At 36.9% G+C, this 261,007-nt stretch overlaps 40 protein-coding genes, 1 long non-coding RNA gene and 4 pseudogenes across 79 annotated transcripts; 21 read left to right on the top strand and 24 right to left on the bottom strand.

The window, feature by feature from the left end:
- Positions 1-2,078: 2,078 nt before the first annotated feature.
- LOC111811241 (uncharacterized) lies at positions 2,079-3,345 on the top strand. Its single transcript, XM_023698004.2, has 2 exons — positions 2,079-2,389; positions 2,682-3,345. The coding sequence occupies exons 1-2, from the start codon at positions 2,168-2,170 to the stop codon at positions 3,222-3,224; spliced, it is 765 nt and encodes a 254-aa protein (XP_023553772.2). The 5' UTR covers positions 2,079-2,167; the 3' UTR covers positions 3,225-3,345.
- Positions 3,346-5,241: 1,896 nt separating this feature from the next.
- LOC111811148 (binding protein) lies at positions 5,242-10,288 on the top strand. 5 transcript variants are annotated; one of them, XM_087117898.1, is made up of 9 exons: positions 5,242-5,412; positions 5,671-5,933; positions 6,016-6,185; positions 6,712-6,850; positions 7,399-7,566; positions 7,664-7,800; positions 8,298-8,621; positions 9,123-9,428; positions 9,729-10,288. In XM_087117898.1, the coding sequence occupies exons 4-8, from the start codon at positions 6,779-6,781 to the stop codon at positions 9,250-9,252; spliced, it is 831 nt and encodes a 276-aa protein (XP_086974024.1). In that variant the 5' UTR covers positions 5,242-5,412; positions 5,671-5,933; positions 6,016-6,185; positions 6,712-6,778; the 3' UTR covers positions 9,253-9,428; positions 9,729-10,288. The 5 variants fall into 5 exon arrangements, with proteins under 5 accessions (XP_086974024.1, XP_086974025.1, XP_023553662.2 ...); XM_023697894.2 differs by lacking the exons at positions 5,671-5,933; positions 6,016-6,185 and having other exon boundaries at positions 5,243-5,412; positions 9,123-9,262; positions 9,359-9,427; XM_023697892.2 differs by lacking the exons at positions 5,671-5,933; positions 6,016-6,185 and having other exon boundaries at positions 5,243-5,412; positions 9,123-9,262; positions 9,347-9,427.
- A 2,721-nt stretch (positions 10,289-13,009) lies between these two features.
- LOC111811150 (SAUR-like auxin-responsive protein family) lies at positions 13,010-13,802 on the bottom strand. Its single transcript, XM_023697896.2, has one exon. The coding sequence runs from the start codon at positions 13,668-13,670 to the stop codon at positions 13,275-13,277; it is 396 nt and encodes a 131-aa protein (XP_023553664.2). The 5' UTR covers positions 13,671-13,802; the 3' UTR covers positions 13,010-13,274.
- Positions 13,803-15,336: 1,534 nt separating this feature from the next.
- LOC111811393 (putative LRR receptor-like serine/threonine-protein kinase At1g56130) lies at positions 15,337-26,925 on the top strand. The gene is made up of 24 exons (XM_087117895.1): positions 15,337-16,503; positions 16,744-16,936; positions 19,712-19,783; positions 19,891-19,962; positions 20,073-20,144; positions 20,436-20,507; positions 20,950-21,021; positions 21,105-21,176; positions 21,954-22,025; positions 22,109-22,180; positions 22,284-22,355; positions 22,758-22,829; positions 22,915-22,980; positions 23,366-23,431; positions 23,568-23,612; positions 23,705-23,769; positions 23,943-24,319; positions 24,681-24,876; positions 24,958-25,155; positions 25,349-25,467; positions 25,602-25,812; positions 25,889-26,120; positions 26,199-26,349; positions 26,430-26,925. The coding sequence occupies exons 1-24, from the start codon at positions 16,377-16,379 to the stop codon at positions 26,793-26,795; spliced, it is 3,132 nt and encodes a 1,043-aa protein (XP_086974021.1). The 5' UTR covers positions 15,337-16,376; the 3' UTR covers positions 26,796-26,925.
- An 847-nt stretch (positions 26,926-27,772) lies between these two features.
- LOC147789360 (Leucine-rich repeat transmembrane protein kinase) lies at positions 27,773-38,630 on the top strand. Of its 2 annotated transcripts, XM_087117894.1 has the most exons (25): positions 27,773-27,903; positions 28,140-28,241; positions 28,612-28,804; positions 29,833-29,904; positions 30,106-30,177; positions 30,288-30,359; positions 30,658-30,729; positions 31,627-31,698; positions 31,782-31,853; positions 32,026-32,097; positions 32,181-32,252; positions 32,351-32,422; positions 32,827-32,898; positions 32,984-33,049; positions 33,651-33,716; positions 33,850-33,894; positions 33,980-34,044; positions 34,221-34,597; positions 35,488-35,683; positions 35,760-35,927; positions 36,114-36,232; positions 36,609-36,819; positions 36,896-37,127; positions 37,208-37,358; positions 38,032-38,630. In XM_087117894.1, the coding sequence occupies exons 1-25, from the start codon at positions 27,867-27,869 to the stop codon at positions 38,407-38,409; spliced, it is 3,126 nt and encodes a 1,041-aa protein (XP_086974020.1). In that variant the 5' UTR covers positions 27,773-27,866; the 3' UTR covers positions 38,410-38,630. The 2 variants fall into 2 exon arrangements, with proteins under 2 accessions (XP_086974020.1, XP_086974019.1); XM_087117893.1 differs by lacking the exons at positions 27,773-27,903; positions 28,140-28,241 and adding an exon at positions 28,296-28,314.
- Positions 38,631-38,689: 59 nt separating this feature from the next.
- LOC111811128 (uncharacterized) lies at positions 38,690-39,604 on the bottom strand. Its single transcript, XM_023697869.2, has one exon. It carries the CDS (start codon positions 39,451-39,453, stop codon positions 38,845-38,847), a length of 609 nt encoding a protein of 202 aa, XP_023553637.2. The 5' UTR covers positions 39,454-39,604; the 3' UTR covers positions 38,690-38,844.
- Positions 39,566-41,961, bottom strand: LOC111811127 (GDSL esterase/lipase At5g03980-like). Its single transcript, XM_023697868.2, has 5 exons — positions 41,604-41,961; positions 41,321-41,536; positions 41,093-41,241; positions 40,180-40,453; positions 39,566-40,097 (listed from the first exon to the last, which is right to left on the bottom strand). The coding sequence occupies exons 1-5, from the start codon at positions 41,869-41,871 to the stop codon at positions 39,805-39,807; spliced, it is 1,200 nt and encodes a 399-aa protein (XP_023553636.2). The 5' UTR covers positions 41,872-41,961; the 3' UTR covers positions 39,566-39,804.
- Positions 41,962-42,734: 773 nt separating this feature from the next.
- LOC111811347 (uncharacterized) lies at positions 42,735-51,142 on the bottom strand. 3 transcript variants are annotated; one of them, XR_015411893.1, is made up of 4 exons: positions 50,750-51,142; positions 50,395-50,486; positions 46,998-50,179; positions 42,735-43,442 (listed from the first exon to the last, which is right to left on the bottom strand). It is a non-coding gene; the product is annotated as an uncharacterized LOC111811347 (long non-coding RNA). The 3 variants fall into 3 exon arrangements; XR_002817529.2 differs by having other exon boundaries at positions 42,735-43,509; positions 46,998-50,486; XR_002817528.2 differs by having other exon boundaries at positions 46,998-50,486.
- On the top strand, positions 49,368-49,438 carry LOC147789359 (U6 spliceosomal RNA; annotated as a pseudogene).
- A 2,504-nt stretch (positions 51,143-53,646) lies between the features above and the next one.
- Positions 53,647-55,187, top strand: LOC111776500 (uncharacterized). Its single transcript, XM_023655961.2, has 4 exons — positions 53,647-54,102; positions 54,221-54,358; positions 54,508-54,669; positions 54,849-55,187. The coding sequence occupies exons 1-4, from the start codon at positions 53,698-53,700 to the stop codon at positions 54,918-54,920; spliced, it is 777 nt and encodes a 258-aa protein (XP_023511729.2). The 5' UTR covers positions 53,647-53,697; the 3' UTR covers positions 54,921-55,187.
- Positions 55,188-60,161: 4,974 nt separating this feature from the next.
- LOC111811370 (transcription factor JUNGBRUNNEN 1-like) lies at positions 60,162-61,867 on the top strand. The gene is made up of 3 exons (XM_023698179.2): positions 60,162-60,454; positions 60,538-60,851; positions 61,165-61,867. Exons 1-3 carry the CDS (start codon positions 60,259-60,261, stop codon positions 61,528-61,530), a joined length of 876 nt encoding a protein of 291 aa, XP_023553947.1. The 5' UTR covers positions 60,162-60,258; the 3' UTR covers positions 61,531-61,867.
- Positions 61,868-63,105: 1,238 nt separating this feature from the next.
- LOC111776501 (RNA-binding KH domain-containing protein) lies at positions 63,106-67,660 on the bottom strand. 2 transcript variants are annotated; one of them, XM_087117803.1, is made up of 13 exons: positions 67,373-67,660; positions 66,694-66,891; positions 65,890-65,966; positions 65,638-65,748; positions 65,444-65,512; positions 64,912-64,968; positions 64,738-64,776; positions 64,543-64,647; positions 64,382-64,464; positions 64,213-64,294; positions 63,717-63,860; positions 63,520-63,591; positions 63,106-63,356 (listed from the first exon to the last, which is right to left on the bottom strand). In XM_087117803.1, exons 2-13 carry the CDS (start codon positions 66,878-66,880, stop codon positions 63,240-63,242), a joined length of 1,143 nt encoding a protein of 380 aa, XP_086973929.1. In that variant the 5' UTR covers positions 66,881-66,891; positions 67,373-67,660; the 3' UTR covers positions 63,106-63,239. The 2 variants fall into 2 exon arrangements, with proteins under 2 accessions (XP_086973929.1, XP_023511730.1); XM_023655962.2 differs by having other exon boundaries at positions 67,378-67,659.
- Positions 67,661-71,321: 3,661 nt separating this feature from the next.
- LOC111776507 (putative BOI-related E3 ubiquitin-protein ligase 3) lies at positions 71,322-72,996 on the bottom strand. The gene is made up of 3 exons (XM_023655968.2): positions 72,756-72,996; positions 72,279-72,663; positions 71,322-72,187 (listed from the first exon to the last, which is right to left on the bottom strand). Exons 1-3 carry the CDS (start codon positions 72,812-72,814, stop codon positions 71,522-71,524), a joined length of 1,110 nt encoding a protein of 369 aa, XP_023511736.2. The 5' UTR covers positions 72,815-72,996; the 3' UTR covers positions 71,322-71,521.
- A 4,006-nt stretch (positions 72,997-77,002) lies between these two features.
- LOC111776456 (protein CYSTEINE-RICH TRANSMEMBRANE MODULE 9) lies at positions 77,003-77,498 on the top strand. The gene is made up of 2 exons (XM_023655892.2): positions 77,003-77,228; positions 77,323-77,498. The coding sequence occupies exons 1-2, from the start codon at positions 77,077-77,079 to the stop codon at positions 77,366-77,368; spliced, it is 198 nt and encodes a 65-aa protein (XP_023511660.1). The 5' UTR covers positions 77,003-77,076; the 3' UTR covers positions 77,369-77,498.
- A 1,203-nt stretch (positions 77,499-78,701) lies between these two features.
- On the top strand, positions 78,702-102,399 carry LOC111811491 (callose synthase 7). 3 transcript variants are annotated; one of them, XM_087117767.1, is made up of 42 exons: positions 78,702-79,473; positions 81,711-81,811; positions 83,690-83,802; positions 83,887-83,974; positions 84,055-84,165; positions 84,257-84,415; positions 84,938-85,027; positions 85,141-85,232; positions 85,561-85,684; positions 86,525-86,662; positions 86,747-86,823; positions 86,959-87,046; positions 87,228-87,350; positions 87,441-87,558; positions 87,726-88,057; positions 88,889-88,941; positions 89,188-89,248; positions 90,356-90,437; positions 90,523-90,572; positions 90,689-90,775; positions 90,986-91,090; positions 91,422-91,510; positions 91,589-91,670; positions 91,788-91,951; positions 92,093-92,219; positions 92,335-92,438; positions 92,537-92,645; positions 92,741-92,892; positions 93,489-93,598; positions 93,675-93,794; positions 93,896-93,964; positions 94,083-94,266; positions 94,375-94,486; positions 94,913-95,035; positions 95,182-95,300; positions 95,431-95,514; positions 99,414-99,526; positions 99,600-99,829; positions 100,481-101,278; positions 101,391-101,441; positions 101,573-101,758; positions 101,870-102,399. In XM_087117767.1, the coding sequence occupies exons 1-42, from the start codon at positions 79,263-79,265 to the stop codon at positions 102,188-102,190; spliced, it is 5,850 nt and encodes a 1,949-aa protein (XP_086973893.1). In that variant the 5' UTR covers positions 78,702-79,262; the 3' UTR covers positions 102,191-102,399. The 3 variants fall into 3 exon arrangements, with proteins under 3 accessions (XP_086973893.1, XP_086973892.1, XP_086973891.1); XM_087117766.1 differs by having other exon boundaries at positions 78,703-79,473; positions 86,959-87,043; positions 91,416-91,510; XM_087117765.1 differs by having other exon boundaries at positions 78,703-79,473; positions 91,416-91,510.
- Positions 102,400-103,871: 1,472 nt separating this feature from the next.
- LOC111811553 (putative receptor-like protein kinase At2g42960) lies at positions 103,872-108,261 on the top strand. 4 transcript variants are annotated; one of them, XM_087117770.1, is made up of 8 exons: positions 103,872-104,013; positions 105,107-105,870; positions 105,955-106,059; positions 106,147-106,269; positions 106,476-106,646; positions 106,735-106,864; positions 107,168-107,377; positions 107,708-108,261. In XM_087117770.1, exons 2-8 carry the CDS (start codon positions 105,194-105,196, stop codon positions 107,828-107,830), a joined length of 1,539 nt encoding a protein of 512 aa, XP_086973896.1. In that variant the 5' UTR covers positions 103,872-104,013; positions 105,107-105,193; the 3' UTR covers positions 107,831-108,261. The 4 variants fall into 4 exon arrangements, with proteins under 4 accessions (XP_086973896.1, XP_086973895.1, XP_086973894.1 ...); XM_087117769.1 differs by having other exon boundaries at positions 103,875-104,565; positions 105,144-105,870; XM_087117768.1 differs by having other exon boundaries at positions 103,875-104,565.
- A 2,505-nt stretch (positions 108,262-110,766) lies between these two features.
- LOC111811959 (uncharacterized) lies at positions 110,767-112,203 on the bottom strand. Of its 2 annotated transcripts, XM_023699039.2 has the most exons (3): positions 111,705-112,203; positions 111,438-111,581; positions 110,767-111,337 (listed from the first exon to the last, which is right to left on the bottom strand). In XM_023699039.2, exons 1-3 carry the CDS (start codon positions 112,085-112,087, stop codon positions 110,989-110,991), a joined length of 876 nt encoding a protein of 291 aa, XP_023554807.1. In that variant the 5' UTR covers positions 112,088-112,203; the 3' UTR covers positions 110,767-110,988. The 2 variants fall into 2 exon arrangements, with proteins under 2 accessions (XP_023554807.1, XP_023554809.1); XM_023699041.2 differs by lacking the exon at positions 111,438-111,581.
- Positions 112,204-114,518: 2,315 nt separating this feature from the next.
- On the top strand, positions 114,519-116,772 carry LOC147789358 (forkhead-associated domain protein). Its single transcript, XM_087117773.1, has 4 exons — positions 114,519-114,718; positions 115,003-115,202; positions 115,984-116,447; positions 116,596-116,772. Exons 1-4 carry the CDS (start codon positions 114,568-114,570, stop codon positions 116,633-116,635), a joined length of 855 nt encoding a protein of 284 aa, XP_086973899.1. The 5' UTR covers positions 114,519-114,567; the 3' UTR covers positions 116,636-116,772.
- Positions 116,773-116,855: 83 nt separating this feature from the next.
- Positions 116,856-119,359, bottom strand: LOC111811476 (Ubiquitin carboxyl-terminal hydrolase family protein). Of its 3 annotated transcripts, none has more exons than XM_087117772.1 (2): positions 118,930-119,359; positions 116,856-118,824 (listed from the first exon to the last, which is right to left on the bottom strand). In XM_087117772.1, exon 2 carries the CDS (start codon positions 118,655-118,657, stop codon positions 117,137-117,139), a length of 1,521 nt encoding a protein of 506 aa, XP_086973898.1. In that variant the 5' UTR covers positions 118,658-118,824; positions 118,930-119,359; the 3' UTR covers positions 116,856-117,136. The 3 variants fall into 3 exon arrangements, with proteins under 3 accessions (XP_086973898.1, XP_023554109.2, XP_023554110.2); XM_023698341.2 differs by having other exon boundaries at positions 116,856-118,732; XM_023698342.2 differs by having other exon boundaries at positions 116,856-118,705.
- A 197-nt stretch (positions 119,360-119,556) lies between these two features.
- LOC147789357 (pentatricopeptide repeat-containing protein At2g42920, chloroplastic pseudogene) lies at positions 119,557-120,825 on the bottom strand (annotated as a pseudogene).
- LOC111811477 (glucan endo-1,3-beta-glucosidase 3) lies at positions 120,413-124,520 on the top strand. The gene is made up of 5 exons (XM_087117774.1): positions 120,413-120,549; positions 120,754-121,964; positions 122,609-123,058; positions 123,778-123,808; positions 123,920-124,520. Exons 2-5 carry the CDS (start codon positions 121,862-121,864, stop codon positions 124,098-124,100), a joined length of 765 nt encoding a protein of 254 aa, XP_086973900.1. The 5' UTR covers positions 120,413-120,549; positions 120,754-121,861; the 3' UTR covers positions 124,101-124,520.
- Positions 124,521-125,489: 969 nt separating this feature from the next.
- LOC111811392 (uncharacterized) lies at positions 125,490-126,749 on the top strand. Its single transcript, XM_023698208.2, has one exon. The coding sequence runs from the start codon at positions 125,650-125,652 to the stop codon at positions 126,484-126,486; it is 837 nt and encodes a 278-aa protein (XP_023553976.2). The 5' UTR covers positions 125,490-125,649; the 3' UTR covers positions 126,487-126,749.
- Positions 126,750-128,732: 1,983 nt separating this feature from the next.
- LOC111811373 (glycerol-3-phosphate acyltransferase 1-like) lies at positions 128,733-130,580 on the bottom strand. The gene is made up of 2 exons (XM_023698184.2): positions 129,849-130,580; positions 128,733-129,763 (listed from the first exon to the last, which is right to left on the bottom strand). Exons 1-2 carry the CDS (start codon positions 130,578-130,580, stop codon positions 128,861-128,863), a joined length of 1,635 nt encoding a protein of 544 aa, XP_023553952.2. The 3' UTR covers positions 128,733-128,860.
- Positions 130,581-131,907: 1,327 nt separating this feature from the next.
- On the top strand, positions 131,908-140,158 carry LOC111776512 (ribose-phosphate pyrophosphokinase 4). Its single transcript, XM_023655978.2, has 7 exons — positions 131,908-132,113; positions 137,301-137,616; positions 138,485-138,580; positions 138,678-138,746; positions 138,836-138,964; positions 139,546-139,642; positions 139,905-140,158. Exons 1-7 carry the CDS (start codon positions 131,998-132,000, stop codon positions 140,033-140,035), a joined length of 954 nt encoding a protein of 317 aa, XP_023511746.1. The 5' UTR covers positions 131,908-131,997; the 3' UTR covers positions 140,036-140,158.
- Positions 140,159-140,362: 204 nt separating this feature from the next.
- LOC111776511 (protein MEI2-like 2) lies at positions 140,363-146,970 on the bottom strand. Of its 4 annotated transcripts, none has more exons than XR_002812257.2 (14): positions 146,626-146,970; positions 145,533-145,573; positions 145,242-145,385; positions 144,697-145,151; positions 143,925-144,083; positions 143,689-143,805; positions 143,353-143,504; positions 143,026-143,117; positions 141,953-142,886; positions 141,765-141,849; positions 141,612-141,680; positions 141,244-141,423; positions 140,923-141,100; positions 140,363-140,838 (listed from the first exon to the last, which is right to left on the bottom strand). XR_002812257.2 is itself a non-coding variant. In XM_023655977.2 (14 exons), exons 3-14 carry the CDS (start codon positions 145,561-145,563, stop codon positions 140,987-140,989), a joined length of 2,532 nt encoding a protein of 843 aa, XP_023511745.1. In that variant the 5' UTR covers positions 145,564-145,573; positions 146,000-146,083; positions 146,626-146,970; the 3' UTR covers positions 140,363-140,986. The 4 variants fall into 4 exon arrangements, 2 of the variants coding, with proteins under 2 accessions (XP_023511745.1, XP_023511744.1); XR_002812258.2 differs by having other exon boundaries at positions 140,363-140,828; XM_023655977.2 differs by adding an exon at positions 146,000-146,083 and having other exon boundaries at positions 140,363-141,100.
- Positions 146,971-149,596: 2,626 nt separating this feature from the next.
- LOC111811549 (mitogen-activated protein kinase 20) lies at positions 149,597-153,884 on the top strand. Its single transcript, XM_023698451.2, has 10 exons — positions 149,597-150,367; positions 150,822-151,230; positions 151,426-151,553; positions 151,629-151,688; positions 152,071-152,220; positions 152,314-152,469; positions 152,576-152,787; positions 152,879-152,980; positions 153,058-153,173; positions 153,256-153,884. Exons 1-10 carry the CDS (start codon positions 150,344-150,346, stop codon positions 153,687-153,689), a joined length of 1,791 nt encoding a protein of 596 aa, XP_023554219.2. The 5' UTR covers positions 149,597-150,343; the 3' UTR covers positions 153,690-153,884.
- A 751-nt stretch (positions 153,885-154,635) lies between these two features.
- LOC111811896 (transcription factor PAR2) lies at positions 154,636-155,438 on the bottom strand. The gene has a single exon (XM_023698948.2). It carries the CDS (start codon positions 155,249-155,251, stop codon positions 154,910-154,912), a length of 342 nt encoding a protein of 113 aa, XP_023554716.1. The 5' UTR covers positions 155,252-155,438; the 3' UTR covers positions 154,636-154,909.
- Positions 155,439-159,794: 4,356 nt separating this feature from the next.
- LOC111811334 (xyloglucan endotransglucosylase protein 1) lies at positions 159,795-161,002 on the bottom strand. The gene is made up of 3 exons (XM_023698122.2): positions 160,727-161,002; positions 160,456-160,649; positions 159,795-160,372 (listed from the first exon to the last, which is right to left on the bottom strand). Exons 1-3 carry the CDS (start codon positions 161,000-161,002, stop codon positions 159,967-159,969), a joined length of 876 nt encoding a protein of 291 aa, XP_023553890.2. The 3' UTR covers positions 159,795-159,966.
- A 1,847-nt stretch (positions 161,003-162,849) lies between these two features.
- Positions 162,850-164,200, bottom strand: LOC111811368 (xyloglucan endotransglucosylase/hydrolase 2-like). Its single transcript, XM_087117908.1, has 3 exons — positions 163,799-164,200; positions 163,516-163,709; positions 162,850-163,433 (listed from the first exon to the last, which is right to left on the bottom strand). Exons 1-3 carry the CDS (start codon positions 164,075-164,077, stop codon positions 163,022-163,024), a joined length of 885 nt encoding a protein of 294 aa, XP_086974034.1. The 5' UTR covers positions 164,078-164,200; the 3' UTR covers positions 162,850-163,021.
- Positions 164,201-165,124: 924 nt separating this feature from the next.
- Positions 165,125-166,440, bottom strand: LOC111811920 (xyloglucan endotransglucosylase protein 1). Its single transcript, XM_023698982.2, has 3 exons — positions 166,006-166,440; positions 165,727-165,920; positions 165,125-165,648 (listed from the first exon to the last, which is right to left on the bottom strand). Exons 1-3 carry the CDS (start codon positions 166,258-166,260, stop codon positions 165,240-165,242), a joined length of 858 nt encoding a protein of 285 aa, XP_023554750.2. The 5' UTR covers positions 166,261-166,440; the 3' UTR covers positions 165,125-165,239.
- Positions 166,441-166,550: 110 nt separating this feature from the next.
- On the top strand, positions 166,551-169,289 carry LOC111811921 (phosphatidylglycerophosphate phosphatase 1, chloroplastic/mitochondrial). Of its 2 annotated transcripts, XM_023698983.2 has the most exons (5): positions 166,551-167,569; positions 167,655-167,732; positions 168,088-168,161; positions 168,243-168,350; positions 169,001-169,289. In XM_023698983.2, the coding sequence occupies exons 1-5, from the start codon at positions 166,891-166,893 to the stop codon at positions 169,106-169,108; spliced, it is 1,047 nt and encodes a 348-aa protein (XP_023554751.1). In that variant the 5' UTR covers positions 166,551-166,890; the 3' UTR covers positions 169,109-169,289. The 2 variants fall into 2 exon arrangements, with proteins under 2 accessions (XP_023554751.1, XP_086973955.1); XM_087117829.1 differs by lacking the exon at positions 167,655-167,732.
- A 92-nt stretch (positions 169,290-169,381) lies between these two features.
- CYP718 (cytochrome P450, family 718) lies at positions 169,382-172,635 on the bottom strand. Of its 4 annotated transcripts, none has more exons than XM_023698977.2 (5): positions 171,991-172,635; positions 170,768-171,331; positions 170,184-170,482; positions 169,829-170,016; positions 169,382-169,715 (listed from the first exon to the last, which is right to left on the bottom strand). In XM_023698977.2, the coding sequence occupies exons 1-5, from the start codon at positions 172,116-172,118 to the stop codon at positions 169,395-169,397; spliced, it is 1,500 nt and encodes a 499-aa protein (XP_023554745.1). In that variant the 5' UTR covers positions 172,119-172,635; the 3' UTR covers positions 169,382-169,394. The 4 variants fall into 4 exon arrangements, with proteins under 4 accessions (XP_023554745.1, XP_023554747.1, XP_023554748.1 ...); XM_023698979.2 differs by having other exon boundaries at positions 172,322-172,635; XM_023698980.2 differs by having other exon boundaries at positions 172,266-172,633.
- A 207-nt stretch (positions 172,636-172,842) lies between these two features.
- On the bottom strand, positions 172,843-175,874 carry LOC111811112 (zinc finger BED domain-containing protein RICESLEEPER 2). Of its 2 annotated transcripts, XM_087117828.1 has the most exons (3): positions 175,714-175,864; positions 175,349-175,593; positions 172,843-174,995 (listed from the first exon to the last, which is right to left on the bottom strand). In XM_087117828.1, the coding sequence occupies exons 2-3, from the start codon at positions 175,361-175,363 to the stop codon at positions 172,992-172,994; spliced, it is 2,019 nt and encodes a 672-aa protein (XP_086973954.1). In that variant the 5' UTR covers positions 175,364-175,593; positions 175,714-175,864; the 3' UTR covers positions 172,843-172,991. The 2 variants fall into 2 exon arrangements, with proteins under 2 accessions (XP_086973954.1, XP_023553608.1); XM_023697840.2 differs by lacking the exon at positions 175,349-175,593 and having other exon boundaries at positions 175,714-175,874.
- A 1,415-nt stretch (positions 175,875-177,289) lies between these two features.
- LOC111776324 (uncharacterized) lies at positions 177,290-182,524 on the bottom strand. 3 transcript variants are annotated; one of them, XM_023655751.2, is made up of 4 exons: positions 182,224-182,523; positions 181,553-182,141; positions 177,895-180,316; positions 177,290-177,691 (listed from the first exon to the last, which is right to left on the bottom strand). In XM_023655751.2, exons 1-4 carry the CDS (start codon positions 182,238-182,240, stop codon positions 177,660-177,662), a joined length of 3,060 nt encoding a protein of 1,019 aa, XP_023511519.2. In that variant the 5' UTR covers positions 182,241-182,523; the 3' UTR covers positions 177,290-177,659. The 3 variants fall into 3 exon arrangements, with proteins under 3 accessions (XP_023511519.2, XP_023511518.2, XP_023511520.2); XM_023655750.2 differs by having other exon boundaries at positions 177,777-180,316; positions 182,224-182,522; XM_023655752.2 differs by lacking the exon at positions 177,290-177,691 and having other exon boundaries at positions 178,050-178,477; positions 178,614-180,316; positions 182,224-182,524.
- Positions 182,525-188,342: 5,818 nt separating this feature from the next.
- LOC111811222 (serine/threonine-protein phosphatase 5) lies at positions 188,343-194,280 on the top strand. The gene is made up of 13 exons (XM_023697979.2): positions 188,343-188,549; positions 189,344-189,515; positions 189,807-189,976; positions 190,066-190,137; positions 190,693-190,843; positions 191,380-191,488; positions 191,574-191,691; positions 192,032-192,179; positions 192,682-192,930; positions 193,190-193,315; positions 193,397-193,497; positions 193,714-193,788; positions 193,889-194,280. The coding sequence occupies exons 2-13, from the start codon at positions 189,437-189,439 to the stop codon at positions 193,946-193,948; spliced, it is 1,458 nt and encodes a 485-aa protein (XP_023553747.2). The 5' UTR covers positions 188,343-188,549; positions 189,344-189,436; the 3' UTR covers positions 193,949-194,280.
- Positions 194,281-194,626: 346 nt separating this feature from the next.
- On the bottom strand, positions 194,627-199,087 carry LOC111811221 (glutamyl-tRNA(Gln) amidotransferase subunit A, chloroplastic/mitochondrial). Its single transcript, XM_023697978.2, has 10 exons — positions 198,461-199,087; positions 197,893-198,204; positions 196,999-197,178; positions 196,803-196,897; positions 195,919-195,994; positions 195,680-195,757; positions 195,447-195,540; positions 195,329-195,378; positions 195,010-195,123; positions 194,627-194,888 (listed from the first exon to the last, which is right to left on the bottom strand). Exons 1-10 carry the CDS (start codon positions 199,019-199,021, stop codon positions 194,796-194,798), a joined length of 1,653 nt encoding a protein of 550 aa, XP_023553746.2. The 5' UTR covers positions 199,022-199,087; the 3' UTR covers positions 194,627-194,795.
- A 686-nt stretch (positions 199,088-199,773) lies between these two features.
- Positions 199,774-205,529, bottom strand: LOC111811220 (actin-related protein 2/3 complex subunit 1B). Of its 2 annotated transcripts, XM_023697976.2 has the most exons (15): positions 205,212-205,526; positions 204,441-204,526; positions 204,165-204,241; positions 203,984-204,078; positions 203,317-203,386; positions 202,347-202,416; positions 202,114-202,187; positions 201,982-202,024; positions 201,588-201,669; positions 201,160-201,248; positions 200,957-201,042; positions 200,793-200,853; positions 200,412-200,518; positions 200,123-200,181; positions 199,774-199,999 (listed from the first exon to the last, which is right to left on the bottom strand). In XM_023697976.2, the coding sequence occupies exons 1-15, from the start codon at positions 205,279-205,281 to the stop codon at positions 199,935-199,937; spliced, it is 1,134 nt and encodes a 377-aa protein (XP_023553744.2). In that variant the 5' UTR covers positions 205,282-205,526; the 3' UTR covers positions 199,774-199,934. The 2 variants fall into 2 exon arrangements, with proteins under 2 accessions (XP_023553744.2, XP_023553745.2); XM_023697977.2 differs by lacking the exons at positions 199,774-199,999; positions 200,123-200,181 and adding an exon at positions 200,189-200,340 and having other exon boundaries at positions 205,212-205,529.
- A 755-nt stretch (positions 205,530-206,284) lies between these two features.
- On the bottom strand, positions 206,285-216,366 carry LOC111811908 (Leucine-rich repeat transmembrane protein kinase). 2 transcript variants are annotated; one of them, XM_023698963.2, is made up of 24 exons: positions 216,152-216,366; positions 215,832-216,006; positions 214,030-214,101; positions 213,855-213,923; positions 213,688-213,759; positions 213,502-213,573; positions 213,341-213,412; positions 212,925-212,996; positions 212,765-212,836; positions 212,610-212,681; positions 212,456-212,527; positions 212,041-212,112; positions 211,541-211,606; positions 211,354-211,419; positions 211,227-211,265; positions 211,048-211,106; positions 210,459-210,835; positions 210,173-210,368; positions 209,279-209,422; positions 208,473-208,591; positions 207,904-208,114; positions 207,563-207,803; positions 207,161-207,311; positions 206,285-206,943 (listed from the first exon to the last, which is right to left on the bottom strand). In XM_023698963.2, the coding sequence occupies exons 1-24, from the start codon at positions 216,273-216,275 to the stop codon at positions 206,569-206,571; spliced, it is 3,060 nt and encodes a 1,019-aa protein (XP_023554731.2). In that variant the 5' UTR covers positions 216,276-216,366; the 3' UTR covers positions 206,285-206,568. The 2 variants fall into 2 exon arrangements, with proteins under 2 accessions (XP_023554731.2, XP_023554732.2); XM_023698964.2 differs by lacking the exons at positions 215,832-216,006; positions 216,152-216,366 and adding an exon at positions 214,590-215,444.
- A 2,059-nt stretch (positions 216,367-218,425) lies between these two features.
- On the bottom strand, positions 218,426-220,624 carry LOC111811878 (protein trichome birefringence-like 43). Its single transcript, XM_023698918.2, has 5 exons — positions 220,345-220,624; positions 219,868-220,039; positions 219,589-219,764; positions 218,937-219,095; positions 218,426-218,751 (listed from the first exon to the last, which is right to left on the bottom strand). The coding sequence occupies exons 1-5, from the start codon at positions 220,599-220,601 to the stop codon at positions 218,439-218,441; spliced, it is 1,077 nt and encodes a 358-aa protein (XP_023554686.2). The 5' UTR covers positions 220,602-220,624; the 3' UTR covers positions 218,426-218,438.
- A 1,477-nt stretch (positions 220,625-222,101) lies between these two features.
- On the bottom strand, positions 222,102-225,143 carry ACD32.1 (alpha-crystallin domain 32.1). 2 transcript variants are annotated; one of them, XM_023697859.2, is made up of 6 exons: positions 224,926-225,143; positions 224,635-224,748; positions 224,262-224,511; positions 224,025-224,142; positions 222,674-222,838; positions 222,102-222,445 (listed from the first exon to the last, which is right to left on the bottom strand). In XM_023697859.2, exons 1-6 carry the CDS (start codon positions 225,022-225,024, stop codon positions 222,409-222,411), a joined length of 783 nt encoding a protein of 260 aa, XP_023553627.1. In that variant the 5' UTR covers positions 225,025-225,143; the 3' UTR covers positions 222,102-222,408. The 2 variants fall into 2 exon arrangements, with proteins under 2 accessions (XP_023553627.1, XP_023553628.1); XM_023697860.2 differs by having other exon boundaries at positions 224,262-224,499; positions 224,926-225,141.
- Positions 225,144-227,492: 2,349 nt separating this feature from the next.
- Positions 227,493-235,778, top strand: LOC111811911 (putative sugar phosphate/phosphate translocator At1g06470). Of its 6 annotated transcripts, none has more exons than XM_087117988.1 (13): positions 227,493-227,889; positions 228,967-229,465; positions 229,554-229,723; positions 230,553-230,638; positions 230,751-230,800; positions 231,393-231,460; positions 232,158-232,258; positions 232,427-232,439; positions 232,789-232,973; positions 233,114-233,200; positions 233,822-233,916; positions 234,312-234,466; positions 235,536-235,778. In XM_087117988.1, the coding sequence occupies exons 2-12, from the start codon at positions 229,212-229,214 to the stop codon at positions 234,427-234,429; spliced, it is 1,227 nt and encodes a 408-aa protein (XP_086974114.1). In that variant the 5' UTR covers positions 227,493-227,889; positions 228,967-229,211; the 3' UTR covers positions 234,430-234,466; positions 235,536-235,778. The 6 variants fall into 6 exon arrangements, with proteins under 6 accessions (XP_086974114.1, XP_086974113.1, XP_086974112.1 ...); XM_087117987.1 differs by having other exon boundaries at positions 235,401-235,778; XM_087117986.1 differs by having other exon boundaries at positions 235,378-235,778.
- Positions 235,779-236,681: 903 nt separating this feature from the next.
- Positions 236,682-240,319, top strand: LOC111776292 (protein-tyrosine-phosphatase IBR5-like; annotated as a pseudogene). The gene is made up of 6 exons (XR_015411918.1): positions 236,682-236,932; positions 237,129-237,409; positions 237,748-237,847; positions 238,611-238,668; positions 238,784-238,890; positions 239,762-240,319. The product of XR_015411918.1 is annotated as a protein-tyrosine-phosphatase IBR5-like (transcript).
- Positions 240,320-243,872: 3,553 nt separating this feature from the next.
- On the top strand, positions 243,873-246,553 carry LOC111811145 (GDSL esterase/lipase At2g04570). The gene is made up of 3 exons (XM_023697886.2): positions 243,873-244,992; positions 245,366-245,855; positions 245,932-246,553. Exons 1-3 carry the CDS (start codon positions 244,618-244,620, stop codon positions 246,123-246,125), a joined length of 1,059 nt encoding a protein of 352 aa, XP_023553654.2. The 5' UTR covers positions 243,873-244,617; the 3' UTR covers positions 246,126-246,553.
- A 547-nt stretch (positions 246,554-247,100) lies between these two features.
- Positions 247,101-249,101, bottom strand: LOC111776494 (ethylene-responsive transcription factor 3). Of its 3 annotated transcripts, none has more exons than XM_087117795.1 (2): positions 248,189-249,101; positions 247,101-247,498 (listed from the first exon to the last, which is right to left on the bottom strand). In XM_087117795.1, exons 1-2 carry the CDS (start codon positions 248,793-248,795, stop codon positions 247,395-247,397), a joined length of 711 nt encoding a protein of 236 aa, XP_086973921.1. In that variant the 5' UTR covers positions 248,796-249,101; the 3' UTR covers positions 247,101-247,394. The 3 variants fall into 3 exon arrangements, with proteins under 3 accessions (XP_086973921.1, XP_086973922.1, XP_023511720.1); XM_087117796.1 differs by having other exon boundaries at positions 247,101-247,450; XM_023655952.2 differs by lacking the exon at positions 247,101-247,498 and having other exon boundaries at positions 247,874-249,100.
- A 2,209-nt stretch (positions 249,102-251,310) lies between these two features.
- LOC111811207 (protein argonaute 16-like) lies at positions 251,311-258,788 on the top strand (annotated as a pseudogene). The gene is made up of 23 exons (XR_015411983.1): positions 251,311-251,467; positions 252,168-252,410; positions 252,513-252,718; positions 252,798-253,019; positions 253,134-253,270; positions 253,365-253,462; positions 253,560-253,657; positions 253,752-253,917; positions 254,015-254,131; positions 254,210-254,317; positions 254,415-254,477; positions 254,567-254,680; positions 254,823-254,988; positions 255,210-255,322; positions 255,417-255,554; positions 255,639-255,769; positions 256,036-256,101; positions 256,198-256,261; positions 256,611-256,722; positions 256,799-256,872; positions 257,021-257,115; positions 257,213-257,244; positions 257,350-258,788. The product of XR_015411983.1 is annotated as a protein argonaute 16-like (transcript).
- The last annotated feature ends 2,219 nt before the right edge of the window (positions 258,789-261,007 follow it).

The raw sequence follows: 261,007 nt of genomic DNA, 5'->3' as shown, positions 1-261,007 counted from the left end.
CTAAATATAGGCAAAAATTTTAAAATAATGATTTTATTCGGGTAACAAACTTCCCCAAAGCAAACAAATGGGAGGAAGAGGTGGGCGAGTTGACATAATTTTTAAGGAGATTGTTACTCTCGTACAAGTTAGAGGTGAGACAATTAATTAATATCGTCCAATTTTAATAGATTCTTAAGAATAGTCAATAAAAAAAATTATTTAGTATTAAGTGGTTGACTTAATCTTAGTATTAATTAAAATTAATTAACTAGTTAGTCCTACTCATGTGAATCATGCATTTATGATTAATAGTCAAATTTACCAATTATATATATATATAAACAACATTAATATTGGGCTTTTTTTTTTTTACAATTTATTTGCACTGAAATATTTATATAAAATACTAACCAAGCAATAATTAAATTTGATAGTGATTTAGCAGTAATTAATTGCCGAATTAATTGGGTTTTTTTCAAAGAAAACGTGTTAATGAGATTTATTCAAAGATAAATATATATTTTTCTACCTAGGCAGAAACATATATATATATATATATATATATATATATATATATATATATATATATATTCTTAATTATTATTATTATTATAGATAATTAGTTAAATAATATTTTTTTATAAAAAAAATCGGGTTTTGATTGTGGTGGGCGCTGCTGATGATGAGCGCATCCATAGCAATGTAGCAAATTTGGGTTGATTTGATTTGGTCACAATAATTGAGTTTAATTACTCTATTTGATTTGAGAAATAATTAAATAATTTGAAAATATAAAGAGTGTTTAATATTATTTAAATTAAAAAAAAAAAAAAAAAAAAAAAAGTTGATTTGCATTTAAAACGTAGGAGAAAAAGGAAATTGTGAATTAGGCAATGAATGAAAGGGAAGAGGTTACGTCATCTAAAATTGTTTGGTTTTGGGTATTAAATGTTGCATTCAGAACGTTTTTATGGGTGGCCATTAAATGCCATCAACTCTGTATGGTCCGCTCCCCTCTATTAAATCCAAATTATTATTTACAAAAATAAACATAATAATAAAACAAACGAATTTATTATTAAAAAACAAAAGCGTTTTAGATTATTTGAAAAAAAAAATGGAATTTTAAAAAGAAAAAAAAAATAAAAGAGCATTAATTAAGGAGTTTTGAATGCTTGGTTTGGCAGGTACTCGTGTGTCCATTTCAATATTTGTCAATGTTTGACTAACCAACAACAACATTAAATGTATTGATTTATTTATCATTTATTTTTCTGATAGACACTCCCCTTCTCACATCCCCCAGATTGCCCCTCACAATTTTACATTCATTTACTTTTTTTCTTTTTTATTTTTTTTTAATTTGTTTTGGGCTTCTCCAAAAGACCGACTTTCCTCCAACAACTCTAACTTGTAAATATGAGTATAGGTGGGGTGGCTAAGTACATCGAGGACGATTTGTTGAGGGTTTGGCACCATTCGTGGTTGGACCAACAATTGTGATAAGGGATTCGGGTTAGCACCATTTGGTTGGTGTCTAACAAACATTGGCTATCCAAATCCAAAGTCATTCTTAAACCACACGGTCCTCTCAAACCACTTCATTTAATACATTCAATTCAGCTTTATATCTCAACCAATATTCAAATTTGTAATTAAAATTAAAAAAACATACGGAAATTAAATTAAAATTAAAAAAAGAATATACGTGGCATGGAAATAAATAAGAAAAGGAAGGAAAAAAAAGGGAAATTTGGGAATTAAATTCACGGTGATAAAATAAGAAAGAGGGGAAAATGGCATTAAATGATGGAAAGAAGAGTAGTAGTAATTGTAAATTGGCATTTAATGGCACCAATTAATTGTCTTCCACTTTCCCATCATGAATCAAATTAGAATAATTAATTATAATTTTCACTCCCACCATTAATATTGTGAAAATTAATTAAATTACTTCATAACGTCGCTGCAATATTCACTGCATAACTATCCTCTTATATATTTTTTTTTTTTTTGCTTATACCGGTCTCCGCACAAATTACAACCCCCCAAACCACTCACCCACTCACCCACCCACCCACCCACCCACCCACCCACCTCTCTGCTTCTTCTCGTTTTTATCAGAACAAAAAACAAAACCCCTTCACAAGCCCTTCCGTTTCGTTTCCCTATAAAGCTCCAGAAAATGGCTGCCCAAGTCAGCACTCTGATTCGGGTACTCGCCGGCGGAGGCGGAGGTGGAGGCTACAACGACGAAGATAACCGGACGCCCCTCGGTAATGGCCAGGAACCAGCGCCTCTCGTTACTCGCGATTTGCTCGGCCAATCTTCCAACCTCGCCGCCTCTCAGGAATTGGACCTCGATTTGCAGGTTCCCTCCGGCTGGGAAAAAAGACTCGATTTGAAGGTTCCTTCTTTTAAAATCTTATTTTCTTTTGTTTTATAATTTCAATTGCTTTCTGGAATTCAAGAACTCTTATGATTCTCTCCACAAAAAAATTGTATTGTACTATGGGTTTTGTTTATGAAGTTCTGGAATTTTTTTTTTTCCTTTCCTTTTAACGACATTAATTGCTGCTTGGTACTCCTGAGTAATTACCCCCATCGTAGCCCTATTCAATTACCCCTCTCCTCTGAATTCATTAAATTTCGTTCCTATTTTTTTATTTTTTTAATAAAAATTTCATTTGTGTTTGCAGTCGGGGAAAGTTTACATACAGAGAAGTCAAACACCGGATTCTCCTCTGAATTCAGATTCAAAACACCACCAAATGACAAACCAAACAGAGTCCAAATTCCAGGATTTGAATTTCCCCCCATCTCCTTCAAAACGAACATTAAATCTCTTCAATGAAACCAGCTTGGATTTGAAACTGACGTCGTCGCCGTCTCCGTCGCCGTCTCCGTCGACCAATTACGCCAGTGTTTGCACTCTGGATAAGGTGAAATCCGCTCTGGAAAGAGCCGACAAGGAGCTCGTTAAAAAAAGGTCTTCGCTATGGAAATCGACGTCGTCGCCGTCGTACTCGTCATCGTCGTCTGCGGCGGCGAAGGAAATTCAAGAAGAAGAAGAAGCGGTGGAAAATAGAAACGAGGCGGCGGCGCCGATGGCGGTGGGTTGCCGTGGATGTTTATCTTATGTATTGGTAACGAAAAACAACCCGAGATGTCCTCGTTGCAATTCTGTTGTTCCGTTGGCGAGCATGAAGAAACCTCGGATTGATCTAAACATGTCTATATAAAATATCCAAAGGGAAAATTAAGAAATTTCCCCCATCGCCCTCTCCCTGGATCTTGTGTTTTCGGTATATGTGAAATGGATATATTCACACAAAATTATGGTTTCCATTATTCCATTTTCAATTCCTCCTCTGATGTCAAATTATTCAAACCCTATGGTTTCATTCATAACATACTATATATTATTAACATTCAAATCTATTAAATACATAAATGAATAAAATATAATTTCATAAATTAAAAAAAAAAAAAAAAAGAGATATTTTTGCATTTATAGATGGCGAGAAGGTGGGTTTAATCTTTAATGCTTGCTTGCGGCATTGCATGAGGCTAATTAATATATTTAATGGCACTTTAATTTTGTCATAGTTTGCCACCTACGTTTTTGTGTCCATATTTATTGCTATCTCCCTTTTTTTATATATAAATAAATTCGTATTATTGTTAGATTAGTAATGGAATTAATTTATAATATAACATCTCCGGGGCTTTCTTGCACTAATTTCATTCTTAAACTTTGTTATTAATTAATGTAATTATGTGCGACTTTATGAACCTCACCTCGCATTTATTGGCATTAAATTCTAAACTTATTTGGCTAAGAAATCAACGTCAACACCCCCATTAATGGCCATGAGTTAATGAATTGATTTATGGTTGATTGTTTCAATTATTAATGATAATACATTAATTTCCTGTTATTATGGTGCAATAATATCATCTGCGATATTTTCAAATTTCACTTAATTACCATAATCAAAATTAAGTCATATCATAATCAAATATATATATATATATATATTTTTTTTATTTTATTTCCAGACTTTGGTTTATAGAAGGAAATATGAAAATCTTAAAACATGTGGGGTTTAAATTTAATGTTGAAATAAATGTTGAAAAAATTAGGTAAGTAGTAAGTAAGAGTAGATAATTTATTCGCTTAGGCCACCGCATCATCGCCTACTTTTTTTATCTATTTACAGCTTCATATTTCAACCACAATAATAATAGGTAAATAAACAAAAATTACAGTACTATTATTATTAGTATTATTTCTTTATTTTTGTTACATAGCTACTTGGTTTATTATTTTATTTAACTCCACATATGTTGTATCAATTTTAATAATAATTTTTAATTTTATTAAATTACCCACCTAGTTAGATAAGTGATTCATGTCAAATTTAACGGACATTTCCTTTCCACTATTTTTTACATTTTTTGTTTGAGGTGTTTGCGGGGTAAACGAGCGTCTTAACCCGTTTCAATGGCTCACAAGTGTAATGGACCTCCCTAGCACGACAGGTTTTCCACATACGAAACGTTGTTAACTCGGGTATTGAAGCTGCCACAGTCCCGGATAGTCGAGGATGCACTTGCAAGATTGAAACCGAGTGTAATGCCCCTTCAATATAAGAGAGTCGTCCACAATTGTTTGACCAGAATTGGGGCACGGTGTTGGGTGCTGGGTTCAGAGAATTGAGTAGGAATTTCATGAGAATGTACGAAAAGGGTGGGGTACCAAGATTGAGGTTGCGTGTGGGATCCCTTATAGTTTTGAGGGTGTGGTTGTGGTGGTGTTGCAATGGTAGTTGAAGGAAATAAAGTGGGAGCATTCAATGTTATTTATGAACAACACCAGAATTTAATGTTGGGAATTGACAATTACGATTACGAGAATGCCTTTCACGTCAATTCCCAACATTAATTCACCATTCCATCATATTCATAACCTCCAATTATTTTATTATTTTACAATTTCCGATTCCATCTTATATTATATTATTATATAAATATTAACCTAAACTTTTTAAATTATAACCTCAATCAACTATATAATTATGATTATGATTTTACCATTAATTTTGATACCACAAAATTAATTAAATTATAATTATTTTGAATAGGTTAATACAATATTAATAAATAAAAATTAAACTAAAAAAGGAAGTATAATATTTTAAAATTTAGATATTAATTTTTATCGTTATTATTCTTTCGAAACCCCATTTCACGTTCAGGCATCCCTCTTACGCACTACCAGCCACCACAGTTCGACCCGCGCCACCCCGCACACTGCAGGTCCTTCCTTCCCGAAGCTGTCTCAGTCGCCGCCGCAGACTGCACTCTCAGCCTTCCGATGAAGTCGCCGCTGCCTCCTTCCTCTCCCTCTATTTCAGAAACACAGTGGTGCAGCCCCTTACCCGCGTCGGGTTTTACTTGTTGTTTTTGTTTTGTTCGGTTGGCTTATGTTGGTTTATTCGCTCTTCACCCGCGGAGAAGAAAATAAATATAATTTTTTTTCTTCCACCAATGTTCAATGAGTGTAAATGAAAAACATAAACAATAAGAGTGTGTTCCTCATAAATTACAAAAAAATGATTCAATCAATCAATAAAATGCAAACTACGACTGATTTCAAATTTTTTGCGCCTTTTTTTGATCCAGACACTTGAACAGATTTGAACTCCTTACAAATTCTGGAATTCCGTCAGGGTTAATCTCTCACTACTCCAAGGAGGCTTTCATTCCGCCTTAGCAATGGGGAAGAAACGTAATAACGAGAAACAGAAGGTCATTCTACCGCCGGAGCTTCCACCAGAGGTTACCGAGGAAGAGATTGAGGTCTCCGATGAGGATTTGCAGTTTGTCAAGGAGAACCAAGACTATGCCGTCTCTGTTATTCGTCTATACACTAAATCCATTGCCAAGTTTGTATTCAATTTTGATTAGCTACTCTTCGAATTGTGTTTTTTATTTGCACCTGATGATAAGCAAAAACATCCGATGCAGTATGCACCTGAAGATGGTGGGAACGAAGAGGCAATGGAAGAGGGCGGCGTAGATAATGGTATAGTGAAGTAAACTAAACCAGAAAGGAGGGTAAAGCTGAAGAAAACTAAAAACAAGAGGATGTAACCAAAGCTGAAGAAGTTGAACCAACCCCACAAACAGCTGTTTTGGTATTCTTCTGCGATTTCACTCTCCTTCTCCTTTATAGCACTGTTGCATGAAATAATGTCAGTAGTTTTTTCATGAAAAAGATATGGAAATTAACTCAACTCGTGGGCTTGTTAAGCTGGTAGACAAGAAAACTCTTTGGCTTCGGCCTGCTTGTCTGACTAGCTCTTAATACAGTAGGAAAATGTTCGTATAATATCCTATTCCTGGGGTTGTTTCAAGTTGAAAACCATCTTCCACAAAAAGCCACGGCCACACTCACGTGGCTACTGAAAAAACCAAATACGCGGAGCCACAATTGGTAGTAATAAAAACAAAGGGAAGTTCCTGAAAGAATCATAACAAGTAACATTGGACTGTTCATGGGGATATCCTTAACATAATTGTGCATTTCTTAGTTTCTACATCTGTTCTGTTCCTGGTTTTGAAAATGTGCACGTGTTTTCTGGAAGTCCTGGGTTTTTTTTTTTCTTTCTGCCTAGAATATGGTCCAACATTTATTCTCAAATGATATATTTGGATTGGCAGAAAACTCTGTAGTGGTGCTATCAAGTCTTTATTTATAAATGAGGGAAAGCATGGTGATGAAGCGACTATGGAGGCTGTCCGGTTGATTGCTGATCAAGTGAAATTTCATGACTGCCAATTGCCTCCTGATTCCATCCAGGTTTGAATTCTCATTCTTACACCTTTTTTTTAAGCATATGAGGCTCATGCTTTCTTATAGAAGTTTATGCCTTGACGCGAACATATTGAAGCTAAGTTTTTACTGCTCTTGTAGTTGTTAGAGAAGTAATACAGTCTATTTTCAAAATGTTAGACATCCACTTCTTTGATTCCCCTTTTTCTTGGGCTGTTTTTTTTTTTTTTGTTTGTTTTGTGACTCATGGTTTTTTTTCTTGGGCTGTTTTTACTGCTCATGTTTTTTTTTTTTTTTTTTTTTTTTTTTTTTTTTTTTTTTTTTGTTTTCTTGGGCTGGTTTGATGACACAAGGATCAAATGTGCTTGAAGCCTAGTTATAGAAAAATGTGCTTGAAACCTATATCACGAGTGGTTTCCAGATATTAAATTATTTTTAATTTTCAATTGTTCATCCTAAGCCATGCGAATGGACTCATTTGTTGTTGAAATGGAACTTTGAAGTGCAGTCTATTTCTTTGGGTTTAGTTTTTTTTTTTTTTTCTCACAAAGTTTCCTGTTCGCAACTTTTACCAGCCTTTCGTGCATCTAACATTTGACGAGGATCTGAGAAAAGAAGAAAATCAAGATGAGCATAATGAAGTAAAGAACAAAAAACACAGGAAAACAAAAAATCATGAGGAATCAAGTCATTTGCAATGGAATGATGGAAGACAAAGTACGAGGACAAAGTTTACTGAAGAGGTGTTACTTTTGCCTATTATTTTCTTTTTTCCGTTTCTCAATTGATTTAGCATCTTTTTAGTTGGTAATGGATGAATGTTTGTGATGTTTCTCATAGGTTGCTTCGGATTACAGGGCTGCTTCTCTTGCTCCAGATGTGATGAAGCAAAGAGAGATGCAGTCGGATACACTTTCTGCTGTATTTGAAACTTATTTCCGAATCTTAAGGTATACAATGCAGTTACTAAATGCTAGGTAAGTTATTATATTTAGAGCTTGCGTGTTGTTTGTATTGCGTTTATTTGTGTTTTCTTAAAAAAAATCGGTCTTACCATGAAGAAAATATGAAGAAAGATTGGTGTTTTACTTTTTCTGAAAAAGGGTACATAACTAAACAAGAGCATACCATACCATTTGTTTGTTTCAGTTCAGTTCCTTTTTTATAAGCTTGATGCTAGTGGGAAACTACTCTTAAAAGTTAAATCAATTTATCCTTGTATATACCCCAGATAGGGAGGATCCCTCTTTTGGCTCGAGTCTTTGACTGGATGTTGGTGTAGGGATACTGGTCTGCTTGAACTGTCCTTAAGCTTGAAAATTTAAATTTAAATTTGATTACAGACATGTTGATTAATGAAAGCTTTGGTATCTTTGTATTATTTGTCTTCATGGATTTTCAATTGTTTTTCAATGTATTTTTCTTCTGACGCAACTCAGACTGCTGAACCAAGTATCTTTCATCTATTATGAAGGCCTGAAGCAAATATTACTGCACCTACTACTAGCCCATCTGGATCCCATCCTCTGCTTTCTCCATGTTTGAATGGGTTGGGGAAATTCTCCCATCTCATTGATTTAGATTTCATGGGAGATCTTATGAATTATCTAAAAAGGCTTGCTTCGGGTGGTGATAATTCTTCTGAGAAACAGTCACAACGTTTGACCGTTTCTGAGCGTCTTCAGTGTTGCTTTGTCGCATTTAAAGTAACAAGGAAAAACCTTGATGCTGTGAATGTTGATCTTCAGGACTTTTCTGTCCAGCTGTACAATATTGTACTCGAGTACAGGCCTGTAAGGTTAGTGCTGAACTCTAAGCTAGAATGTTAAAATTGTTGCTGGTTCCTTTAAAAGCAAGCCTGGTTAATGTTTGTTCCAAGGATTGTTTTAATATTTATGCTCTTCACTACAACAAGTTCTCTGATAACCTAATCTTGGGAAAAATTTCTGATGTTACACTGGGATTCATCACCAAGCATCCAGTCGTTATGTGAACCTCAGATTAAAGCTTTCAAGTTTATAAGAATTCTTGGACATTCCTTGCTTATCCCCATGTAAACCAAACAATTTTGATTTTAATTTTTAGGGTAAGTTCATTTGTGGCCAGTCTGGTGCACATGCCTTGGGGTCCTTGTTATGATGTAATTTTAATACCTTGTTCCCTGGATATTATGATTGTTTATCACTAAGGGTGAGACTACATTAATATTTATAGTTTCTACTACTCATCTGCCATCTGCTATCATTTATGTTTTATTATTATTATTTTTGAATGGGTAACATTCAAGTTTCACTCACAGAGACCATGGTGGATTGTTAGCTGAAGCTTTGAAGATAATGTTGTGCGATAATAGACAGCATGCCATGCAGAAGGCAGCTGCATTTATTAAGCGTTTGGCTACTTTCTCATTATGCTTTGAATCTGCATAGTCGTTGGCAGGTATATTAAAATTCCTTTTAGTTTTGATGGCTTTTATTTAACCGTGAATGTGTGTGGCTATTTACTGCCTTGGTCACCGTAAAGCATCTTCTTCAGAAAAATGTCAAGTGCCGCAACCTTTTGGAAAACGATTCTTGGGGAGGTTCAGTGTCTGGCTCAATTGCGGGTAAGGTTTCATTATAACTAGTTGAGATATATGACAGATTTGCATGATGTTTATCTCTCCCGTATTTCACGAACACGAGAAAACAAAAAATCACCTAGCTTTTCTACTATGACTTGTTTAGAACGACTTTTCAAGTGAAAAAAAAGTATTATAAGCACTTAGAAAGTCAATGAAATTAAGCGATTTGGTAACGGCCTGTGAAATTGAGCTTATTGATTCAATATCAGACATCCTTCTTCCCACCTCAACCTACTCATAGGAGGAAAGAAATAAACTAATTTTTGCTGATTTGATATGCAGAAATACTAGCCATATGCTTCTGATCTAACTTTGAGCGGTGCTCTTGCTTCTGTCCTTTGGGAACTTAATCTTCTGTGGAAGCATTATCATCCAGCTGTCTCAACGATGTCAACGAGCATATCAAGCATGAACAGTGCTCAAAACCAAGTGTACATCTCCACGGTTTCTCCCCAACAGGCATTCAAAGACTTGTCGCTGGAATAGGAGTCTTTCAACCCACAATTTAATGTCCGAAAAGTTAAAAAGAAAAAAAGAGCTAGCGAAGTGAAGGAGAAACTTTCAACAAGATTCTTTCTTCTCCAGGACATCAAGGACAATGAAAGGCTGAGAGGTGAATTGGACCGTACCACTTTGTCTTTGCAGCTATACGAAGAACACAAAAAGGCAAAAGAGAAAAACTAAAAGATCAAGGTATGTTTAACTTTGTTGTTTGTGATTTCTTGGTGTTAAAATCTTCATGGTTGCAAGAAATGTAGATTAATTAAGCTGAGAGGAAATGTATAGTTCATACTATTGAAATAGAATAGAATTGATATATATATATATATAATTTTATTGAATCCGTCAAAGTTTGATCGCATTAAGTCTTCACCAAATGATTGTCTCGGATCATACGCACAACTCATTAAATAGATCGTCCAACCTACAGCAGCATCAGCAGCATGTCAATCAATGCCCAACTTTAATTTCTTGGTATAGTACTGATAGCCCTTTTCTTCCCTTTGGAATAAACAATATATTTACAAATAAATGTAAGGCATGTGAGTGTCTTCAGAACCCACATGGGGCTTCTCTGTATTATCTGCCTCTTCTCTCGGATCTTGGAAGATCATTTCGCTGTTAAAGTATTAAGATTTTCCTCAGCATAAATACCTTGGGCTCCTCGAAATAGATGACCACAAGCCATATTCATCACAATAAACTAGAAACCAAAGAAAACCATATGATATCATGTCGACCACTAGAGATATATGGCTCCTTGAGCTTAAAAGGAAACCACGAAGGAGTCCTTTTTATAGGCATGTTTGGTTGTCGTGAACAGAGATTTGAATTTCGTCTAAACTCTCCAAGTTTCTAAAGAATCAATGACAGGGTCATTTTGTTTTGGAGCGAAAATGATAGCAATGATGAGCAAAAACGAAACCATAGTACACCCACCATGTGAAATACCAGCGCAAATCAAGGGATTCATTGTCAAACTATAATAAATAAGTATCCGTCCTGTTGTTGGCAGTTTTTTTTCTTTTGGGCTCATTATATTTTCAACATATAATATTTGGGAATCAAATTTATAATCACTTTGGTGGCTTCCAATCATTTCTCTCTATTCCCTTTTGCTTGTAACGTGACTTGTTTGGAACCTTAGCACGCTTACATTATTTATGCCCTTAATAATGTCCTCTCTACATTATTATTATTTTGCTACAATCGATGTGACTTCTCATCCAATCATTCATTTTCTCTAAGCTTTTCATGAGTGTGTGAATGCAGAGAATATGGGCTTTTTTTTCTTAGTCATATTATAAGCTATATTGTTGACAAATGTATGTATGAGGGGTTAACATATAATATAATATAGTTTTAATCATATTATAAACACTTCACAAGGTTTTGACCCATCAAAGCTTATACTAAATGAAATGTGGCTGATAAAGAATTAGTAACATGATTAAGGCATATGGCATTCATAATGTAAGCTCTTTGTCCTTTCTAACTGAAATTTAAAACTACATTGCCAATCCATCCTCCCACTAACTAACATATGATAAAAATAATAATAATAATGGAAAGCTTAGGTTGATTAAAGAAATCCAGAGTGTGAATGATTGTTGGGTAATTGGGTCAAATCAAGGATTAATTTGAAAGTGCATGTGAGGAGCTGGAATTGGACACTGTATTTGGGTTTGGGATCAGATTTGTGGATGAAGAATTGAATTATTAATTATGGGTAAGAGTGGGGTATGAGTTCCATTAATGATTAAGTTAAGCACACCACAATAATTATAATTACAACAAGATTCATAATTGTTTTGTTTTGTTTTGTTTTGCAAATTTTAATGAAAAATGGTGAAAAGTGGAGATTCTTATGTCTCCCAGATTTACCTCTCTTCATTATTCTTTCAACTCATTAAAGTTGCATCTACTTCACACCCACAAACCACATTTTTCAACTAACACTAACAATAATGGTGACTACCAATCTTCTCACTTGGAAGATCTATTTATATCTTTATTAAGATGTCATAGGAATTGATCTATTATATGAAACATCTACGTCACCTCTAAATTCATTGTTCAATGGAAGGCTCTCAAAGGAGTCGTTCTCTATTCCTCCTCTAATCGCACACGCAACATCCTGTTCTTGCTGTAATACGTAACCCATCAGTCATTATTCTTAATTCATCCACGTGTAATGCACAACGATATGCTATTGTCGCAGGTGTTACTCTTAAACCATCGACTACTTTTAACCCCTTCAATAGTAGAAGTAGTAGGTGAAATGTGATGATCTGGCATTATTAAGTGAATTTTGCCTCTACAGCTAGTGAATACCAAATTCTTATAGAATGATGATCCCAAGATGCGATTGCAAAATCAAATTATGTTTTAATTAATAAGGCAATATTATCATTAATTACCTTTTATCTTCGTATCTTAACGAAATGATCATTTACTGAATCGAAATTGATTAAAATGAAAAATTTACAAGGATAATATTCTTCTACATTCGGATGACATGATTCATAAAATGACGTAATTTAAGTTGGGCAGAATTTGAAATTCCATTTCTGAAGGATACCGCCCGTCGATATCTCCGATCTTCGTTCTTGTCGGATCTCTACAGACACCGCCGGCTAAATAATCAGGTAGCTTCTCACTTCTATTTCCAATGATAGTGCCATTGATTCATCTAGAAGAATCCCCCATTCTCCGGCGGATTTCCGGAGACTGGATTCCTTCCTCTCGTAATTTTAGCGAATATTACTTTGTCGCTACTTTCTTTCCCTTGGTTTGATTGTTTTTGCCATAGACTGGAATAAGATCCTTCAATGTTCTTGATTTTGGCGAATCGAAAACTTTTAGGATTCAAGAAGGCAATGAAAACAGAAAATCTAGGAGAATTACAATTTACGCTTCCTCTTCGCTGAGTTCTGAATTGATTACCACCAAAACAGATCACCCACCCGAAATCTTGGAGTTTGGGCTTAAAATTTAAACTTCAAGATCTCTCATCCAAGATCCTTCATCCAGCTCATCATCGTTACGATTCGGAACGGGAATGTAAGAAATAGAACAAGAAGAATTCAGTGATTGATCATCGAATTTCACGAAGAAGAAGCCGTGCTCCGAAACAGAGAAAAATGTAGTAATATCCTTGTCGATTTACATCGGAAGGAGAAAAAAGAAGCTAAAAGAGTATTGTCCAGGATCACTCTCCTTGACATACTAATCATCTATGAGAAACCAAAATCAGAAAACCTATATACAGAAAAATAAAAAACAATCTCTCTACAAAAATACAAGAGAGGAAAAAGAAAAGTATGTTTATGACTCGAGAGAGAGATTGGAAAGAAGATCTTGAAGATGGCGAGAATCGTAACCACCAAGTCTGAGAGCCTCAAGAACACGCTCAAAGAGAAGAACATGGCAAGGAATATGTAGAACGCCTTTCTGTTCGTAGCCGTACTCTTGGGCGGATTTATCAAGGAGCTCGATGAAAACAGGGTGATTTAGGAGTTGAGCGCTGACGACGAACCGTTCCATCTCTTCGCCGACGTAAACAGGGACGTGGCCTTGCGGCACAGTGCCGGAACGGAGGATTCGAGAACGACGAAGTTTGGTGGTGGTGGCGGCGGCGGCGGCGGCGTGAGAGTCGGAGCGGAGAAGACAGTACTGCGATGAATCGGCCACACGGGAAAGACGGCGAATCAATTGCTTCATGATGATTGGTAAAAGAAATGGAGAGTGAGAAAGGATTTGAGATTTGATTTAGAAGGAATCTGATGGAATTGGTAGGTTTAGTTCGGAGACGATGAAAGAGAGCATGAAGATTGGTAGAAGAATGGGAAGAATATATATAGAAAGTGAAGGGGGAGATGTGAATTTGGAGATTAAAAAAATATATAAAAAAGAAATTAAATACAAAAAGAAAAAGAGGGTGGGGAGGTACAGGTAAGAGTACTTGCCTGGTACACATCACTCACAACACCTTCCCCTTCCCTCTCTCATTATTAATTATTATTATTATTTTTTTCAATTATTTTTTATTATAAATTTTATCATAATAAACATTTAAAATTAAAAAAGAAAACAGCATAATTAGTAATTTGAATTAAATATTTGCAGTCCTAATCTTTACCAACTGGCCTTTGTGTTATGGTGAATACTAATGTGTAGGATGATGATGTGGGTGTGCGTAGGACGCTTTTAAAAAGAAAGGTACTTTTTTGGAGTTATTTATTTTAAGCATATTCATAGTTTGGGGAAGAAAATTAGTTATATTGTTGATTTAAAAGGATTTTAAATTAGTAATTATGGAAAAAAATAGATGAGATAATATTAAAATATATTGGGTATGAAGAAGGGATGGGGTGGGGCCGTGGGGGGCGTGTTGTCCAACTGGGTGAGCGGCGCGGGGTTGGGTTTAGGATTAAATTAAATATTCCTATTCCCTACACATTCAGTTCACAAGACGTAGCGTGTGGTGAGTGGCGGTGCCCTTTCCTTGCCTTGCCTTGCATTGCATTGCCTTGCATATCAATTCCATTCCATGGGGGGAACAAGGGGGGAAGGGGGAGGACTGTCCCAACCCCATTCTTGTCTATCTAGCTTTACGCGTCTTCCCCTTTCCTTACTCTTTTCATCTACGCGTCTCTTCTTCATCTTCTTCATCTGTGTGTGTGTGTGTGTGTTGGCAATTGAATATTCCCTAAGCCCCAACAAAAAAAAAGAATGGTTCTTTCTTGGAATGCAATGGACCGTATCATTACTTCCTTCTTTAACAAGATTAGTTCCATTTAGATATGAGTTGCAATTCCAATGCCACTTGGGGGGGCGTCAGTCAATGAGATAGACGACGATATGAATGTACGGAAGGTTATACCAAGTTGGTGCAAGTGTAACCCCACCACACTGGCCCCGTTTGCTATTTTCTTGCCTCCTTTACTTCTTCAGTCTATCCACAGGATATTAACATTAATTAGGCTTCAACTCACAACTTTTTAATGAGAGTGGGGAACAAATAATATTATCTAAAACTAAAAGGGGCAGAAGGGAAAGGGAAGTTGTCTGGAAACCATAATTAGAGGGGGAGGAAGAAATGGAAAGCTGAGGAAAAGTTGGGTTTTTTTTCTCACTTTTACTAAAGGAAAAGAAAGAAATCAAAATGGCCATTCAATTATCCCAAAAGCTCTCCCAGAAAGTAAAAAAAAAAAAAAAAAAGTTTGGGTTTGGTACGGAGATGACCTCAGCTCAGCTGCGATTGATTTTCATCTTTGAGGGCTAAGAAAGAGAAAAAGGGTTCAAAAATGGATATCCAAAAAAGAAAAGCAAAGAAAAGCAAAGAAAAGCAAGAATATATAGAGATATGGAGCTTTATGGTAGTGGCATTACAGGGCAGAATGAGCAGAGAATGACCAGGAAATCCACATTGCCAGAGCGGCCTAGCCTAAGAGAAACCAAAGCCTCTTCAGTTGCCCTTCTTCTTCTTCTTCTTCCCCTTTCTTTCATGGTCCTTCCTGAAAGTGGCCATTTATATATATACCATTCCAAAAACTTGTCCACTTGACCTAACAAAAGCGACTGGATTTGAAAACTCAGAACCCCAAAAACAGCAACTTGTTGGGAAGGAGAAGGAGACTCCAAAATGGATAAGGTCATCACATTACACGCAAGTGGCCGTGGAAAGGGAGCAGATGCTGAATGGTTGGGGGGGAAATGCAAATTTTCATCCTGTTTGGGCCCAACCCAGAAGACTACTCAATATCTGAAAAGGGCGGACCCCAGCTTGCTTGCTTGCTGTGTATTGGGACCCCTCAAATTTAAGGCTGAATCCGAATTCTTCTCGCCCAATTTTCCCTGAAATTCAACATATCAGAAAACCCCTCCAGATTTTTTGTTCTAATAAAACAATGACCTCATCAATCTATTTGACGATGGTAACAGCAACCCAATTTCCCAAAATTCTTCAATGTTTTAGGAAGTAGCTTATTAGTCTAAACCAGATATGGATAGGCATATTAGACAACAGGATATAGCCCACTTCTAACTGAGTTTAATGCTCCACTATAATCTGGTTTGTATTTTCCCTGGAGCACTTCAGCTGCTTGTCTTTTTCGAAACAGTTTTGAATTACTTCCAAAACATGACTAAATTGAGGATGAGTAGAATTGGTGAGATATGAACTACTGTGAACTACAAGGAAAAATATTTGAGAAGATATACGCGTCCGACATGTTTTAAGTCATGGTCGTGGATGGTCAAGAAGATGGAGCCCCTTGTTTATTTATTTATTTACGGAAGGGATAGCAGAAGTTTCCAAGTCACCCCAAATTTCTACAGACTGGGATAGCCATGAATCAAATATGACTATTACATACTAATCCTCCCTTCTTAATCCTGTCTGTGATTGATAAAGCTTGAAATTCCATGTCCATGGCGTCTTCATCTTTAGGTTTGATCTTTGCTTTTTCTGCTATTGCTTCCATCATCACCCACCTGGTTGTTTTGTCTGAAGCTCAAAATCCAACTCAACCCACCACCGATCCTGATCAAGGTTCTCTCTCTCCCTCCTTTTCCTCTCCCACCTTTAGTGTGTTTGGAGGAAAGAGCTATATGATGCAAGCTACACTTTACTTTCATTCAATTCAACTGAACTCTTTTGTTTGTTCGTAAATTAAGCTTATTTATATTCGTTTTTTGTGAGGATCACCAACGAGTCAAGTCTGAAAAACTTTACTCAAACAACTACATTGGAATGGCTTGATTGACTTGTGAGTAATATTTTTGTGTGCAGCAAGGGCTTTGAATTCCATATTTAGTCAATGGAAGATATCGGCGCCAACAGGGGTGTGGAATCTAAGCGGGAATCTGTGCAGTGGGAGGGCAGTCAACACTACCACGGCCATTGACAGTTATGGAAACCCCATTCCTCTTATAAAATGCGATTGCTCAGCCAACAATGGTGCAACTTGCCTCATTACTCAACTGTAAATCTCTCTCTCTCTCTCTCTATATGTGTGTGTCTATCACATTGCATTTGAAGTGCTGGAGCAATTAGAATTTGTAACACGTGTAATTTTAAGAAAATAAATAAAAGATATTTGAAAAAATGAAAAAAAGAAGGAAGGTAAGCAGAATGGCACGCACGCACGCAAGTTGGAGAAGATGACCGTACAGTCAACGGTTAGCTTCTCAACCTTCTCTTTAACGAATTTGAAACTAGCAATTTTCATTAGTTTTATTGTTTTGACTTAATTTAGGGCATATTGAGGAATTTCGAAGAAATTTAGAATATCTTCAAAGACTCAAAACAAGCTCGGAAAGTCTACAATCAAGTAAGTAACCATATAGAGCAAGTTTCTAAGAAATACTTGTAGGAGTCGATTAGGATTGAAGACAATAATTGAGTATTATGTTTAGGAACCTAGTTTGACCTAGTCTCACGAGAATTGTGCTCAGATGATGTGAATGTTGGAAATAAACTTCAATGAGAGAGAAAAAAAAGGAAAGAAAGATATTATTAATTTTGGTTTTTAAATTCAGTCAAAACCATATGTATTTTAGGAAAGGAGTAGTTTATGGGTGAGAAAACGTGTAAACAAAAGGTGGGATAGTTATGACCATTTTTAGTCTTAGGAAAACTTGTAAATAGGCTTTACTTCTCATTGTAATATCAGAGCAAGTAGTGCAAGAGTCATCAGAGCAAGTAAAGGAAAAAGAGAAAAAGGAGAAAGAGTTAAAGCTTCTGTGAAATAGAGAAAGGCTTTTGAGAATTCTTTGTCTCCTTGTCTCTCCCCTCTCGACACCCCCTTCAAAGTTTCGTGAGAGTTGTCTAAACGAGTTAGTTTTAGAGCGAGCGTCCATTTTTCTACAAATTAGTATCAGAGCGGTTTTTAATTTCAACAAATTGGTATCAGAGCAAATTTATTTTCTACAGTGAATAGTTTACCACTTAATTATATTTACCGTCATACTGCTTCCGCATGCATGCCATAGAGTGCTAATTATGGTTTCCATAGACTATGAGTTACTTTTCACGTACTTTGGTCCTACCACCTAGTCATGAGTTCCATAGCCTCCTTAGGTTGACCAGGTACCTTGTAGGGACAAATGGGGTGCAACCCCTATTCGTGAACTAACCAACAGAGGTTAGGGTCTACTTGTTACACATGACTTAGTTGTCACCCATAAAGGATATTAGTAGTCATAAAGAGTATACTACTGCAGTTCATATCAGTGGTGCCTAGTGGGAGTGCCATGACCTTTTTACTAATCCAGCTCGTGTGGCGTATTGACAGGTAATTTTAGTGTTCTAACCTGGAAGGGTGTAGTGACAAGTAGTTTAATGTTCTAGCCTGAAAGAGGCAAAGTAACATGTAGTCACTGTTTCTAAGAACAGGTAGTTTACTGTCACAGCTTGGAAAGGGTATTGTGACAGGTAGTTTTATTGTTCTAACCGGATGCGGGTACATGGGCAGGTAGTTACTGTTCTAGTATGGAATGGGCGTAGTGACAGGTAGTTTACTGTTCTTAGGAACAGGTAGATGTTGCCCGACACTATTAGGGAGAATCCACTGATTGGAGCTCAGTAGGTAGATAGGTATGAAGTACAGTCACCGTTTAGAGCAGAAAGGGCTCCTCCATATCGACGGATATTACCTTAGGGCCTTTTCATGGGCCATAGTGACTCGAAGCACTCCTCGCACAAGACTGATGAAGTACCTAGACATACGTGACACCTAGAGCCAAGAAAACAGAAAACCCTAGGTTGTGAACATGAGAGGGATTGAGTACTCCCTAAAGGAGGTACGCTGAGGGTAGTTGTACAGTGTCCTACCAAGTTTGGTATAGTCGTTTAGCCACAGTTTGGGCGATCATTAAAACAGTTATGAGCACATAGCCAAAGTTTATATGTATAGGATTAAGTTCGATAAGAGCCTACAAGTAGGTTGCTTACTGAGTATTTTTATACTTATTCCATGTTATTCTATTTTTTTCAGATGAAGTGTAGACCACTGTTGATGGCGGGAGCGTGTGGAGCCGTGCAGCTGCAAGGGGTGCCTTTTAGATCGAGTCTTCTTCCTTTTTGTCATTTTCCTATTATTTTAAAGCTACTCCTCGAAACTTGTGTATTTTTGTAAACCATTTTGATTTGACTCTGTGGATATTACTTTTAAACTACTTTTATGTCGGTTTTGAATGCATATTTAAATTTTAAATTCCTTTGAGTCTCCCGTTTTACAAAAGAAAATTTTACCTTCCTTTTTACCCTTGAGTATACATGGCAACCTGTGATTCGAGGTATCGAAAATCAAGTTGTTACATAATTAGTTTTCCTAACCATTGCCTCAAGCATTCCTATTCTGCATATGCGATTGTTGGGACTTGAGTTTTGTTGTAGAAATCCAGAATCAAATTGATGAATAAAACTAATGTATAGTTTGGACGTTCGTTTCTAACCACTTCTCAGTGATATACATGGACTGTAATAAAATAGGGTCAGACTTGCAGGAGTTTATATATGTATATCAATAAGTTTGCAATGTCCGCAGATAGAAAAAAAAAACAGTTTTACCAGAGGACTAATGCCGCCATATTGCTTGTATGTTTTGCATTCAGACAAATATGATCGATCATAAGAGGATATAATCTATTTGAAAGAAAAGATCAGAGAACAGCATATTTGTTTCTCATAACAAACTAATGTTCTTTGTTTTCTTTCTTGTTCTGTTTGAATTCATTTTATTTATATGATTTTGCAGGAACGTTTATGCAATAAATGTTGTTGGTATACTCCCCCCAGAGCTATGGACATTAACGTCCCTCACCTATCTGTATGCCTTAACTACTAATCTATGTTCATATTGACGCATATATTAAGTGTAATATGGAAAGTTTTACTGGTAGTTCATGCAAATAAATTGAACTGAATTTCTTTCAGGAAGTTGGATCAAAATTTCTTGACAGGAACACTATCTGCATCTGTTGGTAATCTCAGAGAATTGCGGAGCTTGTAAGACAATCAGTAGCTTTTCCTAGAGACCTCAAAAGACATAATATTATATCGAACATCAACGTTAAGAAGTTTCATCCATTTTCTAATTTTAATCAAATTATGATTAGGAGCCTGGGCACTAATGCATTATCAGGGAAACTTCCGAAGGAACTTGGATCTCTTTCTAAACTGGAAATGTTGTAAGTTATCTGTTTCTACTCAACTCTGGAAGACATTCGAATGGCTCGCGGATCCTATTGCTTTTTATTAAATCTATGGAGCTATCCTTTTCAATTAATTTGTTAACTACATGTAATAATTTTTTATGCACTAGAAAATTCTAAGTTTACTCAGATGCTTCTGTCTTTTCCTTATGGGAATAATGAAACTTTTCACGAGTACAAATGCATATCCTGAGCATTATATGTCATGTGGCTGTATCTATCTCATAATGACCATATTTAACTGTTGCGTTTTGACTGATATCGTAGGGCTTTCGGGTCCAACAATTTCTCTGGTTCCTTACCACCAGAGCTTGGAAATCTTTCTATGTTGAAGAAACTGTAAGCTTTTCTTCCTCTCTCTCTTTCTTCCTTTTTTCTTTGGCTTTTTGTTTATCAAAATTCTTGAACCTTTTTTATTATCTATATGTGTAACTTATGCAGAGTATAACGTTGGAGACATAAAAGAAAGAAAAGACTGAAAGCTAAACCAATTTTTGTGAAAGAAAAAACTCACTAATCTTAACGGTTCCCTATTCTGGGGTTAACTCATAGTACTTACATCTTCATGATCATGATCATGATCATTTTATTTAATTGGGAGTTTGTTGATGCAAGGATCTAAAATACTTATTTGACTTAGGGTCCCTTCATCTTGTGATTTGTGCCGAGTTTCAATCTTTGACTCGGCTTTTGTTATACTTAGTTGTGGTGATCCTACTTTGACTTTGCGTTGCACTGTTTCATTGTACTGATAATTTGTTAATCATGTTTGTGTTGATAGATACATTGATAGCTCTGGAGTTACTGGTGGTATTCCTCAATCATTTTCACGCCTAAGAAACTTGAATACAGTGTAATCCATTTTTTGGATTTAATTTTTCCTAACTTTATCAGCCAAGATTGCATCATTTTTATATAAAGCTCTTTTTTGAACAGATGGGCATCAGACAATGACCTCAGTGGCAGAATACCTGATTTCATCGGGAGTTGGACAGGGCTCACAACTTTGTAAGACAATTTTGTTAGCATGTCTCTTCTTTTCTCCAACGCCCCCTCCCCCTCATTTGTTGAGAATTGTTGGAGTCCCACGTTAGCTAATTAAGGGGGAGATCATGGGTATTTAAGTGAGGGACACTATTTTCATTGGTACGAGGTTTTTTGCGTTGACTAAAAGTAAAGTCATGAGAGCTTGATTCGTTGTTCCTAACATGGTATCAAAGTCATTCCCTTATCTTAACTTAGCCAGGTCAATAGCATCCTTAAGTGTCGAACAAAGAAGTTGTGAGCCTCGAAGCGTAGTCATAGTGACTCAGGTTTTGACAATGAGTGTACTTTGTTTGAGGACTCTAGAGAGAAGTCGAGCCTCGATTGAGGGAAGGCTGTTCAAGGGCTCCAGAGAAGGAAGCTTCGGGGAGACTCTATAGTGTATTTTGTTCGAAAGGAGGATTGTTGGAGTCCTAAATCGACTAATTAAGGGGAAGATTATGGGTATATAAGAGAGGGACACTATCTCCATTGGTATTAGGCCTTTTGGGGAAACTGAAAGCAAAGTCATGAGAGCTTAAGCTCAAAGTGTACGATATCTTACCAATGTGGATGTCCGTTGTTCCTAACATCTCTCTCCAAAATGGGGCCTGATGACCTAAGCAACGGTTGAAGGTTTACTTATGCTGTAGATTTTCATTCAAATCCATTTTATTTACTATGCTATGCAGAAGTTTTTGTTTACTTGCAATTCCAGTAAAGTTGAAGATCTGTCCCTTTATTATCTACTCACTTTTGTAGGAGGTTTCAAGGAAACTCTTTTACAGGTCCCATACCGTCGACATTTTCAAACTTGACATCTTTGACCGAGTTGTGAGTAACTTTAACCATTTCAGGGGTATTTGGTCTATGCACTGCTTGACTCATTGCTAATAAACTATATATAATTAATATAGGAGAATAGGTGAATTATCCAATGGGAGCTCTTCTCTAGCATTCATCAGTAATATGATATCTCTAGCTATCCTGTGAGTTGGCTCCATCTTTTGTTTCATCGCTGTTATTTATTTATTTATTTTTATTTTCAATCTCCCAAACGTTTTTATGATCATAATGTTCCTTTTCTTGCAGGGTGCTGAGAAATAATAATATGACAGGTTCAATTCCATCCAACATTGGAGAATTTCGTAATCTTACCCTGCTGTAAGAATTCCTCATCGATGGATAACCGTTTAAATTAATATGTTGCTGGTAATGAGCTAAGTTGGATTTGTTTGTTTTGCAAACAAATGTGATTCATACACCTGTTCGTCGTTTTTGTGCATGATATCCTTGCCTCACCAAATCACCTAGAAACAACAATGTTCATGTGTTCTTTTAAGAAATTGTGTTGGTGTCATCTCATCTCCAAACTGATATATAAATTAAGATGGTATCCATTTGGATGATAAATCTAGTAACATGTTTTCCTTGTTTTTTTTTCTTACTATTATGAAGCTTAGTTCTCTTGGGGGGGAGTTGAATCCTATTTGAAGATCGCATTTTATTCTTAAAAGTTCTTGTAGTTCTGGTAATGAAGTGACTCCATTCTCCTTTCTATTGTAGGGACTTGAGCTTCAACAACTTGACAGGAGAGATTCCAAGCTCGCTTTTCAATTTGAGTTCACTGTCACACTTGTAACATCCAACCTTTCCTACACTAACTATCCAAGTCCCACCATCTTTTCGTCGAATTGAAGTGTAGATTCTGTCTTTTGCTCAGGTTTCTTGGAAATAATAAGTTAACTGGGACCCTACCTACACAGAAGAGTGCATCACTTCTTAATATGTGAGTTTGTCTTGCGAATGTTGATTTCAGTTAACGATGCCCCTTACAAGTAGATCGGATTTAGCAATATTTAATTCGGTCAATTAGATGGAAAATATGTTGTATTCCTGGAAAATGAAAAATTTCCCATCTCAAAGATATATGAAAGATTCGACCGTTTTTTCACTATGCTCCAATGGAATGCATCTTTTATCAAACATCTCGATTACTGAGTTTAAATATTCATAGTACGGAGTTGCATAGGATGTGCTTTCTGAGATTGAGGTTTTGAGAAGGCATGGTATTCATTCAGGCATACACACATATGCTTGTTTTTGGCATGCTTAGATTTATTGGCTGTTAACTTCTGTACTGAGTGCTAATGCCTTGCCACTTGATCTCGTAGAGACTTGTCATATAATGATTTATCAGGGAGCTTTCCTTCTTGGATCAACCAGCAAAACTTACAGCTGTAAGTAATGTGCCACTGATTTTCTGTTCTCTATCTTTTTCTCTACAATCATGCAAGTTACAGTAATACACTGCCTACATACTCATGTAACATTAAGATGAAGATTATGTTGCAATCTTTTGGATTTGATATGCAGAAATTTAGTCGCCAACAATTTCATCATTGAAGGTTCAAGTATCAGGTGTTTCCATGAGTTGATTTAATATCCTTGCGTATACATATACTTCGTTGTCTTAAAGTGGTGTGTTTAACACATATCTCTTTTCCTTTCAGTGGGCTGCCTTCTGGATTGCAGTGTCTTCAACGAAACTTTCCTTGTAATCGAGACCGTCCAATATGTGAGTAGAAATTACAAAATAAATTCTTCCTATTTGTTGTATGTTTCTCTGAGGAGGAAGAACTACCTCAGGCTTCTTACTTTTGACATAAGGCAGTTGTTAAATAAGAAGATGCACCGTCCTACGTGTGGATATCTTTTATTCATAACTCCTGTCTTGTATATTGATGCTAGATTCTGATTTTGGGATCAAATGTGGAGGTCCTCAGTTCAGAAGTTCATCAGGGGTTTTGTTTGAAGCGGAAAAGGAGACTCTCGGTCCTGCTACGTACTTTGTTACCGAGTCAAATAGGTGGGCGGTTAGTAATACTGGATACTTCACTGGGTCCAACAATTCTGAATACATAGCCAATACATTGTCTCAATTCCCAAACACCCTTGTGGGAGAACTTTATCAGACACAGCGACTATCTGCTTCGTCATTGAGATACTACGGACTCGGACTTCAGAATGGCAACTACACCGTGAACCTTTATTTTGCAGAAATAGTTCTCTCAGATTCGAATACATGGCAAAGCCGTGAGAGGCGTCTCTTTGATATATATATACAGGTTTCTTTTTAATTCTTCTTCATTTATATAATCTTGTAATGAGTCCTTCTCTACCATAGTTCCAGGCCAAGGCAAACAATATTGTCCTAAAGAAAGGTTTACATCAAAGCTCTGCCTATATATAACTGTCACCATGTTTGGTCAATCCCGTGTCTGTGTCTGTGCTTCTTAGTTGATAGATGATTGTTAGCAACACTTGTATAGTATTGTTTATCCGGTAAGAACAAGTGTCATCCGCCCTATATCCAGTCTGTCCTGTGTTATTCCCTTACGAACTGATGTTCGTTTTCTGCTGTGTCTTCATTTTTGCGATTGTCTGTTGCTCTGTTCCTTTGTCTGAGTTCATCATCATTGGTTTCAGGGAAATCGTGTCGTACAGAATTTTAATATTAGAAAGGAGGCAGGTGGGTCTTTCCTTGCTGTCCCAAAGAACTTCACGGCGGAAGTTACAGAAAATTTCCTGGAAATTCATCTCTTTTGGGCGGGGAAAGGTACATGCTGCATACCTAATCAGGGTGCTTTTGGACCTTCCGTTTCAGCCATCAGTGCTACCCCAGGTAATTGGTAATGACAAGTTTTGTTCTTTATTATGTCCTTGTTTTCAAGTTTTTTCAGTTAAGTAGTGAGCTTTTCTGCAGATTTTAAACCAAATGTCAGTAACGTACCACCAAGTAGTAAGGAGATTAGTAGAACGGGCCTAATTGCAAGGGAGGATAATAGAAAGGGCCTAATTGTAGGTCTCTTTGTTGGGTTAGGATCTGTTTTCTTTCTGATTATTGGCGCAGTTTTCCTTATCGTCCAGAGAAGGAATAGACGTCGTGCCAATGAAGATGAAGGTAACTACAAGGAATCTGCTTCCAAGTTGTTATTTGCGTCTTGATTCCGTTCCATTCGACCTTAAGTTCTTGCATAAATGGGTCTCTTATTGCTGCCTTTTCTTCCATTTGGGGTCTACATTGGAGGAGGCATATTGAAACTTCTATCCACACCTATACCAATTATTTATTTATTATTATTATTTTTTGTCAGAGCTCCTTGGGATAGATGCTAGACCGTACACTTTTAGTTTTTCTGAACTAAGGGGTGCTACAAGCGACTTTAATCCATCCAACAAGCTTGGCGAGGGAGGATTTGGACCTGTTTACAAGGTATGGTCTCTCTTTAAAATGGCGAAGAAGTGGATAGGGCTAGGAAAATGTCATTATCATGGTCGTCTCCTGTTGTATTATTCAAGTCTGAAGTATTGGTATTACTTACTATCTGATTTATTTTACCCTTGCAGGGAACACTAAGTGATGGAAGAATGGTTGCTGTGAAGCAACTTTCAGTGGCATCCCACCAAGGAAAGAGCCAGTTTGTTGCTGAGATTGCTACAGTATCTGCAGTGCAGCATCGCAATCTTGTGAAATTATATGGATGTTGCATCGAGGCCGATAAACGTCTCCTTGTTTATGAATTTCTAGAAAACAAGAGTCTTGACCAAGCATTATTTGGTAAGGAATTTATATCCAATTTTCCGGCTGTTGAAAGCAAAGATGGTTGTATTTAATCATGGGTTTTGTGTGGCAGGGAAAAAACATTTGATTATTGATTGGACAAAACGTTTTGAGATATGCGTGGGTGTAGCAAGGGGCCTCACTTACCTTCATGAGGAATCAAGACTTCGCATAGTGCACAGAGACGTTAAGGCCAGTAACATCCTGCTTGATGGTAATCTGATTCCCAAAATTTCAGATTTTGGCTTAGCCAAACTTTATGATGACAAAAAGACTCATATAAGCACCCGTGTTGCTGGGACAATGTAAGATTAATTCAGTGTGTGTTTGCGCTTCCTTTTTCTTGGTAATGAGTACCAATGTTGGCCAGCTGACTGTTGCAGTGGTTATCTTGCACCTGAGTATGCCATGCGTGGCCACCTTACGGAGAAGGCTGATGTGTTTGGATTTGGCGTTGTGGCTCTTGAAATTGTGAGCGGAAGGCCGAATTCATACCCAAGCTTAGAGCAACACAAAATATATCTTCTTGATTGGGTAAGAATGAATCGTTTTTCCTGTTTTGTTCATAAGAATGAATCGCTTCCATTGTGATAAATTCCTGTTTTGGCTTGTAGACATGGTACCTCCACGAAAACAACCGTGAACTGGAGATGGTGGATCCTGAATTATCAGAGTTCAGCAAGGAGGAAGTAAAGAGGGTGATTGGTGTAGCTCTTCTGTGCACTCAAACATCCCCAGCTCTTCGGCCATCGATGTCCCGCGTGGTAGCAATGCTGACTGGAGACGTTGAAGTGGGCGCTGTAACTTCCAAACCAGGATACCTGATAGACTGGAAATTTGATGACATTACAAGCTTTATTGATACTCCATCAACTGAAGAACCTGATACTAGCCTTTATGCATCAACAAGTTCGAATGTTGTTGATATAAAGCAATTGCCAGACAAACCACTGCTCCATGAATCATTTGGGGCCGGGTAGATGAACAAGCTTGGTATTGACATTTTTCATTTTCTTGTTTCACATTTACTCAACATTCCCCCCCCCCACCTCAGACTTTGTACATTACAATACAACATTCCTGAATTATATATATGATTTCAGTTATTTATGTTCTTGAGTTTGCTACTTAAATTGTTTGAATGTTACAGCCTCCAGTTCTTGCCATATCATACGTACCTTTTATTTCTTTTGTTCAGCTTGTTCTAAAGCTACACCCACCCCCAAAGACAACAGTTTTTGTATCTTTCCCTCGAGCCACTTCAACTTAAGGTGTTCTCGAGTGTAAATACACGGTTAAAGACTATAACTTAAATAATAAACTTAAGCATAAATTAATTAAGGAAGACATGATATATTCGGTTAAAATGTTAAATATTCAATAACTTATTACTAATATTTAAAACATGAACCACAATAACGAAAAGTATGTACATAGAAAATTAGAACTTATTTTTGCAAGTAATTTGAATGACCTTTTTATATATATATATCTATAAAATAATAAGTTACAAACGTTTCATGGTAGTGTAGAAGAGGGAGAAGCGGTCCAAATGGGGCCAATACAAACGTTTAACACGATTTGGGCCATCTCAGTGTACGGAAAAGGCGCGCACGCCGTTGTTCTGGTTACAATCCCTATGAATTCTGATATTGACAGCCGTCGGCATAGAGCGCAAGTGAATAAATGCAGGGCCACCGCCGTCAGCCACCAGCCTTGAATTGTCAACCCAACCCACATCAGGTAAAACTACCACTTAATTCTCTATTCACACCTTGCCCTTGACCCTCAGATTTGCGGTCCCGCCACCTCAAATACTCACCTAATCTCTACAATTTGAATTTTATGCTGTGATTTTCAACCCAGCCCCCGCCGGTGGCTTACCGGACTTCCATGCGACCCAAGAATACTTGTCTACCACTGTACGCTTAATTGTTTGAGTTCAAGCACATGGGCTGCAATTTTTATATGCTTAGTTGCTTCGCCACTTGCCTTTCCCATGCTCATTTTATTATTATTTATATTGGTAAAGCAAGACAATCAATTCATTAATGGAGAACTTGAATAAGTCTCAATCGTCACCTCCTGGTCAGAATTTTCAACTCTGTTATATTTTTTGTCGTCACGGTTTTGGTCAGAATATCCCATTAATTCGATGGCTGTCCCAATCTCTTGAATTTTAGGATTGTTATAAACAAAATATCATTTTCTCTATCCAAGGATACGCTGTGGCTAAATTTATATCAATCCTCCCTCCATAATTCTGTCTGTAACTGATCAAGCTTCCAATTTCATGTCCATGTTTATGGCGTCTTCATCTTCAGGTTTCATCTTTGCTCTTTGTGCTATTGCTTCCATCGTCTGCCACCTGGCTGTTTTGTCTGAAGCTCAAAATTCAACTCAGCCCACCACCGATCCTGATCAAGGTTCTCTCTCTCTCTCTCTCTCTCTCTCTCCCACCTTTAGTGTGTTCTCAGAGGAAAAAGCTAGCGATTCGAGGTATGCCCATGTATATATGTAGGGAATACACCGGTAATTTTGACATGAAAAAAAAGCTGCTCACTTTTGTTTCACGCAACCAAAAGACCCACTTAGAAGCTCTGAATTCCCACACCAGAATTAAGAAACAGTATTCAATTCAATTGAATTCTTTTGTTTTGTTCATGAATTGATTATTCATCTTTGTGAGGATCACCAACAAGTAGACATAAATCTGAAGACTTTACTCAAAAAACTACATTGGAATAAATTGATACCGACTTTTGAGTGATTTTTTTTTTTTTGGTGTGTGTGCAGCAAGAGCTCTGAATTCCATATTTAGACAATGGCGTATATCGGCGCCATCAGGGGCGTGGAATATAAGCGGGAATTTGTGCAGTGGGAGGGCAGTCGACACTACCACCCCCGTTGACATTAATGGAAACCTCAATCCTCTTATAAAATGCGATTGCTCAGCCAACAACGGTGCAACTTGCCTCATTACTCAACTGTATCTCTCTCTCTCGCTCTTTCTCTCTCTGCATCTATCGCATTACATTTGAAGAGCTGGAGCAATTCGGATTAGTTTTATTTACGATTGCCTTGAGCATTCCTATTCTGCATGTGCGATTGTTGGGACTTGAGTTTAGTTATGGAAATCCAGAATCAAGTTGATGAATAAAACTAATTTATAGTTGTGACAATGTGATGTCCCACATTGGATGGGAGGAGAACAAACCAAGGGGTGTGGAAACCTCCTTCTAGGAGACGTGTTTTAAAGTCTGGAGGGGAAGCCCGAAAGGAAAAGTCCAAAGAGGACAATATCTGCTAGCGGTGGACCTGGACCGTTACAAATAGTATCAGAGCCAGACATCGGAAGATGTGCCAGCCTTCTCGCTGTTCCCCGAAGGGGTAGACACGAGGCGGTGTGCCAGTAAGGGTGCTGGCCCCAAAGGGGGTGGATTTGGTGGGGGTCCCACATCGATTGGAGAAAGGAACGAGTGCCAGCGAGGACGCTGCTCGCTGAGCCCCGAAGAGGGGTGGATTGTGATGTCCTACATTGGTTGGGGAGGAGAACAAACCACCCTTTATAAGGGTGTGGAAACCTTCTTCTAGCAAACGCGTTTTAAAGCCTTGAGGGGAAGCCCGAAAGGGAAAGCCCAAAGAGGACAATATCTGCTAGCGGTGGATCGGGCCATTACAGATATTCGATTCTAACTACTTTCATTCGTTTAAGCATTGATATACATGGACCGTAAAAAAAAGGATCTGAGTTGCAGGAATTTATACATGTATATCCATAAGCTTGCAATGTTCGCTGATTAAAAAAAAAAAAAAAACAATCAGTTTTTCCATAAGACCAATGCCGCCATATTGCTTGTATGTTTTGCATCCTGACAAATCTGGTCGATCATAAGAGGATATAATCTACTTGAAAGAAAAGATCAGAGAAGATCATATTTATTTCTCATAACAAACTAAGTTCTTTGTTTTCTTTCTTGTTCAGTTTGAATTCATCTTATTTATATGGTTTTGCAGGCACGTTTATGCAATAAACGTTGTTGGTGTACTTCCACCAGAGCTATGGACATTAACTTCCCTCACCTATCTGTATGTTTTCTTCCTTATATACACACACAGACTTTTTAGAATATTACATCATTTGTTGAGTGGAGAATTTGAATCGTGAGCTCTTAGAACAATCTGCGTTCATGTTGGCGCATATATATATGTATTTGATATTATATTAAGTGTAATGTGGAAAGTTTTATTGGTATCTTGTGCAATTAAATTGAACTGAATTTCTTTCAGGAAGTTGGATCAAAATTTCTTGACTGGAACGCTATCTCCATCTGTTGGTAATCTCACAGAATTGCGGAAATTGTAAGACAATCCATAGCTTTTTCTAGAGACCTCAAAAGACATAATATCATATTGAACATCAACGTTAAGGAATTTCATTCATTTTCTAACTTTAAACAAATTATGATTAGGAGCCTGGGCATTAATGCATTATCAGGGGAACTTCCGAAGGAACTTGGATCTCTCTCTAAACTGGAACTGTTGTAAGTTATCTGTTTCTACTAAACTCTGGAGGACATCCGAATAGCTAGCTGATCCCGTTGCTTTTTATTAAATCTATGGAGCTAACTTTTTCAATTGATTTGTTAGTTACATGAAATAATTTTTTGTGCACTCAAAAATTCTAAATTTTACTCGCATGCTTCTGTCTTTTCCTTCTTATGAATGGGACCAATGAAACTTTTCATGAGTACAAATGCAGATCATTAGTATTATATGTCATGCGGCTGTATATATTTCATATGACCATATTTAACTGTTGCGTTTTGACTGATATTGTAGGGCTTTCGGATCCAACAATTTCTCTGGTCCCTTACCGCCAGAGCTTGGAAATCTTTCTATGTTGAAGGAACTGTAAGCTTTTCTTTCTTTCTCTTTGTTTTTTAGTTTTTGTTTATAAAATATTTTGAACCTTTTTTTATATCTACATGTGTAAATTATGCTTATGGGGTTGCCTTTCCTAGTTTGCAACAACTAGATCTGAATTTTTTGGTATCAAACTTTTGACCAGTGGGATAAAAACCTAAAATGTTGTAGTCATGTGGTTGCCCTCAGTTTATTTATTTATTTATTTTTTATATTCAGGATATTGTTGGATGTGCCATTGCCGTATCTCATGATTTTTGTAATTTCCAGAAATACCACAGTCTGTTTATGTTTATCGGGCATGAAAAAGATGACTTGCTATTATTGATAGAAAACTCACATTAAAACTCACTCTTGTATGCATGATAGGAATTATATCCTATTTGACATTCATCAATATAACTCTAACAAGTTATAAATAGAACTTAAAAATGTTACAAAACGAACCTCATATGTTGAATATTTGCATACCCAAGTAAATGTTTGAGAGCCAAACTTCAGTTGATGAAGAGTATAACGTTGGTGACATAAAAGAAAGAAAAGACTGAAAGCTAAACCAACTTTTGTGAAAGAAAAAACTCATTGATCTTAACGGTTCCCTATCCTGGGGTTAACTCATAGTACTTACCTATTCATGGTCATGATCATTTTATTTTAACTGGGAGTTTGTTGATGCAAGAATCTAAAATACGAATTTGACTTTGGGTCCCTTCATCTGTGATATGCATTTCTGAGCATGCTGAATGGTCTGAATGAATAGATTTGTCTCGAGTTTCAATCTTTGACTTGGGTTTTGTTCCACTTAGTTGTGGTGATCCTACCTTTACTCTGTGTTTGCACTGTTTCATTATACTGATAATTTGTTGATCATGTTTGTCTTGATAGATACATTGATAGCTCTGGAGTTTCTGGTGGTATTCCTCAATCATTTTCACGCCTAAGAAACTTGCATACAGTGTAATCCATTTTCTGGCTTTAATTTTTCCTAACATTATCAGCCAAGGATGCATCATTCATATGTAAATCTCTCTTCTGAACAGGTGGGCATCAGACAATGAATTCAGTGGCAGAATACCTGATTTCATCGGGAGTTGGACAGGGCTAACGTCTTTGTAAGAAAATTATGTTATCATGTCTCTTCTTAGCTCCAAACCCCCCCTCTCCCTCTCCAAAATTGAGTAGAAATTGCAAGTAACACAAACTATGCTATGCAGAAGTTTGTGTTACTTGCAATTTCTAGTTAAGTTGAAGGTCTGTCCGTTTATTATCTACTCACTTTTGTAGGAGGTTTCAAGGAAACTCTTTTACAGGTCCCATACCATCGACATTTTCAAACCTGACATCTTTGACGGAGTTGTGAGTAACTCTTAACCATTTCAGTGTAATTGGTCTATGTACTTCTTGACTCATTGCTAATGTTCCATATATAATTAATATAGGAGAATAGGTGATTTATCCAATGGGAGCTCTTCTCTAGCATTCATCAGGAATATGGCATCTCTAACTATCCTGTGAGTTGGCTCCATTTTTTGTTCCGTTGCTGTTATTATCTTTTTATATTTTCAATCAACCAAACGTTTTTATGATTATAATGTTCCTTTTCTTGCAGGGTGTTGAGAAATAATAATATGACAGGTTCAATTCCATCCAACATTGGAGAATTTCGTAGACTTACCCAGCTGTAAGAATTCCTCATCAACGGATAACCGTTTAAATTAATTTGTTGCTTGTAATGAGCTAAGTTAGATTTATTTGCGTTGCAAACAAATTTGACTCGTACACCTGTACGTCAGTTTTTGTGTATGATATCCTTGCCTCACCAAATCACCCTAGAAACAACAGTGTTCATGTGCTCTTTTAAGAAATTGTGTTGGTGTCATCTCATCTCCAAACTGATTTATAAGTTAAGATGGAATCCATTTGGATGATAAATCTAGTAACATGTTCTTTTTTTTTTTTTTTTCTTACCATTATGAAACTTAGTGCTCTTGGGGAGAATTGAATCCTATTTGATGATCGCATTTTATTCTTAAAAGTTCTTGTAGTTCTGATTATGGAGTGACTCCATTCTCCTTTCTATTGTAGGGACTTGAGCTTCAACAACTTGACAGGAGAGATTCCAAGCTCGCTTTTCAATTTGAGTTCACTGTCACACTTGTAACATCCAACCCTTCCTACACTAACTATCTGACTCCCACCATCTTTTTGTCGAATTGAAGTGTATATTCTGTCTTTTGCTCAGGTTTCTTGGAAATAATAAGTTAAATGGGACCCTACCTACACAGAAGAGTGCATCACTTCTTAATATGTGAGTTCGTCTTGTAAATTTTGATTTCAGTTAACGATGCCCCTTACAAGTAGATCTGATTTAGCAATATTTCTTTTGGTCAATTAGATGGAAGATATGTTGTATTCCTGGGAAATGAAAATTTTTCCATCTCAAAGATATATGAAAGATTCTACTGTATATTTCACTATGCTCCAACGGAATGCATCTTTTATCAAACTTCTCGATTACCAAGTTTAAATATTCATAGTAAGAAGTTGCATAGGATGCATGTCTTGGGTTATTTTTAAATACGTGCTTTTTGAGATTGAGGTTTTGAGAAGGCATGGTATTCATTCAGGCAAACAATCATATGCTTGTTCAATTTGAAAACAGTGGCAACACGTTCTTTTGGCATGCTTAGATTTATTGGCTAAGACACTAAAGAATCTGTCTACCTTTTCAAAATAAGTTTAAAATTCCAAAACCCTACATGCATTGTCGTGGAATGCTTAGCTGAAATCTTTAGCTTGACTCGATAAGTACACATCTTAATAGTCATTTTTCACATTTTCCTTTTACACCTTTCTTTGGTTGTTAACTTCTGTACTGAGTGCTAATGCCTTGCCACTTGATCTTGTAGAGACTTGTCATATAATGATTTATCAGGGAGCTTTCCTCCTTGGATCAACCAGCAAAATTTACAGATGTAAGTAATGTGCCACTGATTTTCTGTTCTTTTTCTCTACAATCATGCAAATGACAATAATACACTGCCTACCTACTCAATGTAAATATTAAGATGAAGGTTATGTTATAATCTTATTGGCTTTGATATGCAGAAATTTAGTAGTCAACAATTTCACAATTGAAGGTTCAAGTAGCAGGTATTTCCATGAGTTCATTTAATATCCTTGCGTTCACAAATTCTTCGTTGGTGGTCTGTTTAACACATCTCTCTTTTGCTTTCAGTGGTTTGCCTTCTGGATTGAATTGTCTTCAACGCAACTTTCCTTGTAATCGAGACCGTCCAAGATGTGAGTAGAAATTACAAAATAAATTCTTCCTATTTGTTGTTTGTTTCTCTGAGGAAGAGGAAAAACTACCTCTGGCTTCTAACTTTTGACATAAGGCAATTGTTAAATCAGAAGATGCACCGTCCTACGTGTGGATATCTTTTATTCATAACTCCTGTCTTGTATGTTGATGCCAGATTCTGATTTTGGGATCAAGTGTGGAGGTCCACAGATCACAAGTTCATCAGGGATTTTGTTTGAAAGGGAAAATGAGACTCTCGGTCCTGCTACATACTTTGTTACCGAGTCAAATAGATGGGCCGTTAGTAATACTGGATACTTCACTGGGACCAACAATCCTGAATACATAGGCAAGACATTGTCTCAATTCCCAAACTCCCTTGACACAGAACTTTTTCAGACACAGCGTCTATCTGCTTCATCATTGAGATACTATGGACTGGGACTTGAGAATGGAAACTACACAGTGAACCTTCATTTTGCAGAAATAGCTTTCCCAGATTCAAATACATGGCAAAGCCGTGGGAGGCGTCTCTTTGATATATATATCCAGGTTTCTTTTTAATTCTTCATTTATATAATCTTGTTATGAGTCTTCCTCTACCATAGTTCCAGGCGAAGGAAAAAAATATTTTTCTAGAAGCTTTGCCTGACACTGTTATGACAAGGGCTTTTAAGTTGGTTGGCCCTGGAAATTTGATACAATATTTTAAGTTTCTGTCTAATTTTAAAAAAATGTACAATATTTTAACTTTCACCATGTTATTGTCCTACACAAAATTCACTTTTATGTGAAATAGATTCATTGATTTAAAAAATGTTAAATATGTGAAGAATCTATTAAACACAAAATTGAAAGTTTAGAGATATTAGATATTTGTAAACTTTAGTGAACTATTAGACAAAAGGTTAAAATTTTAGGAATCTAGTACATAGCATTTTGAAGCTCAGACCTATTAATCACAAATTTGAAAATTCAATTACTAAAATTGTAATTAGAGAAATCACTTGTTGCATGTTGGTCTTTGTCTTTATTGGGTTTAAGTAGGTTCAATGACTTACTGGATTTTATCTACATTTAAATTTTCATTCACGTTTTGTTTTTTTAATTAATTTTATGTACATTTTGGGTTGTTGTTTTTGTATCTTCTAAAAGTAAAAATAATAAAAAATATGATCCTACATTTTCAGAAATTGGCATGTCGCCGTTTCCGTGTCTATGCTTCTTAGTTGATGGGTGTTAGCAACACTTATAGTTTTGTTTATGCAGTAAGAACAAGTGTCATCCGCCTTATATTTTAAATTTCATTTTTCTAATATTATATTTCCATTTGGTCCTGTGTTATTCCTTCACCAACTGATTTTCATTTTTCGACGTGCCTTCATTTTTGCGATAATCTGTTGCTCTCTTCCTTTGTCTGAGTTCATCATCATTGGTTCCAGGGAAATCGTGTCTTACAGAATTTTGATATCAGAAAGGAGGCAGGTGGGTCTTTCCTTGCTGTCAGAAAGAATTTTACGGCTGAAGTTACAGAAAGCTTCCTGGAAATTCATCTCTTTTGGGCCGGCAAAGGTACTTGCTGCATACCTAATCAGGGTGCTTTTGGACCCTCCGTTTCAGCCATCAGTGCTACCCCAGGTAATTAGTAATGGCAAGTTTTGTTCTTTGTTGTGTCCTTGTTTTCAAGTACTGAAATTAGTGAGCTTTTCTGCAGATTTTGAACCAACTGTCAGCAACGTACCTCCAAATACTGAGGAGAATAATAGAACGGGCCTAATTGTAGGGCTCGTTGTTGGTTTAGGATCTGTTTTCTTTCTGATTATTGGTGCAGTTTTCTTTGTCATCCAGAGAAGGAAAAGGCGTCGTGCCTATGAAGATGAAGGTAACTACAAGGAATCTGCTTCGACGTAGTTATTTGCATCTTGATTCTGTTGCATTCCACATTAAATGCTTGCATAAATTGGTCCCTTATTGCTGTATTTTCTTCCATTTTGGATCTACATTGGAGGAGGCATACTGTAATTTCTATCCACATCTATACCAATTATTTATTTTTATTATTTTGCAGAGCTCCTTGGGATAGATGCTAGACCGTACACTTTTAGTTTTTCTGAACTAAGGGGTGCTACAAGCGACTTTAATCCATCCAACAAACTTGGCGAGGGAGGATTTGGACCTGTTTACAAGGTATGGTCTCTCTTTAAAATGGCGAAGAAGTGGATAGGGCTAGGAAAATGTCATTATCATGGTTGTCTCCTGTTGTATTATTCACATCTGATTCAATTATCTGAAACTACCCAATAAATTTCGGAAATTTTGTTTGTGTAAAAGAAGAAAAGATAATGTTGTAGATCTTAGTAAACTTATAACCATTGCGGGGAAAAGGATAGTTTATCTCAAACTGAGTCAATCTTATATGTGAGAATATGACGTATCATAACAGTTTTACCAATTTCAATTACTGTATTTGCTTCGAAGTTTGTACGAAGTGGGAAGATTATATCTATTTTTACGTTCTGAAGTATTGCTATTACTTACTATCTGATTTCTTTTATCCTTGCAGGGAACACTATGCGATGGAAGAGTGGTTGCTGTGAAGCAACTTTCAGTGGCATCCCACCAAGGAAAGAGCCAGTTTGTCGCTGAGATTGCTACAATATCCGCAGTGCAACATCGTAACCTTGTAAAATTATATGGATGTTGCATTGAGGCCGACAAACGTCTCCTTGTTTATGAGTTTCTAGAAAACAAGAGTCTTGACCAAGCATTATTTGGTAAGGAATTTATATCCAATTTTCCGGCTGTTGAAAGCAAAGATAGTTGTATTTAATCATGGGTTTTGTGTGGCAGGAAATAAACATTTGACTGTTGATTGGCCAACACGTTTTGACATATGCGTGGGTGTAGCAAGGGGTCTCACTTACCTTCATGAGGAATCAAGACTTCGCATAGTGCACAGAGATGTTAAGGCCAGTAACATCCTGCTTGACGGTAATCTGATTCCCAAAATTTCAGATTTTGGCTTAGCCAAACTTTACGACGACAAAAAGACTCATATAAGCACCCGTGTCGCTGGGACAATGTAAGATTAATTCAGTAATTGTGTTTTCGCTTTTTTTTCTTTGGGTACAAGTACTAATGTTGGCCAGCTTACTGTTGCAGTGGTTATCTTGCACCTGAGTACGCCATGCGTGGCCACCTTACGGAAAAGGCTGATGTGTTTGGATTTGGCGTTGTGGCTCTTGAAATTGTCAGTGGAAGGCCAAATTCAGACCCAAGCTTAGAGCAAGACAAAATTTATCTTCTCGAATGGGTAAGAATGATTCGTTTTTCCTGTTTTGTTCATTAGGATCACCCCCCTCCCCAGAGTAGAACAAATATCTTCAAACCCATTCCAGTGAAATTAAAAGAACTAACACACTCTTGAAGATTTACGGCTGAAAAAGTTTTTAATGTTTCAGATAAAATGTAAAGACGGATTAAAGAGCTTCTCTCTCACTTAGATGCCACTTATACTTCCTCTTTCTAAGCACCCTCCTTAAGCTTATTATTTGAAATCATATCCTTTTCAGATCCTTCTCTATTACCTCCATATTATTCTCATCCTTCTCTATTAACTTTACCCTTGAACTTAAATCAATAGTAATCTGAACATACAATTGCTGGAGAGTCCCGAGCAATCATTTAAATTTAGCAGTTTGGCTGAAACATGAGAGGAGCATAAGAAAACAATAAAAACTGATCAATAATATCTTTCCTTGCATTTTCTCTCATAACTCAATGACAGAGGACAGAAATATATACATTATCACTCGGACATTAATGTTAATCTGTCTATGAGGCACCAAGTGAATAGATAATATTTTTGGCCGTTTTAATTCAAGAAGGGTATACAATAGAAAATTGACATTTCAATTAGGCGGTGCTTCCTCATCGCTTCCATATCGCTTCCTTTGTCTGATAAATTCCTGTTTTGCTTGTTGTAGGCATGGTACCTCCACGAAAACAACTGTGAACTTGAGATGGTGGATCCTGAATTATCAGAGTTCAGCAAGGAGGAAGTAAAGAGGGTGATTGGTGTAGCTCTTCTGTGCACTCAAACATCCCCAGCTCTTCGGCCATCAATGTCCCGCGTAGTGGCAATGCTGACCGGAGACATCGAAGTGACTCCTGTAACTTCCAAACCAGGTTACCTTACTGATTGGAAATTTGATGACATTACAAGCTTTGTAGATAATCCATCAACTGAAGAACCTGATACTGGCCGTTATGCATCGACTAGTTCGAGTGTTGTTGGTGCAAAGCATACGCCAGCCAATGATTTTGAACCAATGCTCCATGAATTATTAGGGGAAGGTAGGTGAAGAAGCTTAGTTTCATATTTGCTCAACGTTCCCCCACCTCCGGCTTTGTACATTGTGATTTAATTTCATACAACATTTGTGTGGTTTCGAACCTCCCATTTGTGAATTATTTATGATCTCATTGATTTCTGTGTTGGAGTTTGTAAGTTAAATTGCTTATTACTCAAAAGTACCGTTCACAAAATAGATTGCCCATGGAGTTTGGATTCCATGATTGTATCTTTTGATTGTGGTTGTGGTCTATCATACATCTGTTTGAGTAATAATAACAAAAGAACCATTTTTGGGAAGAACTTTAAATTGTTATCCATATGATACCACCAAAGCAACAAGATAGTGCAGAACAGAGTGTGATCTGCAGTGAAACAAACAAGATCCACCAAGATCGAAATCCATGGCATCATCAAAATCATCAATTTTGTAGAAACCCCTCTACTAGTTACACAGAACAACCCTAATAATCCCAAGAAACATACAGGAAACAGAGAAGAAAAACAGAGTAATGAAATCCCTTGAAGACCATTTTCTGACAGCCTTAGCTTCAACCCTCAGGCTCTTCGCCCTCCTCAGCGCATCCACCTCCTTCAACAAATCAAACTCAACCCCTTTCCTCTTCAACTCATCAACACACTTCCCCAGCAAATTCCTGTCTTCTTTTTCCCTTTCCAGCAGTTTCTCCAAGTGGGCCTCAAGATCGGTCTTGTATCTCACGGCCCAAATGATACCCAGAGAGAACAACAGAGAACAAAGCGACGGAATCCAGGATCTGTTGCAGGCTACTCCATGGAAATCCTTCGTCGAGGCATTGAAGAGGAGGAGCACGGCGGTGGAGTGGAAGATGAAGAAGAAAATGTGAAGCATAGTGATTTCTTTTCTCACAGAGTCGATTTGGGTTTCTTTCAGAGAGATTCTTCCGAAGATTAGTTCCTCTTCCTTGAGCCACTGCTTGAGAAGAAGTTTGTGGGTTGGGGTTTCGGCAATTTGGTGAAGTGGGTGTGAAGGCTTCGGTTCCATGACTGATAAAGCTTTGTTATTATCATCCATGGAAATTAAAAGTCGCAAAACAGAGAGAAGTGCAAAATAGAAAGAAGAGAAGGATAGAAGAATGTAGTGAAGAGAAGATCGGAGGCTTTTCAAAGGAGGCTCTCTTCTCTGATTTCTTTTTTTTCAAATAATTGTAACGGTCGGATCTGGAAAAGCGTTGCGTTGAAGTACGGGTTTGGTTTTGGTTAGAAGCCCCCCAATCCCCATGGCCCTTTCCATTCAACAATGGGCACGTGCTCCACTACGCAGCCCTCACAACGGGTAATAGAATAAATTGAATATGGGTCCATATGGGTCCATATGGGTCCATCTCACTCTCACTAAGCAACCCTCCTACAAACTAAAAAAGAATTAAAAAGCAAAGCTAAAGTAATGAAACAAATTCAAGGTATGCAATAAAGCCGTGGAAGTATGTTGAGAATGAGCCAATATGTCATAAGTCTGTAAGCATTTTATGTTGAGAATGAGCCAATATGTCATAAGTCTGTAAGCATTTTGCGTCAAATGAAATCCATCCCAACTGATTCGCTCTCCAGGATTACCACAAACCGGCACTCCAGGAGCTCCACACATTTGCATCAGGTTGAACTCATAATCACCATCCATTCCACAACAAGGCTTATGCAGGGACGTTTCATCAAAGCCTGTTAATGTATATTCTATCAGATAAGTAAACGTTTTGAGAAGAGAACATCAGCAGCATATAGTGCAACAAAGGAGGCTTACCGAGAGAGGAAGCTTCTCGTAGAACCCACAAGAGTGCATTATAGTAATCACCATACACGATATTCACATTTGGGTTCTCTTTTCTCAAGGATTTGATAGCTTCATTCAGATGGGTGTTGTGATAGATTGCTAAGTTGTTCAAATCCTTCAAACAGTGAAGCTCATCATAAGCAGTGGCATCGTCGGTTTGAAATCCAGCGAGATAGATTGGTAGGCAGCCTATTGGAAAGTTACCCGGCACAATAACTTGAAAAGCACCGTAATTTATGACTCTCTGCAGTTACAAACGAAAAGAAAAGGAGATACTCATAGAAAGTGTTTCACGATAGTTGGGAGAGGAGTCGATCCTGAGTTTATAAGTAAGAAATATTATCGAGTCCTCTTTCAAAAACCAAAAGCAAAGTTATATTCAAGGTGGACAATATCATATAATTACGGAGATATGTGATTCCTAATATAGTATCAGAGTCATGTCTTTAACTTAATCATGTCAATAGAATCCTCAAGTGTCTAACAAAGAAGTTATGAGCCTCAAAGATGTAGTCAAAAGTGACTCAAGTGTCGAACAAAGGGTGTACTTCAAAGGTTCTAGAGGAGGAGTCGAGTCTCAATTAAGGGAGAGGTTGTTCAAGGGCTCCATAGGGCTCAAGGGAGGATCTATGGTGTACTTTGTTCGAGGGGAGATTTATTGAGGATTGTTGGGGAGAGTAGTTCCCCATTGGCTAATTGAGGGGAAAACCATGAATTTTTATAAGGAATACTATCTATTGGCACGAGGACCTATCCAGGAAACCGAAACCAAAACCAAAAACAAAGTCACTAGAGTTTATGATCTAAATAGGCAATACAATACCATTACATATATCCGTGATTCCTAATTGAAAGGTTAAAAGAAATGAATCAAACCACATACCTCGACTGCCTCCTTTATAATTTGAACAACTTCAGGAACCATATTTCTAACTTCTTCTATAGTCTTGCCTTGGAACAGCGCATAGTTGTAATCATTCCCTCCAATCTCACCAACAAAGAACAAAGCATTCTTCAATTTCTTGGTACAATCTGTAAAACAGAGATCGCAATAAGTAAAGTAATTCAGAGAGTTTGTAAGTAATGAGAAAGAGGAAGTATATATAAATACCATTCTCTTTGAAGAGACAAGTAATTTTGAAATGAGTAGACATCCAATCAAGCTGTTTAGACAAAGACGAGTTGGTGACGCGAGAAGAGATTCTCTTTTGAGCAAGAACTTCCGAAGGCAAAGCCGTAGAGCCAGCCACTGCGAAATTCACCCCGTGAGTCATTGGTGCATCCTTGTCCAAATAAGGGTTTATCAAAGGAAGTCCAGCGGCAATAGCTGTAAGTAAACGAAATTAGCTTAAAACCCCATGTAAAGCAGAGAGGAAGGGTTTAAAGTTGGGTACCAAATTGATCGATGATTAGCAAGCCATTAGAACAGCGGCCAGTGGGGTTGTTGAAGAAGGATTCCCCGTAAGGGAGACGGGAAAAAGGGGTGGCGGGATTTTCTCGGATGAGGTTTCCGGTGTCTGAAATAGAGTCGCCCAGTTGGTAGATAGCGTCGAACATGCAGGTGGCCTCCGGCGGATGATCGGCAGCATTGTAAGGTGAATGAAGAAGAAGAAGAAGAAAGAAAGAAGAAAGGAGGAGAGGCAAATTAGGGAGAAACGCCATTGTTAAGAAGTATGACAGCAGAGCAGAGAGGCGCAATGGTTTTTGTAAGACTGATCATCATCTTGTATTTGATTTGATAAAAATCTCTTTGACTTGAAGATATTAAATCAAACCCAACTATCTAAGTTGGATTTAAGAAGATTTGTTTGGTTTAAATCCCAATTAAGATAGTAACTAAATTAATAAATCCTATCCATAAATGAGTTGTGAAGATTTTTTTAGAGTAAAATTTATGAGATATTTCTACTAAATTCATGCCCATGTTGATTTATGGAATAGAAATCAAGCAATTAGAACAAGTTAGATGAGTAAAAGTACTCGAGGGATAGCATTGCACCATAGTTGCTAAACTAAAAAATAATAGTAATAGGCATTAGGATCGCACAACTCAAACACACCCGAAGAACAAGAGAAATAGAACACAAAGAGAAATGTATGTGGTAACACCGAGATCGTAAACTCTATATATTGATGACTTTTGGTACGTATGATTGTGCAAAATACAACTATTATCATTCACCTTAGGTAACCATGTGTATGAAACTTGCATGTTTCTTTAGTTAGAAGCTATATTCTTTCCATTCATTTTGATCTCGTAACTATCTAATGTAGAGAGATCTCACGATGGGTCATACTCAAGAAGTATCATCTACTCATCTATAACAGTTTAAGTCTACCGCTAGTAGATATTGTCTACTTTGACCTGTTACATAATAGATTCAACCTCACAGTTTTAAATTCAACCTCACAGTTTTAAAACGCCTCTACTAGAAAAAGGTTTCCACACCCTTATAAGAAATGTTTCGTTTATCTTTCTAACCGATGTGAGATTTCACAATCCAATAATCAAGAACCATAAAAGATAAAAGAAACCTTGCTGTACTCATATTCATCTTATGTAAACAGTAATATACACAATCCAATCATGACACTCAAAAGGAGAAAATTCCAGGAAAAAAAAAAAGAAAAAAGGAAACTAAAAGAAGTTTGGCCGACTTTATATGTATTTGCAAGAGAAGCTAACAAACAGAAGCATTGTAGTTGAGGCTGTAGTAGTGAAGGGATTGATCGTGAGAGGCTTCAAACTGGAAAAACACACAATTTTGAACCTCATCCTTGCAAATCAGAGCTCCAAGCGTCTCCAAATGTCGCATATTATCCGCGAGTATGATGAGATTAAAAGCTACAAGGAGCACCAAGAATACAAAATAAGCAACCTTCGAAGCATTGAAAAATATGTAATATGCAACCAATGACAACAACTGCATGGCCCTTAGCTGCCTTTTTCTTCTCTTCGATCCTTCTGTTTCAAACTTTGTTAAATATGGAAAGCTTTAAAACTGCCACACAAACAATGTTCAACATATATATGCCAAAGCCAAAGCCAAGAGGGTTGATGCAATTATTGGTGGAGTTATTTCTGTTCACAACTCAATATAGGCAGCAGGTAGCAGTTGGTGAAATTGGTCTTAAATGAGAAGTCGACTAGTACGCACACGTTTCTCATATTACATGTTCTTCGTGTATCATCTAACTGTTAGGAGAGCTGTCTGTGTATATACTTCGGCCACCTGTCAAAACATCATTTTTCTTACAAATATTTATGAGTTCAGCCCTGATTCAATGATAATTAAGTACCTGAGGAAATAATCTTTGGGTTAATCATAAATTTTATTATGTGAATGCAGGCTTAATGATAATCAACCCAACTTACGAGACTTTTAGGTTCAAGTAATAAACTATATGACATAACAGGCATGCTTTTTTTCAAATGCAGGGAGGGGGAAAGCATTTGCTAAAGATCACGTATTTGTTTAGAATGCTGTCAGTTAGTATCTAATTAAATCTCCGTTAGGAGTTAGATCTAGTTTTTTTATTTGATTTAGTTTTGATTTTATTAGATTTTATTTTGATTTGTTTACTCGTTTGTTACCAGATTTTCTGCAGATTTTTAGGTAGATTTTCTGAATATCTTTTGTTATATCTGTATAAATATGGAGCATTCTTGCTCTTCATAATTCAATCTTCTCATCAATTATTCAATAAATCCCTCTTTCACTAACAATTGGTATCAGAGCTATCTTCTTAAGGGATCTGTGAGATCAAAATGGGAGGAGAATCCAGTTTTTCCGCTGTTGCACCACCGGTTTTCGATGGAGACAATTATCAAATGTGGGCAGTTCGTATGGAGACTTATTTGGAGGCCTTGGATCTTTGGGAAGCAATAGAAGAGGATTACGAGGTCCCTCCGCTTCCAGCAAATCCTACTGTAGCACAAATCAAATTACAGAAGGAAAAGAAGACAAGGAAATCAAAGGCAAAAGCTTGCCTATTTGCCGCTGTATCACAAATGATGTTCATGCGAATAATGTCCCTAAAAACAGCAAAGGAAATCTGGGATTATCTCAAGGCCGAATATGAAGGAGATGAGAGGATTCGTGGAATGAAAGCCCTAAATTTGATTAGGGATTTCGAGTTGCAGAAGATGAAGGAGTCAGAGTCAGTGAAAGAGTACTCTGACAGACTTCTCAGCATTGCCAACAAGGTGAGATTGCTTGGTTCTGTTTTAAATGATTCAAGGATCGTTGAAAAGCTGCTAGTCACTGTTCCAGAGAAGTTTGAAGCCACCATTACTACTCTTGGAGAACACCAAAGACTTGTCAAAGATTTCTCTTACAGAGCTCTTGAATGCTTTACAAGCACAAGAGCAAAGGAGGTCTATGAGGCAAGAAGGGGTGATTGAAGGTGTCTTACGTGTTAAGCATCAAGACAGCAGCAGGTATAAAAACAATAAAAATTTCAAAAATCAATTGACGTATGGAGATTCATCTGCCAATTATCAGAAGACAAAAGGAGGAGGTTTCAAAAAATTCTATCCACCTTGCTGCCATTGTGAGAAGAAAGGTCATCCACCATACAAGTGTTGGAGAAGACCTGACGCCTTCTGCTCCAAATGCAATCAACTTGGACATGAAGCTGTGAGGATCAAATGTGTATGGTCACTTCTTCCTCAAGCAAAGAATCAAGCGAGAGCTGGTTGATTGAAAGTGGGTGCACAAATCACATGACATATGACAAGGAGTCTTTTGAGAAATTAATAGACACCGAAGAAGATAAGAGAGTGAGGATTGGCAATGGTGAACACTTGGAAGTCAAGGGTAAAGGCACAGTAGCTATAACAAGCTATGAAGGTACAAAATTTATTCCAGATGTTTTATTTGTGCCTAAAATTGATCAAAATATCTTAAGTGTTGGTCAGTTACTTGATAAAGGCTATAAAGTGTTGTTTGAGAATAAGCAGTGCTTGATCAAAGATGCTAGTGGCAAAGACTTGTTCCATGTCAAAATGGAAGGAAAAAGCTTTGCTCTAAATCCGACGGCCTTTATATCCAGAGTTAGTGCCACTGAGATTTGGCACAAAAGACTTAGACACTTTCATCATCGAGGTTTGCTTCAGATCCAATCAAAGAAGCTGGTAGAAGAACTCACTGACATTGATGAGGACATGCCTCCTTGCCGTACTTGTAATTTTGGGAAGCAACATAGGCAACCCTTTCCTAAACAGGCATGGAGAGGCTCGAAAAAGCTGCAACTGGTTCATACTGATTTTTGTGGTCCTCAGCGAACACCATCATTAAATGGTAATCTTTATTACATTGCTTTTATTAATGAACTAACAAGAATGTGTTGGATATTCTTGCTAAAGCAAAAGTCAGAAGTTGCGGGTGTATTTTGGACATTCAAAGCCAAAGTTGAGAATGAAGGTGCATGCTTGATTCAGACTATAAGATCAGATAATAGCAAGGAGTACACTTCAGAAACTTTTAACAGGTTTTATGAAGAGGCTGGAATTGAACATCAATTGACAACACCATACACTCCTCAACAGAATGGCGTCAGTGAAAGGAGGAATAGATTCATAATGGAGATGACGAGATGCATGCTTCATGAGAAGGATCTTCCAAAACGTTTTTGGGGAAAAGCAGCAAACACTATTACGTGCTTGCAAAATCGAATTTCAACAAAAGCTGTGAAGGACCTGACACTATTTGAAGTTTGGTATGGTTACAAACCTTCTTTAAAGTTCCTTAGAGTATTGGGGTGTCTTTGCTTCACTTACATTCCACAGGTCAAGTTTGATAAGCTTGACAAAAAGGCAGAAGCTGGCATTTTTGTTGGGTATAGCATTATATCAAAAGCTTACAGAGTTTTTCAACCACACATTAGTTGTGTTATTGTGAGCCGAGATGTTCATTTTACTGGAAATGAGCAATGGAATTGGGAAGAACTGATGAAGGTGAATCAGATTTCTAATGCACCAAACAATTTAATCTTTGGTAGCATGTTAGAAGAGTCTAAAGATGAACGACAAGATGCTTTGGTTGATGATGCACCTGTCCAAGGAGGAGCTTTCAGTGATCGAGAAAAACAAAATCTGAGAGTTGGTTGATCGACCTCTAAACAGAAAAATAATTGAAGCAAGATGGGTGTTCAGAAAAAAGCTTGGAGTTCACAGCATCTAAACAAGGAGGAGTGCTAAAGATCACGTATTTGTTTAGAATGCTGTCAGTTAGTATCTAATTAAATCTCCGTTAGGAGTTAGATCTAGTTTTTTTATTTGATTTAGTTTTGATTTTATTAGATTTTATTTTGATTTGTTTACTCGTTTGTTACCAGATTTTCTGCAGATTTTTAGGTAGATTTTCTGAATATCTTTTGTTATATCTGTATAAATATGGAGCATAATCCCTCTTTCACTAACAGCATTAATAAATACTAATCAATCAAAGAGTTGGCAGGAGAAAGCTCAATTCACCAACTTTGATGTGACAATTCAACCATTTAAAATGGTAGCAAGTTGGGTGAAATTAAAATATTTGAAAAGGTAGAATCTAGATTAGACAAGGACATGAACTTATATACTGGATGTCTTCATCTCATTTATATGTAATTTCAGAAGTATTTTCAAATTTCTGGTATTTGGGTGTGGTAAATACTAGAAAAATAAACCATGGATAGAAATTACACATTTCATTTATGTATGGCAATGCTTCATGTTCTAGCAGACTCGACATATTTTACTTGACGGATGGTAAAGTAAGAAGAATACAGAGGCGCGTACGTACCAAGGACAAGTCTTGCACTGCCTGCATTGTTTCCTCTCTAACATTGAGGCAAGTGTGCCAGCTTTAAGGTCGAAAAAGCACATTCTGAAAACACCGATAAGGTCGGGTTCGCCACGACCTTTGTCGGGTGCTAGAGCAAGCATGCCAGTCTCTTGCAAGCAAACATGACAAACTTTGGCTTCTTCTGCCAAAGATAATCAATTTAAGATGATGTTGAAGAAGTGTAAAGAAACACTTCCATTTACGGTGGCCTACTGATTCGAACAATAATGCTTCAATTGATGAACGGTAAGTAGTGATGAAGCTGAACATTCGACAAGTGAGTGGTGGAAACAAAACGAAATAAGAGCGGTCTTATTTAATTACATGTTCTTCTTCATCTATCAAACGGGTGTCAAAGGTCTATGTAACAACTCAAGCCCACCGCTAGCCGATATTGTCTTCTATGGGCTTTCCCTTCTGGACTTCCTCTCAAAGTTTTTAAAACGCATCTGTTAGGGAGAGGTTTCCACACCCTTATAAAGAATGCTTCGTTCTCCTATCTAATCGATGTTAGATCACACAATCCACTCCCCTTCGGGACCTCCTCGCTAGCACTCATTCCTCTCTCCAATCTATGTGGAATAAGAAAAATATAATATAAAGACACTAAAGCCATGACGGCACAATTGGAAACGGAATAACAAAGCAACAAACACTCATTAGTTTTAAGCCTGGCTTTCGCCCATAAAAACAACACCATCTTTTTCCTACGACTTTAATTGGAAATCCAATATGATTCTCTCTATAGACCTGTAAGAGAAAAGTTTCTTCTTCATTTATCATTTATATGAATCGGAACGCTGAACAACCTTTTTCAGATATTTAACAACTGTTTGAAAAGGACCAATTGTGGATTCTAGCTCTAGCCTAAATGGCTGTATTTTTCTGATGACCCCTACAGTGGTGATGTTCGTAATTTTTGACTTTATGATTTGGAACTTCTAAAATTGATTACCTATTTATTTAGAGTGCTTTGTAGCTTCTCCCTCTACCACCACCAATGAAGGCAGCATTCCTATATGTAGCTTTGCCTACTTTGATTCCTTGCTCACTATTACCAATTAATGACATCAATCTCACACTAAAGATTTCGGATCAAATTCCTCTTTGATCACAGCATTGTTAGGTTCCAACTTCCAATGAATCTACAAGATCAAGTGGCATTGTACCGTAGAAGGCCACCATGAAGTGACTTCAGCCATTTTGACATTCCATCTACTGGAGTTAGTTTAACAGTCATCTACAACTCTTTCAATCTAAATAGCTCATCCCCTATCTTTCATCTCTGCTTTTTACCGTCCAAATTTCTTTGTCCATATCATCTGTACTTCTCCTTCTACCATTTTCCTACCTTTTCGCTTCATGCCTACTATCATCAATCAGAGCATTGTCCATCTTCCATAAATAAAAAAAGATCATAAGACATGTCTTTTTAACAATGGCAGTGTTAAAAAACAATGAACACTTCATTTTTTTAACAATTCCCCCAAAGTTTCACAGATTTAAACTTCTCCCAATAAGAACAACTCCCAAAACAATTGCATCTTCAGGACCCCATACTTCTGAATAAACTTCTATTAATGAGTTAGATACCATCCTTTCCTTTAAAACATTAAAAGAGCAATGGTGAAATCTCAGATTAGTTGGAGAGGGAAACGAAGCATTCCTTATAAGAGTGTGGAAACCTCTCCCTAGCAGACGCGTTTAAAAACTGTGAGACTGACGGAGATACGTAATGGGCCAAAGCGGACAATATCTGCTAGCAGTGAGATTGAATTGTTACAAATGGTATCAGAGCCAGACACCGGACGGTGTGCCAGTGAGAACGCTAGGCTCCCAAGAGGGTGGATTGTGAGATCCCACATTGGTTGGAGAGTTGAACGAAGCATTTGTTATAAAGGTGTGGAAACCTCTCACTGGTAGACCAAAAAAGACAATATCTGTTGGCGGTGGCCTCAGGCTGTTATTGTCCACAATGATATGATATTGTCCACTTTGAACATAAGTTCTCGTGGTTTTACTTTTTGTTCCCCAAAAGGCCTCATGCCAATAGAGATGTACTCCTTACTTCTAAACCCATGATCATCCTCTTAATTAGCCAATGTGGGACTCCCTCCCAACAATCCTCCTCTCGAACAAAGTACACCATATACCCTCCCTTGAGGCCTATGGAGCCCTTGAATAGCCTCCCTTTAATCGAGGCTCGACTCCTTCTCTAGAGCCCTTGAACAAAGTACACCCTTTATTAGACACTTGAGTTCGAGGCTCACAACTTCTTTGTTCGACACTTGAGATTCAATTGACATGGCTAAGTTAAGGGTATGGCTCTGATACAGAGAAGATTAGCATGGCCCCTACACAAGGATGACACACACAAATCAAGGACGCTGAGCCCCCAAGGGGAGTGGATTGTGAGATCCCACGTCGGATTGGAGAGGGGAATGAAACATTTCTTATAAGAGTGTGAAAACCTCAAAACATTTCTTATAAGGGTGTGGAAACCTCTCCTTAACATACGCGTTTTAAAACCTTGAGGGGAAACCCAAGAGATAAAGCCCGAAGAGGACAATATCTGTTAGTGGTGGGATTGGATTGTTACAAATGGTATCTGAGCCAGACACCAGACACCAGACGCCAGGTGATGTGCCAGCGAGGATGCTAGGCTCCCAAGGGGGTGGATTGTGAGATCCCAAATCAGTTGGAGAGAGAAACAAAGCATTCCTTATAAGGGTGTGGAAGTCTCTCCCTAGCATACGCATTTTAACACTGGAAAGCTGGCGGCGATACGCAAAGAGCCAAAGCGGACAATATCTGCTAGCGTTGGACTTTAGCTGCTATTAAAACGCGTATGCTAGGGATTTGAAGCCTGCTTAGGAGTCCATAGGTATTTGAACCAGAGTATCCTGCTCATAGGTATTTGAACCAGAGTATCCGCTAAAAAAGCAGAATATTTTGTGGAAGAAGGGAAAATCCGATGAATTACTTTCTCAGTGTCTTTATACCTTCTGAAATATATAGATTACCACAAATAATACCTACCTCATCTTTTGGTTTTCCTTCGGGGGGAAGAACCTGGAATTAGCTCAGCTAACTGGGGCGGATCATCAAATGGATCATCCAGTATAACACTACACTTGATTCTGTTCAAATTGAGACAATTTTAACAAGAAACAAAACTTACATTTTACAAAAATAAGCTATCATCCATCGAATCCAAACAGTGTAATACCAGTTTCAACCAGTCTCTAACATCAGAATGATAGCATGACATGCCGTCAAGTTCAAAATTGATTATTCCGAGCCAGAACATTAATTGAGCGTGTAAGATCAGAATCTCGTGAAAGAAAGCACTCACTTATAGATTGAGTCGCCACCAGTCCCAGTGTCAGCGGGGTCACCAGTCTGAGAAGTAAAGTCCTTCTGTATAATGTGTTGTAGAATTTAACTCTGCATCAGCCAGGTGAAAAATGACATGGAATTAAAACTAGGACATGGAAACCATCAAGCTGAATTCTTCACATCAAGTAAACAAATTAGCCGCGAAAATGAACATTTCCGCATGGTACATAGAAATTACGAAAACTATTGCTGCTCGTTGATGAAAGCGGATTAAGGAAAGAGTTGGAAAAACAGACGGTACGCGTACTCTGAACCAAATTCAGGCAGCAAAACTAATAGTTAGAACAGAGAAAATGAAAGAACTGACTCACTACAGATCTTCAAGAAATTCTTGGAGGTCAAGGGGCACATGTCGGTGTGTAGGTCGATCACAATGTCCCCCGGACTTGTTACAATAAGTACGGACATTGCTTCCGCTCTCTGTCTTCTTTCTCCGCAAATTGGGGTGTGCTTTGTGGCAATTACATGCGCCTGTTCGTTGAGCTACTTGTTTGATGCTTTGAGTTCAAAGCTCAAACTCGAAGCCAACTGAACTCCCTTGAAGTTGGAGCTGTCGGAAAAAGAAGAGATACCAAAGAGAGAAACGGTGAGAAAAGGCGGCAGTCTCGGGTGGCCGGCACGAGCAACTGAGATCGAAGTGTATCATCGCCATGGCCGTATTCTCAAGTATATTCTAAGGGGGCAGATGTATCATAAGGATCATATCAATAATCTCAAGCCACGTGTTTTGGCAGTTCATTGTGGGGCTTGGCCCGTTTCTATGTCATGGGCCTAAGATTTTGGAGTATTGGGCCGCTCAAATACTCCAGTCTCTAGGCCCTTCGTCTAGTTATGATCCGGGCCGGCCCTTGAATTTTAGTTTCTATGATTATTCCATTTTTAAAATATATATATTATATATATTTCACCCATATTTGTTGGAAGCCTAACCTTTATGAGTTAAATTGGACTTACTAAATACATTGAAGTCTAAAGAGCAACGGCTGGTATTCGTTGGTATTCGTTCCTCCCTTCGAGGCCCAACAACATCGCTGACACTCGTTTCTCTCTCTCATTGATGTGGGAACTCACAATTCACCCCAGTTCAAGACCCAACGTCTTCACTGGCACTTGTTCTTCTCTTCAACTGATGTGGGGTCTCACGATAACATAAACAACATTGAATTCTATATGACTAACACCACATCAGTGCGTAGGTTTTAGTATTTTGCTACTCACCTCGTCTTGTCTAAATGAATTATTAAAAACTTTAATAAAATTATAGATATATTTGGGGAAAAAATGTCACAATTGTGAAAAGTAGATTGAAAGGGAGACATATATAGCAACATTATTGTCACATATGACCCACCAAATGTATGATTTCCATTATTTTGTAAAAATTGGAAAGAAGGTTGAAAATGAAAGGAAAAAGTGGAAAGAAGCATGTTTAGAGTATGAACTAGAGAGAGTAAAGTACCATTTGAACCGAACTTAAAATGTCCTTCAAAAAAACAAGGAATTTCCAAAGGACCAAACCCCGTCCCTACACATCCACACAAACCCAAGAGCATATTTGCATGCTCAAACTAGTGGCCAACAACAACAAAAATGCTATCTTTTCATCTTATGCCCTAAAATATATGTATATTACATTCATTCCCACCCAATATCCACCGTTAATTACTCCTCCATCTCACCCACATTCTGCCCTTGTCCCTGGTTTTTTGGGTACAAAGCTTCCATTTTTCTCACTTGCATTATATTTATGTTGGTAACCAAGGCATTAATTGATGATCATTTTGGTCATTGAGTCTTGGATTCGTACCTATCCAAGTGGGGAGCGTAGTAAGGCCCACATGCAGAGAGTTCTTAGGGTATTATTAAATCGATGATGGGTACCTGATGCCAACTTCAGCCCTACAAAATCTTCTGCTCACTCTCGTTTTTTTTTTTTTTTTTTTTTTTTTTTTTTTTTTTTTTTTTTTTTTTGTCACAAAAGGCATCCCTCAAACTATACTTTATAGACAGCCGACAGGAAAAGAATTCAAAGCATGGGAATCACTTTATTATAAGATAACAAAACAGTTGCCCAAAAATCTCCCACATTTCTGAATAGTAATTTTAAAAAACTTGTTCTTGTTCTTGAAATTTGGCTAATGATTCAAACGTTTCGTTAAAAAAATATATGAAAATCATCCTCACGCAATTTAAGAGGTCACAAGCATAGATTTCAAAAATTAAAAAATGAAATCGTTATCAAACAATACCTTAATTTATGTATAGAACCCTAATTAGGAGTTTGAGAGGATATATGTTGTACTTCACATGTTGATGCCAAATCTTTGAGGCCCATGTGAGCATAGATTCCTCTTTTCTTTCTCTCTCTCTCTCACACAAGCTTCCATTTTTCAACCTTTCTCACCCTTGTTATTTTAAAAATAATCAACTTCAAAATGGGTTGAAAGTACAAATATATATATATATATATATATATATATTTCTAACTTCCCGTGTAATAATAATGTTATGTCCCACATTGGTTGGGAGGAGAACAAACCACTATTTATAAGAGTGTGGAAACCTTCTTCTAGCAGACACGTTTTAAAACTTTAAGGGGAAGTCCGAAAGGAAAAGTCTAAAGAGGACAATATCTGCTAGCGGTGGATCTAGGGCGTGAGAAGAACTGAGTGTCAACGAGGACGTTGGGTCCTAAAAGGGAGTGGATTGTAAGACCCCACATCAATTGAAGAGGGGAACTATACCCTTTTATAAGGGTGTGTGTGAAAACCTCTCCCTAACCTATGCATTTTAAAACTTCTATGAAGACAACATCGACTAGTAGTGAATTTGGATTGTGTACTTCAGTTCATCTTCTCACCCGTGCAGGAGATGGGTAGGAGAGTAATGTGAGTGGGCATAATCACCAAACCACACATGCTTAAGCGTTTACAGCTTAAGAAAGAAGACAAAAAAAAAAAAACAGAAAGTAAAAGAAAAAAACAGAGTGACAGTTTAGTTAGTTTTTTTAGTGAGGTTTTGGAGGGTGTCCGGAAGCTAATTATGTCGGTATTGACCAACAAGCCAGTAGTAGACCTCCGGCTAGCTGCCCTGGGCGCCCCACCCATGAACAACTTGCTTAAACCCGATTCCACTGCCCCACACACATATAATATATAATATATATACATATATCCACATATCCATATGTAAAAGCAAAAATCCAAGCCACAAAGCCCCACTTTTCTTCCCCATTTTTTTCAACCAAATCAAAACCCATATGGCTTCCATTCCTCAATTCTACTCTGACTATACACCAACGGGCGCAGCAATGTTTCCTAATGATCTCTATGATCTGCCTCCTCCTACAACGCCGTCGACTGCGGGCACTCCTGGCGGCCCATTCTGGGGCGAAGAAACCTTAGTTCCTTTGTTCCACGAGTTTGGCCTTCTTCACCCTCCTTCTCTTTCCCCATCATCCCAATATTGTTGTGATGATAAACCACCGCCACCCCTGTCCTCCGCCATTGATCCCACCTCCTTTCCTCAACTTAATATCCCCTCCATTAATGGAGGACGTCAAAACTCTTGCCTTGATCATCATTTCCATGAATTTCAGGACGATTGCTTTGGATTGGTGCCTGAGATGAAGCCACTTCACAAACCACTCCCTCCCCATAATTGGGTATGTCCACCCATCTCTTTCTTTTGAAGGATACAGATTGAAGAGAAAATTTTAAATTTTGATTTTATAATGTGATATTTATTTACATCCTTGGATATGGGTGAACTTAATGATATAGGAAATCCAAAGCAATGAAGTTCCTGTGGCTGAGGACTCAAACATGAAGGTTGGCCGCTACTCTGAAGAAGTAAGAAAACAAAGGATTCTGCGCTACTTGAAGAAAAGAAACCAAAGAAATTTCACCAAAACCATAAAGGTATCCATGTTAAAATCAGCTTATGTGTACCAATGGAGATCTATTTTTTACTTATAAACCCAGGATCAACCCCCTTGAATAGTCGATGTGGGACTTCTCTCCTAATAATTCTAAACAATATTGATATATCATTCGTTCATGTAAAACAGTATGCATGTCGGAAAACGTTAGCCGACAGAAGGATTCGAGTCCGAGGGAGATTTGCAAGGAACAACGAAGCATGTGATCAAGAACCTAATCCAGCAAAGAATGATACTTGTATTCTTCACATGGACAATGAATTAGTATACAACCATGAGTTGGGTGTCCAGGTATAAAAGAAAGATTCGAAATGCTTCTTTGTTCCAAAAGCTTTCTCTCCCAAGTTTTTCTCTTGCTTCGACATATTTTGATTTTGATTGTGGGTCAAATCCAATACGAAAACCCCTTCAACCCACATCCCATTATGCTTCTAATTCAATTATGATAAAATATTCTATCATTTTTGCAGATGAAAAAGGATGAGGAGGAATGGGAACAAGAAATGAGGAGCCTGATGTATTTACCATATATCAATAGTTGAAGAGATGGAATTGATGAGAAGATCAAAAGGGTCGGCAAAACCAGGAAATTAGATTAATTAATTGAAGTATATCGTCCTAGGATTTTGAAGCATAGGAGACCAACAGAAGGAATCTGATTCCTTTTGGTTGAGCATTTTGTGGTGTACTTTGATCCAATGATTCAATCAAACAGTGAGCGATTGGGAATATATGGTTTAAAAAGGTGGCTGTCGTTTGTAGTTGATGGGATCGGATGCTATTGGTTTCTTCATGATCATCGCTAAATTATTATTCTCATTTTGTACTCCTCCTCTTCAAACAATTCGAACATAGCTTAGCTAAAGACAAGTGTTTAGGTACAAATGGGTGTTCTTTTAGTCGTAAAAAAGCACTGAGAGACTAGAAAGTGAACTCAATCGAAAGGGGGTGATGGGTTATAAGGGTTGGTGGTGTGTGTGTGGGGGAATAATGGGGTTTATGTTTGATACCCTACCTATCATCTCTGACCTAAAACAAAATCTGAAAGCAAATAGTGTTGAAAGGTCAGTCCCCTCTCCCCTCCAGTGCTGGTTAGGCCCATACATATACATTCTAAACAAGTTGACACTCTCACCACCCACATACACTCACTGCAGCAATCTCATTATTACTACTGAATTGTATTTATATTCAGCACCAACATCAATACACTGTTGCATATGAGGTTGGGCCCCAAATGGTTTTGTGTTTGATTGGTTTTATGAAAATAAACTTAGTGCCTGATGCTGCTGCTGATACATGATCTTTCTCAATGAGATTCCACATCGATTAGAGAGGTGAACAAAACATTCCTTATAAACGTGTGGAAACTTCTCCTCAATAGATACGTTTTAAAACTGTGAGGCTGATGACGATACGTAATGGGCCAAAACAGACAATATCTACTAACAGTGAACTTAGACTGTTACAAATGGTATCAGAGTCAGACACCGAGTGGTGTGCCAACGAGGACTCTAAGCCCTCAAGGAGGGTGGATTGTGAGATCCCATATCGATTGAAGAAAGGAACAAAGCATGACGGCGATACGTAACTGACTAAAGATAACAATATCTACTAGCGCTGGGATTAGGCTGTTACACATACTATTACCCCTAGGCTTAGTACTTAGATCAAGATGTGAAATTTGGATTCAAAATGGCACGTAAACATTCTTTAATATACAACACGTGATAACATGCTTTTGTCCATATTTGTTGTATACTTTTCTTTACAAAAGTTCTTCAAAAGTTACCTCACATAGACTTTCTTCAAGTCAAATATGTTTAACTTGACTATCCATTTTTTTCAAGCTTCACATGAACCCATCCAATTTACCTCACTCGACTTTTTCTTTTAGGTTTCCACTCAAAACTTTTTAAAACGCGTCCGGATAGGGAGAGGTTTCCACACCTTTATACAGAATGCTTCATTCTCCTCCCAAATTAGATGAATTTAGACGTAGAGTTTTCATAATCTAAAAACTACAACAAAAAGTAAGAGGCATAATGAAAAATGGGCCAAAACAAAGCAAAGCTAGCAAGACCCTAAGGATGGGGATGCGCCCACATTGATATTGATATTGGGTAAAGGAGGAAGAAGAATGATTTTGCTGAAGAAAATTGGGCCATTTTCACAGAAGCTTGCACGCAGCGCCCCAATATCACTACTTTTGAGTAAACTAAATAGAGTAGAAGTGATACCAAAATCTTTGTAGAGGGCCCACCATGGAAGCAATTAATTATTTGAGGATGAGTTGGATCCCTTGAAACTCAAAAAATAAATAAGTATGATCAACAATAATAAAAGGATAAATGGAGAAAACACGTAGTGATTCATAAAAAAAAATGCGGGTTTTTGAGAGATCCCACGTCCATTAGAGAGAGAATTGACATGTTCCCCAAACAAGGATTCTCCAACCCTTGACATGTTCTTGTGGCTTGGCTTCTTTGACTTTTTATAATAATACCTTACATCATGAATCTAATAGCTTTTATAGGTATAATAACCCTACTATTTGGAGCTACTTTAGCTCTTGCTCAAAAAGATATTAAGAGAAGTTTAGCCTATTCTACAATGTCTCAATTGGGTTATATGATGTTAGTTTTCGGTATAGGGTCTTATCGAGCTGCTTTATGTCATTTGATTACTCGAGGACAATGATCCTCAAAGGGGGTGCACACGGGACGATGTGCCAGCGAGGACACTAGACCTCGAAGGGGCAGATTGTGAAATCCTTTGTCGATTGGAAAGAGGAACGAGTGTCAGTTAAGGACAATGTGCTCTAAAGGGGGTAGATTGTAAGATCCCACATCGATGATTGAAGAGGTGAATGAAACATTCTTGTAAATCTTTTCCTAGTCGACACATTTCAAAATCTTCAAAAACTCACGTCGGGTATTATTAAATCGAAACCAGATGGGTGGCCCGTTATCTTGCGCATCAACACGAAGTCCAATGCAAAAGCCCAATAACGAAGATGGGCCTTCACAAGCCCAATATTCAATATCTAATTAACTAAACAAGTAAAAAAACATTAATCTTTTTTACATTTTTTTTTTATAATAATAATAATAATTCATTATATTTAGAGTTGAATGAAATTTTAAAATACAGTAAATGAGTGAATACCCTACAATTTATATTATTCTTTTGGTTGGAGAGTGAGACAGGCGTTTGAAATTATTTAAATTTGCAGTTACGATTATGATGAGATAAGAACGGTGTGTTTTTGGCGGACTTTTCTGGAAATTGAAACGTCTAGAAATGAAATATATTAATATTATCTACTTTTCCATGATAAGGATGAAATTAAAAATACTTTATTTCAGTACAAAATTAACTCCCCAACATTTTAAATATGACCGCAAATATAAATATAAAAATACCAGACTCCATATTTTAATAAACTTAATTCAATTTCATGCGCTCAGTTTGTCCTCTCCTTTTTTTTTTCAAAATAAATAATAATAAGCAAAATAAACGGAATAAAATATTTGTCAGTGTGTTCATATTCTCATAATTTAAAAAGATTATTTATTTATCAACTTTTTACTGCAAAAATAAATAAATAAATATAAATATATGGTTCTTAATTTTTCTCCTCCCAATTAATGGGAGTAGGTTTTTGTCATGTCTCAATGTCTCAATGTCCCAATGTCCCAAGTCTACACTTTTCTCTCTTCTTTTAGGCGTAGGACATCTGGCCCACCCTATGTATTTCATTAAAATCAAACTCCATTTTTAATATATAGCTTAAATATTATTATTATTATTTATTATCCTTGACCACATACTTTTAAAATGATTTTATTTTATTTTATTTTTATTTTATTTGATTGGAGACCTAAAGACTTTCAAAATATTTATTTTTAAATATAAAAGCTCGTGATACTTCAATTATTATAAATCGATAGCTATACTTTTTGGGTTAGACGTGAATTTTCTTTTTGTTTTTATATAGTTTTTTATCGTGAATACCAATATTTAAATATTGATAATAACATGCTAGTTAGACCAAGGTGCGATGACGACTTGACATGTAGCATACATAACAACATGGCATAACCATAGTATATAGAGAAAGAAAAGTATAAGCAATAGATTAAGAGAGAGATTTGTTAATATGAACGCTAGGGTTAAAGTATCCCGACCTCCTCCTCCAAAGTTGAAAGCTCGGTGTTTCGGGTTTCTTGGAAGCGCCTTCCACGAAATTACGCGAATAAAGTGACATGTCAATAATTTTGTCTACAATAATGTCTTGATTTGGAAAAGAAAGAAAGAAATATTAGATTTGTACGGTTGTGTGGCTTTCGGTCCTTTTTATGTTTTCAATATTGAGAACGACCCTTTTTTATTGCATTAATTAAGACGCTTCATTTTTCTTCCTTTCCCTTTTATTTCTTCATATCCTCTCCGCTCTGTTTTGTCTTTAAAATATATCATATCATATCATTTGGGTGTAAATATAATTTTTGTAATTATGAGGACATTTAGTAAAGTTCAAGTGTACCGAGACGTGACGAAGAAGCTACCTAGCATAGATGAACCTACATGAGTTTTGTAATAAGATTCATTATATTTTTCTACTCTAACCACTTAGAAATAGGCTCGATCAACAATGTTACGTTTAAACCCTAATGAGCACATCATGTTCTGATCTAAGTTGACTAGCGTCGTTACTACAAGCATTTTAAAGGTGTAGTCACGAGAATACCTACAAAGAGAAAGCATATGCATGTATTTGAAAAATATTAAAAATACCTCGTGAGTGACTCCCCCATGGAGTCAAATATGCAAAACATGCAACCTGACTCATGGTCCAGTTCTTTTCTTTCTATTAAATTGTGCATCACTTTCATACGCATCGAGTTGTGGATCATGATAGTTGGGTGGAGCATCGGTGGCATCTTGACAGTTGCGGTGGCAAGAGATAGTGGCGTACACGTGAGCTAAACTTTAGAAAGATTTAAAGAAAAATGTGGGGTATTAGGATGATGATCTAAAAGAGGTACACAATGGCAAATGATTAATTAAATATAGCTTTTTGCCATAAAAAAAAACTCATAATAATTAAGATTACAAAATATTGAATAATGAGAGTAGTTTTGCGTAGGTAACTTCAAAAAAGTGCAAATTTCTGGTACGGTCAAGAAAGTCTCATTAATAATGTTAATAAAACTTTTTTTTTGACGATGTGATTCAAAGTTTTAAAAGTATTAACCGCATTCAACGTTTAAAAAAGATTAAAAATTTTGAAGATGAACTATGATGTGTAGATAAATGATTTCGGTCCATATATTGACGACAAGTACTCTACGGATGCTAAAGTATTGGTTTTACAACCATATGTAAGACAAAAGGGACAGAAGCTTCAAATTTTGTGGACCATAAATATATTTTCCACCATTTAGAAAAATACGTAATAAATTGCTCATAAATGTAGATAATGAAATCTTCAACATGAAGATTCTTGTTGAACTAATTTGAAAAAATTGTGAGCTAAAATGTCAATTTTAGAAACTTGGCAAAACACCCATTTAATATTTGGTTGAATATTCGATAAATAAAAATCGAATATATTTAAACATTGTTGGATGAATAAGATATCAATTATTGCAGTAAAATAAAAAAGGAACATGTGTAGGAGCAAAACGGTCGAGTCATCACGGAGATACAGAGTCAAAGGGTGTGACTTTGACCTAATAAAAATCCATTTTGTCCTTGTTCCTTACAATTATTATTATAAGAACATGGGAAGAATTTGGGTTCTCTCTGCCAAACTTTTTCAAACTTCATGTCTTGAAAACTTTTGATCTCTCTCCATAGAGAGACCCAACAGCCATGGATGAAACTCCAGAAGTTGGCAATGGAGACGGAGACGGCGACGATCAAATCCCGCTCCCCGGGTTCCGATTTCATCCCACGGACGAAGAACTCGTGAGCTTTTATCTTCGTCGGAAAGTCGAGAAGAGACCCATCAGCCTAGAACTCATCAAACAGATTGATATCTACAAACACAACCCATGGGACCTTCCATGTAAGATCAAGCATCATTCCATGCAACAAAGTCGTTCAAAATTTGATATTTTTAAACAAAAAAGTTGTGGTGTTTTCATGCAGATGCAAGCAGCAACGTGGGAGATAAAGAATGGTACTTTTATTGCAAGAGAGGGAGGAAGTACAAGAATAGTATAAGGCCAAATAGGGTAACTGGGTCAGGGTTTTGGAAGGCCACGGGCATAGACAAGCCAGTGTATTCCAACGGAGGGGAAGGAAATGAATGCATTGGCCTCAAGAAGACACTCGTTTACTATCGTGGAAGTGCTGGAAAAGGCACCAAAACTGATTGGATGATGCATGAGTTCCGCCTCCCTCCGCCCACTCCCACTGCCCACAAACCCCATCCAACCTCCAAGAACTTTGCTGAAGAAGCGGTAACAACACAAACCCTTTCTAATGCTTTTTAACTCTTCCAATTTTTTTTTTTTTTTGGCCTCAAATATATTATTGGAGTTTCCCAAAAGAAAAGAACTCATACAAGTCCAGATGTATTCCTGTCCACTTTAAACATAAGCTCTTGTGGCTTTGCTCTAGGATTTTCCAAAAGATTTTGTACCAATTGAGATGTATTCCTTGCAATATTATGACACTGTCCGTTTTGAACATAAGCTCTCGTAGCTATGCTTTGAAATTTTCGAAAATGCCTCATAGAGATGTATTTCTTATTTATAAATCTATAATTGTTAGGAAATTTGGACATTGTGTCGGATTTTCAAGAGGAATGTGAGCTGTAGAAGATATGGAACAACAAAGAACAGCATGAGTGAAAAGAACACATTGAAGATGAGCAATAATGATCCAATGATAGTGAATTTCAGCTGTGAATCAATGATAATCCAAACGGAGAAGAAGCCATTTCTTCCAAATTACCCGAACCATCAAGAATGGAACAATTATGATCAATACAGCAGCACTTCCATGGACCCATCTCCAGTGTCCAGTGGCATCATCTCACCACCAATTGGGTACCCCACAAATCAGCAGCTAGATGTGAATGATTTCTTCACCAACAGCAATTGGGATGAGCTGAGATCAGTGGTGGACATGTTGTAGATCCCCCAAATCTGATGTAAATATATATATATAACCCCACGCACTCTGATGATCTGGAGGCTCTGCAGGTACACTTTTCATTTTACATATATGAATCCAAATAAAGGGGAACTGCGAAGAAGGATTGTTGGATTTCAGGGTTTTGAACAGTAAATAATTAGATTATAATATGATCAAACCATTTATGTGTTACATGGGTTTTTCATTTCTTGTAACAATTTATAGTGTTTAGATATTAATCTCTCTGATTCTATATGCATACATACAACCTTCATTTTTCTTCACCCTTTGTACTATTCAGCATTTTTCTTCAATAAATTTTTTTATTTTTCATAAATTGTTGACTTTGTCATTGGGAGATATATATATATATATATATATAAGTCAATTTAATCAGTTTGACTTTAAGGAGCCTACGTTTGTCAGACCATGTGATGTTTACTGTTTCTCGCAGCTTGCGTACATGTCTCATCCACACAATTTCTTTTTTCTTTTTTTCTTTAATTTTGTCGGTTACTGTTTTCAATTCGTTTTCAATCCATTTCTAGAATTGTTCACATTATTATTCCAACCCCTCCAATAAGTTTTTTTTTTTTTTTTTTTTTTTTGTAGGAAAATACTTAAAAAAATAAAAATTATAATGAAATCTAGAGGGATGTAAATCAAGTTTAATATTTAAAGATTGATAGAAAATTAGATTTAATTGTGATGATTGTAACAATACAGGTAAGTGATTATTTATGTATTTTTGAAGTATTATTAAATTATTTATATTGAAACTATGTAGCCCTTCATTAATTTATAAAATAATTGATCAAATTGAATGGTGAAGACTCTATTGACAACTACACTTATTGTTGAAAAATGATATTTCCCAAACTTTCTAACTTACATCCAATACATCTCTTATAAAGTTTTTAATAATATAACTTGTAGAATATTAAATCTCTAAAATCCACAATTGTTTAATGTTTGTTAAATAAATATGAGAAAAAATAAATGTGGCAATAATTTAAAATTATTTTATTTTTTGAAAATGATTAGGTTGAAACATAAGCATTCATATTTGAAATTCGAGGCCTCGGGGGTTGCATCACCCATCAGAATTATTGAATTAAAAATTCTTACATTCTTTAACATAATTCGAGGCCTCGGGGGTTGCATCACCCATCAGAATTATTGAATTAAAAATTCTTACATTCTTTAACATAATCACTGCACGCAACTACGAACATCGGTCACCATTAAGCTTATTTCAATTTTAATGACTTACTTTCAACCTCCAATCAAACTTTTACATATTTCTTTCCTTTGAATCGTCTTGTCATTCTAAGTCACTGTCATAACATTTCAAGTCTCCATATATGTCCGAGATTTTAAAAAAATTATCCTCCAATGGTGGTTTTAGAACATTTACAGGAGGTGAAGAAGAAAATAACGACTTTGAAAGAATATGATTACTATTACAATGGGCATAAAGAATAATGGATCGAGCTCATCGTTGTAAGGGAGCAACCAACTCAAAAATGTAGAAAGGATAAGTGAAGTGCATAACAACGAAAACCACAGCCAGTGTGAATAATAATAATGACTCGTGCTTTTCTCATTAAACCAACACATAACTAATCTGATCCGCGAGATGTAACCAAAATTTTAGTCATACAAAAAACTAGAAGCTTTGATAATTTCATGCACGAGGTCATACAGTTCTACGATGATGCCTTGGATCTCTTCTTGAAATGCTTCTGATCGCTAGATGAAGCAATATAAGCTTCCGGATTGATACTTTCTGCGGCTTTTCGTTTCCCTAATGCCTTGGCCTTTTCCTGCAGAGAAACAAAACAAGTTCACCAGTTGCAACAATTTCCAGTTTAAAAATATTCTTGGGAGTATCCATGGCCTATGTGTTTATATGTATATACGTATGTGCATGTATATGTATACATGTATCCACGGCTAATGTGTATATATACGCACACCCCTCCATACCTTCAGGGCCTTTGCCATCGTGGCTATATCATTGTTATCTCCATCAATTGTCGTATCCTGCTTTGGGGGCTCCTGAATAGAGGTAAGGTAAAACCAATATCAATAAAAGCATTCCAGCACGTGTAGTAGTAGAAAGAATGAAAAAAACTATTCAAATGATTGGATAAGCTGAATCAAGGAGCTGCAATGTATTTTACCTTAGGAGGAACAAAGGCAGCTTCTCTTTTTCTCTTGTTTTCAGCAGTTTTTTCTGCCTGCTTCTCCTGCTTCTCCTGCCATTTCTTTGCTGACTTCTTTTTGTCACTTAAAAAGTATTCTCCAGTTTCCAATTGTATATCAATCTGCAAATGCATCGTAACAAAAAATTTTATTGAAATGAATGCACTGAGAAAAAAGAATGCAAAACATGCATACGTTTAATCCCCATAAAAGTTCCATTATGACAATAAAATAATATATTTTAAGACATTTCAGCACTTACTGAATATGACATAGTTTTTTTTTTCTCTCTCTAATATAGCATATAATATGCTGTGGACTGTTTCTTTATCTACAATTTTTATTTTTGTGATTGAGAATAGACTACCATGACTATTATGTACTACTATTTTATCATGCTATCGTTATAATTCTTTTTTGAAATATAGTTATAGACGAATTGCACCCCCAGGAAATAAAAGGCAGCTACTGAACCTGGCTAGGTGGCTGAGGAGGAGGGAAAGGTGTATACGGCTTCTTCTGCTTACTCTTGACCTTCTTTTGTTTAACAGTTTTCCTGAGAAAAAGGATGGTTATGTAAAACATAAATTCATGATTCTAACAAGAGAAAGTCAGCAAACAAGTACACGCCAAACTAGCATACTTTTTGAACTTGGGAAGAAATCTATCCCAATTTTCATTTGCAAGTGCTGGATCATTAGCAAGCTCTTTCTTCATCATGAGAATCTGCAGAGATAGCAGAGGTTATGCAGAGAGCTATCGAGGAGTAACATAAAATGATAAACTGAAAGAAAACCCAGAAACCTTAATATTATATACAGGATGCATCTTATTCATCATGCACTCTTCCACGATCCTCCTAACTTGCTTTAAACCTTTGAATGAACCCATTGCAGCAACTGTATTGCCCTGTCAGTAACAAATTTGGCGCTACAGAATATGAAAAGCTGAAGAGATGAAAAAATAAAAATAAAAAGCAGCAAAAGAAAATATACGTACTTGAACAAGAATATAGCATCCTGTCAATATTTCAAGCGCCTGTGCTAGAATAACCGTTAAAAAAACAAGAGAGAATGAATAGAGCGTAGACTTAGATTGCTCCTCTCTAAGAATTATGAATCAAGATGAAGAAACTTAGTAAGCTTGGAAATCATTTAACTAAGCTATACGAACCTTTAAAGTTGATGAATTTGGGCCCACAAGAAATCGTCTTCGTTTAACAAATCGTTCCTGCAATATAATAAAGGTCAGGCCAAAGTCAAATTTTAAGGTAGAGGTAGAGCAGGTAATCGTAAAGGGAAGGATGACAAAAGATGCTAATTGACATGGAAAATGGTTGTCCTTCATTTAAGAGACTGTTGTATACCATAATGCTCTATTACCAACATTATGGATACATGCACAAAAACCCTGAAACTTATTCTCTAACATAAGAGGCTAGTTCCAACTTCAAGTTGTATGTTCGGGCACAAAAGAACAGAAACTACATTTCAATCTATATCCGATGATTTTCAATTTCCAGCAATTTGTATACTATGTAGACTCTTTGTTGTAGGTTGCCATATATATAAACTGCTTGAACTTAGGATGTGAACCTCAGACCTTAAAGCCATGTGCAATGAGATTAAAGCTTGACAGCTACACAAATTTCTTCGCCAAATGCAACAACAGAATAAGAACATCAAATAAAGTAAATGACACTTACCTTCTTGCGTACCAAGTTCCCAATCTTAATAATATCACATTGCATTTCATCGTCCAGTATTTTTATTGCCTGACACACAACCCATGATCAAAAAATTCAATACAAGATACCAATTAATGAGATCAGTGAAAGAAAGGCTCAAACTGCCACCTCAAAAGAGAAATAAAATATAATAAATCAAATGATTGTTTTACCTGAGGAGCAGGAACACTTCTAGACAAAAGCTTGATAAGATCCCTAGCCTTGACAATAATGTACGGATCCTTGGTCTTTCTAGTTGTTGAAACTGTCATTGATCCTTCAACCTGACCAAACGTAGTAGATTAGAACGCATGCAGTGAGAATAACAACTGGTCTCAAAACATCTCAAACAACAGAATCAAAACCATCCTTCATTAGGGTTATAAACTCTTTCATTTCTCTATTAGGAGTTTATGGACTCTTACCAGATTCAGTTCACAAGCAATGCCAAACTCTTTCAATGCAGACTTCACAACTGGCCATGCATCTTGCAAATACTTTTCTGCAACATGGAAAAATCGGAATCAGACTTTTGTGCACAGTCAATCCAATTGTACAGCAGAAATATCTTTAAGTGAAAGAGAAAACAAGCATATTGAAAAAGGAAAATGAACTGGATATTCTCCACGGACAAAGCTTACCAAAATCATAAAGAGTTAGAAAACAGAACCTCGTTATTCTGTTGCCACCTAACTATTTTTAAGGAAAAGCATAGAAAAAATAGGTTGTGGCACTAGATAGGAAAGTGTTCTTGCCTTCCTCAAAACCGGATCATCCGGCCACAATGTTACCCTCCGGGTAGAAAAAGAACTAATAGACAAAACGCTAAGTAAAGAATATAGGCCTATGAGCAATTAACATAAAATAATAATTCTTTCGTAGCCAAACTACTTGGCGAACAGAGCGATTGAAGAATATAGGCCTATGAGCAATTAACATAAAATAATAATTCTTTTGTAGCCAAACTACTCGGCAAACAGAGCAATTGAAACAAATCAATGTTCACGGTAACTCCAAATAATTTCAGTAGGACTACAACGAACTGTTTCATAATGTTGTACGCAACCTAGACTTATATTAAATAAGGTGCAACTTTAACAATATAAGACAATCAGGATCTCGAAATTCGAGGTAAACAAACCACACTCTAATTCATTCATTCATCCAAACTAATCCTCCAGAAAAACCAAGAGAGTACAATTGAAAAGAAAAAACATAAAACTCCTTACCTCTGTACACGGGAAACAGAGTAGAGAAAGAGCTGACTTCAAGCATGCCGCCTTCATTCCAAGAGGGATCAAACTTCTCAACTGTCCATCGATCAATGTTAGGATCTTCGTCCCATGGCTTCGGTTTGTCGTGCTTCCCCTTATGTTTGGTCTTATTTTGCTGTTGCTCTAACTCCTCCGTCGCCATGTTGGATTATCCTGGAAAACCAACGATGGCAGACAGAAAATTAATTTTTAGTAAGTAGAGAAAACTATAGAAAGACAAGCCTGATGAAAAATTGCTCAAAATTAATGAAAACCTTCCACTATCTATTTGATGCTCGTTTTTTTTTTTTTTTTTTTCTATAACTTAGATTAAACTCTGCATTTAGAGAAGTTTGTACCATGACCGCTTTGAAAAAGACTAACCTAAGGGTCTAAATTGATTCTACAGTTACGGATTTACATTGATAGGACAACCATTGGTATAAATTCATATTTGCCCCCGTATGCATCATAGTTTCTTCCACATTTAAAAAAAAAACCAACACCTTCAAACTAACTCCGATGCATATTTAGCTTTATGTTCTAATTTAGACTGATTAAACGTTGCTGGAGAAAGAAATCGACAACAAAGCTGCTACTTTTGATTTTCCTCTACGAGGTAAACAAATTTAAAAATAAAACAACAAAAGAAAACCTTACGCTGAATCAGAGCGGCGGCTCGATATCACAAACGGCAAACAGAGATAAGTCACTCTAATTGCTTCAAGAGACCAGAGAGCGTTAGAGGAAGGGAGCGGCGACGAGTTCGTCTGGAGGGTGGACTGCAGCAGTTGAGAGTGCAGGAGGCGCGGAAGCCGCTGAGACTACGTCGGGCAGGAGGCGCGGGCGGCGGAGGGGTATTTTGGTGGTAATATAGGGTTTAGAAAAATAGAAAAGGTAGCGGGAAAAAAAAAATTACTTGCGGACGGAGAAGGGGAGGAGGAAAACATAAAATATTTTCTACCTAATTGATAAATATTATTATTAATATAATTTGGTGAAGAGTAAAATAATTTATGGGCCGTATAGAAGCCATACTGGGCTATTTATTGGGCTTAATGGTCCTGGGCCCTAATATGCATTATGGGCCGTATAAAAAGCCCATATTCAGAAATCAGAATCCATGGGAAGAACATTAATTGAAGGAGGAATCTTTGAATGTGTTTAGGGTTATTAATGTTAAAAACATCGTTGTTGTTGGATGATGGAAGTCCCACATCGACTAATTTAGGGAATGATCATGGGTTTATAAGTGAGGAATACTAACTCCATTGGCATGAGGCCTTTTGGGGAAACCCAAAGCAAAGCCATGAGAGCTTATGCTCAAAGTGGACAATATCATACCATTGTGGAGAGTCGTGTTCGTCTAACAGTTGTTAGTGCACCTCAACTCCAATCAATCAAATCAAATGAGATGAATCTGTGAGGCCCATTTTGTTGTCGTGCCACAAAAAGAAGGTACCATCATTAATAACTTCGACCCCAAACTAGACTCTTCTTCTTCTTCTTCTTCTTCTTCTTTAAATTTAAAACAAATATATATTCTGTGGTCTACACATTATGAACAGCATCGCCCATTTGGGCACATGGAGAGTTAATGATTATAATTCAAATTTAGTATTATATATTATATTAATGCAGAGGTGGGGGGGGGAAGAATGGGAAGGTGGGTTCAATTATGGGTTTTGGATTCATAGGACAGAGTTTGAATGAAATGGTCCAAACCCACCATGTTTGTACCATATAAAGATAAGATAAGATTTTGACATTTTATGATATTGTATTGGATATATAGTTTAGTAGGGGGTTAGTTAAAGTAAGAAAGAAACATGCAATAAGGGAACACAAACATGGTTTTAATTTACATATTAATACACTTAAGTATTTTTATTTTTGTAGGGGAAAGGGGAAAATGCCAAAATGGGTCCATCCAAACACAGATACAGATCTCATTAGTTAGGTGATTTCAAATCAAAATTCTCCAAAGTGACATATGATACAGAAATACACATAAATTTGGGAAGTGGGGGTGGGTAGGCCCCATGGTGTGGACATACAAAAATGCAAGATGATGATGATGATTATCAGAGGCATTTACTTTCAGAATATGTATATATATATATTATGAGTGTGGGATCTTTTTGTTTTGGAACTCTAATCTAAAGGGATTTCAAAAGTGGGGTATTTTTTGAAAAAGGGAAAGACAAATTGTGGGGTTTTTCTGTTTCTAGTTTCTTATGGGTATTATTATTATCATTATCATTATTATTCTATCACTGTTATCATACTCATTACCAACAACATTGATGGAAAAGGAATACCACCAACCTTTATTCAAATTATTTTTATCAATCTCTCCCACCTCCAATCCACTGACACTCACCTCCAATCCACTGACACTGTCAAATTATTTAGAAGGAAAGGTAGAAACTTCTCTTTAACATATTCGTGTTACCTAACGAGTTAAAAATATGATTATTTTAAAATATATAAAAATAAATCACGGGATAAATTTTAGAAAGAAAAAAAAATACAATATTTACAATAATTGAAGTTATAAAAATAAAAATAAAAAGTGGGAGGCTTTTGGTTGAAAAAGAAAAGGAAAGGAAAAGAGGGGATTCCAATGCCAAATGCATGGGGCTGCCATTGAACAAAACACGGAATAAATAAATAAATAAATAAATAAATAAATAAATAAATAAATAAATAAAATAAAATAAAATAAAATAAAATAAGATGCTTTCCTTATTAAGAATCAAATCATGTTGATTTTATTAGAGGGGGAAAAAAAAAATCCAAACAATGTTAGATAGGCTGAATCGCATAAGTTTGATTTACAGGGTCAGATTTGAGGGCACCATTAATGATGCTCCATTACCATTAATTTAATTACTCCATAATCCCCCAACTTTCTGTTTTTTATTTAATTCATTTAATTACTCCATCGTGTTAGGTTGTGCTTGTGACACATTCATCATTATTCTTCTCCTTTTATTGTTCTTATTATTATTTAAATTCAATTAACCAAAGATTTGGAGCATCATCCTGGTTTAATAATATTATTTTAAAACAAACCCATGCTTACCCCAGCTGAAATTTCAATTCCACTAATTAATTATTAAGCATTGCTTGTGCAGCCATGTACACGAAACTTGATACCAACCTCCACTCTATAAACTATTTCCCACTTTTTTTTTTTTTTTTTCTTAATTTTATAAATGGTCAAAACAGAAAATGAATTAAGAGAATAGTGTTTGATTAATAGTAGGATTGAAAAGGAAGGGAGTTTGACAAGGCAGTTTATTCAAATGATATAAATTAAAGATTTTGAGTAAAGTGTTGGGTTAGTTTAGGGTTATTAGATTCCTAGGCATTCAACAATACAATACAATACAATACAATAGAATACCCTTTTAGTTTTGTTTATTATTGTTGTTTTAATAAGAAAAATGTAATAGGGAAGGGGAAAAGGCATATAGCTTAGTTATTAGAATAAAGAGAAAAAAGGAAAAAGAAATGTATGGGTGATTTGGTTGAAGGAATAAATAATAAGATTGAAAGTGTAAAGAAAAGAGTGGAGGAATGAGATTCACGGGCAATGGAGGGGCATGCCGGTCATAAAGGGACACATGGTGGGGGCCTACACTACACTCTAATAATATATATATTTCTTTTTTTAAGATGAACAAAAATGTGATGTAGATTCGTGTGTTGGGCTGGATTGGGATGCCTTTTGGGTTTGGCTCCTCCTTCAATTTTCAATATTCAATGCTTGGCTTGTCCCCACCCCACGGTGTCGTTTTTGGAATATAATGCTTCATTTTGAACCTCCGGATGGATGGATGGATGGATGGATGGATGGATGGATGGATTGGTTTGGTTGAATCCAAAGAGGGTTGAGAGAGTTTCGTGAGTGGAAGGAATCACGTGAGTTTCACGTGGGGGTGTGTTATATAAGTAACCACCTCCTACTCACATCCTATAATTTAATTCCATAAAACAAAAAGATGAATAATTGTGAAAAACTGGTAAAAAGAAATTTAAAAAAGGAAAATGACACGTCGTATGGATTACGCAACAGTTCACATCATAAGGAAAGATTTCAAAGAAATATTATAAAAGTAAATGGGCGGGAGCATCGAAAAAGAAAGACCACGAATTGGCGTGTCTGTATCCCATCTATTTATTTGTCTTTTTGTACCAACATTAATAAATATTTTTTTAAAAAATTAATAATTTTGGAACGAAAAAAGTGGTGGGAGGGTGGACACAGTGCAATCAGAAAGCGAAGGGCCTCTCCTCTCCTCTCCTCTCTCTCTCATTACACTTGTCCCCTAATACCCTCATTTACCACACACTTTCACGTGTCACCTTTCCCCTCCCTCTCTCACACCTCTCCCTTTCTTCTTTCTTTCTTTCTTTCTTTCTTTCTTTCTTTCTAATCCAATCCTCCTATCCTATAATAATAAATAATAATATATGCTCATTGGACCCCACGTAATCCACCTGGGACGTCCCTCACAAATTAACCAAATCAAACCAAACCAAACCAAACCAAACCAAACCAAACCAAACCAAACCAAACCAAACCAAACCAAATATGCTCTAATTTTCACCAAAATAATGTATTTCCTGTGGAACAAACAAAGCCTCTGAACAAAATCTGTATTTTTTTTTTTTTTTTTGTTCTTTTCATGAAAAGAGTCTAGTTAGTAGAGGCCGTTTAGGTGGGGGAGAGGATGTGTGTGGGGGGGTTCGGTTCGGTTCGGTTCGGTTTGGTTCTAGACCGACCCCCTTTGATCTAGCACATGTTTACATGTACACTACCATTTTTTGAGGATTTACAGATGGGGCATGTGTGGACTGATGACCCACAAACAGTACACAGGCACAGATGCCTGCACGGCAATAGCAGCACACTCGATTCCTCTTTCCCGCAGTTTCTGCACATCCTGTTGCTGCCCTTGCTGCTGCTGCTGCTGCTGCTGCTGCCGCCCTCCCTTTCTTCACCGCCATTTTTCCTATTGCTCCCCTTATTATTCCTTTTCACTGTCTTGGATTTCACCACGCGCCACCTTCCTTCTACTTCCTCTTCCTCTTCCTCTTTCTCTTCCTTCTCTTCCTCCTCGTTGCTCCCGCAGCTTGACTGCGCGTCCTCCACCAATGCCTCTCGCTTCCCGACTCCGCCGTTCTTTCGATCTTCCTTCGCTTGGCGTAGGACTTGTTCCAGGTTGGTTCTCAGAGTATTCACAGCAGCTTCGTTCGTTTGCGCCATATCGCGCCACACCTCATTCTCTATATTCAAAGTCTTCACTCTTTCCTCTAATGCCAAATTCAATTTACTCATCTTCTCCATCTCTTCCTCTTTCGCTTTTAGCTTCTTCATCACACTCACTTCAATCGCTTCGATGATCCTCCTCGCCTGCCTCTTCCGCCTATCCTCCACTTCTGATCTCACCTTCTCCAACTGCAAAAACAAAATCAGTTATCAGTTCCAAATCCAAAACGAATTCATTCATTCAAAAACACAAATGGAATCGCAACAATTGTACGCTTACGTGTTGAGAAATTAAACGGTCGATATCGAGTTGTTGTTGATAGATCTGGAGCGAGAGGTCTTCTCCAAGAAAGGAGAAAGATCCGCAAGACTTGGAAGTCGGTGGAGAGGGATAGGAGGAAGCGAACGGGTTGATATTCATACATTCTCTAGAGCGCTTTCTTGGGAGAGAGAGGTTGCTGTTGTAGTTAAAGGTAAGGCCGCTATCGGATTTGATAGCCGCAGACGGTGCAACAGTTTTGGGGGAAACAGAGGAATCAACGATCACAGAATTGTAAGCCGGAAGAAGAGTCTCTGTAGTTGTTGTTCCTGATACTAATGGAACTCCATATCCCATCTGACTGTTATACAAATTAGCATCTCCTTCAATAGGATTCATCAATTCTCTGTAAATCCACAATCTCCATCATTAGAATCACAAACAATAGCAACAATGACAAGAAGTTGAACATAGATATCGGTTCATAGTCATACATACCTGTTTCCTCCTATTAGTTGAGGATGGAAGAGATTCAGATGGCGAGCTTCAACAGCCATGAGATTGAGAGAGAGAGAGAGAGAGAGAGAGTAGAATTTCAGAAGACGTCTGAGATTGTGTTGAGAAAATTGTTGCAAAACAGAAGCGCAATCCTGGATTCTTATCCTAAGGGAGAGAGAGAGAGAGGAATGGGGAAAATTGGAGGAGAGAGAGAGGACATGCAAACGCAATCAAGGAAGCAAGGCGTATGGTGGGGTTTATTTAGGGGTTGCCTTGTTTACAAAAAGGTGATTGAAAACGAATAAATTAATTTTATTTTTTTATTTTTTATTTTATTTTGGTTCGGAGTTGTCTATTTCTGGATTCAGTTAGGAGAACGTGAACGAGGTTGGGTTGCGTTTTGACTCTTCTACCTGCTTGATAATAATAATAAAAAATGGTGAAGGGCGTAAATTGGTGGGATCATGAGGGGCATTTCCGGGATTAATGCATTGGGGTTATCTTAATCCTGGTTCTTAAAGTAACTTAAATAACTGACAAGGTAGGAATATGGCACGTAGCGAATGGACACTAGGGCCTCAGTCTAAGCCGCCACGTGGGAAGTGCCAATGGTGGGTCCCACTGATGGAGGGCTCAGTGGCCGTTGGGAGGAGAGTACGGTGTACCCGGGTGGTGTGCTTGGCTGCTTCTTCCAAGTTTGGTTTCGCGGACAGTGCGATTCATGAATCACGCTTCTCCCATGGGAAACCCCCACACCCCATGTAACTTTTCCACCCGCCACGTCACCCTCACCCTCACCCTCACCCGGATTAAACTCCATGCCTGCCACCTCACACTCTCTCCCCTGCACCTCCCTTGTAATACTAGCCCATTGGAAATTTTACTTCCTTAATCTCTTTATATTATCCTTAATATTTTTCTTAATTTTCTCCCTCATTATGGAAAAAGAAACAAATGTTTGAATATAATTTTTCTCGGAGCAATTTCGGGTTTGTTTGCTAATATTTTCAAATGTCTAATTTGACTCTCGAACTTCAATAAAGTTGGTTTATTTTGTTTCATATCATTAAAAGACTAACTAATCGACGACATTACTTTTCGTGCTTTTTTGCTCAACACAAGTAAGCGACAACCGGACGGTTTTGCCTACCAAATAAGCAAGAAAAAACTTAAATATAAAGTAAGGTTCGTTTTAGTTACCAAATATGTTAGAGAGACGTATTGTATATTTAATATAATCTTGAAAATTATGAATTCAATATTTTAACTAAATTATCGATGTCAAATATAACATAATAAACTAAGTAACCAATAGGAGTATAAAGCTGAAGTAACAAATCTCAACATTGAAAACTTACAAAACGATTGTACGACACTCGCTACAACTCTCGAGTAAGTTAGTCAACTTAATTTCTAGACATCGATGGCATAATTGGAAGGAGTGACAGGTAGACCTACCCTTTACGCTAAGTTTGATGACGTAGTCACTGTGTGTCACCCTTACGTATGAAAAGTGTAGAGGAAGTAACGTTACTGATATAAAGCCAATAAATTAAAAGAGTAAAGCAAAAATGCAAAAAAATGATGTATAATGTTTATGAAATAAAAATGAATGGTTAAAGGTATGTCTACAGGGAATTAAATTAATAATTAATTTGTAGCTATCTATTTAATTAAATTCAATAGATAGAGGGAGAGGAAGAGGGTGGCATGAAGCTAATTTCATTAATTATTATTATTATTATTGAAATCTCGCAATTAAATAAACAATAAATTAAAAAAAAAATGTGGAAAATATAGGACAACTCAACTAACTAATATAATTTCTCCCCGCAGACTATATATTATAATTAATATATATGTTTGGAATTGACATACGGCAACTAAAATAATTTGTCCTAAAAAAAGAAAACGAAAAAAAAAGTCTAATCTGATAATGATAAATTAAATTAAAATCCCACAGAACCAGCATCTTGCTTTCTCAATTACACACACAGCTAATCCTGCGCTCAACGGTTCGAATCCTGTCCCCATTTCTGTTTCTCTAATCATTAATTTATTTTCTCTCTCTTATCCTCGTTGGGATATAAAATCGTAATTATTACATTATTCAGATTTTGAATCAATTAAAATTTAAACACTTTATATAAGGTGGGAAGTGAATAGTGAGAGGGGTATGAATTTTTATATGTTTCTTTACACTTTAATTATGAATACAAAAGGGATGGGGTCTGATGTTTTATTCTGTCCACAATGGGTACATCATTTAAAAAATAAAAAAGAAAGGGAGAAGATGAATGGAAGGAAATTATAAAGTTATTAATTAAGTAAATATAAAGTGGGGAAAGTACATAATTTGATAACACTGACTCAACTTTATTGTAAAACTTGAATAAAGGTATGGAAAAAGTAGGGGGTGGACCGAATAATGAACCGTTTTTTTTTTTTTTTTTTTTTTTTTTTTTTTTCTTTTGGTGTTTGTTGGGTGTTGCTGTAGCTCCATTATTACCCCATCTCACACTTTAGTTTGTCAGGACATGAAGGGAAATTTCGTGATGTTGGGATTATTTCATGTGGGGGTTGAGTCACTCGCAACCCAATATTATGACCAGATTTCTTTTTATTTATTTATTTATTTATTAATAAAATAAAGAAATAAAGAAGGAAATTGAAAATGGGAATCTCGTTCATCCACTCCACAAACATATAAAAACAACCTTTGAATATGTCCGACTTCAGTCGTCTCTGTCAAATGTCATTATTTAGATTTCCAACTTCACAGAGACACGGAGAGAGAAAATTAATAAAATAAAATAAAATAAAATAAAAAGAAAAAAAAGGAAGGGTGTGTATGTCTTTTTCCTGCTTGTGTTTTCTCTCTCATGTTTTGGATTTTGGGCAGACGATGTAGTCGTCGTGATGTCTGCTTCTGTTCTGTGGAGCCTCTATTTTTTATTATTTTTTTTTTTTAAATTTTAAATATTATTATTGAATTAAAATTTAGATTTGAAATGGACAATTTCTGAAGGAATATGAATATATTAAAATTTACTTATTTTATTTTATTTTGATTTGTTTGTTGGTTTAATTAATAAAACATTTTTGTGTCAGGTAAGGACAATAAAAATTCCCTGTTTCTATCCTCTTCAATTATGGCGGTTTTTCTCTTTTTTGGTATTAACCCCACCACCCATTTCCCCTATTTTTTTACTGCTTCCACCGACTTGGATTTTGGGCATTTTGTGTTAAAAGTGGGGCCTTTACTCTGCTACGTCGTACCCTCTCCTCTGTTTTCTTTTTTTACTGTATCTTTCCTTTCTTTACACCCACTGACAGCCGATTGTTTATAAGAGGCAGTGAAGTGAATTCCAAAATTAAAAATAAAAATAAAATAATAATTATACATTTTCCAATGCAATAATGTGGCAGTGTGTCAAAATGAAGGCGCATATATGGCAATCTTTTTGGCACCTCTCATTTTCTGTACTCGCTTTTAATTAATGCCCCCCTATAACCCTATTTTTAATTGTCCCCACCCCCATACCAAATCTTTTTTTTTTTTTTTTTTTTTTTTTTTTTTTTTTTTTAATTTCATCCATTTATTAATAATAATGGATAATTCAGGTACTGGGATTTTTGTGTCCCTTTTTACATATTTCAAAGTTGGGCGGCTACCCACGAGTTGTAGCATTTTTACGACTTTATTGATACCCCAAGAGCTTGCTTCCCACCTTCTTTCTCTTGCCCTTTTGACTAAAACTAAGCCGGCTTTTTTTCTCTCTCTTTTTTTTTTTTTAATTATTATTATTTTATCTGCTTTGAAATTGATGCCCATGTCCATCATATATTTCTCACCTTTTTTTTAATTGAAGAAAAACCCAAAAAAAAACATCAGTTTCATACCTGTCGCCACTCGCAACAATGATGAAAAAGTAACGACTTGGGCATATTTGCCGAAATTGTATATATATGGTCTTGGGCCGAACTAGTGTGAAGGCCCAATTAACCTCTCCAACCCAAGCCCATCTGGCCCATGTATGAATAATAGTCAAACCGGCCTGACCAATACCAGACGTCCACGTCATTGGCGGGAAAAAGTTTGAAGAAAAAGGGAGAGAAACGCGTTTCATGAAATTTGTTCAGCTCTGTATGAATGACTCCACCGCCCTTTGGCGTTGCTTCCATTTCCATGAATCTTCTGTTTTCACACACAATTTATTCATATATATATATATATGTGTGTACAAACGCCATGGCTTCTCCTAACTTGCATTCGTAAACTCCATCGTTTCTCTGCAATTCTCAGCTTGGTTACCGGGTGATGAGTCAAGAAATGGGCAGTAAGTTAGAGGCGGGGCCTTATGTTGCAGCTCCACCCCCGGTTGGGTATCCGGTGAGAGACGGCCCAGAGGACCCTCACCAAACTTCTACGCCACAAACGCAGTCTAGGGGAGATGGGTTCTGGAAAGGATGGTCAGTCTCTAAGCTTTATTAGTTCATGAAATTTTGGTTAAATTAGATGATTGATTCACTAAACTTGTGGTTGTGTTTGATGTGTGTTTTGTAGCTGTGCTGCGTTGTGTTGCTGCTGGGTGTTGGACTGTGTGTTCTAAGAGTGATGGGGTTGGCTATTGGATGAGACCCATTTATTTATTTTTTTGTTATTCTTTTATTACACACGCCTTCTTATTATTCTGTATTATTCTATTTTCTTTGTATTAATAAATAAATTTTGTTATCTAATCCTATGCTTCCATTCAATTCCTCACATTTTTATATATTTGTAAGTCCTGAGTTCAAATTGTCTATTATATCGTAAAAAAATTGTAAGTTATATTAAAAATATATCTAATGTGACAAAAGAATCTAATTTTTATTTTATGTTTATGGTCAGAATGAGAAATGTGCACAAATGGCTATCGTAGGTCCAATATGAACAACAGATTTGAAGAGGATAATGAAACATTTATGATGTTGAATCCTTTTTTTTGGTAAATGTATTTAAAATCGTTAGGCTGACGACAATGCGTAACGAGCTAAAAAAGACTTATCTGCTAGCAGTAGATTTGGACTGTTACAAGAGCCAACATATACGCTAGATTTCACAATCGTGATTTTTAGGTAGCGGAATTGGCGATTGTGTGACAGTCACTCTCAACATTGCGTGAGTCAAGCCTACTTCAAGTCACGTTGTCTATGATCGAAGAACGTGAATATAAACCTCGAGTCTCGATTTCAAGAGAAGAATTTAGAAAGCGAGGGGAGAGAGGTTTGGAAAAAGAGTTTTGAAAGCGAGAGAGAGAGTGTGTGTGTTATATAGCATACAATAAAAAAAAAAAAAAAACAACAACGACTTAAACAGTAGGGAGAATTTGACAACTAATCCCATCTCCTTACCGTACATTTTGAGGCATTTCATATCTACCAAGCGTAACCATGACTTTGCCAAAACGTCATACTCTTAAAGAAAACAAAAAGAAATAATACAACATGAAAGCGGTAAAAGAAAGCAATAAAGTAGTACAAGGCAGCGTTTTGACGTGTCACGGGCATGCGCCCATGGGCGACATGCCTTGGACAAGTATGACTCTGACACTGGGCCTCCAAGGGGGGTGGATTGTGAGATCTCACATTAGTTGGAGAGAATAACGAAATATTCCTCATAAAAATATAAGAGTGTGGAAACCTAGTAGATGCGTTTTGGTGAGGCTGATCAATATGTAACTGACCAAAGTAAACAATATGTACGACCAGTAGATGGAAGTTGCAACTGAAACTAAAACTAAATAATACCCATGTATTATTGGCTAAAAAGATCCAATTTCGAAATTTCCAACTAAAATTAAATAAATAGATAGAGAATAAAAAAAAAAAAAAAAATGAATCTTATAATTTCCCTTTAAATTAAGTGGGTAATTATGTAAGTTGAGAAAGTTCATATTCCTTGGACTAAAAAAAAAAAAAAAAGAAAAAAAAGGTTCACCTTGTTGGCTGTTGGCGCCAGAAAAAAGGAGCGAGAGCAAAATAAAAGCAAGTCTGAAACATCGCTGTTGTTCTTCTAAGCTTCTTCTCTGATCCATTCTGTCTCCAACCCGAGAAAAGCGAGGTACACAAATTACTGAAAGGGCTGTGTCTTCTTCCCCAAAAGCATCAGCTAAAGCTAAAGCGGCCATTTGACACCCATACTGCCCGCTCTTTGCATTGCACCCTTTTCGCCCTCAATTCCTTCTCCAACTCCAAAGCATTTCAATCATCCAACGTACAGTTCCAATTCTTTTCTTAGTCTCGGAGCAATCCAAAAGTTCCCCCCCTTCCGATTGCCCCACCTCACACTCAAAGCATCTCTCCGCTTCCTTCTTCTATACTGCATAAACATGCTCCTCCCCGCTTTCTTCCGCATTCCCACAACCTTACACTCAACCACACTTACTGAAAATTCGACTGCTTTACCAAATCCATCAGCTGGAAGAATTACCAGATTGCTGAGTTGGTTTGCGAAGCCAAGTTATGGCGAGTTCCAGTGGGAGCAAGAACGAGGTGGGCCCGCCTCGTTCCTTGTCTCGGCGGGTGACGCGAACGCCCACTCGGTTGGTTGAGTTGCCCGAGGACAATCCCGGTATTGACAGTGAGCTAGTGCCATCGTCGCTCGCCTCCATTGCCCCCATTCTCCGTGTGGCCAACGAGATTGAGACTAAAAATGCCAGAGTCGCCTATCTCTGTAATCACTCTAACCAAAATCATTGCATGAATGCCACTCTTCTTAGAGACCGATTGATTTTAGTATATGACATTTTCTCATGCTCTTGTTACATTGTAGCAAATGGTTGAAGTCGTGACATAGCTTACTCTTTTGCTTCAATTTTCTTGATCATTCGATGTTTTTTTTTTTTTTTTTTTTTTTTTTTTTTTTTTTTTAATGATTTGTTTCTTTGTTTTCCCCCTAACTTATTATGGTGGTGGGAGTGGAGGGAAGTTGATCTGAACTTTCGATACTGCTACTAATGCCTGCAAGAACAAACCATTCCTCTCAATAAGAAATGCGAAAGTAGGAATAAAGAGAAGTAAGACGATGTTAGTGCTTTGGTTTAGGAAGTCTCCGTGTCATCACCAGAGAGTACGGTTGTGAAGAAGCCATATCAAACTATACACAACAAGAAAGTACTGAATAAAACAATCTAGCCTCTACATTGTAATCTAGCCTCTACATTGTAAACCATAACCAATATGTTGATTAGCTAAAATTATGAAGAAAATGAATATAGAAGCACAAATCTTGTGTAGATGTAAGATGTAACTGGATGGGTTGTTTTTTAGCTCTTGTCCACCTCAATAATCTGCTAGGATCATTAGCTTTGGAAGTGGAGCAGTTTTTCAATGGAATCATTTTGTACCTTGAAAAAGAAACTCTGGATATGACAATTTGACACAGGTATTGTTAGATGATACAAGAATATACAGAAAGAGGTTAGTTGGCTTTTTAGATGCTCATCTCTTCATCATCCCTCCAAATGGAACCAAACTTTTAATTTTGTACTCCGTCAATGCCATCTGTCATTCCCAAGGAATTTAACGTTATTTTTTTTGCCCGTCTAAATGAAGGTGCTGAAGAAAGTGAAAGTGTGCATCCAAGTTAAACAAATAGTATAACCGTCTTGAGAGCCATATTAATATGACGAATAAAGAATCATTGCCAAAAACTTGAGCTCAAGGTGTTGGACTTCAGAAGACCTCAAAAATGGCACGGAGGATTTATCACCTGTTTTTGAACCACTTACTGGTCACCCACTGTCTATTTATGTTGTGCCTGATCATTAGAATACAAAATTTGACTCTCTTGAACTTCATTATTTTCCATGAGCAGGTTATTCGTGCTTGTTTTTGTCCAACTGATACTCGAGACACTCAGCTGTTAACTTCCATGAAGTTGTCTTTTAAGGATCACATTTGGTACTTACTTTGCATTCTAGCATCCAACTTCACAACTCACACGCTTGGGAGATCAATTGGAGCTCCATTTAAGTTGTATCAATGACAATATAAAATATAACCAATATAGGGAGCAACGTGATACTGGTCTGGTGATTGATTTTGTGCCTACAATCACATCCAAATAACATCAACCTACAAAATAGTGATTTTGTGCTGATGAGGTTGACTAGACCATACATTCAATTTTTCTTACAGTGGCTCATCCGTGATTTTTGAGACAATGCCTATAACCCAGAATAGAATGGGGTTTTAACTACAAAAATTTTCATGTCTTCAGTGATGGTTAATTGAAGAGGCAGGGATGGTTTGTCTTTGCCACCACCATTCCTCTCTCTCTCTCTCTCTCTGATTTAGTTATCATGGCAAGGCAAGATTGTAACAGTGCCATCACTTGAACTGTAGGACTTCAATGATTCTTTTTCCGCCTATTATGACATTTCTAATCGTTAGAATACAATAATATGGCTTCATTGAATCATATTGGCATACATAAGACAGGTTCTTCCTTCATGCCAAGCATCCAAACCGTGGAGTTTGCAAGCGATTGTGTCAAGTGAATATTGACTTTGTAAACTTTTAATGTGCCTCTTTGTCCGTTTAGCCCCCCTTTTCATAATACAGGAGTTATATCTACCTAGTAGTCTACTGTGATATGAGTGGAAGAGCCCGCTTCTCATGAGTTGGAGAGCATGCTGAATGGATATTGAAAACTTTCATCTATTAACTTCCTCCTGCTGTTCAATTTTTTACCTTTATCTTTGATCAGTGACATACTTGCAAAAAGTTTCCTTTGCGTAACTTCTTGTTCTGCAGATTTAGTACAAGAAAATTACATCTGGATCTTATTATAACTGTGCCCATGTTATTAAATGGATGGTGCAGATGATTTTGCTTTGATTCCTTCTTCAGTGATATTTAGCTAAAACCACGATTGAAAATTGTATTCTTTGTTACTTTTATTTGTAGGCCGCTTCCATGCATTTGAGAAGGCTCATAAAATGGATCCAACATCAAGTGGACGGGGTGTTCGACAATTCAAGACTTATCTGTTACACAGACTTGAAAAGGTATACCTTTTAATATCAAGCGTTTCTAGACATGGTCATTAAGTTAACTTTAATCCGCTCAAGTTTAGTACTTTCTAGATTTGGTAAAATAAGCAAACTTTTAATCAGTTGAAATTAATTACTTAAGCCAGTTAGTGGTTTACATTAATTTTTTTTTTTTTTCCAATTTAAAGAATATGAGGCATAGACATTTGAGTGTCGGCAACATGTTTGTTAGAGACTCCAACACTTATTGACACAATAAACATGCTAGACATTAGTTGAGCAAATTCAGCCCCCAGAGGGAAGGGCTTGTTTGGTAGGGCTTGGGGGTCTCTCAGTCATACCAGCTTAGAGGTCCTAAGTTTGACACTTCGGGTAAGCTTAATACCAAAAACCCTTGATGTCTCCCAAGTCGGGGCTTTGGGGCAGGTGGAGTTGCCATGGGTATAGGGAAGCAAAGCTCCAACTCTCAGTTAAAAAAAAAAGGCACAAGTTGAGCAAATTGAATACAACTGCAACCCTTTTTAGATACATGTTAACGTTGTTGTCTAAGTACAATAGACAGGTGTTTTTGAGACTCATGACAAACCATCATTAGATATATGAACTAGATTATTCCAACTTTTATTTAAACAAAAATAGTGATATAGAACAAAATAATAAAATTTGAGAGTAAAATATATCAACTTCATGTTGCTAAGGACATAAATACATACACTTATTGACTTTGAGTTTTCTTCTGGTACAAAAATAATATGAAATTTAAAGTGTTATATTCTAATAAACATGTCCTTTTCATCTCTATGCCTTAGATTTTAAGAAAATAATGTGTCATCGTGCTACGTCCATATCCATATTTCACTCAAGTTAATAACTTAAACCATTAATTTGTACAGTTTGAATCCCTTTTCTTTTTTTCATTCTTTGTTTTTTTTCTTTTCTTTCTTGATGATCACTACGAACTATCATGCCTCACACTCTTAAAAATTCAATGCAAAACATCACACCATATGTGGTCAAAAGTTTCCTGCATAATTTTTCCTCCTCTTCCCTGCTATTTATCATCTTTCGGAACCACAATGTTTCATCACTAAGCATCCATATGAATTATGCCTAATTTTTAAAGAAGCTTTTGGACACATATATGATATGTTTTCTCCTCAGGTGAAATGTGCAATAAGTTTCTCAAGTTTCTAGTTTTTGTACGATAAAAGACTTTTTCAACATTTAAAGATAATGCTTTACGCAGTGTAACGACCCAGGCCCACCGCTAGCAGATATTGTCCTCTTTGGGCTTTCCCTTTCGGGCTTCCCCTCAAGGCTTTAAAACGCGTCTGCTAGGGGAAGGTTTTCACACCCTTATAAATGATGATTTGTTCTCCTCCCCAACCAATGTGGGACATCACAATCCACCCCCTTTCGGGGCCAGCGTCCTCGCTGGTACTCTTTCCTTCCTCCAATCGATGTGGGACCACCCCCAAATCCACCCCCTTTCGGGGCCAGCGTCCTCGCTGGTACTCTTTCCTTCCTTCAATCGATGTGGGACCACCCCCAAATCCACCCCCCTTTGGGGCTCAACGTCCTTATTGGCACACCGCCTCGTGTCTACCCCCCTTCGGGGAACAGCGAGAAGGCTGACACATTATCCGGTGTCTGGCTCTGATACCATTTGTAACGACCTAGGCCCACCGCTAGCAGATATTGTCCTCTTTGGGCTTTCCCTTTCGGGCTTCCCCTTTAGGCTTTAAAACGTGTCTGCTAGGGGAAGGTTTTCACACCTTTATAAATAGTGATTTGTTCTCCTCCCCAACCAATGTGGGACATCACACGCAGATAACATCTGATTGATTGAAGACATGAATCAAAGTGATCATTGCAAAATTGTATTTGTTACAGGAAGAAATTGAAACACAACCAAAACTTGAAAGACATGATATTCAAGAAATTCAGGCTTTTTATCAGAAATTCTATAAGCACAATATTGAAGAAGGAGAATATACCAAGCGACCGTGAGTTTCTTTTTCCTTCTTTCACTTGTCATACTTTTGGTTTGCACACTGTTTACACTCTTTGATTTCCTTTGAGTCTTGAAGGGAAGAGATGGCTAAGATTTATCAGATAGCGACCGTATTATATGAAGTACTAAAGACAATGGTACCTGCATCAAAAGTTGATGAAAAGGCATGAGTCTTCAAACTTTCCATTCAATAAATAATTCACCCTAAAAATCATGAAATAATTTGTTTGATTTGTCGTCACAGACAGAGCAATATGCCAAGGAGGTCCAAAGGAAAAAAGATCAGCATAAACATTATAACATTCTCCCCTTGTTTGCTTTGGCGGTTAAACCAGCTATCATGGAACTTCCCGAGGTTAATATCAGAAGTCTATATGATATTGTGTTTGCTTTAGTTCACTACTTAATTTTTATGCCCTATACTTGCTTTCATCATTATTGTGTAGATTGAAGCAGCAATTGAAGCATTAAAGAAGGTGAACGATCTTCCAATGCCCCAAATTCATTCAACCAGCAATCCTGATGAAAATCCGTCCGTGCTAACAGAGAGGGTGAAACCTGTAAATGATATACTTGATTGGCTGTCCTCTATTTTTGGGTTTCAGGTAACTTTTATTTTGGAGGCTTTAGTTACAATGGAATTTCTTTTAGTGCTACTGATTGTTGCTTCTGGAGGTAATCTGGCTCTAATCTCAATATCATTGGAGGGCGTTTAGGGTTTATTTGATATTTGATACAATATCAAGTCTTAGTTTCTTATAGATAGTGGAATTGTGAATTTGTGATCCAATTTCCAAGCTCTATACCATGCATCCAATCATCTGCAAATTTGACTCAGGACTGTTTACTGCGTTTTCATTTGTCCTGTTATTCGTGCCAAATAAGGTTTTGAAAGTTCACATTGGGGGTTTTCCATGATAATTGAGATTGATTTTTCTTCTCTTTAAATAGAAAATCGATGTCTTATTATTATTATTATTATTTTATTGGATTCACTTTCTCCGGGTTAAAGTTCTTTTAGATTTGTTACGCCCAACTTTAGTGAGTCTAGTTGTGTTACTATTTGGATATAGTAAAAGGGAAGATAAGATCTGCTAACTTCTATTATGTCTTCTTTGGATGTGAAGAAAGGAAATGTAGCAAACCAGAGGGAACACTTAATTCTGCTTCTTGCAAATATTGATATAAGAAATAAGAATCCGCAAGTTCCTCATCAGGTAAATCATTTTGCAGATTTGCAATATTATGTACTGTTGGGTCTATGATGTGATCTCAATTTGCTATGAATATCATATCTGCATCTCATTTTAATATTACTTGCTTGATGCAGCTAAAAAATGGAACAGTACAACAACTGAGCGAAAAAATCTTTAAGAACTATATTTCCTGGTGTAACTATCTTCGATGCAAGCCACACCTTGGGTACGTCTTATTACCATATATAACGTCAACATTAATTTATGTCAAATTAAATTTCATTCATTCTGTCATCTGTGTTTTATATTGTTATTATATCAACACCTACACTATTTATGAATGGCTTTATTTATTTATTTTAGAATTTTTTCGACATCATATGGATGTTTTTATTTAAGCATGTATTTTTACATTATTACATATAATTTGTGTTAAATTCATTATGCAATTTGAACATTTGAGAGCTACTACCAAGTTCATTGTTTATGTATTTGGGTTTGGTCATCATTCTTGCAGCTTATCTACTGGGTAAATTGTCTACTTTACCTTTCAGGTTTCCTCATGACTGTGACCGGCAACAGTTGCAGCTTATCTATATCGGACTTCATCTTCTTATCTGGGGTGAAGCTTCAAATATTCGCTTCATGCCTGAATGTTTATGCTACATTTTCCACAATGTATGTGTGTTTTCTTATTACGTTGTTATTCACTTATAATGTCTGATGAATTTATGTTTATTTGTTAGTTCTCAAAAGCTTGGTGCCCTTGATGTCATTAGAATATCAAATAAAATTGCTGTTTCTGTCACTACTATTTATTAGCGCCATCTTGACCTGATCATGAAAAACTTACCTGATTATGACTAGTTTAGTACTATTTCCATAATCATCATTATTCAGAAGTCTGAATAGCCTTAAAATCAATAATAGATTTTTAGGTTCAATTTTTTCTGAAGAGTTATGTTCAGCATTCATCTTTTCCTGCAAGTTAGGTCACAGTAATATGTCCACAGGGAATTACATAAATGATGAGACAAGGTAATGATGCAGGGTGAAGACTGAATTTAACTCCAATTTTATATGGTAAGCTAATTAACAATTAATTGCATTGGAGCCAACAAGTGATTGGTCCATGGGCTTTACGTAGATGCCAGCAAGTTAAGGGAGTTGGAGGTGAGGGAAAATTTCAGAAGCATGGCAAGAAACAGGAGGGGGGAAGGCCACGCGGTTGGGGGGGGGGGTGCGAGATAGATAGATAGATGACTCATTGCGTGCACTTATTCACCCCAAGAAAGGATGCTGTAAACCAAGTTAGTCCAAAGTGTAACAAATTGATAGCAAGGTTGGGTGGGTAATACAAGTCGATATCTTTGATTGACTTAAAATTATCTTTTGTGAATGGTTGGTAATCACATCTAAACAATTTCCATTTTTCAATTTATATAATCGTCTTTTAAATTCATAACAGATCATTGTTCAAGAATGCTCAATCTTATTCTTGTTTTCTCAATATGCCAGATGGCCAACGTTGTCTATGGGATTCTGTATAGCAATGTCCATCCTGTTAGTGGAGAATCGTTTCAGGAGGCAGAAGCACGTGATGAGGAATCGTTTTTGAGGGAAGTTATCACTCCAATTTACCAAGTTCTTCTGATGGTAATCACAACTTTTATTTGATCAATTTACTTGTTGCCAAGTTTGATAAGATTGCATATAAGAATTATTTACTTGGCACAAAAGGAAGCTAAGAGAAACAAAGGAGGTAAGGCTAGTCATTCTACCTGGCGGAACTATGACGATCTCAATGAGTATTTTTGGTAAGATTCACTATGAGTAAATTCACATTGAACTTTTGATAATCTTGACTTGAAAATTTATTATAAGATTCACTATAAGTAAATTCACATTGAACTTTTGATAATCTTGACTTGAAAATTTATTTATTGATCTAGGTCTGACAGATGTTTCAACCTTGGATGGCCTATGAACCCAAAATCAGATTTTTTTAGGCATTCAGATTCTATACAACCTGCAAATGTGGTCTCTCTCTCACACACGCTGTTCTTTCTTTGTGCTAGTTGATTTATACATTGTTCTCTTAGTGGCAGATTAATCCAGCTGAAAATGTCTTCATTAATTGTCTTGTCCATGCTTTTCTTATGCTTCGTTTTTGTTTAAACAATTTTAGAACATTCATGTGGAGCCTGTATTTGAATTTTAGAATCCTAACCAAGTAGCTGCTGGAAAGAGGAAGCCCAAAACAAATTTTGTTGAAGTCCGTACCTTTTTGAATCTTTATAGAAGCTTTGACAGAATGTGGATATTCTTTATATTGGCATACCAGGTTTTGTCAACCTTTTGGCTTTCATTATATTACTTTTTTCATCATATTTTTTCATGGAACTCAATATCATCTATAACTCCATAATTTCAGGCTATGGTAATAATTGCCTGGAGCCCTGGTGGATCTCTTATTGCAGTTTTTGATGCTGATGTCTTCAAAAGTGTTTTGAGCATTTTTATTACTGCTGCTATTCTTAATTTTTTGAGAGGTATGACTTCAGTCCCGATTACTTTCTGTTTTGTATAATTTTTCAGGACGTGGTACAAAAACTGCGGATTCTTGTGAAGCTTTCTTTTTATGATTGTCAAGTATTAACCTAGCTGACGATTTAAAGTTTTATGGCAATTTTCATCTTGATGTATGCTTTATCTGCAGCTACTCTGGATATAATTCTAAGTTGGATTGCATGGAGGAGCTTGAAATTTACCCAAATACTACGTTATCTTCTAAAGTTTATAGTGGCAGCAGCGTGGGTCGTGGTTCTGCCAATTGCTTATTTTAATACCGTGCAAAATCCCACTGGACTTGTGAAATTTTTCAGTAGTTGGGCTGCGGATTGGCAGAACCAGTCATTTTATAGTTATGCCGTTGCAGTATATTTGATACCAAATATATTGTCTTGCTTACTATTTTTGCTTCCACCTTTGAGAAAAAAGATGGAACGTTCAAATTGGCGAATTATCTCATTTCTAATGTGGTGGGCTCAGGTCAGTATGTTTAACATTCATTACTTCAATTTAATTCATTGTTTGCTGGTTGTTTAGCTGCTTTATATTGGCGAATTATCACATTTCTAATGTGATGGGCTCAGGTCAGTATGTTTAACATTCATTACTTCAATTGAATTCGTTGTTTGCTGGTTGTTTATGTTAGAAATAACGACTCTCCACAATGGTATGATATTGTCCACTTTGAGCATAAGCTCTCATGGCTTTGCTTTAGGCTTTCCCCAAAGGCCTCATACCAATGGAGATGTATTCCTTACTTATAAACTCAATGATCATTCCCTAAATTAGTCAATGTGGGACTCCCTCCCAACAATCCTCAACAATCCTCCCCTTGAACAAAGTAACACTACAGAGCCTCCCCCGAGGCGTATGGAGCCCTCGGGTAGCCTCCCCTTAATCGAGACTCGACTCCTTCTCTGGAGTCCTCGAACAAAGTACACCCTTTGTTCGACACTTGAGTCACTTTTGACTATATTTTTTAGGCTCACAACTTCTTTGTTCGACATTTGAGGATTTTATTGACATGGCTAAGTTAAAAACATGGCTCTGATACCATGTTAGGAATCACGACTCTCCACAATGGTATGATATTGTCCACTTTGAGCATAAGCTCTCGTGACTTTGCTTTGGGCTTCCCCAAAAGGCCTCATACCAATGGAGAATTAGCGAATGTGGGACTCACTTGCAACAATCCTCAACAATTTAGATGCTTTGTATTTTGAGCCTGGCTCTTGGTTTATTTTTCATCTCATAGTAAAGGTCTGGTTCTCTTTATTCTTATATCTGATGTTTGGTTTGGCCATACTGCAGCCTAAACTTTATGTAGGAAGAGGCATGCATGAAGACATGTTCTCATTGCTGAAGTAAGTATACCTTTAATTTATTGCTTTACATCCAATTTATCACAAGGAGTTGAGGGAAGTTCCATTCTAGTGCTGCTACATTCTAGCATTGCAACCTGTGGCTTCAATTTTAGGTTTTATTTGTAATTTCTTTGTTGTCTACATAGAATCTTATGCAACAGAGCTTTTTGGTTACCTGAGTGTTCTGCTTTGCTACCTTTTCCTTTTAAATTATTTGTTTTGTTGACAAAATTTTCTTGGGTTCAGGTATACACTGTTTTGGATTCTGCTGCTAATCAGTAAGCTAGCATTCAGTTACTATGTGGAGGTAGGTCTACTTATCAATCAATAATTTGATTGTAGTATCTTACAGAGATCATAAATGCTATTAATCTAAGTTTATAGATTATCTTTTGCTTTTGTTTTTTAAAGGGAATACTTGTAAAATACCTGTAATCTTATTCATTTTGTGATGTGATATGAAAAGGAGCGAACGTTATGGAGCTTTTTTTTTTCCCTTTTTCTTTTTTCCTTTATAGAAAAATAGAAAATGAAATTAAATGGCTAATATATGGTTACTCAACCACCAGGGTATGACCTGACTTAATGTGGCTAATATATGGTTACTCAACCACCAGGGTATGACCTGACTTAATGGTTAATGGGGTCAATGTAAATAACAAACTCCTTAGAGGGAATGACCTACAAATTAGAATTTAATATCTTAGGAGGTTCTTTTTGACAGCCAAATATAGTAGGTCAACCAGTTGTCTTGTGACATTAGTCGAGATGCGTTCAAGCTTACACACACACACACATATACATACATACACAATGCCATTAACTTGATTTCTAGCTTATGGGTTTTCTTCTCGCTCTTCCAAGTAAATTATTACTCATGATGGATAAATCGTTTTAATAAATCTGGTTCCTTGATTGGTTTAGTTATACACTGATGATTGAATTCTTTTCACATTCATCGCAAGCATTTGGGATGGGGCCAGAAAAAACGTTTTTGTTTGTCGTTCATGCGTGTATCTGAAAATAAACTACTCTTCAGCTACAATATGGTCTTTTCTATTATTAAGTTTAATTTTTATTTCATTGTCAAGGCTGAATGTGACTGGAATATATCTCTTGTAGTAGATTCGGGTGATGAGTTGTCTATCAGAAGTTATTCAAGTGGAACAACTAAGATCGATTGTAACAATATTTCTCCAAGTAATAAAGAAGGACGTGAACTACTATTAGTCCTTACCTCTCTATGATCTGTTAGACTGGATACTGAACCGCTTATTTGATACAATAAATTCAGGAACTAAGCATGGCATAACTAAATTTCCTCATTGTCTATACTGTGGAATTATTTTGACCAAGTTTAGGGGAAACATTTATATTGTTGAGAATCTTATGTTTATTATTTGCTTTCGAGTAGATATATCCACTCATTGGTCCTACAAAGTTGATTATGTCAATGCATATTGATAATTATGAATGGCACGAGTTCTTTCCACATGGTAAGGTTTTATTATTCCAAGAAATATTAAATGTCGTATTAAGATGCTGTTGCTGTTACTAATGGTTACTTTGGAATAATTGCAGTGTCAAATAATATTGGGGCTATTATTGCAATATGGGCTCCAGTTGTCCTGGTAAGTGATAACTAGAATTTCATGAATGTACGATGGACCACATTTAAGATAAGTGTTCTGCTATTGCTACACATCATATGACATGTACTAATGTTTTCTTTCTTGCTGTTACGTAGGTTTATTTTATGGATGCACAAATTTGGTATGCAATATTTTCAACAATTTTTGGGGGCATTCATGGGGCCTTCAGCCATCTGGGTGAGGTTAGTGCCAAGTATCTTTCTAACAAGTGAAATTATACTATCGCCAACAGTTTTAAGAATACATAGTAAATAAAAACAATTTTTTGTTTTTGTTTTGGGGGCAGTATTATAAAATTGAACTTCTCTTTTACAGTTACTTGACTGTTCAATTTTGAACTGGTTGAATGGAATTTTTTTATGATATTATTTTCTAACCTTCGTATTTTTTAGATAAGGACACTTGGCATGTTGCGATCCAGGTTTGAGGCCATTCCTTCAGCCTTTAGTGAACGACTGGTTCCATCATCAGAGAGGAATTCCAAAGGAGAGAACCTGGTAATGTTTGTTTCTGTCATTTATATATCCCTTCGATTATAAACTTCAGATAGTACAGCATGTTATTCTTTTTTCACTAAGTACGGAAGTACCAAATTACAAAAATGATTATATTCATTGTTTTTAACTAATGAAAATAGCATGATTTGGAAGTTGGATAAGGATCAAATAATGTGAAATTTCAAAATGTCTTATTTCAGAATAATTTCTCTTGTTTAGTGCTTTCAAATTCTATCTGGGGAGGCAATAGTTTCAACTTATAATTAACGACTTCTAGTCATTACTTTAATTATTCCTTTTGTTTTATAAAATGTATACTTTATAGTCACAGGAGGAAGTAAATAAGAATATTACCAACTTCTCTCATGTCTGGAACGAATTCATACTAACAATGCGACAAGAGGACCTGATCAGTAATAGGTAATCACCCAATCAAATTCAATTTATATAAAATTTGGAAGTTCCCATCATTTTCCCGTGACTGATACTTTCATGCAGGGATAGAGATTTACTACTTGTTCCATATTCTTCAAGTGATGTCTCCGTTGTCCAGTGGCCTCCTTTCTTGCTTGCTAGTAAGGTATAAAGGATCATTGAAGACTTTTAAGATAGCTGAAAAGCATGCTTTGTATTTTGTTGTTTTTGAATTGAAGAAAACTAGTTAGGTGACTAAGCTTTTTTTCTTCAATGATGCTAGATTCCAATAGCATTGGATATGGCAAAAGACTTTAAGGGAAAAGAGGATGCTGACTTATTCAGGAAGATCAAAAGTGATGATTATATGTATTCTGCTGTAAGAGAATGCTATGAGACACTCGCAGATATAGTAACTGAACTTTTGAAGGATGAAGAAGACAAGAGGTAGGGGGATCATAATGTTAACGTTTTATTTTTATGTAGTCATGATACAACTTTTCCTGCTAACAGCTTTTAGTAGATAAAAAACACTCCTTCCCCCCTATCCATCCTCAGGATAAATTGATATTTTCTCTTATAAAACAGGATTGTGCGGCAAATTTGCCATGAAGTAGAAAGTAGCATACGGGAGAAAAAATTCTTAAGCAATTTCAAGATGAGTGGCCTTCCTTCACTCAGTGAGAAGCTGGAAAAATTTTTAAAACTTTTAGTGGTATGTGTTTATTGTAGTGAAAACAAGAATAGCAACGATGATGGTACCTTTGATAGACCGATGAAATGGACTTGATTGTGTTTATATTTAATCATGTTTTTTTTTTTTTTGACAGCGTGATGATGAAAATGAAAATGAAGTTGGTGAGTCACAGATAATCAATGTTCTCCAGGACATCTTTGAGATTATCACGCAGGATGTCATGGTTAATGGCTCTCAGTAAGTCTTTTTGAAGTGTAGTACGTGAAAAACATTGTCTTCCGATGAAACTTGTTTGATATTCTTGTATGTATATAACCGTTTGTTTCCAATGCAAGAATTCTTGGAGCAGAGGTAGATCCTTATGATAACTCTGATGGGAAGCAGGGGCAGAGGTTTGAGAATATTAACATAGAACTTACACACACCAAATCATGGATAGAAAAGGTTCTCTTAGCTATTATCATTAAGCTTTTTAATGGTATTTTCTTTACATTATCATTTAAAAATGAGGGTTTATCCTATATTGCATTTTTTAACAGGTTGTTAGGCTTTCTTTACTTTTGACTGTCAAGGAATCTGCAATTAATGTGCCTCAAAATTTGGAAGCCCGTCGGCGTATCACATTCTTTGCGAATTCATTATTTATGACCATGCCTAAAGCTCCTAAAGTCCGTGACATGCTATCTTTTAGGTCCGTCATTTTAGATTTTCCTTTCACGCATTTCAATCTCTATTTTGATGAGTAGTTTTTTTTTTTCCTTTCTTTTTTTGTCTTGTGAAAAAAGATATTTTCTGCGATGTGCTAAAATAAATAGGTATGTTCTGTTGGCAATTGATGATGGTCATTTCATTGCAGGTTTTATTTATTTTTCTAAATCTTCTTATGGTGGTAGTTGTTTCTGTATTTATTTTTAGTTTTAAAATAAGGTCACCTACACACGCAAATAAAAAAAAAAGGGAAAAAAGAGAACTTAATAACTTTCTGACGTCATTATTTTCCTGAATGCAATTTTTCTTTGCTATTAAAGAAAGTTGCGTTGTGGCTTTAAAATTTGGAGTACCTCTTGGAGCAAAGAGGTGGTTACTGTCTCAACTACTTGATGTTTTTTTATCATAAACATTGATTTTTTTTTATTTTATTATTATTATTATTTTTTTTTTTCATTTGAGCATTTTACTTACTTTTGTCTATTGAGTTGCAGTATACATTATTGTTTTTCTATTTCACCTCCTGCTTTGGTAACTCAGTTCCTTTTTTTTTTTTTTTTTTTGCTGATTTATGATTAGTGTTTTAACTCCTTATTACAAAGAAGACGTCCTTTATTCCGATGAGGAACTTAGAAAGGAAAACGAGGATGGGATATCCATTTTGTTCTATCTCCAAAAGATATATCCTGGTGAGCTTAATCTTCCTGCCGTTTTTACATTTAATGCCATGGACAGCAACTTACACTTGCGTTGGCTGTATACTAGATGAATGGACCAACTATCAGGAGCGACTTAGAGAACCAAAACTTGGGTATACTGGAAAGGACAGCAAGGAGTTAATACGCCAATGGGTATCCTACAGAGGGCAGACATTATCAAGAACAGGTTGAAAGAAATTTCCTCTATCTCTCTCCCTCTTTTGTGTTACAATTAATGGACCCTAACCTTAATACTTGCTACATTTATAAATCTTGATGGTTTATCAGTACGAGGTATGATGTACTACCAAGATGCGCTTCGGCTTCAGTTCTTTCTGGAATTTGCTGGGGAGAATCGTATGTTTTCTAATTCTATTTTGCTATTATCATGAGATTCAGAATCTAAGCCCAATCATGTTCCCAAACTGAGTAATTGATATACTTAATATCTAGATTTTCCTTATTTTCTTGACAGCTGGTGGTTATCGAAACATGCACTTAAATGAAAAGGATCAGAAAGCATTCTTTGATCGTGCACAAGCTCTGGTTGACTTAAAATTCACCTATGTTGTCTCATGTCAAATCTATGGTGCCCAGAAGAAGTCTGATGATGCTCGTGATCGAAGTTGCTATAGCAATATTCTCAATCTGATGTTAACGTAAGTCAGCTGTTAATATGCTGTTGCTAACCTTTACAAATTTCAAAGACTACCTAAAAGTTCCCTGATTTTATTATGGATAGAAGTAAATAAATAAAAAATATGCAGGTATCCATCTCTACGTGTTGCTTACATAGATGAAAGAGAGGAGACAGTGAATGGGAAGTCCCAGAAGTTTTATTACTCAGTTCTCGTGAAAGGAGGTGATAAATTAGATGAGGTATGGGAGAATAGCTTCTGAATTTTATACTTGCCCGCTGTTATATTAGTAGTTGCAACCATTTTCTGGTTACTTCCAATTTTGCATGCGATGTGCACAATTGTTTTAAAAATTGCATTTTCTACGTAGGATTCTGATATAGTTCTTATTTTTTCTTAAAAAAATAAATAATTGGAGCTTTAGGCTTGATTTGACCACATAACTTCTTTTACCACAAAATTTGAGGTATGGTATACTTTTATTTTAATTCTTTGAACAATTCCTAATGATAATCATGGTCATCCTTCAGCCTTTATCTGTAGGCAAGTGGTGGCATAAGTGTCTTGGTTATGTTCCTCATTGAAGAGTAGCAGCTGGAGCTAGGAGTTAATTTTTTACGGGAGTTTCCCTGGATTTTGCAGTTCTAATTGCTTGCTATATATTTAGGAAATCTATCGAATCAAGCTTCCAGGTCCTCCAACAGCAATTGGTGAAGGAAAACCTGAGAATCAAAACCATGCCATTATTTTCACTCGTGGACAAGCGCTGCAGACCATAGACATGAACCAGGTGATTTACCTTTCCGTCTTCGGTTGAAGATAGTGTATCATGACACCTTTTTACTGTGTCATTGTTCAATTTGTAGGATAATTATTATTGTAGAAAGTTGATTGTTTGCAACTTTACAAATCTCAACAAGTTCATGTTTCTCACAGGACAACTATTTTGAAGAAGCTTTCAAAATGAGAAATCTTTTGGAAGAGCTCCAAAAAACCCGTCATGCAGATCGAAAACCCACAATCTTGGGTTTGAGGGAGCATATCTTTACTGGAAGGTCAGTTAAGTTGAATCTAGTAACTGCTATCTGAGAATGCAAGTAGTCAGTTTTCAATATAGACATTTTTGGTTTGACATTTAATGGTTGACGATGCTTTATACCTGTTTCCTTCCCGTATCTTCTACAGTGTTTCATCTCTTGCATGGTTCATGTCCAATCAGGAAACTAGTTTTGTAACTATTGGCCAACGAATTTTGGCAAATCCTCTAAGGTAAGTCATTGATTTATCTTTATACAATTTCAATGTATGTGCAATACTTGCAAATATATGACATTGACCTCCTGTATTTAGTTAACTTTTGGATTTAATCAGTAAGCCTATCTATTAATATTTTAACTTCTTTTTTTATGGGCATTTTGTGGGTCTATGTGTGTCTTGGTGCTTTTCCAGTTTCTGTTTTCCTTTCGACACTCTTTGTCATCTTGCAATTTTGAAAATGGCTGCAAAATGGTTTCTTTAGATGCTACTAAGAAATAGGGAAGGTGTAAGCCATTTTTGGTCTAAGAGATACCTGCATGAGAACATGAACTGGTGGCAAGAAGATTTGCAATGAAAGTAAGCTAATTGTAAGGACTATTTCCAGGGATTTAATTATGGATTGCTTTATTTCGTTCATCTACTTTTGATCTTTTCTTCAACCTTGTAGTGCGTACTCTATTGCTATCACGATCATTTTCCTTCCCCTTTGCTTAGGTTTAGTACTAGCTTGTAGAATAGTGCCTTGCACAAAATTATACCTTAGAGTTGTATGATTGACAATAAAAGTTAATCTTCTCTTTCAATATTATTATTATTATTATTATTATTATTATTATTATTATTATTTTGTAATACCAGAGTTATGCAATCATCATCAGTAATAAACTATATCATTGATATCATCTCCAACAACTAAATAAATGAAAAGAACCTAGTCAATTTTATCTGCGTTTCTATCTTGGGCAATTACTCTTAATGAATAAACTTAATTCATCATTAATTATATGGTTGCACATGGACAAATTTTGACAATGCCAAATCTAAGAAGTTCATTGGGTACATCTTGGAGTTAGATTCATTTGGTAGATATATGTATTAGATTATTCATGTATAATACATGTATTAGGTAGATTCGTGACTTAGTATTTGGTACATGTATGACCATGGAGGATTTTCCAAAAGGCCTATATAAGGACCACCTATGTAGAGATTTCAAATCAACTAAGAAGAGAATACATCTCTTCCTCTGGAAAATAAAAAGACAGATTTGAGTGTTGAGAGAATTCTGCCTCATTTTCATAAAATTTTTACATTGCTCCAACAAAGTGGTATCGGAGCCAAAAATGGTGAGTTCTGGAAAGATGTCGTTGGGTGCTGTACTACTGCCATGTCTAGTGAAGTCAAACTACAATAACTAGAGTATTGAGATGCGATCCTTGCTCGGGCGCAAGATGTATGAGATGTACTTCAAGACGATTACACCGAACTAGAGAAAATTGGAGAACATGACAATAAGTGACATCAGGACGCAGAAACAAGCACGAATGAGGGACAAAACTGTTGTGCACTTATTATTCCAAGTAGTTCATGAGTCAAATTTTGAGAAGATAGCAAACGCAACAATGGCCAAATAGGCATGAGACATGTTGGCAAAAGGTCTTCAAGGGGGCTGATCGACAAAGTGTGACTCCAAACACTTTGCAGTGAATTGGAAGTTGAAGGAGTTGGAAGGCATATCCGACTACATCACACGTATACAAACTGTGATGAAACAACTTAGAAGCAACGATGAAATTCTCAAGGAGTCGTGGGTTGGAGAGAAAATTTTGTGGTCGCTGAACGACAATTTTGAGAATGTTGTGTGCATCATCAAGGAGTTGAAGGATCTAGAAGATCTAATTGTTGATGATCTTGCAGGATTGCTAGAGGCACACAAGCTGTGCAAGAAGAACGAGTCGCAGAAGGAAGCTCTACAAGCCAAGGCGTCCATCAAGGACAAAAAGGTGCTTTACACGCAAAACTCAAGGACGACAACACAATTTGGTATCTTGTGGAAATGACGGATAGTTCATGAGCTTCCTTCTACTTCACAACACGAATTATTATTTACAAGTAGGTGGTGTGGAAGGTTCAATCAAGGATGTGTATTACGTACCTAATCTCAAGAGCAATATTTTAAGCATGGGGTAGCTTATGGAGAAGGGATTCTCAGTATCTATGAAATATCGGTTGTTGCAATTGAAAGATAGTGTAGGGCATTTGGTAGCACAAGTTGAAATGACCAAAAATCGCATGTACAAGCTAAATTTTTGCCTTAACAATGTACTGCGGCCAAAGGAAAAATCGGACTATTCTTGACATGGTCCGATCAATTATGAAGAGAAAAGGAATGTCGAAGGAGTTTTGGGTGGAAGCAATATTGTGTGCGGTTTATAGGCAGAATCGATGTCCTCATGAGAAGTTGGGAGATCAGACACCACAAGAAGTATGGAGCAGATAAAAGCTTTAAACTGTTTGATTTGATAGAGAAGGTGGTGTTGGTCAGTCGGGATGTGCAAGTGAATGAGTCTAGTTCATGGGATTAGGAAAGATCCACTAAGGTGATAGTCGAGAAAAAAGAATCATCTGCACCAACTAATACTCCACCAATTGTCAATGATGAGATGAGCCTAGACATCCAAGGATGCGCACCATGCAAGACTTGTACGACTCGACAAGTGAGGTACATTTAATTTGTCTTTCAGTGGATGCTGAATTAATCACTTCTAAAGAAGCTATACGAGATGAGAAGTGACAAACAACCGTGGATGAAGAAATAAGATCCATCAAGAGAAATTAGACGTGGGAGCTGGTCGAATTACTAAAGGGAAGTTAGCCCATGGTAGAAAAGTGGGTGTACGAGAAGAAGATGAATGCTCAAGGCAGAATAGAGCTGTACGAGGCGAGGCTCATTGTAAAGTGCTATCAACATAAGGCAGGGATAGACTATGATAAAGTGTTTGCGCCGGTTACAAGGATGGAGACAATTCGTTTCTTCATTGCTTTGGCAGCTCAATTAATTTGCAAATTTTTCAGATGGATGTAAAGTCGGCTTTTTTGGATGACTTGCTAAAATTATAGTTCTACGTAGAGCAACCACCGGGATATGAGAGAATTAGGGGAAAAGAGGAAGGTGTTGAAATTGAATAAGGCACTTTTCGGATTAAAACAAGCACCTTGAGCTTCGAATACCCGCATCCACAGTTACTTCAAGAAGAATGGGTTTACTCAATGCACAAATGAGCATGCAATCTATGTGAAAAAGAAGAGAGGTACTTTCTCTCTGTCGCTATTTATGTTGATGACTTCATTTTTATGGGGAATAATGATGAGATGATAGAGGAATTCAGAAGAGTGATGACTCGAGAGTTCAAAATGATGGATTTGGGCCTGATGAAGTACTTCCTTGATCTAGAGGTAAGACAAGAAAATGATGGAATTTACGAGTCACATTAAGCATATGCGAAGGAAATTCTGAAGAGGAATAAAATGATGGGTTGTAACTCGGTATTAACACCTATGGAACCTAGAGCGAAACTTTCTAAGTATGATGGTGGGGAACGAGTTACAATCCATAGGACCTACTTTCATGAACAGATTTTGATTTTGAAAAGGCCAAAATCTAAGAAGTTCATTAGATACATCTTCGAGTTAGATTTATTTGGTAGATACATGTATTAGATTATTCTTGTATCGCCATAATGATAGTACGTGTATTAGGTAGGTTCGTTATTTAGTATTTGGTACATGTATGGCCATGGAGTATATTTCAAAAGGCCTATATAAGAACCACCTAGGTAGAGATTTCAAATCAACTTAAGAAGAGAATACATCTCTTCCTCCAATAAAATAAAAAGACAGATTTGAATGTTGAAAGAATTCTGCCCCTTTCCATAAATATTTTACGCTGCTCCAAAAGTTACAACATTTCTCACTTATCCCGAAGTTATATGTTTTTTGTGCTACTGTTTACCATATGTATTTTGGTGGTGAAAAAACATTCTTATTTGATTTGAATTTTAAATTAGTCCAATCTGTTGAAACGTTACTATCATGGATGGGTTTCATAAGCTCACATGTCACTTTCACAGGGTACGTTTCCATTATGGTCATCCTGATGTATTTGACAGAATCTTCCACATAACTAGGGGTGGCATCAGTAAAGCTTCTAGAGTCATTAACCTAAGCGAGGATATATTTGCTGGTATTTCTTATTTCAATTGAAGATGATATTCCTAAAGATTCCACCAGTCAATTAATTGTGCTAATCTTAACAGGATATAATTCAACTCTTCGTGGGGGGTTTGTCACACACCATGAATACATCCAAGTAGGCAAGGGGCGAGATGTGGGCATGAATCAAATATCACTTTTTGAGGCAAAGGTTGCAAATGGGAATGGAGAGCAGACACTTAGTCGTGATGTTTATAGGCTTGGGCGTCGTTTTGACTTCTACCGAATGATGTCCTTCTACTTCACAACTGTTGGATTCTACTTCAGTAGTATGGTATTATTTCCATAAGCAATATCCGTTTGAGTAGTATTAACGTATAATATATATATGGCTTTGCACTATCCTTGAATAACTGCTCAAAATGTTCCCCTTAAGATCAACACGTGGGCTCCTGACTTCAAATAGGTCAAGTATTTACTCAGTACATGTTTGTGTGCTTGGATTTCTAACTAATATCTCGTCTTAAGTAATAGATAGAAAGATGTAATTGCTTCTGCTAACTGTGTTTATATGTAAATGCTAACATCAAGAGAATGTGTACGTATTAATCTTTTTCCGGCAAAGATGCAATATTTTTTTGCTCAAAAAAATTATTGATGCGCATGTTTTTTTCTATAGGCAATATTTGTTTAGTAGGCTATTGCCAACTTGACTGAACTTAAATACTTGATAGGCTATATTAAGATATCCTGATAGGCTTGAACTCTGTGGATAGTTTTGGTGAGGGGCTGAATCTTTTTCGTAGTACGAGTTCTAAGACCTATTAAGTCCTTTAGTGGGAAGAAATCTTCTTCCAAATTCGAGAAGGTTTACAGTAAATGATTATTCTTTGACTTCCGATTCACATATGGTGCTTTCTGTTGCCTGCGCATGTTCGTCATAATGCAAGGATCATTCTTAGCTTTTGAATTATACAACTCGCAGGTGACTGTGCTGACAGTATATTTATTTTTATATGGACGTTTATACATGGTTATGAGTGGTGTTGAAAGGGAGATTCTTGAAAACCCTTCCATACGTCAGACGAAGGCTCTTGAAGAGGCTTTGGCTACCCAGTCTGTATTTCAACTAGGCTTGTTGCTGGTACTACCAATGGTTATGGAAATTGGCCTTGAAAAAGGATTTCGCACTGCCCTTGGTGATTTTGTTATCATGCAGCTGCAACTAGCTTCTGTTTTTTTCACATTTCAGCTTGGAACTAAAGCCCACTTTTATGGTCGAACAATCTTGCATGGAGGTTCTAAATATCGAGCTACTGGTCGTGGGTTTGTTGTTTTTCATGCAAAATTTGCTGATAATTACAGGCAGTACTCAAGAAGTCACTTTGTCAAAGGCTTGGAACTTTTTATTCTGCTGCTTATTTATCAAATCTATGGAAATTCATATCGCAGTTCAAAACTTTATCTATTCATCACTTTCTCCATGTGGTTTCTGGTTGCCTCCTGGTTGTTTGCTCCCTTTGTGTTCAATCCATCTGGATTTGACTGGCAAAAGACGGTTGATGACTGGACAGATTGGAAAAGGTGGATGGGAAATCGTGGTGGAATAGGGATCTCCCATGACAAAAGTTGGGAATCTTGGTGGGATGGAGAACAGGAACACTTGAAAAGTACAACACTAAGGGGAAGAGTGCTAGAGATAATACTTGCTTTACGATTCCTGTTATACCAATATGGAATTGTTTACCACCTTGATATATCTCATAGCATTAAGAGCTTCTGGGTACGGATTTTTTCTATTATCACTAAGATATTTTCTCTCATTATCCAAATGATATTTCTTTGGATCTGCTGCCAATATTTCACTGTTGTTTTTCGCTTCAATGTCTATCCAGGTTTATGGACTTTCTTGGGTTGTCATGTTAATTGCTCTTGTTGTCTTAAAGGTATTCCCCTACACAAGGATCTCATATCATTTTCTTACCTCGAAGGCTGATTTGCTCTAACATGTTTACTATTTTAGGCTGGTTAATTTGCCCTCTTGTTTACTGATGTTTATGTTTCATGTGGCTACCAGTTGGTATCCATGGGCAGACGAAAATTCGGTACCGACTTCCAGCTCATGTTCAGAATACTAAAAGCTCTTCTCTTCCTCGGTTTCATGTCGGTCATGACTGTCTTGTTTGTAGTATGGGGCCTCACAGTATCAGATCTATTTGCAGCTCTCCTTGCGTTCTTGCCTACTGGATGGGCCATCCTTCTGGTAAGTTTTGCCATTATGCTCTCATATGACATTGTTTGTTTAGCACAGCTTTCTTTAAATAAATTACATGCGAAAGACCTGGTATTGATTCATCTTTATCTGTTTCCAAAGATTGGGCAGTCATGCAGACCGATGATGAAAGGCATAGGATTCTGGGAATCAATAAAAGAGCTTGCAAGAGGGTATGAATACATCATGGGTCTCGTTATTTTCATGCCCATAGCCATTTTGTCCTGGTTCCCATTTGTATCAGAGTTCCAAACACGTTTGCTGTTCAATCAAGCATTCAGTAGAGGTCTGCAGATTTCAATGATTCTTTCTGGAAGAAAAGATACGTCATTACACGAAGGTGTTGAAAACTGTCAACGACCAAAAAATGTCGAAACAAATAACTTGAAGCAGAAAAACAACGTGAAGGGAGAAATCTTTTGAATAGAGGGACCTTAAGTACTTATGCTTTATTAATTCTCTTTTTTTGTCGTGGAAATAACATACATCTTGTGAGTATTTATAGTGGAGATTGCACAACCTATCTCCTAAACTTCCTCCTCAAATTTCTAATCTCTTAGATCAGCAAGTGATGATTATTGTAAAACTTCACACGTTTACCGTAGTTTAAGATTAACAAATTTTGACATTCAGTGATGTTTTTCTCGACTCTCTTGCATATTATTTGTCTACTCTCTAATCCATAGGAACTATATAAAATATTTGATGATATGCAACCCATTGATTCTGATATAGCTGCTCTCCCCAATGGATCATACGTACATATATATCCCAAGGAGCAATAAGTCCTAAAATGACAAACTCGATTAACTGGTTTTAGAGGTGGAAAAAGGAAGAAAAAAGTAGTTGAAGGGAAACCGACAATCATTGGAACAGAGTTAGTAGGGACTCCAGTGGCCCACCTGAGGGGTCATCCTTAACCCAACACCCCATGCTTGTTGCTCACTGCACAGATCACCCGTTTCCCTCAGGTCACCGCCATTACTAATCTCATCCAAATTCTCAACTTTATAACTTACTCTCCCGATCTTAGAGGTCCACCATTTTTGTTGGCATATTATCCGGTGTCTAACTTTGATTTCATGTGTAATGCTTCAAGTCCACCACTAATAGATATTGTCCACCTTAGTCTACCATTGTCAACTTTACAATTTTAAAATGTGTTTGTTGGTGAGAGGTTTTCACACTTTTGTAATAAATGCTTTGTTCCCCTCTCGAACAATGTGGGATCTCACCATGTGTATTATCTATATTGTCAATTCGAAAATAATTTAACTATGTATAAAGATTAAACTTTGAGTCCCGATCTCCATTAAAAAAAATAAAAAAAAATAAAAAAAAAAATTATGGATATTAACTACTAACACAATGTAATGTTTTGATTAAAATATTTGACTACTTAAAAATGGTATTATCCGATAGAAGATTAGCCACTTTTATAAAAAAAAAAATCTTCTTTTTCCTCCCAGCTACTAATCTAGCTTCTTCAATTAACTTTTCTAATCTAATTTACTGAAAAAAGAAAGAAAAAAAAATTAAAAAAAATGTATTTTGATTTTAATCAGCATAATATTACAATTTCCGAATTTGGTTTCAACTGAAAACTCTTTTATTATCTTCTAAATGTTTCATTTAATTCCCATTAATTTTCCTATTATAAAAATTATAAAAGCTCGACAATATTAAAATATTTGATTGTATTCCGTCAGTGGCTAAAAATTGTAGGTATAAAATTAAGTAATTGAGCGCTCCCAGTCTTTATCATACGCATTTTCATCACTAATTTAATTCATCTCCCCAAAACACACGTGTAAAACAAAAATCTCCCCCAAATCAAATTCAATTAAATTTCTCAACATTATCTTTAATATATTTAAATCAAATTATCAATTAACTCAATTTCAAAGCCTCCTGAAATTTTTCTTATACTTTAAAAATATTAAATTAAGAATTACCAAAAGAAAAAAATATATATATTTTTATTACATTCATAGGCTCATCTCAAGATTCGGATAATTTTTTTTTTTTTTTTTTCTTACGATTCTCTTTTCATTGGTATCCGCTACGGGCAGGCAATCGGCTAATCCTAGAGCCTACCATTATTCTCCGTCGATCCTCTCTGCCAATTCGTCATTTTGTGTTGCCACGTTATATGATTCACTCCTCGCTGCCCTTCATTCCCGATTTACCGTCTTACATTTTCCCCGCCGATCTGGTTTACTGGCCGTCACATCCAGATACTTGGGGTTGACTCTCTTTCTTTCTCCATCTCTCTCTTAATTACTCAACTCTTTGCTGTTTATTCAATGCTTTTTTTTCTTACCCAGCTGTTATCTGCAGTGCCATAATCCTGTTCACTTTGTTCTTGCCGTTTTCCCCATCTCCGGCGACCTCCATTGCAACCCCAGTTTCTCTTTTAACCTTTTCCAAGCTCCTTCTCGCTTCTGCATACTCAAACCCACCATTCTCACCTACCCTTTTCCCCCCGACTTCTCATTCCCCCATTGTTGTTTGTAATTTGTAGATTCTCTTCTCTACTTCTCTCTCTCTCCCACATAAATTAGCTTTCGTTCTGCTATTTATCTTGCATTTTCCTCTACCATTCCTACAATTGTTGCTGACCCTTTGAGGCTGCTACCCCCGAGAGAATCTGGAATTGGAGGGTCTGGTTTTTTTCAGGTCGATATTGGACTATCTATGCTTATTGGGTCCCAGTTGGTTAAAATAGAAGCCCTTTCTCTGCTTCTTTGGGATCTTAAAGAGGAAGATCAAGGGGGTTAGGCTAGATCTGTTGAAAGGTGGATGAATGCTTTCTACTTTGAACCACTTTCCTTTGTTTTCTTTAATTTGTTCACATTTCTTTTTTATGTCTTTTACTTGAATCATAAGTGATGCCTTCTACAAATTCATACCTTTTGTTTGATAGATTTAGAACTTTTGATTTCGCTGTTGGTGGTTCATTACTCTGGGTTTTCTTCTACAATGGGATATTGAATTTATTTTGCTTTCTTCGTCATCATGACTTGTACATACGAGTATCAGTCGGGGTTTGTTGTGGAAAGAATAGAATCCAGTTGAATGCTCAATGCTGATGTAAAGTATCTTCCTTAACCGTATTAGTTTCCCTTTTTGTGTTCTATCTCTGGATTTATGCAATATTTTAAGAACTTGTGAAGGAGATTGCAATTTTGGAGGATATTTCTTATTATGAACTTTGTGTTTTAAATGGCTGTCTAATTGTGAAGAAACTTTAGTGACTTGTGTTATTGATACTAAGCTCTCTCAGGAATCTCTTACCTATAATTTGAGACTGCATGATGTTTTGCATCTAATTCTCAGGTCTAAATGTCTTGATTTATCTGCGGCTGGAACTTAGGGGTCCGAGCCAGTTCGAAGTTTTGGCATCTTGAGGATCAACCATCAGCTATGTCATCTGGAACTACTTTGAATACAGAATTGTCAAAGAAAACGTCCTTCCTTGGTTTGTCCCTATGGGTTTTGATCTGCTTATGTGTTGGTGCATTTATTGTTTTGATTCTTGGTATCTTATCTGTATGGGTGATGTTTCAAAGAAAAACAAGGAGATCCCCAGAAAACTTCTCTACTTCTCAAATACCAAACGTCTCGAAGGATATTAAGGTGGATAGAATCGCGACTCAATCTGCCCACGGAAATCATCTTGAGAACCTTTATCATTCTATTCATGATAAATCAAATGAGAAGAACTCAGAGAAGATGATTGGTCATTTGAGCATGAGCAAGTCGAGTGATCCTGATAACATAAGCCAATGCAGCTCCAATTACTATCATGAAAGGGTTTTTAGCTCACATTCAGGAGAAGAAGGAAGCTCTGGGACTGTTAGAAAGCAGTCTTCCATGTCGTATGGAGGATATGGAGGACTTGTGACTGCCTCTCCTCTCGTTGGCTTACCCGAAATTTCACATCTTGGTTGGGGTCATTGGTTTACCCTCAGGGACCTAGAATTTGCGACACATCGTTTCTCTCCAGACAATGTTCTTGGTGAAGGGGGTTATGGGGTTGTCTATAAAGGCAGACTGATAAATGGAACTGAGGTTGCAGTAAAGAAACTTCTCAATAATCTGTAAGGAATTTAGGAGTTTGAAACTTATATAAAACTATTAGCAATGGTCATTGTTCTCTTAAAGTTCAATTTCCTTCTTCATAGGGGACAAGCAGAGAAAGAATTTAGAGTTGAGGTGGAGGCCATTGGTCATGTAAGACACAAGAACCTCGTACGACTCCTTGGCTATTGCATTGAAGGAGTTCATAGGTACTATTTACACTGTCAGTATGTCTTTAGTTGACTATTTTGAATCGATTCTCAAAGAAAATGGCTTTTCTCTTTTTACTTGCACAGGATGCTGGTCTATGAATATGTGAACAATGGCAACTTAGAACAATGGTTACATGGCGCTATGCGGCAACATGGCACCCTTACATGGGATGCCCGGATGAAGGTGCTTCTTGGCACTGCTAAGGCGTAAGTAACATCAGTTTACACATTTTTATGAACTCGGCACTCTGATTACGTACGGTTTCTGATGACCTGACATTATTTGCTTCAGTTCTCTTTAATCTCAGTTCGTTCGTCCACTGGTTTTAATTTTTGGGTAGAACATTACTTCTAAATGACTGCAAAACTTTCAAACTTGAGAATGTTACCAAACTTCTTTTCCCTGAATACAGGCTAGCATATTTACATGAGGCAATTGAACCGAAGGTTGTCCACAGAGACATAAAATCTAGCAACATCTTAATTGATGATGAATTTAATGCAAAGGTTTCAGATTTTGGATTGGCCAAACTTTTGGATGCAGGAGAAAGTCACATCACGACTCGAGTGATGGGCACATTTGGGTATATGCTTATTTTTCATTCTATTCTATAACCTATTGCGATAAAGAATCTTCACATAGAAGCTAATCGTGTTTTTCGTTTGTCCTAGGTATGTGGCACCGGAATATGCCAACACTGGCTTGTTGAATGAGAAGAGTGACATTTATAGCTTTGGCGTTCTCCTTCTGGAAGCAATTACGGGAAGGGACCCTGTTGATTATGGCCGTCCTGCTAATGAGGTACTTCTGACTGTTAATACTATTGGTGGTTAGTTTCGTTCATGTATGTATGCTGGCACATAATGTAACGGCCCAGGCTCACCGCCAGCAGATATTGTCTTCTTTGGGCTTTCTTTTTTGGGCTTCCCCCAAGGCTTTAAAACACGTCTGCTAGGGAAAGGTTTTCACACCCTTATAAAGGGTGTTTCGTTCTCCGCCCCAACCAACGTGGGATTGTGGGATCTCACACATAATTTCCGTATCTCAATTGACATTATTAGCTTATGTACTTCCCTGCCAGTAATAGTGTACTTTATTCTTCAGGTTAACCTTGTTGAGTGGTTAAAAGTGATGGTAGGCACAAGGAGAGCTGAGGAAGTTATAGATCCAAGTCTTGAAACTAAACCTTCTACACGCGCATTGAAACGTGCCCTTCTGATTGCGCTTAGGTGTGTGGATCCTGAGGCAGATAAGAGACCAAAAATGACTCAAGTTGTTAGAATGCTTGAAGCTGATGACTACCCATCACGCGAGGTACGTGTCGATGAAATATGCGAACCAAGATAATAAATCATACTGCTGTTTCCTGCCTCCTAAACGACCTTCTCTCTTGCAATCCTACTGTTCTGTTAAAAAATTCTCTGGTCAACCAATTTCTTATTCATATTAGTTCACTCACAATTGTAGTAAAGGGCTAATGGGCATTGCTCTACAATAGCCAAGGATCTTATTTCCACCATGCAGCAGTGTTACTGTTCTGAATTTTCTTTCTCATTGAGATAGACTTTAGGCCAACATATTTCATACTGAAGCTATTAATGATGTCAATCATCAGAAATTGAGAATATGGAGATTGTTTTGTAGGATCGGAGGAGCCAAAAGAGCAGCACGGCGAACTCGGAAATAGAGTCGACGAAAGAGACCTCGAGTCCAGCTGAGGTTGGAAGTAAAGCAGTGGATTCAGAGAGCAGAGAGGGGAACGCATGAGTGGTTTGAAACTAGCTCTTCTCTTATTATCATTGCTGGTAGCATGGTTTGAAAGCAGTTGGATGGGTGATGGTCCATTTGTTTCATAGTACATATCACTACTGCACCCTTTCTAGATCACATAAAGTTATATATATAGAGAGAGAGGGAGAGAGAGAAAAATGTTTGTTGTGGCCACTTGCTCTATCATTCCCTCTTTCACATGATTGTAATTTCTGCTCCCTCCCCCTTTTTTTCTGAGAGAACAGAACTCTCTTTTTCTTTTCTTTTCTTTTCTTTTTTGGCTTTAATTGTTGGTTCACTTACCATTGTTATTATAAATTATTAATTTTTTTTGGAAGAAAAAAAAAAAAAAGAATTTATTTTGAATAACTCTCCATGTTAAATGAAGGCATCACAGCCCAACCAGAAGCTTTTTGGGTTCTTCTTTATTTAATGGGCATTGCTTTTATTTTCATCTTTTTCAAGCACACTTCTTCTTCCCCTTTCATTGGGTATCCATCCTCTGTTTTAATATCATTTCCATCTCCTTAATTTCCGTGAAATACTATGATGATGTCTTGTCCCCAAACCCCATCTTATTATTACTCTTTCATCTTTCATTATTATTGGATAATCTTCATTTTTCTCTACCCACTTTTGTTGTGTCCATGTTAGGTGTTTTTATTTTCCTTTTTAGTTCAAACTTTGAAAGGTTTTGTAAGGACACTGCTAAGTAATATATATAGTTCTCTATATTTCATTCGCATTAGGTAAACTAAGTCAAAGCGTTTTTATTCAAATTTTATATGGAACAATTCCAACTCGGTTAATGATGCCTATAGAGATGTTCACGAGGCAAGGATGACATCTCTGCCTCTGTCTTCTCCTCCATTTAAATCCATGTTTCGGTAAGATTTCCTATGGAAAATTTGGAGGATTGGGTTTTTCACAGAAAATTGTTCCCTATTATTATTTATAACAATAATCTAAAATTTCCTGACTTAGAGTGATAGGACAGTGAACAGCTTGAGATCGGTTCGGGTTTGCTCGAAAACTTAAAGCATCAAGCTCTTGTCTCACTCCCTTTCAAGATGGATCTCTGCTAGATAAATAAATATCTCTAGATATCTCTCTACCAGTCTGATATTGAGTTGAATAGTTCATATAGTTTCATGTTTCTTTCTTTTTAATTCCAAACCTAACTATTAAATTACTGATAATTTTATCACATTTAATTCAATAAATGCTTCCATAGTTTGTTAGCCTAACTTTTAATTTGACTCCTTTAAGCAAAAGGAATATGTTGATCATAATTAATATTGCAAAATGAAAAGAAAAAAAAAATGCTACCTAATAGTTGACAATTGAAAAAAAAAATGCCAAATGTGATAGCCATCGTTTATCTTCTAGAGAAGCAAGTCGAGAGCCGAGCCCATGGTAGCGCCGTCTCCAACTAACATTCTCATGCTAGTACCAATGAAAATGAATCGAGATTGAATTAATAGCCATATTCGAGGGTACGACCCATTTGAATAGGATCAATTCTATAGGTTATATAACTATATCCTTGAGTTCTTATTCAAGGGTCGCCTATTTAGCCTCGAGGACAACGAACCTCTATCGCTTATTAAGTGGTACAACTCACATTCAAATTCGACAAACTTGGAACTCCATGTCTTTGTAACGTTCCTTGGAAGACACAGCATCCAATAATTAATGTAAGGTTGACCTTGAAACTTGTCATTAAACAGGCTGCAAAAAGTCAACTCTCCATTCATTCCTCTACTGCTTGAAACCTTCCTTCTTAATTTTAGCTTGTTTTATAATGAAAATGATGGGTTTTTTTGGGATTACAAAGTTGAAAATAGGCCATAGATTTTAGAGATGTTTAAGAACATAAATGAATATTATGTATACAATATAAGATGAAACATGCATGCATATCTATACTAATGTTATCATAATTAATGTATTAATTAGTTGGAGATTATTATATGGAAGAATTTTGACATGATTTATAAAGTTAATTAAACAAATCTTTGTAATCCAAGTTGGAGATTGCGAATTTGACCAGCAACCAACCCACTTGATCTTGATGCTTCATCTGTGCGTCTATTGGAATAGAATCGTGTTTGTTCATATCTATGCTTAGATTTAATCAAAATTAACTGAAATTTTGAATGAATTCAAGAACATATTGGTTGGTAACTACTCGGGTTCGACTAAAATTTCATTTTGAACCCGTTCGACTAAAACATCAATTACTATCTTAAAACAAATAATTAAGGTAAGATTGTCCACAATAATCAAAATAACGATGCCTTCACCAAGACAACTTCGATCTGAATCATTTAAACGACATATCAGTCTCTGTCAATCAAGGCAGAGATTATTGAGAAACGAGATGTAGTCTTCATTTGAAAATCATCAAGAAGGACAAATTATCAGCCATGTTGACTGCTACCTCATTCATTAACTCCTGATATTGCAATTATTATGGTTTGTTTTGCTTTAGGTTTTTGTTCTGATCCTGCTTTGTCTTCTAAATTATTGTCTAATTCTCTCACTTCCTCCATCCTACAACATCGATCTCACATCGGTTGGAGAGGAGAACGAAACATTCTTTACAAGGGTGTAGAAACCTCTTCCTGGCGGAAGCGTCTTAAAAATCTTGAGGGTGTTGGATGAAAGTCCCAAGCTAATTTAAGGAATGATCATGAGTTTATAATCAAGAAATACTATCTCCATTGGCATGAGACCTTTTGGGGAAGCCCAAAGCAAAGTCACGAGAACTTATGCTCAAAGTGGACAATATCATACCATTGTGGAGAGTCATGTTACTCTAACATAAGGAAAGCCCGAAAGTGAAATATCAAAGAAAACAATATTTAGTAGCAGTGGGCTTGAGCTGTTACAAGTTCATCTGCATGCATGGGTGAACCTAATCACGATGATGAACCAAAATCAAATATAAATAAAAACACCCTCCAAAAATGTTGGAGAGAAAATTGGTCTTTTACATACGTAGACAATGCAAAAACATGCATGATAAACAACGTAGGACAGGTTCTGACGCCTCCATTATATGTTAGCTACATGGGTTTATCCTAATACAATAGCCAGGAAATATATATAATATATACACAATATAGATATTATTCTGATAAGGAAAGATCCTATTTTTGAGTGAACAAATCTTGCAACAAACCATAATGATCAGGCATTTGAAGGCTTAGATTCTGGTACATCCCCGATGCCGGGTCGGCTCGAGAGTTGGTCGGTAACAAATGCGAAAAGAGTTCATGAGGAAGCGTAGGACCAGAGGAGGGTGCGGTGAGCGACGTCGACGCCGCCGATGCATAAAACGGAGACGACATGATTCCAGCAGAATGGCCTCGGAGTGTAGCTGGGCAATGGTGGTTGTGTTGACCTTCATATGTAGTAATCACCACAGATGGATCTTGATATGATCTTTCCACTCGCTTCTTCACTAAACACTTTTGACTCGTGCATCTGTAGTAGCTTCTGCAGGTTTGTCACACATTTATCACATTATTACATTAAATAAATCTATAATGTAATTAACTTACAAGGTAATTAAAAGGTGAAAATAATTATGATTAACCTTGGGTAAGGACTGTTTTTTACTGCCTTTTGTCCATATTTTCTCCATCTATATCCATCTTCAAGGTGATCTATCTCACTCTTTGTCAAGAAAGCAAACCGTGGCTCCCTCTGCCTCTTCTCTTTCTTTTTTGATATGTTGTTCCTTATAAAAATAATTATATTAATTATTATTATTAATATATTTTTTTTTTTGAGTCAAATCCTCCTCCAATTAAACCATAAAAAAAATTCAAAATAAAAATTCAAAAATTAAAAATTCACATACTGTTTCTTGGACTTTTCTTCATCTTTTGGGTCCTCTTTGATGCTCTTGATTGAATCTTCTTCAACGACGGCCTCATTAGACGAAGACGACACAGAAGAATTCTGGGTGGTTGAAGATTGGTTCAAATTCTTGCCTCCACAAGAAGCCTTGTTTTTCGACACGTCGTCCACCGGAGAAATGACTTCAGATGAAGAGCACGACACGTCGAACGCTCTCGACAGGCTGTTGTAGTCCAACGAGGTGTCCAAGAAGTTAGTGAAGCTCATCAAAGCAGGATCCAACGGTGGGTGCTGCTGATGGAAGATCGAACGGTTCATATCCAGCTGGTTGTAATGGAATGGATCATACGGCTGGTATAGATTCTTCCCTTCTTCATTTGACATTTGGAAATAATATGATCAAATAAATTAGGGTTTCCCAGATCGATGAGTCTCTGAAGAAGAAGAAGAAAAAAAAAAACCCCAAGCTTTTGCCTCATAAACTCTCCACTCTCCTTTTGTTTTTTTTTTTTCTTTGTTAATTCATTGCACATGAATTGACAGGCCTTTTAAAAAATTAATGTTTAATTATTTAAATAATTAAATATTTTAGATCTAGAAAATATCGGCTCTTTTATTTTTTAACTGGGTCAATTTATCAGCAGTTAAAATACACAGCAATTCCATTAATTTAATCTCAACTATCTACAAAGTAATTGCAGTAAAAAAAAAAAAAAAAAAAAAAAAAAAACTTAATTTACGAGTCGCAGTCATTAGTAGTCAACAATTCCAGCTTATAATGTATTGATAACCCTACCCATTCCTTCTGACACGACGCCACGTGTGACAAACCGGCACCGGCGTTTGACCGTTGTTCCGGCACGTGGGAAGACGTATGTGATGGTGGTGGTGGTGATCAAACCCTGACGTCATTTCAGAAGTCATCAAAACCCTAATTCCCATTATTCTCGCCCCGTGATTTAAACCTTTTTTTTTTTTTTTTTTTTTTTTAATATATATTTATTTAGTAATATGTGTATATAAAGTTGTTATGTACATATGTGTGACAAAATAAATTATTGTTAGGGCTAAAAAAAAAATATTCGAACCCCGAGATTTACGATTTTTAATATTTTAAGTTAAACCAAACATGAAAAGAAGGAAGGAAAAAGAGAGATAAGAAAGAAGGGTTCCTAATCAAGTTGACTTTGATTAGACGTGTCTAAATAGACCTAATCAACTGTTCACAATATTATTGTTAGATTATGTTTCTTCATTTCATATTTAGCACCTTAATTCGTGTTCAACAAATCTAATGTTTAATATAAATCAATGTTTTCCAACAAAGCCCTAGCATTTTGTATTTTGCCTTTCCCCTATTCGGGCAAATCCGACATTAACCAAAGTCCCCATTAATTTTTTCATTTGGTTATTACATTCCAAAATTTTACAGTTTTACCTAAGTTACGAGTTTAATTTAATACATATATATATATATATATATATATATATATATAGCTTGATTTAGTTGACATTTTTGGTATACCCTTTCCGTAAATTTATTTGTTTTTTTTTATAAACAAAACAAAAAGACGTCAACAAAATGTGTGTAAACATGGAACATATTTAAAATTTTCAAATTACTTATATTAGTAACGACATAATCCCAGCTAATACGAAGAATCCTTAGGTGAGAGAAAATATACAGGATTTTTTATTTTATTAATTAAAATAACAAGTTTGACTCGGTCAAACTTATTGAAGTTGACACATTCCAATCTAATAATTTTATACAATTTTTCCTATATATATATATATATTTTAAATAAGTATTATTTGAATTATGAGTGTTGTAATTAAGTATGAAAGCGTTGGGAGCAATAAGGGGAAAAGAAATGAAATTATAATATATATATATAAGTACAATGTATTAAAAGCTTTAATTTCAATGAATGCATAATGATGCCTATAGAAAAAATGAAGGAAATGAGACCTATGGTTCCGCCAATCAAGAAATTTTAATAAATTACGAGAGATTAAAGAAATAGAGAGTTAGTTTTGTTGGGACGAGAATAGTCAAAAAGCTAAATTTTATTGGACATAGTTGACCCTGTGACATAGGCTGCTTTTTTAGGCCTTAATTTGTTTGCCTTATCTTTTTTATACCAAAGTTTAGTTTGGGGGAATAACAAAATGGGCTCTGATTCTGATTCTGTGGCTTAGTGTATTCCATAGCTCGATTCACCATTACATCATAACAGCGTTTTGGAGTCAATTTTGTTGGTTAGGTTGGTATGGATCACATCATGGGCCTCGCTGTGGCCCCAACTCATGATGCCCTCATTCTACCAAATCCTAAAAAGACCTTTCCTAAACAAACTTTGACACTAAAAATCGATCAAAATAACTCACGTAAATATGATATTTCTACTATTGTATCCAGATTTCCGTGAATTTGAGATCTCGATATTTTTATCGAATTTTAAACTATGGTTGGTTTGCTAAATTTTAATGGTCGTGTTTGTTAGACGAACACGACTCTCCACAATGGTATGATATTGTCCACTTTGAGCATAAGCTCTCATGACTTTACTTTGGGTTTTTCCGAAAATACCTTATACCAATGGAGTTTAGCTGGTAAAGATGAAATAATTTGGAAAGGATGGGGCATAAAATTTGATCATGGGCCGTGTAAATTCGATTGGGTCACATAATGTGGACTGTGGGCGGTCGAAGTTTGGGCCTTTTTTGATCCATGGGCTTCCATTTTGTCGGGCTTTATTTATTTTTATTTTTTAAATATTTTCTTCCAAAAATTTAATGTTATTTCGGAAAGAATTGGCCTGCAACTGCAAGCATTCAAGAGGACGGAACGAGAAACGGAGATGATATTGAACTCTGCAGCAGCCGTGGCTAAGGTTGTTCCTTTCCGGCCTCTGTTGAAGCCGATACGTGCCTCTTCCAATATCAGCACCGAACAGCTACGCGAGGAGCTCAGTCACCTTCATTCTGAAGCAGACAGCACAAGAACCAAGGGTATGTGTGCGTTCTTTTGCCTGTGCTACTACTGCAATTACTTTCTATAATCTTAGCCAAATTAGATGCTAATTCCAGCCTCATTTATTTTGATTTCCTTTTAACAAGTTTTTGATTCGCGAGGTGTGTGTTGGATTGTTGAATTGGGAAATGGCAATGGGTGTCGTGCATTGTTCTTTTCTGCCGCGAAATTTAATTTACCTGATTTCTCGCTCCAATACCCTTACAATTATTGTCATCTGTCTCAATGACCTGTTTTTGGAATGAAATTGTGGTTAATTCAGCAAACAATGCGAGAATGAGACTTTTGAGATTGTCTGAGGCTGCTGAGAAGCTACGGCGACAGGCTGCTATTAGCGTACGAACAGGGAAGGAAGATGACGCGAGAGATCTGCTTTTCCAGAAGAAGAAGGTAATGCAAGCGCTGGAGAAGTCAAAGAGTCGAATCAAGCTGTTTGATGAACTGTCAGCAAAGCTTAATGAGGTAAAATAAAGTAATAAGCAAAGCTTAATGTTTTACTCGTATTTACGCACTAATCTGGTGGAGCTTTTAGTTACTGCAATGTCCTATATGTTCAGTTACTGGACTTATATATTCCAGTTAGTCCGTTTGTGATATCATTCATGTCGTTGAAGCGTTGCAAAGGGTTGTCAAATGATAAAACAGAACTCACTAGGTACTCCACTTTGGCCAAGAGGCATGCGGCGTGGATTCCTATAGAGTCCTTGACCAAGGATAATTTCAAAAGGGGTTTATCTATCTGGGCAAAAGCTCAAAAGAAAAGTAATGCTTGTAATATTATGGTAGCATACCATGGCTGGTTTTGTTTTAATGCACGAAAAAACGACGAAAACCATCAGTTGCTTGCATTTGGAGGGGGATAATTTAATGGGGATCTTTGTGACGAGGTTCTCTTAGTGAAGATGATTGACTATACATGATAAGGACATACAGGGCAATGCTGCTAGTGATAGTCATAGTATTCAATTCATTTGGTGCATTGCTAGCGCTCTTTTTGTACAGCTTGTGAAAGAATGAGTACATTTTGGCCATGGATACAGCAGCCTGGAAATTTACCTCATAGATCTTAAAAGGGGAGGGTGTGATCGCAAGTGGAGGTTTTTTGGTAATAGCAGCCCTGGCACTTCTGTTCTCACACTCACCCTTTTGTTTCTGCTAAAATAGTTTTCTAATCTGGTTCATATTATCCAAGAATCTGTTCTTCAGTTTTAGCAATGAAATAGCAACTACTCGGTTTTCTTAGGCAATATACATAAAAGAGAGTCAGCTAATCGGGAATATTGATTCGGATCTGACAATGACCACTGAAGATGGGTCAAGCCCTGTTCGAATTGCCTCTTCAGAGCAGGAAGCTGCAGAAGATTCAGATGAAACTGATATTGGGTGTAAAGATGTAAATCTTCCAGAAGATCAAGATTTGCAGCCTAATGCAGAGGATTGTGCAATCGTCGATAATGACGGAGAGCAAGAGGCCCTTACATGCTCTGATTTAGGGAGTGAAGATGAAATGGTAAACTGTTTAAAGGGAGCATCATCTTATGAGGACTTCATGGAAAACCTGGACAAACAGCTAAACATAATTGAAGATGAACTCAACACCGTGCTGAGGGCGTCAACTGTTCTATTAGATGGTGAGGATAAACAAAGAAATTTAAGAGTGCAGCAAATAGTGGAACTTCAAGATAGCATCCGGCTTATCAGAAAGAGGTAATCTATTCTTCACAACCCCCATTAAAAAAAACACAACATTTTGATCATCATTGAACTTTCACCCTGTTTAAAGGGTGGGGATTCAGACATGAAATCTGAAATTGCTGGCAATCTAATAAGGTTATTCCACTGTTTCTGTTGACAGAATCTCAAGTTTCAAGTTGGCAAATGCGAACATCAGGTAATACTTGGCTTTGGAGCACTTGTTTCTTGTGTATTCGTAAACTTTGTTTCTAGTTTTTGGTCGCTTGATGCGAGATACCTTTCATATGGAGAACCCAATGTTTTCAAAGAGTTCAAGGTAATGCAATTTTGTTGTCCATTTTCTATGCACACTTGGGAGATATAGTTAACCAACCAAGCCTAGTTAATTGAATAGAGCTTACCAATGCAAAGGGAAGGAAATTGCCGAATCAAATCTTTCCTCGAAATACCAACCAATTGTAAATAATGAAAAGGAAATAAAAAATTTTAAGTACAACAATTTTGGGCAGTAATGCTCTATCCCGGTGGATACAACGGGCAAATAAGTAGTCATCTTGTACCACCACATCAGGAGCTTCACTTCTCTCCACTCCAATATAGATTTGGATGTTAACTTTCCCACCAAAAAGAACTTTCGAAGGCCAGTTCCAGGAGGCTTGCACTTCCAATGATATTGTGCCTATTGCTCGAGCAAAACTACGCTAAACCTTTGTCCTCACTGAATATCTCTTACTCATATTTGACCTCTCTCTTTTAGCATCCCTATCCCTAGAAGGTCTTTTAGCATCCCTATCCCTAGAAGGTCTTTTCGCACTCGAGTTCTTTCTCTTTGATGATCGCATTCTGTCTCTAACAGCATTTTCTTTGAGATCAACATATCTCTTACTAGGTCCATCCTCTTTTCGATCAGCCTGAATGTTATGATTACTACTAGCATCTTCATCTTCACCTTGGTCTTCCTCTTCGTCTTCCTCGTCATCTTCATCATCAGAGGAGTTGAATAATTCAGCTTCATTCTGTTTCCCAGATCCATCATCTGACCCTTCTTTCTGTTCTTGCTTCTGTTGGCGAGTACTCTTATGCTCGCTAGTGGTTTTACCGTCTTCCTTCACTGTGTTCATAAGGTGAAGATACTTGTTTCTAATGATCATCAAGGGGCTACTCTCAATGACCGAACCCCTCTTATACGCTTCTTTCAAGACAACTGTGTACGTTCCAGCCTTACTCGATAGATAGAATATCCCTGGATGGTGAAGCAATGCTCTCTTAAACCTTGACCGAAGGCCAAAGTACTCTCCTATGCCCAATACAGTTTCCTTCTCGGTCTTCTTCGTGACAAGCATATGAAGAAACTCGTGTAAAATCGCAACAGACCACTTATCAGATTCATCGCTATTTGGAGGGAGATGTGTTGCATTTTCGTAGGGAGAAATGTAAGGTAGCTTTTGCCACTCATCCACCCACTTCTTGAACTTCTTGTCCATCTCAAACCCGTTTGAGTATTTCATAGGAAAAGTAACATGCATTCCCTTCGATGTGCTGCCGGGTTTTCCTTTTGCGGCCATCTTCTCTAAAACTGAAGTGGCCAATTCGTTGCTCCAACATACCAATTCCAACGCTTGCATAGTGCCCCATCCAGATGCAAAATTTTGGTGTCCTACAACTTTGAAGTAATCTGGAAACTCAGGAACTATACTTTGAACATAATCTTTAGGAAGACCCAGCTCCCATTTCAATTGATCAATGATACTTAAAGGTATTTTATGGACTCTCGATAGCATCAAGAGCTTCACAAGTCGATCTGCAGCTTGTTGTCGACAAATTTCACTTTGATATGTTAACTGCTCTTCAGCATCAAGTTCAAGGACCTGAGAAGTTAGCCGGACATGAGGTTGAATGCCAATGCCTCCAGGGAGAAATTCTTCAAAAATGGTGGGATATTTTCTGATCAAATCAATGGGACGCGTCGGAATCCTTAGAACTTCCCTTTTCTGAGTTATGATGGAAACTGGAACAGACTTGGACGGCTCTGATTTTATAAAATTCTTTATATTCATCACCGGCAGAAGGTTCTTCTCTCTCTCAACAGCATGATCAAGACCACGATCTCGAACCCATTTAATTGTGCCGTCTACATATGTTCGAAGGCTTATCTGAAATACGTGGCTTTGCTGTCGGCACTTGTGGGGAGGTCCTGAGAAAAAGCGGAAGAACAGAGACATTGTAGTGCTCTACTTGGCTTCACTTTCTTTGTTGTTTCGTTGATTGAGCTTCAAAAATAATGAAAACCGAGCTATCTGAAACCATTCCCAACACAATATGCATAAACACTAACAGTGAACACAATAAATAAAAATGCTGGACAAAGTATCGACCAAACCCCAAGTATCTGTACAATACAAACCAACAAACCTTGTGACTAGTTAAATCATTGGGTACAGGAAAGATTTAAGCTAAAAGATCAAAAGGAAATTTTGAAGAGAGTAAATGTTACCGGCGCTGGCAGTGGACGGTAGCTGACGGAAGAGAAAGAAGAGTAAAAAGTTTTGAGGCGATGGCGACGGTCGGCTGAAGGTTGAAGTCTGATATGAAGAGACGAGGAACGACGGCGAGTCAAGGGGAGAACGGGAGAAGAGGAGGCGACGACGAACGAGGGCGAGTGGCACGGCGACCAGGCGGGGAGAAGAGAACGAACGAGGGAGAGCTCTGGCGCTGCGACTGATTTGGTGCGTAGTGGAATCGGAAGACGGAAGTGAAGGCCGAAGAAAATGAACGATTGAATGCACGTAAAACCCTTAAATATATATATATAACCGGTGCGGTTCGATCTGACCCGAGAATTTCCCATTGAACTGGAGAACCGACCGGTCATTCCTTCAAGAAGCCACTCAATCCAAACCGAACCCAACCTAATGCTTCTGAAACCTTACTACTTTCCCTCTACAAAGAGGAGAGGAGAGGCTGCTGCAGCTGCTATAGAATTTAGAAATTCGAATTGAAGATAGAAGGAGGTAGAACACGTGAGAAGAGCGTGCGTGTGTGGGAACTGGGCAGCCCTAGCCCAATTATTTGGGCTGAAATCTTAGGCCCAATTGTCCATACTTCCTTGACTTCCAGCCCAGGACAACATTTGGGCTGAAATTCCAGGCCCAGTTGTCTATGCTTCCTTACAGTTCGAGCCCAAGGCAACGTTTGGGCCAAAATGTCAGGCCTAATCGTACCGGTAAACTCTGCCTGCGCTTCCGTCAGGCCTTCTCATCGTCAAGCATGAACATCCTCCATAAGAACATAACCCATTCATTAACTTTTTCTGCTGCCCTCTTCACCATCTCTGTGTTCCCATATGTTCTACAAACTGTGACCCCTCGTATGATTGCATCTGCCTTAATTGGCATGGTTTTTAGGAGCTGCTCTGCTTCTTCAAGAAACCCAGCTCGGCTGAACATGTGCACCGTTAAATTGTAGTGTTTTGTTGATGCATCAATTCTGTATGTGTTTTTTGTCAGTGAGAAAAATCCGCTGCCTTCATTCTCCATAAAGCTAACAGAATCTGGTTTAAGACTACTTCCTTTTCGCAGCCATTCACTGCCAGGCCAAAGATCGTGGAGTTCCAACTAAATATCCTCTGTTGGGCATTTTCTCAAACACTTGAAGGGCCTTCCCTATGCTACAACATTTGCTGTACATGTCTATGATCGCTGTTGCTACATTGGCACTCAACTCTAAATTGTTCTTCTTTATGTACTCGTTATCCATTCTCCTTGCCGAAAGTGCTCCAATTTGAGTTGAAGCATTTAACAAGCTCACCATAGTAAACTCACTAGGCTGGATTCTCTCTTCTTGCATTTTGACAAACAGCTTGAGAGCTTCTTTGAACATCCCGTTTCTAACATACCCACCAATCATAGAATTCCAAGAGATCGGGTTTCTAACAGGCATTTTATCGAACAGCTTTCCTCGACTCGCCAATTTCCCCACATTTAGCCACACCCATAATCATGGAATTCCAGGCAACGCCATCGAATTCCATTTCTTGTTTAAGATTCGACGTGCTTTATAGAAACCCGCCATCATGGGCAAGTCGAAGTTGAGAGTAAGCTTTGAAAACTGATGGGTAAGTCAATCTTTGGGGTTCTACTTGTGAAGAAAACAACATGTCGATGAAAAGAGAGCAATTTCAGGTTTTGAGCTTTGAGAGAAGCCTCTTAGTACAGTATTCCAAGAAAAAGGATTAGAATTTCGCATTTGCCGAAAGACCAAATATGTGAAGGGAGCCCACAAAAATTTACTAACATATTTTTTCACTTTTGATTCTCAGGTTTTAGTTTTTACCTCACAGAACTCACGAAGTAGCTGAAGAAGGTGTTGAACTTTCCAGTGGTGTGGCCATGGCAGAAACTCCGTCATCCAATTCCAATCTAAGGCGGGGCCACCATCCACCCAAAAAAAGAAGTCATCATACACATGGGCCATCGGTATTGTTACTTTCTAATCCGTCTATAGTGCAAACAGCAGGCTTAGGATTCACTTTTAGACTGTCCACTTTATAATCATTTTCACATTCACCATTTTTTGTTTGGAAACTTTTGGCCTGGACTGGACCTGAATTGAGGACTTCCATTCAAAATGTGCGGTGCTTCTTCTACACGGGTTCTGTTTACAATATTCATGCTCTGGTTGGATCTTAAGATTATTCATATCCTTAAGAGCTTTCTTTAGTTAATGTTTGGGATTTGGGCTGCTTTGAGTGTATCAAAGGCAGTTTTATACATATGTATATGAACATTCTTGTCAGGATTGATGATCTTCTAACTGAATTTCCTTCAACTACCTTGGACTTGTTGTATATTTGGCAAGGGATAGTTAGTCGAAAGATTCTGTGGTGACCCACTGTCCTCCAAATTAGGATTTCCCATTAATCAACTGCGCTGTAGTTAGTCAAGATTGTGGGATCAGAAGGAAATAATTAGGCAGGAAAAAGATTATCCCATTTTTAATGGATCCATGCTGGAGTGGCCAGAAAGGAGAAGGGAAAAGAAAACATATCATTACCATCATTACAACAACAATTATCAGTAAGCAGCCCACATTAAAGAACTAAATTTCAATCATATCTTTCTTTTTGTTAACTATCCTCGGGCTTCCCCCATTTCCCTCTCTTTTCCTTCCTCTGTTTGTCATTTGCTCGCCCCCTACACCCTATGTCTACTCTCTCTCTCTCTCCACCCAAAGAAAAAGGGAGCACTTGGTACTTTCGAAATGGATATTTTACAGGACAAGGAGTGTAAAGTCTTCAACTTTCGGACAAGGTAATGATGCCACTCAACAATATCATATCATCTTTTCATGCCCAACTCTCTATATTTAAACCAGGACAAAAGTAGGAAACTCTAGTAATTAAGGAACTAACGCCTACAAGTGGGAGGATGAGGAACAGCCCGATCATTAGAGGAAGAACAGGAGGACTGACCCAGGAATGGCTCATACAAAGCCTCATATTCCTCATTCTTGCTCATTTTCTCTGTCCAGGTGACTGATTATTCATTTCTTCTCTACATTTGGAGTATATATGATGATCAAACGTCTACTTAAATATTTCTATTCTCGGCATTTACTTCATTCCAATTGAATTTTCTTTCCTTTCTACAGACGAAGCATGTGCCTGTTCTTCTATCTTAACTGTCTGCTACACAACCTTAAATGCCTATTAATTTTTTCTCTGCGTCTTATTCGAATTTGTATTTTTTTTTCCTTGTGGCCGTGTTTATCGTTTAATATTCATCTCTTACAAATATTTCTCATTTGGGTCTCCTAAGAATAACTGTTCTGAGATTTGATTGTGATTATTACTGAAATTTAAACTACTTTTTAAATTCAAGATGTAGTAAGAAACAATTTTGATCTTGTTGACTCAGAATCTTATGACAAAGATAATTTAGAGTAAACAATCAGATATTAGAAGTTTCACTCATGTTTGCTCTGGAATCTTTATATGATATGCACTTGTTATTCTAATGACGGTGAATTTCAACTGAGTTTTTTTGTGTCTTCATGAAGGTTTTATTTTGTTTTGTTCCATTTCCAAGTTCAGGAAGATGAGTTTATTATTGTTCCTTAGACAACAATGTGAGAAAAAATAGCTTGAATTTTGAGTCTGGTATCCAAAATGACAGGACACACAAGAGAGCTGAACCATGAGAATCAGAAATTCAGTTCCCCAGTTTCCACCACTCAAAGGGATATCACCACCCCTATAACAACTGTTCCCACAATAATCCTGTCCAATCCCACTGCATCAACTCCATTTCTCAATCCAACTTCAACCTCGGACACATATTCTCCGACCATGGAATCTCCCAAAAGATCATCTCCACCGTTGTCAGGGGCAAGTTGGTGCATTGCTAGTCAAAGTGCATCACAAACGGCATTGCAAGTTGCTCTAGACTACGCATGTGGCCATGGTGGTACTGATTGTTCAGCAATTCAAACTGGTCAGAGATGTTACAACCCAAACACCATTCATAATCATGCCTCCTACGCATTTAATAGCTACTATCAGAAGAATCCCGTTCCAAATAGCTGTAACTTTGGTGGGACTGCTGTCATTACTAGCACTGACCCAAGTAAGTTGCTTCCTTCACAAGTTGTTCCTTTGTTGCCTAACTGGATCATAATGTGTTCGTTTACCACTCTTTCTCCTTTTCTTTTATTTTATTTTTTCTTTTTTTTCTTTTGTGGAGAGCTTTTTCTTTTTCTTTTTCTTTTTTCTTTTGGGGAGGGGGTTAAGGGAGGGCGGAGCAAGATAAGGCAAATTTTTAACAATTTGGTCAAGATACTTCAATGTTACAAGACTGAACTGTAACAACCGAAATCCCACCGCTAGCAGATATTGTCCTCTTTGAGCTTTCCCTTTCAGGCATTGTTCTCTTTGAGCTTTTCCTTTCGGGCTTCCTCTCAAGGTTTTAAAATGTATCTGCTAGAGAGAGGTTTTCACACCCTTATAAATAATGTTTCGTTCTCCTCCCCAATTGATGTGGGATCTCACAATAAAAACTGATTCTCCAAACTAGTCCAAAGAATCGAGGAGGTCTAGCCATAGAAACAGAACCCACATTGTTGCAATGCTAACTGAGAGAGTTCCTTCTAAATAACCAGAAGATTTGGGTTGGTGAAGGAAGAAGGTTAGGTGTGTCTATAGGGACTATAAAGTGACGTGAATTATTGAAGAAGCTGTAATGGGATGTAATGGAATTCTTCTTTCTGCAACTGGTAGATATTTAGCGACATAAAACTTCATAGATTGACTCTGTCTCTATAAAGCCTGGTTTGCTATTTTTTTCAGGTACAATGGCATGTCAGTATACATCCACTAGGTAAAAGCCCCATCATCCACTGCTTCCATTTGCTTTCCTTTCCTTTCCTTTCCTTTCCTGCTACCACCATTCATATCCTAACAATCCCACTGTCTTTTTGCAACTCTCCAGCACAAGTTCATCAATTCTAAACACCACAAATTCCAAAGGATCAACAGTGTTTGGAGGTGTACCCTCAAGCCCCTCTCCTTCAGCAGCAACTTGTCAAGCAATAAATGTTGTGCAACAATTGTTGTTGGTGACCATGGTTTCTCTCAGATTACTATACAGCAACAACAATCCTCGTGACTGATTGGTAACCACAAAACTAACTTACCCAATTGAAGTTGGTTGAAAGATGAGTTGGATCAAGGAAGAACAGACATATCTGGGCCATGTGTTTTCTAGTCTATTTGCTCATAAGTTAGTAGAGAAGAATTTGAATGTTGTGTTGGATGTGTAGAGCATATGCACATGTCTGCTACTTAAAAAAGGATGAAACCCTTTTTTTGTTGATGTGAGATCTGTCTGGTTTTTTTATTGCAGAGCATCTTCTTATGACATTGTAGAAAAACAAGTAGCAGCAGCAGCCATACATCAATCCATTCTTCTTCTTGTTTCCATTCTACACTTTGTACCTTTCCTCTTGAATTCCTCTGTGTTTTTCCCTTGCTAATATACTGTTCTTTTTATATGACTCTTATAATTTAATTCATTTGAAATTATTGGTTTATCCAATTTTTATAATATTATATTGCAACAGTCGTATAAAAAGAATCTTAGATACCTTTTCCACGTCACCATTGCCTTTCTTTTTCATATTTTTTCTTTATTCACTTAATATTTAAATTATTTTTTATTATAATACCATGAACTTTGAAATTTCTATGTCCATGAATTCTCAAACATATTTGAAAGTATTTTATTGTCTACAAATGTGATCTAAATTTGTAATTTTAAACATTTTGGATCCAATCCAAGTTTTTAAACTATAATTCATTCAAAATTATATAAATGGATTGTTTGTTTATTTATTTATTTATTTATTTAAAGGAAGAAATTTTCAATCAGCATCTGATATTATAGTGAATAAGCTATTCATGTCTGCCAATAACAGTGGTTGTGAGTATTTTGTTCTTTCATTATTGATTGAAAAAGAAATGCATTTTTTCCACTCTCTCTCTCTATATATATATTATTTATTTATTTAAAAAAAAAAAAGAAAAAAAAAAACTGAGAGAGGATGATAACTTGTTCCTAATTTCATAAGCCACGTAATATCATATAAATTTGGGTCCTTCCAAGAGAAAAATCATTTAATCAAAAATGTCAATATCAATATCAATTTATTCCTTCATACATTTAATTCTTTCAAGCAAAAATGAAAATTCCACCAATAACATCCCCATCAAAATTTATGATACATCTAATTAGATATTCTATTCCTTTTGACCCACATCTCCATTATTTAATTTATACTCAATTTGTCACTCTACATAGTGTCGAGCTTATCCTAATAATTCTAATTTATCTTATTAATATACTATATTTTTCAACCGTTAATCATAGTATAACCCACTTAAAAAAAATCATAGCATTTTAGTCCATTTTTCCTCTATAATTATTTCTTTTATTTAATAAAAACCCATGAAAAGTTAAAATATATATTTAGAATTTGGTGAAGAAAAAAAAAGAGAGAGAGTGATGATAAAATGATAAATATGAATAAAACGAAAATAAAAAGGTGAAAAGAAATGGCACCAAATTATAGTTGCTTGTAATCCAGAGGCGAAGTTAAGCACAGCCAATCCCTCCATTTCTGTCAATTCTATAATTATCTCAACGTTGAATCCCCTTCCACAATGGAAGACCGCCAATCCCTCTCTCTCCCTCTCCTTCCCGGCACCAGCGCCGCCGCCACACCCACTTCTCCCAACCAATCCCCCTTCCTCTCCAACCACGCCGTCGCCGTCCGCCTCCTTCTCGTCGCCTTCATCGGGATCACTTCACTCTGGGCCAATCACGAAGCCTCAAAAGGCTTCGACATCACCATTCTCAACAACGCCAAAGGCTCCCCCGCCGGTCAACGCTTCGATCTCTTCTACGTCTCCAATGACGAAGCCACGCGCCTGATCCTCAACGCGAGTAACTTCGTCGAGAATCTGATCTACCCTTCTCAAACCTTTCCAAAGAAGGAAGTTAAGAGCGTGCATCTCACTCTCTCCCTCCGCGATCTCCCATCTAATGTCGCCGTCGAGCATCTCGACGGCGGAGTCGACTTTGTCGTTTATTTGAGCCCTTCGATTTTCAACGACAGAAACGTGAATCACGCCATGTCCGCTGCGATTCTCAGAGGGATGTCACGCGTGTGGCTGTGGAATGGAGAGGGCTACGCGCCGCCTTCGCTTCTCGCCGGAATGGTCGAGCACATAACCGCATCGGCCGGATTTGTCGAGAAGAAATATTCGGGTGGGGTCGTTACCACGTTGATGGCATGTGATCCCATGTGGTGGAAGGATAAGGACCCTACAGAGGTCGCAATTTTTCTCGAATATCAAGAGAGACAGCAGAAGGGTTTCATCCAACGGTTGAATCAAGGATTGAAGTCCAGGTGGCAGGATCGGACGGTGGAGGATGCGGTGGGTGTGCCAGGCGAGCGCCAATGTGATTCGTACAATTCTTCCGGAATAAGGGTATAGGCAAATAGGGGAATGGTCCCGTCCACATGGGTCAATCATTTGAATCCATAGCGTCCTAGAATTGCCACGTCGGATGGGTTTGTCTCGTGCTCCTTTGTTTTTTTTTCTTTTTTCTTTTTTTTAAATTTAAATTTTTTTCCGGCATTTCCTCTTACAATTTTGTCTATTTATTGTTCATAAAATATCTGGTAAGCTGTGGATTTGTACAACTCATGTTAAATACTCGTGAATGCTACACACAATTGCTGATGCTCTTTTAAATATTTCTTTCCTTAATCATATATTTTCCTAAATTATATATATATATATATATATATATATATATATATATATATGTGTGTATGTATGTTGCGTTTTGTGATCCCATTTAATTTCGGGCATCGCCCTAATAAATTTTAGGGCGAGATTTTTCACAAAAAATTTATAGAAGTAAACATTGTCGGTTTATTTATTATCTTTTAAAAATGTAATGAGATTTTAGACGGGATTACATAAAAGTGGATAATTTTTAAATTGGAGTTTTTGATGTACTTTTTATAAAAAGAGGACGAAAAAGAAAACGGTGCACATTTGGAGGGTTCGAGTTGGAAAACTTATGGACTTACAACAAAGTTGAGTGGTCTGTAGAGTCTAATACCCTATGGCGTTTAATTATTGTTGTAGACACTTTTAAGAATATCCTTAAAAAAACATGGGAAAGGATAAATGGGTGTACATTTAAATCATTTATCTTCTCGAAAGTTGTCTACTCCAATTCGGCTTTATTGTTACGATATTTTTCAGAGGGAGAGGAAAATCTTGATCCTATTCTTTTGATTTGAAAATTTGTGGGGACTATCAACAAAATCTTTTTTTTGACATGTTTGATTTTCAATTTATCCAACACAAAATTATAGAGATAGGATCCAAAAGTTCCTTCCTTTACTATTTCGAGAGAAGGGAAAGATTTCTGTGAGGTTGAGAGGAATAACACGACCTTTAGAAGATAGAGAAGGACCCTATCAATGTTTGGTCTGATGTTAGGCTCTAGGTTTCTTTTTGGTGTTCGATGACGAACACTTTTTATAATTATTTCTTAGCTCTTATTGTTCATAATCGGAGCTCCTTTCTTTAGGTGGGCTCTCTAATTTTCCTATGAGTTTGTATTCTCCTACTTGTCATATTCCTTGCCCCCACACAAAATAGACATTTTTATACTCGAGAGGAGTTTCCAAATTATATATCTCTTAATTCAATATATATCTCCATAAGTTATAATTAATTATAAATGGTATTTTGGCAGGAATTAATATTTTTTATATTGTATTTCATTTGGAATTTATATTTTTTATTATATTTTTTTGTTATCTAAGTAGCATATAAAAATTATTAATAATATAATCCCGTCTTCATCCTTTTCTTAGCTATCGGAGAGAAAATTTGTCTTACTTGCAGTCAATTCTAGTAGAGGCAAGGCCCACGCACCATAAATGGACATTCCTAATTGCTATTATCTACTCTAACGTGTCAAGTTATAATTCGTGTCGGCAACCATTTTCATTTAAAGAATAGAAAATCACTTATTATTATTATTATTATGATGATGATATATACGTCTAAGTTTGTTTTATTTGAAATATCACATCTTACTTCAAAACTTATAAATGTTATAAAATAAATTATATCTAATTAAAATCATAGGTTTTAGAGAATAAAAGATACAAAATTTAAAAAAATTGAACTAAAATATAATTTAACATTTAATAATAAATTATTTGAACAGCGAATGAGATGATAATTAGACGTTAGTGGTAAGAATCCGAAATAATTAGAGTGGTAGGTAGCAGGTTGCAAATAGAAATAAATAATGGGTCCGAATTCAGAACGACATGGACATTGGACAAGGGCTGCACTTTGTAATTAAAGAGGATTAAAAGGACCCGAAATATGTAAATACCAAATCTTTTGACACGTGTCTCACTGTTACAGTCTAATGAGATGACTCAGCATGCCACATAAAAGCTCACTGTTCCCCACAGGGGTAGTTTACCGTTGGAATTCATTAATTAACGTTCCAATCAATTAAACGACGCCCTTTATTATGCTCTATATCTCAGGGCAACATAGACAAATATCTACAAGGTTTATTTCTTGTCCATAGTTATTTTTCTTAAGAAAAACAATTGAATTTTTTTGAATGATATGCAATTTTAAATTTTATTTTGAATCTTAATTTTTTTAAATCAAACACATTAAATTTGAAAAGATAAAATTAAACAGTTAACATAACATATAAACATGAAAATGTATGTAAATTCACGAACTAAAACAACACAAAAACAACCCGACCAACATAAATTTGGAGTTGTACAAAAAACAAAAAACAAAATATATATCATTTTGTTAGAATTTTTGATGTCGGAGCAACCAATCCAGAATTCCCAGCCAACATCAAGTACTTATCCTTTCTGGTAAGCTTAGTGCATTCAAATCCCAAAACATCGCCTAATTGCCTTTGTACATAATTAGCAACTTCGTAGCTGGATTTCCCTCCGCCGCCGCATGTCATTTCCTTCGGAAGCTTAGGAAGAACAACCATGTCGTAGCTCGCCCTCGGATTCATCAAAAACATAATCGGATCCAACCATTTTAATCCACTCGCTGTCGTCCCATAAAACATACTCACCCACGTCTTAACACCAACCGGCACAATTTCATCGCTCAACTCTGCAAAAAGTGGACTGAATCTCAATAAATACGGCTCCCGACATGTCGTCCCTTCAGGACATACCACCAAGTCCCCTTCGCTTAGTAACTTCTGCATTTCAGCACCATCCTTTTCTCTGTCTCTTGTCAATCTCACCGTCTTGATTGGAGATATGATTTCTGAGAATCTGCTTACGCTGTACGTCGCTGCAACCAATGGCTTCCCTACTGATGCGCTCAACACAACAGGGTCCAGCAGTGTCCTGTGGCTGCAAACAAATAAAACCCGCTTTTGGGTTCCTTTTGTCGATGCCTCTGTGTAGCCTTTGAGGGTTATTCTTAACCCACTCCAATGGCTTAAAAAAAGCCCCATTTTGTAAGGAAGAAACGAGCCAATACAGATTCTGTAAATGGCTAACAAAACCCCAAAAGGAATCCAGAGGAATGTGCAAACACTTGCAAAAGGAGTGGGTAAAAACGCCAATCTTCCATCGTGAAAAATCAGTGGTTTTGGGTAATTTTGTCTTGAAATTACTGAACTGGTGGGCGTTGGTTGGCCTTTATTATCCTCCTTGCTTACAACATAAGCTTCCTGCAAAAACAGGACATGTTTTTAGATATAAAATTACCTGATGGGGTGTCAAAAAAAAAAAGGTTAACTTTTTTTATTATTGTACCTTGCAAAGAGAGATGAAAAGATGATCATGAAGCTTTGGAGATCCAATGCCAATATCAGGCTTTTTATCTCCAAAATACTCGATTAAAGCTTTGTGCTTTACAAGCAAGCCATTTCCAGACACCAAGCCAGTGTAGTAGCGGCCAAAAGTTTGCAATTCAGTCCCTATAACGTCATTAACATTCAAATAATTTCTCAAAAACCCCTCCACCATAACTCTAGGTACACTTGTAAAGACAATCCTAGAGCCAGTGGCTTGAAAGACCTCGAAAGCATGAAGGTTGAGATTGTCGAGAAAAAACTTAGGGAGAACGGTTGAGCTGACACTGGCCATGTTCTTAGTTGGGAGGCCACAAAAGGAAACGAAAATCATAGCTTTGAATTTGGCGTCCCAATCCAAAAGACAGAGAATTGGCCATGAAAGAAGCAGGATTATGGCTCGAAAAAGGCTGCCACCTTCGAAGGCAACAAGCATGAAGTAAGGGAAAAAAGAGTAGTTTTTGGAGGAGCTCAAAAGTGCACCGTTTAAGTCACAGACAAGAGTTTGAGATGCTCTGTTTTCGAGGCTGCATTTGGAGACGTGGGGGTACAACGAGGGCTGTTGGTTGTGCGTTTTGAGAGATGGGTTTGTAAAAAGGAACCCATATTGCCTCACTTTTTTGGCTGCTTTGTACCATGAATTGGCTAAGAGTTGGTGTATGAGCTTCAAAACAAACCTCGGAAAAACAGCCATGAAATCAATGGATTTGGGATGAAGCGTTTTGGTTTGGAGTATGGAGAAAATGAAGCGTTTTGGGAGAGAATTTATAGGAAGAAATGGAGGGTGTGTGTATTTGGTTTAGGCACACCGGTTGCATTAATTGAATGGTGATCTTATTTTTGGGTATTACAATTACTACAAGTCCGTTGGATTGTAGGTCACCCACAAGAAGGTAATATTATCACACTTCCCCAGTACAAAAATCTATCCGAACACGACAGGATTCTACTTAACTCGCTTATTTATTTATTGTAATAATAATAATAATCAATTTTGACTTTTTTTTATGGCGGCGTTCTTCTTGGGCTTCTCCAATCACAGCCAGACCATGCTTGATTTTGAATGGGTTCAAAACCCAAGAAATGGTTGGGGAGGAAAGTGGGGATTTTCCCAATGCAATTGATAGCCAAGGCTAAGTTGCATGAGTAGCCATGTAAATTTGGCACATAAGGTTTTGCTATCAAGTTTTTGTTGTGTGGTAGTTAAGTTCATGCACACATCATTTAAAGATGGGTTCATAACAAAATGGGCAACAAAAATAAAAATACAATCTTCCTTTTAAATGCCAATCATTTTGTATGAATGTTCTAAAGGCATCATCATGCAAAATTGTTTTGTTTGCATGTATATTTCATGTAATACACAAAACCCTTTCCATCCCGACCAATCATAGGTTAAACTGTTTATTTAATTTTTGAACTTTTGATGCTTTTAAAATTCACAAATCTTCCAAACAAGTTGAAAAATCTAATAGAAATATCTTACCGCTGCCAAAAGTTCAATATATATCCTTGTAAAAGTTATCAATCTCGTGTTGAGTATTGTTTGGAAAGGAGTACCATATCAAAAGGTTGATCATGAGTTTATAAGTTAGAAATGCATCTGAGTTTATAATCAAAATAGACAATATCATGACAAATAGTTCCTGTCGGATCAAATTCGGATGGAATCATGGGAGAAGTTATGTTGAGGATCATTGAGAGTGAGTTCCACGTTGGCTAATTTAGAGAATGGTCATGTGTTTATAAGCAAAGGAATACATTTCCACTAAGATGATGCCTTTTGGACAGGAAATCCAAAACAAAGTGACGAGAGCTTATGCTTTTGGGTCAACCCATGGGTGGGTTATAATGCCCAATACTTTTGGGCTCAGCAAACGGACCCAATGAGTCCCACATTTTAAATATTTTTACCGCTATAATTTCACGCCTCAATTTGTGAGATATTACTTATTATGGCATATCATCAAAAAGGAAAGAAAATCGGTAAAAAAGGAGACTTACCTATTTAATCTCCCCAAATCCATTTTCCCTACTGTTTTACTCTCTTCTCTCTGGTTCTGCTTTGAGTGAAAGCAGCTCTCTGCCGTAAAGCTCAAGTGCGGGATTCAATGGCAAAGCCGCCGAAGAAGAACGTCTTCCTCTTCTACTGTGCGGAATGCGAAGAACTTGCTCATAAAGTTGCAGCTCAATCCGATTCCATCACTCTCCAAACCATCAAATGGAGGTCTATTCCTTTTCTTTCCTCCGAAATGCAAATTTCTTTACTCTCCTCCCCTCCCCGCTGCTTGTTTCCCACTGGATCACTCTTCCTTCTAATTTATGCTTCGGTTTGTGCTTTTGAGTTATGTGGTTCTTGTGTTGTTTGGCAGTTCTTAACAATAGTTTTGTTTTTTCGAAGTAGTTTTTGATTAGCTTGTAAATGTAAAGATCATCTTATGCTTGAAATTCTGTTCATAATCTCATAATTTACTGTCATCCTTAAAAATGATTGAACTATAAGCTTTCGAGTAGATGGAGATAAAAATTTTAAGAGCTCATTTGTTCCTCACTTAGTTTTTGTTATAAGCATAGTTTCCAGAACAAATAGCCGGCGGTGATCCTTTGGTTTCGCCTTTTGTGATAAAAACTTGTATCATAAATAAACATGTAGTATGTGAAGATTGGGAACTACAACATTTCAGTTTTGTGAAAGATATCTATACAACTGAAAGTAAACTTTTTATTTTTTGTGTCACCTACTTCTGTAAGCTAATTCTTATGTTGTGGTAAAAGTTACTAGTAGCGGCATGGCATTTGCTTTGCCAGTTATATTGTATTTGTAGCAGTCTGCAATTTTTACATGTGTACTTAAGGCAGGCAAGTAAGTTATATATGGAGTTAAGACCTTTGATATAGTACCATCTGCAAAGGGAATTAATTTTTTTTATTCAGATTTGGAAATAGGGGACCAATCACTCTGAATGGTTTTAAAGGGAAGGCTTAAAATCCTAGAAAGCTTTTCTTCTGTTAGATTTGGTTGCGAATTTGTGAGACAAGTAGTAGCGTTTCTCTCGAGGTCCTCTTTCAAGCAAATCTTGGAGAAGTGTTGAACTGGGTTGTAGTTGATCATAGCTACGCATATGTTATGATTGCCTTTTGTTAGCCTGTTTTGGAATCTTCAACCCTGGAGTAAAAGTAGTTCACTAACCTTGAGCTTGTTGCCTTTTCCTTTGGAACTGCTTTGTTTCTGTTCTAGTCCTAGAAAGCACTACTATTTCCACTAGAATGTCAGTGTCTCTGGTGATTTGTATTTTACTGACATTCTTATATGGTTGTGAGAAATGAAAAAGGTATGCAGACATTTTATACGTTTCAGGTATATATGAGACTCATTTAGTAAAGAAAAAGGGAAAACAAATTGATGATGCCATGAACAACTCTAAACCCAAAATGAAACTGGACTAAAGTGAATGTAACTGCCCAAACCCACCGCCAGCAAATATTGTCTTCTTTGAGCTGTCCCTTCTGGGCTTCCCCTCAAGGTTTTAAAATGCGTCTTTTGTAACGGCCCGTGCCCACCGCTAGCAGATATCGTCCTCTTTGGGCTTTCCTTTTCGGGCTTACCCTCAAGGTTTTAAAATGCGTCTACTAAGGAGAGGTTTCCACAACCTTATAAAGAATGTTTCGTTCCCTTCTCCAACCGATGTGGGATCTCCCAATCCACCCCTCCTTCGGGGCCCAACGTCCTCGCTGGCACTCGTTCCTCTCTCCAATTGATGTGGGATCTTACAATTCATCCCCCTTCGGGGCTTAGTGTCCTCGCTGGCACACCGCTTAGTGTCCACCCCCCTTCGTGGCTCAATGTTCTCACTGGCACACCGCTTAGTGTCCACCCCCCTTCGTGGCTCAATGTTCTCACTGGCACACTGGACGGGGATCAGCGTCCTCGTTGACACAATGTTCGGTGTATGGCTCTGACACCATTTGTAACGACTCATGCCCACTGCTAGTAGATATTGTCCTCTTTGGGCTTTCTCTTTCGGGCTTCCCTTCAAGGTTTTAAAAAGCGTCTACTAGGAAGAGGTTTCCACAACCTTATAAAGAATGTTTTGTTCCCCTCTCGAACTGATGTGGGATCTCACAATACACCCCTCCCCCTCCCCTTTGGGGCTCAGCGTCCTCGCTGACATACCGTTTGATGTTTGACTCTGATTCCATTTGTAATGGCCTATGCCCACCACTAGCAGATATTGTCCTCTTTGGGCTTTTCCTTCCGGATTTCCCCTCAAGGTTTTAAAACACGTCTACTCGGGAGAAGTTTCCATAACTTTATAAAGAATGTTTCGTTCCCCCTCCAACCGATGTGAGATCTTACAATCCACCCCTTTCGAGGCCTAGCGTCCTTGCTGGCATTCGTTCCTCTCTCCAATCAATGTGGGATCTCACAATCCACCCCCCTTTGAGGTCCAGCGTCCTAGTTGGCACATCGTCCAGTGTCTGGCTCTGATACCATTTGTAACGGCCCATGGCCACCGCTAGCAGATATTGTCCTATTTGGGTTTTTTTTTTCTTCAAGTTTCCCCTCATGGTTTTGAGGCGTCCCTACTAGGGAGAGGTTTTCACAACCTTATAAAGAATGTTTCGTTTCCCTCTCCAACCGATGTGGGATCTCACGATCCATCCCCCTTCAGGGCCCAGCGTCCTCGCTGGCACACTGCCCGGTGTCCACCCCCTTTGAGGCCCAACGTCCTCGTAGGTACACCGTCCAGTGTCTGGCTCTGATACCATTTGCAAGAGCCCATGCCCACAGCTAGCAGATATTGTCCTATTTGAACTTTCCCTTCCGGGCTTCCCCTCAAGGTTTTAAAATGCATCTACGAGGGAGAGGTTTCCACAACCTTATAAAGAATGTTTTGTTCCCCTATCCAACCGATGTGGGATCTCACAATCCAGCCCCCTTCGGGGATCAGCGTCCTCGTTGGCACACTATCCATTGTCCACCCCCCTTCGGTGCCCAACGTCCTCGTTGGCGCACCGCCCAGTGTCCACCCGTTCAGCGTCCTTGTTTGTACACCTTCCAGTGTTTGTCTCTGATACCATTTGTAACCGCCCATGCCCACCGTTAACGGATATTGTCCTCTTTAGGCTTTCCCTTCGGGGTTCCCCTCAAGGTTTTCAAACATGTCTACTAGGGAGTGGTTTCCACAACCTTATAAAGAATGTTTCGTTTCTCTCTCCAACCGATGTGGGATATCACAATTCCCCCCCCCCCCCCCCCTCCTCATGGCCCAGCGTCCTCGCTAGCACTCGTTCCTCTCTCCAATCATGTGAGATCTCACAATCCACCCCCCTTTGGAGCCCAGTGTCCTCGTTGGCACACCGTCCGGTGTCTGGTTCTGATACCATTTATAACGATCCATGCTTACCGCTAGCAGATATTGTTCTCTTTGGGCTTTCCCTTCCGGGCTTCCCTTCAAGGTTTTAAAACGCGTTTACTAGAGAGATGTTTTCACATCCACCCCCCTTTGGGGCTCAACGCCCTCACTGGCACACCTTCTAATGTTTGATTCTAATTCCATTTGTAATGGCCCATGCCCACCGCTGGCAGATATTGTTCTCTTTGAGCTTTCCCTTCTGGGCTTCCCCTTAAAGTTTTAAAACATCTACTAGGGAGAGGTTTCCACATCTTTATAAGGAATGTTTCGTTCCCCTCTCCAACCGATGTGGGATCTCACAATCCACCCCCCTTCAAGGCCTAGCGTCTTCGCCGACACTCGTTCTTCTCTCTAATCAATGTGGGATCTCACAATCCACCCCCTTTGAGGCCCAACGTCTTAGTTGGCACACTGTCCGGTGTCTGGCTCTGATGCCATTTGTAATGACCCATGTCCACCGCTAGCAGGTATTGTCTTCTTTGGGCTTTTTTTTCTAGGCTTCCCCTCATGGTTTTAAAACGCATCTACTAGGGAGAGATTTTCACAACCTTATAAAGAATGTTTCGTTCCCATCTCCAACTGATGTGGGATCTCATAATCCATCCCCCTTTAGGACCCAACATCCTTGCTGGCGCACTGCCCGGTGTCCACCCCCCTTCGAGGCCCAATGTCCTTGCTGGCACACCGCCCAATGTCCATTCCCCTTCGGGGATCAACGTCCTCGTAGGCACACCATCCGGTGTCTGGCTCTGATACCATTTGTAAGAGCCCATTGCCCACAGCTAGCAGATATTGTCCTCTTTGAACTTTCCCTTATAGGCTTCCCCTCAAGGTTTTAAAATGCATTTACAAGGGAGAGGTTTCCACAACCTTATAAAGAATGTTTTGTTCCCCTATCCAACCGATGTGGGATCTCACAGTCCACCTCCCTTCGGGGCCCAACGTCCTCATTGGCACGCTGCTCGGTTTCCACCCCCTTCGGTGCCCAACGTCCACCCCCCCCCTTCATTGCAGAGAGGAACGAATGCCAACGAGGATGCTTGGCTCCAAACCGGGGTGGATTGTGAGATCTACATCCGTTGGAGAGGGGAATGAACCATTTTTTATAAGGTTGTGGAAACCTCTCCCTAGTAGACGTGTTTTAAAATCTTGAGGGGCAGCCTGAAAGGGAAAGTCCAAAGAGCACAATATCTGCTAGCAGTCAACGAGGATGCTTGACTCCAAACGGGGGTGGATTGTGAGATCTACATCCGTTGGAGAGGGGAATGAACCATTCTTTATAAGGTTGTGGAAACCTCTCCCTAGTAGACGTGTTTTAAAATCTTGAGGGGCAGCCTGAAAGGGAAAGTCCAAAGAGCACAATATCTGCTAGCAGTGGGCATGGGCCGTGAATTTTCTTTTCCTATCTACGTATCTATCTGTATCTATACCCAAGAAAAATGTGAAGGCTCTCATCATCTTTTTATCTACCTAACTACTCATCTGTCTGTTGACCTATTAACTATGCATCTCTAATCTGGAGAAGCAAATACCACTGGCAAGTGACTGTATTTTCGTCATCCATCATCTTATTACCTAGCCCCCTCACCAGGAGAAAAAAGGTAGAGAGAGAAGAAATAGGGTTTCTCATGGGTGTCAAGATGAATATTGCAACAAGAATATGTACTTGTATCCTTGTTCCTTGGGAAAATGGCATTTTTTCAATGTATACATACATCGTTTAAATCTATGTGTTGTTGCCCTAGCCAAATGGCTGTTTTAAGCCATGCCATATCTGATTCTATATTCATGGCTTATCTGTGTCCTCTAATTGTATCCTTTCTTCTTGGGTTCTCTTTGTTATGCTATGCCTTCTGGTTTTTCTAAGAATTTTTTTTGTAGTTCATTTTGTACTGGTCTTTATAAACTATTTCAACTATACTGGTACCTGCAAACTCCTAGAGCTAGTCTTTCATTTGGTAAGTGCTATAACCTGATTATTTTCATACCATATACAGGACATTTGATGATGGTTTTCCAAATATTTACATAAACAATGCCCAAGATCTACGCGGGAATCATGTAGCATTCCTTGCATCCTTCAGCCATCCAGGAGCTATCTTTGAACAGATATCGGTCATTTACAATCTCCCGAGGCTTTTTGCTGCTTCATTCACGTTGGTATTGCCCTTCTTTCCTACTGGCTCCTTTGAGCGAATGGAAGAAGAAGGGGATGTAGCTACAGCATTTACCATGGCAAGGATCCTATCAAATATTCCTATCTCGAGAGGTGGCCCAACAAGCGTAGTGATCTATGATATACATGCCTTGCAGGTTTGTTTTTATTGATTTAATTTATATTCAATTAGACCCTACATCCTTGATGATTAAGTCACCACATAGCACAGGCAGCGCTGAACAATGGTTGTGTTGGTGAAAAAATTTGTGAATTGCATTTTTATCATGTTTGTATTGTACTTTAGTTAGTGTCTTATCAGTTATTGATTTCCCCATTACCATAGCTTGCTACGCCCATTCTTATATCTTATCAACACCTTTTCATCGGCCAGCTTCGCATGAATTAACTTTTAGCAGTTGCATTGTAGCCTTTGAGAATCATCTGATGTAACAACCCAAGCTCACCGTTAGCAGATATTGTCCTCTTTGAGTTTTCCCTTTCGGACTTCCCTTCAAGGTTTTTAAAACATGTCTGTTAGGGAGAGGTTTCCACACCCTTATAAAGAATGTTTCGTTCTCTTCCCCAATTGATGTGAGATCTCACAATCCACCCGCCTTCAAGGTCCAGCGTCCTCGCTGACACTTGTTCCCTTCTCCAATCCACCCCCCTTCAGGGCTTAGTGTCCTTACTGGCACACCGCCTCGTGTCCACCCCCTTTCGGGGCTTAGCCTCCTCGCGGGTAGATCACCCCGTGTCTAGCTCTGATATCATTTGCAACAGCCCAAGCTCACCATTAGCAGATAGTATCCTCTTTGGACTTTCCCTTTTGGGCTTCCCCTCAAGGATTTTAAAATGCGTCTGCTACGTAGAGGTTTTCACACCCTTATAAAAGACTTTCGTTCTCCCCAACCGATGTGAGATCTCACCTTCGACATCTTCACTCTCTTTCTCTCTTCCTCTCATTGTCAATGTGGTATTATTTAATTAATATCATCTTTTATATCAATGTTCCTTTTATTACAGGAAAGGTTTTACTTTGGGGATAATGTTTTGCCTTTGTTTGAAACTGGAATTCCGCTCCTGAAGCAACGCCTCCAACAACTTCCTGATGCTGACGATGTGAGGAGTGTGGATTACTATGCCCAGAAAACATTCTTCCAACCCCATTGTGGTTCTTCTTTTACATTGTCCATGATTCAATCCTGCTATCTTGCAGGTAGTAATAGCATTTCCAGATGATGGAGCTTGGAAGCGATTCCACAAGCAACTTGATCGTTATCCTGTGGTTAGTTTTAGTTTATTTAAAATTTACAGTATGTTGTATTTGAGTACATTTCTCTCAACATTCTAAAATCTGATGCCAACTAATGGCAGGTTATCTGTACAAAAGTTCGTGAAGAAAACAAAAGGATAGTGCGGATCAAGGAAGGAAGTCCTGCTGGTCGTCATGTTGTTATTGTTGATGATTTGGTACAATCTGGAGGAACCTTGATTGAGTGCCAGGTATTCCTAACCCCTGGGTCCTATTCCTGCTACATACACTTGCAAACCAGTGCCTCATAATTTGGAAATTTCATTTAAGCGCAATGCTCCATCACTTGGTTTTGTATCAAAACTAGCTCCTTTCCCAAAAAAAAAAAAAAAAAAAAGAATTGCCTCATAGCATTCATTTCATACCATATGACTGCTGAGTAGACGACAGGCTTTAAATCATTGTGAATTGGCACACTGAATATGCTATCAAATGCCATCAATTTTCCTCAGCTATTGAGAACATTCTCATTATCGCTACTCCATTATTCAAAAATTAGCTCTTATTTTGAAAAAAAAAAACAATTTTTTTTTTTTTTTTTTTTTTTTTTTTTTTTTAAGGCAGTGAGCTACAAAAAGTTCCTTTTACATGAACATCATTGATGAAGGCTTTTTATGCCACAATATCATTTCTGCACACAATTCTAAGCATGCATATTTTCTAGATTGATTATTTTTTGAAATAATTGTGGTCAAGATGCAGGCTGAAAACCTCCAATCATATTCTTGAGTGTCTCCTGCATTCTAATATTTCCGCTCATTTTTTCTATCAGAAAGTTTTAGCAGCTCACGGTGCCGCCAAGGTTAGTGCATATGTTACTCATGGTGTTTTCCCAAAGCAATCATGGAAGAGGTTCCTTCATGTGAATGGTGAGCGGTTAAGTTTTCAGGATATGTTGCTTAAAATCACTTTTGTCACGTTTAAAATATTCTTTAACATGCTTTTAGTCCTTCAAAATCAATTTAATGTTTAATTTTATACTTTTAAACTTGGAGTAATTTGAATCATGACAAAAATAATTTTAACTTAAAGAGTAATGGGATTAATTTTCAGGTGTTTTTAAGTAGGGTAATCTCTACATCTCATGAATTTTCAAGTGTGGTAATCTCTATGTTGGTATTCTTTTTGAAGGAATGGAGACGTCGTTTTCCTACTTCTGGATCACAGATTCCTGCCCTCATACGGTCAAAACCATAGCAGATAAAGCTCCTTTTGAAGTTTTGAGTCTTGCTGGTTCCATCGCTGATGCCTTGGTGATTTGAATAGATGGGTTGTTACTCAATTATGCGAATATGATGCGTATCGTACTGATTCTGATGTATGAGTGAATGCTGGATGACATCCTTTTTGGTGAAATTGATGGTTTAATAGTGTGCCGTTTGTCATCTTCTGCCCTTTCAAATATTCCTGACCTATCTTTTCTCTACAAGTTGCATATTGTTTTAAAAAACAGAGGGCTAAGCATAAAATCTGCAAAAGCCGAATGAATATCTGAATAAACAATGTTTTACAATGATTCATCCATTCTGAATTGAAGCATTAAGAGACAAGTTACAATCCAGAGAGAGAGAGAGAGAGAGATTGAGGCCTCTTTTGGAATGTGCAGGTCTGAGTACAATTCTGATTATTGAAGGATCCAAAAGATAGACAAAGAGTACGAATTTACAATAATTAATTTGAGGCAACACCAATTCTGTTGACTACATGTTATCAACAACTTGACATATGGAAGGTCATCCCGGTGGCCTCCCCTCCCCATCTGTACACTTCTTGAACAGAAACTAAACCCTATAACCCACAGAATTTACCAACCAATATCAACAGGAACAACTCATATTTGCACTGGACTTGAAACCCCCTATGAACAAACACAAAATGCAGACTCCTCTAATATAGACTCCACAGAAGATCGATCACAAACAAGCTGGAAGCAACGCACGATGCTGCAGAGAGACTTATAGGCCAGTAGCCATGTGAGTGATTCTCCTTATTTACCATGGTTAAATTACAATATGTTCCCTCTACCTACAACAAAAATGCTCTCTGCCTCCTTGTCTGCAATACCCTTCATGAAAAATAATGATCAAAGTAAAATATTCATCAATCATAAATACTCCCTCAGTTTCACTTAGTTTTACCATATTAATACCTATCCAACAGTTAGTTTTCCCAGCCTTTTCAATCTTTAGGCTTGGAAAATGAACCAACATAAGTTAATTTTCTGGTTTTTCATCTGGGTGGCCCTTTGGGCTGTCCAATGAGTCCCCTAAATATGATCCATCTGGCTGACGAATGCATATGTTCAGGTTGCTTGAGAGGAGAATATCCTGGATTTGTGATAAACAAGATATTGAGTCAATCATCGGCAATAATAGTGTGCTTCTCTGACACTTTCAGCCGAGTAAAGAAAAATATAGAAGTACGGCACATGTGAACAACAATAATTAGCATGTGGTTCAAAACATATCACCTGATCACCAATCTCTTGGCCTTCAGATCGAAAGAGAATTGGCCGGCATCGCTTGTCCTCATTCATTAGGCTCGAGTTTTGGAAGTGTGTTACTAGAGCAGTCTTGCCCTGAATTCGAGCATAAGCTAGTGAAGCTACTTTTTCACTATTGAACTTTTCCCACTTCTTACCATTGAATGCCTGGTAAGAAACTCCATTATAAGCAAGAGCTCGAGAGAGAAGGATTCTTATAGTTCTTAAGATTTGAACACCAAATTTTGACATGAAGATATATATTATAGAAGTAAAGAAAAGCTAAATTCAGATGATAAGAAATGAAAACATATCAGATAAATGTGTTGCTCATTAAAACACAAACCGAGACATACCTCATAGAAAGGAATGATATGTGTGGGAGACACCATATTGATGAAAGCATAGCCGACATTACACTTATTCTGAAACAAGAAATTAAACCATGATTACAAGTCAGAGTCATAGGATCTTTGGTCATATTAATACATCTAGAAAACAAACGCTACCTTGAAGTCAATGGGCAAGTATAGGAAATCATAAGCACCGCGGTGATTTTCATCAATAGCAGCCAAAAGCATCTTTGATGTGTACCTATAGCAATAAATAAATATACGTTTATGAAAAGGACCACAGGATATAATCAATGTGAAACTTAAACTGCTAGTCTTAAATAATAAATCAAGTAGGTTCTTACTTGTTGGGGATGTTTTTTATCATTAGTGTGGTCCTAGTATCTTCCCCACTAACAATTTTCTCCAAATCAAGCTGATACTGCTTCTTGCTTTCGACTTGGTTCCCAACATTCTCCACTCGCCTACTACGACCACGTTCCAATCCATCAGTGCTCACAACACCAGACCCAGGAAAGGAGCCATTGCCATAGTAAAGAGGGCCTTGTCTGGGCAAAGACATCATTCTAAAGTTGGGAGAGCCATTTTCAACCATATTTGTTGGAAGTCCAAGACCACCAGTCATAGCCACTCGTGTACTCATGTTCATGAAATTACCATTGTGGCGACTTAAACTTGTGCTCCCTAGTGCACCTGGACTCATGAAGGATGTTTCTGGTGACTCTGGGAAATAACCAAAAGGCTTATCGAGAGGAATACCGGATGGAGCAGATCCCACGTGATGGTGATGTGAACCAAGCAAAGAACCATGGTGTCTAACATATGGAAAACCTTGTCCTTGCCCATTAGAAGTAAATGGCTGTCCCGCAGATGGTGTTGGCCAGGCTGAAGAACTGGAACGTTCAGCATAGGGAGTTGGGCTTCCCCATAGGAACTGAGGACCAGATAATGTCCCAATACTGGATGAATTGGAATTCAAGTCAGCAATAGATGATGTAGATCCAGCATTTGAGCTAAATTTGTTGTCAGGGAAGGATTGATGATGATGGTAGGCTGTTCCTTGCATCAATGTGGAATTGGTAAACACTTGGCTCACATGATTAACCCTTCCTTGGTCCTTTCCAATTGGTGCTATTCTTGGAGAGTTTGACAGATTAGGAGGAAGAATTGAAGCCAAGCCAGACAAATGACTGCTGTTTATGGGGCTCAGGCTTCCCAGACCAGGGGACTTGCTAAAAGAATTATGTTCCACAGGACTGCCAATATGTGACCAGTTACCTACCATAGAGTGTTTCCAATGTTAATGAGTACATTCAAAATCAATGATACAGAGAAGAATGTCTGTCCAATACGCTGAGATATTGTAGACAATCATAAATATACTCAGGATTCAAGAAAATTGGAACAAGATAATCACCTGGAGGTGAATTGGTCACTGGCGAACCAACCTGATGACGAAAAGTTCGAGCATCATCTTGTTCCAGCTCTTGACTTAGTTGTTGCATTAAGCTATATGAATGATAAGAAAATGTGAGTTTATAAGTAAACACAACATTTAAAGCATGCATAATACTTCCAGAACCAAACTGTAAAACAGACACAAATGCCAAAAGGTACAAAGACTAGTAAGTTAATCCATGGAAACGATGGAAACAAATCATCATATAGTTATTATATTGTGTAAGCATCTAAAAAAATTAGCTCAGATATGTGTGTACAAAAGTGATTGGCATAAGGAGCTTACTTCCTACGTGCCCCTCCAGGACGGCTTGGTTCAAGCTTTATTCGCTTCCCTGCTATATCACTCCTATTTAAGGCCCTAAGAGCAGCCTCTGCTGCTCTAACGTCATAAAATTCTATGAACTTATGATGCCGCTTGTGAGGTGTCTCTCTAATCTGCAGTTTGAGGAAGGGAAGTTATACTTTTAGAAATTTAATGGCAGATATGTCTTTTTAAGGAAACGAATCATATGTGACATGCATCCTTGCAGACATGCACAAATCAAAGAACTAATTGGGGCAGCCTTTCTGCATACACGTGCCATTTTAGGAGTGCATATAATGGAAATTTAGAAAATACCTCCTTAACTTCTCCATAAGCCCCAAATATTCGACGAAGGTCATCATTTGAAACTGAGGCGTCCAAATTGAACACAACAAGAGTTCCCTGGTTAATATCCTTTTCTGAAGGGTTATCCTGGATATGGTCAAGCACCAGGTTTAAAGAATTAATGATCTTGATACCAGTGTAATGAAAGAAGTTAGAGAACCAAGAAAGACTAACTGTATAACAAGAATGTCCATCTAAGTTCAAACCTTTGGTATTGAAAAATGAATGTCAAGTTTCCGTCGTCTCAAAGGCTTATTTTGCAATGCACGCATTGCAGTGCGAGCCGCTCGTATGTCATAATACGATATCATCACAAAACCCCTATGCTTGCATGCAGTGTATAAAGTTCTGATATCTCCATATTGCTGTAGAGATGGGGGCAGTTAATGAACCAGGATTTGAAGTGAAATAAATACAACTGAGTCAGAACCTTACAGAATAAAATAAAGCAATGCATCAAATAGAACAGAAAGTAGTCTCATCAAAATACAGATATACTGGAATGGGCTACATGGAAGCAATAACAACAATAAACTGGTTTTCCATCCGGACAGTATCAGTCTTAATGCCACTAATCTGAGTTGCCGAGGATTCAATATTTTGAACCTCAATAGTTATTGAGCAATCTAAAGAGATAAATATACTCAAAATACGGAGGCTCCAATCACTAACATGCTCATCACCAATCCCAAAGCCTGTTAAGTGCATGCTGATCTAAACACACAACATGCACCAAGTCCAGGGGCATAGACTTTAGGCAGCAAAATATCTTGGCACCCAAATAAAATTAATGGAAACTTGCACATAATTTTCCAGAATATCAAATAAAACAAACAGACAAAAGGCGAAGAGGAGCAAAAAAGGCAAATTAAAGAAAGTAAGCTAGATTAAGATGTTACCTCGCAGATATAAGGAAGTAACTGGCCAATGAAAATTTCCTTAGAAAATTTAAAGAAGCAACTCGTTAAATAATATTACCTCAAAGAGGGATCTTAACTCAGCATCCTCGACATTACTATTGATATTCCTTACAAACAATGTCCTTGATGGATGTTCCCCATATGGATGCTCGCCAGCCACCGTTCCCACACCATTTGGCAGAGCATAGTGACTAACCATGCTTGCAGCAACACCGTCAGAAAGATTCAATTTTGACATACCTATACTGAGGTTCTCTTGTGGTTCGAAATCTAATTCCATTCCCCCTCCACTGCCAAATAGGTCATACTCTTCCAAATCTTCTAATTGACTGGGCAATCCACTTAAGTCAAAATCATCCATTAAACCACTAAAAAGCTCATCATCATCAGGAAGCAGGTTGTCTATTGCCTCTATTTCTACCTCTCCAAGAGGATCCTTAACGTCAGCTTTGGGGTCAAGTTCATTGGATAAGTCAGCACCATCAGATTGACAAAGCTCAGACTCAAAATCCACTGCACATTAGCAAGGCAAGACTTATTTCCCACATAAAAACTAAACAGATTGTCAATAATCAGAATGTTACAACAAACACTTGTACGTACATTTCTCATGTGGTAGGACTGGCAACGAACTCGAAAACAAGCTAACATCAGATGAAGCCTGAAAAGCGTCAGATCCGCGAGGAATTCCCCATGCACTACTTCCCACTTTTCTGGGAACAGTAACTAATAAATTTTTAGGTGGGCCTGCAAAACAAATGTTTGTTAATTATTCGAAAGGTCTGGTGTATAACTAAACCAGCATCGTAAAGACGTTAATCCAAATAATGAAAGAAATCAGTAGGCACTTACATGCTCTTAACCAGTTAGTCTTAGATGGATGAAAGAAATTACCTGATAGAGAATCTTCAGATTGTTGCTCCATTATGCACTTTCTGCCAAACACAAAAAAAGTAAAACAGGCATAAGTTAAGTCAACAAACACTTTGAAGCCTGTAAGTGTTTGAGAGCCAAGTACACCTATAACTATATGCAAAGAGAGACATAGTATGCATATTGCAAAAAGTGTTCAAGAGCCAACAGTCAGATTTCTATTTCTCTTATGGCAGGGCACTAAGACAGAGTCCAATTTTAGAAGAGCATAATTACTATATCTGTATGGAATGTGATTAAATATTGTCAACATATTATAATTAAAAACCTAACTGAATTTTCATGGTCAACACATATGCAAACTGGTAACACAATAGACGCGCAACATCAAAGATGTTTCTCTTTTCTTTTTATGGTAACCCGTGAAACAAATCTAGACCAACCCTTATCCGGAAAATGAAAACGAAAACGAAAGGTTTATCTCTCACCCAATAAAACACAGAAGAAATCAAGCGCTTGACGTCGACCTTACTCAATAATGGGAAAACTACTCAATCATATCTCTCTTTTATCTACAAGTTTACATCACAAAATTAGTATGGTGAATAACATAACTGGAGGAAAGACTTGGAAAGATACAAGATAAACAATCAGTAACAAATCCATATATGTAACAAAACATTATGCATGTTCCTCACAGTCTGGGTAACAATCAATGGGTCCGTACAAAGTTACGCCAAAATGTTCCATGGAAAAATTAACACGCGATTAGATAAGTAAAATCAAAGAGAAAAGCTCGTGAGCTCGTAAATTCCACTATTTTACAGTCAAAGAAGTTCCAAACTAACATTCATGATATGCAACCATCAAAAGAAGTGAATTTGAGCATACCCAAAATCACCCAAAAGACTCCAACACGGTTTTCATCAATATCAAGCACTGTTAAAACCATAATTGAAACCAATTTCCCAAATAGCACGAGCTAGAGTAGCCGATCAAATGCAAAGAAAAAAAAATTGAACGATATACAGTACACCCAGATTCAATAAACAAAAAACGAAATGAAATATGCAGAAGTTATAGAAGCAAAAACAGAGAGTAAAGCAACAAGTACCTCGAAACGAAGTTGGCTAAAGAAAGGTCATCGAACGATGATTAGTATTGGTTTTGCAAGAGAGAGAAGATGAATATTTGGAGAATCGAGACGAGGTTTTGGCGTCGATCAAGAAATTAGATTAAAAAAAAAAAAAAAAAAAATAGACGAGCGAAAAAAAAATTAAAAAAAAAAAAGAGAGAGAGAGAGAGAGAGAAAAATCGAAAAGGATAAGAGTTTCCGTAGAAGCAGAGAAAATCCTTTCTTCTACTCTTCTACTTCCTGCAGTCTCGCCGGGAACCCAGATAGAAGAGATAGCGAGGGAAGGAAGGTGGGCAAATTTTAGAAACACAAATCACAATGGGGGCCAAAAAATAATTATACAAAAATAAATAAATTAAATTAAATTAAATTAAATTAAATTAAAGGAAAATGATTGGAAGAATGGAGGACAAGCACAGGGAAAAGGAAAAAAAATTATTAACTCGGTTTTTTATTTTTTTATTTTTTTTATTTTTTTTTAATATGAAATACCAAATTCAGCTGAATTTGAATCCTATTTGGCGTCCGTTGACACCTACGAATTTTAATTTCACTGCTTGCTTCCGTCCTCCGATTCTAAATTTTGCGTTTTTAATTATATATATATTATTATTATTATTTATTGGATAAATTCCCGCTGTTTTCTCTGACCTTGATTCTGGATTGAATTTCGGAGGTGCCATCGGTTTGGATCCATTATGGGCCACGTGGCGGTAACTGGTTGGCTGGAACGAATGAGTGGACTTCTCTTTTAGTTATCGACGAGCTCACGTGAGACTGGGCATAGCTGATTATTAGCTCCCATTGTGTTTTCGTATAGTGACGTGATCTTGCGTCGGTGGAAACGTGGGGAATCAGGAAATCAGCTGCTTCTGTTCGCAGGTTTTTACATTAGAAATAAACCATTTAGATACTGCCACGTAGTCTCCGATCAACTTTTGGAGTCTTGGTGATCATCATTCATCAAAAGTTGGTGGTGGGCCCTCCCTTGCTCTAAAACATACAAATATCTCATGCTGCATGGGGCCCATTCAAATAAAAATCTATTAATCATCCCATCATTTCTTTTTGGCTAAACTTTCTTTTGTTTCAAAATAATCATAAATCTAAAATAAATAAATAAAAACAATAATTAAGATTTATTAATATTTTTTTTTTTTTTTACATTTCCTATAAATATTTTGAAATTAAATTAAATTATTAAAATAAAATAAGAAAAAAAAGGTGAAAGTAAAATAAAAGTAGAGTAAAGAAAAAAACAAAGGCTAATGGGCTAATGCTTTATCTTTTCCTCTAGTTTTGGATGTACAGATTGTGACAGCCAAATATGAAATTATTATAATCCATCAATCTCTTTAAATATGATTTTTTGTTGTAATTAATTGTGTATGGTCGTATATAATTGAACAACAGCACGTGTAATCGCTTTAATGGGCTTAATGGGCTGGGCCCACTAGGCGAAATCATAAATTTCAACTGGGCTTTTATATGGGCTGGAAAGTAAAAAAAAAAAAAGTTGCCAGTAATAAAAGAAAAGGCCCACATGGGTCTGTACACTTGGCCCACACTCTCCGAGATTTCAGACTGTCAGGTAACACTCCTTAGTTCGGAGATGGCCACGTTGGCGGTTAAGTCGACACCAGACCTTGTCTACGGTTACAAAAAATGACAGCTGTCGGGCCCATTAAGAACCCATTAGGGCCCACGTAATGAAAATATCTAAATTCAGACAAAACCGAAGAATATTTCATAAAACACTTGCTGTATAGTTGGTGGTGGGTGTTGCCCAATTTAGTTCAATATTACAACTTTCCATTTTTTTCATTCTCATTATTTATTTCAATAATATAGAATTTTGTAAGAATCTCATTTTCCAAACAAAATATTATTAATCTCATTCTCATGTGGTAGATAGAGGGTAGGTCGTATAGTGAAATGTAAATTAAAACCCAAGAATTTCTTCGAAAACGTCTTGATGCTATGAACTTTGACGAAAATTGAGAAAATAAAGGCGTGTGCACATAGGTTAAGGGTATTTTTGTAATTTCGTGTAACAATGTCACTAGTCTAGTGTAGTAGAATTTTCTTTAAATATGTATCTAATATATTTTTAACATGCATTGAAATCTGAAAAACACAAATCCTTCCCCCCCCCAAAAAAAAAAAAATGTAAATATTTTTTAAAAAATTGGGCCCTCAAAGTTATGAGCCCAAAACAAGTTAAAGAACAATAATGGTTACTAAGAATGTCTAAATATTAAAAAAAAATAAGAGCAAAAAAGGTTGGTAGAATAAGACGATGTCCATTGAAACCGTGTGGCCCAAGAAAAGTGAATTTGTAACCGCCCAGCTAGCAGAACGTGAAAACCTTTCTTTACCAGACATGTTTTAAAGCAATTAGGATAAAATTTTTAAATTATACTAAGTAATTAAAGTTAGATGAAAGGTGTAAACTCATGGGTGCATGGTTGGGTTTCATTATCAAAACATAATTAAAACAGGAGAGGATGTGATTGAAAATAATAATGGACATAAATCATAGGATAAATCCTTTAGTTTCGACTTAATTAAGGTCCAAGTTAATTGAACTGAAAATTTGTGCCAAATTTGTTAATAAATATAAATATTAATACAAATTTCATACTATATTATAATTTTATGATTTATTATCTATTTATTTTGCTTGAAATAGATGCAAGCGAATTATTGAGGGGAGAAGGGTTTTAGAAAGTGGCCCACCCTATCGTCCTCACCATTGAATGCCAAGGTTGCTCACGTGCTATGTCGATTGACCTGCTAAATCCTTTCAAATTTGGACAGTTTAGGTTAAATTATGAATTCTCGACTAGTAATAAGTAACCTCCATAACATTTATTTTGGGATACATATAATTATAGATTAATATTTAAATAAGGGCAAATTGAAGTCATAAATTTTGAGTATCACCATTTCCGATTCCCGTCGAAAATTTGGACTCTGTTGGACGAAGATTGCTGATTTCTCTGATCTCTGTTCCCCAAATTATAGGGTCCTCTTTGGTATTACCACCGTCCATCCATCCTTATCCATACGAATCTACGAACTGAGAGGAAATAAACAGATGCCAATTGAAAGAGAAGAAGAAAAGGATTGAAAAATCCAAAGCAAGGAAGAGGGTCTCCTAGATTTCTGCTCTTTTTACTTCAAATTATCTTGTTTATATATCCACTCTACAGCCTTAGGCCTTCCTTCCTTCCTTCCCTCTCCCCAACTCTCTTTTCTTCTTCGCCTTCTCCTGTTACCCGCCTGTAGATCTCCGATTTTGGTTTCCCTGACTGATTCTTCATCGTTGAGCAATTGGGTTTAGGGCATTCATCGAGTAGGAATGCAAAAAGTTTGTATGCTCCATCTGATTTTGGTTACTTTATGGTAGCTGGTGGTGCCGGTTGTTCCGGTTTGGTGATTGGGTTTTTGGGATTGCAGGTGGGGAAGTGTATGAGGGATTTGATTTGGGTAATTTTATTATGTTCCGTGGAGGATTCGGGAAGGAGCATACGGAGGGATTGTGGGTTTGTGATCCGGAGCAGGAGTAGATGGGGCAAATGTGGTTGAGTCTTCTTTTAGTTCATTAAGAATTCGAGTTTTCTATTTTGGTGCTCAACTGGATATCAGATTTCGTGTTCGTTGTTCTTCAAGCTGGGTTTGAGACTTTGGGGAAATGCAGACCGATCATCGTAAGAAGGTGAAGTTTGGTATCTCATTGTTATTATCTTACTCACAACCTTCTCTAATACCGTAGATCTTTTTCCCTATGAGTGCTCCTGTCTGATGCAAACAAATTTATGGCATAGTGGTGGAAGAATATGACAATTTCGACACTAATTTGAAATGAAAATTGCAAATTGGAAGAGTTTATATATTGGGGTTTGATTAAAGAGATAGATTATGTATGTGAAACATTGAATTTGCAGCTGTAGGTGCACTTTGATGATCGTACTTTTATTTAATTCATTTGGATGTCATTTCTTGATCCTTACTTTTGCTCGTAGTGAATTCCATACCGTTTATTGATGTCCCTTTGAAAGCTATACCAAAATTATTGAACGCTCTAGGCTTTTTCCTGGTTATGAATGTCCTGTATGTTTAATGTTTATGAGTACCACGTTTCGTAATGTAGATAGGTTTTTGTATGACAGAATTCTGCAGAATTGGACTTTTTCTCTGAATATGGAGATGCCAACAGATTCAAAATCCAGGAAGTTATTGGAAAGGGGAGTTATGGTGTGGTTTGTTCAGCTGTTGACACTCTCACTAATGAAAAAGTGGCAATAAAGAAGATACATGATATTTTTGAACATGTATCTGATGCTGCTCGGATTCTTCGTGAGATAAAGCTACTCAGACTTCTACGACATCCCGATATTGTCGAAATCAAACACATTATGTTACCACCTTCTCGCAGGGGTTTCAAAGATATTTTTGTTGTGTTCGAGTTGATGGAATCAGATTTGCATCAAGTCATCAAGGCCAACGATGATTTAACAAAAGAGCACTATCAATTTTTCCTTTACCAGCTACTCCGTGCACTGAAATATATTCACACAGGTGCTTGGATATTGCATTGCATAAACACTCTACCTTACTGTATACTTTTTGGGGAGATGGGGTGTTTTGTGTCTCTCATGTTATTGCATTTAGGCTTCTGATAGTTACCATTTCCTTTTGTCATATTCTTTCTATAATGTTTTTGGTGGAGGTCTACTGCCTGGAGTTGCCTGATTCTCATCTACATTGTTGCAGCAAATGTTTACCATCGGGATTTAAAACCAAAGAATATATTGGCAAATGCAAATTGCAAACTCAAAGTTTGTGATTTTGGATTGGCTAGAGTTGCTTTCAGCGACACCCCAACAACAATATTTTGGACGGTACGCCAATCAATATAGAAATTCTGGATGTATATGTAGACACCAAGCTTATATAGCGTGTGATGGTACTTGCAGGACTATGTCGCTACCAGATGGTATAGGGCTCCAGAGCTATGTGGTTCTTTCTTCTCTAAGGTTTGTTTTGATGACATTTCTTGAACATAGTCTACAGAACATTCTTACAATCTTAAATTTGCTAACTTCATACGACGTTTTCCACACAAGTAAACCGGATAATCTTGAATCTCAAATAATCTATGAACCTAGATGAAATGAGTTAATTTAATCTTAGTTATAACCTCTGTTGTAGGGACGAGATTAATCGATTCACTTTCCTTCTGTGTAATGAAATTTTGGTTTAATTGTTTTAGTTATTGAATGGTTTATTGAATAGTTCTCTCCTTTCTGATTTAGGCTACACCACTCACGATTGACAGTTCTATCATTTTTCTTTACAATGATGATGTTCCACATTTTGTTCTTCTGGGTCTGATTTCTATTTTTTGACTGGATATAGTATACTCCTGCCATTGACATTTGGAGTATTGGGTGCATATTTGCTGAAGTACTGACCGGAAAACCACTTTTTCCTGGTAAAAATATTGTTCACCAACTTGATTTGATGACAGATCTCCTTGGAACACCTTCGTTAGATACCATTTCTCGGGCAAGTTCCATTATATTATGTATAGTTGGGGAGCAGTCTTGATCTTTTGAGAGAAAATTTCCTAACCATCAACTTTCAAATGTGTTCCCATAGGTAAGAAATGAAAAGGCTAGGAGGTACTTAACTAGTATGAGGAAGAAGCAGCCCATACCCTTTTCACAGAAGTTCCCAAATGTGGATCCTCTAGCCCTGCAATTACTACGACGATTGCTTGCATTTGATCCAAAGGATCGACCTACTGCCGAAGAGGTCTGCTTATTATTTCAATGCTACCTTTGTTATGTACTCTTGCATTTATTTATCTAGTGCTTTGAAATGTAGAAGTACTTGTTGAAAACATTGCATTTGCCATCAGGCATTGGCAGATCCTTACTTTAAGGGGCTGGCAAAGGTTGAGAGGGAACCTTCTTGCCAGCCAATCTCTAAGGTGGAGTTTGAGTTCGAGAGGAGAAAGGTCACGAAAGACGACATTCGCGAGCTGATATTCCTCGAGATACTAGAATACCATCCTCAACTGCTGAAAGACTACTTAAATGGAACTGAGAGATCAAATTTTCTTTATCCAAGGTCATTAAATGCCTTTTTCTAATTCAATTTCCAAATGATAACAAGTCCATTCCTGACACTGCTCATCTGGTCCATGTTTCTGCTTGCATAGTGCACTTGACCAGTTCAAAAGGCAATTTGCTCATCTTGAAGATAATGGAGGGAAAAGTGGACCAGTTTATCCTCTTGAAAGAAAGCATGCATCTCTTCCTAGGTAAACTACGCTTTAAGATATGCTTCAAATGTCCAATTATGATGATACTTATGTTTCCAATCTGTCGAGGCTACCAGGTCTTCAGTACAATCAAATACCATTCCTCCTAAGCCAACATCAAATATTGTTTCCTTTAAAGACCGATATGCACCAGCAGGCTCATACAGCAGCCAGAGGATTGCTGCTACTCAAGGTCTTTTCTGAGTTCCATCCTATCATTTGTTTTGCCTACTTGAATTTCAATCCACCTGTTCTAACTTTGTATCTGTGTTTAGCCAAGCCTGGAAGAATTTCGGGCCCGGTCATGCCATACGATAGCGGTGGAAGTGTTGTTAAAGATGCTTACGACCCAAGAATGTTAATTAGAAGTGCGCTCCCTTCTCATGCTATCCATCCCACTTATTATTACCAACAATCTTGCGGCCAAAATGAAGGAAGATCAGCATCAGGGGCTGAGCAGGACACTTCCTTGCAGTGTAAACAATCCCCTCAATGTGGAATGGCTGCCAAGTTAGCAGCAGATACAGCTGCTACTGGTGCTTTCTCAAATCCATTCTTTATGGCGCGAGTAGGCATCCCCAAGGTGGGAAATAATGACCATGCTGCTGCACGTTTGCAGGTAAATGCTCAATATGATGCTGGAGCCATTGCTGCCACCACCCGAAGAAACGCGGATGCAGTCGAGTATGGTATGGCAAGAATGTATTAGAGAAGCTATCTGATTGAACTTTCGTTCCATGTGTGTGGAGGTTTTACAGCTTTTTACGAGTTCGTTTGGAGTTGGATGTAGTAAAAGAACAATGTTCGCCTCGAATTTGCTTGAATAGTTTGAAGGAACAATCAAGCTTCTTGTATTTAGTTGGGAAAAAAAGAATCAATGCTTCTGATTGCTTCAGTTTTCGAACTTGGCCATTATTTGCAGTAGAGTTTTGAATTATAGAAGAAAAGTGTTTAATAGTTCATTTATTGAATCTCTTTATAAGCTTTGAACTGTGACAGGCTTTCGTGACATTATTTGAGCTGTGTGTTGCAGACTTGGAAACTCACTATCACCATATTGGCCCTTGAAGAGGAAACTGGGATATTATTGAATGATAGCTCAAACAAATAAAAGACGGTCCCACAGGCCACAATCTCATCAATCTCAACGAAAACCCATATACAATTTTCTTATTAGCATGTTGGATTGACATTAATGAAGAAAAATGTCAATGGAATTCAAACTTTTCGTTAGGATTAATTTTTGGCATGATAAAAGATTACGATCGTCCAAAAAAGTAATTGAAAGCAGTAACATAATTGCCCAAAATAGGAAAGAAACTTTAAAAGGAAATAAAAGCCCGAGTCAATAGCTGGATAGATAACGCAATGTGTTCAATGTATATTTATAAACAAGAATAAAATCCGTGCTATTATCGAATGTATTTTTTCTAATCAGAATTAATATACTTCCAAACATATGAACAAAGATGGTTTTTGATCAATGATTTATCCAAAAGTTTAGGCTTAAATCATGAGTTAATCTAGATTTGGAATCATTTGGAAATCCACCTTGTACCCGTTACAAGAGTACCAGGAAAAGTAAGAGATTCCTTCGCCATGGAAACCTCTGCCAAGAACCAGATTAATGAAAATGCGTAATCACATTCTTGAACTCTCACCCCAATCTGTTATGATTTTCTATTCATTAAAAAGCTACACAGATTTACCAGCAAGTAGTATGAAAGATGATGATGATGATGATGATAAACAAGGGAAAAGGATTCGAAATCCTGGTTCCAACTAACAGAGAAAAGATGGAGCGACTGAGAATCAAACGCCCGATCGATCTTTCCTCACATGGAAAAGAAAAAATAATAAACCGAATGAAAGAAGAAGAAGAAGAAGAAGAAAGAAAAAAAAATCAAAATCAGAAGTAACTCATCTTCTTCAACCTCCACACTCGCTTTTCTCCTTCTCCAAGCTCTCAAAAAAGCTCGAGAGCGCTCTCATGGCCTTCACTTGATGCTGCAAGTTCATTATATACTCCGCCGTCTGTTCAAACAACTTGTCGACTCCAAGCGATTCACCTCCCGGTACAATACTCTGCAATGCGCGAATCTTCCGTTCGACAACCTCCTTCTCATCCGGTTCTTCCGAGGCAAAAACAGCGCCGTTTCTGTGAATCTTCTTAACATTGCAGGTAGCCGGTACTTTCCTCCGGCTACGGCGACGGTGTTTCTGACGAGAAGCAGTGGTTAGGTTAAGAGTTTGAAATTGAGGTTTGTCCATGGCGGAGAGGTAGAGAGGGATTGAGAGAGGAATAGAAGAAGAGGAAGGGGCGTGTGAATGGGTACGAATAAGGAGGAGGAGGAGGGAGTTAAATTATTGTTGAGCTCTGGAAATGTCAATGCCAACGAAGCTCTGGCCCACCATTTTTGGGGTTATCCCGACACCTCTGGTTTTGGATTTTACTGCCCCTTCAAACGCCGCTTCGCGACTCAACCTTCTTCCTTCCACTTCCACCTGATGCATATTACTCGGAAGCCAAATCGCATATTCTATTTATTTCTTTTTTTCATTTATTTTTTACCATAACAAATTTCATTTTAATTTCACAAAATTTAAATAAAAAAAACTTGACACATGGCAGCATACTATTGGGCCATGTGGTTGGTTTGCAAATGTGGTGCAACCCAGCTAGCAACCAAATCTTATATGAATTATGATTCAAAACTATTTCAATTTCGGCATTTATACTTTTTAATTTTTGTTTTATTTTGGTCTTCATACATTAAAAAAGGCGACAATGTTGTTTCAGAAATACAAAATTAAATTAAAAAAAAATCCACTAACGGCTTCACATTTTTTAATTTTAATTTTATTTTTGAAGTTTAAAGTGGGAATTCTCATTAAAAAAAAAATGGAAAATAGAGAGAGAGAGAGAGAGAGAGAGAGAGAGCCACGCGCAGGGGGGAAGAAGTGAGGAGCGTGGAGATTTGAGAGAGGGAAAATGGGCCCACGAAAAGAATGAAAAATAAAAGAGGGAGAGAAAGCACATGTGATCACATGATTTTCTCGAAGCCAACACCGCCCATGTGCCTCCCCACTCTCTTCATCCTATGATCTATATCACTAGCCTTGGCATGGTCGCCACGTGGCGCTAATCAATAGCCCCACCACCTTCACCTTGAGCCCCCAAATTTTAAATTTTAAATTTCTCTATCTTAATTAATTACTAATCCCAATTCATACAACATTACCTTACCACAAATAAATAAATAAATAAATACAATTATAATAATTTCAAAAATTAAATTATTCTATTTTGTTACTTATTTAATTTAATTTTAAGTTTCTTATACCATTTCTAAAGATCAATTACGTTAAAATCATGACATGAAATTATTGAGGAAAATTAGAATTAATTTAGCTGGAAATATATATATATATATATATATATATATATATATATATATATATATATATATATATATATAATTGAATAATGAAATGATTAAAATGGGTATGATATAGTGGTGGTGATGCTTCCAAGAAGGAAACAAAGAAAGGGGCATTGGGCATTGGGATTGGGAGAGAGATTTGGTTGTGTTGGGCATATGGGGCTCCATGTGATCAGACCCACCTCATGTCTTTTCTTTTCTCTTTCTCCTTCTCTTCTTCATTTTCTGGGCATCCAAACACTCCCTGTTCCCCTATTTTTAACCTTTTCCAATCTTGTTTTTAGTATTTCACCCATAACCCACCATCCGTACTTATTATTGGTACCCATTTTTTCATTACAATAATAAATCAAATTACAATAATAAATCAAATTACAATAATAAATCAAATTACAATAATAAATCAAATTACAATAATAAATCAAATTGATCACACCAAACATCTTCATTTTTTACCTAACTCCAACACCCCTATATATTTCCAGATCATCCAACTTTAGATCTCAAATTATATCCCTTTTCCTTCTGTACATGTTCATCACTTTTCTCTACTTTTTGATCCAGTTAGTAATCATTTTTAAATATACAGTAATTTAAGCTTTTTGCAACCCATGAAAGAGCCTCTTCTCTTTGAAAACAAAATATACAGTACAGCAATTAAAGAAGCCTCTTTTCGGGGGCTTGTATGGAATAATGATTGAGCCATAAACAAAAAGGCATGATCAGCCCCAGCGGGATTTGAGCCTAAGCAACTCTATTTAAGCATTTAAATTCTAGTTAATCACGTTTTAATTAGAGGATTAGAGTGGGGCCTGTGGTGAATATTATCGATGTGGGAGAGGGAAGTATGCGTGTTTGAAGGGGCAAAGAAGTAGGGAGAAAAATTGAATGATGATGGGCAGTGGTACACATGCAATGCATTTATGTTCCCACCCGCACCCAATTAATAATCCGAATCCAGGAATTGTCGCTCTGCTCACCGTCTTCTCGGTCGACATGTCGTCGCTGACTGCCAAACCCATCTTCCATTTTTCCCTTTCCACCATTCTCTCAATTCTGCATTTGTCTCTCTTCCTGCCTTCCACGCGGAAACCATTCTCCGACACAAAATCAAACCAAAAGTAACCACAGAATTACGCTGTTTTTTCTTTTTTTCTTTTTTTTTTCAAAAAGTAATTTTAAATATGACGTAATAAAATCAGTTTCAATGATATTTAGGACTGTAAAATTAAATATTAAAAATATAATTTTAACTATTTTCAAATCAGTTTTTGGTAGTCTCTTCCTCTCGTGTTTGATTCTTTCTTGAATGACCATACTGCTAATGGGTCCAATTGGGCTCCCAATTGGGTTTCCTTTTCCAATTGCCGGCCCATTTAAAGCCCAATACAATTTTTTTTATATATTTTTTTATTGAGACTAAATTCATTAGAGTAGTACAAGTATATTTGTAAATATTTAGCCCAACTTAGAAGGTCTAATCCTAATGGAGATGTATTCATTACTTATAAATCCATGATCATCCTCTTAATTAGCCAACGTGAAACTCTCTCCCACCAGTTCTCAACAATTAGTAATAAGGTGATGACGATTTTTTTGTTGGTAGATGATAGCGCAGGTCAATGAAGATGGTTGCTGGGTAAATCCGATGGCAGAAGGAGGTAGTTGTTGGTTGAGATGGTTTCTAGCGAAAATGGTTGCGGGTGGTTGGCAACAATGGACGATAGTAACCACGAGGAAGTAAAAAAAGTGCGAGGTATTTTGGTAATTTTGTATGTATCGTGAAATTTTTAAAAGGAAATTTGAATCCCTAATTAAATTAATATTCCTTTCCCAAAAACCAAATTCTTGATTTTTTACCTACAAGATTAATTATGTGTGAGATTTATATATGAAATTTGATTTTCTGGCTATGTAATATGTAAGCTTAGCTTAACTTTAACCATACAAATAATATTGAATAATTATTAAATTATTTACTTAAGTGGCGCGAACTCCCAACTTCGATGTTTTTATGAATTATAACGGGGAAACGAAGACGGATACGGAACTTGGAGGCAGGGATCGGTGAGTTGAGGAGAAAGGATAGTGCAAACGATAAATTTCTCGACGGAATAATGAGATTTGAAGCCATTCGATCGACAGCAGCAGCACGCGATGCGGTGGTACGAGACGATATAGCATCGGTGATGAGCGTTGGAGGAAAAGTGAATGTAAGCTCAAGAAGATGAAGACGACGTTGATACAGGACCAGGAGGAGGAAAACGCGGTGAATTTGAGAAGAGAGTTGAATATAGAGAAGCGATGGAAGAATCGGTCAATGTGAAGAATAAGGCAAGTTTGAAGGAAAAGAAAAAGATGAGATATCTCCAGAAGAGTAACGGGGACTACGTCCAGCAAAATTAAGGCGTCTGATCTCTTGAAGATGGAGAATTTTCAGAAAAGAAGGTAAAGAATGGAGTGGTGAACTCGAAAGCTGTTGGAACATATAGTGAAGATCAAGGAGGACAAAAGTGAAAAGCGACCTTCGAGGCTGGATGAACCTCGAGGAGCTCTGCAGGTACGTTTCTTCATGAGATGATTTTTTTCACTATCAAGTATGCTATAGGTTTATAGCTTCTTCTTTTAATTGGAGTTTTTGAGCATTTCTAGTTACTTTTCATCCTACAGTTTCCTTTGATGATGTGATCTGATATCCTGCAATAACACACTATAAGGTGTTCGAGAAAAAGAAAAAAAAAAAAACAAGGATAAACATTAAGAAACTTGGTATGATTTTATATGTTCTGAAGTTTTAATGACTTGCTTGAAACTGTTCTTTCATGCTGAACAGAATTGAGTCTCCTATGTTCGTGAGGAAACGAATATGAGTGAATTGGAAAATAACAAAGTTGCACGATAACCTTGAAGTTCAATTCTAACGTACATTGTGATTATCTTGTTCTTCTAAAATTCTAAAATCTTAGGTCAACAACGCCAATTCCCCAAACAGTCCTCAATAAATACAGAATTGAAACGTGAGCTCCGGGGGGGAATTTTGTACCTTGTTTTTCCAATGAAGAGATGTAGGCTTATTTCCTTGGATAGTTTGATAACTTGTACCGATTGCCAATAGTGATTTTCAAATTTGTATCGCTTCCTTTTTTTCTTTTTCTCCCTTCCAAAGCCATGGGGCAGGATACCCCTGTCTTAAGCATTTTGCAAGTCACATATGGGCTAGAGGTCTTGGGTTTTTTTATTAGTCTGCAAATTTGCGGGTATTAAAATCATTGTTGGCTGTTGGTGTCTGATAAAGAGGTAGCGAGAGAATCCATGCGTTTGGGAGTGGAAATGCATGGATTGAGGAATTGGTACTAATAAAAATCAAGAAGTGAAAAGAACAATGGGATTTTATTTGTTCATTATATGCAAAAAAACATAAAAATAAATAAATAAATAACTAAAATAAAAGAATAAAGAATTACATGAATACTTTGAAATGATGATCCAAGAAATAGGAACCAGAAAACAATCATGGACTGTCTCGAGATGGCTTGCAATCTATCACAGAAACCTTGAGCGCTTGCATTCAGCTGAAACACCTTGAGGAAATCTTTTAAAGTCGGTGCAGTAATTATAAATCATGTATCTGGACTGCACCCATCGCATTCTATTCCTAGTCTTAGCATCTAATACTTCATTCTGTTTTCCACCTTGCATGGAATTGGTAAACTTGGAGCCGCAAGATGATGACCCAGATGACACGACACATGCATTGACATTGATATTTCTATACGATGCAGTGAAAGGGGCCTTTGTCCAATCGGTTTTCACTAGTCCTCCTCTTGTTGCCCAGTCGTCTGCATTCCATAGAGTTGAATAAACTCTCATGGGTTGGCTTTTTGGGTATGCAATGCCAATTGTTTCCCAATTTCGGAACACCCTTATGGGAATGTTATCTACCAAAAACCTGAAAAAGAACAAAGCTTTGGTTACGGAACGGGAAACCAAGTTTTATAGAACTTCACATTTAAGACTTGAACTAACACTTACTTGATGCTTTCAGGACTCCAGTCGATGGAGTATGTGTGAAACGTCTTTGTAGGATCAAACCAAAGGTGAAATTGCTGTTCCCTGTTTCCTTTTCCTTGTGTGTACACATTGGTGTGAAGTGTGTATGGATCTCCAGATGAATTGCCTAAGAATTCGAAGTCAATCTCATCGTGTCCTGGGCCTTGAGAAGACAACTGCATGAGAAAAGATTGAGTTAGATAGGTTTACTGGGGGAAATTAAATTCGAGTGCGAGTTCATGTTGAAACTTACATAAAAGGTGGTAACGGTGCCAGCAGAGTTTCCAGGCACCAACTTGATTTGCATGTCAAACCTTCCAAATAGGTATTCCTTCTTGGATTGAAAACCAGACCCTGAACCTTTGTCAAGCGAGAGGGTGAGGTGTCGGCCTCCATCGTATATATTGGCGCGTGGACCACCAAAAGTGATGTCGACCTCTTGGAGAAAGTTTCCAGCAGCTGCGGTCATTACTGAAGCCATGAATAATGAAAGTGCAAGCATTGTTGATGCTTTGTGAGACGAAAACATGCTTTGCTTTGGACGAAATTGAATGGAAACGAATTGTAGAGAAGTCTATGTAAACAGAGACGAGGGGAAGATGGTGAATGGTGATGCTGGAATAGAAGTTGTGAAACCCTTATATAAGAAAATTCAGCAATCGCTAATTCTACTATAGAAAAACTGCCAGAGCCTTTTGAGCTGGCGAAATTTATTAGCCACAGTGGAGTGGGATATGTTTATGATAGATAGATTTGAGAGTCACGGAAGGAGCAGTGGGAACCAGAAAAAGCACTTCTTTATTGCTGAATTGAGAAACTTCCGAGCATTGCATGGTCTTGAAAGTTGAACTTGACGCTGAAATCATAGAGCGTCAATAATTCACTTGCATTCGTCAGATCGAAGGAAAAAACAAACGGTATAAAGAAATTTCTCCATGCGCGTGACAGAGAGGATTTGTCAACTGGATCTGCGTTAGCTGGCATCTGGCAAGCATTTATGCTTGGCATAAACAGGTAAACAAATGCACCAATACGCGTTTGAAGTTTAAATCTTTACAGCCCGCCTCTCTAATATCACCTTCCTAAGCTGCAGCCTGTGGTAGTCCAGACGCTGGAATCTTTTCTTGCAAAGCGACCATCAACCCGGTTTATATTTGGAAGGTGTGCCATCTTATGACAACTAAGGAATGCTGGCTCTCGATGAAGTGGATTAATTAAATTCAATCAAACTATATTTGTTGGACAAATGCTCAATTGTTAATTTCGAAATATGCCAGTAAGGGTATTGGTTTGGTATTGGCTTTAGTAACTTTGATAAATTATATTTAGTTATTGTGACTTAAATTTATTTTCTGTAAACTTTATTATTTACAGTAGAGTGAGGAGTGTCTGGTGGCAACTGTGAGTTGAACTGCAAGTCTAATCCAAGGTGGTTGGTGCCAAATATCCTTGGTTAGTTGATCATATTAGGAGTTTGGAGATCGTAGATGTGGAAAACTAACCAACCCTTGGGTACTTTTGAAAGACTTGTTGATCTGACGAGTGGTCGAAACATTTGAGGTTGCATGATGGAAAGGAGCTCTGTTGCCATGGTTACCTTGTCTCTGTTAGACGAACACGACTCTCCACAATGGTATGATATCGTCCACTTTGAGCATAAGCTCTCATGGCTTTGTTTTGGGTTTCCCCAAAAGGTCTCATACCAATGAAGTTAATATTCCTCACTTATCGACCCATGATCATTTTTTAAATTAGTCGGTGTGTGATTTTCATCATCCAATACCTCCCCTCAAACAAAGTGCCCTCCCCTTAATCGAGACTCGACTCCTTTGGAGTCTTAGTCATTTTTTACCGTCTTCGAGGAGGCTTGACTCCTTTTCTTTTGAAGTTCTTTGTTCGATGTTTGAAGATTTACCAATTTATTGGCACACGACTCTCCACAATGGTATGATATTGTCCACTTTGAGCATAAGCTCTCATGACTTTGTTTTGGATTTCTCCAAAAGGCCTCGTACCAATGTAGTTAGTATTCCTTACCTATAAACCCATGATCATTTCCTAAATTAGCGGATTTTCATCCCCCAACAATCTCTATTGGTTGTGTCCTTGGGAATCTGTGGGAAGTCTTCTTTTTGAGCAAATCGAGGTCGGACATGATTGACAAGAACACATAAAACCTTTTCGAGAGTTATAGGAAAGTTTTGCCCACTCACTATCACAATTAAGTTGTTTCAAGTTAATTGACTTACCTACTTTAACAGTTGGGTCCAAAAATTAAAAAAAAAAAGGAAAAAGACAATTCCATCAAGGATTTATTGTATTTTATTATGATTTAGTTTCTAAAGTTGGATGATTGTGTCAATTAGTCAACCTAGAGATTTTTAATATTTGCTTTTTATGTATTTCATTTTATTTATTCAGAATGACAACAACAAATTTATATGCAGAAAGAATAAATAATTATATGAAACCAAATCCTGAGGAGCTAACAATAATATTGGAGACACAGAAGCAGTAGTTGGGTTTGGAGCTTGGTGTGCAACATCTGTCACAGGAACCTTGGGCGCTTGCATTCAGCTGGAATGCCTCGAGGAAATCTCTTGAGGTCAGTACAGTAATTGTAAATCATGAACTTGGACTGCACCCATCTCAATCTATTTCTACTCTTCGCATCTAGTTGGCCTCCCTCACTTTGTGCTCCACCTTGCAAAGAATTCGAAAACTTGGAGCCACACGACGATGACCCAGCTGATGCAACACACCCATTGGCATTAAAGTTTCTGTATGATGCTGTGAAAGGTGCTTGTGCCCAATCAGTTTTCACTAGCCCCCCTCTGGTTGCCCAATCGTCTGCGTTCCACAGACTTGAATAAACTCTCATGGATTGGCTCTTCGGGTAAGAAACACCAATCTTTTCCCAGTTGTGAAATACCCTTATAGGAATGTTATCCACTAGAAACCTGTAAAGAGAGCCAAGTGTGGTTTAGTAATTTGGAGGAAGCTAAATCGTATATAGGAAGATGGATGGGGAGACCCTCTTACTTGATGCTTTCTGGTGACCAATCGATAGAATAGGTGTGAAATCCTTTGGTGGGATCAAACCAAAGGTGAAATTGTTGTTCCCTGTTTCCTTTCCCCTGAGAGTACACGTTGGTGTGAAGTGTGTATGGATCTCCTGACGTGTTGCCTAAGAATTCGAAGTCAATCTCATCGTGTGATCCTCCTTGCGAAGACAACTGTAGGATAACATATGTTAAATATTGTTACAATAGTATGATGTTGTCCACTTTTAACATAAATTTCCATGGCTTTGATTGGAGCTTACATAAAAAGTGGTGACGGTGCCAGCAGAGTTTCTGGGGACGAGTTTCATTTGAACATCGAATCTTCCAAATAGAAACTCCTTCTTGGACTGGAAACCGGAGCCTGAATCTTTGTCGAGAGAGAGCGAGAGATGTCGGCCTCCATCTAGTATCTTGCCACGTGGACCACCCCAAGTGACGTCCACATCTTGGAGAAAGTTGCCGGCGGTGACGGCCATTACAGAAGCCATGAACACAGAGAGTAGAAGCTTTATTGTCGAAGCTTTGTGAGGAGGAGACATTTTTTTTTTGGTTCGAAATAGATGAAACTTGGTGCGTTGAAGTTGGGTATTGAGAGGGATTTATATAGAGAAGTGGTGAGAAAATGGGAGAGATTTGAAAGCTGGGAATTGGGTAATTGTGAAGTATGGGGGAGGTGGGAAATGGTGGTGACTGCGGTGGAAGTGGATGATAGGGGCCCAAATCCTTGGAGGAAAGAACAGAGGAAGGCAGAAAAAGGAATATTTGCATAAAGGACAAGCTGGATATACATGATAGCCAGTGCAGAGTGGGGAAGGAAGGGAGAGATAGAGCAGCAACAGACAAGATCCGTCTAAGCTGGCAACCCATTTTCTCACACGGGATGCCTTTAGGCTTCAGGATGGCCGACCATATCTCAATGATTTTGCTTCCAAATCATCAAAGTCTTCTTGACGATGACGTTGATTGAGGAGGTTAGAAACCTGAAAAGGCACTTCTTTTTTTAATCTCAATTCTGAAGCTTCCTAGTATTGCATGCTTTTCATATATATTATATAATCAGATGGCTTCTCCACCAGATTCGTTTTAGCTGCCATCGAGGGAGCATTTCTATGGCATAACATTATTATTAGGTCATTTTAAGTATATATGTGTAATCAACCTTTGGGTTCATATTCATTTATTTTAAGCTTGAGATCAATCGGATCAAGTTTTGACTCTCGTTCAAGATTATTAAGAGTGAGTTCCACGTTGGCTAATTTAGAAAATGATTATGAGTTTATATTGGTACGAGGCTTTTTGGAGAAGCCCAAAGCAAAACTACGAGAGTTTATGCTCAAAGTGGACAGTATCATCTCATTGTAGAGATCCGTGATTTCTAACAATAACATGACAGTGTCATTACGTCGTCTTCTTCGACCTCCTCCTCCTCCGACTCAGATACTTAAATCCAAATTACAAATTACTCTATTGTGAATTCCCTTACAACCCTCTTCAATGTCGAACATAATTCCATATTATTTTGTTTTTTGAAGAATTCCATGTGCTTTTAAGGTTTGCTTTATATCTATTTCATTCATATATTTCAATTTAGAACAAAAGTAATTATTTATAATGATAATTGATGGTTACAAATTTATATCCAAAAAAGAATAAAAAAGAATGTAGGCACAAACAAATTAAAACATTGATGGTGGAGTGTTCTCATAGAAACCTTGAGCGCCTGCATTCAGCTGGGATGCCTTGAGGAAATCTTTTACGGTCGGTGCAGTAATTGTAAATCATGAACTTGGATTGCACCCATCGCATTCTGTTCCTACTCTTCGCGTCTAATCCTTGCTCGCCTTTTGGTCCCCCTTGCAGAGTATTCGCGAACGTGGAGCTACAAGACGTCGACCCTGTCGAAGCAACGCACCCATTGGCGTTGAAGTTTCTATAAGAAGCTGTGAAGGGGGCCTTTGTCCAATCCGTCTTCACCAGCCCCCCTCTTGTCGCCCAATCATCCGCGTTCCACAGACTCGAATAAACTCTCATGGCTTGGCTCTTTGGGTACGAAACGCCTATCTCTTCCCAGTTGTGGAACACCCTTATGGGAATGTTATCCACTAGAAACCTGAAGAACGAAAAGGTCAGACAAATTCCATCTTAATTTGGAGGAAATTACATTATTACAGGTAGGGGTCCCTCTTACTTGATACTTTTGGGAGACCAGTCGATGGAGTAGGTGTGGAAGGCCTTTGTGGGATCAAACCAGAGGTGAAATTGTTGCTCTCTGTTTCCCTTCCCTTGCGAATACACATTGGTGTGAAGTGTGTAAGGCTCTCCAGATGAATTGCCTAGGAATTCGAAGTCAATTTCATCGTGGGTTGCTCCTTGAGATGACAACTACATAACACCAAACTCCAAGTTAGTTAGAAGAAGTTAATCAATATTTTGATAAAAAGGGTGTGTTTTTTTTTTTTTAGCTTACGTAGAAGGTAGTGACAGTGCCAGCAGAGTTTCCAGGGACGAGCTTCATTTGTACATCGAACCTTCCAAATAGATACTCCTTCTTGGATTGGAAACCAGAGCCTGAATCCTTGTCGAGAGAGAGAGTGAGGTGTCGGCCTCCATCTACCATCTGGGCGCGCGGGCCGCCCCATGTAATGTCGATATCTTGGAGAAAGTTGCCGGCGGTGGCAGCTGCTATAGAAGCCATGAACACAAAGAGTGGAAGTAGGCGCATTGTTGTTGAATCAACTCTGTTTTTGCTTCGGATTTGGAGTTGAAGGAAAGGGATGTTGAAGTTGGAATAGGAGAAGGGTTTATATAGGGAATAGGGTAAGATTGAGTGAGTGAGTGAGTGAGTGAGTGTGTATGAGAAATGCCAGAGATTTCAAAGCTGGCAAATCTTGGCACCATGGTGGAGCTGGAAAGGGGCCCAAATTTCTTAGGAAGGAGCAGAGGAAGCCATAAAAAAGAAACATAATTTGAGAGAGAAAGGAGCAACGGACAAGATCCGCAGAATTATGTGGTACGTGAACAAGAGTGTGTTTTTTCAAGGAATATTTTTATAAAAGATTGAAACACAGCTGTGAAGTCACGGGAAGATATGGGATAAGGATGGGAGTGGGTTATGCGAGTCACGAGGAGTTGGGAATACGCGTTGTGGTGGCTGGCTTCCTGCTGTCAAACCATATGCTCTGTTAGGCCATTGCTTAATGGGCTCCTCCATATGAGCCGAACACTGAGAGATCCAAAACAATCTTCATTTGGGCTTTAATAATGAACAGTTCAGGCTCAAATCCACATCTGAAGCCCACCAAGAAATTTTATATCCAGATTGAGATTTTATATCACAAGAAGATGAATTGACATGAGAACGCATTCCACCTCTGCAGCTTCTCTGCCCGGTTCCGTATGTTCTCGTTCGATTCCATTTCACCAAACTCGTCTCTCAAGAAACCATACATCTTTTTCTACCATTTCCCTTATCAGAAACTGTTCTCAGTCCAATGATTTGAGCGTCCACTCTCTTGCACCAACTCCAGCAGCGGGTTGCACCAAAAACCACAACCCCAATAACGCCGAGCCCGACCCGAGTCGAAACCAGAGGCTTTTTCAGCAGTTATACTTGTCTATCATCTCTATAAAACCCGCTGAGAAAAACCCATCAACAAGTAATCAGAAAGAAGATCTGGGTCAAGAGGATCAGAATAGGAGCGTCAAGAAAGGCAAGGGATTTTTGACAAACATGTGGTGGGCGAATCTGAAATCAGCAATAGGGCAGAGATTAAACATAGAAGGTATAGTTTGTTCTGCATCTGTCATTACTAAGGACCGGCATTTGGCGCTCCCACATGTGGTTGTGCCTGATGTGAGGTACATTGATTGGGGTGAACTGCAGAGGAGGGGGTTCAAGGGCGTTATATTTGACAAGGACAATACAATTACCGCTCCTTACTGTTTGACGATTTGGGCACCTCTCAAATCCTCACTTGAACAGTGTAAATCTGTCTTTGGCCACGATGTAGCTGTGTTCAGCAACTCTGCTGGTAATATAGGTTTAATTCATTAGCAATTTGCTTACTTTAATTGCATCAATTTAAACATTTACCTTCACTTTATCTGATGCTTTAGGGCTTTATGAGTATGATCATGACGGTTCGAAAGCTAAAGCGCTCGAGAGGTCGATCGGAATTAAAGTTATAAGGCATAGTGAGTGAAATTTCCATCCTTCATGACGAAATTTATAGCTGTTGCTGAAGACTAAGATCTTCATTATAGCATATTAGTGGGTGAACGTTATATTGAGAAACCACCACCTTTTAGTGTATAAAATTAGAGAATTTGGACTTTGAGGATTTGTCGTCTCATTTCATTTTATGGATGTCATATCGTATCAGAGATCATTTGGTTTCAACTTCATGAACTAATGCTAGGGTCAATGCAACAGTGGATCCCACAGTATATATATAGGCTATTTTGTTGCTTTTCATTTAATACGTATGGAAGGTGTTTTTTTTTTCCTTTCTGCATAACACATGAAGGATTACTATGTATTTTAACGTAGGGGTGAAGAAGCCTGCTGGCACAGCAGAAGAAATCGAGAAACACGTTGGTTTTACTTCTTCACAACTTATTATGGTAAGAATCAGGTGAACTGCTTGAATACTTCAGTGTTTTGGGTTATTTATAATTTAAAAGTGAAAATCCATATTTTCTCAGGTTGGTGATCGACCATTCACAGATGTGGTTTTCGGGAATCGCAACGGTTTTCTAACTATTTTAACTGAACCCGTGAGCCTTTCTGGGGAGACATTTGTTGTTAGGCAGGTTGGTTTTCCTTCTCTATCTTATATTTCAGTGTATGTAGGCAAGTAATGGATTGCATTGGCTGGAAATCATACGAGGGAAAAAGTAGAAGCAAACACTATTAATTGCTTTTAAGTTTCTTCATTGTTACTATATTATCAGACACCTAAAAGTGGCTCCAAGGAGGTCATAAGCCATGGTTGGACTGTAATAGGGGGGGTTCATTGAGAGGGCTGTGGAAATATTGTACCAGTGCTAACCTACATGACTTATAGTGTAACAGCCCAAACCCACTGCTAGCAGATATCGTCTTCTTTGGGCTTTCCCTTCAAGAGCTTCCTCTCAAGGTTTAAAACGATAGGGGATGCTTATAAGGAATGCTTAGATCCCCACTCCAACCGACGTGGGATCTCACATGTGGTGTACATGGCTTGGACTGTCTCGTCCCTTTAGATTAGTGTTGAGTTCAATTTTTACGAGTTTCCAGTTAACTTGAACAGCCCTAATAAACTCCTTTTCGAGCCATCTATGGTTTTTGATAACCAAGAACAGTAGACATCCAAATATGACCGTCGTTCCTCTACTTCCTACGTATGCATTCATATTACTACATGACCATTGGAGATGCTGAACCATTGTTCACTCTATTCTGTGGTTTTTTGTGGTTGCAGGTAAGGAAATTAGAAATATTCCTGGTGAAACGTTGGCTTAAGCATGGAGTAAGACCTATTAGTCATCGCCTATTGCCAGACACTAAACAGTGCATTAAAGATCCGTAACCTCTTTAGTGTTTTTGAAAATTTTGCCCGGTAGATATCATGAAAAACTGAAGAATCACTCTTTTTGTCCACTGGACGTATATTACATTAGCTATTGGTTATACACCTGAGTTAAAATATAGTAGACTGTATTCTTGGATCGGCAACAATAGTGAAATGTAGAAAGGGTTTCCTTTTATGAGATCTTTATGTCTGCTGTTGGAAAGAATCATAATTATGTATACTATGTCTGATATCTAGAGGTTTTACATCCTCTTAAGTGCATCGTCTTTGTTCTCTTATGAGCTTACATTTGCTGAACATTGGGGCGAGCTTCTGATTTTGGAGAAATCTTAATTGGCATTCCATGAGAAGGGATAGGGAGGGGATCCATTATGATTGTCTCATCTGGGTGGACTAAACTCCAATCATAACGAGTTACAACCAAGTGTATAAAGATGAGGATGTTCAATTTCGCCAGCTGGTAGCCTGCACAAGCTCTTGGCCCTCCTCCAAATGGAACATAGACATACTGGGAAACAGGTTCCTCAAATCTGCTTGGCTTGAAACTCAATGGATCTTCAAAATACTCGTCTTCGAGATGCGTTCCATACGTCGTCCACAAGACCTGCACGCAACCAAAATGATTCAAGGTGAAACGATGGTCATTTCTGGACTACAATTTGACGCTGCAGGGTATCAGTAGTAAAGAAAAAGCAGAAGAATTGATGGAAATTTCACCTTCCACCCCTTGGGAATGAAAAATCCCTCATATTCAATGTCTGTAATGGCTTTCCTGAATGAACCAAATATAGGAGGAAACAGTCGAATGCTCTCACGAGCTACCTGCCAAGTATATTTCATCTTCTTTATATCTTCCATCGTCATATTCTGGCCTGCTCCCTTGCTTCTCACTATGTCAGCATGTTCTGTCAAGAAGTAAAGAGGCTTCTCTTCTCAAATTTACACATCTTATTTCTCACTCAGATCAGCAAAATGGTATTTTGAAGAAAGGAAGTTGAAATGGCGCCCAGCTCTTTGATTGATGATGATACTGACATATAATTTACAAGATTAAAGAAAAAAAAAATATTACCCTGGAGAAGAAGTGAGTAGCAGTTTGGCTGCTGAGCCAACATTTTGAAAGTCATGGCAATGGCGAAGGAGGTTGTATCATGAGCTGCAAAAACAAGCAAAACCACATTGTCCACCACTTCAACTTCACTGATCTCCCCTCTTATCATTGCTCTCACCATCCTTGAAAGCAACAACTCACATTCTTCTTCTTCGGGCTCTTCTTCAATTCTCCTCCTCTTCTCTCTCACCACCTCCCTTAGCATTTTCCCTATCTCCATCCTTGCTTTCTTCGCTCTCGAAAACCGTGTGCCTGGAAAGCTAGGTTAAGAATATGAACAAATAATTAAAACTTCGGGTTCCATTTAATATCCTTTGGTATTTGAAAATCAAGTTTATAAACACAAATTTCATATATAAATTTCTCTATTCACATTCTACTAATACTTTCAAAAATCGAGTCAAGTTTGAAATTAAAAAGGTAAGAAAGTAAATATGATAGGAAAGAAATTTTAAAAATGAAATCGTTATCAAACCAGATTTAAATTTATCATAACCTATCAATCAGCCCAAACTTTTGAATTAGGGGTATAGTTGAATAGCTACCTGAACGGTGGAGCAAAAACTCCTTCCAAAACCCTCTCGAATGTCGTCAACATACGTGGCTCCACTTTGATACCCATCAAACACTCAAACACTATGGTAAACGTCAATACTTTTGCCGAGTGGTAGAGACTAATTATATCATGGCCAAGCCATTTGGTGTCCAAATAAAGCTGAATTGTCGTGCACAATTTAGGCATCATAGCTTCGAGACTCGAACTGGCAAGGCTTGCGGCAATAAGGCCACGCACACATCGGTGGCTTTCACCTTGCTTCTGCATGATGCATTCTTCGCCCATCAGCTGAACAGAGGCCGACGGCCATGAGCTTACCACCAACTTAAACTCATTGGACAAGAAAAATCTGTTGGCTTCAGCTCCATTTACGACCACCGTCGGCGACCCCATCAAGCTTGTTTTGAAGATTTTGCCATATTTAGCCACTCGAGGCCCAACAAACTCTTCGAACAACCTGTTTTTACGTTGGGCTCTGTAGAAAGCCATGGTTTCGCCAATCCAGGGCAGACCCATTTGCCCAGGCGGTACCTTTTTGCTTCCCTTTATGCTTCTAAACACAAAAATAATGGATATTATTAAGATTGCCGATAAAAACAAGAACATTGTTGCCAACAAAAAGCAGCTAAATTCTTGAACCATATACACAGATTTATGTTTGTTGGGAAGAGAAGCCACATATTTAACGGAACAAGTTGAAAGTCAACGAATGAGCATTGCTGTTTGATTTATATTTAAATGAATGGATGGTCAAAATCTTGGGGTTGAAGTTGAGGAAGAAGCATGGCTTTCATAACAAATTAAGTTATCGTAAGGCTAGAATCGTGGGCTTTGCATGTGCACACAGAGTGTATATCCTATACATTAATACAATATGTATCCTTAGAATAAGGAACACATGACGACTGGGATACGATTCTAATACTTATTTTCCAATCTCTATTTGCTGTTGAACTTAAATAATATAAGTTTGTGCACATATTTGTTTGGTCTGTAGCATGTTGATGGAAAACGAAAGCAATTAAAAGCTGATAAAGAAAATGTAATTGGGTAAGATCTTATGCTTTATATGGTAACCATCACATTAGACAATAATTGAAGCAAAGTCGTTTTACTTTTCACAAGTTCACAAGTTCCCTATGAAAATATCTGTTGCATTTGCATGACCACGTATCTAGTTTACGCTAATGAGGGGGAAAATGAGTATTATACCCTAACGAGGCAATGACAGACGTGTCCCTGTTACGGAACCCCACCAACCACATCGGCACCTCCCTTTGTTCCTCATCCCAATTCCCCATTTCCTCGCACATGCCCCAGACACTAAATCTTGTTTCCATTGCGAATCTTATTTCTCTCCCCCGGGGAACCCATCCAAGCTTAACCCCGAAACTTAAATCGTTCTAAGACCAACACTTAAACGAAGAACACAGATCATTACTTAACAAACAACTCCTCAATTTCAAAAAATGAACAACAAAACGTACCGGGAGAGACTGAACTCCTGGAACTTCAATCATTCTCGGAAAGGAAAACTCCATACCTGTACAGTGGCGAACCTACGTACTCGCTTATAACAATTTTCCCGCCAACCATGAATTCTGAAAAGTTAATGGGCCTGGATTGGGCTTTTCTATTCAGTGCCCAATCAAACAAAATCTGTTTTTTTTTTTTTTTTTTTTGTTATCTCATTTTATAAATATTTTCAAAATTCATCACAATTTCAAAACTAAAATAAAAAATTCAAACTTTCATTTTTGTTTCTAAACAAAGTTATAATACTTTATAAACCTATGATAATTGCTTAATAATTCTATCTAATATATTACGATAAAATATTGAAAACTAACCGTTGAGCATTTTCAAGTCAAACTAGCATTCAAAAATCAATTTATACCTTAAACTTTCCCGTTCGATACAAAATTTTACTTCAAAATTCTTCATAAATATAAATATATATATATATATATATAATAAAAGATATGATGAAGATATGGGAAATTGCAACTTGGAATGGAAAGTTCCTCATTTCCTCCTTAAGAGTAAGAGCAAGAGCAATGGAACTGAAACTAAAATGGGAGTTAAATATTACCACATATGAGGCGATGCGATGGCCACAAGTGAAGTACAGCAGAGATGATGAAACAAAGGGAAATAGTGAGGGAAGATGCACAAAAATGAACAAATATTGAGAGACCTGTGATGTGTCAGAATTAGCTCTCTAGTTCACTCCTTATCCAATCCTGTGAACATACCAAGGCTTGAATTGTAGCTGGTTTCAGTGAACTCCACTCTCGATCGACCACCCTTCTTCCACTCCTGAATGCACAATCTGATGCAACTTTTGACATCGGAATCCCCAACACATTACGAGCCATCATCGACAAGATCGGATATCTCGGAGTGTGAACCTTCCACCAGTTCAACACATTGAAATCAACATTACGAGGGAACAAAGGCTCCTCTAGGTACTTGTCCAGATCTGATTTACTGCCTTCACTCTGGGAGGATTCATGGAGAAACTTGTCAAAACCCATTAACCTGTCCCTTGCATCCTTCCCTGAACTACTACTACCAACTTGCCAGGCAAGACCCTGATCGATTGAAGCTAACGGCGAGCAGATCGAATGTTCGTTGTAAAGCGCCTTCACGCAGTTCACAACATCATCGATCCTCTGTACAGCAACAACGCCATAGATTTGTGGATAATAGTACTCTACAAGCTTCATTTTGAACCGAGGATCTAACATGGCAGAAACTGCTAGAGCCAACCCACATTTATCCCAATATTCTTCAAACTTGGTCCGCATCTTGAATGCCAAGGCCTTGACATAATCATCTGAATTCTTGGACCATTCCATCAGCTGCAAGTGTACGTCACATAGCTCAGGGAAAAATATATTTGAAGTAGGAAAGTTGGTCTTCGTTAAAATATTAGTCACTTCAAAGAAGAACTTCAGAAAGCCTGTAATCACACAGGTCCTACCCCATTCCTCTTCAGTTGGGCATGCTGAGTAGCCAACGTCACTTTCCTGCAAAAGGGAAAATGCTTCTCGATATTCTATAGCTGCTCCGAGCATCGCATAGGTCGAGTTCCACTGAGATGGATTGTCCACAGACAGACCCTTTTGGCTCTGAACTTTAACTTGCTCGGCCATCTCATTGAACTTAGCTTGCACTTCTCGAGACTGTTTAATACATTGAATACTGTCACGAATTTTAGGGAGAATGTCGCATAATGCTTCCAAAGCATCTTGAGCCATCAAATTCAGAAGATCTATCGCACAGCTAACATCAAATAATTGACCATTACAATATAGGAACCTATTCTGTGATAGTCTGTCTCTGATTCGTAATGATATATAGTCACTGTTAGAGGAACAATCAAATGTCATTGAAAACAACTTCCTATCAATATCCCAATCCATCAGACAATTCATGATAGCATCCGAATGCAAATCTTCAGTATGAGAAGGATCAACAAACATAAAATTCAAAACCTTCTTATTTAACTGCCAGGACTCATCAATGTAGTGGGCTGTAAGACACAGGTATGACGATTCCAAATGATCTGTGGCAGTCCACATATCAGCACTGAGGCTGATTTTTCCAGGCAATTTATCCAATAACTCGTTCACTTTTTGTTTCTCTTTCACATATATTTCCAAACAATCACTCTCAACTCTATTGCATGATACAAGTTCAAACAGGGGATGCAGATTTTTAACAAATACTCTGAACCCAACATGCTCAACCATGCCCAATGGATAACCATGCAAGATGATCATCCGGGCAAGATCAAATCGACTTCGTCGCTGATCGAAATTGTAATTCAGGGTATTATTTGTTTCGTCTTTCACTTGCTCTGGGTCAAATCTAATATTAACAAGATTTAAAACATCATCTTTTTTCTGCCCCTGATCAACATAATTAGTGATAGCCAATGTTGCTTCCTTTTTCTTTTCCCTGGATGAAATAAATTGAGACATACCATGATTAGATCTTCTCTGGCACCTAATTAAGTGATTCCTCAAATGAGAAGTCCCACTGGTACTTGATCCACTCAGTTTCTTCTTACAATGCCTACATACAGCAACAAAGGTGTCACCCTTTTTTATTCTATCAAAATCGTTCCACACAACGGACTTCAATCTGCTAGATTTTACTATAACTGCCTCCGGCACATCCATTACATCAGCCAGACTTTCCACCAAAAGCTGCACAGTAAACCCACATAATTATTCTGATAAAAAAGATTTAAAAAGAAAGACGAACACTAAATATGATCAAATTTCTTCCAATCTTGACTAATTGAAAATCAACATGTTCATAATGAAATCAAAAAGACAAAAGTAGATCCATCCAACCCCAGAATAGCTCAAACACCATAAATCCTAGAAGTAAGATGACACTTTGAAACATCAACATGAAAAACATGATAGAACAATAATCAAAAAGGTTCCGGAAAATTAAATTTGTTCCTCCGACAATCATCTGTTCATATTATTATAAGTTTCACACTAAAAAGAGAGCGATTACAGTATTTTAGGGAGGCGCCATAGGCTCATACGTATTCTATGGTCATTCGTCGGGTCCGAAACAAGACCCAGAAAAGGTAATTGTTGCGGGTCGGCCCTTCATTGAAGTCAATTTTACAAGGAAAAACACAATACAGGCTCACCGGATCGGTAGTGGAGATTTCCCGCCGGGACCCGCAAACTATCCGACCCGAATATATCAAAAATTGACCGGGTCGACAAGACCGATTCAAAACCTATGGATCTCGGATAGCTAAACACATAATGGATAACAACACTCCGAGTCGGACCCGGAGCAAGAGTTAGGGTTCCGCTCCATCAAATTTTAAAAGAACCAAATATTAAAGAGTAATCAATTCGAATGAGAGAAAATTGAGAAGAAGGTTTCGGAGCATACAGTGAATGGATGGCCTCGCCTGGACTGCGCAGAGGTTTCCAGCGACGGAGGAGGAACGGCGGTCAGTTTGATTTTCCGGCGAGAAAATGGGAAAGTGAGGAGGAAGAGAGGGAAAAGTGGCGGTGTGTACGGTAAAACATCGACGAGGGAAACGATTAATGGTGCAGCGAAGAAGAGAGAACGCGCGCAATGGAGGTCAGAGTAACGAAGCAATATTACGTAAAATTACAATTATACCCTTGCAGTTGCAGCGCAACAAATTTCTTTTTATAAATTTATAAAAAAAAAAAAATCAAAATTGTAAATTACCTTTTTATTCTTCTAGTTAATAGGCACCTGCCACGCACGTGGTTAATATATTTTTCATTCCATTTGAATAATAATTAATAAGCATTTGACATAAACTTACTAAATAATTTTTTTTTAAAAAAATAATGATTAAAACTCTATATTTTTTTTAAAAAAAAATAGGGTTAATTTATAATGAATAAATATATTTTTCATTAATTTTAAATGGAAAATATTCCTTGCTTATTCTTCTTCCATTTCCCCCATTGATTACCCTTTGTTTTGTGGTTTCTTTCTATGGATTCACCATTTTTGAGTTGAAATTAGCTTTTAGCTCATAAGGTTTCGTTTCAAAATGGGGTTTTTGGAAAGACCCACCTTTTACTTTCTGCATGCAGCAATCGGGTACGTACCCACTTTGTGAATTTTCATGATTAATAATGTCTTTTTTTTTTTCGGGGAATTTAAGGTTCTTTGTGTATATAACTTTTAATGATCAGTAACAGACAATGGAGAAAGCTTCATCTCGAGATCATCAGCAATGGCTCACATACTGGGTTTTGCATCATGTCATGGTATGAAGATGCCATTTTGTGTAAGTTTTATACGTTAAAACTTGGTGTTTTCTGGGTTTATGTCATATTTGCTTGACATACGTTTATTATATCGATAGAGACGTTGTTCTTGTTTATATATCATGGATCTCGACTTAGAAACTATTCAAACGACTTAACATAGAATAAAATGATAGGATTCGGGATATAAAGTTGGTGTCGTCGGGTTTGGAAGTAGTGGAGAGGGACCCAAATACGATTTTGGGGAGGAGAAGAAAGAAAAAGAAGAGGTCGAGGACGAGGACGAGGACGAGAGCAAAGATAAGAAAAATTTTCGAGCTTGAAAATTGGAAAAGATTGTCAAAGCGGTTTTATAAAGTGCATAAAATGTAAAACACAGTTCGTCGAACTCTCTCTTTTCTTGATACTTCGCTCTCACGTGACTCGCTCATTATTGAACAAATTTTGCTCTCAAATAAACTTAAGACAATATGAAGAGACTGGAATTATATCAAACTTAGTTACTTTTTTCTTTAGTTCAACAATTGTATAGGGCAACTGTGAGATCTCACATCGGTCGGAGAAAAGAACATAGCATTCTTTATAAGGGTGTGGAAATCTCTCCTTAGGAAACACGTTTTAAAAACCTTAGGAGAAGTTTGAAAGAGAAAGCCCAAAGAGGACAATATCTGCTAGCGGTGGATGTGAGCCGTTGTAGTAAGGATCGAACTAGATATCGAGAATTATTACCTTTCACTTCAACAAGCTACCTTATATGAGTTTAACAAATGTCAACATATGTTAGCTACATTAACTTTTAGCTTATAGCCCTCAAGAAAACCAATATAACTGCGTTCTCACGCATTCATTACAGGAACTTGAACTCTGAATCTTGACATTTGTGTAATTTTGTAGCACAAGAAGAGACCTTCTGGTGTAGATTTGATCCAAAACTTCCAATAAGAACCAAGACCAAAACTCGTAGCAGCGTCTATATTCCAGTGGTGTGATTAGCTAGTTTCCGTTCAAGATAACACGCCTTCGAGTACCGAAAAACTTGCTTGATGAACGACGGGTCATCTTGAAACTACAACTCTGATCATGTCATTGGTTACAAAGATGAGCTAGGTTCCTTCCTGTCATGCAGATGAGATCATTTGCTCAACTAATCAGCATTAGATGAGTAGATTAGAATTAGATTAAGCAAAATACTATGCTTACTTTTAAAAACTGTATACTTTAGTTGACTTCTTCTGAGATCCAGCCAAGCTAACACTATGAACTAATCCAGCAGAAGGAATTGTTGAATAAGTAGGCTTAGTATTATCTAAATACATACTCTGACTTGGTTTCAGGATGTGTTTAGCTCCTGCTGTTAACTTGATAGGGCCTGATCTAGCCGGTACTCCATCAGTTTGAGCCACATTTGAGATATTTCCTGTTAAATTAACAGCCTTCTCCCAGTTAGCAGGAATTTTCGCTGTTGCCGGGTTATATCGCAGTTGATCATCGCTGAATTCTCTAGTATTGGTCGTTTCTAAACTCGACATCTTTTGACGCTTCCTCGAATTGACTAGCTCACCAGCTGGTTGCTTGACACTCAAAGTATTGAACTTCAATCTGTCTTCAAAGCTCATTCTAGTTTCATGGCTTGGCTTGGCAATAGATGGCGATTGAAGTACTCTAGGAGCAACAGGCATTGGTTGAAAATAGGGCATTGTGCTGCAAGGATAGGCAGCTTCAAGCCGGTGATGCATGGAAGAAGGGCTAATGAGAACATCTGTGGCAGAAGAAATAAATGGATAATAGTATCCATTTGTGGTTGGAGCTGCTTCCCGTTGGTGATCATGTAACATCCATGGAGGAAGGGTCTTAGAACTATGAAACCAAGGGACCTGGATAGCATTTCCATGATCATCTGGCTGCAAGAAAGGGAAGTTAAAGGTTCCTGGTTTTTCGGGACGTAGTTTCCGGTCGAAACCAAATTCGAAACAACTTTCATATCTATTTGGATACATGTGGTAAGAAGTAGAAAATGCCGATGGCTGTGAACCAAACCTTAGCGTTTCCGGACCAGAAATGAAGGGTGCTTGAAAGTTCGGTGCCATATTAAAGGCGTCGGTCGAAACATGGACGTTGTTGTTGAACCTTTCGTTTAAGTTGATGACAGAGTCGGGTCTTTGATACGTTCGATTGAGGTGCGGATGCGGGTACCGAACTTGTGGAGCATTCGATGGATGATGAAAGCCTGCAGGATGATAAAACAAGGCTTCTCCTTTTGATGGATGATGCAACTCCCTATCTTGCAGAAAGTTTCTTTTTCTCATGGGATTCTCTTGGATAGGATTGGTCAGGCAGTTGTCAATTAAAGTTGAGTTCTTCCAAAAGTTTATAACCTCAGGTTCTTGAATTTCTTTCCCATGTTCACCAACAGCGACATCTTTGCCCATCAACCGCATCGTTTGTCGAGCGGGATTTGCACACACGCTACTTGAACTTTCAGGATTAATCTCTCTACTTCCATTTTGGTTCTGCAACTTTCCATAGTATCTGCTTCTGTAAAATGGAGAATCCATCAAGTTCGAGTGCAAAAACCGACCTGATTCAGTTCCCCTTTCGGAAGTTCCAGGCTCGGTGACGTCGAATCTAGCTGACAAATATTGGTTTTGATTTTCTTGCACATTACTATGCAATGGAAATAAAGTCAACTGGTTTCTTGTAAGTTCTGAATCAACAAGGAGCTTCTCTTTATCTATGAAATAATCCCGGGTGCGTCGTGGCAGGACGAGACTGCATACCGGTATCCTGCTAGAACAAGCCATAGTGTTATTGGCTTCATTCATTTGACCAAACCTATTAACCAAACCTGAATTTAGCTGTATCAGTTCACCCTTTGAGTTCAATGGCAGGCAGAAAAATCCATCATTCACGCCCTTCTCTTTGTAGGCGACCGCAGTTTGCTCCCAGTTCGGAAATGAGCATCGAGCGTCCTTATCAGAAGATTGCGCCAGATTAAGAAATCTGCCACCAGCATTTTCACTTAAAGAAGAAGAAGGAACTCTGCTTGTATTTGAGCCATAGAGAGAATGAGCTCGACATTGAGTTCTCACATGGCCATATTGCCTTTCTTCTTGTGCAGCAGCTAATAGAGCAGGCGTAGCAGAATCCACTGGTGGCAGCTTCTGAGGTGCATCTACATAGACATGGTCAAACAAATGCAAATCATTTTGATCACGAGGAATAACCCGATTTGTCGATATCAACTTTTCGGTCGAATGCTTCACATTGTCCCAACTTTGACTATCAACGTCGTGTCGGGGGCTAAAGCTAACGACATCGTCTTCTACACCAACCTCCATTGAAGCAACTCCTTTATCACTTTCACCTGACTTAGAGCTTCCTTCTGAGGCTTGAAAAGGATTGCAGCCATCTTGTTCAAAGGTATCAGATAACGCTCCAGTGGTTGGACCAAGAACATCATCCTTATCCAAGAAGCTAACACGCCTACCATACTTTTGACCACCATTGTTGGAAGCTTGGTTGCTGCCTCTTGTCTCAGAAATTTCTTTGACACTATGCTTCAAAATGCTCCTAAGTGGAGCCAATGGCCTCTGTTGCCTGCCAACTACATTGGATTTCTTCACTAGTTTTTTCCTTTTTTGTCTAGACAAACGCTTAAAACATGGTTTCTTACAACAACGAGCCGAAACATCCTTGTGGTTTCTCTCTCCCTTCTTGCATAGTTGCTCATGTCCAAAGTTCTATCACCAATAGAAGATTTCAAACATTAGTTATAACTAAAATATATAGCTTAGAGACCTTGCCTTGACGTTAGAACAAGAACAAGAACAAGAAAATTAGATCATCCAAAACTACGAGACAAAAAAGTATAGTTAACCAATAAGACAATCTATTATAGGACAAAAACAAAGACTACTCATTAAATCTAGACGGGCCTTTAAATTAACAACAAATAATTAAATGAACCCAAACCCACTATTGATCCGTTACGTATCGTCGTTAGTCTCACGGTTTTTAAAATCCATTAGGGAGAGGTTTCCACATTCTTATAAGGAATGTTTGGTTCACCTCTCTAACGGACGTGGGCTTCTATCCGTAACATTTCACTCCTACTAATCAGCAAGAAAGGCATCATAAAATAGCTCAAAATCTCGTGGGGTTCATGATCCTTTCTTCAAGTAACTCCGAACAGAAGAAATGAGTCGACTCTCATTTCATAAGGATTGTTGGAGAAGAAGAATAAGATTCAAGTTATGAACTTAAGAACTTGATCATTGAAGCAAACCCGAAGCATATCTGATGAAATAATCCCCATATGATAATGGGTTGAAAGCATAAATGGTGTCATGATAGTGAAAACCCTCTTGGAGAAACTCAAGTATGAACAATCTGAAAGAGTTCATTGGCAGTAATGATGAACAAAAACCCATGAAGTTCATCTCTAAACCTCCATTGTAGAACTAATTTTGAAGTAAGGGAAGCATGATTCGTTGGATTGAAAAGGGGTTAAAAGAGGTGAAAACAGCATCATTAAACTAGGATACATTTGTTAAGCAAAGGACAAAAACTCTTCCACCAAATAAAGTCACTCACTGCCAAGGCCGTACCCTTGCAGCTGGAGCTCAAAGGAAGGCCTTCACAAACGATACAACCACGTCTTGTAGTGACCTTTTCTTCCCCTCTTCCAATTCTGAATCACAGCCTATTTCCGCGCCCTTAATCACACAAAACACTACTTTTTTTTTTTCTTTTTTTTTCTCTCCTCTCTCTCCTTTTCTCTCCAACGTAATGCAGTCTTTTCACCAGCTTTTTCCAGCAGTAATTATGAGCAGAGAGAGAAAGGAGGTACCAAAAACAAAAAACCCCCCAATGGGAGAGAATATTTGCAGCCTAAACAAAATTCTCACAAGCCTACAGTTTTCCCCCACCATTGTAGTAGTAGTAGGACCGTTTAAATCAAAGAAAATGGCATGTACCTTATTCTTCTTCTTCTTCTTCTTCTTCTTCCTCCTCCTCCTCCTCATTTCTTCTTCATTTCTGGTGTTCTTCGCCTTGATTGTCTTCATTGCAGAGACAAGACTCCTAGCCAACGATGTAGCTTTGAGCTTGTCTCGAATCATTTGCTTCCCAATGCCTTTTTCTCCCTCCTCACAATCATTACCAATAATCATTGTTTTCACAGGCGGAGCCACTGCGAAGATTTCTGCAATTGATCTCTTTTTAGGCGTTCTTGATTTTGCCCCTCCTCCTCCTCCTTTATTCCTTCGCCTTTCCTTAGTGGTTTGAGCCAAACAGCTATCAATATGAGCATTCATAGCGTTGACAGTAGCAGCAACAAAAACCCCACAAACCGGACAAATCTTCTGCATTTGAATTCTGTCAACAACAACAACAACTTCCTTCTCCTCCACTACACCTCCACAATCAGTTTGTTGATGAGACCACCAACGAAATTTCCTGACATCCATTGGTGGGAGCAAAGCTTGTGCCACTTCTTTCTTCACGTTCTCGCTAAACGGCCAGCTTCTCTTTAAATCCGTGCCTCTCATATTCAAAGCATACTCTCTAACAAGAAGAAGAAAAAAAAAAAACTCGATAAAAAACATAGGTGGGCAGTTAATAAAGAAACGAGGAGGTGGTTACTTACCGGATGGAGAAAGGCATGATTTGTGTACCAAATGGAAAACGGAGAGAGACCCAATTGAAAAGATCGAATTTGGGGAAATGGGTTGCGTTTTATTTGGGAAGAGGATGAAAGAAAAATGGTGTGAAATTGAGAGGGGAAGGGACAGGGAGACAGACAAGCAGTGCAGACAGTGGAAGAAGATGATGAAGTATGGTATGGTATGGTATCAACACCTTTCTCTCTGGCGGTGGGGGAGAGAGAGAGAGAGAGAGAGAGAGAGAGAGAGAGAGAGAGAGAGAGAGATGAAAGCGAAGTAATGGTGATGGGAGAGAGAGAGAATTAAGAGAGAGAAGCTTAGAGCTCTGTTTTTTTTCGTTACTTTTATACATTATTAATGTTTTCCCGCCCGAGAGAGAAAGAGAAAGAGAAAGATTTCTGCTTTCCCTTAAAACTTTATGACTGACAGCGACGTATGAGAGCGGAAGCCTACGCCTACAAAACAGTGTTACCATCAAAACCATTTCCCCCCCTTTCCTTTTTTTTTTTTTTTTTTTTTTTTTTTTATATATTTTCTTTCCAAATTTTTAACTATTTAATTTAAACTCTTCATTTTTATAATATATATACATATAAAAATCATTAATTTATCATTTTAATTGATCTAATTATTCATTTAAAGAAAAAATTTATTAACGTAATTTCTCCCACCCTAAAATTTATTCTCCTCCATTATCCATTATCCCTTGGTTGCCTTTGCTAGTACCCTACCTCTCCCTCTCACGCGCCTTCTCATTTCCTCAACCCACGCGCCGCCATCTCCGACCATCAGCTTGACAGCACTAAGTTTTTTTCTCAACCTTAAACATAAAAACACGTTGAGTAAAACCTGTTTTAACCTACTAAGCACTTACTTACTTAGCAAACCCTACATAAATATTTTTACTGCGGTGTGAGTAAAAACTGAAAATGGGGTTTGATGGAAAATGGAAGGAGATGGTCCCATAAGTGAAAGGGCAGAGGGTTGAGATGAAGAGGTTTTGGGCATACCACAGTAAATTCTATTATTTATTGTATAGTAATTTCTGGAAGCAAAGAATAATACAACAATGACACAGAACCATCATGATTATGACACCTTACCCACTTCTTTCTCCTTTCCCTTTCTGCTCATTTTAGGGAAGAAGAACAACAAGAGATTATGGCCATTAATGGCGTTTTTGCTTGATTAAACTCCTCGTATGGCCTATACTTCTTGTAATAATCATGATTAACCTTTAATTAATCCATTTTTTTTCGTGTTTTTTTTTTTTATAATATTGCTTTAGAAAATGCTTAATTAATGAGAGGATGATGAACTGGGGAATGGGTCCTTCAAATAGTTCCCTTTTTCCATTTTTAAGTATCTCTTAAATGGATTGGTATACCCTAAAGGGACATTAGCCCTTTGATATATATGTAGGCCAACTCATGTGCCCACTGAGCATATACATAAATGTTTTTGATGGGGATGTGAGAATTTTTAACCCAACATTTTGTTGCTTTCCCTACTTGGAAAACATTCAACCACCACCCTCTTCAATTCCCTTAATAAAAATCACCTTTTTTAACCCTACCATCACACGTTTTCGTCAAAACTACTTCTCCGGTAGATCCCTCTTGTTTCTGTTTAGTCCCCTCCGTTTCTTAGTAAGAATAGGTGAGGATATCCTGCCTAAATAGTAGACACAAATAATAAATAAAATAATACTAAAGATTCAAGCCATAGAATTTCTGCGTATCTAGACTAATATCAATCCAACCCATTTCATGAATAAAAATACCACCAATTAATCAACCAACAAAACTACTTATTACAAATAATATCTATTTTTTACTTTAACTAATTTAACTAATTCAAACAGTTAAAATGTTCAAATAATTTCTACCGTAAACTTTTTAAACCCTTTTCTAAACTAGCTGACCAAGCATGAGTTTTACATAATTATTATAAAGTAATTAATATTAGTTTAGTGGTTGATTGTAAACTAATTAATTATATGTTTATTTTATCATTACAAAATCTCTTTAAATCATTAATTATACAATAGCTTAATATTAAAAAGATAAAAAGTTATATCAAAGAATCATATTGAGATTTTTTTAATTTATTAAAGTTAGAATCATATCATATTATTTATCTTAAACTATAATATATAAAAGTATATGCATTTATACATATATTTATGGGCATATATTCCTAATTTTGAATTAAAATGAAAAAAAAAAGGACTTAATTGATGTGTTTGTAAAATCTACAAAGGGAGATTTGGACATTTTCACTTTTTAAAGAATGATTCGACGTTATCGAGATTTGAGAATCCATTGATGGGCATGAAATTTTAATTTAATTTAATTTTTAATTTTTCAAGGATTATTTACATTACAACGTTAATTTAATCACATCATGTGTTTGATTCTCATGTTCATCATCACCACCATGTATAAACCATATATTATATTTGTATTATATTGTCCACGTGTGAAACCCTATGCATGTACATATGATGATGGAACATGCATGTCCATGTCATGATGATAAATTAATGATGGGCAGCATTTTGGCCTTAGGGCACGAGGAGATTCAATCATGCCCCCAAACACATGTGTGCCCACCTATCATCATATTTTAATATAATATATATATATATATTATTTTTACCAATTTTCGTTGATTAATTAGTTGGCGGTTAAATTTTACAACTAATTTTTAAATATACTTTAAGTAGATAATCACTTTAAAAACAATGAGTAGGAATTGACCCTTAGATTTAGCGGGTGGGAGATAATTAAGAGTAATTAAGCAATTAATTAATTTGGATTATTAGGCACTAATTTTAATTATGATGACTTAAAAAGGAGTGCACATGATTTCCCGTTCAACGTTAATTAATGAAAGTAATTACAAAATTTTAAATTAATACCTATCAAATTAATTTTTTTTTTTTTTATAAAAATAATGTATAAATACGAACGGTAAATTAAAATTAATGGTGAAGAGAGAAGATGAAAGTTAGTTGAAGGAAATGGTAATTTTAATTTAGTTAAAATGGGAAATGTGAAGTTTTATTGTAAAGGTAAATAAGTAAATAAGTAATAAGCTATACGTGCGGCATGAATATTGGAGATGCACGAAGGTTTGATATTTTTAAAGCAAACTCCACATCATCATCATCATCAAAACCTGCTCTCACGTGCACTATGACAAAACCCCAGACCCCATACAACCATACATACATATATATATATATATATATACATATATATATATATAGATATATTTATTTATTTATTTCAAAACCCTCAAAATTAACCCCCCAACATTAGTAGTTTTTGTAATTTTTTATGTTTCATTTATTAAAAAAAATTATATTGTTTTATATTACTTTCATTTTTTTAAATACTTCATGACTATATTTGATGTATAATTTGTTTAGAATTAAATGGTGTGACATAAACCTATAACAATGGAGTGATTCAAATTTTTATTAAATATTATTATCCGTACGTCCCAATTTTCATCGAAATGCTAAACAATTTATATTCTAATAATAATTTTTGAAGTGTTTATAGAAGATCCAAGATAATAATGTAACTTTTAAAACATAATGAATATTTTTTAAACAAATGGCAACGTTGAAGTATATTTTCAAAATTTAATCTAATTTTTACTTTAATTTTATCTAAAATGTCTCGTGCTACTATAGATAATTGTTATTGTTTATATGATATCTACAACATTAAAAAATAGTATAAAGTTCCATCTTAGTTAGAGAGGAGAACAAAACATTACTAATATGATAGTGATACGTAATAGATTAAAACAGACAATGTGTACTAACGAAGAATTTATATACTCGCTAATACGAGAGTTGGATAGGCATTCAAAAGTTAAATGAATGTGAGAGTGTGTATATTGCATTGAATTGCATTATCGATGTTGTAATGGGCGGTGTGGGATTTCCAAAGGAGAAAAGGCAAGGGAGGTAGGGCGCAGGGGGACAGCCATTGTACATGGTGGGTACAACCCCACACACCATTACTGTCCCTTCCTCACTCTTTCCACTCTCACAAACACAATCCTTTCAAAACATTTATCATAACCATCTCTTCCCCCTTTTTCTTTTTTGACAAACCATTCATTTACCTTCTCACGGTTCGATGTTGTAACCGTTTAAGTCCATCACTAATAGATATTGTCTTTTTTAGACTCTTTCGTTCAAGCTTTCCCGCAAGATTTTTAAGGTTTCCATTTCGTTTTTCTCCCAACCAATGTGGAATGTCACAAATATTAACACTGCATTGACATCTACCCGACAAGAAAGTAAGTAAATTTCAACTTTTGTTCCAAGGACGGATATGAATGATGTATCTTGAACGAGACAAACTAGGTTCGTGTTCGACAAAGATGATAATGAAGTAGAAGAAAGGGTTTGGGATTTCAAAATTGGTGATATCAAAGTCCAAATTGAAGAGAGTTTTCCCCCCACGTTAGGTTTGGTTGTGCATGTGCTCATGTCTCAATTCCATTGTGTTACCAATTATTTTCTAAAACAAAGCTATTGGACATCCCAAATTCTCTTGCAATTATCGTCGGACTCTTGTTTTTTTTAGCTCTTATTATTATTATTATTGAGTGCCTCAAAGCCTTCAACATTTTTGTACACTGCCCCTTCTGTCTGAAACGACAAAACATGCACGATAATATATATATATATATAGATATTATGCTTTTATTGCTTTTACCCTACTTCTCAGACGACAAACTCTTTGAATTTTGAATCCCATGTGTTACTTAAGCTTTGTATTGGAAAATTTGAAAGTAGGGGCCTTAAATAGAAAAGGGAATTATGGAAATTGAAGGGACAATAGACTCGTTCGGGATAGTCCAAACCTTCCTTTATAGTTTTCGAGTAACCCTAACCACTTAAGAATAAACCCGAGAATAGCAACCGACAATATGGTATTGTAGCAAGAGTCTTTGGTCACTTGCAACGACAATGTTGTTCTTAGCTAGCTTAGCTCCACAACCCTAAAATTTAAATACAAACCCATGGAAAAAACCCTACAATTATGCCATTACTAAGTTACTCCAAACTTAAAAGAAGCTACATTTAAGATGTGTTGATAAGAACATAAATTTACGTGATTACGTTAATATATCTTTTTTACTTTCATTTTAATTCATATTTAAAAACGGGTTAATTCAAGAATTCTAGTCTTATTTATTTTATTTTTTTACTAGAATAATCCAAATTAACTCCATTGTCAACTTTTGAAATGGGTGAAAGTGGTCATCTCCTAATCTGACCCCATCACCTTTAGATTAATCCAAATTTTACTGTGTAAAGAAGTGATTGACTCAAACCAGCATATATTCCTGGCCGACGAGAACCAAATAAAGTAGCAAAACTCCACATTATTTTAGTTGTTACCATCTAGATACACATTTAGGCAGATATTGTCTTCTTTGAGCTTTTCTTTCGGGCTTCTTCTCAAAGCTTTAAAACGCGTCTGCTAGGGACGCTAGGTGAAGATTTCCACACCCTTATAGTGATTTGTTCTCCTCCCCAACCAACGTGGGACATCACATCAGTACTCTAAATTGCAAAAAAAATTCGAAATTTTTGTAAATCTACGAAGAATTTTAATAATTTAATCTACAAGATTAATCGAAAAAGGAAGGAGGGAGTGGGAAGAGATTTATCCTCGTTAGCTAAACGGGCCAAGAAGAAAGATTCTCCCTTCCGGCCACATGGCCTCACTTTGATATACATAAATAAATCAATAAATAATATATATATAATATATATATGTGGAGAGTTTCAAATAAAGAATGAAATAGAAGGATGGGCTGGCTACACGTATCTGTTGGGCTCAGATAATCCCAATGGGCCGTTGGCAAAGCCCACCTTCCTGTCTATCAGACCAGAAAATAGATGACAAAATTATAAAAGGATTATATAATTAATAAAAATAATGAGTATAATTGAATTGGAAGAAGATGTATACCGTTGATGGAATCATGTGTGTGTGAGTTAAGGTTTCTAGATTTTTCCACACAACTTGGGGTTTGTTAGTTGGTCGTTTTGTTGCCAAGCATGCGAACACGTATCTTGTACCTCTCTCAACTGCGCCGCATTTCAACGTCAATTACTCTTAGATCTCTTTAATATAAAAATCATCGCCGCTATCAAATTAGGGCAGTCTCTAGCTCGCTCTCGCGCTCGCGCTCGCGCTCATTCTTCCTCTTCACTTCTCCAACCCCATACCCCCTATTCCTTCCGGCTGGATCGAGCATTTCTTCTCAGGTATTCACTCTTTTCACATCCACTTTCTTTGCTACTACGCTGGAAACCGAATAAAGTTTGTAGAACCCAATCAATCAATCAATCTATCTATCAATAAGTCGCTTATATGATGGTGGGGAATCTGATTGAGAATCTCGGGTTCATTTCTGTGGTACGACCAAAAGTCTGTCATGTTTTGAGCTGGTTACTAGTCGAATCCAAAATGCCTTGCGGTTTGTGGGGTTTTAGATTAATGGAGATTTTTCCATCATGGAATGTTCCTTCGTGAGGAAAGGATTCTTTACCGTGGTTTACACCACGAGATAGCTTTCTAAATGTACTAATAGTAAGAGGATTGTTTTCCCTTTCTTACATGATCGATGGTTGAGCAATTTTCTTTGACTGGACATTTCGTGATATTATTTATCTTGGGAAACCAGTCAAGTGATATCGTTGTTGATAAGTTTTTGATTGTTTCCAGCTTTATCTTTTCTGTCGGGTGTCAGAAGGGCGGGAACTCCCAAAACATCTTGAATGCCAGACTCACTCTCTAGTTTTACCTATTTTGGCTTTCTTTTAGAATAACCGTTATTGTGTCGCTTATTCCTTTTCCACTTTATACCATGGTTCTCATGGACCAAGTTACTGTAGTCGAGACATTGGTGTCACTTCGATGTAAATAATCTAAATTTCCATAAGGAGAGGCTTGTTATTTTTTTTTTTTTTTTTTTTTTTTTTTTTTTTTTTTTTTTTTTTTTTTTTTAAGCATTTGCTTTATTTGCGCAAATTTACGTTTTTGGTGTTTTATGGAGCAGATGGACCACGTTGATGGGAGATAAATGAGAGGGATGAAGAAATTTATAATTAGCCAGAATTCATAGTGACTTGCTCTAGTTTATAAAGGTTTTATGCCTGTCATGGAAGCTGATAAAACTGACCCCATTCGTGCTGAAGAATTGAAATCCCAAGCAAATGAAGCATTTAAAGGTAAACATTTGTACCTTTTAGGTGTATCTGGTCATTGGTTCTCTAAGATGAATATAAAAACTGAAAAGTGAAAGCAGCTGTACTTAAATGATTTTTTGGTTTTCTTTCTTGTGAATACATCAAGATACCTGCAGCAAGAATTCACGAACATGCTGCAGGCCTAGTTCATTTAATTTTCTCTGGCCAAAAGTATGTTTCGTGGGAAGTATTTTAATTAGTGCTCTATGTTGAAGAAAAGTCTACAACTCTTATGAAGTTACTTGTTACTGAACTATTTTTGCTTGATTTCAGCCCACAAGTATGCTCAAGCAATTGATCTTTATACACAAGCAATTGAGCTAAATGGACAGAATGCTGTATACTGGGCAAACCGTGCGTTTGCACATACTAAATTGGAGGAGTATGGCAGTGCAATCCAGGATGCATCAAAGGCTATAGAAATAGACCCTAGATATTCAAAAGTAGGATCAACATTTAAACAGTATAATACAATTTTATGTACTTTTACAATCATTTTTGACCACTTTCTGCAAATTATCCTATTCGACAGGGTTATTATAGGAGAGGTGCTGCTTTTCTTGCTATGGGGAAACTCAAAGATGCACTTAAAGATTTTCAACAGGTATGTCAGGCTTTTGTCGTGAAGTTTTGACTTGTGTTGTTACTGAAAACTATGGTTAACTCTCATTTGCTTTTAACAGCTGAATATCAGTTATGATGCATTGCTATACTCATTTGTGCATCTGTTCCCTTTTATCAGCAGAAATTTCAGTTGGGAGTTTGTACTGTTGTCCGACTGTTTTATTCATCATATGGATAAGTTATTTGTTGAGCTCTTTTTCTCAATATGGTGGTACTAGTGGCTGTTGGCAAATCAATGAGGAGAAACTGTTTCTGTTGCTTTTACTTTGGCATCCCTAAGTTGATCTCAACTTATATTACAGTATCTTATAGTGACCGTGTTTGTGAAAAGCAAGCTCTGTTTGCTATTGTTTGGGGCATTCGTCTATTAATTGGCTCTTTTGTAATTATAATTTTTGGCATGATTTTTTTTCGATTGAAGCCCTTTTTGTTGTTAGCTGGGCTCATCCTCCCTTTTTTGTGGGCTGATTTTTTATGTATGCCTTTTTTCTTTAATTCCCTCAATGAAAGCACGGTTTTGTTTTGTTTGATCTAGCTCAAGAAGATCTGTCCCAATGATCCTGATGCTGCTAAGAAATTGAAGGAATGTGAAAAGGCAGTCATGAAGCTTAAGTTTGAAGAGGCAATTTCTGTTCCAGAATCAGAGAAGCGTTCAGTAGCTGAATCCATTGATTTCCATCTAATCGGTAATTTTTCTCTCTTGAGATGCTAATGGCACCATCACACCTTCAAGCTTGTGCAACTAGACCCCTCTCCTTGAGAGAATATACCCCATTTTTAGAAAATGATTCAATTTATCCCTTTAATCAACTTTCTAAGTGTTGTTGAAGACTATTAATTGAAAAAAATCTCTTGTCTATTTTCTCGAATTTTATAATATTTAGTACCATTGAAGTCTTCATCTGTGCACCCCTCTTTTGAGATGGTTATCCAGAGTGAGTAAAGAGTTGTCATATATGCTAAAGACACATTATAGTCAGCCAAAAAGCATGAGATCATGGGATCAAGACCAGTGGGGAGGTCACACATTAAAGATATTAAGGGATCATCTGATTACAATTTTAATTTCCCTTTTCTTTCTTCTTAGTTTTCTGCTTGCTGAATACAGATTCTTAAGTTTAATCATCATTCTCTTGTTCTATTATTATAATTATTATTTTTATTTTTATTATTTTTTAGTTGCTTTATGAAGTAGTAAGACTCATTTGTAATTTTATGGTAGAGGTTGAGCCACAGTATACTGGTGCAAAGATAGAAGGAGAGGTTGTAACATTGGATTTTGTGAAGAAGATGATCGATGGTTTTAAAAACCAGAAAAGCTTGCACAAACGGTACGTGTGATGATTAACGTCATTTATCTGTGCTATGCCATATGCGAGAATAAATTGTGATGTTGCTATTGGTTTTATTTTGTAGATACGCATTCCAAATTGTATTACAAGTCAGAGAAATCATGTGTGCCCTTCCGTCTCTTGTTGATGTTAAAATTCCGGAGGGCAAACATTTAACCGTTTGTGGAGATGTACATGGTCAGGTCAGGTTTCTTTTATTTAAAACACGTAATTGTGATATCATCTGTCTTAGTGGCGACAGTGGAGCCATTAAATATGCTTGGTATGTTCTTCAGAAATGAACAGTTCAGTGAGAAGGAATTATATCATCGAAATTCTTGTTTATGTTTTTCAGTTAAAACTTTGGCATCCATCATGTTGTATATTTGAATTGGTATCTCTTGTTTCATAATACATCTATGTTGTGTTTTACCATCATGTGAAATGTGAATTTCTAATATTTGAATATATTGTGTATTTATTGTTTATGTTTTATTGCAGATGGTAGGCATACTTACATATATACCTTTATGATGTCTGCAGTTCTATGATCTCTTAAATATTTTTGAGCTTAATGGGCTTCCATCAGACGAAAATCCATACCTCTTTAATGGAGACTTTGTGGATAGAGGTTCATTTTCCGTGGAGGTCATTCTCACCTTGTTTGCATTCAAATGCATGTCTCCGTCAGGTAAATTTCCTCCAAAGACTGTTACATTACACATCTTTGATGGACATTCTTCCTGCAAACATTTACAAGTCTACGGCATTGGGGCAGCTTCTAACAATTTTGAAAGCTGTGCTTTATATCGAAGTTATCCAAAAATCTTGAAAAACTAGGAACTCGAGCTGTGAGTTCTGATTGCTGTAGTTTTTGGTAACTGTACAGTAGTTGAACTTCAGTTTAAACTTAATTTAAAAAAAATCCAAATAGTTAGTTAAGCAGTAGCAAAAACAATTTCAATTATGAAGCTCTTCTCCCTTAACCAGACAGTTAGCGTATTTATTTTGGATTATATCTTTTCTCCAGACTAGAAATTCCAAGATAATAGCATGCCCCGTACACCCTTTTACCATCACAATTTTATCTAACCATTTATGGTTTTATTTAGTATCAACTGCTTCCTCGCTCCCTTGTGGCCTGTGAACTTGCTTTCATATGATGAAATTTTGGTTCATTTGTCAACTTTCAGCAATACATTTGTCCAGAGGAAATCATGAGAGCAAGAGCATGAACAAGATTTATGGCTTTGAGGGTGAAGTTCGATCAAAGTTGAACGAAACGTTTGTGGAACTATTTGCAGAAGTATTTTGCTCCTTACCTTTGGCTTATGTTCTAAATGAGAAGGTTTTTGTGGCTCATGGAGGTCTTTTTAGTGTTGATGGGGTAAAACTCTCTGATATTAGAGCAATAGATCGATTTTGCGAACCTCCTGAGGAAGGTGAATTCCATATTTTTTTTGTTTGTTTAATATTCTATTCTGTGCTTATCTTAATTCTAATGCATACTGCCTACCATAATATGCTTGAAGCTAAAGTGCCATCGTAACCTCTTGGTGGCATAGCCTTTCTGTTTCTGCCATTGGTGTTTTCTGTGTGTGCTTGTATCTGGGCTTGGCATGTCTTGAACACAGAAACTCATTTCCAGTATATTCTTGAAGTTGAATAAAACCAGATTTTCTTGTGCCTTATATGTAACAGGATTAATGTGTGAAATCCTATGGAGTGATCCGCAACCTAATCCTGGGAGAGGACCTAGTAAACGAGGTGTAGGTCTTGCCTTCGGTGCAGATGTCACAAAAAGATTTTTGCAGGAGAACAACTTAGGTAACTGTTTTCTAGTTATGTACCTGCTGTTTGGTTGATTATGATAACTGTTTGATGACATACGGTACCAATAAATTACAGATTTAATTGTGCGATCCCATGAAGTCAAGGATGAAGGGTATGAGATCGAGCATGATGGTAAACTTATTACAGTATTTTCTGCTCCCAATTATTGTGACCAGGTATTTTCCTTTTCCATGGTTTGTATTTTTGTTACATACGTTATTAATTGTTTTAGAAAAGAACAGCATATATTACTTTTTAGCAATTATAGGTTAAATCCTTCTCCCATCAGGACTTGTTTGTCAATTCTCCTTTCGATTTTCAAAATTAAGTTGTTTCATGTATTTTCCATTTAAAATTCGTACGCATGGTCTGGTATATATTGATATTTGCAGATGGGAAATAAAGGGGCTTTTATTCGCTTTAAAGCACCAGATTTGAAGCCTGACATCGTAACCTTCTCAGCCGTGGTGAGTGTTCATTTTTCTAATCACCATGTTTATGGTCTTTTCTACGTAGATTTACCTTTTCTGAGGTCTTTACATTTTGTCATGCATTGTGATATTGCAGCCACATCCCGATGTAAAGCCAATGGCATACGCAAACAACTTCCTTCGGATGTTCCAATAGGTGGACAAAGTATCCATGTTGAACATACACGAGGCAACTGGAGAAGAGATTTAGCTTCATGTTTGGCAATATGCAGGTCACGTTGTGATTGTTTGTGGATGCTGCTGCTTCTTCCCAACGCTTTCTAACAGTTTAGTTGGATTTTTGTTCTTTTTACCTTCTAGGCTTCTATTTTGTCCCTTTGATTAGTCGCGCAAAAGTGTTCGAGTCAATTATGTATTTTGATGCATAGCTTTCTGGGTTGACATTTCTTTGATATGCACTCAAAGAAATTTGTGATCTGCAGAAATTTGATCCGATTGACTTTATTCAAAACAAAGTTTTTTGTTTTAGGATTGATTATTGCTTTCGCACACTTCCTCATTCAGTCTGCAGGCTCCCTCATGATTTTCTCACTCACTTTCTAGCTCCCTCTACGCTGGTTTATTGGACTTCTGGAGAAACGTTGCAGATGTTGGCCATCCATTGCACATATTGCCGCATTTGGTGTGGTCTATTGAACCGCAAACAATCCCTGCTTCTCCAGCAATACTTTATCCTCCTACCAAAGATGAACCAACACCAGGTGGAATTCTAAAGCATTTTTTTTTTATCCTTTGTTTCAAATAGGCTCAACCACACACAACTCATTCAAGTCTCCATACCCCACGTGACCCATTTGTACTTTAGCTCCCAATGGAAAGCAAAATTTTGCAATCTTATTGTCATAAATTATGAGAATGCGATTCATTTGTTCTTTTAGATAAGAGAGAACACAAGAGAAGAATGATAAAGGCTCCCGGAAGTCATACTCACCTAATAATAATCAATAATACACGAGTAACCAACCATTTGCAACATTCCCATGCTAACCTACAATGTCGTCCGCCAGTAGGGGTGGAACAAATCTGCCTTCTGAAAGAGTTTGCTCAAAGATGTGTCCCACTTTCAGAAGTTTACCCTGTGAACACGATGGGAATTGGATCAATTCTAAGGTACAGAATTAAGCAGGCAAAGAATTGGAAGAAGAAGCATAATCAATGTCAGCAATGACTTAAATGCAACATGCTGTGCAACAGTACCTCATCAAATGCTGCACCAATCATTTGAAGGCCGACAGGAAGGTTAGAAGACCCATCTCGAACAAATCCACAAGGCAACACCAAAGCAGGTAGTCCAGCTAAGTTGACATTGACCTGTATAGAGCATAAAACAAACAGAGGAGGAAACCAAAAGTCAACTTTTAGACTTGACACATATGGACAACAAAATTGTGGGTGATAAATTACAATTTCAAGACAGCCTAAGAGATGTTCTAAAGGAGGCTCTTCATAAGAAAGATTTTGACACAGAGGATAATGTGAAAAGTCTGGACTAATGAATTTAGGAAGAAATGCTTACAGTCATGATATCACCTGCATACATTGCCAATGGATCGTTCACCTTTTCAGCTGGCAACAAACAATGATCATATAAGTGCCGTACAACAAATTGAGAAACAAAACTTTCGACAGCATACCAATTTTATAAGCGGCAGATGGAGCAGCAGGTGATATTAAGATGTCATTTTCATCTAATGCTTCTTTGAAGCTTTTCTGAATAATGGTTCTCACCTGAAACACCGTTGCAATCATAAACAGCCCTTAAGCTCTTATCAAACATTCCGATAAGAAACATTCGGATTTTTTTTTTTTTTTTTTTTTTTTTTTGGGGGGGGGGGTGTTCAAGAACAGAAAAATTATGACGTGGCACCTGCTGAGCGCGCTTGTAGTAAGCATCATAATAACCAGCTGAGAGAGCATATGTTCCCATCAAAATTCTCATTTTAACCTGCGTTGAGAAAATGTGGATATATGAATTTTCCAGAAGGAAAGGATGAGGTTAAAATTCTATAACATATTTCACAAAAAAAAGGATACGAACCTTCTCAAAGTGAAGTAAAAATATTGAATGTGAATGCAAGAGAAATTTAAAGAGTATCCAAATAGTACCTCCGAACCAAATCCTGTTGCTCGGGAATTTTCATATAGACCAGTTAGCTCATCAGCAACACCTTGATTTCCATATCTATATGTAGGTTATAGTGGCCAAATTGAATCAGAATAAGTTGTTATCACAATACAGTAACAAAACAAAAGCACCTGAAAGAATATTTAGATATTCTATGGTTTTTCAACTTGAGAGAACCAAGTAACAATTCAATTGATCCAATATCATCTGCTAAGGAAGTCCGCGAGAGAAATTTTGAGATCCTACACTGGTTGAGGAGGAGAACAAAGCATTCTTTATAAGGGTGTGGAAAACTCCCCTAGCAGACACGTTTTAAAAACCTTGAGGGGAAGCCCGAAGGAAAAAGCACAAAGAGAACAATATCTGCTAGCGGTGGGCTTGAGCCGTTACAAATGATATCAAAGCCAAACATGAGGCGATGTGCCAGTGAGAAGGTTAAGCCCTGAAGGGGGGTGGACACGAGGCGGTGTGCCAGCAAGGTCGCTAGGCCCCAAAGGGGGTGGATTGGCGGGTCCCACATTGATTGGAGAAGGGAATGAGTGCCAACGAAGACGCTAGGCATTGAAGGGGGTGGATTGTGAGATCCTACATCGGTTGGGGAGGAGAACGAAGCATTCTTTATAAGGGTGTGGAAACCTCCCCTAGCAAATGCGTTTTAAAAACCTTAAGAGGAAGCCGTAAAGGGAAAGCCTAAAAAGGACGATATCTGCTAGCGGTGGGCTTGGAACGTTCAGAAATTTCTTTAACCTGAACATCGAACATTACAGCTTCCTCTGTCTTCTCTTGATGAAAAATATTAGATTCTTTTTTCTTACAAGAAAAAATTAAACATTTCTTAAAACAAATGTGTCCCTCATCATGTTACCTGACTCCATCATATCGTGCCAAGTTTGAAGAGGATTCAGATGATGCAAGAATGTAATAGGCAGGCAGCCCAAGAGAGAATGATGGCAATGATACCTACAAGAAACAAAAGTTCAGAAGGGAATGAATAAAGAAAATATTCAAGTCAAGTTGAAATAAAGCACCAAAAGCTTTGAAAATTAAAAGCAAATATAAACCTCATTGATGGAGCATCCTAGTTCTTCAAGATGTGAAGCAGCAGCACGTATTGCAGAATTTACTTCACCATCAACACCATTTTCAAGAGTTTCACGAATTAGGCCAATCCTCAATCCTTTCAAGGGTTTAGATTCCAATGAATCAACCGCACTAAATTGCGATGCAAAATCAGGAACCTCCTGAAAGATGTGCACGAAAAAAAATTTAAAAAAATGCTACAAGAATGCACCATATTATGAAATTACCCGACGAGTGATGAGAAAATTCATTATGTGATTCTAATCAATGATTGAATTGGCTAAACGAGGCCCGGAGGTTCTTTTCCCTTGAAGAGACAAGGCGGTCTTGAAGCGGTATGCGACATAAGCCTCAAATTTAAGTAAGAACATGAAACAAATCCTAAATTAGTAAAAGTTCATATTGTCAAAACTTAAATGTTATATCGTTTAAGAATGAAGCGCATCAATACTATTCTTTTAGTCATTACACGAGGCATAGAGACGTTAAGCCTTAGTGCATTTTCAAAAACGTGCAAGTCTCTTCTATGAGAGGCATAAGCCTCTTGTGGTTCAAAGGAGGCACAAGGCTCAAGGCTAAAAGTAAGAGCCTTGTCTTAAGGCAAGCCAACAGGCGTTTAAAACTGATTCTAGTCTACAGTTTCCAACCTCAAACAGCTAGCTTTCCTAAGCGCTAGAGACATAAATCCTTACGATGAATCAATAACACAACATGGGACTACCAAAGTCGCTTAATAACGTTAAGTTTTCCAAGAACCAGGCATAGGACAACTTTCCTCTGTCACGCTCAAGGTCGGAAAACGCTACGAAACTTAAAACAATAGCAAAGGAGGAATTTAAAGAACAAAAAATGAAAAAAGGCAAGAAAGTGTTTACTCGTTTACTACTAGTGGCATCATGTGTATCATGGCCAGAAATTGCATGTAGAAGAATCCCAGCATCAGCAACTGTTGTACTCAAGCAGCCAATAACATCAAGTGATGAAGCGTAGGCCATAAGTCCAAATCTTGAGACACGACCATACGTTGGTTTCAACCCGACAACACCACAAAAGGATGCTGGCTGCCGCACACTTCCACCTGTATCACTCCCCAATGACACCACACACTGCCTAGCAGAAACAGCTGAAGCAGACCCTCCTGATGATCCTCCTGGAACCCTACTCAAATCCCACGGATTTGCAGTCACCTAATGAATGAACAGACGCACCACCTGAGTAAACCAACCCCCGTTACCAGTGGAAACAAACACCACAGCCGCAATTCTACCATATAACTACAACATGCTCAAACCCCATTAAAAATTCCACTTCTCAACTCATTTTCATGACAAAACGAATGCTAATAGGAAAACAAGCAACCACACACACTTCCAGCCCCTTATTTCGAAAAGCCCATATGATTATAAGCAGGGGGCGGTTATATACATTAAAGAAAACACAAACCTGGAACGCAGAGCCTTCAGTAGAACTGCCCATGCCAAACTCATCCAAATTGGTCTTCCCAATCACAATCCCACCCAACTCCTTGATTCTCTTCACAGCAGTAGCATCAAATGGCGGTCGATACCCTTCCAGAATCCGAGAACCACCAGTGGAAGGCATACCCGCAGTACAAATATTGTCCTTAACACCCACAAACACCCCAGCCAAAGGACCCACTTCCTCATTTCTCTGAATTTTGCCATCAATCTCACGGGCATCAGAGAGGACGCTTTCAGAGACGTGAAGAAATGAGTTGAGGTGAGGCTCCAATGCTCGAAGGCGATTAAGATAGGACTCGGCTAGTTGGGTGGCAGTGATTTGGCGGGAAAGAAGGGAATGGCGGATTGAGAGAATTTGGGAGTGAAGGGATTGGGAAGCATTGGAAGAGGGAAGTTGGTCTGTGAGAGCGGAATTGGCGATGGGATATGCAGTTTGTTTGGAGTGAAAGAAGAATGGTTTGGAGGGAAGATGGAGAGGGAAGCGAGAAAGAGAGCAGCGAGGGGGTTGCAGTGTGGATAGCATATTCGCCGCTGAATACAGAGCTCAGGGAAGACTGAACAACAAGCCTTACCTTACATATGATGCCTCAAGTAATTCCTAATTTTATCATTTTAAATTAAATTAAAGACAATAGAGAAAATTTGGGCTTGATCCTTGGGATGATTAAGCCCATTTAGAACTAAGTCCCATTGATCACAAGTCCAGCCCAAAAGGTCAGGCCCAAATTCAGGCCTTTTATAATAAACTTGGGCCGAATATACTTTTAATCTGTCCTTTTTTTTCTTCAATTTAGGTCCTCTGATTAAATAATAATAATAATTAAGTCTCTCACAATTAATGTTGAAATTACGTAATAAACTTTGTTGAGAAAAAAAAAAAATGTCATTTAACAAAATAAAATTTGGAAACTCCCACTAATTCTTTAATTTAGAATGAAAATTAGAAACTGCTCTCTTATTCAAAACTAAATGAGAGACTAAATTGAAGAGTTAAAACACAATTGAAATCACATCTTTTTAAACCGTAAAGAATAAACGATCGTACAAAAAGAATATAATCTGCCCATGCCGAGTTTAACTAATCAAACAGAAGTTAATAAGCAGAGATGAAGTGAAGAAAGTACTGTACCGTGTACCGTGAATGTGAAACGAAATAGTATTTGGAAAGAATGAACATCATACAAGACACTAAACCAATAGTCCGAACATAATTTGAGACCTAAATGGGGAGATAGAATTCCAATCATGAGTTATGAAATCTGTAGGAGCAAACGGTTGGGTGAAAATACATACATACACAAAATCAAACATGGTTTTTGCTACAAGTAGAAAGGCAATCAGGTCTAGCAGCTGGGATATAATATACAAGGAGATGTGACTATGCCGAGAGCAAGATTCTTTACATGGTAATGTGACAAGGTTAATGAATGCAAGTTTCACAAGTACTGAGATAGATCGGCCTGGCCTTCCAAATCCCAAATGACCACTTTTCCATCCAAACCTGTAAGGTCAGGGCAGATAGCTTTGATTAAAAGAAGCCTCCTCATAAGTTACAATCATTGTCCAGACGTAAAAATGAAGATTTATGAACAAGAAGTTGATCGATCTCTTCCTTTTAACAAACCTGAAGTGCTGAACCGCTTTATAGTGGAAACCCCTGGCTCTCTAAGAGGCACAATACAACTACAGTTCAAAAAAGAATCATATTACGTCATGCACATTTAAAGGTCAAGGCCACCCCAAGTCCATAGGCACTTTTTGCTAATCCGCTCAGATTACGAGGCCTTCTCTGTAAAAGGCTCTCTAAATAAGCAATTATTAAGTGGATATGGGGCATCCTTCCTGGAAATCAAAATGATTCACAAGAATCAACCTAGTAGAATAAACAGAAAAGATGTTCAATAATAACATACGTTATGCAATTCTCGTGGACGCATCCGCGCAATCTTGAAGATTCAACTGAATCATTGCCAACACCATGCTTCGATTGACCATACAACTTCCCAAATGCCTCTGAAAACTGATCGAGAAAAAAAAGGTATATCACAAAATCAGCGTGCTAGTAAAACCAGCTAGCAAAGTTTAAACAAGTAGAGAATAGCTATGAAATATAAAACTGAAGGCACATCATCGTCAAACGCCTACTTAGCTTTGAACCACCATTTCTTTAATGAATTACGAACCTAAAACTTGCATGTTCATTTCATAGTTGAACCAGCAGACAATGCATTCTATTTACGGCTAACGTTGTAAAATAATTGTTTAACTGACAGAAACTTTAAGCTATGCAATACCTGGGATCCATATTTTGAACCTGATGCTGTTTTCCTTTCACCAAGAAATCTTATAAAGCTCCTAGTTGTGGTGGGGGGAGGGGAAGCACATACATCACTTCAAATATTCCTCAAAAAGTTGCAATATATTAAAGATAAAACAATTTATTAAAAGCTTAGCTCACCAGATCCCTCTTTCATCAGCAGCAAAAGCCATAGGATTGCAATCAAATCCTGTACCTATAACCATTCTCTCAGAAACAAATAGTATCTGAAAGAGTGTTATATTGATACAAAAAGATTCAAGATTAGAAAGCGAAATAATACATTGTACATAAAGAATGATAAGAAAAACTCAAAGAGTAAAGAAAAATGGATGCTGACCCACATCACGAAGAGGCAAATCTCGGAATGCAACACTCTGGGCTAGAGGAGAAGGACCAACTTCATCAACGAAGTAAATCATCGAATTGTGTCCTGCAGCATTTAAATGAAAGGTACATCAGTAGAAAACAAACAAATTACCATCTTAACTACTAGAGCATAACCAACAAGGCTCCCGTTAAATCCTATAAATTGTTTTCAATGCCCAAATCAGAAGCTAATTAAAACAATGTGTGAAATTGCATAATTACAATTGTTAAATAACAAAGTAAACCAATGAACTTTTACACAGTTATAGTTGGAGGCGAAACGATGTATATGAGTGACTTAACTATACGAGTAAAATTCAATCTTGTTGCCATTTCACATGCTATAGTTTTAACTTATAAGGTTGCCTCTGTAAATAATTTGCAGAGAGGAGGCATTTCTGACCTGCATAAGCTAAGGTATTGCCACTTGGTGACCACTTCACGCCAAATGCCCAAGAGAATGAAAGATCGAGCTGAACAATTAACTAATTCACCAAAAGAAATACTCATAAATAATATGCACTACTTCGCTTGTCAAAGGAGAGATGAAGAGTGAACCATTTCTTTTTCAAGGGGAACGTTCAAAGCATTCAAATTTGAATTAATAAAGACAATCAGAAACACTCAGTGTGAAGGAAATAGTTGTCATGCAAACCCCGATTTATGTTTTCAAATTTATTATTTAATGCCAAGGACAACTCAGAAACAAGTAATTATTTTATGAACAATTTAAGAATTTTACTCTTCCAAGCACAAGAAAAATTATTCACTGCAAAATGAAAGACCAAATATTGAACCTCTCCGAACTTTGAATCCGAAAATTTGCCTGCTCTTGAATCCCTGTTAAATTTCATTAGGCATCAGTAACTTGTAAATCCATCCTACAATATTTCATGAGATGATTACAGTCTAAACTATTATCTACATACTTTGTGTCCACGCCTTTAATGAAGGTGGAAAAGATTCGACATTTTCCATCCGTTGAGGTTGTTGCAAGAAGCAGCTGTGAATAAAATGTAAAATAAAATTAAATCCATGAAATGCAACCATAATTTTGTTCAGGAAAGCACTAAAATATATTAATTGCAGATTTTATAAAAAGACTAAAAAATTGTGTCCATGTAAATTCACATATAATGGTGGATAGAAGGATAAAACAAACATTATTGGGATGCCAAGCAACATTTGTCACAGAAGAATCATGTCTTTTCCTGATAAGTTTACTGACCCACCTGTGGAAGGTAAACCATGAACACGTCAATTATAGAAAACTAAGGCATAAATCTAACTAGGTGAAGCAATAATAAAGAGATTTTTCATTTCTGAACAGAAACAGAAATGTATTGATTATGGATAGAAAATAAACTAAAGCATTGGATTACAAAGCCCATGAAACAAAAAAAAAAAAAAAAAAAAAAAAAAAAAAAAAAAAAAAAAAAAAAAAAAAAATTAGAAACCACAAGAAGCGGCCCAGAGTTTTAAAGACAAAATAGATATATAAACAAAAATTAATAAAACCAACAAAAAGAGCAGATCAACAAGTAGGCACCCCCATAGCATCCTGCCTAGGTCAAAGCAAAAAAAAGATACAGTAAACATAGAAATTATCAACTGTATCAACTGAAAATGTTGCCATTCCTCCACACATATGCATATGAACTAATAGTTCAATCTGTTAAAATTTGACCCAGCATATAATACAGGTAAATGGCTTATAACATTTTTCATGAACAAATGCATAGAAGCATGCCACTGGCTGCAAATAGGGTGTACAAACTGAACTTTTTGCAGCAAGTTTTGGAAAGAAAATAAACACCAAAATTGGAGGGAACTAACAGCAAAGCACTTTGGTTTCCACCTATCATAAAGAACCATCAAAGAAAACTATGGAATAGATCACACACTCAATCGATAGCTTACCAAAATTTTGAAATTCACAAGCATAGGATTAGTGATTGGAATGACACTTTTAGTTCAACTTATACAGGTCAAAGCTCTTAAATTACAAAACGTTTCTTGAATAATATAAGAATTAATAGCAATAACTTCATCATATAGCAGACTTTCCATTTTCATGGAAAATAAAAGCAATAGGCACAACATCTTGGACAAAAAGAAATAAAGAGCCATACCAATTGTTCTCTTGTTCATAGTAGCATATGCAAACAGTTTTTGCCCCACTTCCAACTGCGAACTTGTTTTCTAGGGGTAAGAAAAAAACCAAACATTTAAATATAAAAGAAGGGAAACCCAAATTTGATTAAAATAGTATTTTCTTCAGGATGTTGTGATTTCTGAATGACAATAAATTATGCAAGAACTTAAATGGTGTTCAAAAATCATTAATGCAGGAAAAGAAGTGATAGAAAGCCATTGGAATTCACAAAGGGGCCATCAAACCAAACGTGAAATTATTTTGTCATTTTGTCTAAAGGACTTTCATGATCCAGCATGTTGAATAGGTAAAAACTTTGAGGATCAGTTCATGTTTATCAATGCCAGGTCTACCCGATATTGCATTCATAAACAAGAAAATCTTTTAAATTTGGAAACTTTGATGACTGACAAAAATTCAAAATTGTCAGTGAGAAGAAGGTTTACTGGACATTGACAAAAAATTAAAATTGACAGTACCAATGAATATGCTGATCGAGACATTTAACTATACTGGGACATTGACCAAAAAAGGTGTTCATAGATGTGTAACTGATAGGATGAAACATACAAAATGTGGAAACTTGAGGATGATATGAACAACATAGGTCATGAGCAAGAGCAGGGCAGGAAATCTTGCACTACCTTTTGGACTCCACTGAACACAGAGTGCAGCTCGGTTTAGTCTAAGAATGACAAGAGTTGGTACCCATTCCGATCCTTCAAGGTTCCAAACATATCTAGAAAGACAAGAGATTGGTAGACTAATATGGTACATTTAAACAAGTAAAAGTCTAAAAAAACATGAATATGAGAGAACACTTACGAATTTCGATCATGAGATGCAGTCACAATTCTGTTTGACCTAACACTCCAGTCTATCCCCGAGATAAGTTGATCATGCTGACACAGAAAAGGTGGATAAATTGTCAGACATTAACAACATGACTTCATTGGAAATCTTTCATTACAAACTAACTACAAAAAGACTAGAGTGAAAGCAGAAAACATCACCCATGAATAGATAAATGCAGTAACCTCAGGTTTCATGTTTTATTTTTTCTCATAAACTATAAATGGAAAAAGTAAATTAAAAAGGTACCTTTTGGAGAACATGTACTCTTTCCCAGTTGTCTTGTAACGATTTATAAATGTGAACTTCATTATTGTTCGGACAAAATGCAACCACTATAAAGCATATCAAAAACATTAGCACAAGTGCAGTAAGATGAACCTAAACGTAAATGGGATATCATCGTCGTTTGCATTATCAGACAACTAGAAAATGCAGAGTATTGTCTAATTGCAATTACAGCAATTAATCTTAGAGCAAGCTATCCTCTTCTTTTTGTAATTACAGCAATCCATTTCAGCAATCAATGAAATGGTTTCTGATTTCAATCCAAAAAAAAAAAAAAAAAAAAAATGTAGAGTATTGAAGTAGCGAAGAAACAAACGCATCACCTCCCCCGCCCCGGTGGTGGCCACAAAAGTTTAGCAGCTGATCTGATGATGAACAGATCTGGTGGAGCTAATAAACAGCATAATCAGCATATACCTACCCCATAAGACATATTGGTTGTTGTATTTCGAACTGGGTGGAGATTGAGGCCATGTAACCTATCCTAGAGTTCTTCCCGCCATTTCTCAATAAAGCAAGCTAAATCTAGATCGCTAAAGCTGAATTGATATCATTTCCCTCTCTTTGATTGCTCAGAAAACATAGATAAGCGATCTCAATATATAAAATCTAGGAAAGTAATTGTTTCAACTTTTTCCTATACCGAGGACAAATGAAATACAGAAAACTCGACATTTCCATTCCTTTTATCCCGCACAAAACAGAAGCAAACAAGGGAGAAGGGTTCATTACTGGAGTGATCGGGGCTCCAAGCATGGCAAGTGATGCACTGAGCGAACTGGTGAACTGCAATTGCTGTCATTATTTCCCAGCTCCAGTAGAAAGAAGAAAAAAAAAAATCTCAGGAATCAACGACGGCTCGAAACTCTAGCTTCTCGGCGATTTTATCTAGCAATTGCTAGGGATTGTGAAGGTGAAAGCCTAAAAAGTGATTGAGAACTACAGCAGCGAGGGAGATCTCGGAAACACGAATGCGATCCAAATGGGAAAGCGACCATGGCGGAAACCAGCATGCGTGTGTATTAAGAAAGATTCTCTCTGCGCCAACGTCAGATTGTAAAATTAAGCTTTTTCTTTTAATCTTACCAAATATTGTTTTATTTTATTTTTCCTTTTTTTTTCTTTTTTTGGAAAATTGAACTAAATATACGAAATTATTACTCTCATGCTATGCTTAGAACTTTCAAGGGAATGATTTTAAATATTTTTAATTGAAAAAAAAAAAAAGGTCGGATTTTTGTAGGATTTTATAGATTTTAGAGGCAAACTAATTCTTTGATATTGTCATATTATTAATTTTTAATTAAAAGCCTATATTAATAAACTTTTTAATTTTATTTTACCATCCAAACATAAAATTTTAAATACATTTCTTAAACTTTCTTAATTCCATTAATTAAAATACTAGTTTAAGTATTTTAGAAAAAATTTAATATATTTTTTTATTATTAAATATTAATATCGTACTATATTTTGTGAGCGAGATCTTGTTTTAAAAATATCTATATTGCAACAAAAGAAAAAATAGTGAAATTGAAAGGACATTGTGACTTTTGTCGGCAACTTTTTGTTTGTTTCGAGGAAAATAAGTTCTATTCAAAATAAAATGTGATTTTATGTTTTATTCTTTCAAAATTGAAATTTACAAACTCATTGTGTAGATACGAAAAGGAAAAATAAAAAATTGCAATCTTCCTCGAAACAAAATTAAGTTAAAGATCATGAAACCACTAAAACGCTAATCATTTAAAAAATTTGAATCTCTCCAGGTTCGCTTTCGCTTTCGAACTTTAAAATCAAAATGATAATTCAAATTCGGAAATTTGGCGGCATATTTAATCACATTATAATGAGCCCTCTATGTCCATGAAAGAAGAAATTTACATCATGGAAATTCATAATCTTAAACAAAGAGCCACGCAAAGCTGTGGCCTATGGGATTCAAAACGAATGCCGTAAAACTTCGCCTTACACATTCAGCAGAGCACAGACTTTCTTTACGTTGATTTTGCCACAACTACTTGAATATTGTGGTTTTTACAAGCTATATATTCACGCCCCTTTCCTTTCTTCCAGTCGCGTCTCAGTTTTAACGGGATGGGGTTCTTACAAGATTGCGATTCTCTTCTGCCTCTAGTTCCACATTCGAACTCAAGGAATCACTGGGGAAGTCGTCCAATGATAAACTACGTGTGGGGCTCAATTGTTGCCAAAAGTGATTTCTGAGAGCCTTCAATTTGGAGTTAATAGCTGAAAATCCTGGGTCAGAAAGAAGAGCCTGCACTGGAGTTCGACCTTCGAGCATGCTCACCACTTGGGACATTAGAGGCCGTAGAGTTGGGGACGCATTGGTGCAGAGGAGAGCCACATTCAGCATCACCATTGCTTCTTCTGATGAATAATCTGAGCCTAAGGCTGGGTCCACCAACTCCAATAGGCTTCCTTTTTCTTGCAGAACAGATGCCTGTAAAATACTTAAATGACTGACTTCCATGACCCGTGACCAGTAAATGATGACTGATATTTTAGAACGATAAACGACACAGCACGGAATATGTATATTTTAAACATGCATTCGAAGCCGAATTTAATTTATATCTTCAAAATAAGAACTTCAAAACAAGGGAATCAACATAGATACCAGATGAAATGGGAAAGAATTGTAAGGTAAGTGTTTTTACCCAATCAAGAAGGTAAACAAATTCCTCTTTAGGCCTGTAGTTCGTATTGCTTTTGCCACTGACAATTTCCAAGGCAACAACTCCGAAGCTATAAACATCAGCTTTGCTGGTCAAGCACCCACGCATGGCGTATTCGGGTGCCATATAACCACTGCAAAACAATAATTCCAGAAACCTAGGTACTCAGCACCAAAATTAAACTACAATGTCTATAAATCAAATCTCCACAACAATGTTTTATAGTGATGAGGCGTAAAGAGACGGGAAAAGGAAAGGAAAAAATTTTAGTTTTGGTTATGCTTCACTTCTAAAAAACAATCACCGGTTGGTTTCATACTCAAGTTCGCCACCATGTTAGACCATATATTATTTTAGACCATAGAAGAATTTCACTTGACTTACATGGTTCCGGCAATTCTGGTGCTGATATGGGTATTGTCATCTTCATGAAGCTTAGCCAAACCAAAATCAGAAATTTTAGCATTGAAATCCTTATCAAGCAACACATTACTTGTCTTGATATCCCTATGTACGATTTTTAATCTCGACTCCTCGTGCAGATAGGCCAAACCTCTAGCTATCCCCAGACAAATTTTCTGCCTAGTGGGCCAGTCCAATCTCAATTTAGATTGTGGGTCATTTTCTGTATACACATAATATAAAAAATAAGTTTTTTGACACTAATCAAACTTCTTTGGAATCGACAGACTTCAGAGTTGCAGAGAAGTGCAAATTCTACTCACTGAAAAGGGCACGTGATAAGCAATTATTTTCCATGTACTCATAAATCAACATTAGTTGGTTCCCATCAACACAGCATCCATAAAGCTTGACAAGATTTGGGTGTTGCAGTGCAGATATCATGCCTATTTCATTAACAAATTCTCGATTTCCTTGCTTTGATTTCGACGACAGCTGCTTGACTGCAATTATAGTACCATCTGACAAGAGACCCTGTATCAAAATGAAGAGTCCCAACACCCCCATTAAATGTTGTATTCTAAGCATCACTTCCTCCAGCAGTTAGTGCCATAGTTTTATTGCAGAATCAACGTATGCTTTAAAAACCCAAAGGAATAAATGTCCGTACCCATGGTCTTAATAGTTTATGAAAATTGGAATTAGAACATCATATACTTACATGAAATCTAATAAACAAAGTTAAGAAGCCTAGAGACTATGCAGAGGTAAAAGTCTTAGTGAACTTCACCTCAAGTAGTAGCTTTTGATATGATGAGGGCTTTTTGTCAAGGACTATCATTAAAGCATATGATTTAGACAATCGAGATCTATTAGTAAAGGCACCATTTACCTTGTAAACTGCACCAAAACCACCTTCCCCAACTTTGTTTGCAGCATCAAAATTTTTAGTGGCTGCTTTAATCTGTCTTATAGTGAATAATCCTGTTTGCAGATCTATACCTCTAAGCTCTGCATGAATTAGACTTCAGGTGTCAGAGAAAAGTGGCAATGCACAGCAGTTAACAAGAAAACCAAGTTGAAAAGGACATTTCCTTGAAACATAGTACACAAAATCACATGTCAAACCCAAACTTGAGGATGTATTTTAGGTGATGATATCAACTCCATTGGATGAATGAAATCAAAAGTTCAACATATAGAAGTTGACATCACCATTTTTTTGTTTATTTATTCAAATAGGCACAGAACTCAGAATTCAACAGCAAACTAGTAAAGAGATAGATATTTAAAGTGAGGAGACAAATATTCAACGATTCAAAAGTTTTAGCACCACAAATAAGTACAATAAACTTTTACATGACTAGCCACGAAGTATTAAATGTTCCAAAGAAGTAGATAAGGAGATGCGTAGACCATTTCAGTAGCTTAGATCATGATCTCTCCCTTTTTTGGACAGAAAACTGAGAATTCTAGTTAAGATTATGTTTTCTGTTTTTATATAAATAAGGCCTCTTTTCCTAATCTTCGAATATTCCAATGAATATGTAAGGAAAGGAATAAAAAAAACAAATAGTCAGGCTACAAATATCTTTAGCTCTGATGAGATCTAGATACAGTTTAAGTTCATGAATACTATATGCAGTTTCAATTTTCAATAGAGATAATGCATATGTTACATTAAATAAAAGATTATACCTTTATATACGGATGCCTTGCCTCCCAGCCATCCGTTCCTCCTCATAATACATAGAAGCAGAAGGAGAACAAAAGCTGCTGCCGCTGTCCCAATAATTATGATGGTGTGATGCTTCTTCACATGGTTCTTAGGAGGTGTGAAATCTGTGAAGAGAGAAATTTTCCTGATCAGAAATCAAGAATATATTTAAAAATAATTTTATATTCTACAGTTTCTGCCCGCCAAGCATTGAAATATATTGTGAACTAGATGATAAAGCATATAGATTCACTCCAAATAGCCTTCCCAGAGTCCAGACCAGTCTTAGAACCTCCCATTTCCGGTTTTTGTAATCATCTCAATTTATTATGATTAAATAAAATTGCATTAGTCGAGAAAAGTACAAATATTTGTACTCCATGCAGAAGAACAAGGGTGCCACCCAAACCCATGAGGTAAGATAGATGTTTGTAAAAAAAAAAAAAAAAAAAAAAAAAAAAAAAAAAAAAAAATCACACTGCACGTTTTCTGTAAGTAAAAAATAAGATATTATCGTCAAGGGTGATGGTAGGCAATAGAAAGCAACCAACTGAATTAATCCCAGTGGAACCTATGCAAATCATGCCAACCCTTCTACAAATATTATAATCTCTACCAAAATAGCATAAATTGAAGAAGTTACAATCTTAAAAGTTATGTCAACTTTTTTACTCATTGCCACTGTTAGTAACATGGCTCAAGGTTTGCTTGTATTGTGCTACTCAATATATGAACCTCACAAATTTAAATGCTAGTAGAAAAAGGAAAAGAAGAAACATTTAAGCAAACGGACGTTGATAACTTTTACATTCATCTAGAAACAAAAGGTAACAGGTAATGATTCCATTCTTTGTTTCATGACTTGGAAAACTTACTCGGATCTACAGAAATAGCTGATATCAGAGGACCATAATTTCCTCTCAGTGGGATTCCAGTTGTTCCTCTTCCAGCCCAGTAGAAATGGATCTTCAATGTATGACTTGTGACAACTGCGGTAAATTTTTTTATAATGGGCTTACCTGTACCCCCTGCTTCATGTTCTATATCAAAATCTTTTAGAACCAGCTTTTCCTGCAGTTGAACAAATGAAAGGGTTTTCAGTATCCAACAATACGATGAAGTGGCATTCTTTTCCAGTCATATATTTTCTTTCATCAATACCTGAATGTACACATCAAATATTCGCCTCCCAAGGCTGTTGAATGAACTGTCATTTATAAATACAATCTCTGCAAAGTGGAGTTTAACACTATAATTCCCATTTATGAGACACAGCCCATAGTATGTAAGAGATTGAGGAGAATTTCTCGCTTTTGTGTACAGTTCTGAATTGGCCACAGAGACATTTGAAAGAGCGGATGTATTTGTTTCGATGTAGTTATCAGCATCAACATCATTGTCCATAAAGCTTCCCGTGCTGCTAAAAGCCCAATTGTGACCAGTATAAAACATTGAAGCACCTTCTCTATCCGCTTCATACCTTTCACCCCGTACAAATGCTTCTTTACCGCCACAGTTAATGTGCAAGGAGTAGTGCTCTGAAGTTTTGACAATTTAAAACAGTGTGAAAACAATAGAATTCACGTAATTGAAATAAAAGAAGGGACTACCAATAAAACAAAGGCTTTGAGCCTTCAATTTCAGATTTGATATTATCTCTTATTTATATATTTCAACTGGTTGTATTCTTTATGAAAAGAAAATTTGTTTACTTGAATTGCCAAATTCAAGGCCAGAGTTATACACTCACGCTCTTCCTTTGATGCAGAACACGGGAAGTTCCTTTTTAGGCAGGGATGGATTCTAGTTCTGTGAGCATGCAAGAAAACTGAGCTCGTCATTTTAATGATAAGAAGACTGGTATCTAGAGAGACTTCTAACGACTAGGTTAGCAGTCAATAAATTTTCTTACTGGCACAGAATCCTTACAATTTTTCTGCAGACGGTGAGTAAGTCTCTACTAAATTTCTGTGAAAATAAGAACTATTTTCGTTTAGTTACCATGCAAGATAATGCTCTGAACATTGAAAGTAAACGATAACTTCACAACACTCACACACTCCCACGAGGACACTCAGCTGGGCTTGAGTTTTCCCAAGTGAAGTTGTTGTTAGAAAGATCCCTGCATAAGAAAGATAATAAAATGGAACCGGTTAGCCAAGGTAATGTACATCATATGTTTTCACAGCAGGCATTTAAGTGAAGATTAACTACGAAAAATGATTCCGAAGGAAAAGACATACACATTCTTGTTGCTTCCTAAGACCCAACCAGGAATAATTCCATTGAGCTTGTTTCCTGTCAAATATCTTGAGAAATACTATAAATATTAAAACTACGATACATAATTTAAAAAGGTATGTAAATAAATAATAACTGATAAGTGCACTCATGTTGAATGTAGATAGATTAAAAATGTAATTTTAATTGCTTCTGAGGCAGCTTAATAATAGGGAAAGAAGTCTAGAAATTTCTCTTTCCAAGCAGATACAGGGAGGTAGAAACACATATGAGTTATAAAGTGAGACTCTTATGGGCAAATACTTCTAGAACTCTCTTATACTATATGACCAGAAAGAAGCAACCCTATTTTCCCAAAACAGGGTTTTTTTTTTTTTTTTCTTTTCCCTATTTAATTCTTTTACGGCATCAAATTGGTTTTTTTTTTTTTTTTTTTTTCTCCATGTCAAGTTTCTGTGTTATTATTATTTTTTTTTGGGGGGGGAAGGATGAGTCAACTTACATGTAATCTATTTTTTCCAGTCGTTCCAACGATGCAGGAACTTCACCAGTCAAGTCATTGTAGCTCAGGTCTCTGCATATAAACAAAGCAAGGTTTCAATCAACTTCTTAGAAACAAGAACTAAACCAACAGAGAATTGGAACTAATACCAAGTGGTTGATGAAATGAAAATAGCAAATTAAAATATGCCCAAGCACTTATATTTCCAAGGCTGCAAGCATATTTACTATACATAGTTAATTCTGAAATCGGAATATTACCCAATAGTTTAACATGAAAGATTGAAATTAAAGTAATATTAAGATTTACTAAAATAACTGACATTTCTTGGCGAGTTCAATTTATTGCAAGAAGAAATGAGGTATTCTCATGAGTTTCTAATCATCATTAAAGCAAATCCATTCGTACTACTTACAAGTTTTTCAATCTTCTCATGTCCCCGATGTATTGAGGGATTTCTCCGACAATGAAGCACTTCCTCAGTATCCTGCATCCCAGCATCAAAGTCATGTCCCTGAACAATTAAGTTAGAGAGTGGTAGAAGAATAAAAGCAAAGAATTCAACTAACAGCGTCCTCATGGATTCCATTTTGCTCAACGGTGGAAAAAGAGACCTTCCACCTTTTAAGTCAGATATTCTCCTGAAATTTTTGAAGAACTTAGAAATTAGAATTACAAGTGGAACTCAACATACTAAGCGGATTATAGTATCAAAATTGCATACAGATCAGTTAAACTTGTCATCGTGGAGATACTTGAGGGTATGGGCCCTTCGAGGGAGCAGCCTTGAATATGCCTGCAAGGTGGAAAAAATTTACCTGATCGTCAATTATAAATATTTTATATCAGATGAAGCAGTTAAAAGCCATAAGAATGGAGCTTACAGTTTTTCAATCTGTGTCCAATTACTAATGAACTCAGGTATCTTTCCAGAAAAGTTGTTGTCACTAATCCTCCTTGATAGTATAAGAAAACAAAGTTTAGCTGAAGAAATGGAATATAAAAATAAAGCTCGAACCAACTGGCATTACTTCACTAATCGATAGATCAGAACGCCAAAAAATGCTGAGAAGTTGAGTGGAAACATTTAAATATGGTATTGCATTAAAGAAGATTAAGATCTTATGTGAAGGATGATCAAGCTGATACCAGAAACATGTTGAAGCATATGACTGTATAGTAAATATTCCATTAATCTTGTAATGGATAACTCGAGATGCTAAAAAAGAACATTGATCTCTGTCATTCAGAGGAAAAATCTATTTTTCAAGAAGAAAAACAATAGAAATTGGTTGCGTACATATCAGTTAAGTTCGACAACTTCGCTAGTGCTTTTGGCAATTCTCCGGTGAAGCCATTTGATGCCAGAACACTGAAGAAAGAGCATCACGAATTTAAGAGAGTTAAAAATTTGATGATGGTGCCACTCACGCGGTCAATATGTACGTCCAGTAGACTTACAGCTTTTCCAAATTGACTAGTTTTCCGATCCCTGGTGGAATTTGGCCGGAAAATTGATTTCCTTCAATGCTCCTGTCACATTTTAGGACAGGCAAACACAATTAGATAAAGCACCATAAATGTTTTGCCAAATACTAATCTCGTGTACGCTTACAAACAAATCTAAAAACTAAAGATACGACATACAGATTTCTGAGAGTGGTGATATTCGTAAGAACTTTCGGGAATGGGCCGGACAATTTGTTTCCCATGAAAGAACTGCATGTTCAGTTAAAGAAGGCATAAAATGAAACTGCAGTTTAAGTTCAGAGAATCTTCAAGAACTGACAGAAAGAAGTAACGAAGATGCTTACAGGTCTTCCAACCGCATGGTAGCCCATTGTGACGGAATAGAACCCGTGAGACAGTTTCGACTGAGGTCTCTGATAACAGTGAACCAAGCGTGGAATTAGGAGGCTTTCAACCCTAGTTTAAGAAATCCTTAGGTCCTTTAACGTATCAGAATACTGCTCACACACTTTTACTTACAGCTGTTTGAGGAAGCGAAGCTTGGAAAATTCTGGTGGCACAACACCAGATAGATTCTGGGACTTCAGAGCTCTGGAGAAATGACAAAACCAATTAGATTGTAAATCTGCAAATACACCGGAAAAAGAAATTCAAGAAACTGACAGAAGAGTCTACAGAGAGCACTACATAACGACGTTGCTATCAGATCATGATGCATATTTAATATCAAATAGAAGAGAGAGGGGAGGGGGAAAAGAGAAAAAATCATCGGTGCCAGGAGAAAATGCAGACATTAACATTTAGCAAGGAAATCTCAGCATCAACAAACTTCGAAGGTAGTAGAATATATTCCAGTGGAAAGACTACGATTATCCACAAAGCTAAAACGGGAAAAGAACAGTATAAACATCGAAATTAAACTGCACAATACAACAAGATGAAGAGTGACTACAGTATAACCAAACAATGATACAGAAGTCCAAGAATCACAAACTTATTTGTTAAGGATCCAGTCCAAAACTCGATAATCGTAAACAGCGAAATTAGTTTAACAAACAGAAAGCAGTATCTCAATGAACCTCCGACAGGGGCAACCGAGATGCTCCACCATTACAACGCTCCATTGTGGAGTGTGGATAGATCTCCTAAACACTTCGACCTATGTACGTCAATTAAAACTCCATGGATTCACATTGGAATATTAGTTTCTTCTCGATCTCGCGAGCTAATGCGCAAGGGTTGCGGCGGTGGCTTAAAACTCCGTTCACACTTCCCAATCATTAAGCCAAACGGTTCAAATGGCTGATCACTTCTTTCCTATCGCAGTCTTAGAGCAACGAACTTTTCCCGGGAAATTTAGTCCCGTCGTTTTCAGCCGCGAAAAATCATAATAAAATATTAAAAGAAAGAAAAGACTCATGGGCCCAATATCGATGGTTGCTATAGATTACTACTCTCAAACACGGGCCATTGTCTTAAATAAGCCCAAAATCAACATGGGCCAGGCCGAGCCTAAATATTTGGTTTGTAAAGTGGGCCCAACAGTTTCTGGGCCCGTTCACAACAATATATGTATTATTATATTAAAAATAAAGATAATTATATTATGTCACGTGTTTTAACTGAGAACTTGGTAGTTGTACTTCGTAATGTAGCATTATAACTAAAATAATAAAAATCACCGACTCACGTGCTCTAACTTTCTTTTTTTTAATTTTTTCACAACAAAACAGTAGTCGGCAGAAGGTCAATACTCATTATTGAGCACCAATTTAAATAAACCTACCATTATTAATAAAGTAAAATATAGAACATTATAATAACATCTAATATTATATAAATAAGTATACTTAGTTTGATAATCTTATTAATTTTAGTTCATAGTCTTACTCAATTATTTATTATAACATCTGAACCCACCACAAGCAAATATTTTTGTTTTTACCCGTTATATATCGTCATCAGCTTCACAGTTTTAAAACATATCTATTAAGAAGATGTTTCCACAACTATATAAGAAATATTTCGTTCCCCTCATAATGTGTAAACATCTCTATAATAGACACGTTTTAGAATCGTGAGACTAATTGTTAGCAGTTTGGGATGTTGCCTTTATTATCTATTTATTAAATGATTTAAAATTTTAAAAAAAAAAAATTATATATATATTTTTTTTTTTTTGCAAAAATTTAAAAGTAAGTATTTATAATTTATAATTTAAATACTTTTTTTAGTATCTTAATAAAAATATATTAATGAGGGAGAATAAAGGAGAGAGAGAGAGAGGGCGCGCGAGGAAGAAGAAGAGGATGGGAACGTACATGGCGACGATACGGCAAGAGGAGTTGTGGTTGAAAGAGCAATCACATGTGACGGAGCTTTCGAAGCCTTTTCTTCCATTAACGACGCGCCAATTTCCTTCTCCACTGCAAGGATCTAGGTTAAAATTCCAGTCGTTTTTCCCCATCTTCTTCTCGATCTGTTTCAACGCTTTCACTGCAACAGTTCATCAATTCACCAGAAATTTCAGTCCGATTCGCCACAAAATCAATCAAATCCGAACGAATTTCAGAGAAGAAAATGATCGACTCGAGGTTTGAGGAAAACGAAAACAAAACAAAAATCGGAAAGGTTCCTATACCTTCTTCTCGATGAAGCTTGGGAGTGGCTGCCAATCCGAAGGTAGAAAACTGCAGCAGAAGAACAGAACAGAGCATAAGAAGTACGCCTCTTATGTGATTTTGAGATACAGATTTAGCCGCCATGGACGCACACTTCGAAACTCTCTTCAAACCTCTAAGTTCCAGTCTCAGAGCTTGCAGAGACTATAAAATGGACTAACAGAGAAAGAGGGATAAGATATAAATATATATATATATATATTAAAAAAACAGAGCACTGCTAGCAGTAGGACCTTTGAAGTGGATGCCAAATTATAGTAAAATACTCTCCCTAATAAATAATGACAAAATATTGGAAACCCTCCCTCCATCTAATTACTACCAAAAATTAAAAAAAAAATAATAATAATAATTTAGACTACATTTAATATTATAAGTATTTAATTATTTTAAAAATAAATTATTATATATTATTTTAGATAAATAGTCTATTTTCTGTAATATTTTCATAAAAATGAAATCTAGAATTTAAATAATTACGTGGAATGCCACGTAGGATCTCCACTTTCCTACTGTACAGCCTTGTTGGGAAGCGTACAGAAGAGTAATTGAGAGGATATCAGCTTTAGCATTGACCGGAGAAAATCGACCACCTGTCGTCGTTTTGTACTTACAATTAACGTAAAACGCAGATGCCTAACGATTGCTGTGAAGCGATTATTGTAAATGGGATTATTGCATCTTCCATCTATAGATGCCTGACGTGGACCAATTATTGCATTTTCCATCCATAAATTGAATTAATTATTAATAATTGATTTTCTTCTTATTTTATGCATCCAAGAATTTATCTTCTGTCGTTGTAATTATTTAAAAGTGGAGTAAAACGACATGTCGTCTCCTAAGGAGTGGGCGCAGGTGGGGTATGATTATGAAAGCGGCTGCCTCATCATCATTCATCACAGTCCGCAAAACCGCGTTTTAGAAATAAAGACATTTTATTCCATGCAAGAATGAATAATATAATATAATATAATATAATATAATGAATCTTTAACGTTATCGAAATGTGAACATAAATATTTTTCTTCGTCACAATTCTTTGTTTTTGTGCTAAATTTGTCATATTTATGAAATACATTTCAAGTCTTGGGATAGTTGGGGAAATTTATGAAAATAATATTAATTATGATAATAAAGGTTAAATTCCCAATTTTTATTCAAATATTCGGAAAATGGTTTTAAAGTATTTTATGTAAATTTTTTCCCTAATTTTACTATAAATTATTGGATGATAAAAGTCCCATATCGACTAATTTAATGAGTGATCATGAGTTTATAATCAAATATCCCTAAAGCAAAGCCACCAACCGCTCCTAATGTAACAATCAAAGCCCACTGCACCAACCAATGCTAATGTAACAATCAAAGCCCACTGCTAGTATAAATTGTCCGCTTTGACCCGTTACGTATATTCGTGGTTTTAAAACGTGTCTACTATGGGCCACCAGTGCCCCGCATCATTCGGTAACGAACTATGATACCATTTGTAACAACTCAAGCTTATCATTAATAAATATTGTGCGCTTTGACCCGTCTACCTATCAAAATATTACATAAAAGAAATAAATATTTAGATATAATTAAAATAAAAATGATTATATAAAAAATATTAAAATAATAGATGAGCTACTCGTATCCCTATACTTGAATTGACATAAGTTGCATCAATCCCAACTTTATAATTCCGAGTCAAAAATCTCAAAAATAAATATTATAAAATGCACAGAAAGATGTGGACAGACAAAAATTTAAATATTTAAATAAATTAAAAAAAAAATTAAATTTCATCCAATTATTTTATTTACCAAAACATTACTACATTTTGCATGCTATTGGAAGCTAGCTGGCATTTTTTGTCCACACATAACTTGGAACAAAACTGTAGTCTATCTAACCCCTTTACTCGCCTTCTTCAAAATGTTGACTTTGACTCTTTCACCAATCTCAGCCGTCGATAGTCAAATCAAATCAACGACGCGCTTTATTTATTGTTCCCACCAATAATAAGCAACCCCTAATTAGTTGACTTTATTTATACCCAATTTAATTTATTTCTGATTTTTAATGTAATTTCTTTTTGGTACTTTTATTCTCTTTATTTATGAAAGTAGCGAGTTGATATTTGCCCCAAATCTATGAAATTTATGGTAACTTTTTTTTTTTTTCAAATTTATTTAATGTAAATGACATCACTTTTTTTTTTTTTTTTTTTTTTTTTTTTTAATTTTGAAGAAGAAAATGATATTAAAAATGGTGCTTGTTATTTGGAAGGAGAGCTGCGTATAAGAATTCGTTCCAAGTATCAGGAACTCCGGCGAGACACCAGTGGCTACAGTCCATGCCTCTGTGGCCGCCGCTGCCGTACACGGAGGGATGCCCGTCTACTCTCAACTGCGACAGTGTGGTGATATTCAGCAAATAAACTGGCTTCGACATCCCTTGCAGCACTCTCTCCACCGCCTGCTCCGCCGGATGTGGGCCCCCTGAATACTTCAGCCCCTCCAACATCCTCGTTTTTCCGCCGCACGTCCCTCCGGCCTCCCCCCATAATTTCCCACTGTTTCAAACCACGCAATCATTCAATTATTGAAAAATCAAAAAATATTTATGTGTTTTTTTTTAATTTTTAAATAATAAAAAAGGATGATTTTGTTAAATAATAATGGCATGATATTGTCCTTATAAACTCATCATCATTCTTTAAATTAGTCAATGTGAGACATTTTAATATGGATAACGTACTCAGAATGGTCCGGGGAGACGCCTTGGAAGAAGACCTTAGTCCGGGAAGGATCCACAGTTTTGTCGACCCATTTAGCCCAAGTTCTTAGCCCTTTCTCAAATGCCACCAATCGGTTCATATCCTTGTACGTGCTTTTCCCATCTTCAATCAAATCCCATCTACGCCAAAATATATATATATATATATATATATATATATATATATATATTAATTTTTTAAATGTAATAAAACAAGTAAAAATTTATAAAAACTAAATAATTAATTAAGAAAAAAACGAATATAATTTGTTTTTCTTTCAAACACTCTTGAACGAGGTAATTCGGAAGTCAAGACTCAAGATTCATTCAACTCAACCTTAAACCTTTTCCTTCAAACACTCGGTAAAGTTATTTTCCTATCCTTTACAGTCTCGCTATTGTGGTAGTCAAGGAATCCCACGAAGAGAGTGGAGACTTTTTCATACGAGACTCATAGCAAAAGATGCCTCAAAACATACAGCCACAACAAAAAAAATGAGGGCAGGATTACCCGAACGGGATGGGAGAACGAGGGATGTGAAATTACACAAAGGGTGAGGAACTGCGTGTGCTTACGTTATGAAGAAAGATGAAGAACCTTGCATGACATACAAATATAATATGTTTTTCTTACGGTTGTTTTCTTCCTGCGTGCAGCCACCAGTGCCATGAATTGAATATCAAGACGTCGATTCCTTCCCACATTTTTTGACTATCTATTGAGTTGAGCTTGAGGACTCGACCCATTTTCGTGTCTATAATATCGATGATAAATGCTTTTCTTAAAAACATAATTTTCAAGCCGTATTCCTACACATTAAACAAACCATCTTTTAATACCGATCATAACATTTTATTAAATTATAAAGGTAGCCTCTAAACATTGAAATTCGTGGTCGAAATACCGACTAACCGTAAATGTAAAATTGGACAATCCTCGGATTGTTGTAAGGGTATAATTAGTTGATGGAACAAACTTATGAAGCATACAAGTAAGCGATTGCCACTGATTCAAACTCAACGAGTCTCCCACAAACATTATGCTTTTTCCTCTCAATTGCCTCAAGAACTCTTCACCACTAAATCTGCATCAACAAAAATTTATATTTTTAATTAAATATATATTTAAATATCTGACATTTTAATTGAAATAATTGGGAATAGTGCTTTTCATTAATTTCATATGGCTATTCTTGGAACACACTTATAACGTACAAATCAATAAATAAATAATTAATAATAAACCAATAATTTATTATTATTATTATTATTATTTGAATATTTTTGAAGAAAGAAACAGAGTGATTCAAACTTGGACTGAAAAAATGTTTCTTTCTTTCTTTTATTGGTAATAAATAAATATACAAAATATAAAAATGGAAAATCGGACCTGGGCAAGGGGCAGCCGGAGGGCTGCCAACGGTAACTGAGATAGAGCTTGTCGGAGCGGCCGTTTCCAAGGCAATCAAATTCCTTCTGAACGAAAGGACAAGTCGACGCGTCGTAAAGTGGGTACGACGGATCGGCCACCCATTTCCCTTGGAAAAAGTCGCACCCACCAAGCGGCGGCTTACCCCGAGCTTGTTGAAGAAGAAGAGGAGGCAGTAGGAGAAACAGAGCAATACAGAGAGTTGCAGAGCTACCCATTTTGAAGAGTCTGTGGAAGAAGAAGAAGATTGTTGGATTATATAATTGAATAAATTGTAGAGATTCGTTCTCAGTCATTAATGTACCAAAGAGTGGGATGAAAAGGGAGAGCTTTATTAATAATTGTTGGATTTTATGGTAAGTTCATTTTTTTAATTTTTTTTTTTTTTTAATTTATGATTATGATATGTAATTCCTAGAGATTTTTTTTTTTAATCACTAAATTTCTAATATATCTTTTAATTACAAAACACTTCAACTACGGTGGAGTGAGAGAGTATAAATTTTAGAATCCAATAATTATGAGATGAATGATCGAGTTTTCTCCATTATGCAACGTTCTCCATTTGATGGGAATAGATTGAGAAGTTATGGTTAAAGATGTTCATTTTATTTGTAGACTCGTCTCAAATGGGGGAGAGGATTTCTTGTTTGGATGAGAATAAAAGGGGACGGCTCGCCTCTACCCCGCCCAATTCCCCACTTCGCCCCATCCCCACCTTATTTATATGGTAGAACATTTTATATATGTTTACTTATGAAATATATTAATTTATTAAGATTTTTTTATTAGAGATTATATTAAAAAATAAAAACTTTAAAATAACTATTTTTTAAAAGAATAATAAACTAAACTAGGAAAAAATTATTCATATTCACAAAAATAAATAAAAAATTTAGCATGATAGATATAAAATAGGGGCAGAGATGAAATAAAATAAGTGACTATGAATGAAAGACAAAAATAAAAAACATCTTTGAGTGGAAAATAGCTAATATTGATATGTTTTTTTTATTTGACTTATTTGTAAAATTTACCATTAATTAATTATCTTTCATTTGTTTTTAGTACCAATCAATTGATTACCTAACATTATAAACAAAAATAACTAATAATAAAGTTTTGATTATATCACACTCATCATGAACACTAAAGGCTCTTTATTTGTTAGAATGAAAAGTTTGATAATTGTTGCTCTCGAGTCGTTGGGACTAATTGATGCTCGATGGAGTAAATAATAAAATGATAAAATCAAAAAAATAATTATACATATTATATTACAAAAATCAGGTGGAGTAAATAATTAATATTTATAAATCTTATATAACATGTATAAAATAATTATAACAATAGATAATTTATTAAATTATAATATCTTTTATTTCATTTTTATCCCTTACAAATCTAATTTGAATCAATTAATTATACTTCAAAATTATGATATGTTAATAAAAATGCTAGTCACAATTAGTCCTAAAAATGATTGTGAAAAGATTTTTTCAAGCCAAAAAAAAATCAAAACCTCCAACTAAACATATAAGCATGAAATACCTAATCACCAAGAAGAAATTCTACCAACAAACATCTACACAATGAGAGCACAAAGCAAGCAAAAAGCTGGACGAGGAGAAACAATTTCAATGATGAACGAAAGAAAGGATATTTCTCGACCTAATTTTCAACCTACCATAACTTATAATTTGGTTCCTAAAAGAGGATAGAAGAAAATCTGAACTTAGTTATAATATAACATAGTTCAACTTAAACCACAAGTTGAATACCAAGTCCATCATAGCAACAGCCAAACATTGCAGAACCAGACATACATATACATCTACATCGATGTATTTCGACAGCAATCAACATTCATTCATATGAATATTGTAGACGTACTTATATAAACTGTCTTTGGATATTTCGCCTATGGAATGTACGAATATAAAGATACTGGATGGTTTCGATTGGGAGCTATTTGAGCGTACCATATATCTTATGCATTCGTATGACTTTTGAGGAAAACAACTCTCAGAGTTTCGGTAGAGTGATCCGTAGTAATCCATCCCTGCATCCACAAAAAAAGAAGACAAAAACACCGAGCCATTAACAAACGAGCGAGCTACAAAAAACGGGATTCGAAAAGGAGCAGTTTGGCTATTTGACATACAAAACCATGAGCAAAGGGTAAGAAAAAATAGAAAGAACATGCATTGTGAGGGCATGTGCAGAATTAGCCTCATGAAGTTGAAAGATTTTCAGATGTAATGGAACGGAGGACTGACATGCTACTTACCAGAACTCAGCTAATACTCCGTCCTTATTAATGTTGATTGGAAGTGGCCACACAACCTGGTAAGGCCCTTGTGATATCTCTCTCTTGTGATATGAAGAGATCGAGTCGCTTGAATATCCTACCACTTCACAGTATTGATTTGAGCGTTTGCCGATTATGGTCAACCTGCCAGACAACAGCTTTCCACTGTCAGATCAATACCATTATATACAAATATTCAAGCTTATTTAAGTTTTTGGATTTGGTATAAATTTAATGTGATATCATACAGAAAACCATGCGTTGAACACATCTCTTGTTCGTTAGGATGACAAATTCCCTACCCACTTAACTTCATCAAGAATAGGGATCCTTCTAAAAGTAAAGGTTGAAATGATAAGGCCATTCTGACCCAAATCCACCCCATTTCCATTCATATATTAGTATCTCATAGTTCAGACATTGGTCTCTTATTAATATTCGAGCATACATGCAACAATTCGAGTTCACCGCTAGCAAATATTATTAGGCATTCCCTTCAAGGGCTTCCCCTCAAGGTTTTAAAACGCATCTATTAGGGAGAGGTTTTCACACCCTTTCGTTCCCCTCTCCAACCGATGTGAGATCTCACAATCCACCCCCATTGGGGGCACAACGTCCTCGTTGGCATAACGCCCGATGTCTAGCTCTGATACCATTTGCAAGAGTCCAAGCCCACCGCTAACATATATTGTCCTCTTTGGGGCATTCCCTTCAAGGGCTTCCACTCAGGGTTCTAAAACACATCTACTAGGGAGAGGTTTTCACGCCCTTATAGGGAATGCTTCGTTCCACTCTTCAACCGATATGGGATCTCACATTACATGTGAGGAAGAACATCGAGAATGAGAATATTTGCTAAAATCACCACACCTAAATGGTGGTGAAAGTTCTCTATTTATAACATTTAGAAAATCAAATAAATTACAAAACATATGGAAAGAACAATGAATGGATACAAGATATTTGTCAATATTAAAAAGGCAAATATGATACCTATGTTAAGCCGCGACAAATATCTAGATATTTACCTTTAATAAAAGATCAAATATGATATATATGGTAAACTATAATTCAGGACTAAATATCCTTAGAGAAGATATTGAAAAGACTGGACTTATCATAGTTTAATAGCTTAAAAGCTTTTGGGTCTAACCAGCAACCTCTACCAACTTAACAATTCAACTTGGTAATCAATAGGAGGTCCTGAATAATCATTAAGCTCAAGTTTCCCCACCATCATCCTTTTCTTCAATATTTAAATCCAAGTTTACTGTGAAGAGAAATGTAGAAAATATATGAAATGAATATCATCATAAAAGCATTGTCTTACTTTTGGTCATCGACCTCGACTCTAATGTCATTGATCTTTACTCCTGGAATTTCTACGGTCAAAACATAACCTCGGCCTGATTCTGCCACATCCATCCTCGGAGACAAACCACCAACTCCTGGGTTAGAATATGACAAATGGAGGAAGTAAAATCTCTAAGTCAGCAACATGCAGCCAAGTAAGCTTTATCTAGTGACACTCATTCATCAATTTCTAATTGGAAAATCACCAACCAACCTTTTGATTCAGAGGATGGCTGCTTTGCCTCCGAAATGACATGGTTATTTTGTTCATTGATTCCCAAACATGCTCTAGCAAACATTGGAGGTTCAGATGCAATCAAATTGAAATTCTGAGTCATAAGCTGTTCTATTCCAATACTGGGCATTCCTCCATCCTTTGCAGGTCTTGAATACACTGGACCTTCGGAGACATCCAAGAACGGCTGAGAATTAGATCGTTGATTACCCTGAACCTGAAATATCATCTTTAAGAAAGTCAGAGGAAGAGAACAAAATCAGGTATCCAGAAAGAGGAATCAAAATGTTCTAAAAGAAACGTGAAGTGTTAAATCACTACTACAGTGAGTTTAGTTTCTTCAATCAATCACCTCTGTAGCTGAAGCCTGCCTCATATAAGCACCACAAGCCTCAGATCCTTGTCTTGCAAAGTACGTCTTATTATCGAATCTTCGAATCACAGAACTGCCGTAGCTACAGCAATTCTAATCACCCCCAAAAAATCAAACACAAAACACATGTCATTTCAGACAAAAACAAGTATCCAAAAACATAAATCAAAGGCTCATCGGAAATTACAATGATAACACTACAGGATCTACAATCTAAATCCACAAAAAAACAAAGGTTCCGCGGGGAAAAAAAGATGAACAGAAGAGTACCGCAGGGAGAACGTGGCCTTGTCCGGTGGAAATATCACCAGCAGGAGCAAGATGAGCGGCAAGGACGTCGAGTCGGCGTTTTCCGGCGTGGTGCTCCATCAGAATAAGCTTGAGAAAACCCTGAGATCAAATGAAACTGTAGCAGTTTCTAGAGGACACTGTAAGGGCTTTGTAGTGAACAAGTGATGGCGCGAGGAAATGGAGAAGGTGGGAGAGAGGAGATTTTTTTAAAATTTCCCATTCGGATGCGACGGGAGTGGGGCCCTTTGGGATAACCAAAAGTCTTGATTTAAAGACGAACTGTTGCCACGTCAGTGAGGAGGCAAAATATCAGCCGTAGATATTATCTAATCGCCGTATTTTGTCTCATCTTCGCCACTAGAGAACTGTAATTCTTAATAATTGTAAGGCCTTTTCCCTTTGCCTCTCTCTTCCTTTTTTCCCGCTTAATATTTTTTCTATTTTTATTTTATTTTCTAATAAATCTTAATAAATTAAATTTAATAAAATTATATACCATTGTTTTATTTAATTTTTATTTGTTACTAATTTTATTATAAACAATGGCCTTAAAATTATATATTTTTTAGTTTATTTAGTATTATTCAAAATTAATAATTATTCTCAAATAAATATTTTTAATAAAATTGTAAATAATTAGTATAACGATAGAATTGAAAATCTAATTATAAATATCATGTTTCAATAATTAAATATAATTTATTTATTTCACTCTTCCAATTTTTCTAGAAACTATTTGAAAATGATTAATAAATAAAAACAAATTTTTGTCGATGAAAAATAAAATAAAAATAAATAGCAAAAATCAAACACAAGACAAAATAATTGAAAAAAAAAAAATTAAAATAGTTATAAAAAATAATGAAAAACGTAAATAATTGAAAAAAATATTTAAAATAAAGAAATCATAATAAAAATAATAATAGTAAGAAAAACGAGGAAAATCATCTCTTGGGTTTGAGCAATTTTATGTTTCTTAAATATTGGTTGTCAAAACATTCGCAAATGATCTATGTTTATACGTGATGATAGTTTTCACTCTTATGAGCAGTCGAAGATAAATAAGTAATGTAGACACATCGAAACCATCATGTACTGAGTTTAAATTTTTAATTTTAAGCTCGAAGCATTATGATTAATATGAAAATTTAAAAATGGTTATAATTGTAGCATTTTAACAAGTCGTATGCTCCAACAGTTACTAAAAAAAAAAAAAATCTTACCCGTTCCTGCAAAATTTATTGACAGATAGGAGTGTTAAAAATTATTTAAGAGTTAATTTGTGTATTTTTCAAGTAGCTTTTTTTATTAGGAATAATTTTACCATGGTTAAATTTAAAGAGTTCAAAGGTTTTAATTGTTTTATTTCTTAACCTCTTAGTTGTTGATTTGAGGTAAGTTCATAACTTAGTAGTCAAGGTATATTATATATTATTAATTTTTTAAAAACTTAAAAAAGTATTTTATTTTATATAAAATGCAAAATTGGGCATTTTATGAATTTAGCCCATTCTGAATTCATAAAATAAATGTAGTTTATACTGCCACGTCATGCGACAAATGACAGGTCACATTAATTTATAATCTGACACGTTATGCTGTAATTTAACACAATTATTCATAACACAAAATAATATATGCTGTTTTCCTTTTTTATTCAAAATTGTCGGTATTGAATATTGGGTTATTGTTGCTTAAAGAGAGAAAAAAAAAAAAAAGAAGTCATATTTGCTTCAGACACACTAAAAGACAAAATATCTCACATTTATGATAAATAGGGAAATAAAAAATGTAAAATCTATCATATGAAAAATTATAAAATAATACCTTTGCATAAAGATTGTAACAAATTCATAGATATCGTCCTATGTGGACTTTCGTTCCAGATTTGTTAGAGATAAGTTTCAACATCGTTACAAATAATGTTTAGTTCCCTTTTCAGCCGTTATGAGATCCCACAATCCAGCCCTTTTCGGGGTTTGGCATCTTCGTTGACACTTATTTCCCCCTCCAATCGATGTGAGATCTCACAATATACTCCATTTAGGGTCCATCATCTTAGCCTAGTTGACACTCATTCATCTCTCTCAATCGATGTGGGATCTCACAATGCCCAAACAGGACAATATATGCTACAATGGATGTGAGATCTCACCATGCCCAAACATGACAATATCTGCTAGTGGTGGACTTAGGCTGTTACAATTGGTATAAGAGGTAGACACATGGTGGTGTGCCAGCGAGGACGTTGGGCCGGGAATGAGAGGATGGATTGTGAGATCCCACATCGGTGGAGAGGGAAACAAACCATTGTTTATAAGAACGTGGAAATTTGGTTTTAAAATTTTTAAGACAAAACTAGAAAGAAAAATGAGGACGAAGACAATATTGGCTAGCAATTGACTTGGGTACGATCTAAAATTAGAGCGGTATCTAGGTGAAGGAGCCACCTACCACGAATAACAATCTAATTTAAGCTTAGGCGTCTAGTTCATTATCGGACGAAATAGTTCTTTTAACCCGCGTAGTTATTATTTTCTAGCTTTGATCCGAAGCAACGGGCAGCAGCATGGGACCCGCCGGTGGGACCCTGCGCGGTCGGTAACCATGGTTCTCCAACGCCTCCGCCGCTGGGGCTGCACCCTACGTGACCACCCACCCAACCGCGAACTACCTCACGGCCCCACCCGTACAGCCGCGCATTTCAATTATAATAAAGAAAATTAAGGAAAGTATGTCGATCTTGTTTTATTTCCTTTGACATCCGTTCACCATTCATCAGCCACATTTAACATTGAAAACAGACGCTCTGATTTGAGATTTCAACACCTGCAAACGCCATTTGCAGGACGTTTAGATCAGATCTCTCTTCAGTCGTCGTCCTCTTCCCGGTTCCTGCATTCTATCTGCGTATTCCTGCTCATTTCTTCAATTATTTCTCAGGTCAGTTGTTTCGGTATGTTTCATATTCGGAGTATTACAGAATCCCGCCGTACTACGAGATGTTTTTACTTTGTTTGTTTATACACGACGGTGCTTGTTCAATTTAGCTGATTTGAATCTTTGATTGTTTATTTACGCATCCTGATACTCTGCTTGAGCTCGAGATTTTGACTTTCTGGTTATTGGTTGAGCTCATCCTTATCGGTGCTTCATTTTGTTGATTCTTGTTCATTCCATGTAGTAGTTGCTTGTTTATTTTTATCAATACGAAGTAGTAGCGAATCTCCGCGATAGTTTTCGAAATATGCTGTTTCCCTCCATGTTGCTGTTACAGACGCGCAGTCTTCACACGCCTCAATCCTGTAGCTATTAAACGACGTCACTTGTTGTGAGTTGTGACAGCCGCTGATGCCAAGGCTTGATATTAAGTGCGACTACCCTAGTTTAGCTTATGCTGCTTCTCTTAAAAATTATAAAGAATGATAGAATCTAAGCTGAATTGAAGGAAGTGATTGTGCCCACTCCTTATTACTGCTTGCTGGCTGTTACGCTTAGCAACTTTTGGAGAGAATTTATAAATTATGAGTTAGTAATTTTTTCATCATTGGGAAGTTCCACGGAAGTTGGGTAGCAAGTGTATATGTATTGAAAGATAACATTGTTATAGTAGAGAGATGACGCGGCATTGCAAGGAGATTGAAGAGAGGTTCTTCAGTGTTTTTTTTTTTTTTTTTGGGGGGGGGGGGGGGGTGGGGGGAATATACAAATCTCTGAAAGAGGGCTTGTCTTGGCGTTATCATCACGAAATGAAGTCTGCACGTCTATATTGCTATCCAATTATATGTTCTGTACTCTGTCTACTGATCCAAGTTTTGTACCGACTCAGTTTATCCTTATTTTTAATACAATTGCTAATTGAATTTTGTACGAATTTTACTACTCACTATAATTTGTGTCAATACATAAAGTTCCTGCTTGCTGTTTACTCATTTGTACCTGTCAATGATTGTGTTGGAGAACATAGATGGTTCTAACTTAGTAGAGGAAAGGAGATGACTGGGAATTCTTCGGTTACAGGAAAACTTTAACACGCGAGGGACAATCTATTGAGACTGGAAGTCAAGAAGTAGGTGGTTGTCATAGAAAGCCATTTTTCTCTAGACGGTGTGACAAAAAGGTCCTATCCTAGTGGATAATCTATTAATTTATGCAGATCAAGTCGAAACACACTGGTTTCATACTGCCTTCACTTCAACTGGGTCAGCTAACATAAATTGGCATCTCGAGGAGGAGATAAACTGATAAAGTGTCATCAGACAATTATGAAGTCTAATGGCAGGGAGACCGAGGCCCACTTTCCTATTCACGTTGATGGAAATGAAAGCGAGAAATGCGAACCTTTAAGTATTGAGAACAAACCTGGGAGGAATATTGATGGCTATGACTGTGAACCCCTTCACAGTGATGATTCTAATTCTTTGCAGCTGGATGCAAAGAATCTTCTATCCACTGCCAATGTCCTAAAGACATTATTCTTTATTCTTGTCTGGTATATTTTCAGCCTTCTTTTGACCTTGTAAGTTCCTTATTCACATTATCAATAATTAAAGTTGTAATGTTTATTTAGAATGTTCAATTAAATGGTTTTCTCCTGGTTTGAGCAGATATAATAAAACTTTATTAGGAGATCATTTGGGTAGGTTCCCGGCTCCACTACTCATGAATACTGTTCATTTTACTATGCAAGCTGTTCTATCGAATTTGATCACATGGATTTGGTCTAGTCGATTCCAACCTTGCCTTACTATGACATGGAAAGATTACCTCACGAAAGGTAATCTTGAAACTAATGGCTTTTATTTAGGTTTTTTATGATACTGGTATACATACTCCAATTGACCTTTTCACCCTACCAAGTTTATGTGTAATGATAAGTTTGCTTTCAAAAGAAATAGTCATAAAATACATCAAGGCATTTTCTTGTCTTATTCAAGTTACAACCTAAGAATTAACTGGAAAAGTTCTAGTTTCTTGAATATATACATTGCATTATGAGGTAAAGAGATGGAAAAATTCTCTATGATTTACTTATAAGAATGTGGCATTTTCTTTTGTGTTAAATTGTCAATCCAGTTACGTTTTAATATCTTTGGGGAAATCCTCCTTATCCTAAGAAGTTCACAAACTTTAACCATCATTGGCTTAGGAGTTAATAAAGGTCATGTGTATAATAAAAAACTTGGAGGGAATGAGTTCAATCCATGATAACCATCTACCTAGGATTTACTATCCTGTTTCCTTGGCACCCAAACATTGTAGGGTTAGGTGGATTGTCCTGTGAGATTAGTTGAGGTGCATGCAAGCTGGCTGGGACACTCACGAATATTAAAAAAATAGTTCACAAATTTTTGCATGGTTTTGCTCCATCTTTTGTCATTCCATTAGTTGATAAGATCCATGGATTTGTGAATGATTAAACTTGTGTGTCTATTTATTTTTTTATTTTTTTTGTGTGTCAATTTTATTAAATTTCGTGAATGGTGTTTATTGTTCATTCGGTGTTTGTTTACGTTTGTTTGAACCCATAGGATATTAACTTTTATATCGTTTGTAAATTAACTTTTCTATCAACTAATGCTACAGATGGACTTTGCCTTTCACAGTTGTCCCAACGGCTCTTGGAACAGCCTTGGATATTAATCTAAGCAATGCATCCCTTGTCTCGATATCAGTCACATTTGCTACCATGGTTGGATACCTTTTCATCATGCCTATTTGTTATTTAAAAAACTGTATATACTGTAAAGATATTCTACTTTATACTTCATAACACTTATTCTCTCTTTCTTTTTGATTGACAGTGTAAATCCGGTTCTCCTATATTTCTTCTCCTGTTTGCTTTTGCTTTCAGGTAAGCTGTAAAACTAAATTGTGTAATCTAGTTTCTCATGTGTGCCTTTATATAGGAAATTATATATCTAATTGCATCCAATTTTCTCATACCTCATACTTTTTGGAAGTTTATAGTGTTTTGTGTTTTTCTGATGTGTATGACATATGAGAATAACGTTTCGTAACGGAATACGATTTCAACTTTACTTTTTTACTTTCCCAAAGGTTCTTTAGCTGTCTGTTGAATCTCAGTTATGCTGAAGATTGAGAATGAATTTGATTAGTTATGTAGTATTTTTCTCTATATGTTTAGGATTCCTTTTTTAAAATTTTATTTTTAAATAAGAAATGAAGAAATATGTTTTCAAGAAAAAGGAGCAAGGGCTTTAGGGATGCGGGACCGGGATTTTAAATTATTTGTTATGTTGGGTTACCATTCTTCCTTTTGCAGCTAGATTATTTATGGGCTATGATACTGGTTCCTGCATATTTTATGGGCTATGAACATTACCTCTAACATATATTATGAATTTTACTTCCTAGACATTGTACTTTCCTATCATAGTATTTTATTGATGATTTATCATGTAGCATGAAATTTTTTGTGTCAGGTTGGAAACTCCCAGCTTCAAACTTTCTGGCATCATCTTGATTATATCTGTTGGAATTTTATTAACAGGTATCTACATTTTTCTTTTACTCCTAGCTGATAATTCATGAACTTTACAATTTAAAATGTGTAATTCTTGAAAATGTTCAAATGGAAATGACCACGGATGCATCAATGGTCAAACCAATTGAACTGAGCTGGTCAGTTTTATTGGTGCCAAGTTCCAACATGCCCTCTTATTATCCACCACCCTTACCTAGGAAGGACTGGGTTTGTTTGTTTGTTTGTTTTGTTTTTTATAATTTGAGTATAATAGCCAACTTATGGTTATGTCACACCTTAACTATTCTCACGAGATAAACTACAGGGCCCTACAACCTACTATTGCAAGAAAAGTGGAATTTTATCTTTGGTAAGTGCCTATCATAGGATTTGAATCCTTGCGCACAAAGTCCCCAAAGTCCCTTCTCAACCCTTTTACCTTTAGCCAGCAAGGTGGTTAGGACTAGTGTTTTAGAACTCACAGTGGGTTTACCTACGTCACATACACAAAGGAAGATTGAAGCTAGAAGTGAAAGAATCTGGAGCCAGCGAATGGTTTCTGTTGGCTTTGTTTGTGTCCATAGCAACTTTAAACATTCATTACTTCTATGTTCTGACATTTTTTAATATAAGAATTCATTTATCATAACAACTATGCTAAAATTTTCTAATAGAGATGTTTTTGTTGCTACGTATTATTATTTACCTGGTTTTGTCTATGCAGTTGCAAAGGAGACAGAATTTGAATTATGGGGTTTCATTTTTGTTATGCTTGCATCTGTTATGTCTGGCTTCAGGTGGTCCATGACGCAAATTCTTCTTCAGGTATGAATTTTATTTTTTCCATTCTTTTTCCCATGTATGCTTGTGTTATGCTATCAAGAATCCGTCTTCCAAGCACCTATTTGGTCCGTTTCTTGCCCTTTTACTTGTTGGCTTGGATCCTGACACGTTTCCACGTATGATGCATATATTGCCCGACTGGATATGAAGCGAGAAGCATACGGTAAGAGTGTTTTTCTGAGCTTTTTAGTTGTCAATTATTGGATTTCTTTTGGTTCTGTATCCGTGGATTTTTATGCAAGGCTTCATGGAGAAAATAATCATTTTGTTCTAGCAACCTTGAGTTTTACCCCAAAATTTTCAGCCTTTGTTGATAATATGTTATTTTGTTTCATCGAATGAAATAGTTCACACATCAGAATTAGTGAGTTACTATTTGAATCAATCCATTTTATATTGCGTTAAGGTCTTTTTGGCAACTCTTAGATGCTGTTTCATCCAGATTTCAATTTTATTCTTGCCAAAGTGGTGCCAGTAAATATTATGTGCCAACGTAATTACATTCATTTCAGGTTTGAAAAATCCTTTTACCCTAATGAGCTATGTGACACCAGTGATGGCCATTGTGACTTTGATGCTATCCCTTGGTTTAGATCCGTGGAAAGAATTTGCCAGTAATGGATATTTCAATAGTATCTGGCATGTTACTCGGAGTTCCTTGCTGATGCTTTTTGGCGGAGCACTTGCCTTCTGTATGGTAGGAACCTATTTGATTCTTTCCTTCACTGTACAATAGCACAATTTTGTAAAGTGCTGTCTACGCTCCTGTCCTAGCCTTTTGGTGCTTAAATACATTGTTAGCTTCTCTACGTGAAGAATTATGTTATCCTTTTGCAGGTATTAACAGAATATATCCTTGTCTCCGTAACTAGTGCTGTCACAGTTACAGTCGCTGGTGTTGTAAAGGAGGCTGTAACTATACTGGTATGAGATTTTCCGACCCTTTTCATTATACTTCCTAATGAAGATGTAGGGGACCTTCAATTTCAAAGTATTTGATTTGCTACTGCTTCTCTTCAAGCATTTATTTTGAGTTGTCATGAATTACTACAAGTAGTTTTGAGCTTGCTCATTAAGAGTTCTTTTGTGCGCTAATTTTTTATTGAAAGAATAATTATGATAATGTGCTACATAACATTTGTCTAGCCATTTCATTTTTTTATTTTAGATGTGAATTTGGTACTGCCTTACTTATAGGATAAGTTTGCTGAAGATGACTATAGGTTATGGTTTCGCCAGCTTCCCACTGCAACTAAATGAACTCATCATGTCACTATCTTTCTTTCTATTCTACTGCAACGACATTCAAAATGTTTTAGAAGGGTGACGTTGAGGTGGGAAGACATCTTGTCTTCCCTCTCCTTTTTTTTTTCTTTCCTTTAATAAAATGCATTTCTCATCCAAAAAAGGTTGAAAAATTTGAAGTGCATGGTATTAAGATACAAAATTTCAACTATAAGAGCATTGTTCTATCCGACACTATAGGGGCTGTAGATCGCTGACATCTTCATCTTCTAATTTAATAATGAACTTTTGCATTTTCAGGTTGCAGTATTTTACTTCCACGATAAATTTACCTGGCTAAAAGGGTTTGGTCTCATCATAATTATGATTGGCGTCAGTCTGTTCAATTGGTACAAGTAAGTTGTTATTTTTATAAGCGTGAAATTTTTCTCCTTCTAAGATTAAATATAGTGCTTAATTAACCCGCCTGACAATCGAATATTTTTGTTAATAATCATCCTTCCAATGTGATACGATTGTTCGCTACTGGTATTTTAGACCATGAATTTTCTGGGTGTAGAGACGTGGAATGTAATGAACTCGTATTTTAGAGGAGATATTTTTTTTTTTAATTGAATGGTTCCAAGGTCATAAACCAGGCAATTGAAATGGTAAACATCACTTGGAGTTATTGACACGAAGGATTGAGACACAGAATAGCAATAGCTTATAAATTGCAACTAAACAAGTAAAAAGTTCAATTATGGGCTCTTCTTGTGTAAAGTCATCACGTTTTCCAATTGATCATCAGATACCAAAAGCTACAGCAGAAATCTAGTGAAGATAAAGTGGTAAGCGCACAGTCAACAACTGTTCCTGGCAAATATGTAATTCTTGAGGAAATGGATGAGGATGATGGCCAGCGTTGATTGCAAAATTACATTGTCCGAATCCTAGTCAATTACAGTAAGCTCTCTTAACTTGTTTGCGTCTTATGAGCTAGTTAATTTATATTTGGTTTTAGCTGAAAACATATCTCTACTTAATCCCATATTTGAATTGTTTTTGTTTGCATGATATGTCGTGCAAAGAATACACAATTTTCAAATTTCTTTTCCAGCTTTTAGTTCCCCAAAAATGCAAAATACAGCTAATCGAATTGTATTATTTTTGCAAGATATTCTCTGAGTTGATCCCATTTTAGGAGTGAATGGCAACATGTGCATGCCTCCGGTGTATAAACACATCCTTGTCAGATAAGGGTGGATAAAAAAATTTCATAGAGAGGATCGTTTGTATATTAAATCATTGAATTCTAAATTTAGAGAACTAGATAGAACTTTAGAGTCTTAACTTTTCTATATATATTTTGTTCGGAATTCAAGACATCTAAGAAGGGGCTCTACCCCTGTTTAGTATAGTATGAAGCTTCTCCATTACTACTTGGTAAAGAGGTCTTTCATCAGATGCATTAATGACCTTATTTGATCACTAATTACCTGCTCAATTTGAAACTCATGCACCAATCCGGTTCATACAAAATAATAAATGCCATTGTTCGATTACTGTTGAAAACAGTTTTTCTTAATATATATATTTTTAAGTATCTATAAGCATTTGGCTGCCGTTTGGACCCACAAGCCTGTTCTATTGTCATGGGATTGTACAAATATTATGATGCTTGAAGGAAATTACATGTTCAATTATCATTCTAGTTTCTGAGAATAAATTTGTTTACACAAGGCTTTATTATCAATCATTATCCAGGACTTTGTTAATCGAATAGTTTCTTAGACCAATCTGGTTGGTTGATGTCCCTACGGGGCACGATAATTTTGAACAGTTTTACTGGAAGCATCATATTATTGCCACTAAAGGAATCTTTTTGTAGGGGCTCTAGTCTCTGTCCATATTCAAATACGATTACCTGTACCCTTGCGGCCCTACTCCTTGGATTTAGCTTCGAAATGTTGTAATCAATTTTGTAGTGAATGCATACTAATTTGTGGCTCCTATTGTTTATGTGGTTTCAAAGGAATGCTGCCTTTCGAGTGGATCTTCCACCCAAGCTTTGTATTCTAGTGATGGTTGATGTTATTCCATTTTCTTCAACTCAACAACATTTTTGTTCTTTTTTATTGTTGTCACACTTGAAAGATTTACGATGTGGAGAGCTACAAGACATTGACGACCTTACTTGAAGGTCAAGATCGATTCGATAGGTTGTATTACTATGTTTTTGAGTTCTAAACAACTACGAGACTTTGAGCTTGGTATCTTTTGCCATTGATTTGGATGAATGTTCTTTATTTTGGTCCTTCTCTAGGAAATTACTTGATAACTCTGGTAGTTAGCTTGGCCACGAAGTAGGCCTGTTTCTTTGAAGGAAGGCTCACTTAGTCACTCTCGAACATAGTTTAAACAAACAGTAGTGGTAAACTTAATTCTCGGAATATGGGTTTTTTTTTGGCAGGTCAAAAAATTATTTCCTTTTCACATTTGTACAAAAATTCATTGAAGTTCATGTACCCATTTCTTTTTTTTATCTGGAACTTGCCTGTGCGTCTCTGCAGGCAGCTGCTTGGACTAAAGATTAGGCCAATACATGTGTAGTATTCTATGAAATTACGGAGTATTGACATTAAATTGAAAGAAAAGCTAATGGTTTAAGGTTAGATATCATAACGATTCAACAAAAATTATTGGGTCATCGCACACCGCGACATTGGCTCATGAAAGGTCATATATATATCTCCAAGACCAATTAAACCTCCCTTAAACGTTAAACTCCATTTCTCGCTCCAAATCCTTCGGACCTATGCTAACTACGTTTTATATATACTAGAAGTATGAGAGATACTATACTAATGGTATAGTGCAACTAGAGAAGTTATGCTAGGTGCTGGACCTACTACTCCCGAACTGCATTTTCGGTACACAAAGTCCCCCGCCCGAACTGCATATTAATGCACCTGCAAGACAACCAAGTACACAACATGATTGGTAACTCATTACTCGTAAAGTTGGATAACCTCACAGGCAAAAAAGACAATTTTACTATCATGTAAATATTAAATTGTTGTCATTAAAAGAACATAATGACTAAATGGCATTATTTCTTTAAATGGTTGTATTAAAATAGTGAGTTTTAAAATTTAGCTCAACTACTAAATTGATTAAGATTATTATCAGAAACATTAGGGAAATTGATTGAAATCTGTAAATGATATTATAAGTTTGGATCGACTTATCACATGTCCAACACGACCCATCTGGGGAATCTTGAAGAAATCTGGAAGAAATCCTGCGTTTTAGCTGTTGATCCCTTTGGCTTTTCGTTACCAGACCCACGTTGTCAGAAGCAGAGCACAGACACCACCCCAGCCAAATTCAAAAACTCCACCGCACGCAATCTAACGAAGAGCCTTCGTGGTAACGCCCTTCTGCATCGGCGCCTCTCTCTGTTGTTTGAGCAGCGCTTTCCCCACCAAGAACTCTTCCTTGAACCCACTTTCTTTTTCTGTATAGTTTTTGGATTGATTCCCTTCTTGTTTAGTCCGATTCTGATTGTATTCTAATTTGGGTGCGTTCTGTTTCATCGCCCGTGGTGTCTGTTTTGGCGATTCAGAAGGTTTTCTCATCTGGGTCATCGCTCAATCGCGGTTTTAGGCTATGAGGAAGAGGGAAAGAGAGAACCCTTGTGGGGTTTGTGGCCATTATCATAAATACGAAGAAGGGGAAGTCTGTGGGATTTGTGGCCATCGGGTTCCCGCTACATCGGAGAAAACTTCGTTGCAATTTGCCGCGTTTCCTTCAGAGATTTTGCCGGAGTTTCTTTATCTGGGAAGCTATGATAACGCTTCCCGCTCTGAACTTTTGAAGACTCAAGGAATCTCCCGCGTTCTTAATGTATGTTTAATTTCTTCATTCTCTGTGTCGTTAGATTTTAGTGTTTTAGATTGTTCTATTTCATGAAGAAAAATCTGCGTGGTTTGAGATTGTTGGAGCGACAATCATCTATTAGTTTGCTTGTTACTGTTCTTGTCTGATTGGATATTTTGTTGGGCTGTGGCGTTCTGGTTCATCTGTTCTTCTCTGTTTCAGCTTCATGGTATAGATTATCTTGTTTAGCATCGATTCTGTTTGGATGGAAGGGTTCCTGTAAAAAATTATTTGATAGTTTGCATTGGATAGAGTTCAACAGTGCAATGACAAAGGTTTTATATATATGTCAATATTGTTTGCAGACTGTGCCTGATTGTCAAAATCTCTACAAGAACTCCTTCACTTATCACTGCCTCCAATATGATAAGACTTTACCTTTTGATGATGCAGTTGAATTCCTAGGTGGGTTTTCTTTATCTTCTCCAAAATGAACTGTATCTGCTGATTCATTCGTTGGGTTAGTCCATGTGTTGCAGTGTTTTTCATTTCAAATGTGACTTTTTTGGTATAAAAAGATAGATGTAGAAAAGAGATCCTATAGCTTTGTGAGATCCCACATCGGTTGGAGAGGGGAGGGGAATGAAGCATTCTTTATAAGGGTGTGGAAACCTCTTCCTAGCATACGCCTTTTAAAATCTTGAGGGGAATCCCGGAAGGGAAAGAGGACAATATTAGCTAGCGGTGGGTTTGGGCTGTTACAAATGGTATCAGAGTCAAACATTGAGCGATGTGCTAGCGAGGAGGTGGACACCAGGCGGTGTGTCAGTGAGGACGCTAGGTCCTGAAGGGGGTGGATTGGAGGATCCTACGTCGATTGGAGAGAGGAACGAGAGCCAGTGAGGAAGTTGGACCTCGAGGGGGGGGGGGGGGGGATGGATTGTAAGATCCCACGTCGGTTGGAGAGGGGAATGAAGCATCATTTTTATAAGGGTGTGGAAACCTCTCCCTACCAAACACGTTTTAAAATCTTAAGGGAAAGTTAAGAAGGAAAAACCTAAATAGAATAATATCTGCTAGCGGTAGGCTTAGGCTTGGGCTTGGGCTGTATACAATATTGGATTACTCGTTGACTGAAAAATGGCTTTTGGTTAAAACATGTCGTTAGGCTTCTATAATTCACTGATTCGAGAAGTCTAACGTGCCCGATGTTGCTTGTGACGTGCAGAGCAATGTGAAAGAGACAAGGCTCGTGTTCTGGTGCACTGCATGTCAGGAAAAAACAGGTTTGAACTTATTCTTAGATAAACTGGAACTCTGCAATTGTATATGTACCCAGACGACATAAGTTTAGGATATGCATAACTGTCCTCGCTAATAGATTACACTGATTGATCATAGGTCTCCAGCTATTGTAATAGCGTTCTTGATGAAATGCAAAGGTTGGAGACTTGCTCAGAGTTATCAGTGGGTTAAAGAGCGGAGGCCATCCGTCGACTTAACTGAACGTATGTCTACGACACGTTATCCATTCCTTGGTCTGCTTTTCAAATAAGAAAATACCAATTTGTTATTCAATTCTCTTAATCTTTGAGTATTTCTGTGAGATCCCACGTCGGTTGGAGAGAAGAACGAAACATTCTTATAAGGGTGTGGAAATCTCTCCCTAACAGACCCATTTTAAAACCGTGAGGCTGACGACGATACGTAACGGGCCAAATAAGACAATATCTGTCTGCGGTGGGCTTGGGCGGTTACCCCTACACTACTACTGACCATGAAGTGCACATTTTTCGTGTATATATATATATACTTCACCAAATGGATTGAAATTGTATAACCATTTCTTTAGGTTTCTTTATCACAGAGAGAGGCCTGCACTGCATCTGCTTGTGTTATTTTGTGGGATCCTACGTTGGTTAGAAAGAGGAACGAAGCATTCCTTACAAGGGTGTGAAAACCTCTCCCTAATAGATGCGTTTTAAAACCTTGAGGGAAAGCCCAAAGAGGACAATATCTACTAGAGGTGGGCTTGAGCCGTTACAAATGGTATCAGAGCCAGACACCGAGCGGTGTGCCAGCGAGGACGCTGGGCCCCCAAGGGAGAGTGGATTATGAGATCCCACATTGGTTGGAGAGATGAACGAAACATTCCTTACAAGGGTGTGAAAACCTCTCCCTAGCATACACGTTTTAAAAACCTTGAGGGCAAGTCTGGAAGGGAAAGCCTAAATATGACAATCTCTGCTAGTGGTGGGTTTGGACTGTATAATTCAGCTTTGACGTTGCTTTGCATTCTAATGTCGTCTGTTCTATTTTGGGAATGTTTTCATCAGCAAAGAATATAGTCTGAGTAACATTTTTGGTGTGTTAAAATAGCTATCTATCAGCAGCTGCAAGAGTATGAGCAGAAGGTTTTTGGATCATCCCAAAACACCCTTCCAACCCTTCCAGTCTTCCCTCCTGTTGGTCTGCCTTCTTTTGGCTTCAACTTCCCAAAGACCAGCGACCCAGTTCCTACAACACTATTCAACACCATTGCTGCAACTTCGATCTTTACCCGCCCAACCGTAGATGTACCGTCCCACGAGTTTACATTCGGTGCTGGGCAGACTCAAAACAGTTTCGCCGTTAATCCACAGATCAACCAGCAGCCACATCCAAATGGGTAATGCTTAAAACTCTCAAATCAACCATCTTAGTAGTTTTGCAAGATCCATCCTTTTAGGTTTTTCTTTTAAAAAAAGGAAAAAAAAAACTGCAAAACAAGTTTGTGGTGTCAGTTGAGCTGAGCCTTACTGAATTTGAGGAGTGAAGAAAAGAAAAGTGGGAAACTTTGGGTTTGTATAATGGGTTTGTACGTGCAAGTACAGTTAGATATTGTCGACTCATTACTAATCATATACGATGTCATAAATATATCAGCAGCTTTATCTATTCTCTGTCTCTGTCTCTGTTTCCCTTTCATTTCAGGTGATTGTTTTGTGGCTGTCTTTTTGCTATGATGGGTACGTTTCAATGTTATTCGTTTGACTCACAACTGTTGTTTGAAGTACTTTATCAGAATCTACAGACAACAATTTCTTTTGCAACTCTAAGTTCAGTTCAGCTCAACTCAACTCTGTGCTGTTCTGTTTTGTTCGTTTATGCTCTGTTCTGTTCTCTGGTTTGGTTTCTGAGATTGTTCTTTCATTTGCAGCCATACACACAATGTCGTCTTTTTCCCCTAAAGCTTTGCACGCCTTCCCTACTTTTGTTGCACCATGTTTGGGACTGTTTTTCATTGGTCTAAAGCTTCCATTTTTATAAGGGTTTAGGATAAATGCTAGGTAGGAACGATAACGGCTGAAAGTATCTATCTAAAAACATAGTCGAGATAGAATAAAAATTTAATAAGGACTTTTATTTTCTTGTAAAAAAAACAAAGATTTATATGGGTGACTCCAAATAATACGGTCATAAAGTAAAGTTGCAAGCTTTGTACCAATAATAAATCATACATGCATTAAAAGTAAATAAAAGTAAATAAAAAGGAAGGTAATTATGAAAATAATTAATAAAGTTTAAACAATAATAAATCAATGCCCCAAGACAGTGACTTTATTGGATAACTGTTCTTCAGGTGAAAGGTTCTCAAGCTCTAAACCCACCGCCTCTTTTTCAGCGTCCTCCGTGGACTCCGACACCGACATCGCCATCGAAAGCTTGCCCAATACTTTGTACGTGTCGTCAAAATCGTCGTCGTCGTCATCCTCGCCGTAGTTCACGGAGGTGATGCGGCCGATGTGGTTGCAGTGGTCCCCTCTGTCGGAGTAGCCGCCCGGACAGAATGGTTCGACGGCGTGGCCGATGGCGTGGATGCCAAAGTGGTGGGGATCGGCGTGGGCGAGTTTGAGGAATAGTAAGGAAATGAAGCACATAAATGACAGCCCTTTCGAAATTCCCATCATCATTTTTTTTCTTTTATTTTAAGATGGGTTTTAAGATGGGGATTTCAAATAGGAGATGAGATTTATAAACTCTTCTTTCTTTTATTTTTTTCTTCTAATTTCTCTTATTTCATTGATTTGCTATTATGGGTGTGTTTAAGAAGTGGTCTTTAGCCTTAAAATTCGACTCATTTACTCTCTTTTTTAGGTACAGTTTGTTTTTTAGGTAACTCCTTTCCTACATTATTGGAGGAACCTGGAATGGAGATTTGAGTGGGGGTGGTCGGGCTGAGGCCGGAGACAAAAATATAATCTCATCGGGGGCTCCTCGATTGAGCTAACGCGAGAACTCTATGAGTGAGTCGGAGATTTGAGTGAACTCTATGAGTGAGTCGGAGATTTGAGTGAACTCTATGAGTGAGTCGGAGATTTGAGTGAACTCTATGAGTGAGTCGGAGATTTGAGTGAACTCTATGAGTGAGTCGGAGATTTGAGTGAACTCTATGAGTGAGTCGGAGATTTGAGTGAACTCTATGAGTGAGTCGGAGATTTGAGTGAACTCTATGAGTGAGTCGGAGATTTGAGTGAACTCTATGAGTGAGTCGGAGATTTGAGTGAACTCTATGAGTGAGTCGGAGATTTGAGTGAACTCTATGAGTGAGTCGGAGATTTGAGTGAACTCTATGAGTGAGTCGGAGATTTGAGTGAACTCTATGAGTGAGTCGGAGATTTGAGTGAACTCTATGAGTGAGTCGGAGATTTGAGTGAACTCTATGGAGAGAGAAATATAATCTCATCCCGACCCATTTAGCTGACATGGATAGATCTCTTCTAGTTTTATGAGTGAGAGATTTGAGTGGAGATGGGATGAGGACAAGGACAAGGACGAGAAATATAATCTCGTTCCAACCCCATTTAGCTCATGGGGAGACATCTCTTTCAGATTTGAGTGGAGATAGGATGAGGACGGGGACTGGGACGAGAAAAGAAATCTCTTTTTAGTTTTGAGTGGAGATAGGATGAGGACGAAGACAAGAAATATAATCTCGTCCCAACCCCATTTAGCTAACGAGGAGAAATCTCTTTCATATTTGAGTGGAGATAGGATGAGGACGGAGACGAGAAATATAATATCGTTCTAACTCCATTTAGCTAACGTGGAGAAATCTCTTTCAGATCTGAGTGGAGATAGGATGAGGACGGAGATGAGAAATATAATATCGTTCTAACTCCATTTAGCTAACGTGGAGAAATCTCTTTCAGATCTGAGTGGAGATAGGATGAGGATGGAGACAAGAAATATATCTCGTTCCAACCCCATTTAGTTAATGGGGAGAAATCTCTTTCAGATTTGAGTGGAGACCGTATGAGGACGGAGGCAGAAATATAATCTTATCCCAACCCCATTTAACTAACATGTAGAAAATCCCTTCCAACCCCATGGGGGTTAGAGATTTGAGTGGGACTGGACCGAAGACAAAGACAAAAATATAATCTCATCCCGACCACATTTGACTATTTAGATTCAAAAGTAATATAAAGGTAGTATTTGTTTTAATTTTGGAAGAAGATTTGTTGGACCAACCCCATCGAAATGTTCATTAAATTCCCACCAAAATGCATGCCTTTCTCTCTTAGATCTCCTTACTTATTCTTCTTCTCAATCTTCACATTGGCAGCCAAAGTTGGAGCTCTAACCTTCCACCCCTTATTGTCGACTCTAAGCCCTATGCACGTGACTTCCCCGCCCGACGACCCACCGGAAGGTTCTCTCATGGCCGAGCTCCGCCTAGCTTCATACCTGATTTCGCCTCCACCCCAACATCGTCGTAAGTTCTACTCACAATGCACTACATATTCTTTTCGACTTTAGAATTGTTATAAATTTTAAAAATATGAGGACTAAATCGCTATTTTTATAAAAATTCACGAAAATATTTGCATTTAATTGAGTTTTTAAAATATTCCAAAATAAATTGAATAATAGTACACTCATTAAATTAAATGGCCGTAAATTGTAGGCCAATAATAAAAGCTACGATCCCTCTGCAAAGGCCCCCTGCCCTAAACGTTGGGGAATATCCAGGCCCAATGGTCCCCTACGGGATATTCCCCAAGGCCCATTTACCAAATTTATTTATTAATAAATTAATAAAAATGTATTTTAATCTTATTTTTTAAAATATTTATGTATACGTAAATACAATAATTTTTTATTTTTTATATAAAATATAAATGAATATATAGTATAGTATGTGGTATAAAGAGGGTGTAATAAAGGAAGCCCATCTCCACCTCCTTTTCTGTTCACATCCGACACTCATGATATTGTCGTTTTCATGGGCGGTTCCAATCCAACCACATCAATAAATTAACTCCCCACATTTCCTCTTTTGTTCATTACGACGTGTCGTCTGAGCCTGAGGTAGTTGGGAAGAGAGTTAAAATGTGCCTACTTCATTAAATCATCCTTTTTTTGGGCCTCATTTTCCTACAATTTTTTTTTTTTTTTTTTTTTTTTTTTTTTTTTTTTTTTTTTGTGATCTCTCTTTATCAGTTTTAATTTCAACGCTTTAAAAAAAATGTTTTAATTTAATTACGTGTTGCAATTAATGTCACGAGCCAACTAATTGACCATAAAAATTTAGGTAACAAAATAATTGTTTTTGTCGAAAAAAACAATGTTTGTAGCATCATTCTGCAGTGTATATAAGAACGTCCATATGACTATTCAACTACATCAACAGTTGAAATGTAAAGTGAATCGATGAATCTTATGATTTAAAGTTAATAATGACTCACCCACTTTAGTACAACAATAAAAATTAGGAACAAAAAAAGATTTTTTGTCCATAAAATTCAAGATTGTCGTCTTTTTTGTCGGAGATATGAAAAAGGACACTTGATTTAAGTTTATTATTGTCGTTGTAGAGGCCCTTAACATCATCAAGTAAACTTCATTTACTGGAATGGTTATCCTCGCATAATTCTCGTCTAGATTTTAGCTTTAAACTTTTCCGAACTTCCAATGTTAACTATTTGAAAACCCTAATTTATAAGCTTAACTTATAGTGTAACGAGGAACCGAACCGAGCCGTGGTTAGGTTGAGTATGGTATCCATTTAATGTTTGTTAGCAAAAAATTAAAACTTCCCCCAACAACTTCTCCACACTTAATAGTTTGAGTTCAATCTCTCATTTATTTCCCCTCCAAACCCAACAACAATATTTATTCACCCCATAGCTCTCTTCTTCTCTTTCAACAACACCCTGCTTTTTGATCCACCAAAAATCACAACCAAAGTTATGACTCACATGGCTTTCTTATGTCTTCTTCTTATTGTCTCCCTCCTCCTTTCGTCTCCGAGGACGATAACCGAAGCAAAGGTCTCGGCGGTCATCGTCTTCGGTGACTCATCGGTTGATGCTGGAAATAACAACTTTATTCCGACTATTGCAAGAAGCAACTTCTTACCGTATGGTCGGGATTTTGTTGGTGGGAAGGCAACCGGAAGATTTTCCAATGGGAGAATTCCGACCGACTTCATTTCTGAGGCTTTCGGGCTGAAGCCGACGGTGCCCGCTTACTTGGATCCTGCTTATAACATCTCGGATTTTGCCTCTGGTGTCACTTTTGCTTCTGCTGGAACTGGCTACGACAATGCCACTTCTGACGTTTTGGTAATTTTGGATTCGATGATATTTTTGTTCTTTTTAATATTTTTGTTCTTTTTAAATATTGCTATGTAGTACTTGTTGAGGATTATTGGGAGAGTCCCACATTGGTTAATTTAGGGAATGATCATGAGTTTATAAGTGGGGAATACTATTTCTATTGGTATGAGACCTTTTGGGGAAGCCCAAAGCAAAGCCATGAGAGCTTATGCTCAAAGTGGACAATATCATAACATTGTGGAGAGTCGTGATTACAATATTTGTGAAAAGCCGTGTAACAGGATGTGATGGTGACTAAGATATTTGTCTGAATTAAATTTAAAAATACAATATTGCTTCTTAAAGATTAATGATATATGGTAGTTTTTGAAAAATGCAGTCAGTGATACCATTATGGAAGCAACTTGAGTACTACAAGGAGTATCAAGCAAAGCTGATAGCATATCAAGGCTCAGCCACAGCAAACGAAACAATGAAAGAAGCTCTATATGTGATGAGCTTAGGAACCAATGATTTCTTGGAGAATTACTACACAATGCCAGGCCGTTCATCCCAATACAACATTCAACAGTACCAGGATTTTCTCATCGGAATCGCGGGTGGGTTTATTGAGAAGCTCCACGGCCTCGGCGCTCGGAAAATCTCCCTCGGCGGGCTACCGCCGATGGGGTGCTTGCCGTTGGAAAGAACAAGAAACGTTTTTGGAAGCAATGACTGTATGGAGAGTTACAACAATCTGGCTGTGGACTTCAACAAGAAACTCGAGGCTTTGACTGTGAAACTCAACAAGGACCTTCCCGACATCGAGTTGGTGTTTTCAAACCCATATTACGTTCTGTTGCAAGCGATCAAAAAGCCCTCTCTTTACGGTAATAAACTTAAATTGATAGGCTATGAAAAAAATGGTTTGTTTCTAAATTATGAAGTTTTCTTTCTTCATTATAGGTTTTGATGTGACATCGACGGCATGCTGTGCAACGGGGATATTTGAGATGGGCTATGCTTGCAATCGGAACAGCTTATTCACTTGCACAGATGCAAACAAGTACATATTTTGGGACTCATTTCATCCAACTCAAAAAACCAACCAAATCGTCTCTGGGTATGTGGTCAAGAACGTACTTTCACAATTTCTTTAATTACTCCGTTGATCAAATTTAAAATTTTGGAGGTTTTGAAACTTGTTCACACAAAAGAATGAATTTGTTCAAACGGTAGAAAATTTTCTTTTGAAAAGTCGTATTTGATCCATAATTTACATGATATATTAAGCTTCAATCAAATACGTCTTTTCAAGATATGTTGTCTATCGTTTAACAAAATAATTCTATTGTTTGAATAAATTTTCAAAACATTTTGTTATTCTCATGACCACCCCTCTAGCATAGTATGGACTTTCCTTTCTACCATAGTTCTATGTATCAAATAGAATAAGCTTGTACTATATGTTATATATTAGTATAAAGTTAAATATATATAGAAGCTAGGCCAAGAACTTGATTGGATTTGCTTATCCTATGAATCCAATATTATAACTCAACTAATTTATATTAGTATTAATTAAAAAGTTCAAATTCAAAACTCTATTCCATAGGATAAATTAAAATAAATATTTTAAAAAATAAGTGATAATATATAGAACACCACCACGCTTTTTTTTTAATGTATAAAAATTATTTAAAATTAAACACATTTTTTCGCACACAATTTTGTTTAATTATCTCTATAATTAAAATACATTATTAAATTACTATAAAAGACGACAATTAACCAAAACTAGCACAAAGCAATAGAAGAAAGTTGATAAGTTGGCAAAGAAAGAAATATATGTCAATTATGATTTAAATGTTTAAACCTACCTAATATTCTATTTTAATTACAAACCAACCAACCTAATTAAAAGAGATGATGATGATGATAATAATAATAATTAATTAATTAATTAATTAATTAAATCATATTTTCTTTAGCTAAAAAGGATAATGATATTAAGAGATAATAACTTGTTCCCCTAGATGCTTCCTTTATAAAAGGCAATATGACCCAATTTGAATTTTGAATTTCAGAAGCGGAAGTATATTATTTATTATAAGAAAAAGTGATCATGGAAACGATTCTAAAATAGTCAAATAAATTTCTAAGCATAATCATGAATCCATCTAGACTTTGGTCATGAAGGACCATAATCCTTCCAAAACAGAATTGATAAGATGAGGAATTAAGAAGCAATTTTTAGAATGGGAAGAAACTAAAATCTAAACGCTAAAAAAACAGTCAACATGGAATAATTTTCCAACCCAAATTCAAAAGGTGAACAAAAACACGATAAGCTAAAGTACCATATTCTCCTGCTTTTTGGGCGGCTTTAGCTCTGAGCAACCCCATCTGTAGAACAGATTGAATTGGACTCAAAATCCACTAAACCAGCTTGCTTCTGAATTCTGATATACTTTTTTCAAGAAATCTGAAAAGTTGTGAGTATTTGAATCCAGTTCCATCAGTGGTAGCATGCCTAATATGGCATATGATTTATGGTGAAGATTGAATATGAAATGATGAACTAATGCAGCTAACATTTGCAGAAAAATGAAAAAAGTTGACTACGAATATCATAATTATGTGTACGAGAAGCAATAACCCCATGGAGAAAAATCAGGTGAGAGAGAAAGATGAGGGAACTATAGAAATGTCATAGAACAAGAGAATCCAAGGGGGTTTGGTTTGAGAGAAACTTGATTTCTGTAAAATTCCCAAATAGAGATGAACATGAATCCTAATGCTAATACAGTGAAGACTGAATCACGCTATTGTTTCCTTTGAATTGATTGAACATGGTGAAGTGAGATGCACATTCAGAACAAGATGAATGGGATTGGAGACATTAACGTACAGAACCCTTGCAATATCCATGGATTTCTTCCCTTTTCTCTAACAACAAAGAGATACAGCCAAGATTCAGAGGTCTTGTGTGGGTAAAATTCAGCTGCTAATCTACACCATGAACTATGAAATTAACAAGTAGAGAAGCAAATTTTTCTCATTCAATAAGCATGTTGAGACAGTTTCCATTAAAGTTCTGCTCAATCGATAGGAAAATTAGATAGATAACGGAAGGGCGTGGGAGAAGAATGAACCATTTGGTCTTGTAATTGAGAAGCAGAATATTATCAAAAGCACAGGGCAGTAGCATGAAGATCATCACCGGATAAATCGACGTCGTGCAGCGGCGGCAGTGGAGGAGGTAGATTCAGATCGAACGGCAAAACTCTGCGAATTGACGACGTGTGAGCATATTCCTCACTATCATCAACAACCGAGGACGACGAATCACAGTCGCTATGGCAATCGTCGGGCGAGACCAGCGGCAGGGACTGCCGGCAGATTTTCGGAACCGATGGAGCTGGAATCGAAACCCGCGGCCCGCTAAAAGACTCCACGGTGGAACTCAGGCTACTCGATGTAGGTCTATTGACTGGAATGTCACTAATCTTGCAGAGTCCGGCGGAATCATGAAACTCCTGCGAGAACGGAATTTTCTGATGAACAGAGATAGTAGATGGATGCAACGGGAAGTTCGTTTTCGCCTTCGGTCCCCGGAGAGAGAGAGCAGCCTCATCGTAAGCTCTGGCAGCATCCTCCGCCGTATCGAAAGTGCCGAGCCAAACTCGAGTCTTCTTCCAGGGATCTCTAATCTCGGCGGCGTATCGTCCCCATGGACGCTTCCTGACGCCTCTGAATCGCACTTCTTTATCAGGTTCTTGGACTGTTTCTGCCGCCATCAACGGATCCATATCTCTGCCTCGCCGCATGGATGAATAATGAAGAGGACGGAATGTTTAGGTAAAAAGGAAACCAAATCAAGAGGATGTTGCAAGAGGTTTTCGAAGATAGTAGACAAAATGCAGAGTAGTCTTCGCAGGTTCTTGATCATTTAAGCTACCACCTCCACTGAAAGAACTGTTACCGCCGCTGCCGGCGCTCCATCTCTGTGAGAGAGATCTCTTGCTCTTTCCTCTAACGGTTTCCCGATTCAGTCTTCCTACTTCTTCTTCCTCCTCCTCTCTGCTCTGCGAGATTCGCTTGGGTCCGTTTTCTTGCTTTGGTTTATTATTATTATCATTTATTTTGGATAAGAGCTACACGAAGTAATTCCGGAAAGTACCAGAATGCCCTCCACCGTTCCTTTTCCCCCCTCTCATCCGATCATAGCTCTTTAACTATCGATATTCATTTTAAATAGTAATTAAAAAAAAATATATATTAAATAATAATAATAAGTAGAAACTGAATTTAATCATACATTATATTATTAAAATTAATAGAATTAAAATGATGGTAAAAAAATTTAATTAATTCCGTTCATTCAATTCAAAACCGTAAAAGTTGAGTAAGGTTAGATTTTATTTTTTCCGTTTAGATTAAGTTAAATTTTTTAAAATCCAAGAATTTAGTTCGGGTTGACCTCTTTTTTTGTCAAATCAAAATATGGTTACAATACAACTTACCTTGCTCTGCTTTTTTAACTACTGAGAATATTTAGCGTTTATAACTGATTTTAAGGATGAATTTGCTACGTAAAATATTTAAATTTTATGAGAATGTTATTAATATTAAACCTAGTTTTTATTGGATTTTGTTATTTAAAAAGTTTAAATATATATTTTATTTATTATTGGAGAATTTAAAATTAATATTTTCAAAATAACCTAGTGGGTAAAAATAGTTCCTGGATAAAATTAATGACATATGTTTAAATTATAAAACTTAAATTAAATTTTGAATAACCAATAATAATTTAAGAGTCATTAATATTATAAGTTCAATAATTATGCTTAATAGGGTTTGATCCTCCTTCGACCTTGAACGTATACTATTATACATGTCGAATAATTAACGTATCAAATTATTAAAGTTGATTTCTTTTTTATTTTAATTTATGCACGTTACCTTCCAACTTTCAATTATAATTATCTTTTTTAAAAAATTAGTCAAATTATATGAAAATATTTTATTTAATTTCCAAGTTTAATTATGATTTTAAAAAAATAATATTAAAAAATGATAATTATAGCGAAAAAGTATTTATAAACAACTTTAGCTAATTATTTTTTATATTTTAATGTAATATAGTATTTACCTAAACCATTAATTCCTATTAATTATCTATAAAAAATATTTAGTTTTGTATGTTATTATTGTGAATTATTTTTGAATAAATATAGTTCAATTATTATCTAATAATTTATTGAATACGACTTAATAACTATTGAAGGTTGGGCTTATAAATAAAACAATAAATGATAAACTTGACTATTAATTATAATATTAGATAATAACAATTTAATTTGTTTATTTAGGAAATAATGTGTAGAAAATACATTTTTTTTTCTATGGTGGGGTTTGCTATCATGTTTTGCCTTTAATGATGAGATTAGTTGTATCATATGATTATTGTTTTAATTTTATAAAGTCAATAATATTCTTACTCTTTTAATTATATCAATTTTAAATTTTATACAAAATATATATATATATATATATATATATATATTATCAATTTAAAAGTTTAACGGGATTTTATTTGAAAATCAACCCTTTTATTAATTTTGTATTTAAGTAAGTCGACGTTGATATATAGACAGTTCTCAAAGATAGTACCAATAAATGGTTTAAATTAAGTTACGTGTAACAATGTAGAATTTAATTCGTTTTACTTTTGAAAATTACTTTTGAAAAGTTAATAATTTAAATTAATTCAATTATTAGCATATAGTTTTAATTTTTAATATATACATTTTTATCTGTTGCTGATGGGGCCACGTGGTCGCTAGTGGGCTGACACCTAAACAAGTGGTTAGGAAGGTGCCCTCCAATGGCCAGTTGACACGTCACTAAAAAAAAAAAGGCTAAACCAAGCCTTCCAAGTGGGCAGCACTAACCTTTTGTGCCCCCTCCCACCCTTGAATTTCGAAAAAATAAACATTTTATTTATTTATTTATTTCATCAAATAATAATAATTATCTCTTACTTTACCACAATTAAGAAATAAGTGTAGAGATGAATTGTTCAATAGGACTATCTAAATTGGATAATTAAATTGAAAATCATGAGTATATAAATAAAATATATTTTTATGGATATAATTTTTTCATAGGTATGGTGTGGGCTTTCAACCTGGGCTTATGTGGGCCGTAGGCCCAATTGACTTAAGTATATATGGACCTTTCTACTCGATTTAATCGATAATTTAGTTGTGGCAGTAACGTATTCCTCCTCCATCGCACAGCGTTGGAGAAACTATAAAATCGAAAAAGGCTAAAAAAATTTCCTTCCAAAATAAACAGACTGTTTCCCTTTCCCTCGCGCGCGCTTCGTCTACCTTGAAGCCACTACAGGCAGTACAGAAGACCAACCATTCTGCTCTTCTTCTTCCCCAAAATTCTCCCCTCAAAACCCTAAACGGAGCTCCGCTTTCTTGAGGTTTCTGTTCTTCATTTATAATTTTTGCTTTCTCTGTCTTCTCTGTTACTGGTATGGCATTCTTCCTTTTCATTTTTTTTTTGTTTGACTTTGTTTTGACGCTTTTCTTTTGTCGTTGGTCTCTGTATTTGGCGGTTCCGATCGAGTTGAGAATTTTCAGCTGTTTTTTCACTGTGTGTTTTGCTGCATTGTTTCCGAATGCGACGGATGTTTCCTTCATTTTCATGCAATATAGGACTACGGCTTTTCTTCTTCTTCTTCTCTTGGTTTGGTCATTCTTTTGCTTGTGGAGTTACAGTACATTGTCTTGCGTTCCTAGATTCTTCTTGTCTATGATGTTTAGCTGCATAGTTCTATTGTTTTTCAACTGGACTTACGAGCTGTTGGATCATGTGTATGATATCCTTTGCTGGTTGAATGTTTTGGATTATTATTTGGTTATTTTGTTGTTGTATCAACTGATGAAGCTCAATTATTAGCGATGCCAAGTTCCATTTCGTTGAAACGCACTAAAATTTGTTCGGCTTGTAATGTTATAGACTGTTTTTGTTTTTAGCTCCTGTTTATTTCTATTGACTTGTTTCAGACACATTGAGACGTTATAACGTTGTGAAGTTCTTAAGATGATCTCAACTTGTATGTTTAGTGTAGGGCATTATGTTCTCTACAAGTTGTTAACCCTGTGCGTTCGCTGCTCCAGGTTTTCTGGTTGGTTTAAAAGATGATTAACATTACTAACATCCAAGGGAAAAGAAGCGAAGCTTCTCCTTTGCCCCTGACGCCACCTGTACCTCCTGATACGAAGCCAGAAAAAACAATGCCTCCTACGTATACGATCATGAGTAGACGTGGTGTAGGAAGCAAAGGGAGACGCATTCCTTTGCTTACTAACCACTTCAGTGTATCTGTTAATGCTCCAGATTTAATTTTCTATCAATACAGTGTATGTATTTTTTAAAAGAGTTATTTCTTGGTACCTGCCTTTTATTTGCTGCCACTCCCCTTGGGCTTCATATTTATTTTTATTATTGCTTTTGGTTTAAAGGTTTCAATTTTCTATGAGGATAACAGGCCTGTTGAAGGGAAGGAAATTGGGCGGAAACTGATGGATAAACTCTATCAAACTTATTCTACTGAACTTGGTAATAAAAGGTTTGCGTATGATGGAGAAAAATGTCTTTACTGCGTGGGTCCTCTGCCACAAAACAAGCTTGAGTTCACTGTGGTGCTAGAGGGATCATATGCAAAACTGTATGTCCATGTATCATTTCATATTCCAACCAAATACTTATTTTCTTTCATTTATAACTTACAGTTACTTCTGTTACAGAGAAACTGGTAGCTCTGGGGGCAGTGGGAGTCCGAATGGGATTGGAAAGAGGTCAAAGCGTAGTTTTCAGTCGAAGACTTTTAAGGTTGAGCTAAGCTTTGCTACAAAAATTCCAATGAAATCCATTTTTACTGCCCTCAAGGGAGCAGGGGTGGATAATGGCCACAGTCAGGATGCATTGAGAGTGCTTGACATTATCCTGAGGCAGCAAGCAGCAAACCGGTAACTGGGTCATACTGTGTTCTAAGCTAGCTCATACATTCGTACATGCATGCACACACACACATATTTCTGTCTGTCAACTAATATCTTCACAAAGTCCCGTTGATAATGTAGGGGATGTCTTTTGGTAAGGCAGTCATTCTTTCATGATGACTCAAGGTACTTTGCTGATGTTGGAGGAAGGGTAACAGGAGTACGAGGATTTCATTCTAGCTTCCGGTTGGCACAGGATGGATTATCTTTGAATATGGGTAATACTTTTATGTATTGTTTTTTATTGATATAAGATTTTACATGCTATATGCCACTCATTATCAATATAAAATCCTTTATATCATTTTACAGATGTTTCTACCACAATGATCCTGAAGCCTGGACCAGTGATTGACTTCCTAATAGCCAATCAGAATGTACGGGAACCACGTTATATTGATTGGGCGATGGTACAGAACTGACAAGTACCTTATTCAGTTTCGACTTGGGTGCTGCAGTTCTTTTCTCTCTTACATCCCTTTCATTCTTGTTTGTGCTAATGTACAGGCAAAAAGAATGTTAAAGAATTTGAGGGTCAAGGCTAGCCATCGGAACATGGAATTTAAAATCATTGGTTTAAGTGAAAAACCTTGTAACCAACAATTGTATGTCATTGTTGCACGAAACAATTTGGAAGGAAAATTTCTGCTACCTTTTGTTCTTGAAAGATTCTGACCTTCCATCTTACTTTTGTCCTAGTTTTTCCATGAAACTGAAGAATAATGGCAGTGCTGATGGGCAGATGGTTGATGTTACTGTTTATGAATATTTTGTCAGACATTGTGGCATTGAATTGACATATTCTGCTTATTTGCCATGTCTAGATGTTGGGAAACCTAAACGGCCAGCTTATTTGCCTTTAGAGGTTTGAACAAATTGTTATGTTTAAAATTAATAATTGATTTTTCACGATGATTTTATCTTGAAGACGTTTAACTTTCTTTCTTTTGGGGGAGTTCTAGTTGTGCTCACTTGTTTCACTTCAACGCTACACAAAAGTTTTGTCTTTAATGCAAAGAGCATCTTTGGTAGAAAAATCAAGGCAGAAGCCTCAAGAGAAAATAAAAGTTCTCACTGATGTAAGTTTTTCTCTAAACCTGAAATTGTATAATTTTTATTGTTAATAAGCATTGATTTACAAAGATTTTATCTGGCAGGCTTTGAGAAATTATCAATATGATGAGGATCCAGTGCTAGCTCAATGTGGGCTGAAAATAGAGAGACAACTAACAAAGGTTGAGGGTCGTGTACTCGAATCACCGAAGGTAGATTTACCTATGCTTTGGTATAGATAGATTTTTGGAGTCATACTGGTTTCAACAATCTTTTGTTCTGCCTTAATGACTACAATTTTGATTTCAGTTGAAAGTTGGTAAAAGTGATGATTGTATTCCACGTAATGGACGGTGGAACTTTAATAACAAGGTAAGCCTAAACTACATGCAGTTCTTGAGGAGGAAATTGAATATATTAGAACACATGCATTATGTCTAATTTTCTCTTTCCTTTTGCCGACACTTCTGAATCCCACTCGCATTGACCGTTGGATTGTGGTCAATTTCTCAGCACGCTGTGATACTAGCTACATATCACGTGAACTGATAAATTGTGGAAGAAATGAAGGCATTGTAGGTTTTATAGACCATGCATTATGTTGCATAATTTTTTTCTATTTCTCTTCCGCATGCATATGCTGCATACTTTGACCATATAATTATTTCTATTGTAATTTCTGTCTAATTGGACTCTTTTACATGCATATATTTGCAGCATATTGAAAGACCAATTACCTTGATCGAGGAAGACCAGCATTCTAGAAGGGCCAGCCCTGTTGACAGGGTTGAGAATATTTTCGAACAGATGATGGGAAAGGTGTCAGATGCACCATCTTTTATTCTTTGTGTTCTCCCAGAAAAGAAAAATTCGAATATTTATGGTCTGAATTTTCCCGCCCCTTCTTGTGCATTCTTTTCTTCAGATTCTGATCATTCATGCATTATGTTTTATGTAGACTTTTACATCTAAAAAGGTACCTGGAAGAAGCGTCCGTGTGACTTTGGCACCGTTAACTCTGCATTTTTGCCCTCATTTCATTCATTTAATTGGGCTGTTCTTTCTTAAGTAATTCATTCTTTCTCTTCCTTTACATTGTGAAAGGACCTTGGAAGAAGAAGTGTCTATGCGACTTTGGGATTGTTACACAGTGCATTTCCCCTGCTAAAATTAATGATCAGTACATAACTAATGTACTTCTTAAGATTAATTCTAAGGTAAAAGTTCAAAAAAAACCTTGAGCAGTTTCGATTTAGTCAATGATTTTGTGTGTTAGGTTCCTTTTGCTAATGCATTTTGCTTTTCTTTTAGCTGGGAGGTACAACCTCATTGTTGGCTATTGAGCATGCATCTTGTGTTCCGTTAATAAAAGATACTCCAACGTTGATCTTGGGAATGGATGTGTCTCATGGGTCTCCTGGACGATCGGACGTTCCATCAATTGCTGCAGTAACTATACCTTTTGTTTCATGTCGTGTGATATTAACTTATTTGGCAAGATACTTGATGGTTGGTTTTACTTTTGGATCGTAGGTTGTTGGGTCCAGATCCTGGCCTTTGATATTAAGGTATAGGGCAGCTGTACGGACCTAGTCGCCTAAGGTGGAAATGATTGATGCTCTATATAAGCCTTTGGAGGATGGCAATGATGATGGTATCATTAGGTATTTTTCATCTACAACAATTGTTCACCTGGAAGACTTTTTTTTTGTTTTTTTTTGTTTAAATTTGTCGCATTTGCACCATACTATATTTACACAATCTAAAAATATTTTAGAATTCTAACTCGTAAATCTCAGAATGATGTCCTGAATTTGTTGGTTAAATTTATCGTACTTTTAAGTCATGAGTTTGTGTAATATCCATCATACAAGTTCGAGGAATAGTGGTAAATATTTTACTAATTAAATGCTCGTCTCCTGTAATGCAGGGAATTGCTTTTAGATTTCTATAAAACTAGCAACGGCCGCAAGCCAACTCAGATCATTGTCTTTAGGTAGGACTGAGGTGGTTAAATAGTTTGTTTATAATCACATGTCCATCCACTTCGTTCCTTTGACTCCCATCCTTGAGATTTTGATTTTATTCTCAGGGACGGAGTTAGTGAATCCCAATTTAATCAAGTTTTGAACATTGAGTTGGATCAAATAGTCAAGGTACTTTATGCCTACAATTATATTCCCTAATCACTCTGAACTTACACTGTCTACTGTATTCATAAACTAATCAAGTTTTGGCCATCTTTCCTTTTGTTTTTGGATCTGATCATATGTTTGTTGGTTGATGGAGAAAAATTTGCTGCAGTTTTTTAAAATGATCCGTGCTTCATTTGGTGACCTAAACTTTTACAAAGTTCGTTAAAAGCTTCCAAGAACATCGATCGAATTTTAGTATTATATGGCATTGGCAAACTTTAATTTAAACCATGGGCATCTAATGAAATTGGTTGCCCTCTGATCAGCTGTCAATTTAATACTAGATACTGAGATGTTCATTTTAGTGCAGGCTTACCAACATCTTGGAGAGGTTGATGTTCCAAAGTTCACGGTTATTGTAGGGCAAAAAAATCACCACACAAAATTTTTTCAACCTGGTGCCCCTGAAAATGTTCCACCTGGTCTGTTACTATTATTGGTTTTTAATTTGTTCATTTAGACTCCCCTTATTCTAGTGTTGATACTCTCTCTTTGTAGGAACGGTTGTCGATACAAAAGTTGTACATCCAAAAAATTACGACTTCTACATGTGTGCTCATGCGGGAATGATTGTAAGTCTTTTAGTAATATGTAATTCTAATATGTTGGCATTGGAATATTTCGATAAACTCTACTCATTTTATGGTTTGTACTAGCTAGTAGCGAAGCTAAGTTCTGCTGTTTTATTCTCTCTAATTTTGATTCTTGTATTAATTACAGGGCACGTCAAGGCCGGCACACTACCATGTCCTGCTCGATGAAATAGGTTTTTCTCCTGACGATCTTTAAAATCTTATTCATTCACTATCATATGTGTAAGTATACAATTCCTCTAAATTTACCAGCTCTTCATAAGATTTCCTATTGCAAGTCATTATTAGTGGGGTTTACGGATCTTGATATGTTCTTCAGGTATCAAAGGAGTACGACTGCACTTTCAATTGGTAATTTAGTTATGCATGATTTATTCTTTGAAAAATCTTTTCACAACATAATCTTTAATTCCTTTTCCTGATCCAACTGTTATCTCATTTCCTTTCATTTTTCAGCCGCACCAATATGTTATGCTCATCTTGCCGCGTCACAGATGAGCCAGTTTATTAACTTTGAGGAACTGTCTGAAACCTCTTCTGAACGAGGAACCATTACTTCATCGGGGAGTCTTTCGATTCCAGAACTTCCACGGTTGCACAAAGATGTTAATGGTTCTATGTTTTTCTGCTGAGGCAGCATCTTTTCTTACATCAGGTATATATGGCTTAATTTTTAATGGCCTAGGATATTTTGTGTAGATACGGCGGGAACATAGGATCAACATATATATCAAACCAACTTAGACGGTGGTAGGACAATGAGATAAGAGATAGGTCAGTAGAGAAAAGTACATAGCAGCAACCTACCAAACTTAAATTAGTGCCAAGTTCTTTTCTTATTCTAGATTATTACCTTTGTTTTGATTATAGTATACGTTTAGCTGTTATTCCCGGGAGGCCCATTTTGAATTGAACCCACTGTATTACTGAAGATGATGAGTTTACAACTGTCATCAATCCTAATTCTACCTCTTTGCCAAGCATTTTTCTGGAAGCATGCACGAGCTAATCCTTTCATTCCCCATTAGATGTATACCTTTTTTATTCCATTAAACAAATTCAGCTATGCAGATTTTTTGGTTCTTTTTTTGTAATAGTGAGTCTGAGTCTGCCAGACTCGGCAGATATTGTCCTTTTTGGACTTTCCCTCAAAGTTTTAAAATGCATCTATTAGGGAGAGATTTCCTAACTTTTATAAAATAATACTTTGTTCTCCTCCCCAATCGATGTGGGATCTCTAAATCCACCCCCCTTCGGGGCCCAACATCCTCCCCTTTTCCAATCAATGTGGGACCATCCAATCCACCCTCTTTTGGGGCCAGCGTCCTTGCTGGCACACCGCCTCTTGTCCACCCCCCTTCGGAGCTCAACCTCCTCGCTGGCACATCGGTCAGTGTCTGGCTATGATACCATTTGTAACGGCCCAATCCCACTGCTAGCATATGTTGTCCTCTTTGGGCTTTCTCTTTCGGGCTTCCCCTCAAGGTTTTTAAAACTCGCTAGCTAGGGAGAGGTTTTTAGACCCTTGTAAAGAATACTTCGTTCTCCTCTCCAATGGACGCAGGATCTCATGTTTATTTATTTAAATGTAACAAGTTATTTCTGATGCAACAGTTTCTGTTGGGCAGTTTGTTTCAGCCTTAGTGTGAATTGTTGGTTTCTTGACTAACATTAGCTACCAATATAATTTTCCTCTATCATTAAGGCATCCATGTGCATGTCGACATCTGCTTCTATGTAACGTTACATAGAAGCTTGTTGATGGTAATTTTTTATTTGCCACGATTTCGATGTAAAAGTATACGAAATGCTATTTGTAATTTGGGAGAGATAATGCAAAATAATGAAAAAAAAATGTGCAGCCGTGGCGCTAGCCACAAGCTCCCTTGCTTGCTTGAGGGTTTTGTATGAATTTAAACTTGAAGTTGAAATTACGTTGTGGAATTATAATTATGCATTTATGAGGTGAATGATCTATGATTTTTATTGGTTTCTTTGGTTTCTTAGGATTAGGGCATGGCTTTTCTAATATTGTGCAAGATAGTATTAAATCTAATTGGCCTTGGATTTATTTGAGCCTATACTCACCTTCATATTGGACATTTTTTTTGTTCTTTTCTTATCTATTTCCTCGGGTTCAACGTTACCCAAAGTATCATGCATAAATTTTTCTGTAGATGAGCTATTATTACCTTCTTCCTCCAATTCAAATTGAGTAGAGCTGGTTGAGTTATGTTTACTTTTCCATCATTCAAGTTTTTTACCTTCTTTGTTTATTATTATTATATCATCATCATTTCTATTCTTATTTATGCTTAAATGTCTTTGTTGCATTGCATTGTTCTTATGGTATTATCAGGTATATTTATGGTTATAGTGTCATGAAAAGTAGCTTTGATCAAACCTTGAATTTGATTCTATTCATATCAGGAAGGAAGGTAATTAAATTGAACAAGAGCTGATTTTGAACTTTCTTCAACAAAATATCTTAAAACAACTCCTTTTTGATTGCTTATACTTCACCGACTTCTTAGTTGTTGACCATTTTGCAATTTCTAAATGCTCTACTAAAGTCAAATTTTGTTAGGATTTGACAATTCTCAAGAACATTATCCATTTGTTTATCGGAATCCCACTGACTTTGTGAGATACTAAAGCTTATTACCCCAAAAATAATCCAAGTCTAATTTCGAACTTCAAACTTACCGGCTGTCCCTTTTTTCTTTTTTTTTTTCTTTTTCTTTTTTTTTTTGCCGTAAAGAAAACGTGGAGAACTCTCTAATCTCTGTACAAGACTTGCAAGCAAATACCATTTCACATGGAATCCTAGACCGATGGTAATTATAATATCAATCATGGAGCTACAAATTTTAACATTCCCCCAGCTTCGATAACTGCCCCAATGTCTATACTTTCAATATGTTGACTTTTTTGTGCTATGGATTTGTTAGTAGTCTAGTTTTTCCCCTCCAACTGTTCATTACAAAAAAAAAAAAAAAAAAAAAAAAAACCTTTTACGTGCATGATTTAAGACTATCTATCACTAGTCTATGTATGTTGAAAAAAAATTTCAATTTTATTTTGGGTTCAATAAGTTTTTGTAGGTCTAAATTTATTATTTGTATTTTCAATAAATCCTCAAAATTAATTATTTGAAATTAGTTTTATTGAAATTGATGTTTAGCCATTACTTTTCAAACCAACAATTTTGACCATCACTTTTCATTTCCAACTAACAACATTGACTATTGTTTCTCCTTCCAATCTTGTTTGAGCCAAATTATAACAATAAAGAGAGAATCTTGAAAAAAAAATAAAAATAATAATAAATAAATCTCTAAAGCCAATTATATGTAGCATCTTATAATTTGTTTAAATATTAACATGAATGGCCTAATTTTGGATAAGTAAGAACATATTATATTTCATAGATGCTTGAATTTAACAACACAATGTACTTTGTGGTACCACCTTTGATTACGACACGATAAACTTGAAGGCGACATCGTGCTACAAGCCCTACCATAGATAATGTCAAAATGTCTACAACTATAGGCCATAAGCCCCTACCTAAGGGAACACCGTCGTATTATGTTCTACCTTTCACCCACAGCCAAAAAGAACAACCATGCAAACTTTAGGTTTATGTTCAAAATACCGCAGCTGTAATTGTTTGCTATTAATTAAATTAATATTGGATTAAATCTTATTTTACTTCCTAATTTGTTACAAAAATATTTAATTTGTTTTTGGTCCGAGGTTCCTGGAGCTCTCCAACAACCTCCCCTTAGTAAAAGTTTGACTTATTATTTAGAGCATTCGAACAAAATACACCATTAATTGGATAATTGAGTCAGTAGTCACTCTGACTACACTTTAGAGACTTACAAATTTTTTGTTCAATACTTGATTGACTCTGACTATACTTTAGAGGCTTACAAATTTTTTGTTCAATACTTGATGATTGTGGCTCTAATACCAACGGTCACAGTCATACATTTTCAACTGTGCAGCGTTGTGATCTTGACACACTCACTCACAGTCAACCTTGAGGAAAACCCAAACTCCATATTATTTTTTGTCCAGCTTTCAAGGTTTGTCTTCACCCACCCAA

The sequence above is a fragment of the Cucurbita pepo genome, chromosome 15 (genome assembly GCF_057944985.1).
Source record: "Cucurbita pepo subsp. pepo isolate OVF chromosome 15, ASM5794498v1, whole genome shotgun sequence".
Lineage (NCBI taxonomy): Eukaryota > Viridiplantae > Streptophyta > Magnoliopsida > Cucurbitales > Cucurbitaceae > Cucurbita > Cucurbita pepo.
The sequence above is the reverse complement of the archived record's forward strand: the minus strand, read 5'-3'. Positions and strand labels throughout refer to the sequence as shown.

Bases quoted from the DNA above. Each gene is read 5' to 3' on its own strand.
- LOC111776512 (XM_023655978.2), top strand. From the start codon at position 131,998: ATGGCAAAGCCGCCGAAGAAGAACGTCTTCCTCTTCTACTGTGCGGAA. The intron at 137,617-138,484 runs GTTTGTTTTTAT...CTTTTATTACAG, and splicing joins ATGATATACATGCCTTGCAG to GAAAGGTTTTACTTTGGGGA. The intron at 139,643-139,904 runs GTGAGCGGTTAA...TTCTTTTTGAAG, and splicing joins GAGGTTCCTTCATGTGAATG to GAATGGAGACGTCGTTTTCC.
- LOC111811128 (XM_023697869.2), bottom strand. From the start codon at position 39,453: ATGGATGATAATAACAAAGCTTTATCAGTCATGGAACCGAAGCCTTCA.
- LOC111811150 (XM_023697896.2), bottom strand. From the start codon at position 13,670: ATGAAGCAATTGATTCGCCGTCTTTCCCGTGTGGCCGATTCATCGCAG.
- LOC147789358 (XM_087117773.1), top strand. From the start codon at position 114,568: ATGATATTGAACTCTGCAGCAGCCGTGGCTAAGGTTGTTCCTTTCCGG. The intron at 114,719-115,002 runs GTATGTGTGCGT...TGGTTAATTCAG, and splicing joins AGACAGCACAAGAACCAAGG to CAAACAATGCGAGAATGAGA. The intron at 115,203-115,983 runs GTAAAATAAAGT...CGGTTTTCTTAG, and splicing joins TGTCAGCAAAGCTTAATGAG to GCAATATACATAAAAGAGAG.
- LOC111811959 (XM_023699039.2), bottom strand. From the start codon at position 112,087: ATGTCAAATGAAGAAGGGAAGAATCTATACCAGCCGTATGATCCATTC. The intron at 111,582-111,704 runs GTATGTGAATTT...TATTTTTATAAG, and splicing joins GAAGAAAAGTCCAAGAAACA to GAACAACATATCAAAAAAGA. The intron at 111,338-111,437 runs GTTAATCATAAT...ACAAACCTGCAG, and splicing joins AAAAACAGTCCTTACCCAAG to AAGCTACTACAGATGCACGA.
- LOC111811553 (XM_087117770.1), top strand. From the start codon at position 105,194: ATGTCATCTGGAACTACTTTGAATACAGAATTGTCAAAGAAAACGTCC. The intron at 105,871-105,954 runs GTAAGGAATTTA...CCTTCTTCATAG, and splicing joins AAGAAACTTCTCAATAATCT to GGGACAAGCAGAGAAAGAAT. The intron at 106,270-106,475 runs GTAAGTAACATC...CCCTGAATACAG, and splicing joins CTTCTTGGCACTGCTAAGGC to GCTAGCATATTTACATGAGG.
- LOC111811368 (XM_087117908.1), bottom strand. From the start codon at position 164,077: ATGTCTCCTCCTCACAAAGCTTCGACAATAAAGCTTCTACTCTCTGTG. The intron at 163,710-163,798 runs GTAAGCTCCAAT...GTTATCCTACAG, and splicing joins GCACCGTCACCACTTTTTAT to TTGTCTTCGCAAGGAGGATC. The intron at 163,434-163,515 runs GTAAGAGGGTCT...CTCTCTTTACAG, and splicing joins TGGTCACCAGAAAGCATCAA to GTTTCTAGTGGATAACATTC.
- LOC111811393 (XM_087117895.1), top strand. From the start codon at position 16,377: ATGTCCATGGCGTCTTCATCTTTAGGTTTGATCTTTGCTTTTTCTGCT. The intron at 23,613-23,704 runs GTGTTTCCATGA...TTTTCCTTTCAG, and splicing joins ATTGAAGGTTCAAGTATCAG to TGGGCTGCCTTCTGGATTGC. The intron at 26,350-26,429 runs GTAAGAATGAAT...TTTGGCTTGTAG, and splicing joins AAATATATCTTCTTGATTGG to ACATGGTACCTCCACGAAAA.
- LOC111811920 (XM_023698982.2), bottom strand. From the start codon at position 166,260: ATGCGCCTACTTCCACTCTTTGTGTTCATGGCTTCTATAGCAGCTGCC. The intron at 165,921-166,005 runs GTAAGCTAAAAA...GGTGTTATGTAG, and splicing joins GCACTGTCACTACCTTCTAC to TTGTCATCTCAAGGAGCAAC. The intron at 165,649-165,726 runs GTAAGAGGGACC...TTCGTTCTTCAG, and splicing joins TGGTCTCCCAAAAGTATCAA to GTTTCTAGTGGATAACATTC.
- LOC111811878 (XM_023698918.2), bottom strand. From the start codon at position 220,601: ATGGGTAGCTCTGCAACTCTCTGTATTGCTCTGTTTCTCCTACTGCCT. The intron at 220,040-220,344 runs GTCCGATTTTCC...TTGTTGATGCAG, and splicing joins TCCGGCTGCCCCTTGCCCAG to ATTTAGTGGTGAAGAGTTCT. The intron at 219,096-219,588 runs GTAAGAAAAACA...ATTTTGGCGTAG, and splicing joins CACGCAGGAAGAAAACAACC to ATGGGATTTGATTGAAGATG.
- ACD32.1 (XM_023697859.2), bottom strand. From the start codon at position 225,024: ATGGAGCACCACGCCGGAAAACGCCGACTCGACGTCCTTGCCGCTCAT. The intron at 224,749-224,925 runs GTACTCTTCTGT...GGGGGTGATTAG, and splicing joins AAGGCCACGTTCTCCCTGCG to AATTGCTGTAGCTACGGCAG. The intron at 222,839-224,024 runs GTAAGACAATGC...GTTGTCTGGCAG, and splicing joins GTCGAGGTCGATGACCAAAA to GTTGACCATAATCGGCAAAC.
- LOC111811908 (XM_023698963.2), bottom strand. From the start codon at position 216,275: ATGGCGGCTAAATCTGTATCTCAAAATCACATAAGAGGCGTACTTCTT. The intron at 216,007-216,151 runs GTATAGGAACCT...GAACTGTTGCAG, and splicing joins CAAGCTTCATCGAGAAGAAG to TGAAAGCGTTGAAACAGATC. The intron at 212,113-212,455 runs GTAAGTAGTACG...GTTTATATGCAG, and splicing joins ATGAGAAGATTGAAAAACTT to AGACCTGAGCTACAATGACT.
- LOC111776501 (XM_087117803.1), bottom strand. From the start codon at position 66,880: ATGGCGACGGAGGAGTTAGAGCAACAGCAAAATAAGACCAAACATAAG. The intron at 65,967-66,693 runs GTAAGGAGTTTT...TCCATGTTGCAG, and splicing joins TCTGTTTCCCGTGTACAGAG to AAAAGTATTTGCAAGATGCA. The intron at 64,465-64,542 runs GTTTCTGGGTTT...CTATCTCTGCAG, and splicing joins ATCCTGTATATAATATTAAG to ATTCTCATGATGAAGAAAGA.
- LOC111776494 (XM_087117795.1), bottom strand. From the start codon at position 248,795: ATGCGGCGAGGCAGAGATATGGATCCGTTGATGGCGGCAGAAACAGTC. The intron at 247,499-248,188 runs GTGATGATCTTC...ATGCCATATTAG, and splicing joins GCACGACGTCGATTTATCCG to GCATGCTACCACTGATGGAA.
- LOC111776507 (XM_023655968.2), bottom strand. From the start codon at position 72,814: ATGGCTGTTGAAGCTCGCCATCTGAATCTCTTCCATCCTCAACTAATA. The intron at 72,664-72,755 runs GTATGTATGACT...GTGGATTTACAG, and splicing joins CAACTAATAGGAGGAAACAG to AGAATTGATGAATCCTATTG. The intron at 72,188-72,278 runs GTAAGCGTACAA...TTGTTTTTGCAG, and splicing joins ACCGTTTAATTTCTCAACAC to TTGGAGAAGGTGAGATCAGA.
- LOC111811491 (XM_087117765.1), top strand. From the start codon at position 79,263: ATGGCGAGTTCCAGTGGGAGCAAGAACGAGGTGGGCCCGCCTCGTTCC. The intron at 87,559-87,725 runs GTATGACTTCAG...CTTTATCTGCAG, and splicing joins TATTCTTAATTTTTTGAGAG to CTACTCTGGATATAATTCTA. The intron at 92,220-92,334 runs GTATGTGTTTAT...TTTTTTTGACAG, and splicing joins AATTTTTAAAACTTTTAGTG to CGTGATGATGAAAATGAAAA.
- LOC111811127 (XM_023697868.2), bottom strand. From the start codon at position 41,871: ATGGCGTTTCTCCCTAATTTGCCTCTCCTCCTTTCTTCTTTCTTTCTT. The intron at 41,537-41,603 runs GTACCCAACTTT...GTTTACTTACAG, and splicing joins GCTAATCATCGATCAATTTG to CTATTGCCGCTGGACTTCCT. The intron at 40,098-40,179 runs GTAAGCCTCCTT...ATACATTAACAG, and splicing joins ACGAGAAGCTTCCTCTCTCG to GCTTTGATGAAACGTCCCTG.
- LOC147789360 (XM_087117894.1), top strand. From the start codon at position 27,867: ATGGAGAACTTGAATAAGTCTCAATCGTCACCTCCTG. The intron at 27,904-28,139 runs GTCAGAATTTTC...CTTCATCTTCAG, and splicing joins GTCTCAATCGTCACCTCCTG to GTTTCATCTTTGCTCTTTGT. The intron at 33,895-33,979 runs GTATTTCCATGA...TTTTGCTTTCAG, and splicing joins ATTGAAGGTTCAAGTAGCAG to TGGTTTGCCTTCTGGATTGA.
- LOC111776500 (XM_023655961.2), top strand. From the start codon at position 53,698: ATGGCTTCCATTCCTCAATTCTACTCTGACTATACACCAACGGGCGCA. The intron at 54,359-54,507 runs GTATCCATGTTA...CATGTAAAACAG, and splicing joins ATTTCACCAAAACCATAAAG to TATGCATGTCGGAAAACGTT. The intron at 54,670-54,848 runs GTATAAAAGAAA...TCATTTTTGCAG, and splicing joins ACCATGAGTTGGGTGTCCAG to ATGAAAAAGGATGAGGAGGA.
- LOC111811911 (XM_087117988.1), top strand. From the start codon at position 229,212: ATGAAGTCTAATGGCAGGGAGACCGAGGCCCACTTTCCTATTCACGTT. The intron at 231,461-232,157 runs GTATCTACATTT...TTGTCTATGCAG, and splicing joins TGTTGGAATTTTATTAACAG to TTGCAAAGGAGACAGAATTT. The intron at 232,974-233,113 runs GTAGGAACCTAT...ATCCTTTTGCAG, and splicing joins GAGCACTTGCCTTCTGTATG to GTATTAACAGAATATATCCT.
- LOC111811145 (XM_023697886.2), top strand. From the start codon at position 244,618: ATGACTCACATGGCTTTCTTATGTCTTCTTCTTATTGTCTCCCTCCTC. The intron at 244,993-245,365 runs GTAATTTTGGAT...TGAAAAATGCAG, and splicing joins ATGCCACTTCTGACGTTTTG to TCAGTGATACCATTATGGAA. The intron at 245,856-245,931 runs GTAATAAACTTA...TCTTCATTATAG, and splicing joins CAAAAAGCCCTCTCTTTACG to GTTTTGATGTGACATCGACG.
- CYP718 (XM_023698977.2), bottom strand. From the start codon at position 172,118: ATGGAAACAAGATTTAGTGTCTGGGGCATGTGCGAGGAAATGGGGAAT. The intron at 171,332-171,990 runs GTATAATACTCA...TTTTGTGTTTAG, and splicing joins TCTGTCATTGCCTCGTTAGG to AAGCATAAAGGGAAGCAAAA. The intron at 169,716-169,828 runs GTGAAATTTCCA...GGTTGCGTGCAG, and splicing joins TCATTCCCAAGGGGTGGAAG to GTCTTGTGGACGACGTATGG.
- LOC111811241 (XM_023698004.2), top strand. From the start codon at position 2,168: ATGGCTGCCCAAGTCAGCACTCTGATTCGGGTACTCGCCGGCGGAGGC. The intron at 2,390-2,681 runs GTTCCTTCTTTT...TTGTGTTTGCAG, and splicing joins AAAAAAGACTCGATTTGAAG to TCGGGGAAAGTTTACATACA.
- LOC111811222 (XM_023697979.2), top strand. From the start codon at position 189,437: ATGCCTGTCATGGAAGCTGATAAAACTGACCCCATTCGTGCTGAAGAA. The intron at 192,180-192,681 runs GTAAATTTCCTC...GTCAACTTTCAG, and splicing joins CAAATGCATGTCTCCGTCAG to CAATACATTTGTCCAGAGGA. The intron at 193,789-193,888 runs GTGAGTGTTCAT...GTGATATTGCAG, and splicing joins TCGTAACCTTCTCAGCCGTG to CCACATCCCGATGTAAAGCC.
- LOC111776511 (XM_023655977.2), bottom strand. From the start codon at position 145,563: ATGGAGCAACAATCTGAAGATTCTCTATCAG. The intron at 145,386-145,532 runs GTAATTTCTTTC...TTTGTTTTGCAG, and splicing joins ATCTGAAGATTCTCTATCAG to GCCCACCTAAAAATTTATTA. The intron at 143,505-143,688 runs GTATTTTCTAAA...CTCAAACTGCAG, and splicing joins CTTATGGAGAAGTTAAGGAG to ATTAGAGAGACACCTCACAA.
- LOC111776456 (XM_023655892.2), top strand. From the start codon at position 77,077: ATGAGTCAAGAAATGGGCAGTAAGTTAGAGGCGGGGCCTTATGTTGCA. The intron at 77,229-77,322 runs GTCAGTCTCTAA...TGTGTTTTGTAG, and splicing joins GATGGGTTCTGGAAAGGATG to CTGTGCTGCGTTGTGTTGCT.
- LOC111811370 (XM_023698179.2), top strand. From the start codon at position 60,259: ATGGATGAAACTCCAGAAGTTGGCAATGGAGACGGAGACGGCGACGAT. The intron at 60,455-60,537 runs GTAAGATCAAGC...GTTTTCATGCAG, and splicing joins CAACCCATGGGACCTTCCAT to ATGCAAGCAGCAACGTGGGA. The intron at 60,852-61,164 runs GTAACAACACAA...TATAATTGTTAG, and splicing joins AGAACTTTGCTGAAGAAGCG to GAAATTTGGACATTGTGTCG.
- LOC111811392 (XM_023698208.2), top strand. From the start codon at position 125,650: ATGGAAGACCGCCAATCCCTCTCTCTCCCTCTCCTTCCCGGCACCAGC.
- LOC111811477 (XM_087117774.1), top strand. From the start codon at position 121,862: ATGAGGAACAGCCCGATCATTAGAGGAAGAACAGGAGGACTGACCCAG. The intron at 121,965-122,608 runs GTGACTGATTAT...CCAAAATGACAG, and splicing joins TGCTCATTTTCTCTGTCCAG to GACACACAAGAGAGCTGAAC. The intron at 123,809-123,919 runs GTAAAAGCCCCA...GCAACTCTCCAG, and splicing joins TGTCAGTATACATCCACTAG to CACAAGTTCATCAATTCTAA.
- LOC111811549 (XM_023698451.2), top strand. From the start codon at position 150,344: ATGCAGACCGATCATCGTAAGAAG. The intron at 152,981-153,057 runs GTAAACTACGCT...CGAGGCTACCAG, and splicing joins AAGCATGCATCTCTTCCTAG to GTCTTCAGTACAATCAAATA. The intron at 153,174-153,255 runs GTCTTTTCTGAG...ATCTGTGTTTAG, and splicing joins GAGGATTGCTGCTACTCAAG to CCAAGCCTGGAAGAATTTCG.
- LOC111811373 (XM_023698184.2), bottom strand. From the start codon at position 130,580: ATGGCTGTTTTTCCGAGGTTTGTTTTGAAGCTCATACACCAACTCTTA. The intron at 129,764-129,848 runs GTACAATAATAA...CTGTTTTTGCAG, and splicing joins TTTTCATCTCTCTTTGCAAG to GAAGCTTATGTTGTAAGCAA.
- LOC111811921 (XM_023698983.2), top strand. From the start codon at position 166,891: ATGAGAACGCATTCCACCTCTGCAGCTTCTCTGCCCGGTTCCGTATGT. The intron at 167,570-167,654 runs GTAATATAGGTT...CTGATGCTTTAG, and splicing joins TGTGTTCAGCAACTCTGCTG to GGCTTTATGAGTATGATCAT. The intron at 168,351-169,000 runs GTTGGTTTTCCT...TTGTGGTTGCAG, and splicing joins AGACATTTGTTGTTAGGCAG to GTAAGGAAATTAGAAATATT.
- LOC111776324 (XM_023655750.2), bottom strand. The intron at 180,317-181,552 runs GTACATGCCATT...TATTGGTGATAG, and splicing joins AGAAGAAGAAGAAGAATAAG to AACTTTGGACATGAGCAACT.
- LOC111811220 (XM_023697976.2), bottom strand. From the start codon at position 205,281: ATGACAGCAATTGCAGTTCACCAGTTCGCTCAGTGCATCACTTGCCAT. The intron at 204,242-204,440 runs GTACCTTTTTAA...TTTCTGTGTCAG, and splicing joins GAGTACATGTTCTCCAAAAG to CATGATCAACTTATCTCGGG. The intron at 201,670-201,981 runs GTTCAATATTTG...TTGGTGAATTAG, and splicing joins CGGATTCAAAGTTCGGAGAG to TTAATTGTTCAGCTCGATCT.
- LOC111811896 (XM_023698948.2), bottom strand. From the start codon at position 155,251: ATGGACAAACCTCAATTTCAAACTCTTAACCTAACCACTGCTTCTCGT.
- LOC111811221 (XM_023697978.2), bottom strand. From the start codon at position 199,021: ATGCTATCCACACTGCAACCCCCTCGCTGCTCTCTTTCTCGCTTCCCT. The intron at 198,205-198,460 runs GTTTGTGTTTTC...TTCATTCATTAG, and splicing joins CTGAAGGCTCTGCGTTCCAG to GTGACTGCAAATCCGTGGGA. The intron at 195,995-196,802 runs GTAACATGATGA...ACCTACATATAG, and splicing joins GCACGATATGATGGAGTCAG to ATATGGAAATCAAGGTGTTG.
- LOC111811334 (XM_023698122.2), bottom strand. From the start codon at position 161,002: ATGTTTTCGTCTCACAAAGCATCAACAATGCTTGCACTTTCATTATTC. The intron at 160,650-160,726 runs GTAAGTTTCAAC...TTTCTCATGCAG, and splicing joins GCACCGTTACCACCTTTTAT to TTGTCTTCTCAAGGCCCAGG. The intron at 160,373-160,455 runs GTAAGTGTTAGT...GTTCTTTTTCAG, and splicing joins TGGAGTCCTGAAAGCATCAA to GTTTTTGGTAGATAACATTC.
- LOC111811476 (XM_087117772.1), bottom strand. From the start codon at position 118,657: ATGTCTCTGTTCTTCCGCTTTTTCTCAGGACCTCCCCACAAGTGCCGA.
- LOC111811148 (XM_087117898.1), top strand. From the start codon at position 6,779: ATGGAGGCTGTCCGGTTGATTGCTGATCAAGTGAAATTTCATGACTGC. The intron at 7,567-7,663 runs GTGTTACTTTTG...TGTTTCTCATAG, and splicing joins GGACAAAGTTTACTGAAGAG to GTTGCTTCGGATTACAGGGC. The intron at 7,801-8,297 runs GTAAGTTATTAT...TCTATTATGAAG, and splicing joins ATGCAGTTACTAAATGCTAG to GCCTGAAGCAAATATTACTG.